General features: G+C 39.8%; 1 long non-coding RNA gene across 7 annotated transcripts; it reads right to left on the bottom strand.

The window, feature by feature from the left end:
- Positions 1-100,070: 100,070 nt before the first annotated feature.
- Positions 100,071-237,581, bottom strand: LOC123282656 (uncharacterized). Of its 7 annotated transcripts, XR_011499710.1 has the most exons (9): positions 237,298-237,561; positions 223,716-223,853; positions 190,542-190,584; positions 177,277-177,407; positions 141,470-141,579; positions 129,847-129,929; positions 128,452-128,501; positions 106,250-106,424; positions 100,071-103,114 (listed from the first exon to the last, which is right to left on the bottom strand). It is a non-coding gene; the product is annotated as an uncharacterized lncRNA (long non-coding RNA). The 7 variants fall into 7 exon arrangements; XR_011499707.1 differs by lacking the exon at positions 190,542-190,584; XR_011499709.1 differs by lacking the exons at positions 177,277-177,407; positions 190,542-190,584 and adding an exon at positions 149,276-149,402.
- Between the last annotated feature and the right edge of the window lie 50,777 nt (positions 237,582-288,358).

Raw genomic sequence — 288,358 nt, 5'->3', positions numbered from 1 at the left:
TTTATCAGTGAATTGTCCTATAATTTTCTTTTTTTGCATTGTCCTTGTCTGGTTTTGGTATCAGGATAACGTTGGCTTCATAGAATGAGTTAGGACACTTTTGCTCCTCTTCAATTTAGTTTGAGAAGGATAGGTATTAAGTCTTCTTTGAATGTTTGGTAGAATTCATGAGGGAAGCCATCTGGTCCTGGACTCCCATTTTGGAGGAGGTTTTTGATTACTGTTTCAATCTCCTTACTGGTGATTAGTCTATTCAAATTCTCTAATTCTTCTTGATTCTGTTTTGGAAGGTTGTATGATTCTAAGAATTTATCCATTTCTTCTAGATTATCCAATTTGTTGGCATATAGCTTTTCATAGCATTCTGTTATAATCTTTTGTATTTTTGTGGTGTCCATTGTAATTTCTCCTCCTCCATTTCTGATTTTCTTTGTTTGAGCCTTCTCTTTTTTTTTTCTCGGTGAGTCTAGCTAAAAGGTTGTCAATTTTGTTTATCTTTTCAAAGAACCAGTTCTTGGTTTCATTGACTTTTTTTCTATTGTATTTTTAGTCTCTATTTGATTTATTTCTGGTCTGATTTTTATTATTTCCTTCCTTGTACTGATTTGGGGCTCTGTTTGCTCTTCTTGTTCCAGTTCCTTTAGGTGCACTGTTAGATTGTTATTTGAGATTTTCTTGTTTATTGAGGTAGGCCTGTATTGCTATAAACTTCCCTCTTACCACTTTTGCTGTATCCCATAGATTTTGGTATGTTGTATTTTTATTTTCATTTGTCTCCAGGCATTTTTTGATTTCTCCTTTCATTTCTTCATTGACCCAATCTTTGTTCAGTAGCATTTTCTTTCATCTCCACATATTTGTGGCTTTTCTGATTTTCTTCCTGTAGTTGATTTCTAGTTTCATACTGTTGTGGTCAAAGAAGATACTTGGTATTATTTAAATCTTCTTAAATTTATGGAGACCTGCTTTGTGGCCTAATATGTGATCAATCCTGGAGAATGTTCCATGTGCATTTGAAAAAAATGTGTATTCTGTGGTTTTTGGATGGAAAGTTCTGTATATATCTACCAAGTCCATCTGGTCTAATGTGTAATTTAAGGCCAATGTTTCCTTATTGATCTTTTGTTTAGGTGACCTATGCATTGGTGTAAGTGGAGTATTAAGTCCCCTACTATTTTTATGTTGCTCTCTATTTCTCCTTATATCTGTTAATAATTGGTTTATATATTTAGGTGCTCCTATGTTGGGTGCATAGATATTTACAAGTGTTATAGCCACTTGTTGGATTTTTACCTTTATCACTATGTAGTGCCTTTCTTTGTCTCTTGTTACAGTTTTTGTTTTAAAGTCTGTTTTGCCTGATATAAGTATTGCTACCCCAGCTTTTTTTTCATTGCCATTTGCATGGAGTATCTTTTTTCATTCCTTCACTTTCAGTTTGTGAGTGTCTTTAGTTCTGAAGTGTGTCTCTTGTATGCAGTATATATATTGGTCCTGTTTTTTAACCCAATTGGCCACCCTATGCCTTTTGATTGGTGCATTTAGTCCATTGACATTTAAAGTAGCTATTGATAAGTATGTACTTATTGCCATTTTGTTACCTTTTTTCTGGGCACTTTAGTAGTTCTTTTCTGTTCCTTTCTTCTTCTCTTGTTCTCTTCCTTTCTGGTTTGATGGCTTTCTTAGCATTATGTTTGGGTTCCTTTCTCTTAATTTTTTGTGTATTTCTTATAGGTTTCTGGTTTGTGATTACCATGATGTTCACATATAATAACCTACAAATATAACAATCTATATTGATTTGATGGTCTCTTCAGTTTGAACTCTTTCTAAAAGCTCTACTCTTTTACTCCCCTCTTCCCACATTTTATGTTTTTGATAGCATATCTAACCTCTTTTTCTGTGTATCTGTTACCCTCTTATCATGGAAATAGGTAATTTTATCACTTTTGTCTTTTGACCTTCATAGGTGGTTGATCTTCTACCTTTACTGTATTTTTCCTTTACAAGTGATTATGTTGCCTTTTTTTGGAAAATTTTCTTATTCTTATTTGTGGTCTTCTCTTTCTCTCTTAAATAAGTCCCTTTAGCATTTATTGTAAAATTGGTTTCTTGGTGATAAACTCCTTTAGTTTTTGCTTGTCTAGGAAAGTCTTTATCTCCCCTTCTATTCTGAGTGATAACCTTGACAGGTAGAGTATTCTTGGCTGTAGCTTTTTTCCTTTCAGTACTTTAAATACATTGTGCCACTCCCTTGTAGCTTGTAAGGTTTCTGCTGAGACGTCAGGTGATAGTCTTATGGGGTTTCCTTTGTATGTAACTTGCTGCTTTGCTCTTGTGGCTTTTAGGATTCTCTCTTTATTGCTAATTCTTGACATTTTAATTATAAGGTATCTTGGTGTGGGCCTCTTTGGGTTTATCTTGTTTGGTGTTCTCTGTGCTTCCTGTTCCTGGATGTCTGTTTTCTTCCTTAGGTTAGGAAATTTTTCAGCTATTTTTTCTTCAGATAGATTCTCTGCCCCTTTGTCTCTCTCTTCTCCTTCTGGGACACCTATAATACAAATGTTAGTGTGCTTGATGCTGTCCCAGAGGTCCCTTAGACTGTTCTCATTCTTTTTAATTCTTTTTTCTTTTGTATGTTCAACTTTGGTGATTTCTTCTTGTCTTTTGTCCATCTCGCTGATCCGTTCTTTTGTATCATCTACTCTGCTATTGAGTTCCTCTAGTGAATTTTTCATTTCCAGTATTGTATTCTTCATTTCTGATTAGTTTTTTTAAAAATATTTTCTAATTCCTGGTTGATGTTCTCATTGAGTTCATCCCATTCTTCTCCCTAGATCAGTGGGCATCCTTATGAATTTTTGTTTGAACTCTTTGTCAGGTAGATTGTTTATTTCTGTTTCACTTAGTTCTTTTTCTGGGCTTTTGTCCTGTTCCCTTACTTGGAACATAGTCCTTTGCCTCCTCATTTTTCCACTTTCTCTGTGCTTATATCCATGTATTAGGTGACTCAGCTATGTCTCCTGATCTTGTAGAAGTGCCCTTATGTAAGAGATGCCTTATGAGGCTCAGCAGTGTGCTTACCTCTCATCAACAGTTCCAAATGTTCCAGGAGCAACCCCTGTGTGGGCTACATGTGTCCTCCTGTTGTGGCAGAATTGCTTTTGCTGCAGGTGCCCAGGGACCCTAGGCTGTCCCCTGGCTGGCTGGTTGTAATGCTCAGCTTTGTGTGGCTGCTGTGGTCCCGTCAGTCACTTTATTGGGCATGGGAAACCCCAGTACAGTTGGCTGCAAGGTCTAATAGCACATTTCTGTTGCAGTTTTTCTGTTAAGTGAGTAGGCACCCAGTGCAGCTGGTTGCTAGGCTCAGGGGCTTAAAATAGCCATAGGCCTCAGGGTTACAAGGCTGTTGTCACCTTTCTCAGGATTGCAACTGAGTGGGGCTAGCCCCAGGCATGGTAGCACCCAATTATTTCAGACTTTGGAAGGTGGAGCTGATCTCCCATGTGGCTGTTTGAGAAGTACCAGGCTTCTGCAGCTGAAAAGACCTGCTGCCCACAGGGCCACACACACCATCAACACAGTCCTGCCCCATGTATGTACCTTGACCCCCTGAAACCAACTAAGTTGTCCTACTGCAGAGGCCCCACACACTCCACCCACGCTTCACACATTCCACCTGCTCCTCATACACTCCCTGCCCCACAGAGGTGGAACCACTTGCTCCGCTGCAGAGGATCCAGGCACCAAGCCTCTGCAGGCCCACAAGTTGCGTGAGGGCTTGCTCTTGGGTGGGGCCAGCCCCTACTGAGGGCTGCCTGCCCTGTCTGAGCTGGATTAAATCAGTGCTCTAGTGAGTGGGGAAGACCCTGGACTCACAGGCCAGGGGAAGAACTCCAGTGGTGTCTGCCAGCATCTGTGTTAGCACGCTTGTACTAGGTCACAGTTATGGCTTCTGCCAATGTCTCAGTCCCTGTAGAGGTCTCACCTCTCACTGAGATGCACCCAGAGCCTAACAGGTGAGTCTCTTTTCACCAAAAGATTGTGCACCTTTCTTCCTGGTGATTTTAGGTTGCTTTCTAAAATGGGTGAATTTGTGCATGGGCCCCTTAAGAGCTGGCTTTTTTACCCTTATGTCCAATAGCTCTTCCAGGTGTATTCCCTATTGTAGTTAATGGCCAGCAAAACCAGATATTAGAACATTCGTCTTGGTTGTGCAAATGATGCTTATAGCAGTAATGCTCCCCTGCTCAGGTCTCCCACTCCTCCAGGGAAGGCTGCATACTTTAGGATTGCTCCTGGCCATCCATGAAGTGCCATTGCTTGTGAAGGTGGCTTTTTTTCTCTCCAGGAAGGAATTTCTGCCTCTTCCACCTCAATCAGGACTGTCCTTTGTTGTGGGGGTTCTTTTTATCCAGTTTTCAGTTCTCTCTCAGGGGTAATTGTTCCCACAATAGTTCTAAATTTGTGTGTCTGTGTGAGGAGGTGAGTTCAGAGTCTGCTTATGCTGCCATTTTGACACTTCCCTGCACACATCATTTTATTTGATCTTTGCAACATTTCTCCCTATCTCACAAATAAGTAAACTAATGCTCAGAGAGGTTAGGCTAATTGTCCAAGATCAGATCAGTAGAAAGTGAGGCTCTTGGCATTCTGTTCCAGGACTGTCTGAATCCAAAGCCCATGTTCTTTCCACTACATCACACAACCTATGTGTCTAAGGAACTGAATGAAGTAAAAGGAAAATAGAAAAGGCTTAGAGCAAGCAAGGAGGTCAGACCTCTTGAATTGCATCAAGGAAAACATTCTTAATTAAAGGTAAGGGTGGTTGTCAGCAAAAGCTAAAGTAAAGTGTGTGAGATGCACATGATGAAAACAAGAATCCCAGAAAGCACTGAGAAGTGCCACATCAGAGCCACATCCCAGGGTGGTCTCTGTTGGGAAGCATATAGTCAGTGACAAGCAGTTGATTAAGCAGATGAAGAAACACATTGAATTTGGAGGAATTCACCAAGATTAGTGGTCCTGTGCCTACTGAACACCCTGGCAGAGAGAGTTGGGGAATATAAAGTGATGTGGTCATCTTGGAGGTAACAAAGATGGGGCTGATGGTCTGAGTTGGCCTCTAGAAAGACAACTTTTACTCCAGTTCCCAACAGCAAGTTGACCACAGACATGATCAACATCTAGATCCATACCCTGAGTTCTGAAGAATCATCTCTTGTCTTTCTGGAATGTCAGCAAATCTCTTTTACCTCATGCTTTAGTCAGATGGGACTTTTGTTGTTTTTCAGAATATCAAGCATTCTCTGTCTTTCAGAACTTCAAGCATGTTGAGCCCTCTACCACAAATCCCATTCTCCTTTCCTCACTCCCAACAATAGCTCCAACATTGATTTATAACACAGCCCAACTTACTTCTTGGGGCAAACTCTATGATGTACCACCAAAACCCCTCTTCAAGGAACCACTTGTTTCCCTAGCTTCTGGGAATGCTGTTATACCAGCCATCAGCTGGCAGCCCTGTCTGAGACTGCTTCACCTGAAAAGAGCCTCCTCATCCAATTTCATGTTCCATCCTGCAGCAGCCTATATCCAATGACTGATCAGTGTCAGAATATTAAGGTCTGGCCATCTTTGCTCAAACAGGGACAACTATGAAGGGTTCTATATCCTCCAGACCTCCCCACAGAGCTGGCCACACCTGCCCTTGGGCCTGCATTGAAGTTGACTTCTTTACTCGCTTCTGCTTCCATCCTTTCCTTTCCACAAATATTTAGCCCATTGGCACTCTTTAATAAACATCCTGCACATTAAACTCCATCTGAGGGTCTGCTTCTTCAGGAACACACTATGTTACACTTCTGGCCCAGCAGAAGAGAGGGGAAGTGATAAAATGAAGATGAGGAATGATACTACACACTCATCACCAATGAGGTCCATCAAAACATTTAAATATCTTTCTAGTCTACTAGAAATCCAATAAAGTCAAGAACTCTTGTGCCATTCTGGGTTTCGTCAGGAAAACAGAGGCACCACATTTATTACAAGAATAGAGAGTTTAACATGGAAATCAAGACTTAAACAAACATGGAAGGAATTGGGGGAGTGAAGATCTGGAAGGGGCTGTAGCCAGAGGATGGACGGTCTTAGGACTTCACTTAAAACATTGAAGTGAAGTGGGCTGAGAAGCAGAAAGTGAGGAAATCCATGAAGCCCTCATCCTGGCCACCAATGTGGGAGCTCATGGAAAAATCTGTGAAGCTGCCAAATCAGTGAAATCCACTGCATTTCACAAAACTGCTATATCTAAGTTCTACCACACCCCAAGAAGTATAGCTTCTATTTCATTTCTACCTTCAAAATTTCACAAGAGTACCTCTCCTTAGCAAACTCTAACCCAGAATCATACAGCAAAGAAGATTCTGGGAAACATATTTCCCCATCTTAGACAGGAATGGTGGTGGAGCCAGTTGACACAAACAATCCAGAACAACTCCCCAACCAAATAATTAAGCTCATCTGCCCAAATCCATGAGTCATGGTTTGTCCTCTATTTCTCTCCATACTTCAGATGGCTTCAGTGCCCTTCTGTTCTCTATATAAGTCATTGTTTCTGAGTAGGGCCTCTGGGCAAAAATAGGCATGCTTGTCCTCTCCATGTACAATGGATGTGGCTCAAGCCACTGTGATCAATGTTTACGGAAAAGAGACAAAAACCAGTGATTGGGCTTAGGAGTGGGAGAATTTAGAGGAACTCAGAATAATATGTGGCATATGGCCAGTTTTCCTCCCTTTAGTCTTAATTACCCAGAATAATGATTACATATTAACCCAGGCATAGCCTACAAAGGTCACAGTGATGATGGAGAATTTACTCTAGTATCAGAGTTAGAGAGCAAAGTAGCTCCTATGAAATAGGAGGCTTCATCCTCATAAGCCTTCACCCACTTTGAAGAAGGCAAACTCTAAGACTTCTTTTGCATCATTTCCGTTGCTGAGTCCCTGTAGACGTGTAACATGGAGACTACAGAACACAACTTGCTAAACTATAATCTTAATAACTCAGTTTGCTTGTTCTGGCTGGGGATATATTAACAGATGGTCCACTAAGTGGCTTTTAACTTCGTATATTAATGGTTCCCTGAGAACGTCTTTTCTTAGAGTCTCTCTTCTGGGAAACAAGAAGATCAGCAGTCCCTGGGACATTGAATAAAACTAAAAGAAAAGGTGGTAGCAGTCTCCCTTGAATTTCTTTCTTTCTAAACTTCAAATCACATATTTAGGTTCTTTTTGTGCTTGGTTTTGTTGTGTTATATTTTTATTTTTAAGTGTGCCCCAGGACCTTGCTACTCCAAGTGTGTTCTTTGGACTAGCAACATTAGTATCACCTGGGTACGTGTAGAAATGCAGAATCTCAAGCCCTAGTCCAGACCCGCTAAGTCAGAATCTGCATTTTAATATGATGATCAGGTGATTTGTACACCATCTAAAGTGATTGACCTCAGCATGTGAAGGTATTGGATTTTCATATACCTGAGGGCTTCCTAATGGAGATTATTTATACCACACGGTCTCCTTGCTCTAAGCCAGGGGCTTTGATTCTATGGGAGAATAGGTGAATCTTTTGCCTTAAAACTTAAGCTTAATCATCTTTGGCACTCTTGTGATCTCATGACCCCAACTGAAGGGACCTGGTTTCGTAACTGATGGCAACATGACAAATTTTTCATATTCAGTATGCCTTCACTGAACTTTGGCCCCATCCCTCCTACTCTTCCTGCTCCAGGTCGAGTCAGTGCCATTTGGCTTTGCAGGAGCGATCTAGGAGTGATCCCTGCATGGTCTGAGTGATCCAGAGTCCTGTAGAAAACTTCCATGTCTAGATTTAGACAATAATCTTTATAGCATATATTGACAGTGCTGTGCCCACACTATTTTCGTGAACACCTGCTCCTGGTAGGTGCGCTTTCTCTCCCAACAGCCAGCACCTGTGTGACTTTGTTGGCCGACAGCCTTGCAGCTGTCAGAACCTGCTTTGCCTGTGTGCATGAAAAGCTGGAAGTACCTAAAGATTCACGTCCTCCCTCCAAAGCCCCTAAGCTATGCCTGACTGGTGGAGAGGACAAATACTCCAGCCCCCTTGGACTTGGAGTTGATTGGACAACTCTGAAGTATGTCCTATGTACTGTTACCAGAACTTTCCCTGTGGTACATTGATACCATACACTTGCTTGACCTCTTTCCCTTCCTGGTCCCACTTCCCTAGTGGTTTTTCTGAGAAACAGTTCCTACTAAATCATTGTCACACAAATTCTTGTCTCAGGCTTGCTTCTGGGGAACTCAGCCTAAGACAGCCACCTTCATGGCCTCCCCTCTTATATACTATAGTTCGGAATTTGATATGGAGTTTACTACTTCTATACATTTAGTGAACACCCTCTCTGTACTAGGCACTGAGCTGGGGGTGGAAATAGAATAGTGATCAGGAGGGATGTGTTCCTGACCTCATGGAGCTTATATCTTAGCAGAGAAATAGACTTTAAAGTCTGATGAAGGTTACGACTAGTCGTATGATATTATCAATAGGATAAAGATAAGTCTATTTCACAAGAGAAGCTCAGCTTTTCCTCCTATTAAGATCTGAGAGAAACGGCTTCCCAGGGGCCTCAAACAGGAGACAATATATACATACGATTAAAAAACATATCCATACCTTTAGTCATTAATTCAACCAAAGTTTCTTGAGCACCTACCTTGTGTCACTGTGGAAATAAAATGAATAAGACACAATCCCTTGTGTTAAGGAGCTAATTCACTAAGAGAGGAAAGTCAGATCCATGAGGAAATCAGTATAAAACAATGTAGTAAGTACAATTGTCAAAATCTGTCCAGTGTGTTTAAGGAACACAGAAAAGTGGTTACTTCTCTGAGGGCATCAGAGAGAGGAAGTAATGCTTGGATCAATCTGAAAAAGTAGGATTTCGCCAGACAAAGGTATTGCAGAGAGAAAGGACAGAGAAAAGGCCAAGTGAGTTAAACTGCCCTGAGATCGAAGTATGAAGTGTGAGGTAAGGAGTAGGAAGAAATGAGAGTAGAGATGTAGACAAAGGGAGATAACACACGGCCTTGAATGCTGTGTTACAATATTTGGCCATCATCTGGGGTGATGTGTTAAGGGTTAATTTTAAGCACAGAGTGGAAGAACAATGGAGGCATTTTCATTTGAGCCCAACCACCCTGCCAACAGCATAGATGACTGGATTTAAGAAAGACCAGTCAGGAGACTGGTAATAATCGAGATCTGGGATCATGAGGAGGAAGGGATGGATTTAGAATTGCTAAGAAATTTAAATGTTCTCCCCACAAAAAAGAGATGGTAATTATGTGACATGGTGGAGGTGTTAGCTACAGCTCCAGTGGTAATTACATTGCAATATATAAGTGTATCAAATCAATACATCATACATCTTAAACTTACACAATGTTATATGTAAATTATATCTCAATTTTAAAAAGAAAGAAATATTTAAAAAGAAAATCATTACATCTGAGAAGTAGTACGGTTTACCTCAAAATATGCGATACACAGAAAGCATTAGCTTTCACAATGGATCACAAACATTGGGCCTTGTTGTACCTGAGCTCTATGCTGAATGATACAAGCCCCACAAGGAATTTTCTCAAGACTTGGGAGATCTGAAGACTGGCGTTGGCAGATGAACCTAGAAACACAGAACTTAGAAGGCAGATCATAGAGAACAAGAGACATTTGGGGCAGGATTTGTGAGCCGGCTTCCACTCCCCTGATGAAAGAAAAGAGGCCTGGAGTAATTCACAGCAAACAAGAAGTAAGGTCAAGTCAGCTGGAATAATATGAAGCAAAGTATTGAGAAGATTGAAAGGGCCATGTTATGTAAGCAAGCAGCAAGAAAACTGGGAATATTATTTCAGTTTAGCCAAATGACCTCCTGCCCAGCTCCTTGGGTGCCCTAGCTGTAAATTAGAGAGACAGACACATAGCATGTGCAATTTTCTCCAACAAGGAAGGTGTCTGTCAGTGAAATGGACACCTTTCCATACACCAGAAGGGATCTCAGTACTTTTCTCAACGCCCATTAAAAATCTAAGAGTGAGCTACTTTATCTTGAAGAAATTACCTCATTGACTTTGAGGAGGAAACAAAATCATGGGAGATAAAAAGCAATAATAACACACACAAATGTAAAATACTAAAATTAAACAGGGAAATATGTAAACACATTCTGTCAGAGTGAGAAAGTTGGAGCTAAATATAGCCTTAATATCAGTGAGGATGGCAAAATTGAGGGAAAATGCCTGTGATCGCATGATATTAATGAAAATGCTCTTCAAATGATTGAATACTCAGTTTTCAATAAGAAGAGTCTACCATGGGGGATAAAAGACCCTTGGAATTCTAAGTCTCGAGTGACTGCAAGCTGAAGCCAAATCTTAAAGTATAAAGGCTAAATTTTATGGAGTGCTCTGTGTGCAAAATGCTGTGCGAAACATTTTATTCCCACAATGGAACTGGGAGGTAGATATTACTAATTCCATCCTGAAGATAAGGAAACTGAGATCCAGTGAGTCTAAGTAAAGGGACCAAAACTTGTAGCTTTTGGATAGTGAGAGACAGTACAACATGGTGGTTATAAGCAGCGACTTGAGACCTCAAATGCCCAAGTTCATGGTGCATTTTCCTAGTTATGTACATACTATTTCCCTACCTTAGTTTACTCATCTACAAAATACAAATAATAGTTTCTCCATCACAGAGCTTTGTGAGAACTAAATTAGTTAATATGTGTAAAGCACTTAGAAGACGATGAGTGCTAAGGCTTAGAAGGGTGAGCAGCATATTATGTGATAGTTATAATTATCATGGTCTGTTATACTGAAGATAATAGGAGAAGGATTGCTTTTCAAGGTATAGCTATCATATAAACAAGAAAAGAAACCAAGAGTGAACCAGAAACTTGGAGGAAATGTTAGAAAATTGAAATGAGCTAGAACCAGACCAATGGAGAAAACTAAGCAGAGGGAGCCATAGCCCAAAACACAAGTGATAGGAGCGGCTCTTTGCAAAGGACAGCCAGAGGAACTCAAACCCAGAAGAGGCACCCACAAAGATCAGGCGTGGGCCCAGAAGGATCAACATAGCTGGTCAGTAACAGCAACACAGGGAGGAGACATCAGAGACTTCTGGTGCTCCGCCAACACTGAGAACTGAATTCTAAAGAAAAGAAACCCCTGTCTGTCCGGGGCCCCTGGGTTAGGTACGGGGGCCTAAAAGAAAAGCAAAATAGAGTGTGAGGAAAATCCAGATTCCCCAAAACAGACATAGATCTCATTAAGAGTAATAACAGAAACTTCATTTGCAACTCATAAACAGATCCTAAACTTCATTTGGAAAAAATAAAGCAAGATTATATATAAAAACTCAGAAAATACACACAAATAAGTAGGAGCTAGCACTACCAGATATTAAAATATTTTATAAAGATAAAACAAAAGATCAGTGGAGCACGATAGAAGTAGACCAACCACATATGGAAATTTCTTTTTGAAAAAAAGTGATAGCTTAAATCCATAGGGAAGAGATGGATTACTCTGAATTTTAGTTCGACAATTAGGTAGCCATCTAAAAACTAAAATAAAATCGGATCCATACTTAACATCTTAAACCAAGGTAAATTCCAACTTGAAAAGATATTTTTATTTTAAAATTAAATAAAACTGAAAATAGATGGGAGAATACTTTCATAATCTTAGAGGGGAGTGGCTTTTCTTTCTTTCTTTCTTTCTTTTTTTTTTTAAAGATTGACCCTAAGCTAACATCTGTTGCCAATCTTCCTCTTTTTTTTCTTCTCCCCAAAGCCTCAGTACATAGTTGTATATTCTAATTGTAGGTCTTTCTGGTTGTGCTATATGGGATGCTGCCTCAGCACGGCTTGATGATTGGTGCTAGGTCTGTGTCCAGGATCCAAACCATTGAGACCCTGGGCTGCTGAAGCAGAGCCTGCAAACTTAACCACTCGGCCATGGGGCTAACCCCGGGGGTGGCCTTTCTAAAGATTAAAAATCCTGAAGCCATGAAAGAAAATACTGAGAAAAATTTATACCTACATTTTTTATAAGCAATCTACTTAGCAAAAAAAAAAACACTAAAAACAAAGCCAAAAGACAAATTAGCAACTTAGAAAAATATTTGCAATTTATACCATAAAGTGTTAATTTCCCTAATACATAAAAAGTTCCTACAAATCAAGAGGAAAACATCAACAACTCAATAGAAAAGTAGGAAAGACTATGAACATACACTTCACAGAAAAGGAAATACAAATCATTCTGAAACATATTTTAAAGGCTCAACCTCACTCGCAATAAAAGTGATATACAATAGTTTTCCTATCAGATTGGTGAGACTGAAGTTAGATAACATGCTCTGTTGGACTGATGGGAGGAAAGAAGTTTTCTCATCTGTTGCTGCTGAGAGTATGAACTGGTAAACCTTCATGGAGGTGAAGTGGCAATATTTATCAAAATTACAAATTGACATATCTGCTGAAGCAACAGGACGACTTTTGGAAATTTATCCTACAGACATTTGTGCATTCTTATTCGCTGTGGCATTGTTTGTGATTACAAGAGATTGGAAACACTTAAAATGTTCAAAGAGGCACTGGTTAAATAAGGCGCATCCATATAAAAATATTATACAGTTGTCAAAAAAAAATGTGGAGGTCTTTCAGGTAATGATCTGGAGAGACTGCAAAGGTACAATGTTAAATAAGAAAAAAAGTAGACTACCATTTGTAAAACATAAAAAAAGAAGAGGCAAAGAACAAAAAGGGTATTATTTACTAGTACATGTGTATTTAGTAGTACATTCATAAAATAACTCTGGAAGGATACATATGAGAGAGGTAGCAGTTAGCTGTGTGAGAGGAGTTGGGCAGCAGGAACCATGGTGAGAGGTGAATTACCATAATTTCAGAACTCCAAGAATATGATGCTTTTAAAACTCTGAGGGAAAATTATTAGGAACCTATAATTTATGCTTAGCCAAACTACAAGTGTAAGAATAAAATACATTTTCAGACATGCAAAAATGTAGACAATTTGCCACCTACACATCTGTATGAAAAATCCCGACAAAAGTTATTCTAGCAAAAAAAACAGGAACATTATATATGAAAACTTGAGATAGAAGAAACAATGGCAGTTGACTTTGGTCTGAAAGAAGCACTGGAATTTGATGCTTTTAAAATCTTCTCTCAAGTTTGGTGACATGGATTTTTCTATAGGAGGAATCCCCTGTAGTGAATAATATATATTTACATAAATCTAATACTTCAAGGGCTGTTTTCTTTGCTTTAATATTTTAGAATTACTGTAAAGGCAAAGTCAAAGACATTTATAGTTACAGAATTAAATTGTATAAACCTAGATTGTGTGAAAACAATAGTATAACAAATCAGGTGATATCACATGGCATAACTGAGCCAAATTCTTCATTTTTCAGAGTGAGATATTAACAGATTTTACATAAGGCGAATAAACCAAGGAGTATAATTGTATGCTTATTATCTAAAATAATACTTTTTTTTTTTTAAGGAAGATTAGCCCTGAGCTAACATCTGCTTCCAATCCTCCTCTTTTTCTTGCTGAGGAAGACTGGTCCTGAGCTAATATCCGTGCCCACCTTCCTCTACTTTTTACGTGGGACACCTACCACAGCATGGCTTGCCAAGCGGTGCCATGTCCGCACCCGGGATCTGAACCAGTGAACCCTGGGCCACCGAAGCAGAGTGTGCAAACTTAACCACTGTGCCACCGGGCTGGCCCCTAAAATAATACTATTAAACACCAGAAAAACACGTTAAAAAAGGAATTCGTTCAAAGTGTTTACCTCTGGGGAGAGGCGCTGGGAGAAGGGAAACTTTTATTTTTCATCTTAAGATCTTTATGTGGTTTAATTTTTTACCATGCACTGTTATTTTTTAAAATAACATACAAAAGATAAAAAGGGAGTGGGGAGAGGGAGTACCTTCCTCAGGATCAGACATATATTAAATGATAGAGTTGCATTCTAACCTAGCTTCATCTAAGTGTGAAGTCTGTTCTGAAACTTGAGCATGCATCAGAATTCCCTGTGGAGCTGGTTAAAACACAGCTTGCTGGGCCCCACTCCCAGACTTTCCGATGTAGATCCAGTGTGGGGCCCAAGAACTTGCATTTCTAATCAGTTCCTAAGTGATGATGATGATGCTGGCCCAGGAACCATACTGAGAAGCACACACTACATACACCACAACCCCCATTTTTGAGGTCAACAATTTGGAAAAAGAATTATTTTTAATGTATCATGAGCTTTGACCACAATGCTTTGGCTATTGTCTTTTTTTGGCTAGAAGAGGAGTGTGGATTTGGTTTTTCCACTTGTGCCTCCACAGACACCAGAGAACAAAAGGTCCTTTGAATCAACCTATTATTTAAGTGATTTCCCCACCAGGATAGTGGGCTCTATCTCCAACTGTCTTCAGTGTCTGCATTGCCACTTATGAGGTCCATGTAACAGCTAGGTTCAGAAGTGAGACTTGACCCAACAGACTGAGGGAAAGAAAAGAAAGGAATTATTTCAGGATTAACATGTGTTCACACAAATTCAGTGGCTGGCAAGTAGTGGTTCCATGTCACTGTGGAAATCTCTGGGCAATCTTAACAGCATACTGAATGGTTCAGAGAAAGCTTCTGTCTAAGGAGTTGAGCTGACAATTTAATTTAAATGATGTAAAACCTCAGCGTTATCATCTCAGCCTTGCACAAAGCAGATGATAGAAAACATCATGATCTTACAAATATGGCATCCATCTTGGCCCTTATCTTTTCTGTTATGCACCCTCATTTCTCTTTAAATAATGAACCATTTGGTCACTGACTTTTTGTTATGTATCTCATTACCTTCCTGTGGAAAATACTACCCTTCACAACAGCTCACATCAGAAAAGTAAATGTTTTCATGTGCCGTAAAACATGCTGTAAATTACTGAATTTGGAGGCCTTGCATCTAAAAGGGGGGCATGTAAAATGTCATTGGCAGTTTAGTAAAGACTAGGTTCACCACGTTTATTCTGATTAGCACCAAGGGCTTCACAAATGTTCAGACATGGAATGCCAATAAATCAATTACTCTATAGGTGCAAATCACTTTAGAAGGGGCATTAACTTCCTTGAACCACTAGGCTACCAATTAGTAATGGATTGCCTCTTTGTGCTTACTGGTGACCCACTGCAGATAATGCCACCCTGAGGTGTTAAATACATTCCCAGGGCAGGATCCAATAAATCATCATCATTGTTATTTATTAGATTTATAAAATTGCCCCTTTCCTAGCCCTCCACATCAGGAAGTCAGTACAAATATGAAAGTGTTTGCAAATAAATAAATTGAAATTGCAAAAAGTAATTGGTGGATTTTAAAAAGTCTATTAATTAAGGTAATGTTAGATGCTGGTAACAAGAATAAATATAATGGCTCAAATGCTATAGAAGTTATTTCTCAAAAACCTATGTTTTAAAGGAGTTATCCCTAATAAACAGGTGATTGCCCTCTGTGAAGGTTAATTTTATGTCAGTTTGGCTTAGATAAGGTTAACATTTAAATCAGTAAAGCAGATTATCCTCCATAATGTGGGTGGGCCTTATTCAATCAGTTGAAAGCCTTAAGAGAAAAAGACTAATGGCCCAGAGGAAGAGGTATTTCTGCCAGCAGACTGTCTTTGGATTTGAGCTGCATCATCAATTCCTGGGTCTCCAGCCTACCCACCTACACTGCAGATTTTGGACTTGCCAGCTCCCACAATTACATGTGCAAATTCCTTAAAATCTATCCTTTTCTCTCTCGCTCTCTGTCTCTCTCTCTCTGCGTCTCTCTCTCTCCTCCTGAATAATACGTTCTCCAAGGCATGATTCAGGCACCAAGGCCTTTCTATCCTGTGGCTCTGCCATCTTTAGTGTGTGGCTCTCAATGTTTCTGTGGTTATCTCTACCATGCCTCAAGAAGGAGAAAGATCATGGAGGAGTGTAAATTGTTCATAGGTCATTCTACTCACATTCCATTGACTAGAAGTTTGCCATGTAACTACTTCTATCTGCAAAGGAGGCTGGAAAATGTAGTCTATTTGCATGCCTAGGAAGAGAAAGAGAAGACGGATTTTGGAGAGCAGCTAGCACTGCCTTTCTTGCTACCATCTTTCAAATGAATTTTATCATCCCAACATTCTGAATCTCATTACCAAATCAATGTTATCTAAAGACATACAGGTCTAGCGAGTCCCCAAAATCACCACTTTAGACAAGTCTTCACTCTCAGAAGTAGATCGGGGTCAGCCCCTAGAAGGGTTCTGAGGGTCATTCACCACCTTGCTAGATGTTGCTGACATTTCTCATCCATCGGGCCTAATCTCTTCTCCAAAGACCAAGACAGCGTCCCGGAAGAAAAAGATAAGAATGCCTTCACCCTAGTCTCCTCCAAGGCAAGGACCTCTCTTTTTCCTCACCAGTATAGTCACTATTACATCCCTGAAATCAACCACAATCTGAGTACACAGGAATAATTCCATCAGTATTTTTTAATAAAAGAATGATTGACAAGATTTCTTAAAGAATCCTATTGAGGAACTCTAGAAATTGTCTACCAATTAAACCATATTCTTAGAATGTAAGTATGTTATTTAAGGTCACATAACTAGCTATCGATAGAGTTCAGATAAGAACTGAAGTCTCACCAATTCCCAGCCCAATGGGGTAGAGTATAGTAGTTCTAGGTGGAAAATTATACATACATAGATTAATTTATATCCTCTTATAAATAATTATTATATAATTATATGTTATTATAGAACCATTTAATTATTAGATAATAATTGTATCTCCATATAAATAATTATTTATATATGAGGATATATATATATATATATATATATATATATATATATAAAACATCCTCATTTATTTCTCTCTACTCCCAAAAATCTTTATCCCCAAATCCCTCTCTCGGTGTCTTGGCATTGCAACTTCATCTGTGTTCTGTTTGATATTTTCTCTTTTTTTGCCATTGACTTCCTGTCCCCACCTCCCCTGATTCCCACCTTCTCTGCCTCCTGCCATTCTTCTCTATAGGTCTTCACATGACTCTTTATCTGTATAACTGCTTTTGGCAGAGCTGGGAAATCAGGAGAGAAGGATGGTGAAAAGGGGCCAGTGATGCCTGCTCACATGTGCATCATCAAGTGGAGATGAACCTGGTTATGTTTTCACCTTCAGACAATCCATCTCAATCATATTCTCTACATTCCCCAATTACCAGTGAACCATTTTTCTTAACCATCAGGAAAGAAAGAAACAAACAAAAAGACCCTCTGTACCTGATAAGGACATATACAATCAGGGCATTAGGAGTTTGTGTGCTTCTGTGCTTGTATTAGCAAAGACTGATGATGATAATGAAAGCCACGATCTTTTGAGAGCTTAGCATCAGGCAGGCATTGATGAATTGCACAAACACACTACACACTCTCTTGGGATCACCCCACAGTGTGTATTTACTGATTAGGGATGAAGGGATAGTCTTTAAGGCAGAGGACAGGTCTGGACCACATCAGGACTGAATCATGACCTTGGCCCAATTGATGTCATAAGTATGTCCTTGTGTACATCCTAGGGGTTCTCAACTGTGTGCCACGGTGCACCAGGGCACCACAGCAAATTTATACCAGTGCCATGGGATATTTTACATTCTCAACGGAATCTCTGTAACATCTGTTGGACACCAGGTGAACTACTAGCTTGAGATAGCTCAGTTTCATCATTAGATCACTACATTCCTTTTGATGACATCATGTTTTGCTAAGCTGGGTTTTCAGCAGTTGCTATGAAAAAAAGCAAGTACTGCATGAAAATCAACATGAAATAAGAAATGACGGTTGCAGTATCCAACGTGACTTCAAAGGTTGAGAAGCTATTCAATGCCCAACAGGCACTATGTTGTTAGAATATAAATGCTTATTAAGTTATTTGGACCTGACTACTTAGTAAATGGAACTGTTACGTACGTTTTTGGCCTACGTGCTTTATGAAAAAATTACTGAGACTCTAAGTGTGGTGTGAACTGAGAAAGTTAGAGAATCTCTATGAACATTGTTATTTCTGAGGGAAGGCAACAAACTTTGGGTGTCATGATGTGAGCTTCCTCCTGCTGCTCCCTCTGATAATTGCTTTAGCCCAGAAGCAGCAGCCCTGTGAACCCAACCCATGCATGCTTAGAAACTAAAGCAATGGCCTGTTTTATGCCCACTCTTCTTTCCTAACATCCACTTATATCAGAAGGATTTATGAAGACTATCTGAGCTGATGTCTACTTACTACAGATAAATGCAAATAATGAAAGTAATGAACTTCCCAGCAGCCTCAAGGATCAAATTTCTGATCAAAACTGCCTCAATGTCTTCCTATCACCTTTCCAACAGTATGGAGGCATGGTGCACTCAGTGACTTTGCTAATTAGCCTTCATTCCCTTTCTGCAGTGTTTTTCCACCGAGGGGTTACTCTCAATGCCTAAGAGCACTGGGGCTCACACTTTCAGATTCTTTCAGCTTCCACAGTTGCAATAGATTGGACTGAATGGCTAAGTATTTAAACCAATATTTGGGCAAAACTTAAAATCAGTCAACATAGAGAGAACTTCTGGAACACAAAAGGAAATCTTAAATGTTTCAAATAAAATATAATTAGTATTCCAGTTTAATCATAAAAAGTCATAGTCTAATATTAAATGTCTGAAATTTGGGGGCAGAAATAATAATTTCTTAACTTAGTTACTGGATTGCTCCTTTAGTCGCTACTTTGTACATCTGTGAGATGAAATAGATACTTGATGTATTAGTTTCCGAGGACAAGTGTAAAAAAGTACCACAAAGTGGGTTGCTTAAAACAATAGAAATTTGTTCTCTTACAGTTCTGAAAGCCAGAAGTCTGAAACCAAGGTGTCAGTGAGGCTATGCTCTCTCTGAAGCTCTAGGGCAGAATCCTTTCTCACCCCTCTCCTAGCTTCTGGTGGTTTGCCAGCAATCCTTGGTGTTCCTTGGCTTGTAGCTGCATCACTCCATTCTTTGCCTCTGTCCCCACATGCCATCTTCCCTCTGCCGGTGTCTGTATTTCTTCACATGGCCTTCTTATGAGAACACCAGTCATTGGCTTTAGGGGCCATTCTAATCCAGTATGACCTCATCTTAACTTACTCCATCTGCAAAAGACCATATTTCCAAAGAAAGTCACATTCTGAGGTTCTGGTTAGACATGAATATTTTGGGGGACATTATTCAACCCAGTACACTTAGTTACAATCGATTTTTGTGAGGAAGAAAGATGATTTTTGGCTAGCTCATCCTGTATAGAGCATTGTTGCTGGTGATGTCACTCCCAAGGTCTTAAGCTTTCCTTCCTCTCTAATAACAACTGAATGAGACAAAGAATTATCCTATTTTCAACTCCATTATTCTGCCTTGTATTTTTATTTAAATTTTTATAAACAGTTTAACTCAAAAAGAATATAATGGTCATCTTAAAGTTATCTTGCTAATAGACTTACTTATATAATATTTCTATTAATTCCCAATATATTTGCCTATTTATTCAACTATTTGAAAAGTCTTAATAATTGTTTTTTGTGCAAAAAATTAACAGCTTTCACAATCATCAATTATTATCACAGTATTGACATTTGCAATAATAAATATACAATTATATCCCAAACAACTGTTAGAATTTCAATATGTAAAGTACATAAGGAGTTTTTTTTCCTCCAAGTTCACGCCAGTATCTGACCTGTATTTTAAAGGTAATAAATTAAAACTAAGTCCAAATGATGTGCCAAATTTATATTACAGATGTTGTTGTGCTGATTAGATATGATGGCAGTCTGTGTGATAAGAGATCATTTATCTCAAAACTCAAGGTTGATAGAAATCATGTTTAAATTGGCATTCTACTTTGGGATTTCCAAAGGCTGCGGCTAAAGCTGAAATTGAATAGTGGATTATGGCAGAAGCTGAACTTTGGTGCTTGTACAGTACATACTTAACTTTACATGAAGTAAGCAGAAAATACACATTCTTTTTGGTCACACATGGAACAAAAGTTGACCATGTTCTAGGCCAAAAGGAAGTCTTAATAAATTCCAAAGAATCAGCATCTTACAGTCTGCTTTCTCTAATCACAACACTAGAAAATTAGTCATCATGACAAAAAGATAGTTTAACAGATCCCATATGTTTAAAACTTAAAAAGAATATTAAGTAACATCCGAGTTAAGAAATCACAGAGAAATCAGGAACTACTAAGATCTGACAGCATTAAAATCACTATAGACCAAAATATGTGGTATATAGCTAAAGTGAATTATAGCTGTAGTTTATGGTTATAGTAAATATACAAACAAGGAAATTAGAAACAAATGAAATAAGAATTCAATTTAAAAAATTAGAAAATGCATTATGAAGGTAAGCTCAAAAATCAATGAAAAAGAGGAAAGAGGAATATTGATTAAAAAAAATAAAGACCGATCCTTTAAAAAGATTAGTAAGATAAACCTATGCTAAGATTTATGAGAGAGATTGAAAAAAGATGAAATACAAAATGGAAAGGGGAAGTTAACTATAAACGTCCTTGCCGTTTGGGTTCTGCTTAGATTCTGCCAAAAGAAGACACTTGTACCGGATTAGAAAATGGGAAGAAGGTAGAAACCATTCTGCTGCTAGTGGAGCTTCAAGCAGCAGCAGCAGCACGAAGCCAAATATGGGCTCCTGCAGTAGCGTGTTTAGTTCCCACAATGGCAGTGAGAGCCACACATGACCGCATGTGACTCTGGATAATTGAAGGCTTGTGAAGTAGTTCTGGGGCTTCCAGCAGTGATAGTGGTAGCAGCAGGAGAGTGGAGGCTCATGGAGAGGTGACAGCCAGCAAATGACAAGGGTCTCCTGAGGTGGCTACATGGCAGTGTGGGACACAGGAGTGTAGTTGCAGAAGAACATGGGCTCCTGTGCTATTCCACTTTCCCCTTTTTCGCTCTCCAGTCCTTCCAACACTTTTGTAACTGGATTCCCTGTATAAATCCCTCTCTGTTCTCATACTTGGAGTGGTTTCCGTTTTCCTGACCTGGCACTGCATGATAGTGAAGATGAAGCCCTTAGAGCAGGTAAACATCTACCTTTATTCTCCTACAGCCACTTTCATTAGGAGAATTGTTGAGGTGATGGGATAGGGCAGGACTGGGAGAAGAGTGGAGATGATGTAATTTTAGCCAATGAATAAAATGTTCCTAAAACGTTCACTCTCTGGGGCAGTTTTAGACCTGGCAGTAATTGACTCCAGTGGCTATTATGTGACCTGCAAAGTCTTCCAAGTTTATTCAAGACAAATGCTTCTGTTTGCAAACTTCCCTGGTGCTCTAAGACCCAGCTACTGGGGGAATGGGTCCTGATACTAGTAATGTCATCAATTCATCAATGTTTACGAATTTATTTACGTACTATTGACTGTATACACTTTGAAAATTTTAATTTTTATATACTTATTCATTCAACAATAATGTATTTCATACCTGCTCTTCTATTTCTTATTTCTAATTTTCTTCATTCTTATTTTGTGTCATTTTTTTGTCATTTATACTTACCGAGGATTTGTCTGGTTTTTTTGAGTTGTTGTTCAATATTTTTGTTTTATTTTATGGTTTGTTGTTGTTAGTGTGCTTACTTTATATCTCTGAATATAGTAGTATTAAGAATTTCATAAATTTTAACATGTATTAAATTTTAATTATTTTCTAATAAACTGTAACTTTATTTTGAGGTTACCTTTGATCCAAAACTATTTAGGAGAGGTTATTAATCTTTCTTGGTCTTGTTTTTCCTTTATACATTTATTAATTTTTTATTTTTATGGGATCATGCTCAGAGAATGTCACCTATGCGATTTCTACTTTGTGGAATTTTTGTAGAAATTTATTTTGAAGACAAGCATTTAGTCAGTTTTTGTAAATGCTCCATGGATATTTGATAGAAAGAAGAAAAGATGATATCTGTTATCTTTGTAGGGTACAAAGTTGAAAACTCTTTACTAACTCCTTTTGCTTAATTATATTATTAAAATTTTATATCCTTATATTTTTGACTACTTTGTCATATATTGATAATAAAGCATCAATTGATTGTGTTCCTGTCAAATTATCTTGATATTTACAAGACCTTTTGATTTTTATACGTTGTCACTATGTTATTCATTGCACAAAGGTTCATGACTATTATATATTTATTGTGGATTACACCCTTTATCAAAATTAAGTCATCCTGTTTCTTTCACTTAATTTGTTGGACTGTTCTCTGCCTCTAAGGAAAGGTATTCTCTCTCTCTTCCTGTTCTGCTATAATACCTTGTTTATTCTTGATAAGATTTACATCACTTACAAAAATTTACGTCCTTTACATTGAGGAGAGGGCACAAGAAGGGATCTGAAGCACACTGACTCATTTTGACATGACCAGGACTTCAAGGACTGTAGGAGCTGACCCTACAGGGAGCCAGATAATCAAAGCAATGTCCAAAAAGGCCATTCAGGCATTTAGGATTTAGTTTAGGATTTAGGAACAGGAAACCAGAAGCACTGCATGAAGGAATCCAGGCAGCGAGCAATGATTAAAGCCTTAACTAAGGGACTAATGCAGATATCTGGGGAACAGAGTAACTTGTTCATAGGAGACATCAAACAAATATTTGTTGAATGGCTGAATGAATGAATGAATGCATGATAAACGAACATGTTCATGGGTGGCAGGATCCCAGCAGTTGAGTCAGGGTAAGATTGAGGGCTTCAATAAAGCACCTATGTTCTCCAGAGTTTAGAACACTGATAAAGAAAGGGTGCTTGGCCTTAGAGCAGAGTATCTTGAACTTCATAGTGAAAAATAATTAGAATGCATATTCCTGACCTACTTTCAACTGTCTAGGGTAGGGCTCCGAGAATCAACCTTTTTGATATACATCCCAGGTGATGCTGTTTCAGGATGTCACAGATTTCACGTTAGGCAAACACTAGCCTAAAGGCAGGAGTAGACCCCTAGACAGGATGATGGGTTAGAACCAGAGAGGTCACAACTGTTGTACCCTGAGACCAGTCTGGCAGATGGCCAGACCTAGCCCTCCAAAGGTGCTGTGCACCAGATGGATGAGGATGCCAACTAAGAGGCTTAGGGGGAAAGAAAAACAAGGGGACACAGCCCAAATATTATTCTTTTACTTGAGCCTTCACTGCCTACTCCAGACCATATGATCTGTCATTCCCTGGTGTCATCAGCCCTGGACTATAAGCTAAGAAACGTGGATTTTTATCCGAGTTCTGTCACTGCAATGCTCTGGGGTTCTGTGCAGGCCACTAGTCCAGGCCTCAGCTGCTTCACATGTTAAAAAAAGAGCCAAGATTGTGATCATCGAGTTCTTCTGGGGCAGTGAGAAGCCTGTGAATTTCAAAATCCAAAAGACCTGAGTTCAAATTCCAGCCCAGCCCTTTACTGACCCAGTAACCTGGTGCAAATTACTACATCTCTCTGAAGTCGTTTTCTAGGGAAGATACAATTTTCCTAGGTAAGATAGTAACTAACTTACTACGCCATAGGTGCTCAATTCTTGAATTGCCTCCACCAGATTCAATATTTTTAAAAACTGTATAACTTATTTTGTATAATTCTAATTTGTACTAATTTTGACAGTATGTTGTTATCAGTACTGTTATTTATTACTTTATTAAATTTTTCATTGCACATATCTCATCTCCCCTAGTAGACTAGATTTCTTGAGAGTAGGATTTTACAAGATATTTTCACTTTATTTAGGGTGACCAATCATCTCAGTTTGCTTGGGACAGAGGAAGGTTCTAGATATGGAACTTTCAGTGCTAAAACCAGCAAAGTCCCAAGTAAACCAATGAGTTATTCACCCTGATTTACATTCACCTTCATATTTAGTTAAATACCTAATAAGTATAAAGCGAATGAATGAATTTTTTCCTTACCCAATTTTAATCACTGCTTTATTTTAGTTTATCATTACTTACATAGGACAACAAATCACAGAAAAGTATAATTAATCACAGTAAGAATCAAGTTATAGTTATTTTCTATTAAAGAAAGCTTCAGTTTTTGTTCATAATAGATTTGCTTTATTTATTTATTTTTTGTGTGTGAGGAAGATTGGCCCTGAGCTAACATCTGTTGCCCATCTTCCTCTTTTTGCTTGAGGAAGATTGTTGCTGAGCTAACATCTGTGCCCATCTTCGTCTATTTTATATGGGATGCCACCACAGTGTGGTTTGACGAGTGGTGCTAGCTCCATGCCTGGGATCCAAACCTATGAACCCCAGGCTGCTGAAGCAGAGCACGCAAACTTCACCACTACACCGCCAGGCTGGCCCCTAGTTGGTTTATTCTATTAAAGGGGTAATCTTTGTGGCAAAAGATTGTTAATAAAAAGTGGTATTCTCCATCATATAGCCCAAATGGTGGTTTGCTCCTAAAGTTCAGGGGTTATGTTAATTATTTGCAAACTATATAAAACATACCCTAAAGACAAAACCCCAATGCAACATCAGAATGAATTTTAAAAAGAAGTTTGAATTATTGTGACTTTTTTGCATTAAATAATGTAGACTTCTGATTACCTTCTCTCCTAAGTACTTTTTTTTTCCTCCAAGAATGTAATTCTTAAAATTTTAAAACTGGTTAGGCAATTTGGGATTCCTCTGGGATTTTGATGCCAAAGCCTCCACTGACGTTTTGAGGAGTTAATGGTTATAATTACTTTGCCTGTAGCAATATCACTGCCTTTAAAATAAAAGCCTCAGGACTTTTTTCTAATGTATTAGATTACATCCTATTCAAAAGGACAGGGTTTATTATACAGAAAAATGTACTGAGTACACTGATCTTTTTTCCAAAAGTCTATTTTTCTAACATGAATCTTAAAACTTCATCACACATTTGTGAAAAAATTTATTCCTCTTATCCTCCATTTGAAAAAGTCAAAGTTCCTCTGGTATGTCAACTTTTAATTTTTCTTTTTCTTTTTCACTGTCACTATTTTTTGTGGTACAAATCCTTGCTCCTTTGGCAGAGTCGGGGGTAGAAATGCCCCAGACTCTGTTGAGATGAGACTTGGGACTCGGAGTCACAGCCAATGACTAACAGCAGAAAGACCAGTGGTTCCTTGCGTGGCCAATGGCATTGTAGCATGGCCACCATGGCTGCTACTCAGAAAAGAGGCCAAAAACTGTGGTAACTGTGGCACTTAGAGTCAAGCTGCCCACACAGAACACAGAAGCAGAACATAGTGCCCGGAAAGGGGTAATCATGAATAAAAATGGCACATCCCAGGAGTCTTCAGGTACTCGAATAAATAGAGTTGGTCTTGGGAATGGGTTGTGTTAGTCAAAAAGCGAAGACTACAGCCCAGGCCTCCTGATAGATGATCCAGGGCTCTTCCTACTACCACACACTGCCTTAAATTCTACCATTAGCATTCCTTTCCTTTAGAAGTGTCTACTGGTAAAATGCAAGTATTCCTGAGAAGGATAGTAACTTAAACCAGATATTAGTTATCACAGGAAGTTATATACAGGAAGTCAAGAGCTTCCTGTAAATTACTTTTCAGGTCTTTTCTGATGATTGAAATGGGCAGTTTTGATGGTAGGGAAAGGGAGCATGAGCACAGAGCCAGAGGCCTCCAGGGATAAGACTCGGGGAAGAGAAGTACTCTGGGGAATCAGGGAATCCTAAATGCTCCCCCCAGAGCTGGGAGGAGAAGGCACTGTAAGGATAGAAAAAGAGCCACAGTAAACAGTCTTTCCACAATTTCATCCAAGATCACCCTTGAGCCTCATCCTGCACAGAACAGAGACTGTGGGTAAGAGAAAATAGGAAGGAGCCAGAGATGGCTGCCATGGGGAATTCCTCCCAGGTCAGGTCAGCCACTAGAGGAGACTGAGGCAGTCTGTGGTGGAGAAGACTTTCCCATAAGTCAGTACTGCAGCTTGAAGACAAAGACTGAGAGCCCTACTCCAGGCTCATTTCTTTCTCTCTCCAACTATAGGCTTCATCCCTCCACTTCTTTTCCCTTATTGCACCACAGTCTGCCACGTTTTGCTTTACACTAATGGAAAGGGGTGTGTGTGTGTGTGTGTGTGTGTGTGTGTGTGTGGCAGGGAGAGAAGGAAGCTAACATGTAAGAAATACCTCGTATGTCCCAGCCACTGTGTGAGATGCATCATGTACACATAACTTCACTTCATTATGACAAAGTTTAGAGGCCAGTATGATGGAAAGCATTGTTCACGTAAAGAAACCGAGGCTCAGAGAGGTCAAGGAACTTTCTCCAGGTCACAGAGCTAATCACTGACAGAGCTAGAATATGTACCCAAGACTGACTCCAAAATGGATTTTCTTCCTACCACAACACATTATGCCATCAAGATCTTCATTTCTCTGAAAAATTAGAGTCCCTGTTTTCCCAAGACTCTGTAAAACACATAGTGCATTGTTATATCCCAGTGTGTAAAGGTCTCCAAGCAATAGTATTCATCTCAGACCAGAGAACTGTCATTGTATAGTGGAAAGAGAGCATGGGAGAGAGAAATTTGAAGTTGTTACCTCTAGCTGGTAAAGCCATTTAAGCTCTCCGTGGCTCTAATTATTATCAGAAAATTGAAATACTATTTTCATAAGAGGATATAAATGAAGGTTAAAGAGCTTTGTAAGCTGTACACCATCATGCAAAAGGAAAATAATATTGAAGCAGAATGGGGGAAATAACTCAAATGTCCATCAACTGGTAAGTGGATAAACAAACTGTGGTACATCCATACAATGAGATACTGTTAAGCAATTAAAAGGAACAGACTACTGATACGTGCAACAACATGGGTGGATCTCAAATGCATTATCCTAAGTGAGAGAAGCCAGACTCTAAAGCCTACATCCTGTAGGATTCCATTTATATGACATTCTGGAAAAAGCAAAACTGTCAAGACAGAAACCAGATCAGTGTTTGCCAGGGACAAGAGGAAGAGGTAGGGGCTGACCACAAAGGGGCATGATGGAGCGATGGAAATATTCTATATCTTGATCATGCAAGTGGTTATGTGACTATATGTGTTTTTCAAAATACAGAATTGTACACATAAAAAGGGTGAATTATACCTCAATAATCCTGAATTTTAAAAAAAAGTAAAATGAAGGTACCAGATACTTAATTCTAACTAGTTATAAAATTCTGATTTGATTATTTTGGGGGAACATTTGCATCCCAATACACAAGATGCTTTAGTTCCTTTGGAACAAATGTTTGTTCTGAGTTCGAGAGTATCTTCGTGATCATAAATGATTAAGATGGCCTCCTGCTCAAAGATCTCTGCAGATCCTTTGCTGAGAGCCATATTCCCAGTCAGCTTCTTTTTAAAGCACTCCATTTGGCAAGGGTTGTACCTTTACTTGATGCTTCGAAAGTGTTCCAAGATGAACCGCTTTCAAAATGTAGGATGCAGCCAGCCAGCAAGCTCCTCCTGGTATCTTGTAATATGGGAAGACCCGACCTTGTTATCTCCCAAAGAGAATATCCAAGAGCTCAGCCATAATTACCTGACTCCCGAGTCTGGCTTGCCCTTTCTTAATGCTAAGCAGGCTGCTGCTGAATCAGAAGGAAGCCTATAGAGGCTTTTCTATTTGAAATGGCAAAAATTTCCAAGGTAAGCATTTGACTAACATTAGCAGGGCTTCCCATCTCAAAATCAATTTGCAACATTTCAGTTTTGAAAAGCAAAGGCCAAAGGGATAAGAGCTTGGTTTTTTCTGACAACAGAACTATATTACCTTTCTGATCTAAAGTAGATTTTTCAAAAAATAACACATGCACGTTCTGATTGAGGACTTCCATTTTTGTTTTAACTTGGGGAAAACTATTTCAGTTTTTTCTACATGGTTTTCAAATATTTATTTTTGAAAGCTTTGATAATGGCCATAATTGAAGTCATATCTTTGAAATCCCCAACCATCAAACATTCTTAGTGACACAGTTGGCATTTTATTACATGTCTAATCTGTACCTTTTTAAAATGCAGCAAGGAGATGAGGCAGTTAGATCATAAAATATTTATAAGAAAAGCTTCAATCTTAAACAAACCTTTTGAGACCTCTGATTAGCAACTGTGACAATCTTGAAACTGAAGACAATAAAATTCCTTTTATTTTCTTAATCCTTTTTTTAATCTTTTAAAAATTCTTAGGATCTGCATTTGACCGGTTTTCTGCACATTAATTTCATGTGTTGAGGAAGCACCATTCCTTTCAGTGAAGAGAATTCCCTTTCATTCCTGTGGAATGCTTTTCAAATGATTTTGTTAATTCCTCCAGCCACATTCCAGGCAATTGACAGTCTCAAAAATGTAAAGCTTCCCTCAGAGTCCTTTGCCAGGCACACAGGCAGCTTTAAGACTCAACTAAGCATCGAGATAGTGTTCCCACTCTGGAGAAATGACTGATTGTATGGATTAAATGTGCTTCCGAAGTGATTTCCAAATGGCCATAAAAAAACGGAGGCTAATTAAATATAGTCATTGAAGAGCAGTACTTAACTCGTCAAGTTCCTGTATTATACGCTCTTCTCAAAGAAGCTATGTGCTCTGGAATTTTCTACAAATGGGGGAAAATGAAAAAGAGGGTAAATGTCCAGTGAAAAAGCAAAGGTTTAACAAACTATGAGACATGAACCAAAAGGAATGCTATGTGGTCATTTAAAATAATCATTAGGAAGACTATATGGGGACCTTCTTATAATACATTAAAGGAAAAAGCAGATTGTCAGATGGCATGTGCATTACAATTATAATCATGAGAAATGTATGCTTGTGAAGAATTGAAATCTAATAAAATATACAGAAATTTAATAGCTCTGTTTAAATAAGGCGTATATAAGTGAGTCTTGTTTTTTATTTTCTTCAATGCTATGATTATATCCTTTTTTAATTTAAAGAATGCTTTTTATCTGCACTCTTCTTACTAGAGACAGGAACATGAATCGTGAGTTTACGTGACGTATTCTGATCACCATCAATTCAATTCAAGCTGCAGTGTTGCCTAGCAACAGGATAACTTTTCTGCAGTGAAATTCCCCAGTAGCAGCAACCTATGAAGCACCCCATGAGGAATTCCCTACCTTAAGTGCACCCCATACCCTTATTTCCCTGTTCTCATGTTCCACTGCTTTGGGGGAATTTCATAATCTAATCATGTGGGGATATTAAAACTTGGACGGCTGCATTTTGAAATCCATATCCCTGAATGTTTTACCTCTCTGCCTGGAAGAGGAGAACGGAGTGAGGGATTTTTCTAGATTTATTCCAGTCTCTAATATTCCCCAGATAAGAAGAATAAGGAAAGAAAATGGTGAGAGCTTTGATTTCTAATCTTTATGGATGGTAGCTTGATATGGCTCCAACTAGATGTAATGTTTCCCTTTTTTATTATTGAGTTTTTGAGACATAATGATATAATTTACTATAAAACTCATCCTTTAAAAACATATATTCGTAGAGTTGTGCAAATATCACCACAATCATTTTTTTTCATCGCCTCAAAAAGAAACCCCATACCCATTAGCAGTATTTCCCCATTTCTTCCCAACTCTTCCCCCAGTCCCAGGCAACCTCCAATCTACTTTCTCTCTCTCTTTGGATTTGCTTATTCTGAACATTTTATATAAATGGAATCACACAATATAGGGTCTTTTGTGTCTGGCTTCTTTCACTTTAGCATAATGTTTTCAAGTCATCCACAGTGCAGCATGTATCTGTACTTCATTCCTTTTTATTGCCAAATAATATTCCATTGCACAGATATACCACAATCTGTTTATCCATTCACCAGTTGATGGACATTTGGGTTGTTTCCACTTTTTGACTACTATAAATAATGCTGCTATGAACATTTTTGCACAAGTTTTTGTGTGGACATGTTTCCTTTCTCTTGGAAATATACCTAGGAGTGGAATTGCTGAGTCACATGGTTAATTATATGTTTAAAATTTTTAGGAAATGTCAAACTGTTTTCCAAAGTGGCTGTGCCATTTTATATTTTCACCAGCAGTGTCTGAGGATACCAATTTCTCCACGTCCTCACCAACACTTGTTATTGTCTGTCTTCTTGATTATAGTCATTCTAGTAGGTATGAGGTAGTATCTCTTTGTGGCTTTAATTTGCCTTTCCTTGATGACCAATAATGTTGAGCATCTTGTCTAGTGTTTATTGGCCATTTGTTTATTTTCTTTAGAGAAACATCTATTCAAATTCTTTGCCCAATTTTAAATCATTATTTATCTTTTTATTGTTGAGCTGCTTTTTCTTTTGTTTTTCCTTGTGATAGTTGGATTTTTTGTGGAGAGGAGCTGATGTCAGGGCCTTCACAGACCCCAAAACACTCAGGCCAAGACAGTTACTACTGATTAGAGAGGAGAACAGAGGGCAGTCACTGTACATCAGTGTCAGTGAGTGGAGACACAGCAGGCCCCAGGGAATACTCCTGATGATGCACATGCTCATATCTGTCTGGTGTCCTCACATCACCCCTGAAATGAGAATCTTGCTGTTCAGCCTCCACAGAGCACAATGCCTGCTCTTGCTCTCAAATAGCAATAGGGGCGGAGGGACTTTCTACTGTAAAAAGAAAAGAATGGCCATTGCCATGGCCCACCGTCCCCCACCCACTGTGGTCAGGTTCTATGCCTGTTATATTTTCCACTATGTACCCAAGAAACTGGCAAACAGTTGACAAATAAATGAATGTTAAAACCTTCTTTTTAAATTTAAGTAACAGTGAGTTGGCTGCTCTTGCTTGCAAATTTTCTATATGCCCCAATTTTGTTTAAGACATATTTAGCACTTACTGCTCTAGGCATTTTACAAATAATTTTAACTAATTATTTACAAATAATTTGAACACTTCACAAATAATTTTAAACTAATCTAACCTCATAATAATTCTGTGAAGTAGGTAATGTTATTATCTCCATTTTATAGATGCAGAAGCTGAGGCATAGACAGGCAAAGTAACCTGCCCAAGGCCAACAGCTGATGAGTGGTGGGGCCAGATTCAAACCCTACCTGGCTCCAATCTGTGCTCTAAACTGCCATGCAATGCTCCTTCACCAGCTATGTTTTAATATGTGCCCATTACAGGATTGTGAAGAAAAGAGGGGCCATGTTAGAGCCTAGTTTGTGTAAAGGCAGTGCTTCACAATAGGTACGTTTAAAAGAGTCATCCTAAACATGGTTTTGGGAAGGAATCTCTATCATGAATTAATTCCCCAAATAAAGAATTCTGTGCTAATGCAATGCTGAATTTCATTTTCATATGTTAGTGCTTGCTTTCTTTAAAGCAGGTCACCCATTTTTTGTTGATAAAATGGCAGTTCCTAACCTAGTTTTGCACATAGCCAACATTCTCTAAATGTTGAATGAATTAGTGACTTCATTAATGTACAGAGCACAAGGCAACAGGCTGCTTGCCGGGAGCAGACCTTCCTCCAAAAAAGAATCTATGCAGGCTTGACTGGCTCCTGGGGACAAGTGCAATGTCCTTGCCCCACCCTGCACCCAGAGGATAGCTGAGCCTGCCTCACATTCCTGTTATCCAAGGGCACCACCCGAAACAGAAGCCCTTTTGCTTATCTGAACTCAGCATTTTCTTCCTCTACTGTTCTGGGCATTCTTTTCCCTGGTATGACCACCCACTGCTCCCCTCCCTTGCAAAATCTCCCCCCTATGCCTTCTAGAACCCTCCCTTCATAGTAAACAAATTACCCTTGATCCTCCACCTTCTTCTCTGCTCAGAGCCTGCCCCAGAGGACACATATATTGCTGGAACCCTCTTCATCAGAGGCTAGTTCTCCTTCGCCCCAAGCGCAGTGAGGAGTTGCCTTACTCCTCCTGCTTTTCCCATATCTCTATTTCTCCACCTTGTTACAAAAAATGGCAGAAATTATGGGCCACCTTTCTCAATCTTGCCTCTGTCCTGCGTCACTTCAGAGTACAGGAGTGTCCCCATCACATATCCAATATCCCCAGTTCCCAATATTCCCCATATGTTTTTCTGTCCAAGTACCTTCTCCCCACTAATCATATCAATCGACTGCCATGGCCACATCCTAGACATTGTCACCACCAGAAACTGCTAGCTCACTTGCTCTCTCTCTCTTATATCTCTATCTATCTCCATCTCTCAATTTCTCCCTCTCTTTCTCATCCTAAAATCAAACTCTGATAAGAATATCTTATCCTTTCTATTCTCATCTTCAGTTACTGTCACTACACTTGTTCTTCATCATTATTCGCAACTCTTTTAGTTTGACCCTATCAGTTCTTTACTATTTCCCTCCTTTACTAGCCATCAATTCAGCTACTCTATTGCCGATATCATTGCCATTTCTTTATTCCATCTACTTCAATCCGTCTACTTCACTGTTACCTTTGTGTTCTTTCAACAGACTCCATACCAGCCTCCCTGTCTCTAATTTTTTTCTTCTCCAACCCATTTTCCAACATCAACAAAAGCGATTTTTCTAAAATTCAGATCTAGCCATGGTGCTCCCCCAGTTAAAACTCTTCAATGACTTCTCATCACTCTCAGCATAAAGTCCAAACTCTTCATATGGGTTAAACATCCTTCCTAATCTGGCACCTTCTTATGTGTCCAGGAGTTTAGCTCTCAGCCCACCTCATCCCCCTATTACACACCTTTCTGTACTCTAGCCATGTTTCAACTATGTGCCATGCTCCTGGGCAGTACTTGCCTCTCCACCACCACCCCACACCAACTTTGCATGTTTTGTTCTTTCTGCCTGTAATACTTTCTCCTTTCCTCCCTCTCTTCACCTAGATAACTATCATTTCTCAGGTCTTACATGTTTCTTCCTCCAGAAAGCCCTTCTTGACCATCTTACTTCTATATGTTTCCCCTAACACTCTGAATACCATATCATGGCAACTTTCACCCGGTAATGCAATTAACTATTTCCTTGCCAGTACATCTACTAGACTATAAGTTTCATGAGGTCGTGGACCCTGTCTTATTCATCATTCTATCCATAGTGTCTAGCACAGCCTCTGAAACATAGGAGACTCTCAATAAATATGTGAATGAGTTAATGAATAAAGAAAGAGCTTCACCTTCAAGGATATAATTAAAATCAATGCTTCTCAATAAAAAGATAAGCAGCAAATTTTCTCTCCCGTAATCTTGGACTACCTCAAAAACTAGTAATGACTCATCCAGTTACCAAGATGTTGTAGTAGACACTATCTACTCATATTCCACCAACCCTCACCACAAGTACTAAGTATGTGATTCTGTCTGAGGGACTTTTCTGGCTGCAGGAACATGCCAACGTGTCAATGTGCCAGGGAGTAAGTGCCTCTCTGGGAGCAATCCTCAGCTGAGGAAGAATGGGATTCGATGGACAGATACTCGAGCTTTTCTTCCTCTCAGGTGGAATAACTCTGAGGCATGCTCTGAGCAGTCCCCCAGAAGGCTCCAGCAGACCTGAGCCCCACTTCTCCACAGCAGTGACTTGTTTATTAATGCACCCTTTATTGGCTTCCTTCTCTGTCTCATTTCCTTATCAGTGCTTCCTGGGATTATCTCCCACCTAAGCTATTATACTAAAGTTTTTTTCAGGGTCTGCTTCTGAGGGAACCTAAGATTAGATGCTCACACAGTTTGTTGGTCTATTCTTCAACCCCAGTTTAGCAATCCACAAGCACAGAAACACTCTACATCTCATCATCTGGAACTGGGACACCTATTACATCTAAAATCTCCATCTGTAGCCACGGCCATCTACCTTTAACTTCTTCCACTCTTTAAAGAAAACAAAAGCAGAATTTTGCCATTATCATTATAGCACCAATAATAGTAACAAATACCATGATTAAGTATAAGTTTTATAGAGCTTTTACTATGTGATAGGCGCTAAGTGATTACGTGGATTAATTCAAGAATCCTTTGCCCTTGATCCTCTTCATGCTTCCTCTATTGTATCAGATGTATCCTGATTTCCCTTGTCTCTCTATTTGACCTGGGGCCACAGCAAGCAGAGTCTCGGGATAAACCTAGGGTCCAAAATTCAGGGTGATGTTTCTCAAAGACATCCTAAGGTAGCACAGATGAGGTCCACGTGAGAATTGTGGCCAAAAGGAGCTAAAGCCAGAATGAAACTGAGGCTTTATTCCAGGCAAAGATCAGCAGGAACACACCTATAGTTGAACAAGCTGCCTTTATTACTCATTGCAGTGAGAAAAATGCACACCATGGGGAATGTCAGTGAGAGGATGTTAGAAAAGACTTATCTTAGGATTGGGGCCTATGTCAGGTGCTTTTAAGGAGAGTTTAAGGGGGCAGGGCTTTGCTCTGGATTGGATGCTTTTAGCGAGCAGGAGTAATCCTATGAGTGTCTTAATGAATCTTACCTAGGAGGAGGGAAGACTAGAAAGAGGCTAAAGCCATGATTGATAAATAATCAGTAGTCATTCATATTAGCTGGGAAAGGGACATGTTCTGTTACTTTTGTGGCTTGGACAGCATTCATGTTTTGTCTGTGTTCAAACATGATTATGGGATGATCTTGGGGTTTTTTGAGCCATTGTGGCCATAGAGCATCCTCATCTGATGTTGATGTTCTGGGAAATAGATTATATTCAACAAGAGAACACCACGACCCAGCTGTGAGTGCCCAGCCAGCTCACAGCAACAACAAGGCTTGGCTGATGATACCAGGCCAGCTCCCAGATGGCAGGGGCTACTGTTTTTTCTCAGGACAAATATTCAAAGCTTCAAATTTGAAGATGAAAGAGTAGTAAATACTACCATGTTACACAAGACCATTTCTCCCATCTTCTTTCATAGTAGAACTTCAATTTTGTTCAATTTTGTTCACCCTGTCCCCATGTAGCCATGTTCTTCAGGGGAAATGAGCACCACTGCCCAACTCCAAGGGAAGACATGAGTGATCTCAGGATAATCCTGTTCCCCTTGACAGAGATTGCTTCAAAAACAAGCATGTGACTTAATTTTGGCCAATGATTCTTGAGGGGAGGTCTGGGCAACACTGAAAAGATTTCTTACTCTTTACAGAGGGCCACAAGAGGAGATAGTCTCTTTCCTCTCATTTTTCTCAGCCTGAGGATAATGTCAACACTGAGGACTCAGGACAAGGAGAGGTTAAGAACTTGGACTAGTGATGACAAAGATGCTAAATCAACGAGCCCTGGAGCCTCCCTACCTTGAGACTTCCAGTTATGTGAGATAATACATTTCTTCTTATGTAAGTATACATTTCCTTTCATATGAGGTGCTAAATTTCTTTTTACTTTAGCTAGTTGAGTGAGAATTTTCTGTTACTTACATCCAATATATTCTAGAAAGGTAGTGAGGATGAAAAGAGGAGATGAAGAGCCAGGGTGGTAGCCAAATGAGAGAGGATGGGATAGAGCAAAGTTCAAAACTAAGGCACGTGGTGCAGAAATTCCCTGTTGTGTGACAGCTTAAAGGGATTTCAGGCTGCCCAACTTGGGTGTTATGGGCAGCAGCCTCAGCTTTGCCCTTATCAGCTGTCTAGATTAATCAATTCACTTGACCTTCTGTTGCATCTACTTCATGCAACCTCAACTTTGGGTAAATTCCTCCAATTGTTTCTCCACCCCAACTCCTAGGTTGCCAAGCACAGCTAGAGGAAAAATGTGTCATTGTATCAATAGGTTCTAATACAAACCCAGACTTCCCAACCTCTATGGGGACCTCATTGTCCAGAAATATTTTAGACTGTAATTATTATTTTAAGTTGAAAAATTAATATTTACTTTTTGTAAAATTAAAAAGTCAACAAAAAATGGAGGAATACAATAAAATGTGAAGATCAGTGTGTATACTTCTGTACTATTTTTGGAGACACATACATATATGCATGCATGTGCAAATACACATACAAACACACACATATGTATTCACACACAGAGGTTTTGATGGAAGAAGCAAAGGTACTCTCTCCCAGAAGAAAATCGTTACACCCAATATGCATCCTTTCAGATATATCCTACATATATACAAATCTTTAAAATTATAAATATGTATATATAAGCACACATAGTTTTCTTAGGTGATTTTTTTTCCAAAAAAAGGACATGCCGTACATGTTATTCTGTAGTTTAATCTTTTTATTTTACAAAATATTGTTGCTATCTCTCCACATCAATACCTGTCTGTGCCACCATCTAAGACAGTCATCCATCTGAATAGGATCCCATTGTGGGGATGTACTGTAATTTTTTCAGCCAATTGCCTATTGAATAGACATTTATGTTATTTCTAATTTGGTGTCTGTTTTAAACAGTTCTTCAATGAACAACCTCACACATTAATTTCTGCACGTATGTAGAATTATTTCTATATGACAAATTCACAGAAGAGGAACTTCTGCATCAAAGTAAATACACTGATTAAATTTCAATAGGTAAGTACCAAATTGGCCTCCAAAGATATTTTAGCACTTTACGCTCTCATCTACAGTGTCTGAGATGTTATTTACCTAACTCACACCTGGTACTACCTTCCTCCTCACTGTTTCTTGATCAATTTTTTACTCAACTCTAAAGATATCTCTAGCTCATTCTCTAAAATTGCAATTCCAAACTTTTAATAGTTTCCTCAACTTTCAAACCAATCTTCTTAATCTCCACAAACAGCCTTTTACCTCTCTAAGGAAATGGGGCTCACTTAACAAGCTCTGCCTTATAGATTCATCTGTCTTTACCTTCATCCATCTTCTGCTTGTTACACCGAATCATAGACAGAGCCATGTATTTGACCTTGCCAAGGCTAACGCTTTCACCAGTGCTGGCAAACCTGTCCTTCTCTCACTCTTCTCTCCTGGATCACTACAATTGCCTCCAAAATGGGTTCTCTTACCCCATTCTCTCCCGTGTAGTCCAGCCTCCAAATGGTTGGAACACTGATCAAATTATGTCAATCTCCTGCTCAAAATCCTCTCTTGGCTTCCTAATGCCTGTAGAAGAGTATGAGAAGAACAGGTCCTTTCCTCTCTGTATGTTTGCTTGTTTTGTTCCTTTTTTCCATAATATACTTCTTCCAGCTTCACCAGTTGAAGCTTTCCTCAGGTTTCAAGGCCCAATTCAAAAGCCTCTCTTCCCTGAAGATTCCCTAAAACACGCAGGTAAAATTGGCCTATTCTCATGTTCTCAGAGCCATACATTTCTGCTTTGCTTTTGGCCCTTATCCTATCACACTGTAAATAATAGTTATCTATGTACATGTGTATTTATCTCCATAGCTCTAAGATATGTTCCTTTTAGATCAGAACCATACGTCTTGTGTACCATAGCACCTGGCACAGTGAAAAAAGCTCTCAAAAATGTTTTTTAAATATGTTTATTAGTACCAAAAAAATTAAAAGAACATGAACATTTGTTTAATAACAGACACCCAGATGGTATATCACATAAATAAAACCTATTTGATAAAATCACAAAGAAACATTTCAATAAGGAATTGTTATCTTTTTGAAAAATATAAAACCAATGATCTCATGTATTTTAATACTCTGACCTATAAAACATTATCCATCCCCCCATCTCCATCATGACGCCCTATTTTACCTCCAAATCTCAAGAACAGGATACTCAAAACCTGCATACATACAAAACATAATGGCTTAGCCTTATAAACAGGAACCAGAATCTTGATAATACAGTATTTCCTCCTTCTGTTTTTATGTCCTCACCATCACTGCACCTCCAATTAGGATTAAAGAAAAGATAATAGAGGTGATTCTGAATTTGGTGGTCAGAAACCAAAGAGAGTCTCTTTGTCAGATCCTCTATGACAAAAGTATAGTCCCTCACCTCATTTCTTTGAGAGGAAAGTATAGATTATTACCACATCTAAACCCATTAATTGTTGAACCTACTAAATAATCCAAATTTAAAGTGTTTAATATTTGATACATGTAAAATTATAAAGGGTGTGTTCATAATGAAAAACATAGTTAAAAGTGATAAACAATAATATTTACCATTATTGAGCACTCACCATAGGCCAGACACACTGTGCCAACACTTTACACATAGCCTTTCATTTAATCCTAATCAAGTGCAGTAGATATAATCAAACCCATATTGCAAATTAGGAAACTGAGGGTTAGAAAGACTAAGTAATTTGCCCAAGCACACGTAGCCGCTAAGTGTCAGAACACAAACACAGATGGGCCTCAGACTTCAGCCCGTGCTCTTGGCCACCACTCTGTACCACCAGCCTCCATGAGGAAAACACATTTTTTTGTAAAGCATTCTGCAAAAAAGTTTCCAAAAGTACATATATGTCTCCTTTGTTTGACCAAGGAATTCCAACAAATCAGGAATTCATTCTAAGAAAATAATCTTTCATCCCTCTCCAACACCTCTGCTGTTGAAGAATCTGCAATGTTCTCCAAATACTCTATTTGCTCCATTCTATTTCCCAGCCCCCTTAGAGACTAGTTCTTGTCAATTGGTGTGAGCAAAGAGACATGTGTCATTCCCAGGTAGAAGGAGTGAAAGGTCTGTGCATAATTTTCCAGTATCTCTTCCTTTACCATGATAATAGAGCTAGACACATGTTCCAGATGACAGCTACAAAACTGTGAAATCCCCATCAGATTGGGCCCCTGAGGATTGTGTGCTCCTCCTTCCATTGAATCATGATGAACATGTAGCATGAATGATAAACAAGTCATTACTGTATTAAGCCACTGATGTTTGAGGGTCAATTTGTTACTGAAGCATAACTCAGCCTATCCTGACTCATACATTTGCCAAATAACAAATAATATTAAATAGGAAAAAAAACCCTTATGCATGAGTTTCCACTGAAGCATTAAAAAATAGGATCATAAATGTCTAACAGACAAATAAACTACTATGCAAGTTACTAGATAGTGAGACTGACAAAATAATTGTGACACTTATGATATAGTATTAAATGGAGAAAGCAGACTACAAACTGTATCTTCTTTGACATGTATTCTAAAAAAGTAGCTATGTGTACATATGGGACTAGAAGAGACCTGGAAAAAATAAAACCAGTATTTTGATAAATGACGGAATAAGAAAGTAGGAAAGACATTGTTGTTTATAAAAGGATGTATTAAAATCGATCCTTTTCCCCTACACATCTCATCAAATTAACACTTTCCTTTAAATAATACGTTTCTTAAGGTAAAACCTTAGAAAACCAAAATAGAACAGTTAAAGTAAAGGAGAGTTTTAAGTTAATAGCATTCATTTTACATATTTACAATTAATTAAAAACATCAGACCCTGACAAGTTAAACATTCATTTCTCTTTATATTGGCCAGTTGAAAAACCATTTCTCCAGGTCAACTCCCTCTTTAGTGTCATGGCTCTGCTGAGATAATCCTAAATCCTATACTATGTTATTCTTTACAATTCTCCTCAACGCAATAGTCACCTGATCTAACTAGGAAGGCTCAACCTTAAATGACACAATAAACATCCCAGGAAGAATTTAATTAAATACAGAAGTTTTTCTTGTTCTTCTCACCATTGAAAAGAAAAACCAGCTAGCTTCTTAAAATAGGAATATGATTTTAGGATAGAGTCACCATCCGTGTTCCCCTCTCAAAAATGCTGTCTAACTGGTTTTTGGCTTTTGAAACAAGATTTTAATTCTCATTTGTTAGGATCTTCTTTGTTAAGCTACCAAAAAAAGAATGACAGACCCAAGAGGTGCCATAGAGGGAATGCTGAGCACAAGACTTGTTTCTCACGTGCTTCCATAAAACCCCTGTGGCATGACTCACTTGCAAGTGAAATTACTAGAGAGTACGTCACCTGTTTAATTATAAACAGCTGCTATTTCCAAGCTTCGCCATAAGACAAATTCCTCAGCAATGAATCTTATCCCAAACGGAACATATGACAGCATTGGCTTCATATAGCTGGTATCCCAGTTCTGCTTGAGCCATTTGAGATTGGAGGCAATCTTTGCTTTTCCCTAAGATCAAAATGTGCACTGTGAAATTCACAGGTAGTCTTGAAATAGAACTCTAGATTTGGCTTTACTGAGTCAATAGGAAAAATAATAATAACTAAAGAAAAACAAAACAAGCCTATACAGACTAGGGCACTGGGAAAGAAACTTCAGTATCACAGGAATTTAGTTACCCATATATGAACTTATGGAAAGAAAGACACACTCTCTTCTTGGAGATAAATTCCAAGGGTCATCTTCAGAAAAAAATCACAAATGGAAAACACCCTCTGGAGAAAATCAAGAAAAGGCCTCCTGTTGTCATAATCTTTTCATCAATGACAATGCTTTAATTTCAAGGAAACTGAGTAAAGAAATCAGTGTGTCCATCTAAAATTAGAACCTAGATTGAAATGTCAATAAAAATCATTCCTGGTGACACTAAAATACCACTCAAAATATAATATTTTAATAATACTAAAAATGGAAGGTATAATGTTAACAGTTTGAGAGGGCTTGACATTGTTGTCCATGTTTAAAACAATATTCTAGAAAAATATTTAAACTGCTTGATGATATTCAGTCATTTTAAATAAGAGCTTTGTTGGGGGTGGCCAAGTGGTTAAGTTTGTGCGTTCCACTTCGGCAGCCCAGAGTTTCGCAGGTTCGGGTCCTGGATGCTGACCTAGCACTGCTCATCAGGCCACGCTGAGGCAGCATCCCACATTGCAGAGCCAGAAGGACCTACAACTATAATATACTACTATTTACTGGGGGCTTTGAGGAGAAGAAGAAGAAGAAAGAAAAAAGAAGATTGGCAACAGATGTTAGCTCAGGTGCTAATCTTTAAAATAAATAAATAAGAGTTTTGTGGCAGACACTATTGATTGCCTACCAAACAAACATTTCCTCCTTCATCTTTACTAAGAAAACCTCAATTAGATTCCTTTAGCTATGTGCTGTTAAGAAATAGTATCTCAAATTTGCAATAAGGCAAAATAATGACTGCCTGTCTTTCAATGTCTAATAGGCTCAACCAAAGAGTATCTAAATCTCTAGGGAAATGTACATTTATTTGACTTACAATTTACTCTTGACTCTGTAAAGGTAAATATTAATTTGTAGAACATTAATAAGTTTCAAGGAATTTCTGTCTGGTAAAAAGATAACCCCTAAGGTTATAGTTTTATAGTCCCACAGGATATTAATAAATTTTATAACTAATTTAGCAATTGCATTTCAGTATTCTTTCTTTCCTTGACCCTATCTATCACTTTCTCCTGTCCAACTTTGAACCAGTTTTATTGTTTTGATGGCTCCCTCATTAAGGAGTTACCTTTGACACATGTTCACTCTACGCTTGTATAAGAGTCATGCTTTTAACCATTTGAAATTTGGAGTTTGACAGTATCCAGCCCTAGGGAATGAATTGTGATTAATCTCAGACAATTGTGGCATTCCCATATCCCTTTGTCAGTAATTGTACTAGGAGTGAGCATATGGACCCGTTCTGATCAATGACACATAAAGAGAAGTCTGCTGGGGCCTTCTAGGAAAAAAATTGTTTTCTCTGAAAGAGAAATGATGAAAAGAAAGCCTCCTTTTCTACGACCTTCCATCTTTCTTGCTTAGGATGGTATCATACAAAGCTGAGGCAGCCATCTTGCTACCAGTGAGAGGAGACGTCACTGAATACACTGAAGATAACAGAGCAGATGAATCCAAGGACCACCCAAGTCCTTGGAAACATCACTGAGTTGCATAATTGACCCTAAACCACCTAGTTCTGGGCTTCTGGTTGAATAAACAACATAAGTCTTCATAATATTAGATAGTATTAGATGAATTTTCTGTCACTTGCAACTAAAAACATTCCTAACTGATATAGAAAGTAACAGGAAAAGATGAAACAAGAAGATATATTATTTGAGTTCCTAGTTGCTACAATGAAAATAATTTTCAGAATTACTTGTTTTTAACTTTAAACTACCCAGAGTGCAATCAGAAAACCTGGAGATGTACTTGAATCTAGCACACTATGGCAGTGGGCCGGGGGCTGGGCTGTATAGGGGTAGAATGAGAATAAATAGTCTATTACCCAGAAATTATTTTTTCCCATTTAAGAAAGGATATTTCTGAACTATTTCTTGAAATACGAATATTTACTTGGTTGGCTAGCTTTTCATCCTTGATTGTCTAGCTCAGAATGTCAATTGCAACTCTACCACGCTTTGGGTCTGACATGCAGACCTTACAGGCCCTCATTTATATTACTACTGTTTCAACAAAAGTGCCTTTGCTGGGTACTTTATGAACATTGACATCCCATTACTTTAGTAAGTTCAGAGTTTGCAGATGTAAATTATATTGTACTCTCTGTAATAAACTTAATTACAGATGCTTCTGATGACTGTGATTTACTTTTCAAGGGTGACAGAATTCTTTGAATTTCTCAGCAACGGACACACATTCTGATTAAATAGTGAATATACTCTATATTTTTGAACATTGTGAACCTGAAAGTATCTTTACAAAAGCATCAAATGATTTTGATTAATGCTTAAGTGAGCAATGTATACAGAGATAAAAAGGGTCTTTGAGAGGTCATCCAATCCTACTCTTGGTTTACAGGTGAGGAAACTGAGGCCCAGGGGAATTTTATCATTGGTCATTAAAAAATGCATGTGCTTCCATGTTCTCTCAACCAAGAGAAAAAGGAAGCAAGTTTAAGAGATGGTATTCCTTATCCCAAGCCTCCACCGCTCTCTACCAAATACTCCCAGAGGGGAGAGGAGTGTTGCAGAAGGAGTTGGGGAGTAATAAGAGCTGTAGTAGATGCTGCTGGTGCTCCACCCATATCGTCCAGCATTCCTCTATAAAGGTCAAAGACTACTTAAGATAAACACCTGTAACTCTCTGGTCACAGGTGCTTGTTCCATCCACACGGATAGTAACCTGGAAGTGCCAGAAAGTTAACACCCCTGAAATCTATCTTCAACCAATGAAGTATAAGGAGCTAGTACATAAATATTCCTCCTTTCTAGGGTGACCAACTCATCTCAGTTTCCCCAAGATTTTCCTGGGTTTAGCACTGGAAGTCCTACATCCCAGGAAACTCCTCACCCTCTGGCAAACCAGGACAGTTGGTCACCCTAGTTGAGATAACTTTGAGGCATGTTCTGCATTACGTCCCAGAGTTCCCCAGTATGACTGAGCTTCAGTTGCCCGCAATAGTAACTGACTTGATAATGCACTCTTTATAGCCTTCTTCCCTTACCTGTCTTACTTCCCCATCAGTGTTTTTCATGATCACATCCAAAATAAATAATTTACATTTGAAATCTTTATCTCAGGATCTACTTTGGGAGAACTCAAACTAAGATAATCATTAACATCTATGGATAGCTTGCTACATATCAGGCACTATCTTAAATGCTTTACATATCTTAATACATTTCATCTTCACAGTACTTTGAGGTCGGTGATATTATTATTCCCACATTACAGTAGAGGAAACAAAGAGCACCCAGAAGTTTAAGTCCTTTGCCCACACTCATACAGCCAGCAAGTGGTGGAATTGAGATTTGAACCCAGGAAGTCTGATGCCAGATACTGCATTTGTGATTACTATCCTATATTATGGGGTAAAAAAGCAAGCCTTTATTTAGAACCACCACTGGATAATTTTTTCAGAGAACACGTTCTGTGGATGCCATGCATCTACCATTTTCACCTCTGAAGGGAAAGTAAGTTGTAGGAGCATGTGTGGCAGGAGCCATGGCATGAGCCTAAGGGGGCCATGCTAAAATCTGAGAGCAGATGGGAATGCCCTATGAGGGCCATTACTGGCAGCAACCCCTAGAGGCTCCCAAAAGTGGATATATAAGAAGGACTGGGCAGCCTCAGGAAGGAGGTGGGGAAGCACAGTTGAGGGCAGTAGGTCAGTGACCAGAATCAAGGGTTGCTCCTGGGCACAGAATGGTTGGCCACCAGCCCAGCTCTGCCCTTGTGGATGCACGCTTGAGTCTCAGAGAAAGCTGCCCTCAGGGGCAGCTGAGATTTTGATGATCATTGCTTCAGCTGGGTTCTCCCAAAAGCAGATGCTGAAGCAAGGATTTGGCTGCAAGTAGTTTATTTGGTAGGTGATCCCCAAGAGCATGAATGAAAGAGTACGTGGAATGAGAAAAGGAAAGGAGGGAAACCAGTAAGAGGTGCATCCATGAATGGGTTGCCACCATGGGCAGCTATGGCTCCATCCCCCTGGAGACCCTCAGATATATTGCATGTAACATATCTCAGAATTGTCCCACTAGGGACTGAGAAAGCCAGGGTATTTAGCAATCAAGTCCATCCCTCATTGGTCAATAGTCACTCTTGGAACATTAACTCCCCAACATTTCTTATCAAGCACACTCCTGGGATGAGAGAAGCAGGAATCCCTTCCTGTAAAGAACTGTTGTCAGGAGACCTCTCGGTAAACCAAGGAGATGGGGAGGAGTGCACAATACAGTATCTGCCACTTTCATCTGTGGCCTCCTGCCACTTTGAACAAGAGAGGACCAGAGACCCACCACAGCAAGCCGGAAGGAGAAGAAAGGGCAAAAGATTCCTCTAGAGGTTTAGTTCTCGGTACAAACCTGAAAGACTCTGAGGATTCCTAGAGACATTGAGGATAAATCTGAGAAGCACTGTTGAGGAACCAAAAAAATACAGTCTGGGAACATAAAGGTGACATTAATCTTATCCATGGACTATAAAATATATGTTACATTTACAGATATGGCTGCTTAATCTAGCTGATATAAGCTTTCACTTGTGTCTTGCTCACAAAGCATTGGAAATACGTCTTCCCTTAAAATGACTTCCAATACTGTGACTCCTTTTGCCAATGGCTAATGTGACACAGATCAGCCTTATTTTCCCTGCAGCACCAAACTCAGATAGACACAGCAATAATATCCATATCACTCTTTATGGTTTATCAACATCACATTGTTCATTTAGTGGCTAAGTCATAACTACTCACCCTCTGCCCAATTAATCCTATCAATAGAAATACACCATTTTCTTTTGCACAGGATGGTGAATAATATAAAAATCTAAGACTCTAATGTATTCATAAATGAACCTATATTGTACTAGGATGGATAAGCTATCTCCACAGAATATCAAAATAAAAGGCAGTATATGATTAAGTTCAAGGGCTACAAGCTAAAGTGATATCCTCCCGTTGGTTTGATTATTGGCACAGAAAAACTCAGTTCAAAAAATATATATTTTGCCAGTTGAATGGTATCTCATAAATAACCTAGAGATGCCAAGAAAAAGAATGTTGGAGGTCAACTGAGCCCTTGCTACTTAAAGTGTTGTCTCTGGACTAGCAGCACTGACATCACCTGGGAGCTTTTTATAAAAATGCATAATTTCAGGCCCACTCCAGACCTGCTAAATCAGTCCTTATTTTAACAAGATCCCCCAAGTGATGTACATTAAATTTAGAGAAGTGCTTATCTAGTCAACTTTCTTTATTTTACACGTCAGGTCCTTGAGATCCAAAGAGATTGAATGATTTGTTCACCTCTTAGACTTCATACATTTCCAAAGAGCTCCAGGAAGAAAAGAAACCCCGTTAAGGTAAAGAAGAGATGATATACAATAGCCAATATGTGGAAGCGGCCCAAGTGCCCATCAATGGATGAATGGATAAAGAGGATGTGGTGTATATATATATATATATATATATATATATATATATATACACACACACACACAATGGGATACTACTCAGCCATAAAAAAGACAAAATCCTGCCATTTGCAACATCATGGATGGACCTTGAGGGTATTATGCTAAGCAAAGTAAGTCAGACAGAGAAAGACAAATACCATAGGATTTCACTCATATGTGGAAGATAAACAAACAAATGCACAGATAAGGAGAACAGATTGGTGGTTCCCAGTGGGGAAGGGAGTAGGGAGAGGGAAAAAGGGGTAAAGGGTCACATGTGTATGGTGATGGCTAAAAGCTAGGCTATTCGTGGTGAACACAATGCTGTCTATACAGAAAATGAAATATAATAATGTACACCTGAAATTTACTCAATGCTATAAGCCAATATGACCTGAATAAAATATTTTTTTTAAAAAAGAAGAGGTGATATATGACAGGAAGTTTCCAGGAAATGAAACATTTATGGAAGTAGCAGAAAAATGAAAGGATTCTAATTTTAAATTTTTAAAATATCAACTCTGTCATTCTTTGTGGGATTGCTCTTTATTTTCAATTGTTATTTGAATCATGGTCAATTGTAATAAGGATATGTCTTAAAATATAGCTCTTGCTCCTTAGTCCTGTAGTGCATGCATTATACAAATGTAGCAGGTTTGCGAATATCAGACCACGAACTCAGGAATGCAAGAAATGGAACTTTATTCTTCTATAATTCAACTTCATTTCTATCTTGGGCCTCACGTCTTCCACCAAAACCTTAATCTTAGATAATTTAGTGTCCCTTTCCTTTCTCCTAGGTTATGTAAAAATTTTGATGACTTTTCCAGAATGCCAATGGGTCCAGGGGCAGAGGGACTGACAATCTGATTCTTAAAGTTGTCTGTCTACATGCAATCCTCAGAGACATCTGTCATGCCACCTGGTCCTTGGTTACAATCCATATGGGTCATAGCTAAGTGTCAAGGTAAGACCTTATTACAGTCTGTCTATCCCCTTTCTCCACTACTGTTGGGCACTGCTTGGGAGCACCAGATTAATTCTGCTGCTTATGTGCCCTTTCAGGCTGTCTAAAGTCTTGTCTTACAAGAGCAGCAGTTGCACGCTCAAATGTCCCCAAACTTCAGGCAGGTACATGACAAATGAATTAGTCTGTGGCAACCTAAAGAATTCAGACCCCATATAGAGAGGAAGTCTGTTCCTTACTGCTCCAACTACTCACTGCTTTCAGCCCCAGTATGTCAACATTTAGAATTATTTATTAGCCATTATGTCTGCCTTTCTGGTCTGCTCCCTTAGTGTGGGAAAGCCTGCTTCACTCATCTTCATACCCCAGTGTAGTGCCTGATAGTCATTCACTTGTATTCATTCATTCATTCAACAAATACAGATTGAGCACCCACCATCTTCCAGGCATTGGTTAGGCATTAGAAATACACAAAATCTCTGCCATCATAGAGCTTGCATTCCTAAGTAGGGAAAACTGACATTAAGTAAGTAACAAATAAATGAATAAGGTAATTACATCCGTTGTTTAAAATGAAAAGCCATATTATTGCAGGTTTAATGAAAAGTCTAGGGTAAGCCTATGCAGCCAGCCTGCCAGGAGTTCCAGGGTCTCAGCTGTGTGATTTAAATCTGTCTCAATTCAGGCCATGCTTTGGCATCTCCTAATTTCATTGCCCACTTAATAGGTCAAGGAAGTGATTCTGGGTCTTATGAGTACATGGGACAGCTGCATTTCCAAGCATTTCGCTCTTGGTACAAATTTTGTCAGGCCAATAAGGAGAAGTGGACCAGGAAAATACTGGAAACTCAGGCACCTACCTTCCATCCATAGTTTCCCCAGACAGGGTAGCCTGCCATTTCTCACCAGTCCTCACCTTTCCCTCCATAAAAACATCCACCCACTCCGGTTCTGAAGAGAATAAGAAATTTAGCCCATCTCTGGTTGAGAAACAAGGCTGGAAGGAGGATGAGTGTCAGTCATTAATTCAAATTCAAATAATTGTAGGTCTTTGTGTCATGTTTACTGTATTTTGTTCCCAGTAATTTTCAGTAGTTTTTAGTAGCACTATGGCTTGCCCTTTACCAGTTTAATCATTTTTGATTATACCCCAAAAATATGGTAGAATCAACTTAGAACAAATAGTCACTATTCCATTTTAGTTATAAAATAGAAACTTTAAAGTCCTTAGCAGGGAAAATAGCCTAAAAAACAATGTGCTTTTGATTGTAAGAGCTAGGCTTATGGAGGAAAAGAGTTTGGAGATTATAACAACATGGCTTTCCATATCAGAGTCCAAAGCCCAACAGAGGAAGGCCAGAGTTTTTATCTGGATCACAGGTTGAAGACCGTGTGATGATAGGAGCATTTTCCAGCCATATACAGAAGAGATAAGGTCTTAGAGAATGAACTTGAGTAAGAATAGAGGGAAAGGGCAAGAGAGTTTGGAGCCAGGGTGGGACTTTGTTCTCTCAGTTCCTTCCTACCCTCCACTGCTTCCTTCCACCCCACAAAAAAAAAAAAAAAATCTATAGGGAAAGGATGATAAAAATCCCCAGATAGACCTGGAGAAATGAATAAAGAAAAAAGCTTCTGTCTCACTTCACCTCTTTTTGAGATATGCTTCTTGCAAAGCTCCCTGGACCAATATGTGGCCGCCCCAGAAGGGTTGAAATGATGATAGGTTGTATCTAAACAGATAAGGCTAACATGGCTACATATACCTCATTCCCTTTCCTCTCTTCTCACTCCCAGCAAAATTTCAGTCTCCCTTGCTTTCCAGCCACAGAGTATGAAAGGAGATCCATAAATGTCACATTGTTTAAGAATAAGCCATAGAAGCCATCTGAGTAGTAAGAGCCATCCAGGTTTTCCAGGGTGCCACTGTGGTGTGAGTTGAGAAGAACTCAAAAACAGGGCTGTAGAAGTGTTGGCCTAAGCTGGAAATTGGATAGAGGAGGCAAATGAGCCTGCAAGAACCATAGGACCAGCTCTAGCCAATAAAATAGGAATAGAAATGGGGTGGGTCACTTCTGGACTGAGGCACTGAAAATGCCTGTGCTCAATTCCCTCATCTTTGTGTTTGTGGCATCCTCCAAAAAGTTCAATTCATTCCAGATGGTGCAGCTACAAGAAGGTGATACCTCTATCAGCCTGGATCCCCGAGTGACTGAGTGAAGCAAAGTCCCCGCCAACCTGCATTGGAACATATAGCATGAGCAAGAAATAGATTTTTATTGTGTTCAGCTACTGAGATTTGGGGGGTATTTGTTGCTGCAACATAACTTAGTCTGTCCTTACTTATACAAGCTAATTTTCCTAGTTAGAAATAAAGAGAGTTGCAACTCTATCTCTCTGAGTATTATAATCTCAAAAAGAGTTGAAGATCAGGAATTTCGTATTGTTCAACTATAGTATTCCTAGGAATGAACCTGTAGAATCCCAGGTATATGCTTTCACTATGACTTAGTATTTAAGTTTGTTTCATCTGACGATAAACTATGGCATGATTTCCATTGCTAAAGCAAAAACAAAAACTGAATTCTTCCATCTTGTTTTCAGGCAACTCGAAAAATGTTAGAATTGGCTTCTCTTCAGCAATTGACACTACATTTATGTTGTGCAGGCAGAATATAAGTAGATTTAGGAGAGAAAGGCAGAGAAAAGGAGTTTTTCTTTCACATAAAGTCCTGGTTTGAACAAGTATTCAGGGATGGCTCTAGACAAAATAATAAATTGGGTGAAGATTTTTTTTTAGATATTCCCATATCTCCTATCAGCTTCTCTTTGCCTTCCTTACTCTCTTTTTTCGCTTTTCTCTTCCCCCAAAGACTTGGAATCAAGCCATGTATCTCATTTCTGGGAATCTCAGCTAAGATTTACAGCAATTATCAAGAAGGGAACGAGTTGGCCAATATTAGAGGCATTAGCACTTCAATAAGAGCCTCACAAAAGATCCAAAGTCCTGCAAGACTCAAAGTTAGGGATAATAATAACAACAATAATACTCATTATGTCCACAAATGTGTATTGTGCATCTAATATATGCCAAGTACTAGACCATGGTGAACAAAGTCCCTGCCTTCATGAAGCTTGCATTTTAATGGAACAAAAGACCATAAACAAATCATAATGTCAAGTACCAACAAGTGTCATGAGTAAAACAAGGTAAGGTAAGGGGCTAGAGACCAATGGATGGGAGGTAGGAGCCATTCTACATACAGTGGCCAAGGAAGACCTCTTTGAGAAGACGTTTGAGGGGAAACCTGAATAAAATGCAAGAGTAAGTCACAGGAAATGTGAATACCTAGGATGAGGAGCATTCCAATGAGAGAGATCAGCATATAAAAAGTCCCTGAGCTGGAACATGCCTGTGTGGTTGAGGAACAACAAGAAAATCATGACTAGATGGAAGTGAGGGATAAAGGAAATCAATAAGAGAAGAGATTAGAGAAATAGGCCAAAGCCAAATCATATAGGGCCTTGTGGGCCATGGTAAGAACTTTGGATTTTGTGTGCTGGGTAGCCAACCTAGGGCTTTGAGTAAGGAGTAACAAGACCCGATTTATGTTTAGAAAAGATTCTTCAGGCTGCTGTGTGGTGAATAGACTCTGGGCAAGAGTGCAAGTAGCACCAATTAGGAGGCCACTGCAGTAATTCAGCCAAGAGGTGATGATGGCTTGGACTAGACAGACTGATATTGTCTGGTTTGCAATATAATTACAGTCAACATTTATTGAACATTCACTGGCTAAGGGCTTTATAAACATTATTCTCATAAGCACCCTGTGGAATAAGTATCATTGGCCTCTATTTACTAAGGAGGAAATTGATATTTAAGGAGGATAACTTGCCGCATTTCCCTCAACTAGCCCTAATTTACCAAGGAGGAATCTGAAATTTAAGGAGGCAAAGTAACATATCCAAGGTCACATAAGTAATAAACAGCAGACTTTGAGCTCATGCAAATTTGTCCAATTCAAGACCTAGAACCATTTTGCCTCCAAAGAAACTATTCGGGCCACAAATCCTGGTGTTAGGCTAATATCTGAGACAAACATTGTATTCACGGTAAGGAAAGAATGCTATCGTATACTAGTCATGGGCAAGGGAATACTGGAGAAGACTAGGGTGGGTGTTAAAGTTAGGGCAATGCAATCTTATTTTTGGAATGGACTACTTCATAGAGTCCCTCGAGTGAGAGATTCTTGGATTCACACAAAATAAGACTTCTGAAGCCCTTTAGAAGCCAAGAAATGCATTAAAATAAATATAACCATTAGACTTTATTCCTTTTGGACACAAAGCAGGTTTGTGCAGTTTGAGCCATTCTGATTCTGAAAGGATTGATCTGTGAACCATCTAAGTCCTTATGAGAAAAGAAGGTGGGACACATTGGAACATACTTCCTTGAAGGGTTGGCCTTGAGAGTCTGAGTAAGAATTGACTGTGGGAGAACCAGCAGCTGACAGGGCTGTTTCCCACCAAGTGCGAGTTTAATAAACAAAATCACAATTCACCCGAGCTTGGCTTCAGCGTTTTTGAAAATGACATCCAAGATGGCATACTCAGTGAGGAGAAAATCACAGCCTGGTTTGCAGTTGGAAATTGCCAGCTTGGTGGCAGCTGCTGTTCACTCATGGTTGAACTGCTCTGTCACTAGATTTCAGAATAGGGTAACACAAAGGGAGAGGATAATGCTGTCATATTTCTAGGCTATTGAGCAAATAAGAGTTCAGGAAAATCTTATTTATAGTCAACCAAGTACTTACTACATGTGGTCAGCACTATGTTAAATGCCATATAAACCATATTGGGGGTGTGGGAGAGAGAAGTGTGACATTGCCCTTGTCCTCAAGAGGCTTACAATATTGCTAACATTCAAAAGACATTACAAATACAAAAGTGTGCCAATTATCAATGAATTGCTTCTCAGTTCCAAATCCACCCTTCTTTGCCTTGCTTTGCGATACTGGTGCTGGACCCTTTAAATATTTCTGCTTTGCCAGATGGTAGAGTGTTAGGATTTGTCAACAGAGGATGCTAAAAGGTACATGGCAGGGCAAAGGGGTTCCTCTTCCTCATGGGCTTTTGTGTTTCTTGCTTGCTTCTGCAGCACACAGTGGCCATTGGCATGCAGAACACCCAGAGGTGCTCCTCCTCAGTGAGTTCCAGAGCCCCCCCACAGGTAGTTTCCTAGCCAGTTTCAGGGGCATTCTCACAGGCAGCTTCCCAGCAAATTCTAGTAGCAACCAAGAGGGCAGATTCACAGTGTTTTTGCAGCACCTCCTAGGCAACTTCCTGTGAATCTCATCAGCACCCCAGCAAGTAGCTTCCTAGTGAGTTTAGTTGGCACCCCAGCCGGTGGTTTCCTGCTTGCCAGCCCCTGTCTGCAGCACCTCAGTGAAGTTCTCCACTATCCAGTGGGCCATGCCAACACCCTCTCTGCTGAGATCTGAATCTCAGTCTTAGTGGGGCCTAAGAGGACTTCCAAATTTGTTCCTACCTTAGGTACTCGGCCTCAGCCCTAGAGGTGGTGGCTGCCTCCTATATCTGCTATCCTTGTATTTTTTTAGAATTGCCCTTTACCCCTTTTAGTTTATCCTCTGTTATTAGTTAATAATTCTTTGTATTAAACTCCCCCTGTCTTACTTACTGTGTGGTTTCTGCCTCCTGACTGAAGACTGGCTGATACAAAAGGTAAAAGGATGTAAGTACAAAACTAGAGGATAACGATGAGATGCTGCAGGAGTTCAGAAACCGTGGAGTTCAACGTGCACTGTTGAATCAAGAGAGGGCTTCATGGAAAGCTCTAACCTGAAAGCTATAACCACTCTGATGGGAAAAGAATTTTAAATTCAGAGAGAGTGTGTGTCAGGGGTGTGTGTGTGAGAGAGAAAGAGAGAGAGAGAAAGACAGAGACAGAGACAGAGAGAGATTGAGAGAGAGAGAGGAGAAAAGATAGGACCAGGAGCCAGATTGGATGATTCATTTTAAGTGGTGGGAGGTAATTTCAGAGGGTAAAAATAGATTAAGGATTAGTTAACCAATTAATTCAACAAACGTTCATTGAACACCTACTATGTATCAGGTTCTAAGTACAGGTTTACAGCAGTGAACAAACAGATGAAGATATCTGTCTTTGTGGGGCTTACATTCTAGAGGGGATCAGAGGGCCAGCAGGAGACAGACAGTAAACAATAGACATGATAAACACATTGTCTGGTACAATAGGGGTCGATAAGTAATATGAAAAAAGAAAAAAGTAGAGTGGGGGGATGTGTTACTTTCCTATTGCTCCTGTAACAAATTACCACAAATAATGGCTTAAAACAACACAAATTTATTATATTATGGTTTGGAGGTCAAGATATCAGCAGGACTGCCTGCCTTCTGGAGGCTCTAAGGGAGATTCATTTCCATGCCTTTTCCAGCTTCTTGAAACCTGCAATTCCTTGGCTCATGGTCTCTTCCTCTATCTTCAAAGCTAGCAGGGTAGCATCTTCAAATCTCTCTCCTCTCTTTGTTTCCATGTCACATCTTCTCCAATCCTGACTCTCCTGCCTTCCTCTTATAAGGACCCATGTGATTGCATCAGGCCCACCCAGATAATCCAGTATAATGTCCCCATCCAAGATCTTCAGCTTAATGGCACTGACAAAGTCCCTTTTGCCATGTAAGGTAAGGTAGTCACAGGTTCTGGGGATTAGGCTGTGAACATCTTTGGGGGGCCATTATTCTGCCTACCACAAGGGGGTTGTAATTTTAAGTTGGTGGTCATGATAGGCCTCATTAAAAACGTAAGATTTGAGCAAAAGCTTAAGAAAAGGGTGTTCCCTATGAAGTTACACTTAAAGAGAACTCCTGGAAAGAGAAAGCCAATGCAAAGGCCCTGAGGCCGGAGGATTCCTGGTGTGTTGAAGGAACAAGAAGGCTAACACAGCTAGCACAGAGTGAGTCAGGGATAGTGCCAAGAGATAAAGTCAGAGAGAGAGAGACAGGCCATTTAGGGTGAGCAAGTGGGATGAGGACAGTGATCAGAGGAGGACAGTGATCTGCCTTACATGTTAAAGGCTCTGTCTGGCTGCCATATTGAGAGTAGACTGTAGGGAGGCAAAGGATCAATTGGTACAACAGCTTGGAATGCTGCATGGAGAAGAAGGCTGAGACTGGGAGGAATGAAAACACAACTGGGGTCTCAGGTCTAATATTTTCCACTCCTGCAGTGGATGTGGGGTTCCTGGAATGTTAGATTAAGGGAGCGTGTTTCATGTATTTTATGGGGAATTATAAAAAAGATTTTAAGCAGAGCAGAGATATGTTAATACGTGTCTAAAAATTTTCATTGAGGCAGCAATAAGAAAATCTGTCTCACCGAACTAAAATTCAAATGTGCACGTTTTTCATATTCTTCATACCTCTTGCGATGTATTTGGTAGAACCTGAAATATCTAACACATGCAGGACTTGGGATAATGGCTTCTTGGCTGTGCAATTTTATTTTTAATTGCAAACACCTGACAGTTCAGATGGTCCCTTTCCTCAATCAACCTGATGCTATTTAAATCTTCGAACGTGATGCTTGTGGTAAAGAGAGAGGCTTTTCGTCTGGTCTCAAGCTGATCCTCACAAGAGTCCTGCCCCTTATGTCGGGGGGCGGGAAGGGGGTGTCACTAAGAGCTCAATTTCTCCTCTGCAGCTCTGCAAACCTGGGAAACTGACTTTGCCAAGTACTCAAGATGATCAGTCCCGGGGAAGCAAGACGGGGATAGTACACCCAAATGCTAATTAATTCACTTGAAGCGTGAGGTTTAGGACAGTTTTCTACAGAGAAAGCTTACTCCTGACAATAACCACTTGAAAGGCTGAATTACAGGTCATAAAAAATCATATTAATAAAAGTTTAAATTTGTATATTTCTTCATGCCAGGCACCGTTCTAAGCACATTTTTATTCATTTACTCAACAAATAATTATTGAGCCCCTACTTTATGCCAGACATTGTCCTAAGCATTTGGAAAACACCAGTTTTTTAAAAAAGGTTCATGCCTTGTTTATTTCAAAGGTAAAGTCAACAGAATTTCCTGATGGATTGGATATGAAGAGGGATCTAAAGAGAAGTCAGGGATGAAGCCAAGTTTTAGGGAAGGAAAGATGGTCAGTGAGGAGGTGCTCCTGTTCTGGACTCCCTTGATTGTCTCCCAATCTTCAGTCACAGTCTATCGCACCCTATGGTCTTGTGTTAGTGATACATGGAAGGAATGAAGGTGAAACAGAGGTGCCTGTGCAGGGGACAAGTTGCAGGAGGCAAGATCGTCGGCCTGGTGAGCGCAAATCAAGGATTTGGATGAAGTAGGAATTCAGAAAGAAAGATACCAAGGAAACTGTAAGTCTCCCCACCTTAGCAATCCTTATAAATACTGTGACAGACCCTGGACATCCCACAACATAGAGATGGGAGCTTGAGAAACTTGAGAAAGTTTACATGGGACTCATATATAGAGAGGGACTCAAGAAAGCTAGAAGACTTGAAAGTACTTGAGCATTCAGAATGCATTACCGTTTACTTAATAATTATAAACATAATTATTATGAGTTAGTAACTAGGAAAAACCTATTAACCCTTATCATAACCTTAGAATACAGGTACTCAAATTATTCTCATCCCAAAGTGAGAAAATTGAGACCTAGAGAGGGTAAGCAAATTGCTTGCCCTCTCCCATCAAGAAAGAGGGAGAGGTCTTAAACCTTAAGCCTTAAACATAGGTCTTTTTGACCCCATGAAATGTACTCTCCTTGGACTGGCAGTTAACAAACAACATGCCTATGTATGATATTCTTTTAATGTGTATACATGCCTAGATTAACCATTGGACATACTTGTGTATATTTTAGCCATTGCGATGTTTTGAGGATTCTTAATAGTTTTTTTTTTTTTTGCTTATAAAACTCTAAATTAAATAAGCCCTTCAGCTATGGCACATTAGACATCATCAACATGGTGTAAGCTTCGAGGCGCAGGGATTTTCTCTGCTTTTTTCATTGCTGCCTCCATACCTAGAACAGCTCCTGGCACATAGTAGATGCTCAACAAGTGTTGAGTGAAAAATTGGCAGATCCATCCAACCATCTTGTTTAGTAGGGACGGCCACAAAATCTGATCTTTGACTGGGATGGCAAATCAAATAGTACCCAAAAGAGACTCTTTCTCATTTGGAAGTACTCCAGGAGATGCCAAGATAAACAAGACCAAATCTATCACACTATCTAAGGAACCAATGTTTTCTATGTAATTGACAATTCCACCTTCTAAATGAGTATTGGGTCCCATTCAAGAGCCTGGCTAGGATCTCTGCCACTTTCTAAGTCGGGAAAAAGAGACCCACTTCACCTTCCTCTCCTGCCTAGATCTATGCTAATTCCTGCTGAACTCCTTTTACCAATCTTCTGTGATCCAGGCACGCTTGGCTCCTGGGTTGGCTTTCTACTTCTTAGTTCCAGCATCTTGATTCACTATCCCCCTCCCCACCGTTAGCTACCATCCCCATCTCCCTTCTAGCCCTCTCAAACTTTCCTCCAGAAACTCTGGCTACTGGCCTGGTCAGGCCCTTTTAATGTGTTCTCTCTCCATTTCGAGTGACATTATCCTACCCTGGCCCTCACCATGGCTTTGCCTTCATGATACCTGATTCTATCTAGACCACCTTCACAAACTACATGTTTGGGCTTTTTATTTGTTTGTTAGTTTTTATTGAAAAATATATCAAGAAAAATGTGCTGATAATAAGTGCATAACATGACAATTCGCAAACTGAACATGCTCATGTTTTACCAGCACCCAGATCAAGAAAGAGAACATTACCAGCATCTCAAAAGCTGCCATCGTGTTCTTCTCCATCACTGCCCTGACCTTGCTACCTTTTTCCCCCTTCTTCCCTTAATCTTTGGTTGATTAACATGTTCAAACAAGAGAAATTGTTTTGGGAGATTTTCCATATCTTGCATCTTGTGAAATAGGTTCAAAAGATAGAAATGATCACTCTTGATTATTATTATTATCATTGCTTATTAAGAACCCCATATTCAAATGACAGTCTAGTCTGTGACAATGTCAAATGAACAAACGAGGAAAAGAACCCATAGCAAAGAGGTTATTAAAATCCTATGAATAGTTGACATGCCACAACTTGGGCATATTCAACCCAGATTTCTGTAGTTCAGAAAGGTTTCAATAAACCTTAGCCATGCCACCTATCCTATCTAAAGATGACAGTGCATCTTGCTCACAATCACTCAACAGCAACATAGATAATTTCTCTCTCAGCCAGATTTCATGCTGGCCCTAAGACAGATGTCTGTAGACATTTCTACCTCTGCGCCTACATCTTCCCCAAGGTCTGAGTTTGATTATTGAAAGATAAATGACATTGAAAATTATGTATATACATATATATATCTAGGGATTTCTGAGATTACCTTTGAGAGATTTTATTTGGCTACCAATGCTTAGAGCTTCTGAGAATTTTTATGCCAGGAAGAGTTAATTAAATACAATGCATCCTGGGGCTCAAGAGCTGAAAGCCTAATGAGATCCAATGTTTCATGAGAGACTACTTAAACTGAAACAGTGGCAGAATTATCTAGAAGCTCCTGATGAACCTGCAAGCTTGATATGTTCCTCTTTTCAGTTTTTTTGGTCTGATACAGCACACAGCCCATTGCAGTGTACATTTCTGCATTTATGGATGCCAGAATCTCCTCAGTTCACTTCAGGAAGGCAATTTGAGACGAGATTTATTTTGATGGTGTTTTAGATGTTGTTGTGTCTAATAATGATAATGACAGTATATAGAAGCTGGCACAATAGAAGTGTATAAGCTGCTGGGGAGAGAAAGGCCCCAAATTTCATAAGAATATGCTCATTATCCTTTACCAGCAGCAGACAAAGTTGAAATTTATTTCTACTGGTGGCTTGCAGCCCAAAACACCCGACCATTTCCAAGGCACACAGCTTATAGTACATTGGAAATTGCCCAACATGGAAGGGCATGGGAATGTTTTTGTTTTCTGGTTAGAAAGCCTCTAGTTTACAGTTATATCAAGCTCCCTGGGATCTACTATAGTTTTCATAGGCAGAATGAGTAAAAGGCTAAAGAGTTAGCAGGAGCTGTAGGGGAGAAAGTGACAGTGCTGGTAGATTTGGCAAACGATGATGAATATGCAGCTCATACAGCCTTGCATCACTTGCACACCCCACCCTTTGGCCCCCTTACCAGAGAATGAGATACCCACCCTTTTCTCCTTCCCTGGGGTGGAGAAAAGATAAAAAGTAAGGGCAATGACAGTCAGAGGCAGGCGGCTGGTGATGGCTCAAATGCCCCTGAGGCAGTGTAGGAGGAGACCCCACTTTTGCTGCTCACACTCGGGTTTCTGATGGAAACATGGTTTTCAGTCTCCTGGTCCACAAGTCCAATTTATTTAATAAGGAAGCTCACTTAATTGAAGTAATGTGTCCTAACACCATTCAATTTTACTGTAACTTCCCTTTCACTCTCAGCCTGTGGCAGTCAGCTAAGTGTATAGGAGGTTAGAGTTATCATATCTAGATTTATGCAAATAAATATACACTATAGAGATCAGAAATATAGAATGCCATAGCTGGATTGCAAGTGTGGATCTTCTCCTATCTGCAAGTTACAAAGATAGCAGAACACACTTTGTTACCTTTTCAAAGCACTGATACTCTTTATTCTTAACTCTCAAATTGCAAATATGACACAAACCATTAACCATAACATCAGTTTAATGAAAAGATCATATCTTATAAAATCAGATAATTTGAGAGTCTATAAATAAACTCAATGGTATGTAAATTACCTAATGGAAGGAGAAATAGCTTTCTCATTGATTAAAAATGCTCCCGCCTGTCACCTTTAGCCTATTAGTAGGCCCATTCTTGAATTAAAAGCTGAGCTGCACACCATATGTGCCAGGGACAGAGAGAACATTCCAGCACTTCTCAAATTTTAACGTGCATACAGATCACCTAGACATCTTGTTAAAATGCAGATTCTCATTCAGCAGGTCCAGGGTGGGGCCTGAGAGTCTGCCTTTCTAACAAGCTCCAGGTGATGCTGCTGGCCTGTGGCTCACACTTTGAGTAGCAAGGACCTAGAGAACCCTATGCCCTGTAAAGAGGTTGCATTCGGGACCAAAGCACTTCCAGAAACTTGCTCAGCCTTTTCACACACATGCAATTTTTTTGGTTGTTGTGATTCATTCTCATGACATTTTATTGTTTTGCAATTGCATGAAACAGAGTAAATATATTTGAAATATCAATTGATGGAGTTCTTGTCCATTAGTGCACCTTTTTCTTCCACCACCTCCCCGCTATTCAAACAACAGCTGACACTTTGCCCTCTGGCATATAAGAGGGAAGGGGCAAGAAAGAAAGTGGTTTCTTTCTAGATTTGAGTGCTTCAGAGACCTAAGGCAAGTTCTCTGCCATGCTGTCACCCTATCACTCTCTATTGTCTTCCCATTACTGAAGCCAGTTGTTGGCTTGCAGTTGTCACTGTACCTGCTCTGCTGCACTTGTAATACAGTAAGGAGGATCAGGAAATATTCTTGTGCCCATTATCTCTATGACGGATTAAGAGGGTAGCCTATTTCAAAATAAATGAGAGAGAGCATATTTCCCTGTGGAAATGAAGACTGTAACTTGTTTATTTCACAAAGAAAGTGTACCTATGTCAAAAGTATACAACTGAAGACACCCATTATGAAACAGACCATAGTATACTGTCAATAGTATACAACAGAGTTTCTCAACCTTGGCACTGCTGATATTTGGGGCGAATAATTCTTTGTTGTGGGGACTGTTCTGTGCATAGTAGGATATTTAGCAGCATCCCTTGCCTCTACCCATTAGATGCCAGTAGCCCTCCCTGAACTCGTCCACAAACACACACCCAAAACTCTTTCCAGATGTTTCTAAATGTCCCTGAAGGGCAAACTCACTCTTAACTCCTGTTGAGAACCACTGGCATACAATAATAGCACACACTTACAGAGTACTTATCATGCACTTGGCACGGTTCTAGCTATTTGCATGTATTCACACATTCAATACTCAAAACAATCCTATGAGGTAAGTACTATTATTTTTCCTACTATATAGATGCAGAAGCTGGAATACAGAGAGGTTAAGTAATTTGCCCAAAGTCATAGAGCCAGTAGGTAGAAGATCTGGGATTTCCATCTAAGCATTCTAGTTTCAGAATCTGTGCTTTTAACCAACGTACTGTGTGATGAAACATTTAGTAAACTGGAAAAGTAGTGCAATTTCAGTTGGACTTCTTTTGAATGTGTATAAAATCAATAATGCTGCTATGAAATACAGTTATAGGTTAATTTAATTGCCTGACACCAAACCATTTACATTTGGAGATTTTATAAAAGAATATGTATGAAATATAAGAGGCCCTGGACCTTAGAGTTACCCTCTGAGAAATTTTCTAAGTTCCCCTCCAGTTCCAGTACTGGCCCAACTAGTAGTGCTGCCCAGGAAGTATGAACTTTGCTCAGACTGGAACCAGTCACTGGTTGTCGTTTCTCCCTTCCAATTGCTTTTTGAATCGCTATCTCACCCCTTGCATGAGGTCGACCAGATGCCCCAAAGAGCTCTGGGACTCATATCTATGGATTGATCTTGAGGTCTCAGTTCCAGGAGGGCAGCCTGGTGAGCACAGTGTTCCCACCAGCAAGCATGGTATTTCTTTCACGAAACTGTACAAGATTGGTACTGACTCGCTGATTTGGAGTGGCTCTCACTCGTATCACACACAGGAGAAGTATCTCTGAGCTACCAATGGTCCACCACCCGACCCTTTGGCAATGCTGCTTCCAGTCTACAGCTCCTGAGGGTGTTAGGGTTGATGGCAGGCACCCATTACCCTGTGTGTCCCCTTGCTGGCGCCCAAGGTGATCGCCTACCCTCCACATCCTCCAAAGGTGTTGGTGGTACTCAAAGGGAGGCCATGCCTGTGTCCTCAAGGGCTTTTGAGAGCATCACTCGTACAACACCAACATTATATCCATGTCCTTTCTTGCCTCTGATCAATGTAGTAACTCTGTTCTCCCAGGTCAGTCTCAAGCCATACGGGACAAAGGATGGACATTCCTTGTGCAAATGGGACTGCTCTTCTTGTTTAGCTCTAGGCCCCTCACCTATCCTCCACTCTCCTCCCTGCTGGTGGCTGTGAGTGCCCAGCAAGGGTAGAGCCAACACTGAGAGAGATCGAATTCTAGAAATGAAGTGATAATGGCTTAGAGAGTTCAAGAAAAGATATGGTTGATTGATATGCTGTTTTACTTTTGTGCTATAAAATTCTGGGTGGTAAATTCAACATGACCAGAAAACGATTTGTTCACATTTTCCTCCATACTCTGAGTAAGACCTGCATTTGTGATCATCATTAAAAAAATACAGTGACAACATCTGAAAGAGTCATGGGCAGCAGGACGGGTGATACATCGTTAATATGTGATGATGTCACTAGCATTTTGTAAATGATATTAGGGAACCACAAGGAAGAAAAGATCTGTATCACTTCAATAGTTTCCTAGTTTGCTGAGAGGTTTTTTTTTTTTAGTTGTCAATGGGTGTTGAATTACTTTTTTAAACGATGATATCCTCTGGTTCATGTTACCCAAGGAAAAATGCCCATCTCAACTTAGCAGCAAAAATTAGGTCAAAGATTTGACATTATGACCCTCCTAAATATTTTGAGTACTTCTCACCAAGGGCATTAGCAAGTGTAGCAAATTGTTTTGATCATTAATCACAAAAACATGGACCTTTAGAAGTTTCATTTGTCAGAGAAATTACAAGAAGTGAAAGTCACAGCAAGATTTACATTTCCAAAAGTGTGAAATTGAATCCCAAATTCCAAATATGTTTTCTTGATCTGAAACTTTATGAAAATAAGCTAGCATCATGCAGTTCATCTTCCTCAACTAGCATTGACAGGGTGAATGGGGAACTCCAAACAGAAGTTATTGAACTGCAGTGCAATATAATACTAAAAGTGAAATAATGACGTTTATTTATCCTAAACATAAAAGCATTGTGCAGTGATCCTATCCATGTTCAAAATGAACTATCAATTTACGAAGAGCTTTTTTCTGTTATGAAACTGAACTCAATTAAGTATCAAAATCAGTTAGAGGATTCAAGGCTGAATTCTACCCTGTACCTTGCAATGTGAAATATAAGACTTGACACTTCATGTTTTCACAGAAGTTAAGGTATCTGTTTTCCAGTTCCAAATCAAAAGAGTAATGAAACATGAAAGAAAATAATTAATAATTAACTATGTCTATTTTCAATTTGCATTTCCCCACGTGTATGGTAAAATATGATCTCCATTAGTATAGCTGTGTTTATTATGTTATCTCTTTATACTGTATTTTATAGAAACAAAGAAAGCTTGATTACATTTCTGGCAATTGATTTTCCATACACCTGCCCTGGTTCACTAATTTATCTGCTTGGTCTATAGGTGCACTTAAGTTCGTGACTCATACAGTAAGTATCCAACAAATGGTGGCTGAACTTAATGCACTGCAAACACTCTCAACATTATGGTTTGTTCATTGAATTTTCTTTTGATTTCTATGTTGCCTCAATCTGTAAATAAAGCAACAGCCAAAAATTAGGCACAAGGCAGGCACTCAATAGAGACTCATACAACAGAATTGCAAATGTTGGTACAGAACAACAAAAAAATACTAGAGCAAGAGGTAACACTCAGAACATTCAGAATGCTAATTCTCAGATTATCAATTGATGTACATAAAATAAATAAATAAAAATACCTGAAAATCCATTGAAAGGCCTAAAATTTCTCAAGCATTTTTTTAAAAAATCAGTCGGCTCCAATCATGGCCTGATCTATAAGAGTACAAATAGATTCATTTCCATCATTGGCCTCCTCCTGTGATTAAAACATCCAAATGGCACTTTTGCAATTCCAAAAAAATTTCTATTGCAAACTTCCCTTTTTTCACATTTCAATGTAATCACTGGCATATTTCTACGGGAGCAAATATTTACTTCACTTTTTGGAACTTTATTTTGCCTTGCTCCAGTTTATAAATTTTCTCTGATTATGAGTATATTCTACTTCAATTCCTTTTCTGGAATGAGGTAAGATGTGACTATATACATTCTTCCCTAGGATGTTTCAGGTAAGAGAAAACACATGCTATAACAGGGCCTAAGGCAACTTAAGTAAGACTAACACAGTCTTATGTAAGCAATTTCCATAAGGTTTTATTTTTGTAAATATATTTCTAGCGGAAACTTTTAAAATTATTTTCAGATTTTTACTTTGGCACATGGAAAACATGAAGCTATTATCTAGCCTGGGCTTAATAAAGAAACACAAACTGAAAAACAAATCAAGGACCAGAGAAATAGACTCTGCTGCTCAAATCTAGTATTTGTCCAAAAGCTTAATGGATGCATCAAAAGTCTTTCAAAATCAAATTCCTGCCAGTTGATAAAGAGCCACCAGTGGTAGAAAACTTCCCCCAAAGACAAGGAACTGGAAATGTATTGTCTCCTCAGTGAATTTAAAAAGAAGGGTTATTGGAGAAAATAGAAAACATGCAAGTAAATTCAATTATTCATTTAACAAGTATGATGGAGCAACTCTGTGTGTCAGTCTCTGTTCAAGGTGCTACAGGCATAAGTGAACATGTCAGTCTAAATCCTTGTTCTCATAGAGCTTATATGCTGGTAAATAAGACACTGATAGACAACTAAAAAACAAATAAATATAATATATGCTTGGGTGTGTCTGTAAAGAAAATAACAGAGGGTAAGAAAATAGTCATTGAGAGAAGGGTGCTATTTCCACAAGGTGGTCAGGGAAGGCTCTATAAGAAGGGGCCGTTTGAGCAGAGACTGGAATGAGGTGAGGGAGTAAGCTATGCAAAGATCTGAAGGGAAAGCATTCAAGGCAGAGAGAACAGCAAGAGCAAAGGCTTTGAGGCATGAGAGAGTCTGGAGTGTTCTAGTGTGACTCAAGCAGAGCGAACAAGACAGACAGAAGCTGGAGACGAGGTCAGAGACATCATAGGAGCTGGGTCCTGCAGGACTGAGGCAGTTGTTTAAAATCGCCACAAATTCTGACACCCCTTTCATGGAAAAGCAGGGTCTAAGTTCCTTCTTCTTGGATATGATGGGCTTTGACTGCTGCAATAAATAGAATAGCGTAGAAGTGACACTAGATGCCTTCAGAGGCAAGGTCATAAAAAGACCATACAGCTTCCACTTGGTCTCTTGGCTACTCGCTTCAACTATCCTGAGACTGTCATGCTGGAGAGGACACATGTAGGCATTCCAGAAAAGAGTCCCAGCTGAGCCCAGTCTTCCAGTCACCCCACCAATGAGCCAGACATGTGAATGAAACTGTCTTGGACCCTCTGGATCAGCCCATCCACTAGTTGAGTCTCCTGAGTGACCTCAATCGACTCCATGCTGAGGCAAAAGAACCAATCAGACAATGCCTGCTCAAATTGGTTGTTGTTTTAAGCCACTAATTTTTGAAATGATTTTCTATACAGCAATAGTAACTGGAACCAGGGCCCTTGGTCCACAGTAAGGATTTGTTTTCTATTCTGACTACGATAGCAAGCCATTGGAGAGTTTTGAGCAAAGAAATAATGTGATCTGATTTACAGTTTTAAAAAGTCATTCTGGCTGATGTGTGAAGAATCAACTACAGGATTGTAAGAGTGGATGCAGGAACACCATTGTGAGGTTCCTGCAGAATCCTGGCAAGAGAGGATGGGGGCTTGAGCTAGGGAGGTCACAGCAGAGGATGGAGACGTGGTTGGGTTTAGATTATATCTGGAAAGTAGAGCCCACAGGATTTGCTAATGGATTGTATATGGGATGTGAAAGAAAGAGGAAAGTAAAGGATTGCACGTTAGTTTTTGGCTTAAGCAACTGGGGGAATTGTGGTAGTCTTTCTATGATAAGAAAGACTAGAGGAGGAGCAGATTTGGGAAGAGGAAGAGGGTCATAAGTTAGTTTTTGAACATATTAAGAGTTTTAATGCCAAAATTGGAAGTGTAGAACTCACATATGAGTCTGGAGTTCTAGCGGAGAAAATATGTAGCAATTTGGCTGTATGAATCTGGAATTCAAGAGGAGAGATCTAGGTTGGGGATATAATCCAGGAAACATCAGCATATAGATGCTTTTAAAGCCCTAAGACTGGATGAGATCACAGAAGGAGATCATCTAGATTTAGAGGATATAGAGGAGAAGTGGACCAAAGAATGTGCTGAAGCATGCTGTAATATTTAAAAAGTAAAAAAAAAAAATGCTAGGAAAACTGGATATTCACCTGTAAAATAATGAAGTTGGATGCTTACCATCTCCAAATAGTAACTCAAAATGGATCAAGGACCTAAACTTAAGAGGTAAAACTATAAATTCTTAGAAGAAAACATATGGGGAAATCTTCATGACTTGGGATTTGGCAATGATTTCTTGGATGTGATACCAAAAGTGCAAGCAACAAAAGAAAAAATAGATAAACTGGACTTCATCAACATTAAAACTTTGTGCAGGGGCCGGCCCGGTGGCGTAGTGGTGAAATTCGCACACTCTGCTTTGGCTGCTTGGGGTTCACAGGTTTGGATCCTGGGTGTGGACCTACGCACCGCTCATCAAGTCATGCTGTGGCAGTGTCCCACATACAAAAATTAGAGAAAGGTGGGCACAGATGTTATCTCAGGGCTAATCTTCCTCAACAAAAAACACCACCAAAACTTTGTGCATCAAAGGAAACTATCAAAAGAGTGAAAAGACAACCCACAGAATGGAAAAAATATTTGCAAATCATATATCTGATAAGAGATTAATATCCAGAAAAAATAAAGAACTCCTATAACTCAATAACGAAAAACCACACAACCCAATTCAAATATGGGCAAAGGACTTGAATAGACATTTCTCCAAAGAAGATAAACAAATAGCCAATAAGCACATGAAAAGATACTCAACATCATTAGCCATTAGGGAAACAAATTGAAAGCAGAGACTCAGATACTTGTACACCAATGTTCATAGCAGCATTATTCATAATAGCTAAAAGGTGGGAATGACTCAAATGCAAATGTTCATCAGCAGATGAATGGATAAACAAAATGTGATATATATATATTATGGTAGAATATTATTTGACCATAAAAAGGAATGAAATTCTGATACATACTACAACGTGGATGAACCTTGAAAATATTATGCTAAGTGAAAGAAGCCTGACACAAAAGGACAAATATTGTATGATTCCACTTATATGAAGTACCTAGAATAGGCAAATTCATAGAGACAGAAAGTAGAATAGAGGTTACCAGGGGCTTGAGGGAAGCAGGAATGAGGAATTAGTATTTAATGAGCACAGAATTTCTGTTTGAGATGATGCAAATGTTCTGGAAATTGATAGTGGTGATGGTTGCACACCATTGTGAATGTACTTAATGCCATTGAATTGTACACGTAAAAATGGTTAAAATGGTAAATTTTATGTGGTGTATATTTTACCATGATTTAAAAAAAAAGTCAGGAAGTGGAGGAGAATGCAAATGAGACTGAGAGGGAGCAGCCAGGGAGGTAGGACAAAATCCTACCAAAAGACAGTGTGGTACCCTTGAAGCAATTGAGGAGAGAATTACCACAGTTTCCAGTGCTGCTGAAGTGGTGAGTAGGATGAGAGCTGAGAATTGACCATCGGGTTCAGCAATGTGGAGGTGAATGGATCCTTGACAAGAGCAGTTCCAGTGGCATAATGGGGACTAAAGACTTAACCCAGACTGAAATGGGTTAAAGAGAGAAGATGAAGCGAGGAAGTGGAGACAAAGAGCATAAACTAACCTTCCAGGAAGTTTTTGCCGTACAGAGAAATAGAGAAGTGGGGTAAAAGAGGGACGGGTGGTCTGGGGAGGGCTTTTTGGTAATGAGTGTTGCCACTGGGAAGTGTCAGTTGCACCAGATGTGATTTTATGTCAGATAAAGGCCTAATTTCCATAACAAGTAGCAGACTGAGCAGCACACTAGAAAGTAAGCAAAACACTGAAATGATAACTAGTAAGGACTGTGACGTAATCCTTCCAGTTAGTCACAAGACTAACCGCTTCCCAAAAGATGGGGTCCATTTCCACATTCCATAGTTAAACAAACAAATGGAAAATTTGGAAACGACCCAGGGAAAATCACAGATATGAGAAGTTTTGATAAACAAGAAATAGAGAAGTGAAAGGAAAAAGAAAGAAGAGAAAAATAAGGAAATATTTAATAATTCTTTTCATGTGACTGTGGGGCTTTTTCACAGAGAATTTGTGAATATTCTTCACCATATACTCAGAGGAATAATAAAAAAGTTAGTAAAATGACATAAACAACAGGATTGGCCTTGGGAAAAGCAAAATAGAGCATATTAAAGATTACATATGTATTACATATTACAGCATAAAATTTGAAACATTGGAACCAGTTTCTGGTTATAAAACCTCTTTCTCTTGCTTGCAAAACCAGACAAGTTTTATCTAATATTGTTCTGGAATTTCTGGCCAATACAATAACACATTAAACCAGTAAAAGAGGTATGACTATTGGCAAACAGAAGAAAAAAATTTATTATTTGCAGACACTAAGATTGCACACCCAGTTAGGGCAAGAGAATCAATAGGAAAACTATTAGAATTAATAAGCACACTCAGAAAAGTGGCAGGACGCAGGGTAATTATCAAGAAATCAATAGTTTAGGTAATAAGTAGCTAGAAATATAAGAAAAACACAATAGCACAGCCTAAAAAAATGCCCTGGAAGTAATTTATAATAAGAAATGTTTGGATCATATATATATAAAAGATTATGTTATGAAGAGAAATAAAAGAAGACCTGGATACCATGTTCCTCGTTGGGTAGACTTAATCTTGTAAAGATGTCCATTCTTCCCAAAGGAGGGGATAATGCACTCCGGATCATAATTTCTTGAGGATTGATTTTATTTTGACAATATATTTCTAAAGTTCATCTGGAAAAACAAACAGGCAAAAAATAACCAAGAAAACTTTTGAAGAGAAATGAGAGTGGGCTTGCTCTGTTAGATATTAAAGCTATTTATAAATTTCAAATAATTGAAATAATGAGAAACCAGTAAAAGATTCATAGAGAGAGCAATAAAACAGAAGAAATAATACAAGAACAAAACCCTGGAATGCGTGTTTATTTACCATACAATCAAGTAGGTATTACAAATCAATTGGGAAAGGATGGATTTTTCCATAAGGGGTGTAGAATAGAAATTGACAGCTAAATAAGAAAATCATATTAAACTATCACTATATCATGCACCAAAATAAACATTAGTAGATTAAAAAATTAAACATAAATATTCAGACCACATAAAAGCTAGAATAGGTATCTGATTTTTGAGAGAAGAAAGGTTTCTTAAGTTTAAAAGTAATTTTTAATATGACAAAGAAAAAGATATACACAACATAAAATGTAAATCAACAAATTGAGAAAACTATTTGCAATAAATATGATAGACTAAAATTAATATCCATAATATATAATGAGTTCTTAAAAATTGGTAAGATAACCCTAAGACATGATATAAAAATGGCCAAAGGACGGTCTAATAAAGAAGAAATGCAAATGGCTAGAAAATAACTTCATTCATAATTTAAAATAATCAAATTAAATAACAAGCATGGTAGAGAATAATAATAATGGCTCCCAATGAATCACACCTCTCTGGGTCTGTGCCCTGTCGCAATGTGACTTTGATACTCCTTTCATGAAGAAACATAATCTATTTCCCTACCTTGAAGCTGGGATACCCTTGTGACTTGCTTTGACCAATAAAATGTGGTAGAAATTACTTTATGCTAGTGCTGGAGCTTAGTCCTTAGGAGGCCTCTTATTTTTCAATCTTGCCAACACATTGGAACCTTGAGACCGTGAAGAAGCTCAGTCTAACATATTTCAGGCTGAGAGACAATGATGAGGAGAAAAAAGGTGACTCAGCCAACAGATAGAAGTAACTTCCAGACATTTGAGTGAGGCCATTTTAGCCCCTTCAGCCCCAGTTGAGCTGTCAAAGGACCGCAGATGCATAAATGATCCAAGACCAGGAGAAGAACCACCTAGCACTAGATTGCCAGGCCATAGAATCACGAGAAATAGTAAGTCATTGTTGTTTTGATTTACTAAACTTTGGTGGTTTGTTATGCAACAATAGATAACTGATACAATGTTTTCATTTTTATCTAGCAAATTAGCAAAGAATTAAAAGAAAACAGAAGGCGCTAACTACTAATGAAGGAACAGGTAACGAAACACTATAATGCTGGGAGTGTAAATTGGTGCAAATTTTCTGAAAAATGATGTTGCGATATTCATCAACTTCTTAAATACATTTAAATCCTTTGACCAAGTAATTCTCCTTCTAGAGTTTTAGCCTACATAAAAGATTAAAAATGTGGACAAGATTTATGCCCAAAGATGTTTGTTATTTATAATTTTTTAAAATCAGCGTAAACGTCTATCTATTCAATGATAGAATAGCACATTAAAAACATTAGAATATATCCATGTGATGGACCGTACTTCATGGAACCTGGTCCCTGTTGTCAGAAATCATGGATGCAGACCTAAATACACAGGATGATCTGTCCAGGTTTGTCTTTAGGGGAGGCAGGTAGCAAAGACTAAAATGAAATATACAGCAAAAACTCAATGGTAATTATCTCTGAGTGTGTTATAGGAGTTATTATTTTCTTCTTTAGGTTTCCTTTTACTTCCCATATTTTCAATGTTAATAATGCATTCTTTTTATAAGAAAAAATACATGTTACTTTGAAACTAGGACAAGCTCTTGGTTGTCTGAGAAGATTTAAATATGGTCCTGTCTTAAAGAGATAATGAACGAACAAGCATTTATGGACCATTTGCTATATACAAATTACTGTGTTAAATGTTGAGGTGGCCTTATTGAAAGGGTCCTGAAACCACAAGACTGTAACAGATAAGGCTCCAAAAAGTGACCAACTTAAACCTGTCCCTACCATTAGTTTACAGATTGTGTTACTTCAATCAAAACAACCAGGGAAAACTGCAGATGTACCAAGTGACTGCCATTATTATCAGGAGATATTTTAGAGACAAGTTTCACCCATCTGAGCAGATTCAACACCCCATTTGGCAGGCTCTTATGAGCTGCCTATGGTCCAGTGGGATTGGTGTGTCTTAATGACCCTGAGGTAACCTTTGGCCCACAAGTTCCTTTTTTCTGCCTATTCCTATGCTGGAGTTTCCAGCACTGGATTAAGAGGATGTTTTCTCTTAACTATCTTCATCCACCGACCAGAGCTCAAGCTGGATTCAAATGGACCAATCCAACTAGGGTGTTCAAGGGACCACAGATCTGTGGATTGACTAAAGGCTGGGAATTGGCAGAGGATCTCATACTCTCTAACATTATGACTCAGTCTCTGTTCACCAGACAAAGAAGATTCTAAATTATACAGATCAGGAACAATTTTAGTGAATTGTCATTTATTTCAGTCCCAGAGACATCATAATCAATTAGCCACCACCAAAGGTGCCTGTGGGTCAAGCTATTTTGTCAAGCATTTGGGCTTGTCACTTATTATGGTAACCACAGCCATTGGCGTCTAGTGACTGAGTGCTATTATTACTCACCCTCTGTCTCAACCACCCCATTTCAATGGTTGCATTTCCTGTCTTTGTGTCCTGCCTACAGAGAACCACCAATACAGTGCTTTTCATGGATGCTCCTTTCACCTCCAACAATTTATTCTTCATTGCCACGGTGAAGGGAATATCTTCTATGCCATCTCAGGGAACATAGTTGTGGGTTGGGCAAGCTAGTTGCACATGATGAAGCCACTCCAACATTCTCATCTCTCTAAGCCTTTGAATTCCTTCTTTCACACCATACCAAGGTATTTCTGGCATCCCAACTTCATTTTATATAGGGCCACTGTTGAGTACAAATTTTAGTCAAACAACTAAGTAAACAGAACCAGCTGCTAGAATATATGGTAGGCATTCACGTTAATTAATTCAGCTCAATCTAAAATTACTTTAATCCCTACTTTATTGTTGGTTTTGTTTCTTCTTTTTGTTATCGTTGTTGTTGATATTCATAAAAAAATCACAGGCACTCCAGATTCTGTGAGTCCGGTTACTTTATTAAAGTCTTTAGGAATTACAAGAGGGATCTCAGGGCTGCTACACAATCTTTCACTATCCTCCTATCCTCCCCTATATACTCCAGATATTTTTCAAAAGCCCATGTTTTCAATAAATTAGATAACTTACACAAAATAGACAAACTCTTAGAAAGACTCAAAAAGACTCAAAAATGACTCAAAAAGAAATAGAAAATCTGAACAGACATATAATAAGAGATTGGATTAGTAATCAAAATACTACCTACATTCCACACAAAAAAATGTATACACAAATTTCCATAGCAGCATTATTCATAATAGCCAAAAAGTACAAACAATACAAATGTCCGTGAACCAATGAAAACATAAAGAAAATGTGGCATATCCACTCAATGGAATATTATTTAGCAGTAAAAAGGAATACAGTACTGATACATGCTACAACATGGGTGAAGCTTTAAAACATTATGCTGAATGAAAGAAGCCAGTCACAAAGGACCACATATTGTATGGTTCCATTTATATGAAATATCCAGAATGGGCAATTCTATAGAGTAGTTGCATACAGCTGGAAGAGTTGGGGGGAAATGTGGATTGACCCCTAAAAGTATGGGATTTTTATTTGGAGTGATGAAAATGTTCTAAAAGTGATTATGGTGATGGTTGTACAACTCTCTGGGTCTACTAAAACACATTGAATTGCACACTTTAAATGGGTGAATTATAAGGTATGTGAATTATATCTCAATAAAGTTATCAGCAAAAAAACAAGCCTGTATTCCCACAGGTGACTCGACCACAACCAGCCTCTGTTCCAATTGCTTCTCTTGCTCCTTCCAGTACTATTAAAATGTCAAAAATATATTGGTTGTAATGATGAGGTAGAGGTAAAATTGAAGGCCAGAGGATATACTAAATCTATGTAAAATACAAGACTTTCTTGATGTAAATATTATTTTAAAAATTAAATCAGCTAGACTTGAGAAAACCTTGAGAAATATGAGAAATCTTTCAACATTAGATATACAAGAACTTAGTAATTTAAACGTATGGCTTAAATTTTAATTTTAAAAATATTTCTTTATCATTCAAGTTATACAGCTTCATTGTAAATCAAATAGGTAACACAGGTAAGCAAAAAGAAAACATTTTGTAAAGAATCACACATAGTAACATCACCCAGAGAGAACACTGTTGTCATTTTATCACTTTTCCTACGTAAGTATACACATGCAAGCACACAGGATTGGACTCCAGAGGACCTGTAGATTTGTGACTTGTATCTTCTTCTCACAATTATATAAAGAAAACTTGTCATTTTAATATACGGCTGTATTATCATTCTTCGTTGCTGCGTAGTATTCCATTTTAGACTGAATGTATTAAAGCCATCTCTTATTGTTAGACATTTAGATTATTTCCTGTTTTTATTTTGCACAAACAGCATAAAAAATAAACATTCTTGTTTACCCTTCTCTACATGTGTATTGAATCATTGCCTTGGGATAAATGATTAGAAGTGGAATTTTTGAACTAAATAATATATACATGGATATGATATATATTGCCAAATTTCTCAGCAGAAAAATTCTATCAGTAGCAAGCAACAGTATATGTAAAAGAGTCTGCTTTTCCACATCTCAGGCAAGACTATGTGTCTGTAATCTTTTTATCCTCGCTATTCTGAGAAAGGATATCTCATTATTATTTTAATTTGCATTTTTTGTTTCACGTTTTAATGTGTCATATCTCTTCATTAACTTTACTATTCACAACTTTAATCCAGTTTAATCCATTAGTTTTTGTTTTTCTTGTTGATTTATAACAGGTCTTTAAATTGCTAGGGATATTAATCTTTTCTCTGTCATGGAGGTTACAAATATAGTTTTCAGTTCTATAGATATCTTTATGGTGCTTTTGCCATGTAGAACCTCTAAACTTCATTATGGTCAAAGATTTCAGTCTTTTTCCTTCCAATTTCTCCTACTGAGGTAATTCTTAGAAAGTCCTTCCCAACCTAAAATATGTACCTATAGCTTCTCCAATATTTTTTACTTCAAATATTCAAATATTTAATCCATCTATATTTAAATAGAATTCCAAACTAATTCTTTTCCACATCATTAACCAAGTGTCTTAGCATCATTTGTTAAATTATTTCTTCTTTCACCACAAATTTGAGATGCTGCTTTTCTTATATACTCCAATTCCTACATACGTGGCAGTCTGTTTCTCGACTCATCTTTCTCCCCTGGGCTGTCTGATTCTTTCTGCAACAAGACCCTCACCTTTACTGGGCTGGTCACCTGCCAGCACTGGGCCTACCCGCTGCCAAGCGATCTCCATATTGGCTGCAGTCCCTGCTGATACTTCCCGTCTTCCCTGAGGTGAGGAGAGGCACCACTTCCCTCCCTATGATTTGTGCTCTGTTACATGGCACCCACAGACAGGTTACTTGGGCCCCAACAAATTACATAGTTTAATGACTGTTTTTGTTTTGGCCAGTAATCGTAGTCCCTTGTTCTTCCTAGCATAGACTTCATTCATTCATTCAACAGAAGACCACAAGGGTACCTGGATCAGGGCATTGTCAAGTAAGGGCCGCCATGCCACCTACAGTTGGTCCCTCATGTCCACGGTTCCACACTCACTGATTCAGCCAAGTGCAGATGGAAAGGACTAGATGGTTCTGTCTGTACTAAACATGTACAGATTTTTTTCTTGTCACTATTCCCTAAACAATACAGTATAATAACTATTTGCATAGCATCTGCATTGTATTAGGTATTATTAGTAACCTAGAGATGATTATCTAAAGTATACAGGAGGATGTGTATAGGTTATATGCAAATACTATGCCATTTTATATAAGGGACTTAAGCCTCCGTGGATTTTGGTATCCTTGGGAGTCCTGGAACCAATCCCCTGGGGATACTGAGGGACAACTGTATACCTAAACTCACTGCTCCTCATCCAACCTTTAGACCTTGTTGCTGAGCCTGGCTTTCCACACGTGCCATTTTAGAAGGCAGTGTTCTTACGATGCCCTAGAAGGCCCTAGCGATCTGGCTCACCTTTCCCTCTTCAGTTTCATCTCCTACAACTCCCTCGACAGCCTCCACTTCAGCCACACGGATGTCCTATTTCTTGAACACTCCTGTCAGGGCAGGCAGGTTTCTCCTCAGGACATTTGTACTGACCATTCCCTCTTCCTGAAATTCTCTTTCCTGGATAACTTGCTCACTTCCTTCACATTTTTGCTGACAATTTACCTTGTAAAATATGCCTACCCAAACCACCTGTTATGGACTGAATTGTTCCCCCTTCCCTAAATTCATATATCAAAGCCCTAACCCACAATGTGACTGTATTTGAGATAGGGCCTATAAGGAGGTAATAAAGGTTAAATGAGGTCATAAGCTGTCCCTAATCTGATAGCACTGGTGTCCTTATGAGAAGAGGAAGAGATATCAGAACGCTCTCTCTCTCTCCACACGTGTGTACACAGGAAAGGCCATGTGAGGACATAGCAAGAAGACAGCCATCTGTAAGAAAGAGAGCTCTCACCAGAAACCAAATTTTCCGGCACCTTAATCATGGACTTTTGGCTTCCAGAACCTTGAGAAAATAAATGTCTGTTGTTTAAGCCACCCAGTCTGTGGTATTTTGTTATGGCAGCTGGAAAAGATGCAGGCGCCACCTGACACACATTAAAACCATCACCCTCTTTGCCTGTATTGCTAATTTCCCTTAGTTATTCCACCCTAGCCCTTAACCTCTTCTAAAATAATCTAAAATTTACTGTTTATTATTTTAATTGTTCATTGTCTGTCTTCTTCCACTGGAAAATAAACCCAGGAATGCAAGGATTTCTGGTGCTTTCATTCATTGATATATCCCTAGCATATAGAACTGTACCTGGAACACAGCAGACTCTCGATAAATATTTGTTGAATAAATGTTTAAATCACAGCAGACTCGTTTCTTTAAGGTGAATTCTTTCTCAGTAGCCCTATTTCCTACCCTAGTCCATCAGGCGGCATCTTTCTAAGTCCATCCCACGTTAAGGACACAATTTGAGTCCTGTGCTCAGGTGGATCATCAGCTCCCATGACAATCAGTGCAAGGCAATAGATACCAGAGTTGGAATGGGGAAACTCCTTTCCTGGGGCATATCTGAATGTCAAGTCCAACTCAGCCAAGACACTTGGTATTTCAATTTGGGGTTCTCTCAAAGCAGAGCCTGAAACAAAGAAGTGGATGCAGGTGATCCTGTGGTTGATGGAGTTGATCCCAGGGATCAGGAATGAAGGAGCAGGGAGAGTGAGGCAGAGAAGGAGGAAAGCCAATGAAGGGTACATTACTGAACTGATTACTGCTATGGGCAACTGGGGTTCGCTCCTGCCAGGGGCCCACTGGGAAACAGGGTAGAATTATTCCTTCAGCAGACAAGAAGCATTTATGGGCAAACTCCTGCCCCTCTTTGTTTCAGAGTAGCATCCAGAGGTGTTAACTGCCATGCCCCACTCTATGCTGTACTCTCAGGCTGCCATGTGTGCAGGCTGAGCAGGATACAGTGGTAACTTGCGAGAACTCTTCAGCATGCACAGGAAATGGCCCCCACAGCTACCACTGACATTACAGGAAGGCAGAGGGAATAGGGTTTGGGACACAAAAGCATCAGCTACATTTGGTTACAATAAATCACATTTTAAGAACCACTTTAGTATCTCACGATCAAAATATTTCTATTTCTACACATTCTAAGTTTTCATTTTTTATGTATGTAAATGAATTTTGCTGGGAAAGATGCGATTCCCAATATAGCATGCTGAACCCATAAACTGAAAGGAACACAACCACCCCATGGACAGGAAGCTGGCTTGTAGTTCTCAGTCCACCTTTGTTGTCATCAGCAATGTCGCTTGTTGCGTTGGGAGAAGTCTCCCTCGTCCACAGTAGCTCTTCCTCCTGGTAATCTTCAGTACATAGGGAAAGGTATGAGCCGTGATCGCTGCTCCTCACAGGCCAGGTTATGTGTGATATTTCAGTACGAACTGCTGGATGTCATATCGGACTCTCCTGAGAGCCTCACAGAAGACTCATCCTTCTCTCTGATTAATTCAAACTGTTGCACCAAGTCACCGAAACGGTACTGTATCCAGGAACCACTGTTCTTTGCTCAGAAAAAGCCATCTCCAAATGAGGACTTCTAAGCACGGAATTTTCATCATTTTGCCAGAAAATTACAACTAAATCAACCCCATATTTTAAGGATGCAAGAAGCTTAATAGATGCAAGGATGGAAAAATAAAATACCTGCAAAAGCTACCTAGAGAAAAACTCAAGCATGCACAAAGAAATTTTCAAAAGTTCACTTCTGGACAGTATTTACGGCTGAAGGAGGGAGAAGATGCTTAGAAAATATTTATGTCCATAACCACCTGAAATATCACGTCTGGTATTTTGGGATGCAAGTCTAACTCTTGAATGAGGAATGTCTCTGGCCAGGAGGACGTGCCTGGCGTGTAGTAGGTATTTAATAAGTGTGTATTTGTTAAAAGCACAATACATCTTTCAACCTAATCCCTGATTTCAAACCTGAGAAAATAACCCCACTTTAGGCTTGGTATTCCCCAAGCATTCTTCGGATTTAGGCTCAAGCAATATTGAACACATTATGTTCTAGGCAATGTGCTAGATGCTTCAATATAAGTTTGTTTCATTTAGTCCTCACCCAAACCCCATGAGATGAGTGCCTACTATTTGGTAGGTAAGTAGAGGTCAGAGAAGTTGAGTCTTTTGCCCAAAGTCACATAGCTAGAAAACAGCTAAGATTCCAACTCTAAGTTCAGGGAGTGGGCGTTTGTTTGTTTAAAGGCCTCGAATTCTTTGACACCCCTCCCATTAAAAGGGAGCTGCTCTAAGACTCCTTGCCTTGAATCTAGGCAGACTTGTCACTGCCTCAACAACAAGAGAAAGGTGAAAATGATGCTATGTGATTTCCAAGGCTAGGTCATAAAAGGCCATGCAGCTTGCCCTGGCTCACTTGGAGCTTTTGCATCATTCAGAGTCTCCCTCTTAGGACTTCCCCTCTCAAAACCCAGCCGTCATACTGTGAAAAGCCCAAGTCACGTGGAGAGGCCATGTGTAGGTCCTCTGGCCAACAGTCCTGCCGAGCCTAGTCACTGAGCCATCCCAGCCCAGACCCCAGACATGTGAGGGAAGAAGCCCCAGATGATTCCAGCCAATCAAGTCACCCCAGACCAGCTGAGGACCCACACGTTGTGGATCAGAGACAAGCCATCCCCACTGTACCTTCTCTGAATTCCTGACCCCCAAAAGCCATGAGCATAACAAAATGGTGGTTGTTATTTACTCCAATTTGGGATGTTTGTTAAGCAGTGATGCTAACTATAACAGGGACCTTTCCCCAAATTTTAAATATTCAGTGCACTTGTGATGACATACAATCCCATAAAGTCCTCATCAAGACCCCATGAGTGCCACTCGAATCCCTCAAAGTTACAGGGGAGCAGGAACCAGGGACTCTGGCCTAAACTCTGCCCTGGTCTTTGTTTCTAAAACTCTGGCCTCCGCAATTTCTCACTTCTTCCTATTAGACCTCTCCAGTATCTTTTTCTACCTGGTACCTTATCTTGGTAACATAAGGCATCCTTGCTCCTCTGACCCTACCTAGCCCCTCTGACCCTTCCTAGCACTGAGATTTCTGTGGTTCCCCTTTTGGAGAGACCAGCTCTCTCTCTGGTCCCTAAAAGCAGGGAAAAAATCTAGTTTCTCTTGCTCTAAGTCTCAAGACCTGATCATCAACCCTATTTCAGTTGAAGTCACTATTTTCTACAGATATCCAAGCCCGCTCACCCTGGAGGCCTGCTTCCCATTCTCTCAACAGAAAGCATGCAGCCAGGAAGGCATTGATCCTCTCCTTTAGGGCCCTCTCCCCCAGGGAGAACGTGAGTGCCAGATCAAGGGCGTGTCCAGACAGGAAAAGCAGAGCATCCTTAATAACCATCAAGGTTTAGTAAGAATTCGATTTTATTAAGCTCTTACCTTAAATATACATCATCATTTAAAAAATGAAGCATGTATGGTATTGCATTAGAATCTCAATCAGATAAAAACAATTAACTGACCATAGAAAACACAATTCAAGATAACTCTTCTAACGTCTTCCCAAAATAAAAGCAGGGACTGAGGAGGATCTTTCTGTTTTAGAGACTCTGATTAGGAACATCACTTGCCAGAAGAGAGCAGAGCAGAGCACAGCTGGGGCTAAGCCAAGGGGACCTAAGTCTCACATTGGGAGTCTATGGTTTCTTGTCTAAGCAGGCTCCAACCTACAGCCAGACAGAGCAGGCATGGATTCTGCACAGTGAGAGCTGAGAAGCAGCAGGAACTTCTCATCCCTAGACACAAAGACTAAGCACACAGCAGCTAATGTCTGAAATTCTACTAGTCAAGGTTTATTCCTTTGACTTAAGGCTTTGTTCCCTTTAAAATGCAAACATCTTACGAGTTACTTAAAACTTAGTGATAGTGGCAGGTCTTGCTAACTGCCTACCTGATAACCATTTTTTCCCCTGTTTCCTGGTTACGGAACTCCAGTTTGGGGGTCCAGGGTAGCAATGTGCCCAGATTCCATTTCAGCTAGGGGTAGTCACGTGACCCAGCTCTGGCTTCTGAGATATAAGTGGAAATCATTGGGAGGGACTTCCCAGGAAGCTTGTTACAAAGGGCAGACTTAAGCAATGGGCCTTTCCTTTTCCATTCTTCCTTCACAAAAGATGGACACAATTTGTGGAGGCACAGCAGCCATCTTGCAAACTCAAAGACAAGAGACGCACATTACAAATGGCATAGCGGGAAGATAGAAGGAGCCTAATTTGTTGATGGCATCGCAAAACCACTGTACTGACGCCATAGACAGCCTACCCCCTCCCAGGTAGGGGGCACCATGTTGGGTTAAGGCTCTAGAGATAGGTTTCTGTCTCTAACAGACACTGTGTTACAAATGTCTGGGAAATCATCCAAGGAGTGAGATTTGAAACAAGCAGGAAGGCATTGAGAAGTTATGGGCCTTAAGAACTGTACAGAAAAAAGGTGTTCCTGGAGGAGAAAACAGCCAGAAGTGGAGGCATGGGGCCCTGAGGATCAGCTTATCAAGAACAACTTTACTTAGGTTTTATCCTGCTTCTAAACTAAATAAATGGAGAAATAATTCCATGACCTTCCACAAGTGGGAGAAAAGGAAGTATTTCTTTTCAGTCTTTTTATGAATCAATAACTTGAATGCTCAATGTGCTAAAGCTTAAGGATGATTTTTCTGGGACAAATCTAGGTGAATCACAATTTGAGTGAAGAGGCTTTCGTAAACAACAGAGGTCAAAGGTTTCCCTGAATGTTAGCTCCACAGCAACTGGTGGGGGGTATGAGCTCACTAATTAAAACGAATGTTGAATTGCTATTTTCGTTCTCCTGAAATGCAGTTGTTATTGGCTGGACATCAGCAGTGCATAAGTTGATACAAACACTAACCAGGACCACTTACATTTTTCACCAAGAGCTTTGTTATTTAAGAGATGAGATGTCAAATCACTCTAAAGAGAAAAATGTGGTCCAATTTTAATGTTTAATCTAAAATATTTATGTAAATGTTGATTTCTTTCATGAGGATTTTATGCATAAAATCAGAGACAGGCCATGGTTCAAAATGGTGGAGAGTTTCATCTACCTTGGAATTATGTGTACTATCTACCACTTCTCTTTTAGGAAAATCATGCCCTAAGTTGTAGGTACATTTTGTGAAATCCTACCAACAGATCAGTAGGTGGGAATCAAATAAGTCTCAATGTTTTTAGTTTAACCCCACAAAGAAGAATTGTTCATTCTATAGCACTGGGGTAGAGCAGAGCGTCTCAGACTTTACTGGGCAATACAAATCATCTAGGGCTCTTACTAAATCCAGGCTCTGATTCAGTAGGCCTAGGGTGAGGCCTGAGATTCTTCATTTCTAACGAGCTCCCAGGTGATGATGATGATGCTGATGCTGGTCCATGAACCACACTGAGTAGCTAGGGAGTAGAGCATGGGCTAACCCGGCTGTTCATCAGCATCATTTAGGGATCTTGTTAAAAAAAAACACAAACACACAAAATCTTGGGCCCCTTCCCAAGCACTACAGAATCCGAATCTCCAGGAATGAGGTGCAGGAGTTTGTATTATTAACCATCTCCCCGGGTGATTCCTATTCAGCCATAAGCTGCACCTGGTCTGCAATGAGTAGAGCAGCATGTCTCAAAGAGTAGCTGTGTACCCTCTAAATCAGAATCGCCTGAGGAGCTTGAAGATTGTGCAGATACCTCTCTGCAGATACCTCCCTTCTGCTGCCCAGGAAGGAGGCAAAGGGTGGAGGGAGTAGAAAAAATAAGGAGACAGTATAAAAAGGGAGATTGACGTCACTTCAACTCCCACCTGGCAGGAGTGGAGAGGGCCAATTCTCCTGGAAGTGACAGCATGGAACGTGCCTCCTGCTGCCTGACCACCTGCACCTCCTTCCTTCTCTTCCTCTCCCTGGCAACTGCAGCAGCCAAGGCTGCCCCTCAGGGGTTGCCGGGGGGCCTAGTTAGAGAAGAGGGAGAGGAGTGAAGAGAAAGAAAATAGGGGGCAGCTAGAAAAATAAGGTGAAGGTATAGGAATTATAAACAGCCTTAGGCTTCTGTTCATATTGCAGCTCAATCCAATGCAAATAAAAATACCTATTTTGATAACTGTACTTGACTAAAGGATAACAATATATTATTTGGCCAAGGAGTGCATTCCAATTGCATAAAATTGTGTCTATGCGTAGAAAATGGTCCAGAAGATTGTGAACCGTATTAATCTCCAAGTGGTGGAATTTAAGGTACTATTTTCCTTATTTCAGCATACTAATCTGTATTGCTTGAACATTTTACACTAAGCATGGGTTATTTTTATAATGAGAAATAAAGCCACTTTCGTTTGGGAGAACAAGAACAAGGAGTCACGGGGCTAAAGTACTATACGGGACAGAGGGAGGAGTCGGGCACAGGCCCCTCCTTCAATAAGCTCACAAACTCCATTGCAGAATCACGGATGCTTTCTGAGTTGCAGAGAAATGCAGCTAGGTGGCCCCACAACAGATGAGGGCTGGACTCGCCTGCAGGGATGGCGTGTGGCCCAAAAGCCTAAGATGGATTCCAAATATATGTAATTGAGTGCAGACCTGAAGAGGAGTTTAGTGTATTAAAGAAGGGAAACTTATCAAGGTTAATTAGTATGAAGGAGGTAGCTCTGGAAGGAACTATATAGGTCAAAGGGATCTAGAAAAAGCAAGTGTGATGTTACAGAACGATAGCATTCTTGTGGCTGTAACAATGAGATGTGCCAAGAGCTCGGCTGGAGATTAAGGAAGTAAACCTGAGACCTCATCAAAGACGGAGCCACTCCTGGTTGTCCTGGGACCTACTCCTCAGGGTTCTGATATTGTAAGAGAATTGCCACATGCAAATGAATTAAGTAGCAACTAGGCGTTGAACAATGATCTCAGTAAAAGTTTTGGAAGCCTTTGTACATCAGACGAAAGATGAGCTCATGAAGGGAAGAATCTGGGTTACACGGGGTCTGCTTACTTGGGAATTCCTTGGGTACTGCAGACCTGTGCTATCTCCCACTGACTTTAGCTGTGGTCATGGAAAATAACCAAATGTTTGTGGGTCCATATTGCCTCAGTGTCCTGCTTAAAGCATGGGGAGAAAAAGAAAAACAGATCAAGCAGCCTGGAGGAAGGGAGAAGGTCAACAAATTAAATCACCCCTAGGACTTCGAAAGCTGGGTCAACAAAGCCCTGAAACTCCAAGTTTCTGAACTTGTACGTTTGCCATCCACAATATAAAGAGATGTTTTGGGTTTTTTTGAGGAAGATTAGCCCTGAGCTAACACCTGCTGCCAATCCTCCTCCTTTTGCTGAGGAAGACTGGCCCTGAGCTAACATCTGTGCCCACCTTCCTCTACTTTATATGTGGGACACCTACCACAGCATGGCTTGACAAGCGGTGCCATGTCCGCACCCAGGATCTGAACCAGCTAACCCTGGGCCACCGAAGTGGAACGTGCGCACTTAACCGCTGAGTCACTGGGCCAGCCCCTAAAGAGATTGTTCTCTTTTAATTTCCAACATCTGTGGCTTTCTATTAGTTCAAGCTTCTGCAGGGAGCATGCGTTCATTAAATGGTAAATATGAACCTAAATACAGAAACACAAATGCTTAAACCATTAGGAGGCACCTTCTTAACAGTGATGAATGAGGCAGAAAAAAGGGAGGAGGTTCCGCTTTGGGGCTGCATGATACACTTTTGCTTTGAACAATCTCAGGCATCTCCAGCAATGACTTGGGAGGAAAAGTCTGACTTCATCATCACACGTTCATTGAGTTAAAGTTTCCAGCCACTATGCTACCTGCTTAGGCTCAAGAAGATAAAAGAGAAATGTTTCTGGGAGATGGGGAAGGTGGGTGGGGGAGATCAACATGGAGACAACTGATTATAACACAATGTCATGACAAGTGGGCCCTGAGGCCAGCTCTGGGTCATATGCTGTCTTCTGCTGATATTTCTACTGCTTTCACCTGGATATGCAGCAGATAGAGAGTTGCAAGGGCAGTTGCCATGCCTAAGGCTAATTTTACTGCTAGAAAAAGGTAGGATTTACTAGGTTCTCTGCAGTGACTTTGAAAATATCTGTGATACCGCATCAATAGCTGGTATCAAAAGAAGTATCTCAAGGGGGGAAATGAGTGATCAAAAATAGGAGATGAGAAATAGTCACTGACTTGTTTGCCCCCAATGTTAATTACACATGAGTGCTTTTACAGTTTGAAAGGATGCTGCACTTAGGAAGGTTTGACTGGTACTGATTATTTCTGTCTCTCAGGGTCTCAGATCTAAAACACTGAACACCTCCCCTGAGGAAGCTGCTAGTTCAGCTTTAACTCTCCAGGCAACATCAACCTAAAATATTTCTACAGACATAAATGGTTCTAGATCAAGATTCTTACCTTCCTTTTTTCAGATCCATCAGAAGAGATCTCTGAGAAGATGCATAAAGAAATTTTCCAGTTGGCCATTATCTGCCTGTGGGTCCAGAGTTTGACCATCCTTTCCAAAGTGTGGTACATATAGTATACATGCTTGTGGAAAATGCTGGGTCTTAAACCCAACGCCATTAGCCCAATTATTGTTCAGTAATCATAGCTGAAGAGTCTGACATCAAGAGACACTTAGATCCTGGCTACTCAAACTGTGGTTCCTAGACCAGCAGCAGGGGCATCTTGGAGCTTGTTGGAAATGCAGAATCTCAGGCCCTACCCCAGACCTACAGAGTCAGAATCTGCATTTTAACAAGCCCCCCAGGTGATCTGTGGGGATTTCCAACTTTAAGAAGCCCTGCTTGAGAGTCTCTCTCTTGAGGAGGTCATTTTCATCAGGTTCTATTCTTGATAGGAAACAGGTTGAGAAAAAGCTCAGCCGTGCTGAGTACTAACCTGGAAAAGGTGAAGTTTTTAGTGAATATTTAAAACAAGCCAGCAAACGGTAGTTTATAAAAGCTAATAATACCCTCTGTACTGAGGTCAAAAGGCAGGTGCTACAGGGAGGGTGGTTGTAATTATGAAGATGGGTATTTCAACCCGACCAACCACTGAACGCTACACCCTTCCTCTTTGTGCTTTCAATCTTCTGCTAAAATGCCACATGGCTCTTTTGGCAGAATCAGCTCCCAGATTTGCAGTAGTGGGAATTAGACAATAACATCATCTCCTTCCTTTCCTTTGAGATGCGGGGACGGGGACGGGGGCTAGAGCAGGCACCAGGGAGCACTTCTGAGGCCAAGAGTAAGCAAAACTGAAACTGGAAAAGGGGTGCCAAGATGCGACTGCCAGAGGAAACACAAAAGCACAAAGCTGCAAGGGGGGAGAGGAGAGAGATGCATTGCCAGGTGCCTGGGGCCGGGGAGGCAAGAAGCAGTGGGGGCTTGATAAGGAATGAAGAGTGGGAGTAGGGAATTGTCTCGGGGTGGGGTGGCTGGTGACTCTAGATTAAAGCCAGTATTTTTATTTTTATTTGCCAGCGCTTAGAAGGGAAGATCAGATAGATTCAATATGGGAGTGAAATGATGAAAGGGGTTGAAAGAAGTATGGAGATAAATTAATCCAACATCTCTCAACAGATTGGTGGATTTGAAAAGGCAGAGGGATGTGATCTTGAAGAGCATAAGCCAGAGTGGGATGTTACATGTAGAACCAGATCTCATCAAAACAGTGAAATAGATATTTTGCTGCCAGCATCCTACCTCTGCTCCTGCGTTTCTTTCCTTCTTCCTGCTTGCTCCCTCCTCCAACCCCTGGTTTAGTATCTGTCCAACCAAATCCTTTAAGCCCATAGGTGTCAACCAATAGATTTTTCACCCTTTTTCAAGGAGGTTGAATTTGTGCATTCTTTAAAGATCAAACCATCTTCCAGACCCACAACAGTGGTGTCCCCTGAAACCCCTCAAATCCATGTCAACAGACACCTACTCCATCTATCCCAGATTTGTGTACACGACATTCTGAAGGCATAAGGAAGAAGACCTCTATAACTAGATAAAGGGGCTAAAAGAGATGACCGACCTCAAAATTTCAACACTGAGTTCTTGAGAAATAGACTCTAATAGGCCACTAATAGACTGGGGGCAAGAGAGATAATGAATTTTTACTAAATGTAGGGTTATTTTAACAAAATTCTTTAACAATATTATAATTTATTTTAGGTCTAATCTCATATTTCTATCGCATACTTTTTAGTCTTTTCTTGTTAGGATATTTATAAATTCCCAGAAAATTATCATACCTCCTCTTTTTCCCTTGAATTTCATGCCATTCAAATGCCCACCAATTACCCCCAGTTGGTTCAAATGCCTTGAATTACAAGAGAACAGAACTGGCAAGAAACAAACACCCCAATATTTGAAAGCAGAGGGTGAATGGTTTTTTTTAACTGGTAATTAGAATTTGGTTTTCCTCATGGATCGTGTAGTTTAACCAATTACATTGAACTATTAATTTGAGAGGGGGAGAAGGAGGAAGAAACACTACTCTCTCATTACTTTCCTAATATCTGTCCTCTTCACAAGGGTTTGTTTGGCACACACAGATGGTCCTGGTGGCAGTGCAAAACTGCACTCTGCAGCATACATTGGCCAAATGGTACAGCTCCCATTTCATCTGTGCCTCTACATTACTTGTCAAATTAGACATGCTAATAATATCCATAATTACATATTGAAGCAGCCAAGCTACAGTTTGAAATATACTTAGATGCTAATCAGACTTCAGGGAAATCCCTACAAACCAAGCATTCAAGCCTCCTCTAACCTCTGGCTTGGAGGCCAGGCATAGGGTCTTTTATAATGCCAACATTTTGCCCATAATTTCTAATTGTCCCTGATAATTTAGAATGCTTCTTGAAAGGAAAAACAGCAGAAAGCTAATCCCCAGGGGGCCTGGAGAGCCACTTTCCAGTTTTACCAAGTTTATTTTGCGTTAATGTTATCTTTGCAGGCCACACCAAACATGAGGAGAGGGGGACAAAGCCCAAGACCTAGGCTGTACTCAAAGATTCATGTGCCTCAACTTCCCATCCAGCCTTTCTGAGACTCTGCTCCACCCATGCCCTTTCCCTATCCCCAATTACTGTCATTTGTGTTGCCGTCATGGTCTCCTTTTTTGTGCTTTTAATCTATACACATTTATTGGATGCCTGTTGTGTGCCTGGCACTGTACTGCAAAGACAAGTGATTCCTATCCTTAAGGAGGTCATAGTAAAATGAAAGACACTGATACGTGAAGAAATGATTCTAAAACATGGGGTAACTGCAATGATTGTGATATAGCCAGTATATTATAGAAGTACTGAGGTGAGGAACCCAAACCAACCTGAGGTGTGTGTGTGTGTGCCTGTACGTACATGTGTGTTTTGGAGAGTGGGTGTGTGACAGGCACTGTTAGTGTCCTGCTCATATCTCCTGGAACCCCTTTGCCATTTTCGTGTACGTCAGCTTCAACTGCTTTCACTCCCAGCAGCCAGCACTGTGTCTCTTTGTTGGAGGACAGCTCTCAGGCTGCAGGAGCCCACTTTGTTTGTGCACGCACACAGAGAGCTGAAGTGTCTGGGAATTTACTTCCCCAGAGGCAGTCCTATGACTGACAGGTGTAGGGATACAAGTACACCAGCCCTTTGCCCCGATCAAGATAATTCTGATGTGTACCCTGCACTGTCTCCAAAAGTCCCCGATGGAACGGAGCCATAGTTACTCTCCATGGAGATATCACATCCTTGCTTGGCCTCTTTCCCTTCCCAGTCCCTCTTCCTCACTCCCCTATTAGTTTTTCCTGGGAACACCTACTAATAAATGCACATGAATCCTCATCTCGGGGCCTGCTTCTGGGATACCCAAATTAAGACAGGGAGAGTAAAGGAGAGAAGTCTTCCTTGAGGGTCCATCTAAGCCAGGTCCTGAAGCAAAGGAAGAATTTAGCAAGATGAAAGAGGTAAGAGTTCACCCCAAGAGAGTGTGAAAAGGGAGTGCTATGGAAAGAGCTTCAGACAGCATGAACGAAAGCATGCAGGTGAAAAACAGACTGGAATACACAGGTAGCTACAACCACATCCTAGAGCATAGTTTAGGGAAAAGATTGGCCAGTGATAAGTGGGCAGGCATCACATCTTCCAGGGCTTGATGCAGTTAGTGTGCTGGAGCCAGCTAGCAGCCACTTGTTAAATATTCAGAAATTTTGTGATCCGGCTGTTAAACTGTGATAGCTTGAAATTGGCCATGATGGGAGTATCTGTGCTATGGAAATTTAGAAACACTATGAATTAGGGCCTTTTCTCCTTATAGAACTAGTTTACCAGCACACTACTTTGCCATGCAAAGGAGCTTGCTTTTTTCCCCATAGGATGCAATGGGAAAGCCAATGGCTTTTCAGCAGTGGAGTGATATAGCCAGATTTGTATTTTGTATCAAACAATTTGATAGCTATGTGCAGTTTAGAGAAGGAAAAGGGCCTGAACCAAGGCGGGAGTAGCAGACATGGAGCATGGGGAATGGAAAGATTGAGGAATTTGTCAGATTGGATGTGAGGATGGATGGACAGTTTGGCTGGGCAGATGGCTGAGCCAGCCACCAACAGAGCTGGAGAATACAGAAAGAAAAGTTAATTTGGGCAACAAGTTCACTTCTGGAAACACTGAATTTCAGAATTGTGAGGGATCAGGCAGTTGTATATATGGACATGGAGCATAGGTATGAGGCCCAAGCAGATCTGGGAGTCCCCATGGAGCCAGTCACTTAACTGAGTCCTGGCCTAGGCACTGCTGCCAAATCCATTCTCTCCTCCTTGGTGTGGCAGTCTCTGTCACTGACCATCTATTATGTCAGTTTCTACCTGTGCTCATAACTCTTTATGCCTCAAGTAGGACACTTCCTCTGAAGGCCTGGCTGCTCTGGCCACCAGGCCCTAGGTAATTCCACCTCTTCTGAATTTATAGTTCTCTCTGTCAGGCATTTAAGCCAAGGGTCCCAAGATGTCACCTAGAATGCTCTTCATGTGGTCCCACCTTATATCCTTAGTTAATGCTCTCCTCCCCCAAACATGACCTTGGGTCACAAAGTCAGACATTTATCCTCCAACTCTTCCCTCCTTCAGGTGACTTCTCAGCTTTCCAGAACAGCTGGCCCAACAGATAGAAAGCAACCTTAGCTTCTCTTCCTTGAGTGGGGGAGGTGATAATCGCAAGATCTGGAGAATTAACCCCAAGCTCCCAAGAAATCATCCTATTTTCTTTATAGGACCTAGGGAATCTGAAGGAAAATGGTATTCTTGGAGGTCAACCATGACCTTTCAGTTTCCTGGGGAAAATTTGACCTTCACTACACTCCTTCATTTCACACATAGATTATTAACCTAAACTTGCAGATGTAGATTTCAACCAAAATCCATAGGCATTTCTAAGTAATTTTTCAATGAAGTGACATAATAGACATGCTTAATTCCTGTCAGCTTTATCACCTCCAGGCCTCTACCTCAACAGAGCTGGAAATGACAAACCAAACACAGACATTTTGAGAATGAATTTTTAAGGCAAACTTTAATGCCTGCATACTGTAAGAATACTCATCAAAGGAACTCTAGAGCCTGCCATAAATTTATGCCATTATACTTATACACCAGCATGAAATAGATCAATTTTCCCAAACTAATGGAGTCTTGGCATATTATCCACTTGTTAAACACAATAAAAAATGTGAGTTTGCAAAAGTATGTAGGTGACAACACAGATAACTTCAGTAACAGCTTCATTGGAAAGCTTGAATTTATCATTAATGCTCCTTTTCAATGTAGCACTGACATTTAGTCACCCTAAGAAAAGCATAGAGGGAAAAATACTCCAAGAAATGCTTTGTAATCTAGAAGGCTTTCATTTAAAAATCCAAAATCCCTGCACTAAATATATTTATATAGAGAAGTTTTCCATTTGAATTTCCCCATTGTTTTTAAGCATCTTGGGAAAATGTTTAGAAAAAATATTCAATACCTAGCTAGCTTTCAAGATGTAGACACTATTTACTTTCATCTCCATACTTAGCTCAAAAATAACTAGATTATTTTTTGCCAACATTTCTCAATACTCTCACATGGGAGCCAAGATAAATCATGGCAGATTTAATCTCAAAGGGTTCTTTTGGCATCTAGGAGTGGAGAGGAGATTTATTTATGAACCATTAGCAACATAAATGGAGATTGCTCTTGGGGCATAATCATCTACTTTATATAAATAGGATATGGCTCCATCGCAATGAAAACACAGGATTCGCTTAGATAAACATGAAAACTTCAACATTTGGAGTTTTCCTATTTAAACATACATTATATTAATTTCTAGACTTTTTAAATATAACTTGGTAACTTGGATTGGAATGAGTCTCAAAAAATATAATAGTTGAATATCTGAATTTGAATTAAGGGAACTTATTGATCAGCTACAAAGTGGTTTTGGGTTTAGCTTAATAATGTTTCTTTTAAATAAAAAGTACATTATTTCATGGTCACGTTACATATACCAGCTTAATGAAGACATAAGCTTTCTTTTATTCAAACATGAAATGAAAACTCACAAACCAATCCAAGACCTAAGATGAATCATTTCACATTGGACAAATTGCATCTTATTTCTTCATATATAGAGAATGTTGGAAGAAAAGAGGTAGCTGTGGCACAGTGAAAAGACCATTGGCTTCAGAGCAAACAGCTGGGCTTGAGGGCAGGCACATTCGTTTTTTGAATAAATAGAAAAATTAATAATAGCATTTAATTTTGAAGTTTCTTAAATTCTCTTAAAATAAAATCATGAAAATAATGCTGTGAAGATTAACATTTAATATATTTAAAGTCCCTGGCATGATGCCTAATACGTAGTAGATGCTCAGTAGTAGCCGCCCTGCTTTAAAAAACCAACAGCTTCCCATTGCACTCAAGTTAATTAACATGGCTCCCAAGACCTTTCCTGATCTGGTGCACCTTACTTCTGATGGCTTCATCTCGTAACACGTCCCTCTGGTACTCTCCACTGGTAGTCTCCAAGTGCATGAACACCAGGGAAGGTATAGCAGACCCTTTTTGTGCCTTATGTATATCCTTCAGGCCTTACCACTTCAGTGTGCACCAGCCAATTCTAAATGGCAATATTTACAGGTTTTTATCTGGGGTCTTTCTCCAAAGTTGCAGAAGGTCATTCAGCCTGTTCATGCAGGAAGCTGGAAATGTTGGAGATTTGACACCTTCTAGGAGCAGCCTTCAACCAGTGACTGAGGGTTGTTAAATACACCAGCTTCATCATCCCTCAGGAGGGATAAGTCTGAGACATCTATCAAGGACTGTGAAGGGTCTGAGATTTTATCCTGCCTGCAAGCTAGCAGGTTAGCCTGCCACAGTTTCATGGATGCTGGCAGCAGACATGAGTCCCCTGGGTCAGAGACAAAGGACTTTATTACAGCACAGCAGGCAGCATGAGCTTCATGTTCCCATTGGTTTCACTTGACACTCAAATCCCATGAAGATGATGTGGCATGGTCCAGGTGAATGCTATGCGCACAGCGGGTCTGTGTCATAGCTGAAGGGCCCCAAGCTTAGAAACCCCCAATCTTCCAAGGGGCTACTGGCAAACCTGCCCAACCTTTGTGCCAGAGAAGGACGTTATCTTTATTATCCTAGTCAGGAAACAAATCTGCCCTCTGGCCCTAGATGGAGACACTATCTCTATATTCCAAATCTCTTTGAAAACATAGAGCAGGACAAAAGCTGTCACAAGATGTGTAGAAATACCACGGAGAATTGTCTCCCAATAGTGTGCCATATATCATCATCACACTTCCCCAGCAAAACTGAGCTCCACAGTGGTAACTCACTTGATCATATTTCCTTGGTTGGCTTCTTTCCCTTCTCTGTCTCATTTCTCCACTCTCTAACAGTGTTTCCTGAGATCATCGCCCAAATAAATGACTTGCAGATACCTAAACGAAATTGGAATGCTATTGGGAAGGAAGAAAAGAGAAAAGGGATGGAAGATCAGTCACCAACAAAGCCCACTATACCTTACTCTCATTTCTCCCACAGGGGTTAGAAGTGTTTACCTTAGGCATTGCATTTGAGCTAACCTAAGAAAGTAAACAGAGCTATATATCTTGCTTTAATTCAAAATGCACAGTTTTAATTGAAGCACATCTTGCAATGTTTCCTGAGCAACTGATTAAATTACCTCATTGGCATAAACTGCTAAGAAATTCATTGGTCCCAATCATTACCCAATCAGATGATCCTGTCAGGAAGAAAATGGACTTTATGACATATTTTGATATATTTGTTCAGAATAGAATTTGGTGACCCTATTATCACTCATGAGAAAACAAGATTTATTTCCTCATTCCAAACAGTAGGATGTTCTTTATTTTTAAGCCACAGTGGTAGGATTCACTTTAATTGCACATATATAAAATCCAGAAACACCATGTTTTTAGTGGATAGCTATAGTTTTAGCTACAAACAAAAATAAGGATGTTTTCAGTTTGTTTCCCCAGATGGCATCTAGCTTTCTTGACTTCCAATTTTCATTCCTTTTACATCCTTCAGTTTTAGTCGTGATGTTCTAAATGGCAAGGTCTGTTCCAGGAAAGGCTGCATTACTGCGCCTATAAAACTGCTCAAGGACAATGCTCTTCTACTCCATTTTTTCTCAAAGTGTGGTGTCTGGACCAGCAGCCTCAGCATCACCTGGAGTGGAGTTTCTCAGGCCCCACCGCAGACCTGCTGAATCAGAAACTCTGGGGGTGAGGGTCAGTCTCTCTAACAAGTCTTCCAGATGATTCTGACACACACTCAAATGCGAGAACCACTGTTCTGGAGTCTATCCCAAAGTCCCAATTTCAGTAAGGAATTCCCAATGGCTTCTAAGTCAAGGAAACCAGCCACCAGCAGCCTGATCATACAAATCGAAGTAGCTTCAAAACCAGGCTTCAATTGTGCTAAGGGTGGATTACCTCAGAGATTATATCCTAAAGTCCATGATCTAGAACGTGGACATTGAATCATCTGGTTTTTACCTCCTCCCTTTAATGAGCACCTTGAGTTGTTTTGGTACTTTGAGCCCTTTTTTTGTGTTTTAGAAAGGTGACATTATCCTCATTTCACAAAGTGGCATTCACATCTTCAAAAAGGTCTTTTCCGATTAACCTCATCCTCCTTTGATGTGGCATTTTACTCTGTGACTGGTGTCCTGTTAACATTTGCATATTCATTTTGCATGGCATTAATCTGCATTTAAGCCACGTGCTTTGAAAATACTCTCTGAGTAGGTTACATCCATCTGTCAGACTGGAGCTCATGGGCGCAGACCATGATTTTTTTCTCATCTCCTCGGAATCTATTCAGCTTCCATGCCTATGTAGGTTAATGCTATGCCAACCAAACAGTGATACATGTGTGCATGTGTGTCTGTCTTTGCACCACAAATCTTAAAAAAGAAAGAAAAGAAAAAGAATGAAGATAAACTATTCAAATTGGCCTTAAGCCATGCATTCAGGATCACGTTTCTCCAAATTCTCCACCATCTTCACAATGCCTGGCCCTCATCACCAACAATGAATGAAATACACTTAAGAACTCGAGGCTGATTTTCTTCCAACTGACTGGCCAGAGGGAAATGTTTGTTCCTCTATGGCGGCCACACGCCGACATCTGGGTCACTGCCACAGAGGTGAGGCTAGGGTGACCAACCATCCTGGTTTGCCCGGGACTAAGGATTTTCCAGGGATGTGTGATTTTCAGTGCTAAAACCAGGATAGTTACAAAGACTGATTAAGACAGCAGTGGTTCTCAAACCTTACCACACGTTTAAAACATTCAAGCTGCTTTTAAAAAGCACTGATGCTTGAACCCCACCTGCTGAGATTCAGATTTAATTGATCTCGGACAGATCCTGGTGTTGGTATTTTTTAAAATCTCCTTTAGTGATTCTAATCAGCAGTTAGGGTCGAGAAACACTGGCTTGAAGGCACTTGTTCTCAAATGTGGCTGCACATTGGAGTCACCTGGAAAGTTTTGGGGTTTTTTTTTTAAGATTTTATTTTTCCTTTTTCTCCCCAAGGCTCCCCCGACCTCCGGTACATCGTTGTATATTTTTAGTTGTGGGTCCTTCTAGTTGTGGCATGTGGGATGCTGCCTCAGCGTGGCTTAGATGAGCGATGCTGTGTCCAAGCCCAAGATCTGAACCGTCAAAACCCTGGGCCGCTGGAGCGGAGCGCACGAACTTAACCACTTGGCCATGGGGCTGGCCCCTCACTTGGGAAGTTTTAAGACCTGCTTGTGTCTGGGTCTCACCCCTAGAGAGTCTCATTAACTGGTCTGGGACACAGTCCGGACTTCTGGATTGGTAAAACTCCCAAGGAGATTCAAATGTGCAGCCAAGTTTGAGAACCACTGATCTGGCCTGGCCACTCAAAGTGTGGTCCACCCACTGGCAACTTAGGCCCTATCTGGAAGCTTGTTAGAACATAGACTCATGGGCCCCCCACCAGACCTACTGAAACAAAATCTGCAGTTTAACAAGATCCCCCGGGTGATTCATATGCGTGTTAAAGTTTGAGAAGCTCTGGTTCAAAGAGTTACCCCCTCCCAGAGCATTTAACAAGAACTAGAACCTTAACCAAAAGAAGAGAGTTTTCTTGCAAGAATTCTAGGCATCAGACAGAAGGTAGGAAAGCATTTTGGTAAAAGGAGGGTTTCCCCAGTGCTCTGAGTCATGTCCCCAGCAGCAGTCATCTACTCCTCCTACTCATAAGAACATTCTGGTGTTATTAAATGTCAGCTGCAGATATACATCTGGCTATGAATCAGCCAAGGGGAAAATAGACACTGTTGGAGGGTTGTTGCTGGTGTGTGTGCTTCCTGGAAATGGCTGGCAGAGTTCAGGAACTGGAACTGGTATCAAAGTTATCTGGGAGCACTGTTATTTTTAAAAAAGAAGGGTTTGAGCAGAATGGGCCCTATCCCACATGGAAAGCAAAGAGTACGAGTGTGGGGGCGTGGGAATGACACAAAGGAATGGCAGTATAGAGATTGAAATTAACCCCAATTGGAAATTGTGTATATCAGTGGGCAAGTTAGCAAATGCTTCTATGTCTAACATATTGAATACTACAAAAGATACCAAAAGAGGAGCCAAAGCAGAAAACGGTAATGACCTTTACTTAGTTTAATAACGATTAAACGTTTAGTTTAATTCCTGTGTTTTATTCACAGCAGAGTTGAAGGGCTCTCGAATGTCTGAGCTGCACCTCCATTAAAATGCAGTCCCATTCACTCCTTCTCTATTGAGAGCTATTCAGAATTACACCCCACTACCAAAATGGACTGGTGAGAGATAAAAATGAAAAGCACTGCTCTGAAGCCCCCCCTCAATGGCTTTATTCTAAAAGACCCCATAGAGGAGCAAGTGGGAGCCAAATGTTCTCTATGGAACCAGGAATAGGGAAAGAGATGTCTACAGAACTGAACATGCCACCCAATTTGGTCTTTGAGAGAGGCCTCCTTCTGGGTCAAATACACAAATTCTTGTACCCTAGATTACAATCACAGGATAGCTAACACAATTCATTCCAGGATCTTCAGTATCTCACTCGTTTCCAAGAGGAAAAGGCCAATTCTGAGACCTAGTCAAGTGGGAGGCTGGCATGCTGAATCCCAGCAGTGTGGTTAATTCCACATGGATTTCAAAAGGAGCAAAAGCAGAATCAACTCTGTGTACACAAGACTCTAAGTAACAATGGACACCACATTGGAGCTGCCAGCGATAACTTGAAAGCAGAATGCTTTAAAAATCCAATTTAGGAGCCACAAAGGAGGGCGTTTGAACCCATCAATTTAAATATGTTTCAGAGAGCAATACTTCTGACTAGACCTATCACCTAGGCACTCCGCAGTTACTAAGAATTCGAACTATTTTTATAGCAACACAATAATGCAATCATTTTATATTAGCATGGGCATCTCTAGAGAGCTTGTTAGCAATGCAGACTCTGGGACCCACCCCAGACCTGCTGAATCAGAATCTGCATTTTACCAAAATCCCCAGATGATTCAGAGGCTCATGCATGTTTAAGAAACACTGATCTAGAACAGTGAATATCAATCCTGGCTGTGCTTTTGAATTACCTGGGAAGGTTCTCAGCCTTGCAGTTATCCAGGCCCCACCCCAAACTAATTAAAGAAGTCTTTGGGAGTGAGACTTAGGCATCTCTGTGTTTTAAAAGTTCCCCAGGTGTTTCTGATGGGCAGCCACTTTTGAAAGCTGCTGACAGGATATGTAGGATAAGGAGCAGGGCTGTTTTTCAGCGTATCACTCCCTTGCTCCCTGGCTCCCTCGCTCCCTCCCTCTCTCCCTCCCTCTCTCCCTCTCTCCCTCTCTCCCTCTCCCTCTCCCTCTCCCTCTAGCTCTCTCCCTCTCTCCCCCCTCCTTCCCTCTCCCTCCCCGTGAAATATTGGCTTCATAAGTATGTTAATTAAATTCACAAGTAAAAATTAAAATGCTTTTCCTTAAGCAGGCACATGGGTATGACATGGACCTGTGTCCCTGCACATTATCTCTTCATGCCTCCTCAATAGATAGAGCCAGAAAACTATGTCCTATTGGCTCTACCCAGAATGCTTTGTGTGACCTTGAATAAGTCACCCTCTCTGAGTCTTGGTTTGGTTTTCTCTCAAATAAATATAATTTTATGTGCTCTTTTTGCCTCTCCAGGTGATTATATGATAAAAGGGAGGAGGGTAACCAACTGTCCTGGTTTTAGCATTCAAAGTCCCATATCCCAGAATGCCTTTCAGTTACAGACAAAATAGGGTAGTTGGTCACCCTAGGAGAAACCAATGTGAATCACTAAGACATACCTAGAGGGCTTTGCTAATATAAGATTGTACCTGGCTCCCAAGGCAGTCCTTGCTAAGGAAAGATTAAAATTGCCAAGCCAATCTGAGATGCAAAGAGTACAAATGGGGAACCTACCAATTGCTCTGGAACCAGGAGAGCCCCTTGGAAGGAGGAAACTTGGGAGTCTTGTTGAAATCTGAGTAGCCATATCAGTTGTTGCAGACTCAGATACAGCCTAGAAGGCAAAGACCAGTTTTAAAGGATACAAGATCCTGGCAGGTAAGAACACTGATGATAGAAACCATCCCCTGCAGCCTAAAGCACCATCAGTAGGAACTTATAAAGCATTAAAAAAAAACTATAGAAATTTTCCAGTCTTGCAGAAAAAGAAGTCATAAGCTTCACATTTGTTTCAAGCTTGCCTCCATGGTAGAATAAGATCATGATCTGAAAAGTACTGCTTACTCCCTGAGTTCAAAGAGTGTTGGTGGCGGTGTGTATGTGTACAGGAGGCAGTAGATCCTTGTAACTCCAAAGAAAAGGTGTCATTAGGTGACTCATAATTACAAAGAACCAGCCTATAGATTTCCACTAAGACCTGTGGAAGAAATCTCTCCAAGCCAGCTCTACAAAGAACTCCCATGACAAAACGCACTGTTAGGAGCATAGTTTTTCATTGTATCCCTGAAGCCAAAGCAAGCCTTGATTTGTAAAGCAAAAATCCTGGTCTTCCTTGGGCTTTTGCAGTAGCCTCCCAACTCACCTGCTGTGTCTACAACTGCCTCCCTTTTATCTATTGTCTGATCTATGGGTCCTAGTGACACATCATCACTCTGTTGCTAAAAACTCTTCAGTAGCCACCCATTGCCCTCAAGACAAAGACCAAAACTCTTAACGAGGCCCACAGGGCTCTGTGTGAACTATCCTCTGTCTTCCTTCCCAGCCTCATCTTTTATTTCACTCTCCCACGTACCCACAGTGGCCCGTCAGACACAGTAATTAGTCAACTGGATCTTCAGTTGTTCCAGGAAGCTCTCCTAGCACCCCCACACCCCCCGAAGGCTGGATCTCTCATACACTTTATAACACCCTGTTCCTTCCCTTCTGGGAGCTTCACAGTCCATAATTGCACATTTGTATGTGAATATTTGATTAAGGTTTCTCTTCTCACGGACTACAGGCTACATTAGCTGAGAAGTGGTGTTTTCCTCTCGTTTGTATCCCATATTTGTATCAGCATATTGGCACACAGTAGGCACTCCATAAATATTTATGGAAGGAAGAAAGGAAGAAGAGACAGGAGAGAAGGAGGGACAAAGGGAGAAAGTTAGGGATGTTAATATTTTTATCTTTTATGGGGGAAATGTGCTTTAATGGAAAACTATGCATTATCTAGAGCAGGGATGGGCAAACTTTCTGTCAGGGCCGAATAGTGAATATTTTTTGCTTTGTGGGCCATAAGGTCTCTGTGGCAACTACTGAAGTCTGCCATTGTAGTGTGAAAGCAGCCACAGACAATACGTAAATGAATGTGCTGTGTTCTAATAAAACTTGGTGTATGGACACTGAAGTTTGAATTTTGTGTAATTTTCACATATCACAAAATATTCTTCTTTTGATTTTTTTCAGTCATTTAAATGTATAAACCATTTTTAGCTCATAGCCATACAAAAATGGACTGTGACTCGATTTGATTCTGGGACCAAACTGCCAACCCCTGGTCTACAGCACTCTCTTCCCAGTTGTCTGATTCCAGTTCTACGGAGCTGCTCAACAGCTCCCCAAGCTGCGGATAACTGACAGAAACACAAACTAGTTCTTGTCTGTAGACATCTATGGACACGCCAATGAATTTTGTCAGGAGGAAATAATAAGCCAGCCACCAAAATAAGAGCCATCTTTGCAACCTTTTGCAATTCGTTTCAATATTCCTTTACTCCATATAAATTTGTACTTCTATGACTTCTCCCTTGACTTCTTTGTTATAGTATCTGCCTGCTTCTCTCATTTAATTCATGAGTTAAAGTCGTTAACACTATGTCCATTTTATATATATATGAGAGTGATATTTTCGCCTTTTTAAAAAAGTATCTCTTAATACCTTCCACCCAACAATCCTTCCCTGACACAGTTAAGACCTGTGATAGAACCTATAGTAAATATACCCCCATACTGAGGTGGAAGCTCATGGTCTTTTTTTACTGATGCGTTAGTGTGCCTCTTTTATTTATACTGCCCCTCGTGTTGGAAAGTAAGGAATTTCAAGTAAATATATACACAGGGAAAGTGAAGGTAAGAAAGATAGGTTGAATCCAAGAAAGAGGTTAGTGCACAAAATCCTATGGCAGGAGGTGGGCCATAAATTAGATTCTCAATTATCCAGAAATTGATGCAGAGAAGGGATGCAGTCAGTTAAGCTTGATGCCTAGTGTCCATGAGGTAAAAACAGTTCAGGAGGCTCAGGGGAAAGAAGAGTTGTTCTTGGGAGGAAGACCAGAAAGAGGTTTCTCCCTTGGGTTCTTGCAAAGCAGCAGCCTCCACAACCTGCCACCAGTTATTGTTAGTTGAGCTCTTACTAGGCCTAGGCCCAGTTTTAAGCACTTTATAGCCCTATCACTCATGCCATTGTCTCAGGGAATTTGTTACCCAAAGATTAGACCCTAAATTGATTAACTGCTTCTTTGTATAAAACTGAAAAAAAGATTCAGAACACCAAAAGACAGATATAAAAGGGTTTTTCAATCAAGACCATTTTATTTTCCGGTCAAAATAGTTAAGGGAAAATCAGATATTAACCACACTGGATTCTTAGTCATCTGGTCTTTCCCCCAAATAAACTGTTTGAAACCCTGAGAAAAATGCTGTCTTAGGAGAAGTGACAAGGATAAGTTTGTCCATGAGCATCTCCCAGGGGAGTCACTGGACTTACGGGTTCATTTCCATCAACATGCTTACACTTTTTGTTTTGTTCACATCTATACACAGTAATCTAATCTGCCCTTGTTGTGATTTCTATAAATTTGCTTGTAAATAGAAAGGCCTAAATCTTGCAGTCCGGTGGTCTCCTGGGGCAATTAATTAAGACTATATTTTACCAAATAAAAGATGAATTATCATGTGTCAAGTGGTCAAAAAACTCCCCACTTCCACCCACTGTCCCCCAATATACAATGTAGGATTTTTCCAAGTCACAGGGATCTTCTATAAATCTTGCTTCTCTCAACAAGCTTTTTTATTTGATTTTTAAAATAGGTAATACGGTCAAGTGGTTTGAAAAGCAACCCATGGGAGGACATACAAATGTAAAGGATCAGCACGAAGGAGTTCCTTGCTCTTGATTCTGTATCTTGATTGTGTATCAAGACATAGTCTGTGAATATTCATACATAAATCTTTGTAGGGACAAGGTATTCTCTTGGGTAAATACCTAAGGGTACAATGGCTGGATCATATGGTAGGTATATGCTTAACTTTTTAAGAAACTGCCAAACTGTTTTCCAAAGTAGTTCTACAATTTTACATTCTCACCAGCAGGGTAAGAGAGTTCTGTTACCACTACATCCTTGTCGACACTTGGTATGGTCAGTCCTTTTAATTTTAGCCATTCTATTCGGGGTATGGTGGTGTCTCATGGTAGTTTTAGTTTGTATTTCCCTAAAGACTGATGACTTTGAGCATCTTCTCATGTGCTTATTTTCCATCCATTTACTTCTTGGTGAAGTAAGTGTCTGTTCAAATTTTTTGCTCGTTTTTGTTGAGTTGTCTTATTTTTGAGTTTGAGTTCTTTGTATGTTCTGGATACAAGTCCCTTATTAGATATATGATTTGCAAATATTTTTCCCATCCTGAGGCTTGTATTTTCATTCTCTAATAGTGTCTTTCAAAGAGAAAAAGTTTTTAATTCTAATGAAGCCCAAGACGTTATAAAGCCACAGTAATCCAAACAGTGTGGTATTAGTGTCAAGATAAATAAATAGATTAATGGAACAAAATAGAGTCCAGAAATAGACCCACATATATATATGGACAACTGACTTGACAAAGGTGCAAAGGCTATTCTTTTCCTGGAACAATTGTATATTTATATGCAAAAGCAGTGAACAGTCCATTATATGCCCCATATACAAATATTAACTCAAAACAAATCATAGACCTAAATATAAAACCTAAAATTCTAAAACCTCTGGGAAAAAACACAGAAGAAGATCTTTGTGACATTATGTTAGGCAGATTTCTTAGATACAACACTGAAAGTACAATCAGTAAAAGAAAAAAGGTAAATTAGTTTCCAATCTTTTATATTACAAAAGAAATGCTACAATGCATAAGCTTGAACATATGCCATTCCACATGTGTGCAATTATATCTAAAGGATGAATTTCCAGAATCCCAACCAAGCTTTAGACAAGCATTAAATGACAACAAGCTTGAGCTTCTTCTTCCAGATGAGTTCTTGGTATCAGTGTATCCTATGTTACCAGTTGAATGTAGAACAATATGTTTTAACAATCAGCCGAGTGGATCGTAGTGATTCATAGCCTTTTATGAAAGTTGAGGAGTGTAAAGAGAAGGTCGAGGGACCACCCATGGACAGGGTCAACATTCTTCTTGAGAAATAATATTGGATCACCACTAACTCATGGAGAGTAGACAAAAAGGCTCCAAATTCTAGACCACAATAAATTAATCCTGAAAAAGTTTAAAGCATGTAACCAAACCCTACCTTGGCTTTAAAAAAAAATCTAAACCATTTAAGATGGAGAGCCCAAGAATGTTTAAGATTGAGCAATATCATTTCCTACAACAACCTTCAAGATAAATTGGTTTTGAAATGTATGCCCAGGTATCTGAGTGAGTTGATTTGCAACATAGTTTGGTTACCTATATATCAGTTAAATATTGGTGAACTGCTACCATAAATAATCGTTTTGTTTTAAAAAGAGTCTCCTGTAGTTCTTTGACTTATTAGTAATTAGATAGTAGAGCCAAGAATTTATCAAAGCCTCTTTTTGATACTAAATCCAGAGGAAATGCTTTTCTATTTTTTTTCTGCATACTAGTCCATGATAGTTGATAATAAGAAAAAGGGATATGTTTTTTAATTTTTAAAAAAGTTTATTGATTGGGTTTTTGTACAAGAATTCCATGTTAATTGTAGAAAAATTTCTAAATAGGTACAAGAAAAAATTGGAAAGGAAAAAAATCACCTGTAATCCTTTTCCCAAAAATTTTGTCCTGATTCTAAAATTAATCTTACTGCTACAACAACAAGGAGAAAAATTTGAATATGTTACTGGAATTTCATTTTCTTAACATATTATCTGTAGAATTGGGTGAATTTCTGTTCTTAGTGAGGGACACCCAAATAGAATGGTTCTTCATCCTGGCTACATATTGGAATCACCTGGCAAGATTTAAAAAGTGCTAATGCCAGGATCTCACACATATTCTGATGTCTTCAGTCTGGGGTGCAATCTGGGCGTCAGGATTTTTAAAGCTCCCCAATAGGTTCTAATGTACAACCAATATTGAGAACCGCTGGTTCGAATATAAAGTGAGTCTATTATGAGTTGAATTGTGTTTTCCCCGAAATTCATATGTTTACATCCTAACCCCAAGTACTAGAAAATGTAACCTTATTTGGAAATAAGTAACTTGTTAAGATGAGGTCATATTGGGGTAAGGGTGGGGCCCCTAATCCAATATGACTGGTGTCCTTATAAAAAGAGGAATTTGGACACAGGCAAACAAACAGGAAGAACACTATGTAAAGACTAGAGCTATGCTGCCACAAGCCAAGGAACTACCAGAAGCTAGTAGAGAGGCCTGGAACAGATCCTTGCCTAGTGCCTTCAGAGGGAGCATGGCTCTGCCAACAACTTCCTCTTGAACTTCTAGCCTCCAAAACTGTGAGATGATAAATTTCCATTGCTAAAGCCACTGAGTTTGTGGTACTTTGTTACAGCAGCCCAAGTAAACTAATACATAGTTATAACTATTTTCAGTGGCCTCACTCCTGACAACCATGTTATGTTAACTTAGTGGTGTGACTAAGTAAATGGCAAGAATAGAATCATGGAAGGCACACAAACTGGAAACATTTTGTCACATGCCCACACAGGAATCACAGGGTTCTAGTTCTGGCAAACCATCACCTTCAAAAGGCTTACACTTCCTGGTTTGGTCACCATATACACACAGTATTGATTACCTTTCAGTAAATTCTTACTGGCTACCTGCCATGGCCGTGTCCACAGCAACTGTGAAAAACTAAAGACCCCCAAGCCAAGACAGGTGGCCATCTGCAAATGACTCAAGGTAAGTTGCTGTCAAGTAGAGGTCTGGGTAAAGTTACAGCAAAATAAAGTCTATCTATTCCCCACCTTTTGGCATTATCATATAATCATAGACTTTTAGACCATATTTCTAAAACATTTCATTACAGTCCTACAAAAACTTCAAGTGAATCCAGGCCCACGGAATTTAACTGCAACTATCCCATGGTGAGTTAAGTTCCCTGAAGATCTGCTTATGGCATATCAAAAGAAGACAATTTTATAGCCATTTATACACACCTGCCAGAATGCATTCTTTTATGTGATTTAATAAGTTAAAATTATTTTAAAAGCTATGTAAGCTACATATTTTTCAATGACATCTGACTAACAATCCTGTCTGGCGACAGCATCCTCCACATTCCCATGAGAATGTCTCTGAAGACACAGAAGAATACACACACACACTGCATCCTTGCTTAATCGTTCTTCCTCTTTCCTAGCCTCTTCCCTCACTTCCCTTCTCAATGAATCCCTATCGCAGCTCAATCAGTCCTGTGAAGAAGAATCTACAATAAGCATATATTACTTTAACAACCAGGAAGGTAAAAATATATTTTCATTTCAAAAGTTAAGATTTATCTTTTCAGAAAGAATAAAGAGGCAAAGATGGAAGGCAAGAAGATAGACACAAAACTACCTCCAAAATGATAATCGCAAGAATTGGCTAGACCTAAACTGTCATCTTTCTCTTGTTAAAATTAAAATATTCCTAAATATCCAAAAGACTTTTACTAACAACTCATGTTTAATTTTTTAATTGAATTAACATTGAATAGTTCATTCCCACCCCCAAAAATAGTTTTTTTAAGAAACATTAAATCTACATATAGAGTTGTTAAAAAAATAGAAGCACAGTAGGGCACGTTTCAGAAGCCATTCCTCAGGTCTGCCCATGTAGCTTTTCTGGCCTGTCCTGAAGTCACCAGGGAGACTCCTGTGTCATCCCAGAAGCAGCCAGGGCCTCATAAGATTTTAATTTTAAAACACCTGTATGGAAAAAAATTAAAAGTAAAATAACATCCAAGCACCTTAATTAGGATTACATTTGCAAAACTCCCTTGTTGGTTTTCTGTTTAAGGACTTTGTGAAAACATTTTTAGTCATGTACAAAATGAAAGGAACTAGGAGGCTAATTAGCATGAAATTCCAGTTTCTCTCTAGGTTGAATACAAGGTGGCTTGTTTTAAAGCGACTCAAAAGAAGGTCATCCAGTGTTATACAGGCTGTCTTTATGGGATCATTCTATCTCAGAAAGATGTTTTATAAAATAATCATAAAAGGGTGGTATCTAGGGAAACGATATTGTATCTGTTTTTAAAAATATGAAAATGAGCAAACTAATTTCAACCAGTTTGGAGAACAAATGCATTGAAATTATATTCGTGTGTTTAACTTTAGAACCATGTAAATATTCTATAAAACAAAATTAAATTTAAAAGCAACTCCTAAAATATTCAAAAGTAAATGATATGAATGAGCATAACTATGTATCCAGTTGGTGTCATAACTAGACAAAGAAGAACTATTCTAAGTGACTTTAAAACATAATCATTTGACTCTACATCCCCAGCGAGATACAGCCTAATGACAAAAAAAAGCCCTATTAAATTTGAATTTCAGATAAACAACAAATCATTTTTTAGCATAAGTATGTCCCATCCAATATTTGGGACATACTTATACTAAAAATACTTATACTAAAAAGTATTCATTGTTTCTCTGAATTTCCAATTTAACTGGGCATTCTGTTTTTTTAGCTGGCAAACCTACTTTGGGGGAAACTGGGTAAAAGATATACAGAACTTCTCTGTGCCATTTCTGCAACTTCCTGTGAATCTATACAATTTCAAAATAATTTTCTTTAATTGAGAGAATAGAGTTTGAAAAGTAGTTGAATCATCAAGTGGGAGTCAAAATCATCTCAAACTACCCATAGCTGAAGAAGAAAAATGGTACCTAGACTATTTTTAAAAAATAGTAAGTATAAAGAGGCAGTAATCCTGAGGTAAGACCGAACATGAAGTTATTTAATATAAGGGCAAGGTGAACTGAGGACTTAACAAACTATTCCTTACAAGTGAATGTGTTACTGCTAGCTAACCTGAAGGCAGGAAGAGAAATGGACTGGAAGTCATTTCTCTGTCCATGGTGCTGGGCTGACAACGAGATTTTATTCCAATCCAATACAAATATATCTTAATTTAAATCACAATTTGGATCACTGTAAAAAGCATGACCTGATCTTTTTTTAAAAAAATAAGAAAATCCTTCTGCAGACCTGAAATTGCATGAAAGGCAGTAGCAGCAGAAAGAATTTAAAAGTGAAAGTTGGGAATATAAGAAAATCTCTTCTAGAAAAACATTGTTTCTTATCATTGATATAATCTTTTCTTCAATCGAAGAATTGTTTTTACAGAATATCAAGCTGTTTACTCTGAGTCATTTTAACACCAACCTGAAGTGAGGAAGAAAAAATAGCAATGCCCTCCTTCCCAATCTCAGTCATATTTTCAAATCGGGGAAAAAAATTGAAGAATCAACTTTCTTTTTCCTGGGCTTGGGGGAGGGAAATAAGGTAAGAAAGAGAGAGTACTATGAGAGTGGACAAAAATATCTCAGCACCAGAACACATGGTGAGTGGGTAGAGTGGGAGAACACTACAAAAATGGATATGCATGACCTCACCATAAGCATGCCTAAAATATCCTGTAAAGATGGAAGGATTAACAGCTTATTCAACACTGTGTGTACAGATGCACAGAGCAGACCAAGAGCTCAATAACCGTTCCTTGCCTGTCAGATTCTTCATTGAAAATTGCTGCTTAAAACTCAAGATAGCTTTGCTCAGAGAGTTAAGTATATGTTTTTAAAATATATTTTCCACTTAGCAACATGCCTTAAACAGATTTCTCCTCTTGAAACCAATGTAGCCAAATCTCTCACCCAATATATGGGTACTGCTTTGCAGAAAATCACCAGAAAGGGAAAGAGTCAAAGGTTTTCATGGTAAACACTGCAAAAATTTAAACCATAAAAGTTTATCAAGTGCCTGCTCTTTACTTATCACTGAGATAGATACTAGGGACTTACAGAGATGAAGTAATACACATCCCACCTACAACAAGCTTATATTCAATTTGGAGAGAAGACAAAATCATACAAAGTTGAAAACTTCATTTAAGAACTTTAAAGATTTGAAAATTAACATCTTCATAGACATTTGTTCCACACTTTCAAGTTTATAGAGCATTTCCACATATTCTACCGTTTGATCCACACAATAGCCCTATGAAGTAAGGGGTTTTGGTAAGCCCCTGAGACATACAGGAATTCAGCTTTGGAGAAGAAACCAAAATATCCCTAAACAATTCTTCAAATGGTATTAATTGATTTGATCTGCTGACTTGTAGGGACATGGAAAGTAATGGACCTCCTTGGGGGCATATTTATATCCCCAGAAATACATTGCCCAATCTTTGGTACATGGTAAATGCAATAAATGCCACTGAAGACAAGTTGCACTAATGTATTAACAAATGTTACATTTGAGGAAACTATAAGAACAGCATATCCCTCAGTGTGATATCTACTGCACTGGCCCAACACTTGACACAGTTAGGAGTTCAGTATATAGAATTAAACTAAACTGGTAGGAGACTGACTCTAATAATAGAGTGCTTACTACATGCCAGATACTGTTCTATGTCCTCTGCATTTACCACCTCATCTAAACCTCATAACAATTTTATGAAGTATGGGCTGTTATTATGCCTATTTTTCAGAAAAAAGTAAAGCGACCTCAGGCAGATTAAGTAATTTATACAAAGTAACACAGGTATTAAGAGCTTATGATCTTTTCATTATTCATCCAGTAAACCATAAAGCTAATAGTCACTTTAGAAATTTGGAGGAAGAAATTGACTCAGGCTGAGATGGTCAGAAAATATCTCATGCCAGAAAAAAATAGAAAACAGATCATCAAAGTAGCTGTCGAATTTGATAAAGTGAGAAGAGGGCACTCCAGGAGACTGAGGAGGAATGACCAAATTTGCAGAGGGAAAAATCACACAAGAAATGTGTATTAGTTAGGGACAGTAACATCAGCAACTCTAACAAACACACCCCAAAATCTGGATGGCTTCGTAAGTTGATTTCTTGTTCATGTGTAAGTCCAAAGAGTAGGTTCCTGGGTATAAGGTTGCCTTCCACATGGTCTTCAGGTACTCAGGCTCCTTCCATCTTGTGGCTTGACCAGCTCCAAAATCTTGGTGTGTACTGCTATATCCTCTGCACCGTGCTGGGAGACAAGGGAAGAGACCATGGAGAAGCATTCTACAAGTTTTTATACGTCAAGCCTAGAAGTTGCTCATTTAACTTCTACCGTTATTCCACTGACCTGAACTCAATGCCATGGCCACATACGACTGCAAGGCATGCTTAGAAATGTAATCTAGAAGTGTGCCTGGGAAGAACAGAAGGCATGGCGATTTCAACTGCAATATGCAAACTGACCTTCTTCCAAGTCCCATAGAAAGCTCTTATTCTCCTCTTACAGTTCTGGTCTAGTCTTAGGTGTCATTTATCACTGACCATGATAGCAAGACTTGACTGAAAGGGTAGTAATCAAACATAATACTCACCCTAGAGTTAGCAACCACCTACAATCTGTTCCATGAATATCTACCTTCCTCCAGCATTGTGTTCTCATTTGGGAACATGTGACTTCTTTCAGCAATATAATGCACATATGAAAATTACCTAGCAAGGGCACTATCTACAAAACCCAAGAGGAAAAAAAGCAGAAAAAGGAAAAGTAATGGGCATATGGAAACTAACCACAAGAAAGAGAATTTCATTTAGGCTTATGAAAGAAGAGGAAAATGGAAGAACTAAAAGACAATCAAGAGTGTTTGTAATAGGTATAGAGCACATGCCAAATGTGTATAGAGCGTATATAGAGTGAACATACTGAAAATATTTTATTGAAGGGATAAGTGAGAAAAGTTAGGAAATAAGAGAGAAAGGACAGAGAGTTAAAGATAAGATTCACCTGTCACCCTAAAAATAAGGTAATGAGAGCTTCTAATACAAATATGAGTGACAAAGACACTTGAATTAGTGTTTTATGACAAATATCGCTCAAATGGGGAATATAAATTCTTTCTTTCCCCCATACCATCACCCAACCCCCAAGATTGCTCCAATGCATCCCAACAAACTTCAAAAAGATAACAGGGGCTGCCCGTGGCCGAGTGATTAGGTTTGTGCTCCACTTCAGTGGCCCAGGATTCACTGGTTCGGATCCTGGGCGCAGACCTAGCACCGCTCATCAAGCCATGCTGAGGCAGCGTCCCACATGGCACAACCAGAAGGACCTACAACTAGGATATGCAACTATGTACTAGGGGTCTATGGGGAGAAGAAGATTAATTAATTAATTAATTAATTAATTAAAAGATTGGCAACAGATGTTAGCTCAGAGCCAATCTTTAAAAAAAAAAGAGATAACAACACTAGGGCTGGGAAAGCCAAAACTGGTGTCTATGTTTGTTTACCTCATTTCTTCCCCTCCCATTCACTCTTTCACAGTGTGGCTTCTCCCCTCACCACATCACTGCAACCACTCCAGTCAAGTTCACTGGTGAGTTCCATCCTGCCAGATCCAGTGGGCACCTCTCTATCCGCAAACTTAATGTCCTCTCAGTTGCACTCAATGCAGTTGATCATTCCCTCCTTCTTGAAATAATTTCCTTTCATGGTTTCAGTGACATCACACTTTCCCTAACTGGTTCCTCCTTTGCCAACTGATCTCTAAATGTTTATGAGTCCCAGAGTCCTCTTCTCCATCTTACCTCGATGGGCTCATGCAGTCCTATAGCTTTAAATATCATTGATATTCTAATACTCTCAAACTGTATCTTCTGCTGACATGACATCTCCTCTTGGAAGTCAGGTAGGCTTCTGTAAAAAGTCCTTTAAATTACTGACTTAGACCAAAAACTCATAATCCCCTTCCTTCACGAAATCCATTTCTCCACCTGTCTTTCCTGTTTTGGTAGATGGCACAATCAGTCACCCAATTGGTCAAGCCAAACCCTAGGATAACCCAAGTTTCCTCCCCCTCCTTCAACCCCCACAACCAACCTGACAGCTACTCCTTCCAACTTTACCTCTAAAACATTCCAAATCTGTCCATCGACATTGTTTCCCCCTGGTCCATGCCACCATCACCTCTCACCATCCATCTCCTAGCAGACCTCCCTGCTTTCACTCTTGTTCCTTTCTAAACTGTTTTCCACTCAGAAGTCAGAGTGATCTTTAAACCATAAGTCAGATAATGTCATCATCCCCACTTAAAACCCTCTCATCACTTCCCATTGTTCTTAAAATAAAATACAAACTCCTAAGCATCACTGAAAAGTGTCTACTTTCCTAATTCACCTCATGAAACCCTGCCCTACCTTACCATGTTCCAGCCACACTAGCTTTTTTTCTATTCCTCAACCAGACCAAGTCCCCACCTTTTCTAAACTAGCTCCTGTTGCACTCTATCTCATTACCCAGTTTATTTCTTCTTAGTACTTACAGCAACCTTAATTATCTAACTTACATATTAGTTTCCTTATTTAGTACTTGTCTCTTTCACTAGACTATAAGTTTCATGAGAGCAGAAGCTATATCTAGGTTGTTCACTGCTATATCTTTAGTATCTAGCACCAATAGCTTATTGAAATTGTCCTTAATAGAAATTTGTTAAATGAATGATTTAAAGGAAGTAACAATTTGAAAACAATAAGAATGGAGCAAATGTGTCTCTTTTGTCTCCTGAATCTTCCACCAGTACTGTCTTCTGACCAAGGTTTGAAATCTCCTGAGATCTCATGAGAGAGAACAGCACAACAGAACTCTGAACTGCTGTCAGGCAGTGGTGATCCAAATAAAAGTTGAAATAGAACTGTTTTGGCGGAGGGACATCAGGGCAAGGTGGAAAGAAGCAGAAAATTGTTGCTATGTGCCACTGGGGCTCAGGGAAGCCAGAAAGGGTGAGGCACAGAAATTACAAAGTAAAAGTTTTAGAACCACCACTCTTGGCTTTCACTTCCCAGCCCACAATAACCACCAAAGTGCAGTCATTCTATTTCCAGGGTTCTATTTCTAGGCTGTAAGAATGGAGCAAATTTTAGAGTATTACAGACTTTCACAGGAAAAAGAAAAGATTACCTAAAAATATTTTCACCTTTGCCAAGAACTGCTTCCAAACACAAACCTTAGCTTGTCACACCTGCCCCATTTCCCCCTTCCCCCTTCTTTGCTACTACCGACTCCCTCATTGCGCCAGATACATCTGGGACCATAAGAATTAGCTAACATGTCCCAAGTAATTTGAGCTCTTCAAACGGAAAGTGTTCCAGAAATAAAAATAAGGTGCTAAATAGTTACAAGTCGTTTCTACCAGAATTATTGTTGAAATTTCTATTTGTCTATTTTTAAGTTTTCACCCTTATGTTTTATGGAAGATAATGCCAAAGCATGTGATATTTCACCATATGATTAGTTTTCAAATAAGGGACACAAAGCTAGTATTATCTGGAGCCACATTTTCTATTTTCTCTTGAAAATATGCACCAACCTAAAAGAAGAATAAAAACTTTTTCTCTGTCCAAAGAGTCTGACAAGTTGGATTCAAACTCTCTGCAGTATACAGGTTTTAGGTATTAGATTTAAATTTTCATTAAGCTAACATTCACTGAGTACCTACTGTGTGCCAGGTGTAGTGGTAAACATGTTCACACTCACTTTATTTAATCTTCATAACCATCCTCTGAGCAGGATATTATTGCCCCATTTTAAAGATGGAAAATTTGAAAATTAGACTTTAAGTAACTTGACCATGTTTATAAAGGCCATGGCCAATAGACACATGATAGATAGATAGATAGATAGATAGATAGATAGATAGACAAATAAATAAAAATAAAGACCACGGCCATTGCTGTTGCTTACGATATATGGTAGGCAGAATAATGGTCCCCCAAAAATGTCCACATCTTAATGCCCGGAACCTGTGAATGTGTTGTCTGAATGGCAAAAAGGACTTTTCAGATGTGACTAATTAAAGAATATCCTGGATTATCCAGGTGAGCCCAGCGTAATCATAAGAGTCCTTATATAAGAGGGAGGCAAATGAGTCCATCAGAGAAGGAGATGTGATGATGGAAGCAGAGATCACAGCGATACAGCTGCTGGAAGGGGGTCACATGCCAAGGAATTCAGGCAGCCTCTAGAAGCTGGAAAAGGCAAGACAACAGACACTCCCCTAGAGCCTCCAGAAGGAACACAGCCCTGCCAACACCTTGATTTTATTCATTGAGACCCATGTTGGACTTCTGACATCTAGACTTATAAGTTAATAATTATGTGTTGTTTGAAGCCACCATGTTTGTGGTAATTTGTTACAGCAGCAACAAGAAACTGATAGATCGTACATTCTCTTAACATCTAATTATGTTCTTATGTTTAACTTTGGGACTGTAGGCTTCACGTGTCCTGTTCACTTCCACATCTTCAGCATCTGTCACGGTGTCATCTGCCTGTTTGTGCTGGTGGTAGTTATTAATGATAATTCAAATCCTACAGAAAACACAACATCAATCCAAACCATACCTGACATTGTTCATTTTCATTACAAGAGAAGGATATTAATTATTATTATTTAAATCAAATTGGTTGCTTTCTTTAATCATCTACATAAATATTTCTACCACTTTTTACAAAATTGGAGATTTGTAACATCTTTAATTTTTAAAATAATCAGGTGATTTGGCTGGGATTAGAGACTGACAGGCTGAGAGATGTTAGCAGGCCCTTCCTCCAAGCATTTCCAGTCCCATCCTTGGGTTAAGCAAAATCATCAGAAAATTACATGCCTATCCCACCTTCCCCCTCCCTCTAGAACTGTCTTTGCAGAACAATATTTTACCACTAAATATTGGCTTTCACAGAAGGCCAAGGAAGAAATAAATCAAGAAGTCCTAGAGTCCTAGTATTTTTTTGTAAAACATTTAAACAGATTTTTCTAATGTTACTTAACATAAAGAACCCAGTAATAAATTTCTCTCAGGTGTCCTCATAAAGATATTGTTAGTTTCTCTGGAGAAACTGAATTGGTCCTAACTAAAGTGCAAGTTGTAAAGCCTATTGAGTTTCTCTCTCTCTTTTTTGTCCCCTAGCCATCAGGAGGCACAGAGCTAAATTTGGTGTGTGAAATCTATAGCTTCTTACAGCAAGGAGTTCTTGCTATGGTTTTTCTCCTTTTCTTATCTTGAAAATTCTTTTATTTTTATCTTGTGGTCATCGTTTTATAATATTACCTAGCCTGCCTCAAACCATTTTTGAAGTTTGGAAGAATATAAAGGAATCAATAAATAATATATTGAACCACATTCTAACTTTAATATTTATTACTGTCTTGATAAACACCCAAGTTTTGAGCCATGTCACTCATATGCCATGAAACAATGAACTAGCAAATCCCTAGAAACTTGTAGCCTGGAGGGGTGCAGAGATAACACATTTAACAACAAGAGCCGAGGGATAAGCACAGAGAAAATGACTTCTACACAGTAGGAAAGGTTTTTTCAGGTAAAACTCAACCTAGAAGATGTCCATTTTCTGCTGTAAACCAAGATGGGCTAAAAGATATTTTTGAAGAACTGTGGAGATCTAATAAGAACAAATGGCTTGAAACAGAGAAATAAAATGAAAAACTCTGTACTTAAAAGTTTGGACTTAGAACAATTCAGACTGGGTCTGAGAGGTCTCTAGAGTTAACATCAGGCCTAGTATAAGGCATTAACCGGTCTGCAATGTCATTAGACACAGCAGACAGTGAGGGATAGTAATTAACCAGTTCCGTAAAAGGAGACGACCAACCAGACAGGAAGAAGCCTGAGACATGTCAATTGGTCATCCCTACATAAGGCCCTCACCATCTCCTGAGACCAGACAGACTGGGAGGTAACCTCAGAACCAAACCATGCTTACACCTAAGTGTTCTTGTAGCTCAACTCATTTCAATCTAAGAAATGTTTATTTGATACCTCTTTGGTGCTAAATACTGCTCTAGGCCTGGAAATAAAAAGATGAATAATAATATATCATCTGGGCCAAAAAAAGAGCTCACATTCTAGTGAGGAAGACAGATACATGAACAGATAACTATAAGGTTGCATGAGAGTTACAACTAGAATAGTATGTATGAAATAAGAGACCAAACACAAAAGGGAGTCTGAGGAAGGAGATAAAATAGAACACGGGTTATGAAGAAAGAGACTTCGTTTTCGAGGGAGCAAAGGGACAGAAGAGAACTCCAGGCAGAGGACAAAATACAGGAAAGGTCATGAAAGCATAAAATAGTATGTCTGGGTCAGGAAAAAAATGCAAAAATAAAGGTAGGAGTGGCTAGTGGGTAGAAATTAGGACATATTCAAGGTTTCTGAGGAGGGATGTAGCATGATCAGATTTTTACTTTTCAAAGTTTCCTCTGGAGCAATATCTGACTAGTTTGTTTCAGACCAACAATCCTGCTAAGAACAACTAGAAAAGCTGGGAGAAAAAGATTTTTTAAAAAACCACCTTAGCTTGAATGAATCAAAGAACTACCAAAGCAGTGAGAATTTGCAGAGTCAAGATCCAGAAGAAGATGGAAGCCAAGAGACTTGAGACAGGCATTTGGGAATACTTTCAGCACTGAGGCGATTGTCAATTATGAAGGTAAAAGCAGCAGCTGAGAGGCTGAACAGTTAAGCATAACAGAGCATAAGGGGACAAAACTCGGAGTTCAGACTGTCCAGGAGAAGGGGTCCTGGTAAATATCCCAAGCTGTCAGTAGGAGCTCAAAGGGCTGCACTCTGGGAGGAAGGGTGAACTAGAAATAAGACAGTCTTGAAAGGATTCAAGCACAACTTTAAGTCATCTCCACCCCTGACTGGAAAACAGTGATCATCCCCAAACCTAGTTACCTAAGAAATGCAAAAATAAACCCTCTCTGGAGAAAGTTTGAATTATACAGAACATCAAAACATCTATAAAATTTTTAGCACAAGTATCCGGCGCTCAATCAAAAATAATCAGACTTTTAAGGAGGTAAGATATAACTGAAAACCATGATTTAAAAAAAAAGACAATGGAAAAAGACCCACAGGAAATCCAGAGAATGGAGTTCTAAGTCACAGGCTTTAAATGGCCCAGACAATATGTTCAAGGAATTAAATTACAAGTGGAGAATTTTGGCAGAGAATTAGAAACTACACTACACCATCCATAGAACTAGACTACATTACAATTAAGAGCTTCTACATCATTAAAAGAGTGAGAAGAAGCCCACATATCAGAAGAAAATATTTTTCAACACAAGTAAATGGTAAAGGATTCATACCCAGAGTATATTTTTAAAAGAAGAAGAAACAAGGAAGGAGAGAGAAAGGGGATGGGGAGAAAGAAATAAAGAGGGGGAGAAAGAGTGAAAGAGAGAGAGAGAAAGAGACTTGTTCAAATCCACAAGAAAAAGACAATCCATTGGACAATGGGCCAAAAGACTTGAATAAGCTTTTCCAAAAAGTGGATATCCAAATAATCAATAAACATAAAAATGTACTCAATCATGTTGGTCACTAGGAAAATGCAAATGAAAACCACAGTGTGATAGAACTACATACCTAATAAAAGGGCTAGAATTGAAAAGACTAACAATATCAAGTACTGGCAAGGACATGAGTAACAAACACTCAGACACTGCTGGTGGGAATGTAAGTTGGTACAACCACTTTGGGAAACTGTTTGGCATCTTCAGTTGCTGAACATATGTATTCTTATACCCCAGAACTCTCACTCTGAGGTACGTAACCAACAGACGTGAGCACGTATGTGCGCCAAAAGACATCTCAAGAATATTTACAACAGCACTGTTTTTAATAACAAAAGCTGGAAATAACTCAAGTATTCATCAATGTTAGAAGGATAAATAAATTGTGGCACGCTCATACAATGGAATACTATACAACAATAGAAAATTAATGAACTACATCTACCCACAGTGACATGAATGAATCTCACAAACATAATGTAGAATGAAAGAAACCAGACACGGAATAATACATATTGTTTGATTCCATCTATTTAAAGTTCAAAAACAGGCAAAATGAATCTACGATTTAAAAAGTTTGGATATTGGCTACCTTGGCAAGAGGAGTAAGCAACTGGGAGTTTGAGTGAAGGGCCCTTTTAGGGTGTTATTAAAGTCTATTTCTTTAACTAGTTGTTGTTTACACATGGGTCTGTTTACTCTGAAAATTCACCAAGCTGTGTGCTTATGATTTTTGTACTTTTTAAAATGTTATATTTTAATACAGAAGTTAATTTTTAAAAACTACATTTACAAATAAAGCAGCAATAAGATTAAAATAATCAAGTTTATAAAATTCTTGGAATTTAAAAAAGTACAAGATGTGTCAATATTAGTATTTAATGCATAAATAAATCACTGCTTTTATGGACTTTTGCTTTTCTTTATTGATTTATGAATTTAATTTCACTTCAAGTATGAAACCAATTTAAAGATAGCTTAGTGTTCTCAAATTTGCACCCAGGATGTTGAACATGAGGGCATATTAAAAACCCACAAATAGTAGATCTGTCTAAACTTGTTGGAGTTCTGAGTTTAAAGCAATTTCCTCAGAAGCCAAGCTTAAAATATTTAAGAAAGCTGTTTCAACAACCCTGGGTTTGAAATTTAGATTAGGAGTGTTGAAGCACAAAATTAAGAAGGAAATAATAAATCTTTCAGACTTCTGATTCAAGATAATTGAGTGAACACAGGCACTTACCTCTCCTTCTTACAAAAAGCGTTGAAGAAGAAATATAAAAATAATCATTCCACAGTCTATTAGGAGTCTGTGATGGGTGTCAGCAGTAGACCAGAAAAGAAATATCTGGTAGCTATAAATTCAATCGGAGCAGGCTGACAGTGACACCCAAAAGAGCTGGGAAGCGTAGGAAATCCTAACCCTTTACAGTACAGGCAAAAGCAAGGATCTTTCAAGGAGACTTTTCCCAGTAAAAGCTCAGTATAACCACAAAGTCAGAGGCAGTGGGGTAGAGAGAAGTTAGCAGTGGGCATTCAGCTAAGGACATTGGTTGGGGGAGGGTTGAGTTAACTGTATTCCTCTGTTCATGGTATGCTGTCATCATCGCTGGTCCATGCAAGGTCCAGCTCTTGTTGTATTTTATCTTATTTATTCCTTTAGTCTCATTCCTCACTCTCATTTACATGCCCTCCTTAATTTGTTTCTCCACTCAGCACTATGTTATTAAGATATCCTTGTGACTGTGTACTGGTCAGATGCTTCTAATTACGGCACAGTGTTCCTTGAGTTGCACCCTTGACATTTTATTAACTCAGTTCCCCAGTGGTGCACATCTGGATTATCCCCTACTCTGCACTACCACCAATAACACTATGATGAGCATTTTCGAATGTGGCCACCTTACAAAGCTCTATGAGAATTCTCTGGGATATATAACCAAAAGTGGAATTTCTGGTTATAATGTGCACAGATTTTTAATTTGGCCCAATGCTGCCGTAGTGCTCTCTTGAATGGCTGCAACAGCCCACACCCCACACTCCCTCCATGGATGTGTAATGGTTCCTATTTCCCCACAGGCTCAGGGTGAGCCACCTTTCTGATGTTTGCCAACGTGATAGGAGCAAAATGTTAGGCCTTGTTTTAATTTGCATTTCTCTAATTACTAACGATGTAGAGCATATCTCATATACCTGATGTAGTCATTTGCTCTCCTGTCCCATGAATTGCTACTTCTTTTTCTTTTGTTAATTTTTCCACTAGAGTATCGTTTTCTTATTTATTTGTAGGAATTTCTCATTAGGCTGACAATGCAAATATTTTCTCCCAGGCTGTTGTCTGTTTACTTTGTCCGTATTTTCTTTACTTAACAGAAATCCTTAATTTTCATGTAATCAAATTCATCTTTTTTTTTTTTTTTTTTTTTTTTTTTGCTTTGGAGCTGTATCTAAGAAGTCTCATTCCCTTTGGTCACAAACAAATCTTCAGCATTATCTTCTGTTAACTTTGTAGCTTTATCTTTCACATTTAGTTCTTTCATGCATCTGGAGCCCACTTTTGAACATGGTATTAAGTAGGGTCCCAGTTTTCTTTTTCTCCATATAGTGAGCTAGTTTTCCCAGTACCATCCAGTAAACATTTCATCCTTTTCCCGTTGATTTCTGGTGCCACATTCACCATATAATCATTCCTATATATACAAAGTCTGTCTCTGAGTTCTCTGTTCCGCTCCATTGGTCTATTTGTTCTTACCCCGTACCACATATATTTTTCTCACTATGGCTTTGTAGTATGTATTAACATCTGAATGGGTAACTCTCCTTTTTGTTCTTCCTTTACAAAATTGACTTAGATATTGGCAGAATTTTATTTTTCCATATTAATTTTAGGGTAAAGTTATTGAGTGTCTCAAAAAATCCAGATTGATTCTGGATTTGGGTTACATTTTGTAATTATTTAATATAAACAGCTATTTCACGTCAATTAAATAATCGATTTCGATTAATTTACAAGTGACAGAACATTTTGACAAAATTTAGTCATCTAATCTAAGAGCAAGGAATGTATCCCCATTTATTCTGTCCTTTAATAGGGCTTTAAATTTTTTTTCCCATACAAGTGTTGTGTATTTTTGGTTATGTTAATTCCTAGATACGTTAGAGCAGGGGTCAGCAATTTTTTCCTGTAGAGAGCCAGATAGTAAATATTTTAGGCTTTGTGGGACATACAGTCTCTGTTAAAACTACTCAACCTCAACTCTGGGGCCTGGCCTGCCAGTGGTGTAATGGTTAAGTTCACACACTCCACTTTGGCGGGCCAGGGTTTGTGGGTTCAGATCCCAGGTGTGGACCTACACACTGCTCATCAAGCCACTCTGTGGCAGCGTCCCACATATAAAGTAGAGGAAGATTGACACAGATGTTAGCTCACGGACAATCTTCCTCACCAAAAAGAAAAAAAACTACTCAACTCTGCCATTGTTGCATGACAGCAGCCACAGATAATATTTAACGGGTGCATCTGTGCTCCAATCAAATTTTAGTTACAAAAACAGGTGGTTGACTGGATTAGCCCATAGGCCATAATTTGTCAACCCCAGCGTCAGAGGGATATTTTTGGTTTGTTGGTTGGTTGGTTGTGTGCTTTTGGTAATTTATTTTTGAGTTTTGTTTTGTTTTTGCTACTATGAGTGGTTTTTTTAAAAAAAAATCATTACTAGGCAGATATTGCTAGTATAGAGAAATGCTATTGATTTTAGAAGCTGATCTTGTGTTTGGCAAGCTTGTTTCTTGATTCTACTGGTTTTTCTAGGTATTTTTATCATTTACAAATAATGATAACTCTATTGCTTACCTTTCAATTTTTATAAACTTATTTTGTTTTTTTTTTCTTATAACTTTGCAGGTCCTATACTATGTTCAACAGTAGCTATGATGGAGTCATCCTTGCCTTGTTCCTGATCTTAAAAGTTTCTCCAAGGCTTCTCAATTAAATATAATATTTGCTTTAAGGATTTGGTATACAACCTTTCCTATAACAAGGAAAAATTCTTTTTTATTCCTAGTTTGTGAAGACTTATCTCATAAAAAGATTTTGAATTATCAAATGCATTTTCTGCATCAATTGAGAGAATAATATTCTTTTCTTCCATTAGGATTTTGGCATCTATATTCATAAGTGAAATAGGCCTGTAAATGATTTTTATTTTTCCATATTGTCTATGTCCAGTTTTGGAAACCAGAGTTCATTAGCCTCATAATATGAAATCGACATATTTATATCTTCAAGAACAACTTATCTAAGATAAAAATTAACTATTCCTTTAAGATTTGGTATAAATTGCCTATAAAAAAAGTCCTGGAAAGGGAAAGGGAGTTTTTAATTGCCACAATTTTTTTTAATTGAGATTTGTGATAGTTTACATCAATGTGAGATTTCAGTTATACATTATTTCTTGTCTGTCACCACTTAAGTGCTCCCATTCAGCTCCTGTGCCCACCTTCCACACCCCTTCCCCTGGTAACTACTGAAGTATTGTCTTTGTCCATGTGTTTGTTTATATTCCACATATAAGTAAAATCATCTGGTGTTTGTCTTTCTCAGTCTGGCTTATTTTGTTTAGCATAATACCCTCCAGGTCTGTCCATGTTGTTGCAAATGGGATGATTTTGTCTTTTTCATGGCTGAGTAGTATTCCATTGTATATACATATACCACAACTTCTTTATCCATTCATCAGTCAATGGGCACTTGGATTGTTTCCACGTCTTGGCTATTGTGAATAGTGCTGCAATGAACATAGGGGTGCATGTGTTACTTTGGATTGTTGATTTCAAGTTATTTGGGTAGATAACCAGTAGTGGGATAGCTGGGTCATGTGGTAGTTCTATTTTTAGTTTTTTGAGGAATCTTCATACTGTTTTCCATAGTGGCTGCACTAGTTTGCATTCCCTCCAGCAGTGTATGAGGGTTCCTTTTTCTCCACATCCTCTCCAACATTTGTTTTTGGTCTTGGTAATTACAGCCATTCTGACTGATGTAAGGTGCTTTCTCATTGTAGTTTTGATTTGCATTTCCCTAATGATTAGTGATGTTGAGCATCATTTCATGTGCCTGTTGGCCATCTGTATATCTTCCTTTGAAAAATGTCTGTTCATATCCTCTGCCCATTTTTTGATTGGGTTGTTTTTTGTTGTTCTTGTTGAGTTGTGTGAGGTATTTATATACTTTGGATATCAACCCCTTTTCTGATAAATGATTTGCAAATATTTTCTCCCAGTTGGTGAGTTGTCCTTCCATTTTGTTGATGGTTTACTTTGCTTTGTAGAAGCTTTTTAGTCTGATGTAGTCCCATTTGTTAACTTTTTCTTTTGTTTCCCTTACCTGAGTAGACATGGTAATTGAAAAGATGTGGCTAAAACCAATGTCAAAGAGTGTACAGCCTATATTTTCTCCTAGGATTTTTATGGTTTCAGTTCTTACATTCAAATCTTTAATCCACTTGGAGTTAATTTTTGTGTACGGTGCAAGATAATGGTCTACTTTCATTCCTTTGCATGTGGCTGTCCAGTTTTCCCAACACCTTTTATTGAAGAGACTTTCATTTCTTCATTGTATGTTCTTGGCTCCTTTGTCAAAGATTAACTGTCCATAGATGTGTGGTTTTATTTCTGGGCTCTCGATTCTGATCCATTGATCTGTTTGTCTGTTTTTGTGCCAGTACCATGTTGTTTTGATTACTATAGCTTTGCATATGTTTTGAAGTCAAGGATTGTGATGCCTCCAGCTTTGTTCTTTTTTCTCAGGATTGCTTTGACTATTTGGGGTCTTTTGTTGTTCAGTATAAATTTTTGGATTCTTTGCTCTATTTCTGTGAAGAATGTCATTGGGATTCTGATTGGGATTGCATTGACTCTGTAGATTGCCTTAGGTAGTATGGACATCTTGGCTATGTTCATTCTTCTGACCCATGAACATGGAATATCTTTCCATTTCTTTATGTCTTCCTCAATTTCTTTCAGTAATGACTTATAGTTTTCAGTGTACAGGTCTTTCACCTCTTTAGTTAAGTTTATTGCTAGGTATTTTATTCTTTTTGTTGTGATTGTAAATGGGATTGTATTCAGGGATTTCTTTTTCTGCTACTCCATTGTTAGTGTATAGGAACGCAACTGATTTTTTTAAATTGATTTTGTACCCTGCAACTTTCCTCTAGTTGTTGACTATTTCTAGTAGTTTTCTGGTGGGTTCTTTAGGGTTTTCTATATAGAGAATCATATCATCTGCAAATAGTGAAAGTTTCATGTCTTCCTTTTCAATTTGGATTCCTTTTATTTCTTTTTCTTGCCTAATTGCTCTGGCCAATACCTCCAGTACTGTGTTGAATAGGAGTGGTAAGAGTGGGCACCCCTGTCTTGTTCCTGTTCTCAGAGGGATGGCTTTCAGTTTTTCGCCATTAAGTATGATGTTGGCTGTGGGTTTGTCTTATATGGCCCTTATTATGTTGAGGTGCTTTCCTTCAATACCCATTTTATGGAGAATTTTTGTTATAAATGGATGTTGGATCTTGTCAAATGCTTTCTCTGCATCTATTGAGATGATCATGTGATTTTTATTCCTCATTTTGTTAATGTGGTGTATCACATTGATTGATTTGCAGATGTTGAGCCATTCCTGCATCCCTGTAATGAATCCCACTTGATCATGATGTATGATTCTTTTAATGCATTGCTGTGCTCAGTTTGCCAATATTTTGTTGTGGATTTTTGCATCTAAGTTCACCAGTGATATTGGCCTGTAGTTTTCCTTCTTTGTGTTGTCCTTGTCTGGTTTTGGTATCAGGGTAACGTTGCCCTCATAGAATGTGTTAGGAAGTGCTCCATCTTCTTCAATTTTTTGGAATAGTTTGAGAAGAATAGGTACTAAATCTTCTTTGAATGTTTGGTAGAATTCTCCAGAGAAGCCATCTGGTCCTGAACTTTTGTTTTTTGGGAAGTTTTTGATTACCATTTCAATCTCTGTACTTATGATTGGTCTGTTCAGATTCTCTGTTTCTTCTTGATTCAGTTTTGGGAGGTTGTATGAGTCTAGGAATTCATCCATTTCTTCTAGGTTATCAAATTTGTGGCCATATAGTTTTTCATATTATTTTCTTATAATCCTTTGTATTTCTGCAGTATCTGTTGTAATTTCTCCTCTTTCATTTCTAATTTTATTTATTTGAGCCTTCTTTCTTTTTTTCTTGGTGAGTCTGGCTAAGGGTTTGGCAATTTTCTTTATCTTCTTAAAGAACCAGCTCTTAGTTCCATTGATCCTTTTTACTGTTTTTTTAGTCTCTATTTCGTTTATTTCTGCTCTGATTTTTTTATTTACCTCCTTCTGCTGACTTTGGGCTTTGTCTGTTCTTCTTTTTCTAGCTCTGTTAGAAAAGATGGTTGGGATGGTTTCAATCTTCTTGAATTTATTGATGCTTGCCTTGTTACCCAACATATGGTCTGTCTTTGAGAATGTTCCATGGGCACTTGAGAAGAATGTGTATTCTGCCATTTTTGGATGGAATGCTCTATATATGTCTATTAAGTTCATCCAGTCAAGTGTTTCATTTAAAGCTACTATTTCCTTGTTGATTTTTTGTCTGGATGATCTGTCCATGGAAGTAAGTGGCATGTTGAGGTCCCCTACTCTTATTGTGTTGCTGTTAATTTCTCCCTTTGGGTCTGTTAATAATTGCTTTGTGTACTTTGGTGCCCCTGTGTTAGGTGCATATATGTTGATAAGTGTTATGTCCTCTTGGTGGAATGTCCCTTTTATCATTAAATACTGCCCCTCTTTGTCTCTCATTGTCTTTTTTAACTTGAAGTCTGCTTTGTCTGATAAAAGTATGGCAACACCTGCTTTATTTTGTTATCCATTAGCTTGGAGTATTGTCTTCCATCCCTTCACTCTCAGCCTATGTTTGTCCTTGGAGCTGAGGTGCATTTCCTGGAGGCAGCAAATTGTTGGGTCTTGTTTTTTAATCCATCCAGCTACTCTGTGTCTTTTGATTGGAGAGTTCAGTCCACTTACATTTAGAGAGATTATTGTTACATGACGGCTTAATGCTGCCATTTTATCTCTTGTTTTCTGGTTGTTCTATGTTTCCACTGTTTCTCTTCCTTTGTATTTCAGACTACCATTTCATTTTGTTGATTTTCTGAGAGGGATTTCTCAGTTCTCTCTCTTTTTGTGAATTGTGGCTCTTCTCTGATTTTTTGGTTATTGTTTACCACGAGGATTGTATGAAAGATATTGGAGATGAGCTAGTCCATTTTCTTATAGCCTCTTATCTCCATTAACCTAAGCAGGTTCCTTCCTTTTCCTCTCCCCTTCTGAGTAATTGCTGTTATAGATTGTTCTGGTTTTAATGTTGTGAGTTTGTGGCTAAGTTGAAGCGTTAATCATTACTTGTGATGCTTTGTTTTCCTTTCCCTTTTAAGTTGCAATTGAGCCTTTGCCTCCCTGTTCTAGTAGAGAGCTGCAGGTTTCTGATCATGTCTGTCTATTTGTCTCCTTGCTCAGAGCTTTGTAGACCTTTGCCTTTTGTTGCTGGTGTAAGGGCATCTTTAATTATTTCTTGTAGGGGAGGTCTAGTGGCGATGAACTCCCTCAGCTTTTCTTTATCTTGGAAAGCTTTTATTTCTCCATTGTTTTTGAAGGAAAGTTTCACTAGATAAAGTATTTTTGGCTGGAAGTTTTTGTCTTTCAGTATTTTGAATATATCATTCCATTCTCTCCTAGCCTGCAGGGTTTCTGCTGAGAAATCTGCTGAAAGCCTGATAGGGCTTCCTTTGTAGGCTTTTACTTCTCCTGTGATACTCCTAATATTCTTCCTTTATGCCAAACTTTTGCCTTTTTTACTATTATATGCCTTGGAGATGGTCTTTTAGCATTAATAAAGTTGGGTGTTTGAGTAACTTCATTTATCTGTAAATCTGAAACCATCCCCATGTTTTGGAAGTTCTCAGCAATTATTTCTTTGAACAAGCTCTCTGCTCTTTTCGCCCTCTCTTCTCCCTCTGGAATACCTATAATCCTTATGTTGCTTTTCCTAATTGAGTTGGATATTTCTTGAAGAATTCCTTCATATTTTTAAAATCTTAGTTCTGTCTCCTCCTCCACCTGTAGAATTTCTACATTTTTATCCTCAAGAAGACTAATTCTTTCCTCTGCAAAGTCAATTCTATTTCTTAATGATTCTAGATTATTATTTCATTAATTGTGTTTTTCCAGAATTTCTGCTTGATTTTTTTTATAGTTTCAATCTCTTTGGTGAAGAGATTCATTTTATCGCTGAGCTCCTTGAATTGTCTTTCTGTGTTTTCTTGTAAGTTGTTGAGTTTTGTTATGATGGCTATTTTGAATTCTCTGTCATTTAGCTTGTATATTTCGGTGTCTTCAGTGTTGGTTTCTGGAGAATTGTCATTTTCCTTCTGGTCTGAATTGTTGCTGCAGTTTCTCACGGTGTTTGATGAACTAATCTTTTGTTGGGGCATTTGTGGTATTCTTAGGATGCAGATTCCCCCTGTTACCACTAGGCGGGAGCAGGATCAGTGTTTCTGGCCCCACCCCGTCTGCTGGAAGCTGTGGGGGTATTATGGGTGCTTGCCCCAGCCTGGGATGCATTCAGGCACTTGTGTGGACTGTCCTTGTTGGGCGGGGCTTCCTTGGTAGGCTAAGGCCACTCTTTGGAGCCTCAGGGGTGCTCTGAGCTCCTCCTCCCTGCCAGAAAGTGATCACCAGTGGGCTCAAAGCTGCCATGCCTATTCCTGCAGACTTCCAGACCATTCCCTCTTTAGGAGTGCAGCTGCACTGTGAGCACTCATGCACACCTGGGAAGTGTTTGCCCTGGCTCAGAAATCTGCTGAGGTCCCTGTTTACAATGCGCAGTCTGTGAGGCCACTGTGCTTGGTGGGTGGGGTTTCCTCACTGAGACCCAAGCTGTGGCTGCTCCTTCACTGCCCTGGGGCATGGTGTGCTCCCCCTCCCTGCCAGGAAAGTGAGTGGATGTAATTGCCACAAATTTTTAATGCTTCTTGTTCTTTTTCACCAACTTCTTAGGTGAATTTTAGCATTTAAAAATTTTTTTTTCCAGAAAATAACCTAGTCATCTAGGTTTTCAAATTTAATTGCTAGTTATTCATTATGGTATTTTATTATTTTTAGTCTCTGTTTTATCCATAGTTTTAAAACTTCTTGACTTGAAAGTGTAGCTCATTTCAACATTTCTTGTTTCTTGATAAAGGCATTAAAAGTTACAAATTTTCCTCTAAGTGAGGACATTGCTCTGTGTCCCACAAAATTTGACAAGTAGTGTTTTCATTGTAATTTACTTGAATTTCATTTGAATGCTTTACTTATTAACCTAAGGGGGTTTTAGTATACTATTCAGTTTCTGGTCTCACAGGAACTTTTAGCAATTCTTTAATTTTACGTTCTCATTATATTATATTATTATAGGAGAACATAGGTGTTTAATATTGATACTTTGAAATTTATTGAGGCTTCCTTTGTGGCCTATTACATTGTCAATTTTTGAAAATGTGCTCAGAAATAATGTGTTGAGTTGAATTTAATTAATATCTAATAGCTGAAGATTATTAATTTGTATACTCAGATCTCCCATGTCTTGTTTTTGATTGCTTGATCTATCAATTTTAGAAAGGGGCATATTTAAACATCTAAATAAATTGTTACCGAATAATTTATTTTCCCCAATAATATTATGAGTAGTTGCTTTATATATTTTGTGGCTTTATTGTTAGATACATATATACTCATGATTCCTCTTTCCTTCTGATTCTATTGTAACTTTTGCATGTATACCAAGACCTTTTTATCCCTTATGGGAGTTTTTGCCTTAATTCCATTTTATCAGGTATTAAGACTGCTGCCCCAGATTCTGTTGGCTCATATCTACTTGGTATATCTTTTCATCCTTATTATTTTCAATCTTTATGTACCCTTCTGTTTTATTTGTTTTAGGTAGATCATATATTGGTTTTGAGGGGGGGTTATTTTTTTCCTTTTTCTCCCCAAAGCCCCCCAGTACATAGTTGTATATTTTAGTTGTGGGTCCTTCTAGTTGTGGCATGTGGGATGCTGCCTCAGCATGACTTGATGAGCAGTGCCATGTCCATGCCCAGGATCCAAACCAACGAAACACTGGGCCGCCCGTAGCGGAGCGTGCAAACCCAACCACTCGGCCATGGGGCCAGCCCCGATCATATATTGTTTAATCTCACTTTTTTTTTTTTAAGATTTTATTTTTTTCCTTTTTCTCCCCAAAGCCCCCTGGTACATAGTTGTATATTCTTTGTTGTGGGTCCTTCTAGTTGTAGCATGTGGGACGCTGCCTCAGCGTGGTTTGATGAGCAGTGCCATGTCCGCGCCCAGGATTCGAACCAACGAAACACTGGGCCACGTGCAGCAGAGCACGCGAACTTAACCACTCAGCCACGGGGCCAGCCCCTAATCTCACTTTTTAATTCAATTTAATGTTCTCTAGCTTTTAATAGTGAGTTTAAAACACATATTTATTACAGTTACTCTTATATTAAGACTTATTTCTGCTGTCATATTTTATGTTACCCATTCATTGTCATTCTTTGTTTTTTCCTGTTTTCTCCTTCCCTACTTACCAATGATGGGTCAAGTTTTCTTTGGGAGTGTTGACCTTAAACAAACAGACAGCCAGTTATTTCTCCAGGAAAAATGGGTTTATTTGGAATCAGCAAAAAATTGCAATTCGAGGTCTGCAACCACGGCGAGACATGTTCAAGTCCCCCAGCAGCAAAGGGAGGAGAAACTATTTTAAAGAGGGGAAGAGGAAGTTGAGAGGGCTATTGTAAACAGAGTCCATTGTAGGAATTGGGAGTTCAGTGCATAGTGGCTTTTCATTGGCTGAGTTGTAACAGTCTCTCACTGGGTGAGCTTTTTGGTGGTCAAGAAGAGGAAGTCTTTCTTTTTCCTGTTGGGCTCTGCTATGGACATGGGACATGAGAGCTCCCCCTTTTGGCCTCCTGAGTCCATTTTAATGAGGTTTCTGTTTATTCATTTCCACAGAAGGAGGGACTAATGTAGCTGTTACACATCCCTTGATTAATTATTTGGCCAAACAGGTCTTGAAATGGATATAAAAGATAGCTTCAGAGAATTTTTTTATTCTTGATCAGATGGAGAACTAGCACAGGCTGCTGACTCCCCTCCCCTGAAATCAACCATGGAGAAACTTCACAAGTGAAAGGAAAAGATGGAACCAAGAAATTAACAACAAAAACTCTTCAGACTGCCTTGGGGGGCCATAGGCAGTCATAAATTTGTACCTCTGGGAATGGTGGCAGCTTGGGGCAGTAGGCAGGCAAATGCAGGAGGAATTAGGTAGATTGAGGGAGAGCCTTGAAGTTGTCCTCTTATCCTTTCCCCACATTCTCTCAATATGATCATTTCTCTTCACATAGAAAGGGTGGAAACAGCCTAGAATGCCAGTGTCAATGGGATTCTCTCAAGGCAGCACAAAAGCACCCTTGCAGTAAAGTGTTGATAAACAGGTGTGGATTGGCCAGGGCCACACAAGCAGTCATTCCTCCCCTCTTCCTCTCTAAATTCCCAGAGCTGGTAGACTATAATTTAGGGAGACTGCCACCTCCCAATGTGGCTTCTGTAAGTATTTAAAGAAAGGATTTAGAAGGATTAGAAGAGTTGCCTTGTGTAATGGTAGCAAATGGAGGTGGTCAGCATTAGTTCTGTGGTTTCTGAGGTATTCTAGACTTGGGTTCATCCTCTCCTCTCTCCTTAAAATTATCACGAGGGACATAAACAAGTAGAGCCTGGGCTTCATCCATTCCTAATATACATTACTAGAGAGAGTAGCTGGTACCCAAGGAACATGGCCATTCTGGCCAAAATAGTTTTATCTCTGAGTAATACAACATCTGCAAAAGACAGACAGCAAATTAAACAGTGTATACCACATGAATCAGAGTTACTGGAACAGATGGCATATTAAATACTCCCGAATAGATAAGGAAGGTTATTTGAATTACGAAGCAGTAAAAGGAAGACTTAAAAAGAACCAAGTGAAAATGTTAAGTATCAAAAATATAATCATAGCAATAAGATCTTAATAGCTAGGATATATAGCAGAATGGACCCAGTCAAAGACCAAATTACTGAGCTAGAAATCAGATTGGAGTTCTTTGCCATAAAACAATAGGAAAGCATAAGGAAAAAGAAATTGTAAAATTGTAAAATAAAAGCCAAGTGATTTGGAGGTCTGAAGTGACAAAATCCTTATCATAGGAGTCTCAGAATGAAAAGAAAAATGTATGTGGAGGCAGCAAACCACAGCCTGCAGGACAAATCAGCCTGTTTTTGTAAATCGAGTTTTGTCGGAGCACAGCCACACCCATTACATGTTGTCTGTGTCTGCTTTCTTGCTAAAATGGTAGACTGAGTAGTTGCTACAGAGACCATATGGCCCTCAAAGCCTAAAATATTTACTATCTGGTCCTTTACAGAAAAGTTTGCTGATCCCTGTTCCAATGTACCTAGGAATGGGTGGAATGAGACAGGATAACCATAATAGTCATTCCCATTCAGAAAGAGGAAGAATGACAAATACATGGCATTCACTGTTCCATAGTAATCCTGAAACCCCAAGGACCATGAGGGTCACCTGCTTTGGACATCCTCATGGCAGGGAATGGGTGTCAATCTCATCTAAAGCTTAAGGTAGCATGGAAAACCCATCTAATCTGGTAGATAGTTATTTTAGGAAACATTTCTGTAGCATCTAATTTCATGGTCAAGGAAACTAGATGGTGAAACTATCTAAATGACTCGGAAGCTGCTGCATGCTTGAATACTCTATTAGGATAATGCAGGTGAGGTCGATAAGTTTGAGAAAAGACCAGGACTGGGGAGAAAGAAAGGAGGGGACTGTAGAAGAGAGGGATGGTAGGAAACGAAAACAGAGAGAGCAAGCAAGGGAACCCTTCTGACTCGGGTAGGGAGTTGAAGGCAGACATGGCACCAGTAGACTCTGGGCTGTTCCATACAGGCCTCTGTGCAAGGTGTACTTGATATCTTGTTGCTCCAAGTTCCTCACTCTGATAATTATAGGAACCCTTTGTCCCCAAACCCCACCTCAGAAGCCCCTGCACATAAAGAAAAGCCTGCCATCATCTCCACCCTAAAATGTGTGCTTTCATCTCAGTTTTTTCATCTATTATGAAACCCACAAAACCAGAAGTTTATTATAACTGCTGAACATCCAGAGTTCTAAGCTGTCAAAATTGGTGAATTTGTCATGTTTTTGCATTATTTGTACAGTGCTTTTTAAATAACTATTCATCAGCACACACAACTGCCCCATTCATTAGCATTTGGGACTAGAAAGGTGACAATAACCTATCTTGAAAGATGGCTTTCAAGATGATAGCTCCTTAAACATATAGTTCTGACAAACAACAAAATCCAAAGCTATACATTAGGGCAGAAGTCTGGTAAGCTTTGGAAGTTTCAAGAAAGAGTCAAGAATCAATTAAAATTTCTCCTACTTTACCTAAAAAGAATAAATCAATGTGAGTTCATAAGTGTTTTCAAATCAGCTGAAGTTTCCCTTATTCTGAATGGAGGTGCACTTACCTTCAATCAGCATCGAGGCCTCCACCTAGCAACTGTCAAGGTCGCCCTTTCTGGATGTGGAAGAATGGGAAGGAAATGAGAAGGCAGTGTCAATTAACTGTAGATGAACTTGCAGATTAACTCTTAACACACTTGCAGATTAACTCTCATTACACTTGCAGGGTTCCTCTGCCTTCTCTAAAGGCTTCTAGAATTTTCCAGACTCCTAGAAATTTGTTCAAGATTTTGGTATTCTGCAAATTCCCTCCAGATCCCAGATGAAGGAAGTCTGACTTCAACTGAATTTTTGCAGAGAACTAATTTTGACTTCAAGGGGGTGTGTGTGTGTGTGAGAGAGAGAGAGAGTGTGTGTGAGTGTGTGTGTGTGTTTTTTCAAGAAAGGGAAAGAGAATGGTAACTTGTGAGGGAAGCTCCGTGCCCCCAAAAGCAATGTCCATAAAATTAAGAAATCAATGCAGCATTCCACAGAACCACTCAGGACACCATCCTTTTTCCCTCTGCTGCTCCTACTAGCTGACTACAAAAGCAGGCAGAGTTGGCTCTGAGTTTCCAAGTGGAAAAATATTTTACTAGAGAATCGCAATTCCATCTCAAATTGGAATCAGTTAAAAGGATTACAGAGTTCAGAAAAATCTGTATTTGTCTACATTTTTTTCAGCATAAATATTTAGTAACCTAGGGTCTGGAACGATTCTTCTACGTGTCACTGTAAAAAGAATCAACCATTTTATTTTCAGAGCCAAGTCAAAAAAAAAAGAAAAGGGAAAAAAAAGAGATTAAAAAAATTCCTACCTATAGGTCCCTACAGTTTTACCAGTATAACTTCATGTGCATTATTTATGGTATTCGGGTTTTCCACCAATGGCTTTTTTTGCTTTAAGGAGGAGGTTGAGTGCTTGCTCTTGGTTTAACGTAAAATTTCCCTCCAGTTACAGGTAACTTGTGGAGACTTTGTCCTATGGATGAGCAGATACACTGACTCATTTCACCAAAGGTGTCTTAAGCCAACACCATTTCCTACTGTGACTTAGGCCCTGCAGCTGCTCCTCAAATAAGCTGCCTTTCTCTCTCTCTCCTAGCCCTGGAGAGCCGGAGACAATTCATCCATGGCGCAGTGAGCTAAAGAGGTAGTCAACCGAAGTTCAGAGCAAGTTTTCCCGCCCCCGGCTGGCAGTCGGCCACGCCATTCTGCCAGCATTCAATGTCGGCTTCTCAGAAAATCTATTCCAAAGCTGGCACTTTACCTCAGGAGAATTTAGTCAAAGCATTTGGCACATCAGATTGTCTAAAACACAAGGTTAAGAGCTCAAAATAGCCACCCTATTCCAAGACTGTCTTAAATTAAGGAACATAACTATTAAAAGATTCTGCTACAATTGGACATGAAAACCATACCCTTCCACGAGGTAGCTGGGCAAGACTGCTTTTCCTCCTGATAAATGAACAAATATTTAATGAGCATGCACACTGTTTCTCCGCTGCGGGAATACAAAGAAAAACAAGACACAGTCATCCCCATCAAAGAGCTTAAAATTTAATTAGAGAAACAAGACATAAACACATAAAAACAAAACCTTCTACAAAATTAGAATACAGGCTTTAGATTGCAGCAGCATTAATAGCTCCATATGCTCACTGCCCAGTTTGCGGAATGTGAAGAATTTACCTGTGCTCCCTCTTTACAACATTTGTTGAAGTCTAATATCCATACAGAAAAGTGCACATATCATAAGTATATAGCTCCAAGAATTTTCATAAATGGAGCACAGCCAGGTAACCAACACCCAGGTTAAGAATAAGAACATCACCAGCATCTGGGAAGCCGCTCCTTTTCCTCCTTTCCGGTCACTAGTCTCCTCTGAAGATAACCCTTATCCTGACTCATATCACCATAGATTTGTTTTGCCTGTTTTTATACTTTATGTAAATGGAATCCTGCAGTATGTGTTCTTCTACGTCTGGCTTCTTTTGCTCAACATTTTGTTTGAGAGAGTTACACATATTGTTGTGCAGAGCCGTGGCTCATTCTTATTGCTGTGTAGTAGTCCATTGTGTAAATATTACAAAATGCCTTTATCCATTTCCCAATTGATGGGCATCTGGGTATGATGAGTGGTATTGTCATGAACATTCAAGTTCATGACTTTTGGTGAACATATGTGTACATTTCTGTTGGGAATATACCCGTGAGTGGGATTGCTGGGTTATAGGGTAGGCATATGCTCAGCTTTAGCAGATAACTGCCAAACAGATTTACGAAGTGGTTGTGCCATTTGACCCTCCCACCAGCAGTATATAAGCATTCTGGCCACCCCACATCCTTGCCAGCTTTCAGTATTTTCCACAGGACAACACACTGATAGAGCATGGCTTTGAGCAGAGGCTCATGGGGATTTGAGGCACAGCCTCTGGGCAGTTGAGAGATCTCTTCCTTCAAAGAGAGCACCCTTGAACTGTGGGCGCTCAAGTCTGACCCCAGAAGCACAATTCTGCTCCTTTTCCCCAGTCCTCATCTTGCATTAGGTCATCAGCCACATGCACATACACAATCTTCTCCATTGCAAAAGAAGTTGCTTTAGTTCTCCTAAAGCAAATAAATAAATAAATCAATGAGCAAACCCATATATCCATTAACACAGAGACCAGGTAGCAGAAGCACAAATTCTTCCTGGGTTCAGCCAATTGTATCAAGAAAGATACAGGGTTTATCTATCTATCTGTCCATCTATCTAACACATATGTTCTTACTGTGTGCTAGGCCCTGTTCTAAGCCCTTTACAAATATTAACTCATTCAATTCTTATAATATATGAGCTAAACATTATCATTCTTCTAATTTTGCAGGTGAGGAAACTGAGGCACAGAGAAGTGGAGTAACTCACCCAACCTCATAGAGCACGTAAGTGGCAAAGCAGAGATTCCAATCCAGGCAGGCTGGCTCCACAGACGTGCTCTTGACCTCACATTACACTGTCTTTGTTTTTCTGGAATACTCAGGCCCTGAATAATTGCTCATCTCAACCAGTCTAATGTTTTTCTTTTTGTTTTCCCCTTGATATACCAAGAAGAGCACTTATTTCATATACCCAAATCTAAAGCAACCCCTTAGTTTTCCAAAGAGAAAATTCTGCCCCCCCAAATTGGAGCCAATTTAAATAATAAACTTGTAAAGCCATGAATTAGGTAGTCAAATGTCTATTTTAATATTTTACTTTTTAAATTTCACACATATATACAATATCACAAATTAAATAAAATAATGTTAAAATATTGCTTTTTTCTGAACTCATGGGTCAGGAAATAATTTATTCATCTTGGACAGAGTTATATAGCTATGCCTCAGTGTCTTCATTGTCACTATAGTTATTTTTTATAACATCAGCTTAAAATTCATTCTGAGCTATTGACATACAGCATCTTTTGATTTCATATATGATGAGATTATTGGGAATTATATCCCAAATTAAAGTACCTCTTTGCACACCTTTTTAAAAATATATTTATCCTATGGGTATTATAATCACACCCTCTTCAATGGAGCATCTTAATATATTGCTCTATAAAGTGATGGTGAAAAGATTTGTTTACTACAATATCAAATGATTGTGATGGAGTCATGACCCCAGTTATAATTACTAAATCTGTGTTATATTTCTTTTTACCTAATCTGTAAAGAGACTTGTATAAACTTCCCAAATTAATATTGATTTAGGTTGTTTTAATGTTCTTCCCCAAATAGTACTTTGTCTTTCAAACTAAACTAATTCAGACTTTATAAAGACTCATACAGAGGGTGGCGATTCCTACTTTCCTAATCATGAAGGAAGGTAGGGAACTTCACCTCTGAATTCCCTCCCCCTGGCTAAATCAGAATACACAATATTACTGAATGACACTTTTTTTTTATTAACCTTTCTCTGAAATTTGTCTTCATCCTTCCCCCTCTCCACTTCCCCAAACCCTGTCCTCCAACCACAGACTGACACCTGGGTATTTAGCTGTTTCTTCAGAGAGCATGCTCAACCTTAAAGTCATTGGCCAGAAGCCAAGGAAATAACAAACAAGATAGGAAAGAGTAATACTAAAACCAACAAGGGAAGCCATTTATTGGGTTCATGCTACGTGTTAGGTACCATGCCATGCCCTTTAATCCTCACAACAATAACGCACTGGGTTATTATCTCCATTTTACAGATAAAATGACTAAACCTCAGAAAAGTTAACTAATTTGCCCAAGACCATAGAACTATTAAGTTGTATGTATTAACCAGACCTGTCTGATTCCAAAGCCCAGATTCTAAACCCTATCATGTCGCACTGTCACATTTTTAGATGGGATAACTCTCATGATAACATATTAGATTTAGTCTATAAACATAAATGTGCAAAATACATCATAGATTCAAAGGCAGATGATGGGAAATAATTTTCCATAAGGGAAGTCCTCACTGTCTTGGTAATTCTGTACCCAGTTAGATATAGCCAGATTTCCAAAGCCTGGACACGATGAGCAGACCAGAAACGGACAGATTTCTCCTGAGCACTGAGCCCCACGCTGGGCCAAAGATAAGTGTGGAAAATTCACAACCAAAGAGCAAGCTATGTGTGCATAATGGCTAAGCACCATACAGAGTTTCTGGGGTCTTCTGTTCAAAGAGCCAAGGTCCCTATTGAAATGGCATTTGGAGAACTTGCAAATAATATAAAGCAGAAAAATTAGAGCAACAGTGACCTGCTAAATCTGTTTGGCTGTCATCAGAACTCCTAAGATATAGAAAATAAAGGCTAACAGGCATTTGGTGGTGTAATAAAGAGCAAAGGCTTTGGAGTTAGAAAGAGCCAGGTTTTAACTAGCTATATGGCCCTGAACAGAAGACTTATCTTCTTTAAGTCTGTAAGATGTAAATAATAATAACTGTAATAATATCTAATTCATAAAGTTGTGAGGAATCAACTAGACTATGCCTGTAAAATATTTAGCACATTCTAGCATGTGGGAAATCACTTAATAAATGATCATCATTACTATTATTATTATTTTATCCTATTTTATAAACATATTCAGCCCAAGATTAAGTGACTGAAGAGTCCCTTCTCACTGTATTTAAAGGATCTAATGGTCTCCCAGGAAAATGAGGGGGAAAGAGGCCTGGATAATACGAGGGCAGGGCATCCCCCTCTTTTGCCCATCCTCCCTGTTTCTGCGTTTGTTTTGCCACACAATAACACTGCTTACAGCCCACTCAATGACAAAATTCACATCAGCATCTGAAGTAACATCTTCAAGATGAAAGGAAAAACAGATTAAAGGATGCCAGTGATGTCTCAATTCAAGCCATGGGAAACATAGCTAGATTTGTCATTCTTCCCATCCCATGTGAACAAAAGTGCCTTGTACCTGCCACATAGTAGCTGTATAACTGGTACACTGATTGGGGAATATATCTAAATTTAACATTTAATCATCTTGAATGATGCTAGACCTATTTTTTGCCAATTTTAAAAACTTTTTATGCTGGAAAATTTTGAACAAACAAAAGTTGAAAGAAGGATCCATCACCCAGTTTAAAAAATTATCAACTCATGGCCAAACATGTTTCTTATACACCCCTACCCACTTCCCCCTTCATTTTAGATTATTTTTCAACAAATCCCAGACATCATATCACTTTGTCCCTAAGTCTTTCAGCAGGTGACTCTAAACAATGATTATTTTCTAAAACATAACCATAATGTCATTATTCCACCTAAAAAATTAACAATTATCCCTTAATATCATTAAATATCCAGTAAGTATTCAAATTCTCCCTAATCTTATTTTTTTTACAATTTGTTTGAGTTAGAATCAAAATAAGGTCCGTACTTGGAATTAGTAGATACATCCTTTAAAACTCTCTCAATCTCTAGCTTCTAACTCTCTCTCTCTCATTTTTCAATGCAAATTTGTTGTTGATGAAAGTATGTTGTTTGTCCTTACAGTTTTGACAGTCTAGATTTTGCTAATTGTATCCCACTGGTATTGTTTAACACGTTTCTCTGTCCCCTATAAATTGGTAGTTAAATTTAGAGGCTTGATCAGATTCTGGCTTGATGTTTTGATGAGAAAACTTCATAGATAGTATTGTGTAGTTCCATTAGGAGGCATATAATATCTGTTTGCCTCTCGTTTTGATATGGTAGCCATTGATGATCATTGACCAGATTCAATTTTTTAAGCAAGATTTTACTATGGTTTATCCCAATATTTTTTAGAAACTAGATTTGACTTGATTAGGAACTAGACATCTGGGGCAGAAAGCTAGCTATTTTACGAAAGAGATTGTATCTCATTCTTCTTTATGCCCCTGGGCTGAAAGCATGGTGCCTGTGACATCACAAGCACTCCTAAACTGTTGGTCAAATTAAATTGGAAAACTAATATTTTCTCTAAAATGTAATTTATCCAAAGAAGGGCATGCTTTTCTACTCTCATCATTAGCTCTTATAAAGTCAAGGATTTCACCACTACCCCAACATCTAGGCTGCCTATTCTTTTTAATTTAGTCATCAAATTCTCCTCACATTCATAAAAGAAGAAATTACTATTCCTGGAATTGAGTGGCTGCAAAGGCTAACATTAGTTCTAATTCTTCCATCACATCTGCTTAAATTTCCTCATTAAGACTTCGGATACAATTTTCCCAATAGCATTACCTGGGCTATGTATGCAAATTATATCCCTGCTTACACAATTGAGCGTTTAGGGCTTACACAATTGAGTGTTTTCTTCCCCTCTGTGATGAGGAACAAAAGGAAATTTGGTTCACATAATGTAGGAGACACCTTTGGATTCTCTTGTTCTACTTTTTAAGCAATTCATTGTAACAGTACCTGGCAGGACTCATTGCCCTGAGGGTTCTTGATCCTGCTTTGCTACGCTCCACCCTGCCTCTGGATCTTGACAGATTTAGACAATGGGGCCAAATCAGCATTTAGCAGAGGTCAACTTAGGAGCTGGTTCTACACATAGAAACGATCCTGGTTCATCATCTCCAGCTTTGGTTCAGCTGTGACCCTTCACTGTCAAAGTCCTCTGAGAAGTTGTTTAGCTCCACTCTCTCCCCTTCTCCCATCTCATACCCTCTTCAGTGTCCTGCAATCTGATTTCTACACCTACCTTACCTAGCAACTTTTGCTGGTCACCAACATGTCAAATCAAATAGCCTTTCCTTGGTTCTTATCTCATGCAATGGTTTAGCAGTTTTCACGCTGTTCAGCAGCCCCTTCCTTTTGAAACCATCTGAGGCTACACACTCTGATTCTCCTTCTACCTCTCAGACTGTTTCTCATTCTCATTTGCTGTCTTCTCTTCCCTCATCGGCCTTTTAAACATTTGATTTTCCTATTGCTTTTGCCAAAGACTTCTTCTTTTCTTACTCACTCTCTTTCCCAATAATTTCATTACCAAATTTTGGGAGAAGACTATGAAATCTACATTACTGCCACTATCCTTGTCTGAGAGTCCATGCCCACATCTCTGGTGGTACACTGGAATAGCTGCAAATGAATGGCTAAGCAGCACACACCCAAATAAAATTCTTACCTTTTCTACCCGTATTCCTTGCCCTCTATCACTGCCCTCCACAAATCTATGGAAACTTCAAGTCTCCCATAGTGACTCCTACCCTCTCTTCTTACCCTTCCCCACATCCAATTGGTCAGTAGGTTCTTTCAAATAAGTATTTGAGAGGTCTCTCGAAGTCATCTCTTCTCTATCTACTCTTTGCCAGTTTATGTCCTGACCTCCTTGCACCTAGGCCATCACAGTAGCCTTCTCATCTTGTGCCAGTCTCTCCCTCTCTGAAGCTGTCAATCACACTGCTGCCACAGTTATTATTATCTTCCTAGGACACACAGTGAGTAATGTGACTATCCTCCTGAAAGACTTCTAGCGGCTTCAATTTCTGTAGGCTGAAGACAACAGCATCCAAAGCCCTTCATGACCTGGACCCAATTTCTCTTTCTAGCCCCATAATTCAAAGTAAATAGTCTCTGGGGTTTCAGGTAGGAGAAGAAATTTGAAGAAAAATAGAACTTCTGTGGAAGAAAAGTAAGCAGAAAGGCATGCTTGAGGATGGAAGCAACAATGAGCAAAAGCACTAAAGTTGAAAATACTATTTTATTAAAGGGAAGACAAAGAAGAGATAAGCTAATGGGTAAGGAAGGCTGGTGTTGTCATGTAGGGAGAAATATGGTTCAATCAGGATGGAGAAAAATCATTAGTAAGAGTCTCAAAATCAAACATGAATTTAATAAGAATGCTATGTTAATTTCCATGTATATTACCTATCCCTGCATACAAGTTCTCCAAACCTAATATTCTACAGCAGTCCCAACAAAATACTCCCAAGTTGGCTAACTGTTCTCACTTCTATTTTAGGCTTTCAATCCCAATTGTTAACAACTCCATTAAATATAAAACTTCCTTTCAGAGCGACTTGGAAATGTGTTACATAAATGCTGCATATTTCCCCTCTTACTTCTTCCCCAGCATTTCTCCAGCTTCTAAAAATAACACTTCATATGCTGGCTTTGTTCACTGTTCCAGCTCCCACTTGAACACCTATCATGTTCAGAGCTCAACTGGGACAGATCACTTTCAGTGCCATTTCTTTTTTGTGTCTTCATTTCTTCCTGCTCATATAGCATTTTTTTAAAGAGAAGCTTAATGCTCCTGAGGAAATTATGTTCTGCCACAGGAATAAAAAGGCTACAAACCACCATTTTTCTCCTCTGATTTCCATAGTGGCCCCAAAAGACATCTTTGGCAGCCAATATAAGACCTCTCTTATGTACATTAGGAGGGGAAATAAGTACAATAATAGTCAGTGATTACCAATATTCATTTGAAAGCTAAGACTTACTATGAGTCAGACACTGTGCCAGGCACTTCACATTCAGAATCAGTCAATCGTCACATCAACTTGATGACTAGATATTATTACGCTCTTCATTTTTCAGACAAGCAAATCAAAACCTGGAGGGGTTAAAGTTGACCCAAGGGGGCAAAGCTGATAAGTGGCAGTACCCACTTTCAGACCTAGATCTTCATGGCACTATAACTCAAGTTCTGTATGCAGAAAATCACATAAAATTTTGAAATAGAAGCCTATACCTGGTATCTTAGGTCAGGTTCTCCCAGAAGCAGACCCAGAAACAAGGATTAGAGTGCTGGTGCTCTATATACACCACGAGGGGAGGGAAGAAGTGGTCCAGGGAAGGGAAGGAAGCAGATAAAGGGTGTGCATCCTCTGAGGAACTCTGGGAGAGGGCCTAGAGCATGCCTCAGAGTTAATCCAACCAGTAGGCAAGGAAACCGAGATATTTCTCTACCAACTCCCATGTCCATCGTTGATTGGCAGTTGCTGTTGGGGGTACTTGTGGGTTCCTCTGAGTGTGCTCCCTGGTCAGAAAGACCTCAGAGAGTTGTTCAACAGAAAGCAGCCTGCAGCAAGGGATGTGGCAGGCCACCAAGAGAGTCTGCTACACATGCATATGGTCCCAGGAACTGAAAAAGGAAAGAGAGAAATCCCCATCCCTTGGGCACACACATTCAATTACACTGCTTCACATACCATCATCTGGACTCAGCTTAATCAACAGATTTCTTAGCACTGGCTTTCCCCATTTTTTCAGTAATTCTTTCTTTTCTGTCTCTAGCTGGGCAACACAAGCTTTCAAGGAGACACAGGAAGGACTGTGGGGCTGCTACCACCAGAAATGGTGGGACTCCCACCCACCCTCCCTCCACTGCATACCAGCACTTTCTAGTGGCCAGCACCACCTTACACTGTGGAAATCTCTACCCTCCCCACAATAAAAGATTTTTCACATTGTCTTCTTAGGCTGCAAAAATTAGATAGTCTAACAGTCCCCAAATTCCAACTTTTGGAGACCAAGATGAGGCTATTTTCCAAGACAGGATCCTACCTCTGAAAAACCTTCCTTAAATTTCTTCATTCAAGATTTTGCAATTCTGAAGTTCCTAAGTTAGTAAACATAACCAAGAGAGCTAAATATTGCATAGTTCTTTGAAGTTAAATAACTCTCCAAACAATTTTATAGGTTGGACATTTTAGTAGTAATGATAAGCATGAATAATACTAAAGAGTTCCCATAGTCTGATGTCTCAGTATGTGGCTGGCTTTCTGGTTGGCTCATTACTTCTTACTAGAACACTAATAGATTCTTGCAGTTTAAAAATCAAAAGCCCATGGGCATGTCCGTTGGTCCTTCTACAGCACCCATTCCTATCTGCCCCAAGTTTTATAGGCTTTAGACACTAGTCACACAAATGGAAGGGAAAGTGGCTCAGAGTTAGACTGATAATAGCCAGGTCTGGGAGAGAGGGCTCTAGACTGGCCAGGACAGGTCGGGGAGATTAAAATTAGTCTTAGTCTCTTTCCTGTGATTCCCAAGTTTTTGCCACGTCTCCTTTCACCATTTTCCTCAAGCTCTCCTTCCATCATGTTTCCTCCTTCCATCACTTTGCCCAAAAAACAAAAATCAAATCAAAAGCCCAGATGGTTAAGTTACTCGTCCAAAGTCACATGGCAAACAAGAAGCAGATATCCAGGCTCCACACAGAAGCCGGGTGTTTTTCCCACCACAGCACGTGCCTTTCTAGTCTTACCTGGCATGAAATGCCCCAGGGCCCACTGCCATAAAAAAAACTAGAGAAATTATTGCTAAACAATGGGCTATTTTCACAAATATTAACTATAGAGTACTTCAGAAAGTTTGAAATATTATAGTATCCTGCAAAACGGTTGATCTATCAAGGGGTACTGCTGTATCCTCCATGGGAAGTCAAATTAATAATGTCATCTACATTTGTTCTTAGGAAAAGGATAACCTGTTAGAAGGGAAGAAATTCTGAGATCATCTAATCCCAAGCTTGCAGAACTAAGGCCAGAAAGGTTAAGTAACTAACTTAAGGACACTCAGGTTAGCAGTCAGCTAGGGTTAGATCCTGGCTTTCCCCAACTTCAGGTCTGCAGCTCTTCCATTCACCCCACCAGATCGTGTCTTTTCATTCAAACTGCCCCCTTGGGCAATTGCAGATGGTCACAATTTTTAGCACTGATGCAAATTTTGATCAGTTCCACTGCCCCGCGTTTCTAACAATTCTCAGAAATGTTTTCTCACAGGCATTTAGCATAGTGCTATAATAACAGTTTTTTAATGTCTTTTCTCTGAAAGAAATAACAAGCCAAAGCTCCAGGCCCTGCTTCATCATTACATAATACTTGTCTGGGATTGCAAATCACTTGCAAAAGGACAAGCCCTGGGGGAGGCGAGGGTGGGTGTGAATCTTTTCTGGTTTTTTCGGTAACGTGAAGCGACTTGTCATTTTAGGGAGGCCGGAGACTATGCTCTCAGATCTATACGCGATCAGGCTCATTTTGACTATCTTTGAAAACTTAGTTTCTGAGGCCATCCCTGAATTGGGGTGGAGCACAATGGTTGCAGACAGACCTGTTTTTCTCTCTTCCCTTCCACCCAAGTAAGAGAACAGGCTAATAATAACCAAAGTTTTAGAACTTGAATTTGAACTGAAAATACCTCCGAATAAAACCTGTTTCTTCCATCGTGCAAACGGGCGAGGAAGCGATCAGCCGGAGGAACCTGGTGTATTTTCTGTGAAAGTGCGCCCTCTGATGATGAATGTCGGTAAGGATCGGCTCTCGGGAGAAGTCAACAAAATTACCATACCAAAAAGAATTTTTTATGGGGGAGGGCTTTGGGGGGAGAAGATCTACAGAGAACTCATTAATGTTCAACTTTATGGTCATAAGTTAGCAGTTATGGAGGACCCACTGAGATTTAGTTCCCACGGAGATCTGCACAAGAGAAATTCAAAACACTTCTGGTCCTTGGGGAGCTCTCCAAATACCTTGTTGCTGGGCATAGTTATAGCGAAGTGAAAATGAAGCAACTCTGAAGGGGTGGCGGTGTAAAGATCTGGGCTATTTATGTTAAATTCTTACCAAAATCGTCAAAAGCAGTGTGAGGTCACTTCAATTTGGCAAGATGGACGAAAAAAATTCCAGTGCAAATAGAGATACTTTTTTAAAGTGTTTTGACTAAAAACAAATGAGATTTTTAAAAATACAATACAATAAGCTCTGCCTTCAGGGGCAAATGCTGCATTGATGAGTCTTGTCTCTCTACTTTTTGCCTCCTTGTAGCCTGCAATCTGCCGCACATCTTTACTTCAGTATTTGGATGGAAAGGGCAGTGAGAGAAAGCCAACTCCTTTATTAGGCATTCCACTCAGCAATATTCCATTCCCCGGTTCCTGCTTACATTTGATAAAGGAAGGAATTCCAATGATCTATGGTTAGCTGCTAGTAGTGAAAGAATTTTCCCTCACGATTCCCCTCCCTGCTTCTCCTTTCTCACTCTCTCCACCCACCCACTCCTAATTCAGACCACCTAAACTGCCTCCATTATTCATCCAAATCATTCCTCACCACGCCATGCACAAGCACCCACGTTGATTTCCTTAGCGATGCTCAGTTTAACCTCTTGGTGCAGGAGAAATACCAAATCGAATCAGCTGCCTGAGTCTAGCCCTCACGGGGACTGCGCACAGGTTTGGCAGTTCCCACTCTTGAGCCAATCAAGCAGAAGCCCATCAGCGAACAGACCACATTACATAAGGCAGCAGCGAGGCCAGTAATGAGAACGGAAAGGAAGATCACACTGCCACAGCTTCACCCACGTGCGTGGAGAATCTCCACTAGCCCCTCGTGAGAAGCAAAACCAGACATCTATATGTGCATACATTTTGTGCCAGGCAGCGAGCACACGGGCATAGAATAGAATCACTCTCTAGATTTTGTTTATTCTAACATCGAAATACTTAGCAGAATTCATGTTGCCCCAGGGGAATACAGAAACATGTTTCCTTCTTTGAAATTCCTTCAACTCTTTATTAGGGATAATGGTGTACTTTAGCTCATTGTTTCATTACCTGGTCAGCACGTGTTTAGTGACTGGAGCAAACAGAGCAGCTGTGATTACAGGAGGGTAACCCAAATCCGTCCTTCCTGCTCCTTGCCTGAGCTTTCTCAGTTGGCTGCTCTGTGGGAAGAAAAGAGGGCATCGCGAGAAATTGAATTCTGCTGAGATAACCAGAATCATAGCTGCTAAGGTTCCGGGCTACATTTAAAGTCTAAATCATAGATGGAGATTTGATTTGAGAAATGAGCAGGAAAGGAAAACCTCTCTCCGCTTGGAAAGAGATTGTGATAAAGAAAAAAAAGAGACTGGAATGAAGTCATTTTTCCTCCACGTGATTTGAGTTGATCCTAAGTAGGTCGTTCTACTTTGTCTCTGCTATGCATTCAGTGGATGCTCATTCAATTTGGGGCAGATGACAGCAATGATTGAGCATTGCTTTTAAGTGGAAATATTTTTCTACCAAGATATCACGCACATATTTAGTATGCATAAAATCCCTCTCGCTTTTGAGATCAAATTTATGTTATATGGATGTGCTCTTGTTGTTATACGTTAAGATAGCATTGTATTGTAGAAAGGAGATAATTAGAATTTTAAGAGGGAGAGGAAAGAGGGAGGAGAGAATGGGAGATGGGGAAGGGGAAAAAAGAAAAGAGGGAAAAAGAAAAATAGAAAAGTGAAAGAGTCTAGGAATATGTAAGGACATGAGAGAGAGCAAGTCCCACTCTAAGAGAGAGTATCAATTCATTGCTGCTAATCGTCCGTAAGAGAGTAGAGAGGGCTCATTTAGAGAATGTTAGCGGCTCCTGGGAGCATGTCAGAATCTGAGGTTAGGGGTATTCCAACTATGCACAGTCCCCGCCTCACTGAGCGTCTTTGCTGACAATAATGTAATAATAACAATGACAATGATGTAATGGGAGGTGTCACTGATGTGAGCACATCATGCATGAGAATCATGTGGAGAAAGAAAAGGCTGAGGACCCCTGGAAATAAGCAAGGGAGAAAGAAATGAATCCCTTCACTGCAAATGAAAGACAACAAATACACATTTGAAGATGAGACATGGAAAGTCTCAAAGAGGAAAGCAAACCCAGTAATTAAGTTATTGAACACGTGTAATACCCCCTACCCCAAACAATATAGGAACACGACAATTCTTTGTTAATAACAAAGGGAGGTGCAGCATTCACAGGGACAATTGGTAATTACGTGGCAGTCAGCACAGAGCTGGGGCGCTGTATCTTTCCCGTGACCAGCCTTCAGAGATTCTCGTTAGGTAAATGTGAGTGAGTGGCAGCTGGCTTTTGGTTCAATGACGATATTTTCAGCATTTTTTGACTAATAATTTCTGAATTCTGCAGCAAAGACTTTCCAAAACCTCAATTCTGACTAGTGTTCAATAGGCAAAGTTCTGGAGCTCTGCATGAGCCACGTCTGTTGCAGCTGTCGTTATTGATGATGGTGATGATGTTATTTTGTTGTTGACGACGGCGAGGTTGTACAAATAAAGGAGACAAAAGGGGTAGATCTTTGTACACTGCAGCAGCTTCTGGTAAGAACTGATTTTATAAACGGTTTTGCTTCCATCTAGTGGTTATTGTATAGAACTGTTTTATTCTGACAAGTGAAATTCATTGAATTAGATATTTAACTGCCCCTACCCTGTACAGAGATCTAGTGATTAAAATACTAATGCTACTGTTTTTAAAATGCTGCTAATAATGATATGACCCTGCCTTTAGTAAGTTCCCAGTATCCCAGAATAATGGAGGAGTCAGCCACTTACATTGCTGTAAGCAAAACCAACAATAATAGTTAATATTTATGTAATGCCCACAACGTGCCAGACATCAGTCCAAGTGCTTTACATGTTTGAACTCACCTAATGTTCTCAATAACCCTATGAGGTACTATTTTTAGCCTCACTTTCCGGAAAAGAGAGCTGAGATTCAGAGAAGTTACATAACTCCCCCAGAGTCACACAGTGTTAAGTGCGGGAGCCAGGCTTTGAACCAGGCTGACTGGCTCAAGCCTGTTCTCTTACCACTGCATATTCATATAAGTACAATAGAAGGACTATATAGTAAGTAACTATAGGAATTAAGCTGTGGCAGCGAGGACGGGAGCAAGCATTTAGAGTAGGGGAGAGACCTAAAATATATTTAGGGAGTAGAATTAATAGGACTTGGTGGACAATTGGATGGAGAGGAGCCGAGGAGGGAAGGTGGTAGAGTTTCTGGCTAAGCAAAATGGGAGATGGTAAGTAATCAAGACAGTGAATTTTGAAGTAGGCATAAGTGGGAGGAGACTAGATGAAGAAAAGACTCTCATTTCTTCTTTAGAGGCTTAGAAGTGATGAGAAGTAAACATATTTCAAAAAGCTGTGAATGTTAGAAAAAGCTCTATGCATGATTCGGAAAACTATTCCGTCATATTGTGAATCATTGACTTGAAGACGACATAGGAGAATACACTCATCTAATGACTGAAAAACTTGACATTTCTGAAATTGAAAACGTCTATCATGCGCTATACCTACAAATAAATGTTCAAAGGTTTTACCATGGAATATACAAAGAGTGCTTAATGTGGGACCCCATAGAATATGGTCTCATGGAATTTTTCATAGAACTTTACTAAAGCTGTAAGAACCTTGGAGTTCAAGTATTCCAACCTCCTCATTTCACAAATAAAGTTATGCCAAGGGAAATTAATAAACATTTTGAGCACCTACAGTATAATAAGGAACAGAGATGGTCATTGTGTGAGATAAAAAGAAGTGTAATACAGAGCTCTTGTTCTCAAGAAGTTTATACTTTAGTTGGGGAGATAACAGTATAGTGTACAAAATAATTGCTCTTCTGGTCTGCTCAGAATCCATCCCCCTTCTTTTAGTCACAGCCCCCTAAATTTCTTTGGGGGAACCATTCCTCCTCCACTCTCAGTGATTTATATGAGGCTGACCCCACCCCTGGCTCCAGGTGATACAACCTGGCCAATAAGAGGAGCAGCCTATTTCCATGGTGATGATAATTGATCCAGGAATGGGCTCATTGCATAGCCCAGACAGTAAAAGCAAATGAGAATCAGGCCAGAAATTTTTCTGAAATGCTTTTAAGAAAAAGTACCCTCTTTCCACAGAGGTTGCCAGGCTGGTAGAATGTCAGTCTAGAGCTGCTGGAAGCCACTATGTGAAAAGAGTGTGCTGAGAATGATGTGGAAGGTCGACCAAGAGAAGAAGAGACTTTGAAAGCTGATGGTAATGTGTGAGCTTCTAAATCAAATTGCCCTAGAACTTTCCAGATTCAGCATCCTTTTTACTATGGCTTCTCCATTCCTGAGCTCTTTATTTTAACCATCCACATGGTTAACAGGATTTCCTCATTGAGAGATTATATTCCTTGATTCTCTCATGTCTGCCCGTTGCCTTTTTAATTGAGTATCAGTTAGCTAGATATAACAGTAGGGTCCCATTTTCCTTCCCACAGAACTTTGCAGACGTTGTTCCATTGCTTTCTGACATTAAATGTAGCTTAGGACTGCCAGATAAAATACAGGATGCCCAGTTAAATTTGAATTTCAGATGAACAATATTTTTTTAGTATAAATCTGTTCTAAATGTTGCATCTAAGTTTTAAAATTTAACTGGGCAGCCTGTATTTTTATTTGCTGCCTTGGGCAACCCTAATGAAGCTCTAGAAAAGTTGAAGGAAATTCTGATTACTCTCCCGTCTCCCCACCTCGTAGATGGCTTGCTTTTTTTAAATTTTTAATTACCTGCATACCTGAAATCTTTTCTTTAAACTTGGAGTTCAATATTAGATGTCAGTTATTCTGTATCTTTTCTTTCCCTGATAGAAAGCATATTCTTTTGATCTTAATACTTCCTTTTGCCTTCATTTCAAGGAAATTTTCCTGTGTTCTAACTCAGTCTTTCTGCATTTCAAGAACACAATTATCTAGTATGTTGGATTACCTTGTCTGTCTTCCATATCTATTATCTTCTCTCCTATTCATCTTTTCGCCTCTGCATATATTGAGACTATCTCAAATATTTTTCCGGGCCTATTTTCAATCCTAAATATTCTTCTCCTTGCTGTCCTGAATGAATTTTTTACAAGGGTAATGGTAAGCAAATTTCTTAACCTCTGCAATCTCCCTTTCCTTTGCACTCTGTGGTTTTATCATCTTGTCTACTACTTGTTTTATTGAATTTATATTCTTACAAAGTCTTTTATAACTTACAGTACACATAAGGAATACCCTTCTTATTCTTTCAGATTTAAGGAGTCTTCTACCTTTTATTCATCCGTTCATTCATTTATTACTGTGTTCCTTTGTTTCTAACTACCTTCCTTCTATTATTGATTTATCTATCTATCTACCCATTTATTTAGCTGTAATATAGCTGCATGGTTCCCCTGCCATTTTATTTCATCTTGCTAATGCTGAACGTCAGTAGCTTTGTGCATATCTGTCTGCTCGGAAATTCTGTGGGTAAATTTTATTTTGGGGGTTTTGTTTTGTTTTTCTTTTTGTTTTTGAGGAAGATTAGCTCTGAGCTAACTACTGCCAATCCTCCTCTTTTTCCTGAGGAAGACTGGCCCTGAGCTAACATCCATGCCCATCTTCCTCTACTTTATACATGGGACGCCTACCACAGCATGGCTTTTGCCAAACAGTGCCATGTCCGCACCCGGGATCCGAACCCATGATCCGCTGGCCGCTGGGAAGCAAAACGTGCGCACTTAACCGCTGCGCCACCTGGCGGGCCCATCTGTGGGTAAATTTTAATTGACACCTTTCCCACTTTATCTGGGGTGAGTCTGTCCCTTTCCCTGATGGAGGGCTACATGTTGCGTTCTTTTGTCTGGGTGGACGCCATGCAAAGAAGGCAAGGGAGGTAATTCACCTGGAACTGAGTTTACCCCTTGCTAGGGAATTTGAAATCTGCTTTTTCCTCTGAGGCCTTATTAAATTTTCAGTGCTGGGATCCATTTTACCATCACATTTGAAAGGAATTTAGAGATAACTAAGCCTTGTTTACCTTGGGGAATTAATTTAAGGAGATAACATAAAGCCTTTTTTTTTTTTTTTTACAGAAAGTGTTATAAACTGCTTAGCCTCATTCTCAGCCTGGCACAACTACAAGTTCCATGGACTTTGTTTCTCTTTTCATTCATATTTTAACCTGAATCTGTTCAAATGTTGATAATTTGGTAGGCCATTAATACTTAAATATTTATAGAATAGAGATACAGTGTTGAACAAGACAGATACAGTGTCTTCTCTTACAGCAATTACAGTGTGGGGTGGGCTTATGGTCCTTTAAGTGTTTTAAAGCATATTTGTCCATTTCCTCTGGAGAAATTTGTCTTCACACACACACTACTTTTTTCGTTTTTTATTTATAATTCATTCTCATCCACTTATTCCAACTATGCTGGTTTGCAAATGCTTTAATGAATTGTTACATTTGCCTCTAGCTCTAAATGAATTGTCTAAAAGCAAATTAGTGTAAGAATTAATATTTACAATACCCAGTTCATGTTTTTATAATTTCTGTGCAACCTAGGATAATTGCACAAATTTTAAACACACCTCTAAAAGTAATTTTGTCTACCTTTTCATTTGCCTTTTCATCTTTTTAATTTTCAATTATCCCTTTTCACATAATTTACTTAACATGATTTACTGTCTTTGCATAGACATTTATTTTATATGTAAAGCTTTCTTGGCCGTATTTGACATTCTGTGGCCAGCGTTCATACAGTGTTTGCTGTCAGGATTGAAGCTCTAATACAAAGCATGTGCAACCACAATGTGAATGCAAGGACAAGCTTAGGGTTTCTTGCACTGCTGGCCTGAAGGCAGATCGATCTGATGTTTGCCTTGCAGCTGGACAGGAGACAGAAATCTCTTCCTGGATTTTAAGAAAGATAGAAAAACTGTATCTATAACATTGATCCTCATAGGATTTTCATGGGCTTTTGCCATCAGTATTCAATGTAGCTAGTTGTTGTTTGAGTTCAATGAAAAATAAACCTCAATTTTCTTTGGTGGAAGGCAACTTTTTGAGCTGACAGCTGATACCTCTACACACAGCCCTCAAAGAATTAGAAATTTCAAAAATAAATAGAGTAGAAATCACTCTCATTCTGAAGAATGAACAAAAAATGCTTAAAGGCACATAAAAGTTTGCAAAAATCATCCCATAATGCTTGAAAATGTTCAATAAGTGAAAAATCAATCATTGGGAATAACTATTTCCACAATTTGCATTCAACAAAATGGTCTAGGACTGCATAATAATAACAGCTAGCATTTATGAGCTGCAACAATATTGCCCATCCCACTTACACCTTTTATGATGTGCCTTTGATGCTCCTCCCATTGACAAATGGGAAATCTGTTCCTTTCTCTTGAACATGGGCAGGCTTGTTACTGCAGCCGAAGTGATGCTGTGTGACCTCTGAGGCTAGGTTATAAAAGGTGACTTAGCTACCACCTAGTTCTCTTGAGTTGTTCACACTGTGAGGAAACCCAGACTGGCTTACTCAGAGAGACCACATGGAGAGGCCATGTGGGATGTCCCAACTGATAGCCTGGATGAGGTCCCATCAATAGTCAGCAGTAACCACTAGACACATAAGTGAAGATGCCCTCAAATGATTCCAGACCCCAACAGTGAAGTCAGCCCCATCCTTTGAGTATTCCAGCTGACACCCCAGGCATTATAGTGTCATCTCTGCTGTGCTGCATCTGAATTTCTGACCCAGAGAATCCATAAGCAGAATAAAATAGTTGTTTTACACCACTGTTTGGGGTGGTTTGTTACACATTGGTAGATAACCAGAACATAGCCTCACTCAAGTATGGCCCAAAAGGATGGTGAAGAAGAGAAATCTTCTCAGAATAGAATTTCAAGCAGCATATCTCTCTGTCTACTTTGTCTGGAAAGGATGATGGCCTGAGGTCAGCAACGATACACGAATTCCTTGGCAGTGGCTAAAGATCTGATTAGGTAAACATGACCTAAAGGAAATGAAATCGGAAGATTGGTGACAAAGTTTAGGAAAAGTATATATGGATGAACTTCTCTGTGTGGGCTAAGAGACTGAGAATATTTCTATCCCGTATGAATGCTTATCAGTTGACCCCCATGGCCTTATTATCCATTGTTGTCAGCTAGACTTCATTCTCAGCCCGGAGCTTGCTCAGAGGGCCCATGATGGTCAGGATGGAAACTATGCATAGGGGCGAGAACAAGAGTGATCTCTTCACCAGGGCTAAGTGACCTATTTTCCAGAAATCTTTTTGTTTTGCAACCCACAATGCTTCTTTTTTAAGGAGTTGATTGTTCTCTGAAGGGAGATAGAAACTTTCCTAATTATATTTAAGTTGAACCATATGAAATCGCTATTTTTGTAAGTCAAAATGGTTGAATATTGGCAATTTCATATGCTTCAACCTAATATTTAAGAGATTATTTTTTTGAGGATGGGCAAGTAGAAAATCCAATAAAAGATCAAGGCAATTTATTGATCTCTGTGCAAGAGCTAAATCAGTGGAGAAGTTAGCTTGTGTCATTATTCCATGATGTAATCTTCTTAGTTATATAAAAATGCTGACTGTAATGTCAGTCAAGCAATACCTGGTTAATGCTTAGTAATGTAGGAGGATTGAGAAAAATGAAGAGAGGAGGATAAAGTGACTGGTAGAATTAAAAGGGAATCAACTTGTGCCATCATAAAAGACACACCTTACTGCCTTACTAAATTTGAAGACAATGAACTACAGAAGAAGCACTTACCTGTCTGAGTCATGGGTAAGGTGGAAGACAGTAATTGCAAATACTATTTTTCATTTCTTTCCTGAAATTTGTCTCTGGAGATAATGGCAAGTTTATTAGAAGAAGATAACATTTCATTTCGAGTCATCTGGAAGTAACAAAAGGGAAACGTGAAATGTTTCAAGCACAACGTGCTTTGCTGCATCTTGACCAAGAAAAGCCTTTGGAATGTGCCAAGCAACATCTCACATCAGTATGCCAAGCACCAAGCCAAATGCACTTAAGGAAAACATACTCAGCGGAGAACGCGCTGTCACGCCACATTATCTTAATTTCTCCTTCTCGCTCGCCCACCACATTCAAATTCAAAATTCAAATAGTGTTTGTTGGCAGCTGTTCTAGACTCTTGGAGAACATCAGGGAACACAACCCACAAAGAACTGACTTTGTGGAACTGGGGAGAAGCTAGATAACAAAATAATGAATACAATACATAAATGTATAAAGTATGTTAAAAGGTCATAAGAGCTATGCAAAAACAAAACAAAGAACAGAAGAGCAAGATAAAGGGTTTCAGGAGTGCAGGACCCAGGGTTGGGAGCAGCAGAGGGCATGTTGTGATACTAAATCAGGTGGTCAGAGTGGAACTCACTGAAAAGGTGAGATCTGAGCAAAGATGTGAAGAAAGCAAGAGTTAGCCAAGAGGATATGTGGGGCAAGAACATTCCAGGCAAAAGTAATAGCTATTCCACAGGCCCTAAGGCAAGAGAACATTTCTGTTGTGTTGCTTGAACAGCAGGTCAGCCAGTAGGGCTGGAGTGGAGAAAGCAAGGAGGAGACTAGGACGGAGATCAGGGAGGTAATGGGAAGCCAGGTCAAGGAGAGCCTTACTACTTAGAGAGGGTCCAGGACCAGCAGCATCAGCTTCACCTGCAGGGTGGTTAGAAATGCAGAACCTCAGGCCCCGCCCCGGACCTATTGGGTCGTAGTCTGCACTTTAACAAGATCCTCAGGTAATTCATATGCACATGAAAGTTTGAGAAGCGCGGATGTCTAGCCTTAAAGGCCCTTGTTAGCACCCGGACTTTGTGAGGGAGATGAGAGGCATTGCAGGGTTTTGAGCTGAGGAGTAAGCCTTATGTTTGAAAGGATCACTGTGGCCTGTGTGCTGGGAAGAGTCTGTCGGATAGAAGCAGAGGGCACAGTCGGGAGGTGCTTACTGTGATCTAGGGCTGGGACCAGAGTACAGGAGGCAGAGGTGGCAAGACATTCTGGGAAGAAACAGCAACACATGTGAAGACGCAGATGTGGGGAACCCTAACGACACATTTTGCCTGAACTAAGTAGGGGGTAGGAGCACTGGCAGGAAATGAGGTGCCTCAGGATCTGGTTAGTTCTCTAGTGTCATGAGACTAGAGAACTAACCAGATCCTGAGGTGCCTTGTGCACTGCAGGAAGGAGTTCGAAACATCCAGGAAGCTCTGGAGGCATACTGTCAGATTTCAAGGGAGAAGTAAGATGTACATTTTAGAAAGAGCATTTAGGAAACAATGGGGTGGATAGATGAGCCTAGAAACAGGGAGAATAGTCCCAAATCAATAAAGGATGAGAGTAATTCAGGACCCAAAGCCCAGGATTGGTGGTCAGAAGTGCCTGAGTCCAGATCCAGCTGCCAACTATGAGCTTTATAATCTAGGCAACTTACCAAACTTCTCAAACCTCAGTTTTTCCTTCATGAGATCCGGTATTCTCATTTCCTTAACAATATCTCAGACTAAGGTTGAGAGAATCAAATGAGATGCTGTATATAAAGCACTTGGCATCCAGTGAGTATTCAACAAATTGCCTTATAAAAACATTTCAAGAGATCCTAATTTGAAGCCAAGGTTGCAAACCAGCAATGAAGCCCAACTACTTCATTTCCATATGAAAACACAAAGGCATACAGAAGAGAAATGATTTGTTCAAGGACACACTTCTAGCTAGTAAAATATCAGGACTCAAGTCCAGCACATTTTGACATTAGGGTGTAATGAGGAAGGGCTTGCTCTCTGGAGGTAGATGCTGGTATTGCTATTTATCAGCTGTGATAGTGAACTGGTTTCTTAACATCTCTCTTGGCCATATCTGTAAGATGAGGGTGACGGCAGCATCTAAGTTATAGGTTACGTTATAGGTTAGAAGGACAAAATAGATGAAGGCACACGGAGCACTCAGCACAGTTCCAGGCGCCATCATAAGCATTAATCAAATGCTAGCTATTGTTACTAGCTATGCTCTCAGACCAGCATTCTTTCCATATCTCCACCAGGCTGTAAGACCAGCATTTTTCCCTATCTCTACCAGGTTGTATAAACCTCTCATGAATTTTAATCACTGTTTGCCTCATCCCTCATGGCTACACTCATGGGAATAGATTTTTAGATATTGAACTGAAAAAAAAATTAAAGAGCTAACTAGTTCTAATTCTTCCTGCTAGCTGATGATACCAGGAGGTTTAATCAAATGAACCAAACGTAACTGTGTCCCAAACATCCGTGCTCACGCATAGGCCCTGGCCAGGTGCTGTTTGTGCTGTCACTGGGTTTTTGATGTCACTGTTTCCTGTGTGTAATCGGTAATCGACACCAAAGCTCTGACAAAATGACCATTTTTAGAGTACCATTAGCTGTCTCCCTGGGTTTGGCTGTAATGTAACATAAGTAGGATCTTTAGTACATCAATTTCTTATTGCAGTCGTGTGTATCTTCCTGAAGTAAAGAGCTCTGGGAAGAGCTGAGTGGGTAGGTCTTTTGGCTTGTTTTTCTGTTAAAGGATGACTTTGATGTTCTTTTACTATTACCTGAAATTTCTGTGCTGCTGCAGAAAGCATCCTTCTCAGGGGAAGAACATGGGTACTGCCAGAGCTAAAGTACTCTTTTTGTTATGTGTACAAATGAGGGAAGAGGTTTATAAACTTGCTTCTTACCGAAAAATTGCCCTGGCATTTTGTTTTGTAGTATTTCTAAATATCCTAGCCCCTAATTAATCACTATAGGCCATCTTTTGCTTGTTTCATACAGAGCACAGAGCTTTCAAATTTGAGCACTGGGAGAAATATTTTCCTTTGGTATACATAAAAATTCTAATTGTCACTGGAAGCAAGATAGCCAAAGCCAAAACAAGATGTTTCAGAAGGTGCATTTAATTAGAGTTTGTTTCACATTGCATCTTATCATGAAATTGAAAATACAAACCATGAAAACTCTCTGTGGAGAAGCTTTCTTTGTTTTGTTACATGCTTGAGTAAAGATTCTTGTAGATCAGAATTGTAGATTCAATAGAATTGTAGATTTAAGAAACATAAACTTGTATTGTTAATTTGACCATGAGGGAAATTGACTTAATTAAACAAGATAAAGGTCAATAAAAACATTTCGAAGGTTTTGGTTATCATGGGTCTCTGACTAAACAAATTTTGAAGTCTGTAGGAAAGCCACTATAGTTACTTTACCAGTTGTAACTTGTACAGGGTTTGGGATTTCAATCTAAACCCATCTCTCTGGACAAGTAAACTAATTTCTTCCGCATTACCTAGTGGGTGGGGGTGGGGTGGGAGGGAATGCAATACAAAACCAGGTACCTCATTGCTTTCTTACAAGACACATTTACTTGAACACAGCAAATTTTAGTTTCAACCATTGTGACCCTCCTGGAAGTAGTAAGAACTTAATGAATAAGCATTTAGAGGAAAGGAGTGCTCTGCAATTGGTCATCCAAAACTCATTATTTTAACATCAACAAAGTATTCCTCTATAGTCAAATTTCCCATGTTCTCAGAAATTATAATTGTGATAAAGTGCATTATTATCTCTAATTTTTCACCCCTCCCTGTATCATACTTTTTGTCTTGTTTCCCTAGAGTTCCTTTATAAAGGCAGAGTATATATTGCCACCCCTTGTCTTTGAGCTGTGATATCCTTTGGTCAACGGAACATGGGCAGAAGTGTCGGGTGCTAGGAGAAGCCTCAGCCTTAAGAGGCTTGATTGTTTCTGCTTGCCCTCTCGTGGTTCTGCCATTCCATAAGAAGAACATGCCTGCCTGAGGATGAGAGACACATGGAGCTGAGTCTCCCAAGCAGAGCCCAGCCTAGATCAGCCAACCCCCAGGCAGCTGCAGACTTGTGAGCAATAATAAATAATTGTTGAAACCACCAATGTTTGGGGTGGCTTTCGATTCAGCAGTAGCTGACTGACATAACACCACAAGTTACTGACTTGAGCTTCTCTAGGTTGTATCTGTAAATATGTATACTGTAGAACTGGTCTGGTTTCTCTAATGGGGAAGTTATTATCCAACTATTATCTCAATGATATATTATTTCTCTATGATACATCAAAAACTAATTTACCAACTATCTCTGGTGGGCTCAGTGCTCTGCTGGGTGCTGGTACACAGGCTGGAAAACACAGAAGTAGTCTCGAAAGTTCCAGGCATTGGTATAAGCCCTCAAGGAACTTCAAAACTGGAACCTCAACTGCAAAGGCCATTCAAACTGGAGGCTATAAAACTTTCTCTTTCCAGGGTTCAGTTTCCTATAGCCAGGTATTGTAATATCTTGTCCTCTGTTTGGATACTGAATCCAATGTGGCATGGACTCTCTCTTGCCCGATTTAGTAGAGGTTCAGGAAGTACTTTTTGTCCTGATTTTCTATGGAAGTGGCTGGTTTAACCTAGGTGCGTGACCCACGGAGGAATGGGAAATTCTCATAGGCCACCAGCCTCTAGTTATACAGATGTGAGAGAGAAGTTGGCCTAGTGTGTAGTCAGGTGGTGGGCTGGGACTAGAACTTGGAAGCACTCACCGCTAGAATAAACAGAGAGACATATGATCCCAGAGAACAGGGCCACTGGGTAGAGGGAGGAGAGCTAGATTGTGATAAAAAGGAGATCAAAGGGGAAGAAGAGCAAAGGTGGAATGCCGAGCTGGAATCTGAGACAACAACTGGAATCTTTCTCAGAAGACCTTTATACTAGTTTGCTCATTTGGATGTGTTCTAGCACCAAGAGGGATATATCACTTTGTGGGAACTTTCAGCTACGGTACCTTGGGGGTTCTTTGTTCTGCAGTTCCCTTTTTCTGACATCAAGGACCAGGACCATTTGGGGAGAAGACTGTTCCTCTGGATTGGAAGAGGTATCTTTCTCTGTCCATGAAGCCTCCACGTTTGTCAAAGGACTCATGCATCCTTTGGGCACGTGGAAGCCTCATTCAGGGAACAATTGGAAGTTGAGTTCTTTGAGAACCAGGGACATTGTTTGCCCGGCTCTTCTCCTGGGTCCTGGGACTTAGATCCTGACCCCTGGGCTCTGCCATGTCACACCAAAGGAAGCCCTTGGACTCTCTGCCTCCTCCTCATCAACCCACGCAGGGCATTCTGACCCATCCGAATATCAGGAGAGGATGACTCATCAGTGGGCTGCCTCTGAATCATGGCTTGGTCCTGATGTGGAAAGGCAGAGGGAATGCAGCACTTGAAAATTAATGTGAATTGGGATTCATTTGGGGTTTGTACTTAAATTTTAGTGTAATTTGACTCAATGTTAACCCTCCTTTGAGTTTAATAAAATAATGACAGCAGGACATTCAAAGTCACTCTGACTTCATTCCTGATTCAGAATCAGCCTGAATATCCATCATTTTTTATATTGAACCACAATTTCGAATTAGCTGCTGATCCCAAATAATGACTAACTGAATCGGTGAGATTCCATAATTCTTGATCCCCAAAAAACTTCAAAATCAGTGCTATTGACCATTTTCTTCTGGAGAGAGGAGCAGATCTTCTGATGGGATCAGCCTCTAGAACTGTTGATAGTGTTGACATGTTGCTAGTTCTGATTGATCTCTCTTGTCCTGCTAGTTTGTCAGCTACCTACCTACTCCCCAGCTTGTTCCATAAGTTATTCAAGATGACAAAATAATAGTTTTATCCTGTGAAAAACTAAGTAACCAACTCTTTAAAATAATTTGTTCTACCTCTTTCCTTTCTAGATTATGTCCCTTCATGAGGATCTGAAGTCACATCATCTAAGTTATTTATTTTGTTTAATTTTCCCAACAACCCCTTACAGTCATCCCTATTTCTCATATGAGGAATTTGAGTCGACAGTTTGGGGAGATCCAGTAACTGGACAGCAGTGATGCAATTATAAAATCATGGAACCAGGATTTGAACCTAGGCTGACTGACTCCAAAGTCCTTGTTCTTAACCTTTATGTTACTAACTTCACCAGATGCCCAAGTCCAAATTATCCAGTCCCATGTTGTTGTCAACATTTGCAAATGATATTTAATAGACAAATAATTTGGAGATAGAGGCTTTCTTTCAGATGCATTCTAGGAGGGTGTTTTAAAACACCCCTGAATCAACTTGTTTTCCCTACTATTGATCCTTATTGTCAACATTTACTACAACTTTCATTGTAGTTGTGAGTACAACTTTTGTCTTGGCGAGTTGAGGTTCTTGTGTTAATACTACATTTATTTTGGTGAGCTGAGCTTCCTATATTAACACTACAATTTAAGAAGCAGCATTTTCCTGTTTTATAAACAAGCTTCAACTTTTCCTTCCTAATCTGTCTGCCTTGTGGTTATATTCAGTAACTATCAATTAACAGCAATGTCAATAAAACAAGCTTAGCAAAGTGGGGGTGAGGGAAGCAGAGTGAGAATGTTATGCCAGCAAATACTTTAATATAGGTAGAGCCCTGCCAACTTGTATTATAAGAAAACAAAGCAACTTTATTAGCCCAACAGACATTACTTTGGCTTTTATTTTTATTTTGTTTTCTTTTTGAGCATGCAATAGAATTCTTTGCACTTGGATTTTCCTTATTGTTGTCTGCTCCTTGCTTTGTATAAAAATAAGATTATTTTAGTGGCAGGATATGTATGTCTTTCAATTTGTATTCATTCATTCTTCTCAAATATCTACCAAATTCTCTTATCTATGGTATTTGAGAAGAAAAATTGTACTGAAGCAGAACCAATCCAGTACCTTGCTTCCTTTGGCAAAATTTGTTGCAGAGGAAATTATGTTTGCTTCCTGAGCTGCCCCAGGAGAAGCTAAATCCCCTGAAAGGATTATAAATAATGACAATTTTTATACATAAAATTTGCTCCATTACTAGTGTCTATTACCAGAAAAATCCAAGACAAGACCAAAAGGAAGCTCCAAGCAATAATAGATTTTGTCACTGAGGTTGCAGATTGACTGAATAGCACACAAGATGCAGACAATAGGAACTCAGGCCCAGGACAATTGGCCTGTCAGGGCCCCGTCTACTCTCCCCAGACCCTCTACACTCTCCCTCCCTTTGCAGATGCTCAGAGGTAGATTAACAGAATTAATTTGGTGACCATCTAAATATCTAAACAGAAAAATCTTATATCCAGCATGTGTATGTAGCTTTCTCACCAATTTTTCTCTGCAGGAAAGAATAAAATGTGGAAAAATCTTTATATTGCCATATTTTAAATATATCCTTAAAATCTTCATTTGCTGTCAATTCAGATTTTGTGTGCCTCTGTCTCTAACAAAAATTGCAAACTAGGTCTCATCTGTGAAAAAAAATGAGAGATCGGTTGTTCTAATGTTCTATTATAGAGATTTTCAATTGTGCACACAGTTGAGAGAATAGTATAATGAACCCTCATATATCCATCACTCTGCTTCATTTATTAGCATTTTGATAATCTTGTCCATCTGTCTCCCCTACTTTTTTCTTACCTTCTACCCCACCATCCAGCTCTCCAATGCAGGATGTTGAAAACAATTCCTAGACATATCATTTCATCCATAAATTCTTTAGTAAATATCTCTAACTAGTAAGGATTATTCTTTTCAAATAACCACTATGCCATTATCACAACTCATAAAATTAACAATAATTCCTTAATAGCTTTTAACGTTTACTTCGTATTCAAAATTTCTCCATTGTCTCAAAAGAGAGTTGATTTGGTCCAGTGAGGATCTGTATCAGTCCTCTCAGGAAAGCGCTCTCTCGGATTAAGATGATTGAAGAAGGGTTTATTTACGAAAGCACTGTGGGGCCTAGGGGAATCACCGGGATAGCGCAGTAATCTTTGGCTAGCAACAGCACAGCTGTTACCACCCCTAGATGTGAAGGAGTAAGGAGGACAAGGTCAAGGTTACTGAACCTGGAAGGAAACAGTTTGTAGAGAAGGCCTGCTTGAGAGGAACAGTGTCCTTCTGTAGTGGGATCTAGCCAGCCCAGGTGACCTCACAAAGAGGAAGCCAGGGGAATAAGTCCCCAGACCACCCTTTCTTTGCCCCTCTGATCTGCTACTGGGGCTTTCCCTTGGCCAAACCCAACCAGAAGCCAGAGAGCAAGGGAGCCTAAAGTCCCAATCCACACAGGTCAACTTCCCAGGCCAGAGAGAAGGATAGAGAGACAATAGATCCCACAGGGCCTACACATTGGATTTGGCTGTTACATTTCTTCAGGCTCTTTTGTTCTATTACAGTCCCCACCTTCCTTTTATTTATTTATTTTCACATACCATTAATGGAGAAACTGAGTTCTTGGTCTTGTAGGATGTCTCACATTCAGGATTTGGTTGATTGCTTCCTCTCGGTGCTATTGAAGTCATTCCTTTATCCCCTATATAATTTCTGTATGACAATGATTCACATATCTCAGATGCATTTAAATGTTATTTATGATTTCTATCAGACTGCTATTTCTTATAAAATGGGGGTTATATCTAGAGACCTGATTAGATCTAGTTTGAATAATTTTTAGGCGAGAAGACTTCCCAGGGGGTGCTGGGAACATCCCATCGCATCACTTCATGAGGTATATAATATCTGGTGTTCATTGGCCTTTCACTGAGCCTTGGCTACACATTAGAATCACCTGTGGAGATTTAAAAAATCGTAATGCAAAGGCCACACTCATCATCATTTAAATCAGAATCACTTGGGGTGAGACATGGGTATTAGCATTTTTTTACAATCCCTAAGTGATTTCAATGAGCAGTCAAAGTTGATAACCTCAGACCTAATGATTTTAGCATCCATTGATTATCATTTTTCTCTAGCTCTATTATTTCATGAAATTTTAAAATTGGTAATTTTCTAGTTCTATCGTTCTTTCTGCATTTGTTAGCTATGAAACAGTGCCAAGAATAAGCTTGTACTCAATAAAGAGGTATCAGTTGATTTAATCTAAAGTTTATGTTTAATGACTATTTTTCATCAAAAAGTCTTATGGAATTTCTCTGTTAAAAAGATTTAAATATTTACAAATGGATTTAAATAAGATTTTATTATCTCTATCAGATTGATGTTTATTTTTACAGATGATAGCTCTCTAGATCATGTCTAAATTAAAATTTCTGTCAAAAACATTATCCCTCTAAAATCTCATCTACATGTGTATGTAATGTATTAATCATGATGTGTTAGATTTTTCAGTTCCACACACACTAGGACCACATGATGTAAATATACAATAAGATTTTTTGAAGGAAAACTTACATCAGAGAAGTAGAGCATGGACACAATCCCCAAAGTTCTCATTACCTCATAGAGAGGTGTCCTTAGGCTGGCCGTGGCTGGGCTGGACAGACGGGGTTCCAAAAGAGAGATTCCACCTCCCATTATACCCTGTATATTTGTAAAGAATGAGGAGTAGGGAATCCTCAGGAAGTACTTAACAATAGAAGGTTGATGTCTGACGAAGTGGCCTGATTAGAAAGGGGGAGATTCTAGAACTTAGTGACTGGCATTCGTTGATTAACTCAGACCTGTTAGGCTAGCTCTCTGCTAAATAGCAAAGGGGTGAAGTGCCTTCCAGATTTGTCTCTTTTCAATATCATAAATATATAATAAATATATAAGATATACATCATAAATATATAGAATTACAATATGCAAATATGTAAGATTACACTCATTGAGCACTTATTAGGTGCCAGTCAATTTAATCAATGATGCTATTATTTTCCCCAGTCAGCCACACTTGGAAACCCTCAATCCTTCTTTGATTTCTTTTTCCTCCAATATCCACTTGGTGGTTCATCTTGTAATGCTCATTCATTGATGTGCATTCATTTATTCATCCGTTACCTCATTTATTCAATTATTCAGGAACATTTATGTAATAGACCTTTTGTGTGTGTGTGTGAGAAAGATTGTCCCTGAGCTAGCCTCTGTGCCAATCTTCCTCTATTATGTATGTGGGGCGCCGCCACAGCATGGCTTGATGTGCAGTGCTAGGTCTGTGCTTGGGATCCGAACCTGCAAACTCTGGGCCACCAAAGCAGAGTGCACAAAACTAACCAGTATGCCACTGGGCCAGCCCCTGTAATAAACCTTTTTATGAGGCATGATATGGGCTTCAGTTGTGACCAAGTCATAGCACAAGTAGCTTATAATCTAGAAAATGGATTAAGGCAAACCTAATATCCAAAATATAGGGTCCCTTCTCTGTCCTTTCCCTTCATCTTCCCCTATCCTAGTCCAAGCTTGATCCTTCTCCCTATTTGGCTAGCCCCCCTGACTTTGTTTTCTTTTCCAAACCATGCTGCACACCTTTTTAAAATTGCTTTCTCCAAAATACTGCTTTTCACTCTGTTCACAAACTCTAAAAGACTGGCTTTTTGCCTACTAAATGAAATCCAAGTTTTTAAATTTAGTTTAACATTCAAACCCCTTCCAGATCTGTTTGTTACCAATTTCTACGTCTCTCTTAAATTTCCCTCTTTGAACCCTTCTCCCTAGTGAGATTTTCTGCCAAACCATCTACAGCCCAAACCCATGAAGCTTTTCCCACCTGTCCTATCTTCCTTTAAACCGCTAAAGTAGTTATTAACTCTACCTCTCATTTTATCATCATGTCCTGTCTTATGTTTTTAATAACCTTTTCATATGTTGGTATCTCACTTCCCCTACTAGAGTATAGACTCTGAGGTCAGGAATTGTGTCATATACGTCTTCATTTTCTCAATACTTAGCAGTGCTTTCCAGACAGTAGGTGCTCAATAAAAGGGTGTTGATGAAGATGAGAATATTGGGAAGCTCTTGGAATGTGGTAGTGGTTAAAGCATTATATCAAGAATGATATGGTTTTTCACCCATACTTCAACTGATTCTTTTTCTCTCATCATCAAACTAGAGTATACTCAAGTCTCTCCATCTTAAAGATGGAGACGAAAGATTTCTTTGTGTGACTCTAGTTACCTCTCTCCCTCCATCTCCCTCTCCCTCGTTCCCTTCACAGCCAGACTTCCTAAATGAATAGCCTACACTTGCTGCCTCCGCTTTTTCACCTCCTATTCACTTCCCCAACCCACTGCCATCTGGCTTCTTCAACACTATACCAAAAATCTGCTGGCAGAGGTCACCTAGCACCTCATAGATGCCAACTCAGATGGACAGTTTCCAGTTCTTTTTGCATCTCATCTCCATAGCATTTGATGCTGTTTCCTCCTACCTCATTTGGGAAAGTCTCCTTTTCTTTGGGTTTTTAGACCACACTTTCAATAGTTTTCCAGTACCTCTCTCAACTATTCCTTCTCTAGTTCTGTCATGGGCTTCTCTTTCCCCAGTCATCCCTTGAATGTTATTGTAGGCCAGTTTTCATCCGTGGCTGTCTTAGTTTTGGTTCTCCCAGAAGCACATCCTGAGACATGGATTTACATACAAATCATTTATTGGGGAGATGATCCCAGTGGAGAAGGGGGGAAGTGAGACAGGTAAGGGAAGGCAGCCAATAAAGAGTGTGATATCAAGCCAGTGGCCACTGTGGGCAACTGGAACATAATCTGAGCATGCCTCAGAATTATCCTGCTTGTGAAGTGAGAAAGCTAGAGTATTTATCCACCAATCCCATCAGTTATTGGTTGAGGGTTGTATTAATTCCCTGGCACTTCTCACTTGCCCTCTGGCAAAGAGTCACAGGTGCCAATACTAGTTGCAAGTCAGGCTGGTGTGTGCAGAACATTGAGGGCTGAGGGATATTGGCAGGGCACCAACATCTGCCTCCTTCTTTCCTCACCTTAACCATTACCCCTGGGTTACTCTTATCAATGATGATAAAATTAACAATGATAAAAGCTAACATTTATTACTATGTTAGGTGTTTTACCTATAGTAGCTCATTTAATCCTTACAACAGCCCTATGAGGTACCATTATCATCCCCATTTTATTAAGGAGGAAACTGAGAATCGGAGGGGCTAACTTGTCCAAGGTTACACCGCTAGTGACTTTAGCTAACATGTATATCTGATGCTTCTGTACTAACAACCCAGATTGCTCCCCCAAGCTCTAACTATTATTTCCCATTTGCCAACTGAGTGTCCTCACCAGGTTTCTCCAGGCATCTTAAATGCAACATGTTCAAAACAAACCTATCAGACAGTCTGAAGAAACCTTCACACATTATGATTCTTCTTATCTTTTTCCTTTTGGAACTTTACTTAAAGAATAATTTTTATCTTAAAATAATTTTTTTCTGATAATAAGAGAAATACATACTCATTATAGGGATTTCGGAAAATATAGAGAAATATAAAGATTGCAATAAAATTCTCCATAATTCTGCCACACTGAAGGACACTGTGGGCATCTCTTTTTGTCCAATTGTCTATATATTTTTAAGATGTTTTAGAATATACTGTGTGTATATAAATTTGAATCTTGCTCTTTACATTATAAGCATTTCCCCATACCATTAAAAAAATCTTTATAAACACACTTTAAATAATGCTACATAATGTTTCTGACATATGGATGTACCAAAATTTGCTTAATTCTTCCCTTGTTATTGAACATTTGTATTGCTTCCTTTCTTTACTCCTATAAGAGATGCTGAAATCAATATTTCTGTACCTAAGTCTTTATCTGCATTTTGGATTATTTCCAGAAGAGGAATCATTTTTTTAAAGGGCAATAACATTTTTAGGGTTTTAATGTATCTTGCTTTCCAGAAAGGCTGTACCAACTCACACTCATACTAAGAGAATGCAAGAGTGTTTTCCACCACACCCTTGCTGGCAATGAGTATTTTCATCCTTCTGGAAACTTGTTAAATCTATAACAGAAAATTGCACTTATTGGTGCCACTTTCATTACCTCCATTTCCAATGAGGTTAAGTCTTTTTCACCTCTTTGCTGACCATTTCGCTTTCCTTTTGGTAAGCTGTCTATACCATTTGCCAGTTTTTCTGCTGGTTCTTGCAGTATTTTTATCACTGTTACAAATTAGTGATGTCTTTATTATATTTATGGGAAAAACTCCATCTTGCCATTTATCCTTTCAATTTTTGACATAAAACAGCTTAAATGACGCAGCAGAGCAGCTTCTTCACTGCGATCTATTGAAAGTCAGCTCTCAACATGAGTTTTTAAAAAAGAAAAGGTTTAAATGTTTTCTGAAGTCAAATATAACCTTTCTCTCTGAGATTATTCCTGTTACATTTGAGCTTTGAAAGTCTTTTCCCATGCAGAGATTAGGTAAATATTCACCTATATTTTCTTCTAGTGTCTTATGGTTTATATTTCTGTATTACGTTTTTTTAATCCAGTACAGTATGATATGAAACTCATTTCCCCACTACCCCAAATGCAGTACCTCCTAGGCAACTTTTTTATTTATTGAGTTCTTGTCCCATTGTTATATGATATCTCCTTTGCAATAGATCACAATGTTTTAATTATTGAAGCTTTGCAATAAGGATTTAATATCTGTCATAGGAACAGTACTATAATCCTTTCTCCCACCAATATTTTCTCAGCTATCTCATCTATTTATTATTCCATATGAACTTTAGAATCATTTTACCAGATTACAGAAAAAATTCCAATGTGTGTTTATTGTAATTACATAAAATTTAAATATTAATTAGAGAAGAATGGATATATTTAAAATATGTAGTGTTTCCATCCATTAAGATAATGATCTCTCAGGCCAGCCTGGTGGCGCAGTGGTTAAGTGCATACATTCTGCTTCGGTAGCCCAGAGTTTGCCAGTTCAGATCCCAGGTGTGGATATAACACTGCTTGACAAGCCATGCTGTGGTAGGCGTCCCACATATATAGTAGAGGAAGATGGGCACAGATATTAGCTCAGGGCGAATCTTCCTCAAAAAAGTAAAAAAAGATAATGGTCTCTCAATTTATTGATCTCTTCTTTTATATCTCACACAAGCTCCTAAACTTTTCTTATTAAGTTTATGCTAGTATTTATGTTCTTGTTTCTATTTCAAATGGATTCTTTTGTTCTGTAATCTCTTCTGACTGATTATTTTTATTATATACTAGATCTATTTATTTTTGTACATTTGTTTTTTTGATCCAGCCACATGCTGAAATCTCAATTACAGTAATTTTTTAGTTGATTCTTTTGGTTTTTTTCCTTTCTTTCATACCTATTTCTATTACATCTCTTTTGTTTTTGTTGTTTGAGGTTTGAGGTTTTGGTTTCGGTTTTACAGAACTTCTAAAACAATGTTAAGTAATAATTCATTTGGTGTGTCACAATTAATTGGATTTTACTGCTGTTCTGAGATTAATATGCTATGCTAGTTTTTCTTCCCTTTCTAAAACTATTTTTTTCAGTCAGAGTTGGCTATTGGATTACCAACTCTCTTTTCAGCATCTATTATAGTAATCATGTGATTTTTCTTATTTGGCATCCTGATATGATGCATTATATTAATATATTTCGTAATACTATATTATCCTTATATCCCTGGGATAACGTTACTTGGTGAGTTATTTTTTTAATATGCTATTAAATTTGATTTGCTACTATATTATTTTATTGCATTATATTCATATAGAGATTAGACTATAATTTTTGTTTTTGAGTTTTTTGTCAGGTTTTAGTATCAGTTTAATGCTAACTTTATAAAATAAATTTGGTAATAAAAATAAATGAGAGGTTTTTGTCCTTTTTTTCTTTTCTTGAACAGTTTATGCAGCATGAAAATTATCTGTTTCTTGCTAGATGGAACTCACCAGTACAGCCATATGGCAAGGATAAATTTTTGTTATAATTGTGAATATAGATAACCTGAGTGGACAGGCAATTTAGGAATAAATTATTAATATTAATAATTGATTGTACAACATTGGTGCTGTGCTTTTTTCATTTCTAAAGTATGTTTACATCTGTTACCTCCAGTCATTCATTCACCCATCCAAAAAACATTTATTGAATGCCATCATGAGCTAGATACAACAGTTGATGCTGCAAATGAAAAGATGAATTGGATGTGGTCCTTGATTTGGGGAATTCTTTAGCTAATAGAGATAAACATGTCAACTAAGAACTCTAATAAGATGTGACAACTATTTTACTAGCGGTATATTCACTCACATTATCCTCAGTCCCCTTATACTAGTATCATTATGCTCGTTATACAGGTGAGGTAAGCTTCCAGGTCATTGGATCCATATTTGAACACCTCCAGTGACCAATAATTCAGTATCTTCTGAGGAAAACACTTTTATCTTTGGACCAATCTAATAGCCAGAGTGTTATTTCTTATGTCTTCTAGTAGCTTCTCTCAAACCGTGATTCTAGCCTTCAGAGCCATACAATGAGTCTGATTCCTTTTATACGGGATAGTTCTTCAGATTCTTGAAGACTCTTATAACCATAGCCTCCCCCCACCATAAGTCTTTTTTACCAAGACAAAAATTTTCAGTTCTTTCAATCTGTCTTCATACAACACAGTCCTGAATAACCACCATCTTGGCCCCTTTCCTCTGCACATACTTCAGTTTGTGTTATTCAGAATTCCACCCAATACTATACATGTGCTCCGACAAAAATAGAGAAGAAATACTACTTTTTGCATTCAGATCCTACATTTATTAATACAGTCCCAAATCAGTTTGGTTTCTTTGGTGGTATGACTGTCAACTGACATTGAAGCTGTTATCCACCGAAAAGTTTCAAGTTTTTTATTCATATGCTCCTAAGTCATATTTCCTTCACTCTGAACTTGGACAGTTGTTTCTTGGTACTCATGGCCAGTACCTCCTATTTGCCCCTGTCAAATTTAATTTTAGTTGATTAAAAGCATTACTCAATCATTTTAAGATTTTTCTGGATCCTGAATCTGCTATTGATTAGCTAATCCTTCTAGCTTCACAGAATGTATAAATTTTATGATCCTGGCTCCACAAGTCATGATAAGAATACAAGATATAAGAATACTGATGATAGACCCCTGTGACATATCAGCAGAAACTTCTCATCATGTTGGCATTGATTTATTAATTAGCACCTTCTAAGTATAGTCACTGACAAAGTTACTTTATTATGTGATGTTATTATATATATATATATAATTCTTACACTTGGCTCACATAGCTCCATCTTGTTCACAGTGGCATGTAAGACCTTGTTTATAAATGCCTTTGGCATTGAGACGATTGCTTACTAAAGGAAATTAAAACATACATCCGCACAAGACATGTACACGAATGTTCGTAACAGCTTTATTCATTATACCTCAAAATGGGAAACAACCCCAAATGTCCATCAGCAGGTGAATACATAAATAAAATGTGGTATATTCACACAATGGAATATGATTTGCAATAAAAGTAACATCCAACAACATAGATGAATTTCAAAAACAATAAGATGAGTGATAGAAGCCTGACACAAAAATTTACATGATGTATAATTTCATTTATATGAAATTCTAGAAAATTGAAACTAATCTATACTGACAAAAAGCAGATTAATGCTTGCCTGGGACCAGCCATTGTGGGAGGTTTGACTGCAAGGGGGCATGAAAGAACCTTTGGGAATGATGGAATGTTTATATCTTGATCCTGGTGATGGCTATATGGGTGTACACATTTGTCAAAACTCATCAGACTATACACTTTAAATAAGTGCAGTTTATTTTACGTAAATTACACTTCAATAAAGATGATTCCTTAAAAAAATAATATTGCTTAGCACATTCCCTGGTTTATCATAATGATCTAATAACTTGATTAAAGAAAAAAATTAAATTACTCTCACTTGACTTCTTCATGAACCCCTGCTGAGTCCTAAAGACTGCTATGTCATTTTCTAAGTACGTTTAAACTATTCTTTTAATAATGTGTTCCATAACGTTTCTGAAAATCAATATCAAGCTCACCCAGCCATACTATGTGAAAGCTCTCTTCTTCCACCCTTCAAAAATGGGAATTCTACTTTCCTGTCTCAGTTTTCTGTGACTTTTTATATTGCCAATTCCCCAAAGAAATAAACAATGATTCCGTCATCTCGTTTGCATGCTCTCTTAGTTCTCTGGGATGTAATTCACCCAAGTCGGGAGATTTAAAACTCGTTTGGAAATCTTTAGTGCTCTTTCATCTTGGGCTTCCTTTGCAAAGGCGCTTCTGAGCTGGAGATACTGTGGGAGAATTTAGGCTGTAATTTAAGGAGCTCTTCGCCGCTTAGGAGACATTATGTTCGCCTCTGTCAGGATGTCTGGCTCCGGGTCTGGTGCGGGCGATGTCTGAGGAGCTTTCTGTGTGAGAGCACCACAATTTCCTGCCTGAGAGTTCAGTATTGATCTGGCTCAAACCACTAAAGGATTTTTACTCTCCTTCACTTCTCTGGTGGCAGGAGACAGGGTTACTTATGCCTTTTATATTGTGCTGATTTCATATACTCACATGCAATAAATGCATGCATTATACATGTCATGCTTGGCATTCTATGATAATGTTACAGAGATTAGGTATCCTTTCTGTTTCCACAAAAACATTTTGAGCCTGGAGGAGAAGGGAGAGTGAGGCAAGAGTCTGCATTCTGAGCTGACAGCCTCTAGCCTCTATTTCATCCAGTCCTTCCTGGCCCATTATAGGTCAAGTTATAGAACAAAAGGGAAGACCATACATTTGTGTCAGGGAGCGACAGGCCAAGGGTATGATTTGGGAACCCTGGTGACGTGCACCCTGACCTCCACTTCAGAGCACAGGGCAGCAGACAGAAAAGTGGGCATGAAAAAGTGAGCAGCGGATGGAAGAAATCCTTTGTCCTTTGATATGCATGCCTTTGGGACCGACTTTGACCTTGACGTCTATGAATCACATGATAAAGAGAAGCACTTACCAAAAATTCATCAAAACAGAATAGCCCTTCTTAAAGGGCTCTGGGTGCGTCTGTAAGAGAGCTTATTTATGCCGCTAGAATACAACAACCCTAACAATAATCTTCTAAAATCCTCAAAGCCTAAAGTGTACCAAAAACAAAGGAAGATCACTGTGGCTCCTATCTCAGATGTAGAGATGTTTCCTTTCTGAATTTGGAAAGTTGGAATCACCAGGCCCTTTGAGTGTTAGAATCAACTCAGGGTTGAAAGAGATGTTTAGATTAATCTAATCTATCCTCCCACCTGATGCAATATCCCTGCCAGCTGATCACCACACCTCTGACTGGATATTTAATACACAGGAACTCAATTCTTACGAGGCTGCTCATTTCCTTCTTGGAACAGTTCTTTCTTCCTCGGAGCTGAATGCCCTCCCTGAGTAACTTGTATTTGTCGGTCTCACTTCCGACCTTTGAAGCAATATGGAGTAAACCTGTCGTCTTTTGAGTCTGAGAGCCATTTAAACATCTGAAGACAGTGACCGTATTTCCTATTTTCTGCTTCCCTAGTTTCAATGTCCCTAGTTTCTTCAATCATTGCTCCTTGATACAGTTTTTGGATTAGGCCCTGGATGCATTCAAAATGACCAAAAAAACTCTTAAAGTTTGATCCAACCCTTAAACACAGTGTTATTTATTGGCACGACAGAACACACACTATACAACACTTCCATTAGAACAGCTTAACAGGATTTAGCTTATGGCTGACCACAAATAACTGATCTGGCATAATTGTTCTTTACTGTGGAAGAATTATGGAGTTCACGACCCAGAGACACAATTCTTCAGCCATGGGAAACTTTGTCAAGACTATTCAAAATTATAAATCTATTTTAATCATTTAACAATGATACCATCAAAGAAGGTTTATTCCCTAAAATTCATAGCAAATCATCTCCTGAACTGTGGTGTAGAATAAGATTACTATAATAGAAATGTAAAAATATAAGAGACTGAGAAATGGTGGACTTATATCTAACTAAGCAGTCCAAGTAAGATTTCACATGTATTTGAGTAAAGAATATATTACTGAGGATCAAAGCCATTGGGGGCATTTCAAAGCTCACGTTAATTTCTTGGTTTCCCCGGACAACATTCCTCTGTCAATTCCTTCATTGTCATTCTCAAAACTTGCCTGGAGCTGATGGGGAATGTTTGTGCCCTTAAGTTGGGCACTATATTATGTCATAATATTTGTTAGAAACAGCTTTGTTAGAAATTAAAGTATATATTATTTGCTGGAAAGTTCTGGACTTTAGAGTATCTGAGCCCATTTGGGGGTCAACACATTTATCATCTTCAGCTAAACATTTTCTGCCTGGCATCAAAACACACAGAGACTAGACGTTGTGAGGAAGATGCTGTTGTCATTTCATTATGTCTCATTAACTAATGACTTCACACTACATGAGAACGTAACCTAAGGGGTGAATTTCTTTGCTTTATCTAAATCTTCTCTTGTTTATGGGCTGCTGATAATTTTGTTCTCCTCTTTGAAATCGTGAGAGTGTGCCTATTGGAGTCTGTGTGCTGGGATTTGTAATGTAGGGGAATGGAGGAAAGGGCATTGTGAAAACATGATTTCATTTCATCCTTAAATAGCCCTCTCCTGTGAGCATGAGAAATGTACTCCTGAGGAAACAGAAACAAAGTGTTCAAGGTCACAGTTGATAACAAGTAAAGCCAAGATTCAAATACACATGTTCCAGAGTCTAAAGCCTTAGTTCTAGATGCTATGCATTACACTGCTCTGCATGTCTCCCAAAAGTTGTAGAGAATGAGTCCAAAGTCTCTCTTTTGACCCTCCAAATTTGTAGACATAAGGACAGATGTTAACTTTTTCACTGATAATACTGATGGCTGCCTATTCTCCCTGTTTATTCTACTGATACTGATGATTACCAATCCATTTTCCATGCTTTTCTACTGATAGGAGCCTGTTATTGTTCAGGGCTGCAATGCATCCCGTGAAAAATACCTCCCCAGGCTCCCTTACAGCTAATGTCCATGTGACCCAGCTTTGTCAATGAAATGTAAGCAGATGTCAACTGGCTGAGGCTTCCCCAAGAGCTATTGCTTCCCTGATAGAAAGGGGCAAACTCGGTGCCCTCACCCTTTACCCTTCACCTTCTTCCTCCCTGGAATGTGGGCATGACGTCTGGAGGTGGAGCAGCCATCTTGCAACCTTCAAAATGACAACTACAGCCCAAGGACAGCAGAATGGAAAGATGAAAGAAACCTGTGTCCCTGGTGGCATCCTACACTGCTACCTCTAGAATTCTTATTTTTCTTGGAAGTTTCTATTACATGCAGTGTAATGCAGTCCTAACTGACACAACTATTTTCTCCTTATTTCCCTTCAATTTGTCTGCAAGCTCCAGACCATGGTTAAGAAGAGTGGATTCCAAGCCTTAACTTGGGAATTCACATCAGATTTGTTTACAGGATACTGTAAATTAAGATGCTTGCCCTGGGTCTTATGCTTCTCCTCTACCCCCTCAACCCAAAATCTAATGGTGCCTCTCACCACCTGAGTGCTGTGGGTGACCACATGCCTGAACTGGGGAAAGGCAAAATGGGATGAGGGGTGAGGAGAGAGAAGCGGGTTCTTGTAGTGGTAATTGTTGAACAAGGGTGATGTTTCCAGAGTCTGGGGTGGAATGCTCTGATGTCTTCTATATTTCATCTGTATTGAATTTTGGAAGAAAAAGGTATATAGTATGCTTCAAAATCTCATTCCTATGGCGCTATCCCTGGGTATCTTGGTGCATTTTTTTCAGGTGGAACTATTTAAGTCAAATTTATTTTAGTGTCCCTCAATTCTAGGAAGAATAAGCATATCCTATTTTAAGCTACAGGGAAATTGTCACATTAAAATGAGTGTAGAATATGTAGAATAAATCCACAAAAATAGATCAGAATAAAGCGTCCTGAGTGACTCTTATCCAGTGTGACCCTCCAGTGAGAAGGAATATTTGTTCAGCATATTTATATACCCAGGGGGATATTTACATGCCTTGTAAACAAGAAAATGCTATAAGAGATGAGTAATAGTTAAAGTAGCATCTGAAAGGAACAAGTTATTCACTATGGTCTTTTAAAATATTTTCTTGCATTAGGGACTAAAGATGGGCAAATAAAACACAGAAGCGTGTCTTCTTTGAAAAGTAAGATTGAAATTTCTGCAATACCCTTGGTTGCTCTTATATCACAATGATAAAAGAAATTAATGAAATATTCTGTGTGAAGATGAAGGAGGAAAGGAAATTACAGAAAATAGGTTCTCTTTCTCTTTTTTTGAGATATAGTTTAGAAGACAACTGGCAGTAATGAACAACTCAGTGGCATAAAGTTTGTCTGCCATGTGGCTAAATGAACTCACCCATGAGCTAGAATGTCAGGGGAGGAGGACAGAACAGAGAGAGAGTGAAGGTAGCACGCTGGAAGTGGTATCTCATCCATGTGTCTGTCCAGTGGGGAATCCATTTAGTTTCAATCAGGAAGTCTCTTTTTTCCCCGACAGGAATGAAATAAATACCTCTCTCTTCTCTGCTAGTTCAGCAGAGCATGTGCAAAACACACAGTGGCAGGAAACTCTGGCAGAGCACAGCAGCTGGCCTAGGGGACTCAGTCCTCTCTCTTACCTCTCATTACTTCCTGTCGTCATTTCAGTTTGCACAACTCTCACCCACGTTTAAATTAATAAACAGACCCATTCCCATGACTTCACATTCATCCCCAGTTGCCCCCTTGTCTCTTTCCTCTCCTTAGCAATGAAACAATTTTCATTTATTATAAAAGTTAATACAGAAGGAAGGAAATCCTTCCATTTGCAACAGCATGGGTGGACCTTGAAGCATTATGCTAAGTGAAATAACTCAAACGGAGAAAAACAAATACTGCATGGTACCTTATATGTGGAATCTTAAAAAAAGTCAAACACATAGAAACAGAGAGTAGAAAAGTGGTTGCCAGGGGCTGGGGAGTAGGGGAAATAGGGAGAGGTTGGTGAAAGAGTACAAACTTTCAGCTATGAGATGAATGAGGTCTGAGGATCTAACATATAACATGGTGACTCTAGTTGATAACACTGTATTGCATCATTGAAATTAGCTAAGAGAGTAGAACTTAAATGTTCTCACAAAAAACATAAACATGTGAAGTGATAGATGTGTTAATTAACTAGATGAAGGGAGTCCTTCCACAATGTATGCATATATCGCATCACCACAGTGTACACTTCAAATATCTTACAACTTTATATGCCAATTATACCTCAATAATGCTGAAATTTTTTTAAGAAGTAAACACAATTATGCTATAGTCTTGCAAGACGGTACCATCAGGGGAAACTAGGTAAAGGGAACAAGGGTAGTCTCTATTTCTTACAAGGCACGTGAATCTACAATTATCTCAAAATAACAAGCTTAATTTTAAAAAAGAAGATACATGCTCAATGTAAGAAAATTTAAACACTAGCTAGTTCTAGAACACATCCAATCCCACTGCCCCGGCCTGGTTTACTGAAGAATAACTCAGAGGTATTCTGTTGTATGGAAATAGTTTCCTTATATGTGAGGGAATCAGTTGGTGGACTGAGTCAAAGAAGGCCAAAGCAGGATTAATAAGAGACTGGAGAGATGGGGAGAGAGAACCAGCAGATAGTCTGGGAATGGAGAATCTCCTTTGCACATTTATGGGATAAACTGGCTGACTCTGGCTGTCTGGCCTTGGTAAGGGCTTTGAAGAAAACAATTCCATTTGTTTACGGATTCTCCATACTGTTTTGAGGGATCAGCTGAGGAGCACCCAGGCTAGGCTTTCTAGGTCTGCCCATGCCTCTCCCCAGCACTGCACCGAGATCAGGCCCAGTCTGCACCATTGCCTGCAAGAGAACCTCTCACCCGGCCTGGAAGAGCAGGCGAGGGCTGGCTTTGGAATCAGGAGTAAGACTTGGGTTGCAGCCCGACTCCACCATCCATTCATCAAGAGACTTGGCCAAATCGACCCCTCCGAGGTTCCATTTCTCCACCTCTGAAAGAAGCGTAGTGTTGTGAGAGTCGAATGATAACATATTAACGGGTAAAGTACTCTATAGGTGCTGTGTACGTCTTCCGCTGTAGGACATGCATTCAGCATGAGAGAAATAAAAATACATGTGGTCAATCTCTGCTTGTTCTTCCCACAAGGAAATTGTAAAGTTAACACAGCTCCTACCTCTTTAATGCAGGTCTATAAGGAGATCTATATTATTGATTACAAAGAGCTTTCAGTGGCTGTTTTAAACCCCGGCTGAAGAGGATATCGCCTTTATAATTTCTTTTGATGAAACACCATGCATCATTTTTTAAAAAGGAAGCAAAAAAGCCCGCTTCTCCATGTCTCAAGACCTTTGACTCTGTGGCAAGAGCTAGCATCAGAGGTACCAGCTGGGTCTCTGGGCTCTGTTGGCAGAGCTGACAAAATGACAGTGCCCATCATTTCTTCTGGGAGCTCTTGAGAGCTGACGGAGCAGATAGCTCAGCCTTTTCCAGAAACGGTTCTCCCCTACTGCTTTATTGATCCCTGCCGGGTGCCTCCTTTTTGATCCTTTAGCTTGATGTGGCCAATTCTCTGATGAGTAACGGTGAAGAACTGTTGTGTTAAATTGTCCAGCTGGAAACTCTCCCAGGCCCACTCCCTTCGCCTCCCCATTTTCCTTGGAGCTGGCTCTGAGACAAGTCTCAAAAATAAAGAATTGTCTGTGTCATATAGATAACACTTCTTTAGTTCCTGGTGTCTCAAGATTAAACTAGCTATTTTGATGGCCTCGTATTCTGAGAACACTGTGTTTTTGAAAACTAACCTTTTATCATGCCAGGAGCCATTTGAAAGCTTTGCCAGGCCTGAGTATTGATCTTTGTGGCAAAGGCAGGAGGTTGAGAAAGAAATGTAGCAGACAGGGCAAATGAATAGGAATCAAGGGGTTCGAGAACACCATCGGGTTCCTCTGTGTGAGGAGAGTGCTGTCGTGAGAAGCAAAATGGGCCACAAGAGGGATGCAGGAACATTCTGGGCTTTGACGATTTTCTCAAGAGCAGCTCTCATGATGCTCAGTGAGTACCATGGAAGGAACCTTATGAACATCAGGAAAAAATTCCTCCTTGCCAACTTCGGTTGAGAGTAATCCACAGCCTGATCTAAGCTTTTCATCTTCAAAGGTTGATTTAGTTTAGAGTAAGCAGCTCATTTGATACTTTGGTCGCTGATGTCACGATCTGCATTGGATTATTGGGGCATCTGAATAATGATTCCCCCTGTAACAGTTAACAGTGATGTTAGTCTAGAACAAGGGTCAACAGACGATGGCCCACCACCTGTTTTTGTACAGTGTCATGAGCTAAGAATGGTTTTACACTCTCAAATGGCTAGAAAAAAATTAAAACAAGAATGATATATTTTGTGACATGTGAAAATTATCTGAAATTCAAATTGCAGTGTCCATAAAGTTTTATTGGGATGCAGCCATGCTCAGTCATTTACATGTTGTCTGTGGCTACTTTCACACTACAACAGCAGAGCTGAGCTAGTTGTATCAGAGATCATAAGGCCCACAAAATCTAAAATATTTACTATCTGGCCCTTTATAGAAAACATTTTCTTACCCTTGCTCCACACTACTGCTGCCCAATAGAACTTCCTGCAATGATGAAAGTGTTCCATAATCTGTACCATCCAATTTCACAGCCACTAGCCATGTGTGGCTATTTAAATTTAAATGGATTAAAATTAAACAAAATTTAAGATTTATTTCCTCAGTTGCTCTAGTCACGTTTCAAGTGCTCAACAGCCACACGTGGCTAGTGGCTACTGGATCAGACAGCACAAGTCTAGAATAATAAATAATCTCTATGAAGAAACTCCATTGTTTATCCTATGGAATATATAGACCTCTGTTCTTGCCTCTTCCTTCTTTTGCTAAATTTTTATGGGTCATTTCTCTGCTTCATTTTATAATCAGAAGAGAACAGGTTTCTTAGCTCGGGTACTTCTGTAAGCAGACCCCGAGAGAAGGATTTTGGTGCAAGTGGTCTATTTGGAAGGCAATCCTTGGAAGCATCAGTAGGGGATGGGGAAATGAGATAGAGAAGGTAAGAAAGCCAGTTAATTATTTGTTAGCAAGCCAGCTGCCACTGTGGACAACTGGAGCTCAACCCTACTGGGAAACTCTAGGAGACCGTGTAGAACATGCCTCAGGGTTATTCCACCTAAGGTTGAGGAAGCTGGGCGCTTATCCACCAATTCCCCATTGCTTGTTGGTTAAGGGCTACTTCTGGGGGCATTAGCTCTTTAGGGCTTCAGGCTGAGTATGCTTTGCAACTGAAAACATGCCCTCGAGCAGAGAATCACAGATGTTTACAGTAAGCAGCCCACAGTAAACATCGGTAATGCCAAGGAGATATGGGCAAGGCAATGATAGCATCTGCTACAGTGAGGCACAGAAAGGCATAGCACAGGAAACTCAAATCATGGCTCTGCTCTTCTGTAATAGCACTGGTAAAAGGCTAGTGATAGGTGTTGGGTAAAGTTAGTGGCTAAAATTGAGGCTTGGGAATCCCCGTAAATGACTAGTGTCCTGTACAGTGAAATGTGCCTGAGGTAGCAGAGCCTGATCGTGCTCTTTGAGCTCATGGTAACCAGCATTACTGCCACATGTCATGCTGTGACCACATGGAAATATCCCCACTGACCAGCCTGTGTTCTGGCTTTGACAGTTGAACATTGGTTGACGATTGAGCATTGTTTTAGGATCATACCAGAGGCCAAGTACAATATTAGATGTACAATATTAGATGGCTGACCCAGGAGGGCTAGGCAGAAAGTGGGAACTGGGAAATTAAATTAAAAAGTGGTCAAGAAACCAGGAAAACAGATGAGGATGGATAGACCAATCTAGGTGACCTGGAGAAGATCCAAAGGGGCTGCAGAAGCCTCAGGTAGTTTCAGATGCAGCTCTTACAGGCTGGTTTAGACTCACCGGCACCCTGAAGCAGGATAGACAAAAGAGTCTGAATTTGACAATTCAGAGCAGCAGAATCTAGCTTCTAATTAATGGAGTGAAATGGAGAAATATACTATATACCAAAAAGTCTCTGGGACTCCAATACAAAACCTCAATACTAAATATCAGCCTAATTTTGGAGGATATCAGTCAAGATCATATGTTTGTAATTATGTAGGTTTTTCTAACCTTTTTAAAAATATGCATTTTTCAAACTTTCCAAATACAGGCTGTTTCAATTGGAAATAATTTTTTTTTAAAAATTTAAGTGGTTACCACCCTTTCTTCCCACATCTCTGTAATCAGGAGAAATGAAGTCACCTTTTGTCTTCTTTCTTTCTGGCACGTTTCTGTGCTCAAAGGAACTCTGCCCATTCTCCAGGTGCTTAGGCTTTGGGCCTAGCCTATGTCTGTAATTCCTTCCTTCTGGGGAGTCATAAGTCTTTAAAACTATGTCATCACAATGTAAAACTAGAAAAAAAAATCTAAACAGGCTTCAAGTAGATGTGAATAATAATTTCAACTGCCATACAAAAGTGTTTCTTCTATTACATTGAATTCTGTACTAGTTAAGGTAAAGCTAGCTGTTATAATAGATAAACCCCAAAATCTTAGTAGTTTAGCAAGACAGAAGTTTATTTCTTGATCGTAAAAAGTACAGTTAGCACAGGGAGTTGGTGATGGGGGCCTCTGTTCTCATAGTCATTCAGGACTTCAGGTTGAAGAAGGCTCTAAAATCTCCAAAACATGGCTTCCAAGGTTACTCTGAGCATTGATTCTATCAGGGGATGGTGGAGAAGGGTGGGCTAGAGGGAGAGAGAAAGAGAGTAAGAGAGATTGGTTGCACAGTAGGTTTTAAAAGGCCCATGCCTGGAAGTGGCATAAGTGGCTTTCCCACCCATATTGCATTGGCCAGAACTCAGTCATGTGGCATGACCAAACTGCAGGGGAGGCTGGGAAATATAGTCTAGTAAGGTGCCGGGGGAAGAGAAAAGAGTTTGTTGAATAGCTAGTCAATTTTTGCCACAAATGCCATTTGAGGTCCATCTCTTTTCCTCTTCTTCACTGGCCTTTCTCCACCACAACTGAGGTATACAGAAGCCCTTATGACCCTCCTGGTTGGGGCAATGTGTCCCCAGTGGCTCCCTTTAAGACTCAAGTTCCAACCTCTATGCCTTTTCTCTTGATTTTTTATTTCTGCCAATCTGGTTTCTGAGAAGAGCCTGAGGACAGGCCAATAGTGAGGAGCAGAAGGCAAAAGCTGTGGATCCTAATCATGGTACTGCCACCAGAGCCATTGCTGGGTCCCTAGCATTGTACCCAAAGATACAGATTCTTGTGAGCCAAAGACCTCAGGCCTGTAGTGACGTGTACTTCCTGCTCCCAACGTCCTTGAAAGGACTGGAGGTTTTGTCTGAAATGACCTGCTCCATTGATAATGTACCTACTCTTCCAGGGATAGGAAAAAGATTCACTCTTCAGAGGGCACAAACAGCAAATTCTTTTTTCATCTCCTATGATACAGAGTAGGAGTGCTGTAAATGCCAAGCAGTATGGATTTTTAGAATGATGAGTCATTGCTTCTGGTTTTTTTCAAGGCAATTATTCATCCAGTCTGAGTCTGCTCAAGATGAGCCACTAAGTCTGTTATATAGACGAAGAGAATGCCTGAGATCTCCAAAAGCCAAAAGATTGATTTAGGTCAAATAGTAAAGCTGGGGCAAATGACTTTCAAAAATAGTGCATCTGTTTTGAGAAAACAATTGAAATTCAGAACCCAAGGGCTGAGACTGCTTACCAGTGTAGCCCTTGGCTTTAACAATCCTCAGGCACCAAACTTCTGGGTTATTTTTGTTGGAGAAGGAGTCTAGCTTGTGCTTCACTTTCTTCAGGAAGGTACCAGCTAGAAAATTCCTCCTCAGCTCAAAGCTACAGAGAGAGTTAATTAACAGATAACCACATCAAAACATTAAATCTGAAAGTTGTTTAAGGAAACATATCCCCTCCCCCAAGTCTTGTAAATACCTCCACTTTCTACAGTTTCTCCCTCTGTAGTGCACCCCCCCATCCCCACTCCTACCCCACCCTGTTTTCTGCCTACAATTTTCCTCTGCCTTGAACTATCATCTTTTGGCCCCAGAGTTATGATTCCAGGTTTAAGCAGTTCCATCAGCTTTTTTAAGTGCCCAGAAAACAGCTGCTTGTGCCCTTTGCAAATCCTTAACCCTTGTGGAAAAAAATCCCCTCTTTTGGAAAGAGGGTTAGGGGGTGGGCACAAAGGGTGAGGTAGTGCACCTATAATATGACTGACAAATAATAATGTACAACTGAAATTTCACAAGGTTGTAAACTATCAACCTCAATTAAAAATATAAAATAAAAAGATTTGTAAAAGTAGAAAAAAAAATCCCCTCTGTTACTCATAAAAACTGAGATTGCTTCCATTTTAAGCTGTATTTATTAAAGATGGGATGAGAAACCATGGCTTGCTGCCAGAAGAAGAGAACAAAATTTCTTCACCCCAACCCCTCCAGAGGCAGGTCTGTTCCCTAGGTTATGCACAGGTACATGCCAAGCCAGACAGAAAATAATATAGCTATCACTGCTTTGCATGGATCTTTGGAACCAAGTGCATGAATTTATTTCATGAAGAATTGCTGTTTTCACTTGGGTGTTGGGTATTTTACATTCTTTTGTGCCTACTACATGTCAGATGGCACAATCCTGCATTCTAGTCCCTGTGCATCCTATTGTAGACTTTATTCTGCTCAGATAGTTTGGGTCATTGATGCCTTTACTTTTCAATGATCAAAAAGAAAATGTGGGAGGTGATGTCAGCATCATGGCAGAGTGAGCTCTTCCCTTAGACTTTCCCCCCTAAGATACAATAAAAAGAACACTCATAAACCAACAGAAATAAAAAATAAAAATAAATAAGCCAACAGAAGACATTCACACAACACAATAGACATCTGGGAGATCCACACAGTCATACATCTGAAGGTGGAGGTGATGGACCCCCCAGGAGGCAGTGAAAGGAGGTAAGTGGATCTCCTCTCCCTCACCTAATGGCAGCAACTTAGGGTGCAGAACCACATGAGGCTCTGAGAGGAGATGGGGGAGGGGACAGCCCTCCATAGGAATGCCTTAACTCTCGGAGTTGCCTACCAGTCTGTGGGGAAGCTCCACACTGAAGAGGCTAAGCAATCACAGGGGCATCTTCACCAAGATGAGCACCTCAGGAGGGCAAACAGTGAGTGCAGAGTGGAAGTGCCCCTGGGATCATGCATGCAAAACAAAGCACCCATCCCCCTGCCTGTTGCACCAGCTTGGCCAGTCGACCAGAGCGAGGGGCCCCCACCAAAGCACTAGCACATATGTTTATAAAACAACAGCAGCAAGCCGGCAAACACAGACAGACTCTGTCAGCATAGCTTCCAAAGGACAGGCACAGCTGCCAGGGATCTTGGTAGGCTCAGAATACATAGCTCCTGACCCACCCCTGTGGTGGCAGGTGGAACCCGTGACCAGATACTACCATATGCGAAAGCACAAATCCACCTCATCAAATAGTATGAAGAGGTATAGTAACACTCCAGACCAGAAGGAAAATGACAAGTACCCAGAAATCAATCCTGAAGGCACAGAAATTTATAATCTAAATGACAGAGAATTCAAAATAGCTATCATTAAAAAAACAAATTACAAGAAAACTCAGAAAGACAGTTCAAAGAAATCAGGAAAATTAATGAACAGACGGAATTCTTCACAAAAGACATTGAAACCATTAAAAAAAACAATCAGAAATGTTGGAGATGAAAAACACAATGAATGAGATAAAGAAAAATCTAGAGTCCTTAAATAATGGAACTGATATTATGGAGGACAGAATTAGCAATTTAGAGGGCAGAAATATAGAAATGCCTCAGATGGAGGAGGAGAGAGAACTGAGACTAAAAAGAAATGAAGAAACTCTCCGAGAAATATCTGACTCAATTAGGAAATGCAACATAAGGATTATAGGTATTCAAGAGGGAGAAGAGATGGAGAAAGGAGCAGAGAGCTTCTTCAAAGAAATAATAGCTGAGAACTTCCCAAACCTGGGGAAAGACCTGGAATTACAAGTAAAAGAAGCTAAAAGAACTCCTAAATACATCAATGTAAAAAGACCTTCTCCAAGGCATATATTAGTAAAACTGACAAAAGTCAAAAACAAAGAAAAAATATTAAGGGTAGCAACACAGAAGAAAATAACCTTCAAAGGAACCCCATCAAGCTTTCAGCAGATTTCTCAGCAGAAAGCTTACAGGCTAGGAGAGAGTGGAATATAGTAGAATGATATATTCTAAATTCCAAAAGACAAAAACTTTCAGCCAAGAATACTCTATCCAGTGAAAATATTAAAGATAAAGGGAAGGAAAACATTAAAAATAACTATAATCACTTCATTTTAACCACAAACTCACAACACAAAATGGAATAAGTTGTGACAACAATAACTTAGACAGGGAAGAGGAAAGGGATGGAAGCTGCTTAGACTAAGGAAAGAGGCTATCAGAAAAGGGACTATCTCATCAATGAGATCTTTTATACAAACATCACAGTAACCACTAAACAAAAATCAGAACAGAGACACAAATGATAAATACTGAGAAAACCATCATAAAGAACTACCAAACTGAATTGGCAGTCGGAAATACATGGGATGAGAAACAAGGGAAATACAGAACAGCTGAAAAACAAGTGATAAAATGGCAGTATTAAGCCCTCATATGTCAATAATCACTCTAAATGTAAATGGATTGAATTATCCAATCAAAAGAGACAGAGTGAGGGCCAGTCTAGCAGCATAGTGGTTGGGTTTGTGCATTCTGCTTCAGTGCCCCAGGGTTCGCAGGTTCAGATCTTGGGCATGGACCTGCATGCTGCTCATCAAGCCATGCTGTAACAGCATCCCACATACAAAATAGAGGAACATTGGAACAGATTTTAGCTCAGGGCCAATCTTCCTCACAGAAACAACAAGAACAACAACAACAACAACAACAAAACACACAGAGTGGCTGGGTGGATTAAAAAACAAGATCAACAATATGCTGCCTCCAGGAAAAACATCTCAGCTCTAAAGACAAACACAGGCTCAGAGTGAAGGGTTGGAAGACTATACTCCAAACTAATGGCAAACAAAAGAAAGCAGGTGTTGCCATACTTATATCAGACAAAGTAGACTTCAAGATAAAAAAGGCAATGAGAGGGGCTGGCCCTGTGGCAGAGTGGTTAAGTTCGCGCGCTCCGCTGCAGGCGGCCCAGTGTTTCGTTAGTTCGAATCCTGGGCGCGGACATGGCACTGCTCGTCGGACCACACTGGGGCAGCGTCCCACATTCCACAACTAGAAGGACCCACAACAAAGAATATACAACTATGTACTGGGGGGGCTTTGGGGAGAAAAAGGAAAAAATAAAATCTTAAAAAAAAAAGGCAATGAGAGACAAAGGGGAGCAGTATATAATGATAAAAGGGACACTCCATCAAGAGGACATAACACTTATAAATATCTATGCACCCAACAGAGAAGCACCAAAATACATAAAACAACTATTAACAGACCTAAAAGGAGATATTAAAAGCAACACAATAATAGTAGGGGACCTCAACACCCCACTTACATGAATGGATAGATCATCCAGACAGAAAGTCAACAAGTAAATAGTGGAATTAAATGAAAAACTAGAGCAGGTGAACTTAATAGATATGTATAGAACACTCCATCCAAAAACAGCAAAATACACATTCTTCTGAAGTGGACATGGAACATTCTCAAAGGTAGACCATATGTTGGGAAACAAGGCAAGCCTCAATAAATTGAAGAAGATTGAAATCATATCAAGCATCTTTTCTGACCATAATGCTATCAAACTAGAAATCAAGTGCAAGATAAAAGCTGGGAAAGTGACAAATGTGTGGAGACTAAACAACATGCTACCGAACAACCAATGGATCATTGAAGAAATTAAAGGAGAAATCAAAAAATATCTGGAGACAAGTGAAAATGGAAATATACCATACCAATTCATATGGGATGCAGCAAAAGTAGTCATATGAGAGAAATTCATAGCAACACAGGCCCACCTTAACAAACAAGAAAAATCTCAAATAAGCAATCTTAAACTACACCTAACGGAACTAGAAAAAGAAGAACAAACAAAGCCCAAAGTCAGCAGAAGAAGGGAAATAATAAAAATTAGAGCAGAAATAAATGAAATTGAAACAAATAAAAAAACAGTAGAAAGGACCAATAAAATTAAGAGCTAGTTCTTTGAGAAGATAAACAAAATTGACAAACCCTTAGCCAGACTCACTAAGAACAAAAGAGAGAAGGCTCAAATAAATAAAATTAGAAATGAAAGTGGAAAAATTACAATGGATACCACAGAAATACAAAGGATTATAAGAGAATACTATGAAAAACTATATGCCAACAAATTGGACAATCTATAAGAAATGGATAAATTCTTAGCCTCATACAACTTCCCAAAACTGAATCAAGAATAAATAGAGACTCTGAATAGACAAATCACAAGAGATTGAAACAGTAATCAAAAACCTTCCCAAAAAATAAAAGTCCAGGGCAAGATGGCTCCCCTGGAGAATTCTACCAGACAATCAAAGAGGATTTAATACCTATCCTTCTCAAGCTATTCCAAAAAAGTGAAGAAGATGGAACATTCCTAACACATTTTATGAGGCCAACATCAGACTGATTGCAAAGCCAGACAAGGACAACACAAAGAAAACTACAGGCCAACATTGCTGATGAACATAGATGCAAAAAATCCTCAACAAAATATTGGCAAACTGAATACAGCAACACATTAAAAGGATCATATACCATGATCAAGTGGGATTTATACCAGGGATGCAGGGATGGTTCAACAGCCACAAATCAATTGACTGTAATACACCACATTAAGAAAATGAGGAATAAAAACCACATGATCATCTCACTAGATGCAGAGAAAGCATTTGACAAGATCCAACATCCGTTTATGATAAAAACTCTCAATAAAATGGGTATAGAAGGAAAGTACCTCAACATAATAAAGGCCACATATGACAAACCCACAGCCAACATCATACTCAATGGTGAAAAACTGACTGCCATCCCTCTGAGAACAGGAACGAGACAAGGGTGCCCAGTCTCACCACTCCTATTCAACGTAGTGCTGGAGGTTTTGGCAAGAGTGATTAGGCAAGGAAAAGGAAGTAAAAGGTATCCAAATAGGCAAGGAAGAAGTGAAACTCTCGCTGTTTGCAGATGACATGATTTTATATATAGGAAACCCTAAAGAATTCATCAGAAAACTATTAGAAATAATCAACAACTACAGCAAAGTTGCAGGGTACAAAAGCAACTTTCAAAAATCAGTTGTGCTTCTATACTCTAATAATGAACTAATAGAAAGAGAACTCGAGAATACAATCCCATTTACAATTGCAATGAAAAGAATAAAATATCTAGGAATAAATTTAACCAAGGAGGTGAAAGACCTATACAATGAAAACTGTAAGACACTATTGAAAGAAATCAAAGATGACATAGAGAAATGGAAAGATATTCCATGCTCATGGATTGGAAGAATAAACATAGTTAAAATGTCCATACTACCTAAAGCAATCTACAGATTCAATGCAATCCCAATCAGAATCCCAATGACATTCTTCACGGAAATAGAACAAAGAATCCTAAAATTCATATGGGGCAAAAAAAGACCCTGAATAGCTAAAGCAATCCTGAGAAAAAAGAACAAAGCCGGAAGCATCACAATTCCTGACTTCAAAATATGTTACAGAGCTATAGTAATCAAAACAGCACGGTACTGGCACAAAAACAGACACACAGATCAATGGAATGGAATTGAAAGCCCAGAGATAAAACCACACACCTATGGATAGCTAATTGTCGACAAAGGAGGTAAGAATATACAACAGAGAAAGGAAAGTCTCTTCAATAAATGGTGTTGGGAAAACTGGACAGCCACATGCAAAAGAATGAAAGTAGACCATTCTTTTGCCATGCACAAAAATTAACTCAAAATGGATTAAAGACTTGAAGGTAAGGCATGAAACCATTAAACTCCTAGAAGAAAATATAGGCAGTACACTCTTTGACATCAGTCTTAGAAGGATTTTTTGAATTCCATGTCTACTCAGGCAAGGGAAACAAAAGAAAAAAAGAAACAAATAGGACTTCATCAGACTACAGAGCTTCTGCAAGGCAAAGGAAATCAAGAACAAAATGAAAACACAACCCACCAACTGGGAGAAAACATTTGCAAATCATATATCCGACAAGGGGTTAATCTCCAAAATTTATAAAGAATTCATACAACTTAACAACACAAAAACAAACAACCTAATCAAAAAATGGGCAGAGGATCTGAACAGACATTTTTACAAAGAAGATCTATAGATGGCCAGCAGGCACATGAAAAAATGTTCAACATCACTAATCATCAGGGAAATGCAAATCAAAACTACAATGAGATACACCTTACACCTGTCAGAATGGCTATAATTAACAAGAAAAATACAACAAATATTGGAGAGGATGTGGAGAAAAGGGAACCCTCATATACTGCTGGTGGGAATGCAAACTGTGCAGCCACTATGGAAAACAGTATGGAGATTTTTCAAAAAATTAAAAATAGAAATACCATACAACCCAGCTATCCCACTACTGGGCATTTATCCAAAGAACTTGAAATTGACAATTCAAAGAGACTTATGCACCCCTATGTTCACTGTAGCATTATTCACAATGGCCAAGACATGGAAGCAACCCAAGTGGCCATCAACTGATGAATGGATAAAGAAGATGTGATATATATATACAATGCAATACTACTCAGCCATAAAAAAGACAAAATCATCCCATCTGGAACAACATGGATGGACCTCGAGGGTATTATGTTAAGCAAAATAAGCCAGAGAGAGAAAGACACACACCATATGATTTCACTCATATGTGGAAGATAAACAAACACGTGGACAAAGAGAACAGCTTAGTGGTTACCAGAGGGGAAGGGGGTTGGGGGTGGGCATAAGAGGTAAAGGGGCACATATATATGGTGACTGATAAATAATAATATACAACTGAAATTTCACAATGTTATAAACTATTATGACCTCAATAAAATAAAAATAAATAAATAAAATGTGTTGCCACTAGGGGATTGTAGAAAATGTCATCTTTAAATCTTCAGCACCATCTTTTGAAAACTGTAGAAATATTAAATATTATTCCACTTTGCAAGGATGAACTAATTCAGAGAACTAATTCAGGAAAGACAAAACAATTGCACAGATGTTGAAATTCCAGTTATATAGTTAACACTTTAACGAACGGGGTTACCAATTTAAGCTCAAACTCCAAGTTTGGCATGATATATCCAGGCTGGGCACAAAGAATGTAGGTAAGGGGTAGGAGACGGTGACATCCTAACGTCATGTCATCAAGCACTTGCCCACCCTCCAGTTCAGTGGGTGAAGTGTCAACCCGTGAAACCTGGGTTGTGAGTCCAGGAGGCTTGGAATCAGTCTAATTCTTTGTCCAACAGCCCTTAACAAGTTGTTATCTGTCAATAAATATCTAGCTCTAAAATTCCACACTGTGAATCAACTTTTTAAGTCATGGATAGTTTCTCATTCTGCATACTAAACATTGACTACATTCAAAGCTTGGTTAAAAAGGATTTCATGGGGTCTTTTCTCCTTAGCCAAAAGACGTTGATCCACGCCACACTTCTCAACGCAGATTTCCCTTTTTGATATACTAAAAAAGGGCAGAAGTTCTTAGTTTATAAAGCACATGCAGTGTCTGGGTTTTGGAGGAACAAAGCATCTTAGAAGGGCTATATTATTCCTCTTCTAACACCTAGGGAACACTTCTTTCCCCTCTAATTTTTCAGCAAACATTTTTGTCTGTAGAAGTAACCAAGCCATTAAAGTCAAAACGTCATTTGCCTTGGATTTCAAAACCATAATTTCTGTTTTGCTTTATTGTGCATAGCTAAAACCCTGTGGGTTAATCTTTCTTTCACTGTAAAAAATAAATAAATAACCTTTTATAAATATGATGAGAACACCCAACTGTAAATTCTAACGTTGCCTTTGGGTAAAAAGTTGTTCCCTATTCTGCCCCTTCCCTCATATTTAACGCAGGAATCATCCTCACCTAGATATTTATTGACAGATAAAAACTTGTTATGTACTTTTGGTATGAAAAATTAGACTGATTCCAAGCCCCTGGACTTACAACCCAGGCTTGATGGTTTGACACTTCACCCACCGAACTGGAGGGTGGGAAAGTACTTGAGGACATGCTTCTGCTGGTTTCTGAGGTGCTCAAAGCATCTCTTTACTGAATCACAGGTTCATGGGCTAGGAACCTGAAACAATGGAAGACTCTGGAGACAACTAAAATTATTCACAGTTCTGATGGTCAGAATTTTTGGATGCATCTATGAGAGAATTGTGCAATGAAAGCTCTCATGGATGTATCTGAGTAAATGATTATGGGTTTAAGGCAAAGCAAAAGAACTGTTGCAACACTGTGGTATTGGGTGGCCACCAGTGGACTTATTCTGACTGCTAATATCTTTCACAGGGACCAGGAGCAGTGCTTTCCTATCATAGAAGACTCTTCATAATTGTTTCCAATATTTCCCTGCCTCAGCCCACATACCCTGTTACATCCCAAATCTTGTTTTTTTTTTTTTCTTGTTTGAACGTTTGCTGTTGTTGTTGTGTCTGCTCAGGTTCATCTACCCACCTAGGAGAACTCACCAGGTTCCCCACAACAGCCAGAATGATCATTCAAAAGTACCAATAGGAGACTAAAGAGGATAGGACACTTCCAAACTCATTTTACCAGGCTAGCATTACCCTGATACCAAAGCCAGACAAGGACACTACAAGAAAAAAAAATTACAGCTTAATATCCCCGATTAATATTGATGTAAAAATCCTCAACAAAATATTAGCATGTCAAATTTAACAGTACTTTAAAAGGATCACACACCATGATCAGGTGAGATTTATTCCTGGGATGCAAGGATAGTTCAATATACACAAGTCAATAAATGTGATACACCACATTAACAAAATGAAGTATGAAAATCATATCTCAATAGATGGAGGAAAAGCATTTGACAAAATTCAACATTCTTTCATGATAAAAACTCTCAACACATTAGGTATAAATGGAGTTTACCTCAACCTAATAAAGGCCATATATGACAAACTCACAGCTAACATCATACTCAGTGGTGAAAAGCTAAAAGCTTTTACTCTAAGATCAGGAACAAGACAAGGATGCCCACTCTCACTACTTTTATTCAACATAGTACTTGAAGTTCTAACCATAGCAATTAGGCAAGAAAAAGAAATAAAGGGCATCCAAATCAGAAAGAAAGATGTAAAATTGTCTCTGTTTGCAGATGATGTAATCTTATATATAGGAAAAAACTGTTAGAATTAATAAATTAATTCAGTAAAGTAGCAGGATACAAAATCAACATACAAAAATCTGTTGCATTTCAAAATAGGTGAAGGGGGTCAATTGTGTGGTGACAGATGGTAACTAGACTTACTGTGGTGATCACTTGTAGTGTATACAAAGACTGAGTCACTATGTTGTACACCTGGAACTAAAATAATGTTATATACTAATTTCACCTCAATAAAAAATCTGTTGCATTTCTATACATTAACAATGAACTATTGGAAAGAGAAATTAAGAAAACCATCCCAATTACAATAGCCATCATAAAGAATAAAATACTTAGGAATAAATTTAACCAAGAAGATGAAAGATCTGTACATTGATGAAAGAAATTAAAGAGGACACAAATAAATGGAAAGATGTTCTGTGTTCATGGATTGGAAGAATTAACACTGTTAAAATGTCCATACTACCCAAAGCAATCTACAGATTCAATGCAATCCCTATCAAAATTTCAATGGCATTTTTCACAGAAATAGAACAGACAATCCTAAAATTTGTATGGAACCACAAAACAGCATAAGTAGCCAAAACAATCTTAGAAAGAAGAACAAAGCTGGAGGCATCACACTTCCTGATTTCAAACTATACTACAAAGCTATAATAATCAAAACAGTATGGTATTGGCATAAAAACAGACACATAGATCAACGGAACAGAATTGAGAGCCAAGAAATAAACCCATGCATATATGATCAATTTATTTCCAACAAAAGCATCAAGAATACACAATAGAAAGAAAAGTGTCTTGGGGCCGGCCCGGTGGCACAGCGGTTAGGTTCACACGTTCCGCTTCTCGGCGGCCCGGGGTTCGCTGGTTCGGATCCCGGGTGCGGACATGGCACTGCTTGGCAGCCATGCTGTGGTAGGCGTCCCACGTATAAACTAGAGGAAGATGGGCACGGATGTTAGCTCAGAGCCAGGCTTCCTCAGCAAAAAGAGGAGGACTGGCAGTAGTCAGCTGAGGGCTAATCTTCCTCCAAAAAAAAAAAAACAAAAAAAAAAAAGAAAGAAAAGTGTCTTCAATAAATGGTGCTGGGAAAACTGGACCCCTATCTTACACTATACACAAAAATTAACTAAAAGTGGATTACAGACTTGAACATAACTCCTGAAACCATAAAACTGCTAGAAAAAAAGTTAGGGAAAAACTCCTTGACATGATCTTGGCGATGATTTTTTGGATTTGACACCAACAGCAACAAAAGCAAAAATAATAAGTCTAACTACATCAAACTAAATGCTCTTGTACAGCAAAGGAAACCATCAACAAAATGAAAAGGGAATCTATGAAGTGAGAAAAGATATTTGCTAGTCACATATCCACTAAGAGGTTAATATACAAAATATACAAGGAACTCATACAACTCGGCAAAAAAAAAACCCCACAAATATCCCAATTTAAAAAATGGGCAAAGGAGGGGCAGGCCCCATGGCCAACTGATTAAAGTTCCACATTCTCCGCTTTGGCGGCCTGGGTTTGCGGGTTCGGATTCCAGGTCCAGACCTACTCCACTCATCAGCCATGCTGTGCATGCATCCTACATACAAAATAGAGGAATATTGGCACAGATGTTAGCTCAGGGCGAATCTTCCTCAAGCAAAAAAAAAAAAAAATGGGCAAAGGACCTGAATAGACATTTTTCCAAAGACATACAGATGGCCAACAGGAACATGAAAAGGTGCTCAACATCCCTAATCATCAGGGAAATTCAAATCAAAACCACAATGAGATATCACCTCACACCTGTTAGAATGGCTATTATCAAAAAGACAAGAAATAAGAAGTATTGGGAAGCTGTGGAGAAAAGCGAACCCTTGCACACTATTGGTGGGAATGTGAATTGGTGCAGCCACAGTGGAAAACAATATGGATATTCCTCAAGAAATTAAAACTAGAACTACCATATGATCCAGCAATCCCACTTCTGGGTATATATCCAAAGGAAATTAAAACATTATCTCAAAGAGATATCCGCACTCCCATGTTCATTGCAGCATTATTCACAATAACCAAGATATGGAAACAACCCATAAGTGCCCATCGATGGATGAATGGATAAAGAAAATGTAGTATATATAGAGAGAGGAATATCATTCAGCCTTTAAAAAGAAGGAAATCTTGCCATTTGCAACAACATAGATGAACCTGGAGGGCATTATGCTAAGTGAAATAAACCAGAAAGAGAAAGACAAATACTGCATGGTATCACTTATATGTGAAAGGTAAAAAAAAAGTCGAATTCATAGAAACAGAGTAGAATGGTGGTTGCCAGGGGCTGGGGGCGTGGGGGAAATGAGGAGAGGTTGGTCAAAGGGCACAAACTTTCAGTTATAAGATGAATAAGGTCTGAGGATCTAATGTATAGCATGGTGACTATAGTTGATAATAACGTATTGTACAGTTTTTTATTGAGATATAATTGACATGTAACATTGTGTAAGTTTAAGTTGTACAATGTGTTGATTTGACACATATATTGCAATATGATTACCACCAAAGCATTAGCTAGTACCTCTATCATGTCACATAATTATCTTATGTGTGTGTGTGGAGAGAACATTTAAGATCTAGTCTCTTGGGGCTGGCCCCGTGGCCGAGTGGTTAAGTTTGCGCTCTCCGCTGCAGGCGGCCCAGTGTTTCGTTGGTTCGAATTCTGGGCGCGGGCATGGCACTGCTCATCAAAACCACGCTGAGGCAGCATCCCACGTACCACAACTAGAAGGACCCACAGCGAAGAATATACAACTATGTACTGGGGGGCTTTGGGGAGAAAAAGGAAAAAAAATAAAATCTTAAAAAAAAAAAGATCTAGTCTCTTAGCAACTTTGAACTATATACTGAAATTTGCTGAGGTCTTAAGCATTCTCACAAAAAGATAAAGGTAAATATGTGAGGTGATGGATATGTTAATTAATTCAATTGTGGAAATTTTCTCACAATGTATACATAGTATACATATATCAAATCACCACACTGTAAACTTTAAATATATTACAATTTTATCTGTCAATTATACTTCAATAAGGCTGAAAAAAAAAGTACCAATAGGATCACAATAATCACAGCATTCCCTGCTTAAAACCTTTCAATGACTTCCTATGCATCCCAGAATAAAGCCCAAAGCCCCTCAGCTCATGAGCACAGTTTCCTACTGGATCAGGCCCTTGCTTACCTCTTTACTACATTATTTGTATGCTATACTCACGCCATATCCAATTATGTGCATGTTCTCTTATGATTTTCCCATTGAGAATTTCTCCCTCTGAGATTCTTCTTTGCTTCCTTCTCTGCCTGGCTAATGCCTATACAATCTTTAAGACATGGCTCAAGCATCACCTCTTACTGGAAGCCTTCCACAACCCCTCCCATCTCCAGACTGGGAAAGGCACCCACCTGTGTACAATCGGAGAACCCTCTGCTTACCTTATTCACCCTATGTCAGAACCACTCCCTCATCATACCTCGAGATCTTTGAGGACAGAGTCTGTTTCTCACCTCAGTGTTCCCAGTGTCTAGCATCCTTCCTGAATCTGAAAAACTAATCATATTATTTGGGGAAGTAGATAAAGTGCCATTGAAAATGGAGATTCCATATTGCATGGGGTTTTAAAAAACATTTATTAAAGGGTAGCGTATAGAAAACTACTCAAATAAACCTGTAATTTAAGAAATAGAACAGTATCAGTTCCCCAGAATACTCCCATCATGCCTCCTTTCGAGCATTACTGCCCCGAGATAAGCACTATTCCAACACTCTAAATTAGTTTTATCTGGTTTTGAACTTTAAATGAATGGAAGCATACAGCATGTTCTCTTGTGTCTGGCTTCTTTTGCTCAACATTTTGTTTATAAGATCCAACTATGTTGTGTCTGATTGTAGTTGGTTCGTTCTCATTTCTGTATAGTATTCCATTGAGTAAATATAGCACAGCATATTTATGCAAGCTACTATCATCAGGCAGTATTTGGATAGTTTCCAGTTTGGAGCTGCTACAGAGTCTGCAATCCGTATTCCTGTTTTAAAGTTCTTCTGTTAGTCATTTATTTTGTCAGTAAAAGCCCTTTTCCCAAGGAATGCCTTCAGCTATCTCCTTAATTCCCAACTAATTTGTACATTCTCTTTTCCTTGTTGAGCTCATTAGAGCTGGATCAGTGAAGTCAAAAATGGCAGATGAATTATCAAAGAGTTGTTGAGTAAAATCAACCTCCTAGGACAAACACAGTTTACAAGTTGAAGCAAACAAGTACAGTTTTCTCCCCCAAACATTCTAACATGCAATTTCCTGTCATAAACATTCATAGTCTCAGGGTTACAAGTCAACAGTCTTTAGAGTGACTAAAACAAACCTTGCGATATGATAGAAATGCTCTTTGCCCTTTTTTTAGTAAACAGCTTTGGAAACTCAACTTTATATTGACAATATATAGAAGCAAAGATTAGGCCTAAATGTTGTGAAAACTGGTATGTAAATATTTGCTAAACTGCCTTATCTCTCTAAGCAAAGGGTAATGTTTAATCCAGTGTTTTGCATTGTCAAAAATGCTTGTGTCAACGTCTTAAACTTTTTCCCCATATTTTCTCATGTAGTACTATTTGAAACTTTTAGCCTCTGGTTTCAACATTTATCTTAACTGAGGCTGAATCAAAGATAATTGAGACTTGTTTTTTTATTTTCCACAGTGGTGTATACATAAATTCATCTGATAATTACTAAAATTTCCACTGAGTTAAATAATATTTTAGAAAACAGTTAAGAAGTAAAGACACCACTGAGTGTTCTGATGGCTTCGTTGCCTTCTCTCTTTTACATTTCCATATTTTAGAGATGTAAATTAAGAAAAGGTGATATGATTAATAATGATTTGACTGTTAAGGTAAAGTCAAGCATGACCTTGAGATATCTTGAGCAAGCACCTAATATAGCAGAATTAGAGAAGAAAGGTATGGAAAAGAAGAGGGGAAAATACAAGGAATGTTTCTTTAATATGTTGAGTTAGAGAACGGTGCTGGACAAGCCATCAGTAATAAGCAAAGTAGGAAAATCAGCAGCATATCTGAGAAACAATGAAAGGATCCCAAGTTAAAACAGGGAAAATGCGAAAGAATTCTAGCGATAGGAATATATTAAAAGCAAATAAATAAACATTTCTGTAGTGTACACGTGTGCAGGGGCGACAGGAATCTGTGAAAAGGTACTATTCTCAAAAAAACCTTATGACAAATAGGTGGAGAGCTAAGAGCCCAGATGGAGCTTGTTGTAGGTTGGGTTTCCCAGGTGTAGACCCTGAGATGAGAATTCACGTGAAAGTGATTTCTTTGTAGGTATGCCCACTTAGAGTAATGGGAAGGAAGGGGGCCAAGCAAGGGTGCAGCAGCCAGCAAAGCCCTGCGGAGGGTAACATGGTCTCGGTCCTGAGGGAGCTCTGGGGCAGCAGAGGTCACACCTCAGAGTTGTCCCCATCAGCAACACAGGGACTGGAGTGTTACTACTCCTGGACTGTCAGTCATTGGTCAAGGGGGGGGCTACCGCAGGGGGCGCTTCCAGCTCTCTCTTTGCACAGGCAAAGCAGGTGCCAGCAGCCGGGGCAGTCCTCCGGCAAGGAGCTGCAGATGCTGCTGTTGAGAGAGAACGCACTCAGGGAACAAGTGAGCACAAAAATGCTGAAGGGATCCAAGGGGAAGCAGCGTTATTAGAACTGGGGCAACATCTCCAAAATCAATAGAGCAAGCAGGATTGGAGAGTGAGAAATGGATGTCTCTGGGAGGAAGGCCAATCAGAAGACTTACCCGGGGTGCTGTGACCTGGAGCTGAGAGAGAGAAACCCCTTGCCCTCTGGTTGTGGAGTTGTGATAAGGTAAGCCTGGCGCTTCAAAGGCAGCCGTTATGTGGATCATTGAGAGCATGAAGGGGACACCAGATAGAATGGCATACAGATGATCGAAGTGAGCCCTGGGCACATTTAAGTCCCCAGTTCTTGTTATTCCTCCCTTTTGCGACGGTTTGGATTCAGATGCCAATTGAGTCTCCTCTTCTCTTTGTTCTACAAACATTTACTGAGCAACTATTGTGTGGCAAGCACTGCTCCAGGGCTGAGGCTATGGAAGTTAATAGAAAAGACAAAGCCCTCTGCCCTCATGGAGCTTACAATCTGGTGTGGGAAACTGCCAATTATATATGTGAATTAGTTGTGTTGTGTCTCCCACTAGACTGTAAGCTCCATAGATATCAATGTCCCATAGGGACAAGTGCTATGAATAAAAAAAGCAAATCAGCGTAAGCGGATAGAGCAAATCAGCATAAGCGGATAGAGCGAAGACGGAGGAGGTTATTTGGAATGGAGGTGACAAGGGAGGACTTTCTGCCAAGGGCCATTTGAGCAGAGACGTGAATGAAGTGAGGCTGTGAGCTAGGCAAGGATGTGGGCAGGAGTTGAATTTCTGTCAATCACAACCAAGAGCCTTGAAAATCATGATGACTGTTTTTAAAGCATCCTGTTTCATGGGATTGTATTTGAGCAGATCCACCGTAGCCCCCGTGGCTAAGGGAAGTATTCCTTCCATGGCCCATCTTGCCAAGAAGGCTCTAAAGGAGGGCCCTCGCTTTGTGCTTTGCCTAGCTGGTCAGGACTAAGTGCGCAAAGGGCTGTCGCTCAGCAGACAAGCTGAACTCTGGTAGTCTAGGAGATTCTCCCTTATGGTCATTTGGATTATAACACTGGAACTGTTATTCCTAGTTTTCAGTCAGAAAATCAGGTTTTTAAAATCTGTTTATTGCCCTCTTAAACATCAGACTTTGTGTTCAAGGGTGTGTTCTTTGTTTTGTTTTGGGTTTAAATCAGGTTTGAGGTATCAGTTGCACACAGTAAAATTCGCCGGTTTCAGGTGTACGGTTCTGTGAATTTTGACAAACACGCACAGTCATGTTACCTCCACCACAATCAAGACAGAACATTTCCATCACCCGAAGGACATATCTTTGAGGATTCCTCATATGCTTTCATTTCTCTTTGCTGACAAGTGGGGGGTGCTAAGATGCACAAGCATGGAAAATAAAGTTAATACTTGAAAACTGAATCTTTGCCTGGGAGTTTGAGCTATAGTGGATAAACAAACTATTATGTAATAATCCTCACTAAGCATATGTTTTTATATTCATTGAGCTGTTTCTTCTAGATATATAAACAGAAAATAGTTAATAGTTGAAAATTATAATCTTTACCTGGAAGTTTGAACAGTGGAGGATTGATAAATTTTATTATATAAAAGCGTGAAAATATGTGTTTCAAGAATAACTGAACTGTTTCTTCTTGGTAAGCAACTGCTATTTAATTGAGGTGGAATATTCCCCCAGGAATCGTCTTTGTTACAGTGCGTTCGAGATGCTAGCTTTAAGATAGGGGGTGGATAACCTTGTTCCTTCCATTATCCCTGCCCTCTCCTGCAGCCTCCATCAATGACCTTCACTAGCTCTCCAGAAACATCTTTTTTCACTTCGGCTTTCAACAGGTCTCCTCTATCTGGGGGAAAAATTCATTTAATTCTTCTCTCAAATCCAGCTGGGTTCCCAGTGGCTAGCATTTATTAAGTGCCAGCAGATTCCTAATTGCTTTATGGTCATTATCCCACTTTATTCTCACAAACCCTAAGATAATGGCCACATTCACAGAGCATCAGTGCTATGTAACCCCAGCACATTATCCCATTTGATTCTTATAGCAAATCCTATGTTGTCAAGGAGCAAACTGAGGTTTAGGGCAGGAGGATGTAGGATATTTCAGGTTCCTGGGGCACCGGCCTCATGTTGCTCTTACAGCTTGATTGCTCTTGACTTTCTCCCCACCTCTGGAGCATGGCTGCATTTCTCCTTCATTCCCTGTGCCTGAGTCTCTTGGCCTTTACGCAGGGACTTTTGGGGCCACAAATTACAGAAATTCTCAAACTGGCTAAAATTAAAAAGATAAGTTTATTATAGAGGGTTATCTCACAGAACACGTGGTAGAAAGTACTGTGAGGCTTCTGATAGGACTGGCACCAGGAATTAGAAAGCAATCAGAAACCAGGGCAACTTGACCTGGCCTCTCCCTGGGGCTACATCTTCATTTACTAGAACATATAATCCTTTTTATGTAGGATATCTTTAACATCCAGTAGCTAGTGTTCCTTAGAACCTCGCTATACAAAGTATGATCCATAAACCAACAGCATCAGCATCACCTGAGAGCTGGCTAGAATGCAGAGGCTCAGGCAGCACCCCAGGCCTGCTGCATCAGATTTTACATCTTAACAAGATCCCCAGGTGATTTACGTGCACATTAAAGTTTCAGAAGCACTAGCACAGGCTTACAGCACAATTAGGGAAACAGTCATCTATCAGGCCCCCATAGAATCAAGAGATTCAGCGAATGCCTTTATGGTTTTTGAACCCCTGAATAAGAACATTAGCAAACCTGTTAGGTGCATTCATCAAGAGGCATTCACTAGATAGTCCATTAGAATGTGGGCTCCACGAAGTAAGGACTTTGTCTTTTACAGCTGTGCCCCTAGCAGCTAGAACAAGCCCTGACACATGGTAAGCACTCAATTGCTACTTGGAAAGATTTTATAAACATGAGAAAGTGCCACAGAACAAATCAATGTAATGCAGACAGTCACTCACTCCTTCAATATTCTATGGTGCTTGACTTTGCTTCAATAGAGGACATTGTAAAAGTTCACTGCATGCGAATTACACTAGTTAGGATGGACTAACTGCTGAACCAAAGAGACCTGAAGCTGTACGATGGCTCAAGTACAGCAGAACTTTATTTCTTGCTCACTTACTAGTACTCAGCAAGTAAATAGATCAACAGGGTATTGTCCATGCAGTCATTCAGGACCCAGGCTGATGGAGGTGCTGCTATCTTCAACACATGGGTCCCATTTCAGCTAGCTGGAAGGAGAAGGGAGATTGAAGGAGCACATGGGAGATTTTCTGGACCAAGCATGAAAGTAGCAGTATCACTTCCTGTGGTAGCCAGCCTTCAAGATAGCCCCAATGGGCCCTGCCTCCTGGTATTCATGATCATGTGTAGCCCCCTCCCACGCTGAATGGGGTTGACCTGTGTAACAAATAAGATATTGCAGAAACGACGGTATGTGACTTCCAAGGCTGAGTCTTACTCTCTTGAATCGGTTGCTCCGAGGGAACTCAGCTGCCATATTTTGAGAACATTCAAGTATCTCTATGGAGAGGTCCATAGGCCTCCCACCAACAGCCATGTGAGTGAACCACCTTGGGAGTGGATCCTCCAGCCCTAGGCAAGCCTTCAGATGACTGTAGCCCCAGCCCACACCTTGACTACAACCTTGTAAGAGACCCTGAGCCAGACTACCTAATTAATATATTTTTGAATGCCTGGCCCTCAGGAACTACGAGATAACAAATGTCTGTTTTAAACTGCTAAGTTTCAGGGTAATTTGTTATGAAATAATAGATAATTAATACATTTACTCTGAGTCCATTGGCTGGAAATCAGCCACAATGCTGCACATAACTACAAAGGAGGCTGGGAAATGTAGTCTAGCCCAGAAAGAAGAGGAGAATATGGATTTTGCTAAGCAGTCAGCCGACTCTTCCACAGGAGTAGACAGAATAATACCAAGAATAAAATCAAACAGAAATACAGTTGAGAACCCAGGTCCAAGCCACAGAGCTACTAGACACACTTTGCCCTTCTCTCCATCTTTGCAAAGTCCACCTACCCTAAAGGGCCATCTCCAGTCCCTGCCTCCTTCGTGAAATTGTCTCTGTGTATTTCAGGCCACATCTTCTCTCTCCTCTGAACTCCTGTAGCACTTCTTGGCTTGATCTCTTCTGTATACAGCAATAAATGTCACTAGTTCAGACACAGGAGGCATCATTTGCTATTCAATCATTTATTTCCTTGTGATAGCTCTTATATCACTGTCTAGGACAATTATTTAACTTTTCACATCTGTATATCTTGTCTTCTCAATTACATTTAAGATCGTGGAGGGCAGAGACCAGCGGAGGTAGATGATATATGATTTGTGACCATATTAGCTCAATTATCTCTAAAGTGATTTATTGAAAGCACCAAATCTAATCTTAATGGGAGTTGAATTTTAATAGGAATTCACTCCCTTCCCTAGATCACTAAACATATGATCACAACCATGTGTTTAAAATTCTGTTTGCTAAGCATTAGATCATATCCTCAGTGGTACCTCACACAAGGTTAGTCAATAAATATGGTTTGAATGTAATTTTAACAGCAAATGCAAATGAGAAACTTGATTAAATGTTGTATAAAAGACATACAATAATATTTAAAAACTATTTTCACTGCATTTTTTTCTAATCTAGATTTATTTTGACATCACTTACCTGTGGTTTAGCAGATCCTAATCAACTTTAAATTTTAATCACTTCTTTTTGATTTTATAAAAGCAACCATCATATTGCCAGCGAATGTTATTTCATTTACTCTCATTAACCCCTCCTTATGATATATATTAGCCATTTAAAATAATTGCACAGGCTCTATGTTCACCTTCCATTTGAATCTTAGCTTGATGTCAAAAGTAATGACTCAAGGACTGACAGTAGATATTGCCTTATAATAAATTTATGAAGAGTTTATCAAGCATGTGCACTGTTCTTTGTCAAGCATCTTGTAGCTAAACATAGCAAGCAGGCCATTTAAAGTAACAATGTTCCCGGTAGAAGCTTTTAAGGATGATCGCAGAATGCAGCTCCTTGAAAAGGCCAAGATAAAAAATTACCCTGTGATCAATTCCTTTTGCTAACAAATAATTTGGTGACAACTTTGATATTTTCTGTTCTGAAAAAACTTTATTTTCATATCATATGTTGAGTTTTTCAAGATCTCTGAAATATTAGAATAATGCATATTGCTTGAACTCTTAGAATATGTAGTCTAATTGGCTTTGTAAATCCTTAAAATCAATTATTTACACTATATATAAGGATTGTTCAAGGAAACTCAGGAAATTGGATTTTAAAAAGCTGGGACTTTCAATGTGAGAAAAAAAGACTATGATGCTGAGCTTTTCCCCAAAGATGAGTGTTCTGACTTGAATCACTACATGTTAAACACACATTTTTCCTCTTTGCTGAATTAAATTATAGAATTGATTTGTTTTACAGATTCCACAGAAATTTCAATGGCTTTGAGTACCAGACAAACGTACTGAGAGTACAAAGATCATTCGTTGAAAGACAAGGTTCTTTGTGTTATATCTTCATGTGTTCAGATCCCAGAGTCCCTGAAGCAATATCAGCTGAGTACGCCACACTCTGATCTTGTAAATAAAATATGACAATGTGAAGGTCAGAAACTGTTTGACCAGGGCGTTCTGACTGCTAAAAGTAGGACCCATGAATGACACACATTTTCTGTACAATTGTGTCCTCGACTCTGATGAGTCACCAGAGTTCAATGTGTAATCACATTTCATATGCTTCCTTTCAGAGAATTTTTGACTTTTAGTAGTCATAGCTGTTTATAAAACACCACAAGTACCACAGTATTTTTTAATTTGTTCATATCCTGTAAATTTACCATGATTGCATCATTCTAGAAAACTGGTTAGAAGGGATTTCTACAAAAACATACACTATGTAAAATTAAAACATACTGTTATGGCTCACAAGAAACAAAATAAGCAGGGGACTACTTTCAGAAAAATATATACCTATTTTGAAATAATACTATTATCACTGATCAAAACTGATTCAGTATCAATTGAACATCAAATTATTTTTAGTTAGGAAACATATAAGTCGAAGGCACTAATAGAAGGTCTACAGAGGAAGAGATCCCCCAGACCCAAAGGGACAAGTACTGAGGATGAGCAGGGATTTAAGAAGGGGTGGTTACAGCTTCTGGGTAATGCCCCGCAATGGGTTCCGGGGCAAGAAAGACCCTTTAAGTGCAAAGAAACGGATGGCTTGCTTTCCATGATAACAATGATGGGAAGCTGAGGAGACCCCAGTCAACCCCTCAAACCAGTTTAGGAAAGACCCCTCAAGAAGGTGCTAGCTTTATAAAAGAAAGGCCTTAAGAAAAAGAGGAAAAGGGGTAATGCATCATGTCCCTTAGAAGTGGCCCAGAGGTAGACCTAGCGGTTGACCCATGATCTTGCTGGGCATCTTCGTAACTGGAGGACCACCACCACAGAGCTTGCTGTGACCCAATGGCTTCTGAGTGAGCCATCTTTCCCTGCCCCAGCCCTGGATCGGCCCTCTCACTGCCAGAACAGCACAGCAGCCAAGAGCTCTAGAATTTTATGTGAAGAGAAATGGTTGATGCTAGGTCCTTCAATGATGAAGACATATTTTAGAGCAACTTCTGAGATTTTTAAACATAACTAGAGGCCACTTGGCTGTGGGTTGAAATAATCATTTGAAGTTACCAACTTCTGTGTTACAGTTGAAAGCAAAGGGCTTTATTGATGGATACTGAAATTATTCATTGGTATATAAGAAATTGGGAATAGATTTGAAGTGTATATTCTAGGCAGACTCAAGCTAAAAATAAAACCCTTTTTAAAAACTTAAAGGGAACAATAACACATTCAAGGCATTTAACAAAGAGCTGTTTAAGAGAATATTCAAGTGTTACTATATTTTTTAAATTAAGGCTATCATGATTATATTTGTTAGAATATCCATAGTGCTGTTATTTCTCTATTCTGAAATATACTGAGCCTCCCAGAGAGAATGAATTTACCCATCGTATTTGCCTGTAGCATGCCAGCATGACTGTACTTTGTATTATCACATCTGAGACTGAATCAGTCAACAAAAAAACTTGATGTGTCTAACGGCACTCTTTTTTTTAAAGAATAAAATAAATATAAAAAAGAATGAGGAATAAATCAGACACAGAAGCCATGCACCTTCATATAGTTTACTATGCACTAGGATAGAACTTAATTAATATCCTCTTAATTCACGTCACATAGATCAGTGCTTCTCAAGCTATTATTGTCATAGACCAACGACTTTATAAAATACAATTAAAATAAATTGTTAGAAAAATATTTAAAAGCATACAAACTGCAAGCCCACTGATTATACAATGTTATAGTAATGTCAAGTTTTTATAGAAGTTTCCACATGCTGCTTCTCAATCCCTGTACTTCTCACAGACCAGTAACAGTTCGTGGACTGGGGGCCAGTCCAGGGACCACACTTTGAGAAACCCTGATTGCTGTAAGTCACATCACTGCAAGTTCCACAGGCCAAAATTACTTAATCGTTATGTCAAATGTCCCTTGAAATAAGAGAGCTATTGACAGTGCCTTAGGAATCGTCACCTCTTTTCCATTAACCTGTACAATATCACTTAATGTGTGTTCAGAATATGATACATCATTCTGCACTAAATAACTTCTGTGAAGTGAAAGGTGCCCTCTCATTTGCCTGGGTATTTATTTACACCACTACCCTCCCACATCTTTTTCCTTAATTAATTTAAGGTAAGTATTGAATGTGGTGTACACCTGCGTGATTTTTCTTTCAACTTTATTCACAGAAGCTTCATGCTAATTCGTGGGCAAATTCAGTTCTGCAGATGTGTTCAGTTTAACCTCAATGATGTTTTTAAAACATTAGACTTTAAATACCCTTAGGTGAGGCATTGTTAAATGCCCAGCCCCAGATACACGTGTTACCCGGCTCTCTACTTTCAGTGTCTTACCCAGAGCATCCTGCTGTAGTGGAAGAGGATGTACTGGAGACCGGATCCACCTGGGTTAGAATTTGGGCTTTGCAGCAGATGATTATGATGCTTCCTGTGTGACCTAGACAAGTTGCATAAGTGCTCTGAGACGCATTTTCCTCGTTTGTAAAATGGAGATAATACTTAGATCACAGGGTTCTCGGGAAGATTAAATGAGGCAAAGTAAGTGCACTGCCTGCCATGTGTAGTCGAGCACATAATAATATTACTTCCTTTCCGTGTCTACCTCCCCATGCCTCATTTCCCATCACCCTGCCCCGGCCCCTGCTCTTTGCACCCTTGGTATTTTGCCTCTGGTGAGTTTACTGCTTCACTCTGCTAAAGAGGAGGATAAACGAACTCATCAAAAATACACCTTTACCCAGTATGGAGGAAATACTGTGCTAGTACTTGCAGCTTTGCCACCTGGAAAAAAGATAACTCAAAGAGGACACTAAGTGTAAAGGAAAGCTCTGAGGGAAAGAACTATTGAAAGCAGCTCTCTCAGAAAAATGCACCCAAAAACCCCCAAAGCAGTGAGTGCTCATCCATCTAATGCAGCCATCTTGCCATCTTCCCTCCACACCTCCCTGACAAGCATCATCACCTGAACAGGGCTGCACTTTCAGGGGAGCATTTGAGCTCCGTGCTATTTCTAATTCTTACTTGGAGAAGTATTTGCTTGTTCATTAAATATGAAGATTTCTGTGATTTTAGGAAATTCTTTTAGTGGAATTTTATGCTTTCTTCGGCTTTTTGTTTCTTGTGAAAATTGATCTCTAATAGCTCAGTACTAAAATGATTCCACTCATGATCATTTAATTTAAATGTGTGTTTGAGAGAATACATTTAACAAACCAAATCATGTGTGCTCATGAGGCCTTATTGCCCATTGTAAGACACTCTGTTTTCTGGTCAATTGCCTAAGCCGACATTGTCCTGCTAAACTCAGTACAATGATTCTATCCCACACTCTTGGTTTGGTGCGTTTACAAGTTAGTGTATATTTTTCAGTCAGTTTAATTAAATATGGCTACCAAGTGCTTAATTATCTTTAGTTATAAAATTAATGGAGATCGTTACTAAAAGTCTCAAACAATTTAGAAGTAAATGAAATTAAAAATTAAGATTGTCTGCCCCTTGCTATTTACCCAAAGGAGTTGAAAACTTATGTTCACAACAAAACCTGGCTATTATTCATAATTGCTAAAACTTGGAACCAACCAACATTGTCAGAAGCAACCAACACGTAGGTGAATGGGTATATAAACAGTGGTACATTCAGACAATGGAATATTATTCACCGCTAAAAATAAATGAGCCATCAAGCCGTGAAAAGACCTGGGGGAGACTTAAGTGTATATTTCTAAGTGAAAGAAGCCAATCTGAAAAGGCTACAGACCGCATGATTCCAACTATATGACATTCTGGAAAAGGCAAAACTATGGAGACAGTATAAAGCTCAGTGGTTGCCAGGGGCCTGGGGAGGGTGGCAAGGAGGGGGTGTTGAGGAGTGATGAAAAGGTGGAGCACAGGATTTTTAGGGCAGTGGAAATACTCTGTATGATGCCATAATGATGTATACGTGTCACTATGTGTCCAAACCCATAGAATATATAACACCAAGAGTGAACCCTAATGTAAGCTATGACCTCTGGGTGATAATGATATGTCAGTATAGATTTTTCAATTGTAACAAACATAGCATTCTGGTAGGGGATGTTGTTAATAGGGCAGGCTATGCATGTGTGAGGACAAGAGGTGTATGGGAAATTTCCATACCTTCAGTTTTGCTGTGAACCCAAAACTGGTCTTAAAAAGCAAAGTCTTAATAAAAAAAAAATTAAAGTTGCCCCCACCACAAATCAATTCCCCACTCACGCACCCACAAACACGACATCCTCCTACAGCCCCGCAAAGGTCTTTCCAGCCCTAAGAACCTGCATGTCTCTGCCTTGTTGCTCAACTCGATCTGAAACTTTAGGCATTCCCCATTCATCAGGCTACCCCATTCTGCTTCTCCATGAAAAGTCTTGCTCTTTCTCTTTTGCTTCCACTCTATGACCCCCTCAGATGCTAGGACCCACTTAACACAAGAATTCCAACTCAACAATGACAAAAGTGACTTACTAATTTTTTATTGAGGTATACTTGACAGATAACATGTTAGTTTCAGGTATACAACATAATGATTCGATATTTGTACATATTCCAAAATGATCACCACAATAAGTCGAGTTAATATCCGTCACCATATAGTTACAAAATTTTTTTTCCCTTGTGATGAGAACTTTTAAGGTCTTCTCTCAGCAATTTTCCAATATGCAATATGGTATTATTAACTATAGTCACCATGCTGTACATTACATCCCCATAACTTATTCATTTTATAACTTGAAGTTTGTACCTTTTGACCCCCTTCACCAATTTCGCCTACCCTCCTCCCCATCCCCTGCCTCTGGCAACCACCAGTCTGTTCTCTGTATCTATAAGCTGATTTTAGTTTTGTTTTTAGATTCCACATACAAATGAGATCATGCAGTATTTGTCTTTCTCTGTCTGACTTATTTCACTTAGCATAATGCCTTCAGAGTCCATCCATGATGTCACAAATGGCAAGATTTCATTCTTTTGCATGGCTGAGTAATAGTCCATCAGAAATTTTCTTTATTTGTCCATTGATGCACACTTAGGTTGTTTCCATATCTTGTAAATAATGCTGCAGTGAACATCAGAGTTAGTGTGCTTGCTTTCTTTGGATAGATACTCAGAAGTGGAATTTCTGGATCATATGGTAGTTCTATTTTTAATCTTTTGAGGAACTCCCATACTGTTTTCCATAGTGGCTGCACCAATTTACGTTCTCACCAACAGTACACAAGGATTCCCTTTTTTCCACATCCTCACCAACATTTGTTATCTCGTCTTTTTGATAACAGCCATTCTAACAGGTATGAGGTGATAGCTCATTGTGGTTTTGATAATTTGTGATGTTGGGCATCTTTTCATGTACCTGCATCTTTTCGTGTACCTGTTGGCTATCTGTATGTCTTCTTTGGAAAAAATAGTCTATTCAGATCTTCTGCCCATTTTTAATTGAACTGTTTGTGTTTTGTTTTGTTTTGTTTTGCTACTGAGTTGTATCAGTTCTTTATATATTTTGGATATTAGCCCCTTATCAGATATATAACTTGCAAATATTTTCTCCCATTCCATAGGTTGCCTTTTCATTTTGTTGATGGTTTCCTTTGCTGTGCAGAAGCTTTTTAGTTTGATGTAGCCCACTTGTCTGTTTTTACTTTTGTTGCCATTGCTTTTGGCATCTGATCCAAAAAATCATCACCAAGCCCAATGTCAAGGAGCTTACCACTTATGATTTCCTCTGGGGTTTTATGGTTTCAGGCCTTACATTCAAATCTTTAATCCATTTTGAGTTAGTTTTGGTGTATGGTCTGAGAGAGTGGTCGAGTTTCATTCTTTTGCATGTGGCTGTCCAGTTTTCCCAACACCATTTATTGAAGAGAATGTCCTTTCCCCATTGTATATTCTTTGCTACTTTGTCATAAATTAATTGACCAAATATGTAGGTTTATTTCTGGGCTCTCTATTCTGTTCCATTGATCTATGTGTCTGTTTTTATGCCAATATGATACTGTTTTGACCATTATAGCTTTGTAATAGAGTTTGAAATCAGGCAGCATGAAGCCTCCAGCCTTGTTCTTCCTTCTCAAGATTGCTTTGTCTATTCGGGGTCTTTTGTGGTTCCATACAAATTTTAGGATTCTTTGTTATATTTCTGTGAAAAATACCATTGGAATTTTGATAGGGATTGCATTGAATCTGTCGTTTGCTTTAGGAAGTATGGACATTTTAATGGTATTAATTCTTCCAACCCATGAGCATGGAATATCTTTCCATTTATTTGCGCTGTCTTCAATTTCTTTCATTAATATCTTGAATTACTATGTTTAAAACATGGAAAGTTGTATTATGCGTGCTTTATATTGTATCCAAGCATGAATACAGCTGAAGACATAATAGAGTAGAAGTCCACTTACAAGTCTTCCACTTAACTGACTGACTAGCTGACCCTATCAATCCCTCTGTAAAACAAGGTGACTGAAACCCACAAGGCCCACAGATAACAGGCTTCTTCCAGTCTACCCACACAGCCCAGCTCCCATCTTTTAAGTTATATGCTTAAAAAAGATCAGTTGGATTTTAGTTCTCAAATCTGTTTATTCCAGTTGTAATTGTAGGTATGTTCTTTAATTTTAAATATTATGCAAACTAGTGAAATGTAAGTGCTGGGGAGGGGAAGGAAGCAGAATTTGGCAGAGGGAAAAATTGAGTGGCAATGTGATGATCCCAAGGGCACTACTTACTAAATGTCTTGCCCACTAAACTCCATCTCAGCATCTGCTTCCTGGGAAACCTAATCTGCAGCGGTGTTGCTATGCATTATAGCACTTAGCGTAAGGAAATAGAAATGTTTATGTCCATTCAGCTTAAATATGATTCCATCTAAGTACGGTCAGACAGGCTCAGGGAGGTTTAATCCAAGGTACCCGCTAGCCCAGAAGAGCACAGTGTCTTTTATGGACATAACCATCTCTTCTCATGAGCTACACTGGCTGATAACCAGAAAAGATGGAAAAACGGGAACTTTTTAAGACATATATCCTAACAATCAAATTTTATAGGAAAGGAAGTTCAATGTAGTAAACATATTTAGGTTTAGAAAATCTAGACATTCCCATTTAATATTAGGATAGTAGAGGTTCTGACTAGCTTAGGAACTGAGACTTCAAAAAGAAGAGGAAAATAAAACATCGGGAATTCAACACTGCAACACAAATCTCTAGCTCTTTTTCTAAGATGATAAATTTAGGCAAAGGAAGGATCACTCCTGATGAAAAAAGAAATATGCTTGACAATAGCTGTGGGTGGACTTGCTACTTGGTCCCCAAAGCATTCAAGATTAAAAAAGAAAAAATAGTCATTATTTGAAATTTTCCATAGTGGTGACAGCTATTACAGTGTGCTCTCTTTTGACATAACAGTCTAATATAGCTGCTCTACTGCTGGAACAGTTTCACTGATGACTAAAATGTTTATTTAGCTAATAAAATTACTCAATGTCAATAGATAAAATGATAGAGATATTTTAATGTGAATGGTGACGAGAAAATTGTCATCAACTGTTTCATTTTCAAGGATAGGCAAGCAAAGAAAATAGAAAGGAAATTAAAACATTGTAATGCATCACATGTCAAGTATTATGGAGTCCCTTTACTTTTTTTTTATTATGTATAGGGACTTCAGATATACTCATTTCCCATATTCTATCAAGGTGAAACATGACATTGCTCCTATCTATAAATAGAAAATTATGATCTGCTAAAATTATGCTATATATCTAAATCCTACATGAAAGGAATTATAAATAGAAATCTTCATCACCGAGAATAAAGAGGTTAACCTGTTTCCCCTCCACCTGCTCTCCACCACTTACACTTCTTCTATCAGAATCATCTGACCATAAGTTCTGATTGCTTTCCTCCTCTAGTTCTAGGGTCTAGTACTAGTTTTGATGATTTCTCATCAGAAGCATTTAAATCCAGCATCCCTAAATCTTTTCTAATGTATGATTTTAACTGATTCTGATGGAAAGGTGGGAAGGCATTAATTCTGAAAAGGAATGCAAATTCCTAATGGAATAGGGTAGTCATGGCAGAAGCAACAATCTATATGCTCCATACTCCTAGGGCTTCTTGGGGAGAAAGCATTATTGTGGCCATAGTTACATTTTCTATGTAACAAACAACCACAAAATCGTAGTGGCAAACAACAGTAAGCATTTGTTTAGTCCATGCGTCTATGAGTCAACATTAGTTCAGCTGATCTAGGCTGGGCTTTGGCTGAGTGGCCCTGCTGGGCTTACTCATGGATCTGTAGGGTTGACCGAAGATCAGTGGATCTAGTCAGAGTTTGGCTTGGATGGCTTAGCTCTGCTCTATATGTCTCTCATCCTCTTTCTAGGACTGCTGGGCTAGCCTGGGCATGTGCTTCTTAAGGTGTTGGCAGAGGTGTAAGAGGGCAAGCCCAATTTCATTCAAGCGCTTCTACTTTTGGGTCATCTCACATTTGTTAACATTCCATTGGCCAAACCTCATCACAGGGTCAAAGTCAAGCATCAGAGAAACATAGTCCACCTCTGTGGTGGGAGGAACTGAAAAGTCATATGGCAAAGAGTGCGAAAAGAGGAAGAAGTGAAAAAATTAGGGTCATTAATTCCCACAGAGGAGGAGCAAAAGCAGTTGCTTTGATATCAGGACCGCCACACATTGATGTGCAGGTGTATCCTGCACAACAGCACCTGGAGAAAGGCGTAGTAGGGGCTGGAATCCAGTCCACACTTCGATCCCCAAAGCCATGCACACTGGCATGGGGCTGTGTGTTTTCTAACAAAAGCGCTGCATGGGTCAGTAAAACCCTGTTTGAAATTCACCAGTAAAAGCTTCAAAAACTACTACTGTATCTCTATCTACCCACTGGATGCAATTTTAAACTTTCTCATCAGGCTTTGCAATTCCACGCTTTTCTACTTCAGTTACCCCTTTCTACTCCAAAACCACCCCCTCCAGATATAATTTCAAACATATGCAGTATGTATGAATCTCAGTACACAAACCAAGGTTGCCAAGGCATTTAACTTATTTTCTATAGCTAAATTTAATTTCCTTTTTAGGCCCCCATTCAGTCAATGGTAGGAAATTAATTCCAGTCAATTCAGCACTGTCCCTTCCCCATGATGGTGTCAAATACATGGGGGTCAGTGGAAGATCTGGTATGCAGTCATCATGTAGCCAGTGAAATATGAGAATGATGTGCACCCATAAAATCCTCCCACATGTAATCCTCTATGCTCCTTCTCCAAGCTGAAACCTTGGAAATCATGAGTCAAAGATGGCAAGGTGACAAGAGGGTAAGAACCTTGGATCCCTGAATCATCACCTAGAGTAGAGCCACCTGCCAGTAAGGAACGCTGTTTCAGGATTTACATAAGGAGAAAGAGAGAAACTTTTAGTGGATTAAGCCACTGATACTGGGAGTTTATCTTTTCAGCAGGTAGGATAACAAACAAATACAGACAATTCAGACAGTAAGTTGACTGGGAAATGTAGTAGGATGACCAAACTGCACCTAGAACTCACATGATTTTTGTGATCACTAACTCAAAGTGCAAATAGCTGACATAGTTATGGATTGTTCTCCAGCCATGTTAAGCTTCTCAGTGCAGATGTAGAGTAAGCAGAGTCCTGTTTGGAACCCCGGGTCTCTTTGCCTCATCTTCAATGATTTTGACACCCAGATAACTATCTTTCTCTCTAACGTTACTCTTGTCATAATTCTTGGAAATTTAAGTATCCACATAGATGATCCTTCTAGTACCCTGTCGTGCCAGCTCATTTAGTCAGAGGCATTTGTCTTAAGTTGCTTTCTCTAGAATTAGAACCTGAAATGGCGATTTTTGTACAAGTGATTTATTGAAGAAGTACTCAGAAGAGTAAGGAAGAGAGGGAAGCAGGAGAGGACAGAAGCAGCCAAGCAAAGATGTAGTTTCAGCTGAAGTCTAGCCTCGGCTTGATCCCACAAGGAACTCTGAAATGTGAATGACTCCATAGAGTTGTCCCACCTTGAGGCAAGGAGAGACAGGATTTGTATCCTCCCCACAAAGCAGACAGTCCTTGGCTGTGGGCAGGCCTCAGGGGAAGGGCATAACCTCCCAGGCAATTCCAAGGAAAGCAACTCCAAGTGACCAAAGATAATTCTCCAAAGAAGAATACAACTATGAGCCATAAGCCGCCAACTCTCACGGTGTACTGCCCCAGCCAAGTAAAGAGCATCTGAGAAGAGCACCAACAGCCTGCTACAGCGTGATACCAAGAGTCATCTTCCAGTAAGAAAAATCTGCTTTTCTGTGTGTGGCCTTCTCCTTCAGAAGTAATCTAGCCACACCACTTCTCTCTAAGACAGTTTGGCCAGCTGCCTGGCATAGTTACCCAGTGAGCCTCACTGCTAGTCCAAGGTCATATCAGACAGACATCTACGTCATAGCGAGCCACCTGGGAAAGGCTAGTGCTGAAAGCTAGATCTCCACCTAGAATAAAAAGCAATAACATGCAGATGTTGGCCTGAATTGTTACTGCTCCCATCTCATTTCAGCTGAAATAATTTGACATCGCCCTTAACTCTCTTATCTCATTAGGAATTTTGTGGACTTGATCTGCAGAGAAAAACTGAAGGGAAGATTATTTGAACTGCTAACCTCACTGGAGTCCACAATTTTTGAGCAATGTTGCCCACGTAGCCAGCTTTTCCATCACTTTCCAGAGTGGTTTCAAGTTATGGCGACAGAATTATTTTTGCAATTTAAAAAGCCATTTCATGAAGAAATTTTGGCTCAAGGCATGCTCAGAGAGCTCTTGAAATCGAATTAACAGAGTGAGTTGGGGCACTTGTCTTTTCAAATTGATCAGAGAAGAACTACTTCCCCTCTATAATAACAAAATATTCCAAAACTCACTTTTTTCCTTGCTGATTATTTATCAGCCCCATTAAAAAATATCCACCCACCTAGTCTATACAATTCCAGGAAAGAGCTCTGCTTTCATTCAATTCCACCACCTATCATCTATTTCTCAAATAGATATATCACATATAGATATGTAAATAAATGCAAAACCAAAAATGTTGGCCAAGGTTATCATTATACCTCAGGTATCATATTCAATGTGACAAATGTTTATTTAGCACAAATGTGCCAGACACTGTGCTAAATGCTAAGATTGCAAAGGAGACTGAAATGTGTGTCCCACCCTCAAGTTGCTTGGAGACCATCAAGAGAGATGGACCTGAATTCAAATAAATTACAACAGAACTGTGGTATATGGATAACAGAACAATTTTGCAAAGGATGGTTTGGGAAAATCTCATTGAGAAGGTGGCATTTTATCTGGAGTTTAAAAGGATGAGTATGCATTTTATGGTAACTAAGGTGGTTAAATTAATATCCCAATTTATAGACTAATCAACGAATCCATCTTTCAAAATTCAGAGGGGTCACTATTTTCCAAGACAACTGAATTCTGAAGCTTCCAATATAAAATACCTAATCAAAAAACACAGGTAATAAGCACTTTTGGCATCTAAAGCCAAGTCTTGCTCAGAAAGAAAAAGAGCTTGATATAGTATAAATAATGATAAAATAAAATTATATAGACCTTATTGTTTTTCACCAAATTATTTTTTTCACTCACTCGGCTCAACAAACATTTACTGAACACTTACTGTAAGCCATGCATGGCAATGATATTTAAGATGAAGAAAAACAGTTGTGTGTGCAAAATCTAAATTTTGGAGCTTCAGAAGAAAGCCTCAGGCAATGAAAACCATTTTTGAAATAGAAATGATATTAATAGAATTGTTTGATGCATCGTTCATATTTTCATTTACCAAAGACTTTTCTTGCAGCGAAAATTAAAATTAAATAATTCTCTAGGACACACAACTGTAGGCACCCCAAGGATGGCAGGTACATTAGTGAACACAAGGAGAACTCCCACCTCAAGGGAGTCTGCCGCCTGAGTAGTTCCAGACTATGGAAGATGAATTAGGCGTTGCTGACAACCATGAAATTGATGTAGCTAGAGAATGATTCAAGCATAAGAGTTGCAGTCATAGTCATGGGATTTAGAGATGGAAGGAAATCCACTCATCAGGAACAGACGGTTGTTTGTCAAACACTCATCCAATTTAAATAGCTTTTCCTGTACTGATACCATAGGTCAGGATTAAAACATTGGGAGAAAAATTGGCATGTCGACCCACAAGCACAAGGTAGGGAAGAATAGGCCACCCATTTGAGCTGAAATGATTTCAGGGCTCCCAACCTTTAACACACCCAGCATGTGCATACACACACACGCACACACAAAATCTTGCACTAAATCTCAAAAGCACAGCCTGAAATCTCACACAGAATCAATACACTTTAAATATTGAACTCATTCCTGGACCCAATTAAAGTAAAAATTTCTATGGGAAATAAAAAGACCTATTTATCATATGATCCAACAATGCCATCCCTAGAGAAATGAAAACTTATGTTATCACAAAGACCTGTACAGGAACGTTTATACTAGCTCTACTTATAATTGCCAAAAGCTGCAGACAACCCGAATGTCCTCCAACAGGTAAACGGATAAACATACTCTGATACATCTATGCCACAGCGTACTACCCAGCCAGAAGAAAGAATGACTAACGATGCAGACAACAACATGGGTGAATCTCAAAGGCATTATGCTGAGTGAAAGAAGCCACTCTCAAAGGTCATATTCTGTATGATTCCATTTATGTGACCTTCTGGAAAAGGTGAAAGGCAGCCCAAGGGTTGTTTTTTTTTTTTTGAAGTGATGGAACTGTTCTGTATCCTGATTGTGGTGGTGGTTACACAAACCTATGCATGTGTTAAAATTCATAGAACTGATAATTTTGCAATTTTTTAAACAATTTTTTTAAAAGACAATGCATGCCAGTCTCAAAAGGAAAAAAGAGATGTATATTTAGCTACAATGTGGAAGATTCCCCTTCTCCCCCAAAATCTGATTTTTATGTGAGAGGGAAGAAAGATTAAGAAGGCATTTGGGGCACCCGGAGGTGGATTTGCAGAGGATGTGACACGTGGTGAAGGAAAAGCTTGGGTGAGGGGAGGGTAAAAAGCGAAGAAAATAGAGTCTGGGAAGCCATGGAGTTTTCTGACATTACGATTTTGCCCAAGGAACAACTCTGACACTCGGAATCATAACAGCACTGATTCCAGAAGCTGAGCAGGTGAGATGACACTTTTTAAAGCCAATTACACAGCCCTCAATTTGAGTTCTTCAAGAAATAGAGGCTGGGAAGAAGAGCGAGCTGAATAAAATGAGTAGGAGATGAGCAAACTGAGAGAAGAGAATTTGTTCGCCTAAGTACTCCCACAGTGAGCATTGCTCTTCACCTTGAGTGTAGAGGAGAGGTGAGTTTGCTCTCCTTCAGAGGTAGCGTCGAGATCACCTGCCTAACCAAATGCTGCCCTGGCTTTGCCGAATGATCCATGCAGCCTGTTGTCAATTCCCAGCCCTTGCAAGAAAATTATCCATCTACTTACTTACCCTTTGACAAGAGGCTGGTTTTGACAAAGACAAATAATCATCATCAATTAAACTAGGCTTTTGAACTTTGTCTCTCAGGTGAGTCTTCTGCCTTTGGGAGCATATGTTTCTTCCACTTCTAATTCTAAATCAGTGGTTCTCAACTGGAGACAGTTATGCCCTTGACAGGACACTTGGCAGTGTCTGGAGACATTTTGGGTTGTTACAACTCAGGGAGGGGATGCTACTGGCATCTAGTGAGTGGAGGCTGGGATGCTTCTAAACATCCTACAATGAACAAGATGCCCCCACAACAAAAAATCACCAGACCCCAAAGGTCAATAGCACCAGGATTGAAAAACCCTGTTCTAAATGTTCTAATAATACTTGAAATTTTCCGTTACGTAATTTACACACCGCCTTTTCTTGAAATAACTTTTACTCACTAGAGGTTTTTCTAACACATGTGTGATGTGGCTGGGGGTCTGGTTGAGTTTCTTGACTTCACAAATGAATCTGTTGATCACCACAGGAAGCTGCAAACTAAATATAGTTGCTCTGGGGCCAGCCAGGTGGTGTAGTGGTTAAGTTTGTGCACTCTGCTTTGGCAGCCTGGGGTTCGTGGGTTTCGGATCCCGGGCACAGACCTGCATACTGCTCATCAAGCCATGCTATGGCAGCATCCCACTTACAAAATAGAGGAAGATTGGCACAGATGTTAGCTCAGTGACAATCTTCCTTAAGCAAAAAAAAAGAGGAAGACTGACAATAGATCCATGCAGCCTGTTGTCAGGGCCAACCTTCCTCACTTAAAAAAAAAATACACTTGCTCTGACTCAAAAACCAAGGCACTGCGAGACTGCATGCTTATCCACATATGCTAAGTACGTTTTCCACATTTGGTAGTTTTTATGGGGCAAATAAAACCCATGCTGCTTTCTCAAGATCACACAAAGATCAATCACTGTTCTCCATGGAAACGTCACCCGGCTCAGGGCAAAGCAAAACAAAATTGCCACCTCCGTGAAGGGACAGTACTTCTTATTTCAAAAGCTAATGGCAGATAAGATGAGTATTTTCATGCCTCCTCAAAGTTTAAAAGGCATGAATTTTTTTCTTTTCAATGTAATAGCCAGAAAATCTATTAATTTTCACTTTGCTTTTTCACTGTAGAACAGAATCTGAACAGATCCAATGAAATCACCAAGCTCCCTCTGTACCCCCTTTCTTGTCCTTATCAGCTCACTCTCTCAAAGCTGCAGCTATCCGCAGTTGGGCAATGACGAATTCCTATTAACCTGAAAGTAGACCAGCAAATTCTCTGCATATTCCAAGACACAAGGAATAGAAGGCAAAGTAAACCTAAGTCACGTCTCTTTCAGTGAAGGTTTAATAGAAACATTCAGTTGCCATTCATGCTCAAATGAATTCTTGTTATACATGCTAAACCTTGTTTTCTTGCCTCACAGACACTTGGGTTTTTCATACATTTGACTCCCATCTCTCTTTCATCTCCTCTCCCATCCAGGCTTAAAGCATCAGCACAAAGGTACATGATGCCACTGTCTTGGTTCCTTGTTCAGTTTCTTGTAAAGAAAGAAAGCAATGAATGGTGTCGAGCATAAATGCAGGCAGGTGTACCACGCCTTGCCTTCCATCTTGTATCTGACATTTTCAAACACCTATTAGAAAAATTGTGCACTAACAGGGCCCAATTTGTTGCTATTTCTAAAGTGCCTAAAGCACGAAATGAATGACTAACAGCTCTAGCCTGTTTCTTCCATCTACGCATTATTATGAGAGCAATACATGCACTGGGGATGACGAGGACATTGATTCAAAGACCACCTGCCCCAAAGGCCTAATTTTCTGTACAGAGCCTCTTTCCTATAAAGAGGGTAACATTTCAGCCTGCACTTAATAGTCACCTTACATGATGAGCTCTATAAGCTGCTTGCATTTATGTCATAGTGAAGTTACATCAGAAGAGAATGATCACCTAAAACACAGTTCTGGCTAGCAATTTCGGTCACTGAGGATTTGAGGATGTAGGGTAGGCTCTGCGGAATACATGTATTAAATCAGCAAACAATAAGTCTACCATTCTAGGTTCTATGGCAGGTCCTAAATGACCTGCCCTCAACAAGTTTAAGATATAACTGAAAATATAAGACAAATATACCAAAAAAAAAAGCCCTAAAACTAAGGGCACTACAGATGTACATATTCCACTTATTGCAAATTCTGTATGATGGTGGTTAACCCTCAAATCAAAAACCCAACTTCCTTTTGGGAGACTCAAAGAATGTGATATCCAGATGACATCAAACACAAGTCAAGTGTGGATTTTCTGAAGACATCAAAGTATGGCAGCCACATGTGGATGATTTCTAGAGTAGTCCCAATTTCAAATATTTTATCATCTTGCCAGATCCAGTGCTGACTTTTAGTTCAGAAGATATGGTCACAATACACAGAGTGAAGGGCCGGATTCTTCTCAGTAGGCTATCTCCAGATCTCACTGTAGGAGTTTCTCGAGAAAGACTTCTAGAGACAAGGAATCCCACCTTGAGTGGACAATCGTCTGGAGGAAAGAAGGTAGCACTTTCTCTCTCTGCCTTTCCATTTTGAGAGATGCTTCTCACTTTTGAACCTTTGAGCCCCTGAAAATCAGCTACATTACCTACCATCATGCTAAGGACTCTGAAAGCATGAGAAATAGGCAGAGTTCCTGCCTTTGGCAAGCAATGTACTTAAAGAGCAACAACCCTGAGACACAATAAAGACATTGTTAAAAAAAAAAATGCACGGGGTATTTTTATCCTGGTCAGGCTCTGACATTTGTGCCGGGATACATAAAATGAATTCTTATTCTCCAATTAGCCGCACAGCTCCTGACCCGAGGTTATGCTTATAAAGGAAGCAAAGAGAGTTGGAATTTCGAGAGAAGGATGGATGTCTCAAGCCCAGTAAATCCGCTGATAACATCCCAATGTGAAAGAGCTTCTATATTGACTCCACGAAGAATTTCTTTTTCACATCTCCCTATTTTCTCCTGCCGAGTAGAAGATTTTAAAAAGAACCATTCGGTCAATGACAAATTGACAAAAAACGCTTCAAGCCACTTGTTCTGTCATCATGTATAGACTCTTTAATTCTCAAATGACTGTCTTTGGTAAGCTTCCTGTTATGAGTTAGAAGTATTGATGTGTGATGAATAAATTCCACCCATTGGTTATTGTCAGGAACAGAGAGTTAAATTACATGTTTAAACTGGCTTTCCTTTCTTAAACCTTATTGCTAAATGAAACGAGTGATATGACTATGAGAGCCTTTCCTGACTCAGAGCAGAGTAAAATAAAAAACAATTTCTAGATTATTGACCCCTTATAGAATAGGAAGAAAAATCTCTGACCCCCTAATAATCTCAGAAGGACTCCTGGAGATCCTTTTTCCTTAGGGCTATGTCTCCTTCCTTCTTATCGCAGGAAAGCTAATATTTCTACAAAAGGCCAATGATTAAATGCTTGAGCTTCTTTTGAGAGAAGGATTAAGATAAGAACTCATTTATGAAGTTAAAAGTGGATAACTGAAGCATATGCAGGCTGGGCATCATTCACAATGCCTCATGCTTTCATGGGGCAAACCCTGCTCTAGTCTTTCACAATCTCCCATGATTCCTTGTTCTTTTCCTCATGCCTTTTAATGGGAACAGAAAAGAGGAAGAAAACAGTTTTAATCCACAATCTTCTTAAGGAGGATTCAGTCCAAATTCAGGACTCTGTATAAGTTATTATACATTAACTACATCTTCTTAAATTACATCAATATATTTGAAATGGGAAATGAAAATTTTACAAAGACAGACTTATGGACTTCAAATAGCTCCGGATTGCTTACCAAATAAACTTGACTTTAAAAATCCACTTGATAACTTACCTATGTCCCCAACAGTTTTGTTCTGTTGTATGGAATATTTAGGAATTGGAACTGTTTATTTACTCAACAAACTATTCATTCAAATAGCATTTACTGAGTTTCTAATACCTAAGCAAGACTCAGTTCTTAATCTTAAGGACCTAAGTCTAAGGGAGAAATTTTATCTGAGGTCATAAAGAGTCATAAAGAAAATTTAAATCATTCAGTCATGTTATTGTTATACATAATAGTGGTATTCTTACTCAAACTATTTTTAATATCGTAAGAAAATATGTTAAGATTTTCAAAGTAAGAGAATTATAAAATCAAAGAAATTAAGTAAAAACAGTGATGTTTAAGTTAATTGGATATATCAATATGAATTCATTTGTAAAAAAAAAATGTACACACATATATAATTAAAATGCATTAAAATGCCCTAGGAGTGATGTCACCCCAATCATAATACATAATCTTGAAGCACTTTTTTTCCCTCCAATACCCACTTCTCACCCAAAAGAACCAGGGCTCCTTGGAGAAATGGCCGATTCCAGGCTTGGGGCAGAAAAGGTGAAATTATAGTCTGAGACACCTTGTAGGCAAGAAAGAAAGGGAGCTTTTGAAGATTAATTGAGTCATGTCAAAAGAACACAGGAGCCAGCTTGAAAGTGCCCCTCCTACTGGCCAAAGTTGTAACAAATGAGCATCAAAAAGAACAATGTAGTTATTTGAAATGTATTGAATCTATGGACATCCATATATCAAAAGAGAGAAAGCCAGAAAAAAAACATTTGGCACCATTTGAGGAGGCTCTTAAACCAACTTCTTGCCTTGAAAGTTGGTGATTAAAGGAAAAAAGTCTTTATCCTGGAAAGGTAGCCAAATAGACCCAATTGATAAAAGACAGCTCTTCCTTCTAGAACAATGCCAGTTAATACATGTAAAAGGAACGTTAGAATTATACAATAATCTTTTTGCAGCCCCCAAAGAAATTATTGATTCGGGCAAGGATTATCAATTGGTGTTAGGAAAAAAAACTTATGGGAATGGTTGATGAGGAACGAGGCATTTACATGGTGCCGAAGAAAAACCAAGCCATCTTCAACTTCTAGTCTTGAAGAGTAGAACTGAAGTGCATGGCAGAGGGATCAAGCTGTCATCACCATAATCCGGGGCTAAGTCTTTGTATCATCAATGGTAGATTAAGCAGTTATCATGTGTCACCCGATGCGATGCAGTATAATGTACCCATCATCTGTGATGAATTCTACCAGCAAATATTTAATGTGTACCCATCAAGCTTTTAGAGCCAACTTCCAGTTTACAGGAAATACAGCTATATACAGCAAAGTGACACCACAAGGAAGCAGCCACACAAATCCAGAAAGTGAAATATTTTTATGGGTGACTTGCCCATCACTAAGTCAAGGTCGTGAAAAAGAGACTGTTTGGGAATAAAAGAGACTTAAAGGAAATAACCACATGCAATGGGTGGTCTTAGAGTGGATTCTGATTCATTAAAGGACATTTTAGAAACAGGGAAATTTGAATATTGACTGGATGTTAAATCGTATTGAGCATAATTGTAAGTGTGACAATGTTGTTTTGCCCGAGATAATTTTTAAAGATGCATACTCAGTAGCTTATTTAGAATGGTGTGCAGCACAAGCCAAGCCTAGAACTAAGTGTGGTCTATGGCCTAGCAACATTGGAATCATCTGGGAGCCCGTTAGAAATGCAGGGTTTTCATCACCACCCCAGACCTACAGAATCAGTCTACATTTCACCAAGATCCCCTGGAGATTCCTCTGCACACTGCAGTTTGAGAAGCATGGTTGTGGTGCTTGTATCTTGTTACATGGGAAACCATTGACCAATGTTGTGACAGGGATGTCAATTGCTTCTGCCTCCTGCTTCCGGTGCACTTATGTGCCCCCATTCTATCCCAAAATGGATTGAGACCCAACCCATGAGCCCACAAAACTCAGCCTCTAGTTTATAACTGCCTTAAAACTGCTCCTAGCCGTTCCCAATTGACAACTCTGGAGTTGAGCAGGAGGAGTCTGGTCAGAATGTATTGTACTCAGCATAGGGTGAAGCAGTCACCCACTGAACATGCACAATTCTCTTGGGGGGAGGAGGAGAGACAGTGCCCTCTATGACTCATTTCTGACACATCCCTTCCCTTCTCAAGTTCTGCTGAGTCCAGAGTGAGCTCTGCAAGTGCCCTCTCAATGTTTTCCAGGACTTTGTACTTTCCCAAGCTGGGTGTACTGGTTTAAATAGTGTCCCCCACAAAGTTCCTGTCCACCTAGAACCTCAGAATGCAACCTTTTTTGGAAATAGGGTCTTTGCAAACGTAATCAAGTTAAGATGAACTGGAGCAGGGTGAGTCCTAAATCCATTATGACTGGTGTCCTTATGAAAAGGGAAATTTGGACACAGACACACAGGGAGAACACCATGTAAAGATGGGGATAGATATTGGAGTGATATGTCTACAAGCTCAGCAACCCCCAGAAGCTAGGAAGGGGCAAGAAAGGGTCCTCCTTTAGAGCCTTCAGAGTCTTGCCCACACCTTGATTTCAGACCTCCAACCCCCAGAATTGTGCAAGAATGAAGTTCTGTTGTTTTAAGCCACTGAGCTTACGGTGCTTTGTTACAATAGTCCTAGGAAACGAATACACTGGGCAATCCTCCCATCCTAAATTCAAAAGGAAAATATTATTATGATTCACATTCATCAAGTGTTTATCATGTGCACATCACTGGACTAAGTACTTTGCATGCCATTATCTAATTTAATCCTAAAATAATTTTATAAATTAGATAACTTTAATTATCCCCCATTCTACGGATTAGAAAACTGAAACTTAGGGAAATCAAATACCTCGTGTAAATTTATAAAGTTAGTAAGTGGCAGAGCAAGATTTAATGCACGTGTCTGATTCCACAGCCCATGCACTTCATCACCATGCTATGAAGGTCAAGATGAAAACAGGATCACATTTGACCACGATTTTTCACTGGTGCCTGTCCCATGATCATTCCTCATACGGATTTGTATCATTTCCTAGCCAGAAGGCAGCAAAAGCCAAGGCTCTGAAAAACTAGGGACCCAGGGACACTCAGAAGGCCACAACTCTTGGTCTTTTTAGTTACCGTATCTATCAAAGAAGTGGCATTTTAATTCTCACTGATGTCTCTTCATTGTTTCTGAATACAGCTCACCTCACAAGAGAACTGAAAATAGCTTTCAGTCAGCTCTGTCCCATTAGATACTCAAAATACTCAGTCTTTTCTTCTCATTAGGACAGATTTAAAGCCAAAAAATATGATCTAAAACGTACATTACTGGGGCTGGCCCTGTGGCCGAGTGGTTAAGTTCGCGCGCTCCGCTGCAGGCGGCCCAGTGTTTCGTTGGTTCGAATCCTGGGCGCGGACATGGCACTGCTCATCGAGCCACGCTGAGGCGGCGTCCCACATGCCACAGCTAGAAGGACCCACAACGAAGAATATACAACTATGTACTGGGGGGCTTTGGGGAGAAAAAGGAAAAAATAAAATCTTTAAAAAAATAAAAAAATAAAACGTACATTACTGTTGCCTGGGTGAAAAATGCCTGAGTTAAATGATTAGCTGCCTGCGCTCACCGAAAGCCAGAGAGCTCGGTTGAAAATACACCAAATTTTGACTCAGTTGCCGCTTTGGCTCTCCTGCAAAGCCTGGAGACAAGCCCTCATCATTACCACGAGGTTCATCTGGGAAATGAGACTGCTAAGGAACAGGTCAAAGTTCTCTTTGAGTGATTAAGAACTTAGATGTGAATTTAGTGTTCCAGTAGTCTCAATGGCTGATGAGAATTCTAGGCTTTTGGATTACTACTACTTGTGTCTAAATAACCAGTAACTTATTTTATAAGAATCCTAAAATGATTAAAGTGGAGTTTTTTAGGGGAGGGAAGGTTTTCTTTTCCAGTCCTAGAGCCCAGTAGGGTAGGGGGATTAGTCACAACTTGAAGCTAGAAATATTTGGGTTTTCTTTTCTTTAATTGATTTTTTTCCCACCATTTTAACAAATATTTTATTGACCTCAATTCCTGAGGCTGCTCTGTTTTGTGTTAAACTTCTGTTTTGTGTCTCACTTAGCCTGTTAAATCAGTCCTGGGGGGTGGGGCAAGGCAAGAGGAAACGGGGATCATGTGTGATTCTAGAGCCAGTCCTCATCGTGTTACATTTTCTTTCTTTCCACTTACATAGAACATTAGGGGTTCAAATTATTATTCTATTTAATTTCCATAATACTTATAAGAAGTAGGCAGAAAAGGCATTACTTGGGTGACCCCTTGTGAAAAGAGAGCTTGTTTTGAAGTTCCAGCAAGCAAGCATCGGGTCTCAGATACTCTTGATCAAAGAAAAGGAAGACTGCATTCCACCCACAGGCTTTGGGAGGGACTGACATAAGGAAGAAAGGGATGCCCACTTAGATCAGTGGAAACAATCCTGGCAACCAGTTCAGTAACAGATGCTCTGGCCAGATGGCCCTCTCATTGATTTTACACATGAGGAAACTGAGGCCCATTCACTCAACAGATTCATTCGACAAATATTTATTGAACACTGTGCTTGGGATACAGTATCTAGAGTTGCATTCTAATGAGAGAAGTGGACAATGACCAAATAGATAACTGCTCTGAAGAAAAGGCAGGGTTAGGGATAGGGATGGAGTGCTATTGTAGATAAAGCAGTCAAAGAAGTCCTCTAGGATGCCATTCAAGCAGATGCCTGAAGGCAGCAAGGGAGTTAGCTCATGGATATCCAGAGCAAGTATATTCCAGTTACAGGGAACGGCAAGTGCAAAGGCTCTGAAGCAAGAACATGCTTGGTGAGTTAAGCAGCAGGAAGGTCAGTGTGGCTGAGCATAGAGAAGGAAGGGAAGAGTGGAAGGAGGTGAGGTCAATCACATGGTGGGGATGGGCTGGGGGCAGGCGGAAAAATGTAGGGCCTCAGAAGCCGTTATGCGAATTCTCAATTGCATTCTAAATGCAATGGGAAACCATTGTGGATCTTGGACAAGGGGACGACATCATCTGACTGGCATTTTTAAAGGATCACTCCACCTGCTATGTTGAGAACAGATTGTAAACAGGACAGGAGTGAAAGCAGGGATCGTGGTCCAGGCTAGAGATGATGGTGGAAAAAGAGATAATTTTGACTTGGATCAGTGGTGGTGATGAGAAGATATCACAATATTTTTTTTAAGAGAAAACTGAAAGAATTACTGTAGAATTGGGATGGAAGTATGAGAGAAAGAGAGGAATCAGGGGTGACTCCTGTTTGAGGCCTAAATAAGTGAGTAGACTATAATTCCATTAATTTGGACCAGGGGTCAGCAAACTTTTCTGTACAAGGCCAGATGGTAAATATCTTCAGCTTTACAGGCCAGAGCATCTTGGCTGCAACTACTCAACTCTGCCGTTAGAGCGTGAAAACAGCAATAGATAATAAGTAAATGAACGGGCATGGCTGTGTGCCAATAAAATTTTATTTACAAAAACAGATTTGCTCATGATCACACAGCTGAGATGGAGCCAGGATGAGAATTTAGATCTGTTGCTCCTCACTCTGGTGTTCTTTCTGCTGTTCAGCCTCTCCTAATTGCTCCTAACACTGACAGTATGTGAGACTCACAGTGCACAAGGCCAGCCCTAGTTTAAACACCCCCAGGAACTCAGTGAGTACTATCCACTGGGCATCTACAAATGGCAGAGGAAAGATTCAGCAATGCACATCCCAGAGAGAGAGCAAAAAGCCTCCCATGCACTCTTATTCTAAGTGATATGTTTGCACGTGCACGTTTATAGGGTGTTCCATCTTGCCCTTCTCACATCAACCTTTAGATTGCCACAATGAACTAGAAGCATGCTGCTGTTTGTCCGAGTAAATTTGCAAAATATTGCCAGTTATTTCTTCCAGAAGCAAGAAAGGAGAAGAATATCCTACTACATCATTTCAATAGCTCTAACAAGATGAGCCTAAAATCAGGTTTTGTTTTCCTTTTTGGCGTCTGCCAAGAAATAAAGAGAGGGATTCTGGCTGTATCCCCTGTAATAACCTTTAATTACTGCAATGATCATCAGCTGCCACCTTTTCCATTTCCTCAGGCCTTTCTGTCACTTCTCTGATTACGGCTCATAGAAGTTAGTAGTATCATGGCTTCAAGAGAAGGTATCTGATTCCCAATTGTTACTGGCTTTTGTCCTCACTGGCACCCTCCACGTTTGTAATCTGTAACTCATTTCTGTGTGCCCATCAGTAGCCAACCATTCAAAACTCTCCACGGCTTTCTCATCCTAACCTCAAGGCCACTTGAGCTCTTCCAGCCCATGTTCACCACTTCCATAATGCTCTCAGGGGTACAGGAGAATCTGGATCTTCTCTTATACCACTAGGAAGTGACAAGAGACATGGGAGGTGGTCTCATGCCCTTGCTACCTAAACCCTCCTTGATGTGCCCCCATTTCCACTCTAGATGACACATTATGGGGAACCTTAAGCTCTTTCATCTCTTTCCTGGTTCAAGACTAGAAATAAAGCACAAGACTTTCTGCCCTCAGATTCTCAAACTTGTGTGAGGGATTTATCATGCTCATACCCAGCGGCATGCTGGAGCCAGCTCATATGGACTTACTAGAGCCAATTAGATATCCCTTTCCAGCTCCACAATCAATGATGTAGTGTTGGTAACTTGAAATTGGCCATGCATGGTGGGAGTATTCATACCACAGAAAATAGCAAACACTACATACACATCAGGGCTTTTTTTTCTTGGATAGCCATCTGTTAAACATTTACCAGCACTGCCCATACCCACTTCACAACTTGATGGGGATCAGGGATGCAGGGGTCACAGAGCCCCTTCTCAAGGACGCACCAATGTCTAAGCTGCTCTCTCCTTTTTATCTCTCCTCCCACTTGCCAACCTGTGGAAACTTCTAAGTATAATGCAGTAGAGCTCTCATCAGGAATTCTTCCCAAATCTACTGTTTAAAGCACCTAACTCCCACCTCCACACATTCTAATTTCATTGGTGTGGGTGCAACCTTGGCATTGGGGATTTTAAAAGCTCTCCAGGTGATTCTAACATGCAACAAAGTTTGGGAATAAGTGTTTTAAGACATTGATTCCTTGCCCTGGTTGCACATTAGCGTTATCTGAGCAGTTTAAATATATATGTGTGTGTGTGTGTGTGTGTGTGTGTGTATGTGTGTAAACACCCACCAAAAATCAATTAACTGTCTTTGCCAGATAAAGTCCAGGTACTAGTAGGTTTTAAACCCCCCCCCCCACCAGGGAATGCTGATGCTAGAAGAAGCTTGAGAATTACTGGTTTGTAGCATAAATTTTAGCTCTGCTTGTGGTAAAAACTATGCTGGTGAAGCTCAGTCTTTTCTCTGAATCTATTTAGAAACTCAAAAGCTGTGAGGTGTCATGTCTTTCTCTTTTCCTGCTTTAACCATCCTACCTTGTGAGAAATCTGTACAGAAAGGTTTCACTGCTGCCTGAATGGTGCAAGAAAGAGAGAGGTAAGTGTGAATTCCCATGGATGAATAACACAGGGGTTACTATCTAAATATTACTCCACTACAAGGATTTAAAACATAGCTTTAAAAACTAGATTCACTAGTTTTCTTCAAGAGAGAAGGGAAAATGGGGTAATCTCTAGGTATGTTAGTCTGTTTGGGCTGCTATAACAGATTACCATAGACGGGGCGACTCAAAAACAACAGAAATTTCTCTCTCACAGTTCTGGAGGCTGAGAAGTCCAAGATCAAGGCACTGGCAGATTCTGTGTCTGGTGAGGGTCCGCTTCCTGGTTCATACACAGGCGTCCTCTCACTGTGTCTTCACGTGGCACAAGGGGTGAGGGAGCTCTCAGGGATCTATTTCATAAGGGCACAAATCCCATTCATAAGGGCTCCATCCTCATGACCCAGTCACCTCCCAAAGGCCCCACCTCCTAAGACCATGGTCTTGGGGGTTAGGTTTCAACATATGAATCTGTAGGAGGGGGACACAAACACTCGGTCCATAGCACTTGGCTTCTGTTGTTTTGTTGGTTTGTTTGCTTTTTAGAGTTTAGGTTGTTTTTCTGTTTTTATTTTTCATAAGCTCAGATCACTTTAATGATCTTGTGGCAATGATCTCTACAGGCAATGAGTCTCTCCTAGGAGGTTAGTACAGTTACTTTGTAGCCAAATTTTTTCACTTTCTGGAAGTTTGTTCCTCTACAATGCACAATTAAATTCTGTCCTGTGGGGTTTTTTTCACTAAAAATTCAGTGAGATACTTTGAAATTCATTATTTTTATAATCTCATGGCCCAGTGAAACCTCAAATCACTTCTCCTTACAAGATATCTCCCCCTTCCATTGAGATTTATTCAAGAGTTCATCCAACAGATCCATACACTCAGTGATGACCGTGGTGGTAGTGGTGTTGGTAAAAACACTAAATTAATTACCCACTCCATTGTCACAGTGTGATATTGAGATGTATACCACAAATACATGAACATTCTCACCTCAACTAAGTCATTTGGCAGATACAACAAGCTCAAATGCAAAATGGGAAGCAGGACTTTCAAGTCAGACTGACATGACACATCTGCCACCAAATAGGAATATGGCTTTAGCAAGTTACTTATCCTCTCTGGGTCTCAGTTTCCTCATTCACTAACCAGAGATAACACTTTTCTTAGGTGTTACAAGGATCATAGTTAATGTATTTAGAGCTAGCAAGTTAATACATTAAATAGGTCTTTTTAATTATTATTTTCAGGTTTAGTCTTAGCCACATGACGACACCACATACTGTATTAATATGCTTTCTCACAAGCAGAGAGAAACAGTAAGCTTTCATTTACCCTTTTTATTTTACTATATTAGCAACCACTAACCCATGCTTAGCATTCAGTGTACCATGTATGTGCCGGAGGTTGTAATAAAGAAAGAGCAGGAGGGCAAGAAGAAGAAAGGAGTGGGAAGTGCACTGCACAAATTATCAACTCATTTTCACCCCCCCCCCCAAAATCACCAATAAAGATTAATATGCAAAGGGAACTTTGTTCCATCAGAAAATGATTTGCATACCACCCTCATTCTTGCTTGCAGAGTTCGCCATTTGTTAGTGCTCTTCTAATTCTGCTGATGGCATAGAGAGCCTCTCTTGGGTGTAAGGGTTAGTTTCTCCTCCTCCGTGCTTCTCCCGCCCTGCTTTGTTTCTGCCTCTACATAACACTTTCCACGTGATATTCTAAAATTTCCCTTTACAGATTTGTCTCTTTCTACCTTCCCTAATGTTTCTCAACCTCAGCTGCACTTTGGAATCACCTAAGGAGCTTTAAAAGATGTGAAGTCCAGGTTCCATCCACAGAAATTCTGATTTTATTGAACTGGGGGTGCAACTTGAGTATGGGGATTTTTTTTAAGTTCTCCAGATGACTGTAATCTGCAACCAAGGTTCAGACCCCCTGGCCAACAGCCTTCCTAGACTGTGAGCACCATTGAGGCAGTGACTGTGTCATACTCAACCTCATGTCCCTGATGCGTAGCATAGAGGCTAGCACAAGAGTTGCTCAATAAGTGGAAGTAGATATTGAAGACCTTGTCATTGTTTATTCTCTCCCAATCAAGGAAGAAGGTGATCAGGATATCCCTAACATTCTGATCCTAGAATCTTGGGTCCAACAATCCCAGGGTCTTGTAATTAGATTCTCACGGTCACTAGTTGGCTCGGGCACTGGATAATAATGACGCTACTGGTGCTCCCCCAACCCTTCCTTCATATACTAAATAGATACAGAATAACTCCATGTCATTTAGAAGCCTCGTAGAAAGCTATCATCAATCCTATTCACAAAGGAAAAGCGAGACTTCCCTCCCAGGAAATGGCTAATGGAAACAAAAAGAATACTGTGGCAAGATTTCCTTCTCAGTGGGCAATTCCATCCAAGTTGAAGCATGTCAACCCATCAACAAATATGGCAACAGGAGACATTATTCTGTGATCTCCACTGCAACACCTTATGCCTAATCATTTGTTTCATCTGGGGCACATTTACTGAATGGCTATTTTGTGTAAGTTTCTGAGATAAGTGCTATGAGAAATACAAGAAAGATTTAGTATAATAAAAATACATCAAATTGCATAGTACTTTAAAATTTACAAAGTATATGGCACATTCTAAAGTTTATACTTCAAAAGAGTCATGTTCAACTCAATCATATGCCAATAAACTGACAAAGGTATTCAGTCCCTCCTTCACTCTCTTTGCCATGGTTACAGCAAATTCTAATACTTTAGTTTCCACATCTAAAGTCAGCCTCACAGAAAAATAAGTTATTTGCCGAGGAGTAATTTAAGAAGTTCTAGAAAGATCTCACAGCCAAAAACACCTACCTTCCTCCCCTACGTCTGAAATTCCAGCATTTGAGATTCTTCCTTTCTTGATAGCCTGCTGGGATATCAAAACTCTAGCAACTTAATGAATTTATCAGCTGCTTCCTTATCCCAAGAAGCATGGGAGAAGGAGAGCAGGATCAGTGAAAGTTTGGAGGAGAATGAAGAGAGAAATGCTGGGGAGCCTGGAAAACAAATTTCCCCACCTCCATATCCCATTTAAGGTCAGTGCCGAGCGCTGCCCCCTTTCTGCTTTGAGCAAAGTGATCGTATACTTGAAATGTCCAAAAACAGACTTGACTCAACCCCTTCTGTCTCAGTAAGCTCCTTAAGTCTGCTAACTTTCACTTGCTTGACATATTTTGTTTGTGTTGTTAAACCTTCTGAATAAGAACTGCATATAAACGTCTCCAGATCGCCTGAGGGGAAAAAAAAGTATTTCTAAACGGGCTGTATTGGCATTTTAAATGGTACAACTCTCCCTCGTGCTAGACATTTTCTCTCCCTCCCCCACCTCAGCAAATGGAAGTAGCACGCCCCCCAGTCACTGTGACAATCAAAAATGCTCCCACACACTTCCAAATGCTCACTGGAAGGGTGGTACTGGCGTGGGTTCAGAATCGCTCATTTTACACCCTGAGCAAGCAAGACACAAAAGGCTCACACCCATCTTGTAGAGACATTTTGCCTGCAGAACTATGAAAATGAAGTTGTCATCTTATCCTACCATCTTCATTAACAAAACAAAAATTAGAAATTATCCAATCACGTGACACCCTTCTACAAGAAATAAAAGGATTCCTTCTCTCTTCTTGCGAGAGCTTAAACATTATATATATTCCTGTTAAGCCTCCCCTGAATTTTTTCCCAATAAAACTCTGACATACTTTAAATTTATTTTGAAACCTTTGAAGAGAATTACTGAAGTAATGGTGTCTGAGACATTACTCAACACAACTCCAACTCGACCTCAGGAAGTTAGGTCTACAGGAGGAACATTTCAGTGTCCCCCAGGGGGCGCCATAACCCCTTTACAAGTCTACCAGCCCTGTATTCTGTGGTTAGGCTGGTCTGCAGCCCAGTTCCATTATAAGAGGGTTGATAGCAAAGAATAACTCTCGAATGTGATCGCCTCGAGACCAACTAAGCCAATTCTGGTGGCCCCATGGCTGTTTGGTTGCACTGAGGTCTCATAAGCCATCCTGCTTGGATCACTTCCTCTAACAGTTTATCTTTGGCCATGAGTGATTTCAAGCTGAACCAAACTGTCCTGTTTCCAGGTAATGACTCCCAAGTTAACCCAACTTCCAAGGTGCTAAGCATTCCTTTGCGAGGGCTCCTAAACACTTCCATCCATTCAGACACAGAGTGCCCATATTCATCTCACCAAGAAAGAATCTGAATTCCATTTCTCTAGTTCCCCATGGTTAAGCCATAACGTGAGATATTCCAAGTCTAAATGCTGAAACATTGCCATCAGGCAGTACGAGGTTTCATCCTCACCTTGCCAAGAACAGATATTTGAGAGATAATCACTTTTCCTGTACCCTTCCAATTGGTATCAATTTTTGCTTATTTTTCTCTGTAAATTTCACAGACAGACCCAGCAGTGCTACTCTTGGGTATATATCCAAAAGAAATAAGTACCCAAACACCCATGTTTTGTGCATTGTCCACAAAAATACCTATATAAGAATGTTTTTATCAGCCTTTCTCGTAGTAAGCAAAAACTGTGGAAAACTTTAGCAACAAGAGATTGGATAAACAAACTGTGGTACATCTACACAATTGGGTACTTCCTAGCAATAAAAAGGAATGAACTGTTGATGTACACTGCAACGATCTCAAATGTATTATGGAAGCAAAAGAAGCCAGACAAAAAAAACAGTACATCTATTTATATGAATTTTGAATAGGTGAAACTATAGTGGTAGAAATCAGAACAGTGGTTACCTCTGGGAGAGGGTGTTACTTGGAAAGGAGCATGAGGGAACTTTCCAGGGTGATGGAATTGTTCTATACCTTTAGTTGGATGGTAGCTAATAATTTTTGATAAAAATTTCATCAAACCATACACTTCAGATTTCTGCATTTTACTGTAGGTAAGTTATTCCTCAATAAAAAAAAATTCCATGGCAAATGCAAAATAATATGTTTAGAAGCCTCAGTGAAGCATTTCTCTTGTATGCAGTGATTACATGTGATGCCCAATGTTTATACTAATATTTCTCTCACGTATGTCGTACTTTGTGAAATCATATTTTTATACTTTCCTCTAAACTATGCAATTAAACAGAAGAAGATAGAAACCCTTTCTTCAACACTTCTTGAGCTGGGACAGCATCCAGGAGAGCAAGCAAGTCAGGGAATGGTCTCAGCTTAAAATCAGATTTGCTAAGGAGACACTTCTTCATTACCCTCAACACCTCACTGTGAATCTCCAAGACAGGCCTCTTTTATGAGGCCAACTGAACTCTACAACGACTGTTGGAGCAATAATTGCCCTATGCCCCGAGTTTCTTCCTTTTCAAATTCAGTCTTTGCCCATGTGAATAATTTATGACAAGTCTAGTTTAGAAGACAAACACACAAGCTCTACCTGATTGAATGCCCCTTTCATCCTTTCAAAATGCAATAAAGCAATTCAGTGATCTAAAATTGTTTTCCCAAGCAAGCATTTAATTACTGCACAATTACCTAGACCGTGCATCTGAACTGGGTACTTGCTAACTCTATAGCAAGAATAATTTGAAAATAAACTATTTAGAAAATCCTATTCCAGTTGTATACAACAGCACAGTGGGCTTCTTGACTGCTTATCACATTTTTTTTTATCACAGTAAAACAAATTAGAATTTCAAAGGAAGTTATTGCTTCATTGCTTACAGGGTTTTTGTTTCTCAATAGGCTAAGAAGAACTTGACGACAGCTTGATTTATTATTGCATGTCAGAGTTCAAGGCCACTAGCTGAGCTCAGCAGAGGCAAACCCACCAACAAGCTGGGATGAGTAAAGGACACTCCAGTAATCCTTTGTATTTTATCAAAATGTGAATGCATTAAGCACATAAGTTGCAAGTGCAAAACCTGAAGAGCTTTCAATTCACACCTGTTTAAGGATAAATTGAAGGATAAAATTAGAAAGCAATGCCTTCCTAAGAAGGAGTTAGAACCAGAAAATCAAGATCTACCAGTAGATCTTCAGGGCCAATCTGAGATGCCTACACACCCATTGCTGATGCTGTGACTTTCTTCTCAGATTTACTGGAGTACTGTCTTAGATGGGGCCTCTGAGGTTCAGGTTTATGTGCAAGTGATTTAGCAAGGAAGAGCTCCCAAGAGAAATCAGTAAGGATGAGAGGGAAGCAGGGAAGGGAAGGAAGCCTAACAAAGGTATGATCTCAGGCATCTGGGGATCTCAGCTCTTGTGGATCTCATGGGGAACTCTGGAAGGTAAATCCCACTTTGAGGCATGAGAGCGCTGGTCAATCATTGGCTAACGGACCTGGAGTGGAGGTAGGGGGAGATAAACTCCCAATAACATTGGGCTCTCTCCTAGTGTCTGAAAGTTGGCACCAGTAGCCCAAGGTCAGGCTCCTAAAGAAAGTTGAAGGCAGTTGTGTACTGCTAAATGTTTAACAACTGGCTGGAGACTAGGGAGAAAGAGCCTTGATTTGTAGCATTTGCCAGTTTCCATGGTGTAAATACTCCCACCATGGCCAACATCAAACTACCAACTTGATATCACAGAACATGGGGCCTCGGAAAGCACAGTAGCTTGAATGCACAGTAGCACCCTCAATTGTATAGAATTTCTACTATACAGATAGGGTATGCATAATTAACCTCAAGAACATAGATAATAGTCATATGTAGCAAAATATTAGGAAGTGAGGAGTTTTGAGTATTTATTACCTTTCGTGTAATATCATTTATTTTATTGTAAGTGTACGTAGTCAATGCTCGTTATTCGTGATATTTATGTTCCATAAAGTTGATGCAAACACTGAATTAACAAATACTGAATTATCGCTTCTAGAGGAAACACAGGGTTAGGTTCCTGCAAGCCCCTGCTCACAATATTTTGTCAACCAATCAATACACAACCTTGTTTTATGTGTGTTTTGATTTAAAGATCTTATTTAACGTTTATTGCTGATTCATTAACATAGAACTCACGGCCACCAGCACTGTAACTCATGCCTGAATGAAGCTTATCTGACACATGTATTTTCTTCATAAAGCACCTCACAGCCTTTTTGTGCTTAGGAACACTAGACAGCACTTCAGCACTACACCTAGGAGCCATTTTAAGCAGTGAAATCACCCACAAAAAGCACAAAAACATGTGAAAAACTTAGCCCTAAGTATACCACGTAAAGGACACTTGTTTGCAGAATGAGAGCTGGAACAAGAAGGCCTTGTTCAACCTCAGCTGGAATCGTGCACATCGGGCAACTCGAATTTTTCACAACTCTGCACATGCGTATGTCTGTAAATGACAGCAAAAGTGCCCCAAGTATTGATTTGGGGCTTACAAGTAAATTTTAGCAAGTAAGCAAATTCACAAATACAGAATCCATGAATAACAGGAGTCAACTATATAACTTGATTCTTTTTTTTTTTTTAAAGATTTTATTTTTTCCGTTTTCTCCCCAAAGCCCCCCAGTACATAGTTGTATATTCTTCGTTGTGGGTCCTTCTAGTTGCGGCATGTGGGACGCTGCCTCAGCGTGGTTTGATGAGCAGTGCCATGTCCGCGCCCAGGATTCGAACCAACGAAACACTGAGCCGCCTGCAGCAGAGCACACAAACTTAACCACTCGGCCACAGGGCCAGCTCCTATAACTTGATTCTTAATGACGCTGTGTTTAACAACCCACTTGCAGAATTCCTGAAAATTTAGCAGTTGGTTCTTGTGAGCCAGAATGAGCCAGCTCCAGCAGAGCATTGATTGAATTAGCCATGATCTTGACTACCATCTCCACTGGTCTGTAAACTGCTACAACACAGAAACCAGGTTTTGTTTATTTAATAATTCCAGCACTGAGACCAATGCCTAGATCATGGCAGGTAGTCAGAAACTGTTAATGGATGGGTGAATGAATGAATGCAATTCCCCTCTTTTTATTAGTATGGCAAAATAATAAATTTCCATTGGAAAAGCACTTTTATGTTTATAAAGTACCTTTCCATCCAAAGGTTGTTTGGTTTTTACAAAATTCTGTGGCCAACATCTTACAATTTTGCAGATAAGAAAATGAGGCTCTGAGATTTAGGTGACTTCCCAAAGGTGACAGTCAATTAGGAAGAGAGCCAGGACTCAAAATCATACTTCAAATCCCATGTGCTTGCATCATAGTAGGGCTAGCTGTGTCCTTCCAATTAATGAGCATCGACAGCAAACACACCCATGCTATGTATGTGCAGGGTACCCACATTTGCTTCAAAGGTTTCAACTAGTCTACCCAACAAACCAACAACAACAAAAACCACCTCTAACAACTCTTCAGTCACTCATGGTACAACATTCAGTGTTCTATATTTTAAAAAGGCTTCAGATCACAGAAACACAAATCATTTAATCACAATTGTTTCTGTAGGAACAGTTTTTAATAAAATGTGCCTAAAATGTATTATATGCAGAAGACAATTTCTAACTTCTCAAACGACAGAAGTGTTTGTGCAAGCTTCTGGCTATCTCCTAAATCATATTTCCTTTAAGAGTAGCTTATTTCCTGTGCACGTCCACACACCACAAGTTACCTGCTTTTTCAACTTTTACTAATGTTTTCTCTTTCACTTACGGCTACGTCTAACAAAGAAACACTTTTAACTGCCTTTGTACCTCATATGAGTAGAGAACACAAGAGCCACATTGAGGTTCAGAGGCTAAACAAATAGTCAGCTAAACTTAGTAGTTAAATGATACAGTTCTGTAACCCAGCCTCATAAAGCATAAAATTCAAGTCACACACACACACACACAATCTGGAACTGCAAATGGCCTTCTCAACTGTACGGCTATATTCAGAAACGTAACTCATCCTTAGAGATTCCAAATCATGATAATAAGCAGCAGTGCCTAACACAGTGCCTGGTTCATAGTAGGTACTCAGCAAATGGCTCAGTGACTAACCAGTGTCTATATTCCCCTCATAAATCGTCAGGAACAAGAAAAAGCGTACAATCATTGAATGAAAGATCTTTGTCAGCTCTTGTCCTGGCCAGTGAGCACCTATCAGCTCAGCTACATTCGGGAAGAAGTTTGCTAATTATATGCGAAGTGGCTTAGCACAGCTGAGCACCCACAGCCTTAGAATGTATTAGTGTACAGTTCACAGCTTTATTTCCTTTGTACAGAGAGCTTGTATACCGGCACAAAACGAAACTCAGCTCATCAGTGGGATGAGATGATTCCCTTCCAAGAGTACAATCTGAAGGAAGACTTGAGAAGGTTTATTAAAACTCAACTAGGAAATGTCAAAAGCCTTTGGAACAGATGAATCCTTTGACCTAGCAATTCCACATCTGGGAATTTAACTTTAGGAAATAACAAAGGACTAATATATGAAGAGCTCCTACAGATATTTAGCAAAGATGTAAAGAACATGCTTTTTTACTTGGCAAGTGATTTTAACAGAAGATGTTTCAGAGAATGAAATATAAATAACCAATAATTGTAGGAAAGAAGTGCAATGGTAAGATATCATTTTCATCCATCAATCTGTCTAGAAGAATTAAAAATGCTAGTAACAGCCAATATGGGTGTGGAGAAATATATTGGAGGAGTGTAATTTGATACTCCACATTTTGAGGGTCAACTGGCTAGATCTACTGAAATTGCTAATGCCAATACTCTCTGACCCAGCTATGACACCTCCAGGCATCTATCTTAGAAGAATATCTGCACGTGTACAAAAAAGTATAAATACAAAAATACTTATTTCAATTACCATTTATTGGCATTGAAAAACAATTACAAATGACTAAAGGTCCATTATCAGGAGCCATTGCATAAATTATGCCACATCAATTCACTGGGATAACATACAGCAGTTTAAAAGAAAGCGGTGGGTAGATATATTAATATGGAACAATCACCATGACATATTGTTAGATGGAAAAAGAAACTTGCAGAGTAATACATAGTGTAGGATCTCATTTAAGGGAAAAAAACTCTATGAGTATACGTACATATACTTGATATATATGTATAGAAAAAGGTATAAAGGGAGACATTAAACTGCAGTTCTTCTGGAAAGGTGAGTGAAAAGGCATTTTTACATTTTACTGTGTGTGCTACAGTGTTGTCATAATTTTGCAAGTGAAAATGTATTTATCACTTAAATGATTTTTCTAAAACAAAAATATATATAAAAGATTTTTTTAAAAAATCTAGAAAGGACTTGCTATTGGAAGGCAGAAAAGCAAACTGGGAGTTTTGAAAAAGAAAAAGACTGACTGTATGTAGCTGAAGGTTCAAAGACCACTTGCTGACGCTCTACCCCAAAGTTAAAAATTGGCCACTGAGAGGAAGACACCGGTAATGACAGGGGATTCTGTTGACTGCTTGGGCTTGAGTTAATCTGATCAGAACCTGGATAGAACATGAAGAAAAAAGTTTCTTTCCACTTCTCTCTCTCTGGTAGATTAAAGATGGCCCCAAATTCTTTGCCGTTCCTCCCATCAAGAGATGGAGTCTACTTCCCTTCCTCTTGAATCTCGGCGTGCCCTGTGACTTGCTTTGACCAGTAGAACATGGCAGAAATGACAATATGCTTGTTCTGGGCCAAGCCTTTGAGAGGCCTGGCAAGTTCCACTATCTAGAGGGAAGCCAGCTATCAATTAAGAAGTCTGACTATTCTGAGTCCCCTCTATGGGAAGGCCCTGCTAGCTATGTGGAGAAGTCACACGGCAAAGAACTGAGGGTCCAGACATGTGACACCAAGTGAGCCATCTCAGCCAATTCCTGGTTGCTCAAGCTACCCAGCCAAGGCCCCAGCCTTTGTGGAGCAGAGACTAACCATCCTCACTGTGCCTCTCCAAATTGCTGACTCACAACATCATGAGCAAGTAAGATAGCTATTGCTTTAAACCACTAAGTTCTGGGGTAGTTTGTTACTCAGCAATAAGTAACCAAAACTGTCTGTGCTGTTCTGTTCCCCGCCCCCCACCCCCCAGCCATAAGAAGATGTTACAGGGATTTGTAGTCTGACACACTTGGTATGTTTTTACAAATCCTGTAGTCACAATGCTGACCATGTAAACTAACTAACATTCTAACCCAAAAGACACGCCATGCCAAACACTCAGAAAGCTATCTTCCTAGAAACTTCCAACTAAGTATTGTCAGAGAGCCAACAGTGCATGGGTGTTTTCAAGCTGGAAATAATCAGGTCATTATTGAATTTGGAAAACCAAATTGCCAGCCCTGACATCACAAAACAATTGTTTTTCTCTGGAACCTGTTCTGCACAAGTTCATCCAGAGGCTGGACCCTCCAAGGGATACACCCTGGCTCGTCCACCTGGGCCTTCTACATGCTGGTCGAGGCCCTGACCACATGGAGGGGGAGTATCTGGGAGTCACTGAGGGTCTGAGGGAAGTGGCACATGAGGAGGTCACAGGTGTGGGTAGGAGCAAAGCCACAGATGTGGCCTTCAGAGATCATCTGGGTGGACCCTGGGACTGAGCCTCCGACAGGATTGAGACTCAAGAAAATCTGGCCATTTGACTTCTTGCAGCAGGAAGTGGGCAATCCCTGTCAAACTTGGCCTGAAGCTTCTCCACGTGCAGTTTTTCTGACACACTGAGACGGGAAGTTGCTTGGTTTCCCTAAACCTTGAAGTTGGTCTATTCCTAAGAATCACGGTTTCTGACGTGCACATCTCCACTATTCATCACAGTCCAGAAATTAGAAAACACTGTATCCATCCAGATGAATGTACACAGATGTTTCTGACTTCACTCTCACATGAAAAAAAGTCACTGAATTTCTCTTTCTCATTTTGGGATACTCTGACTTAATTTACTGGGACTTTTTCTGGCTAATAGACAGTTGAAGTTTGAAACCTTCAAGAATGATAATTTTTAGTTGTTCTGCATAAATAGATGGAACTACCCAAATAGTCTGAATCTAGAACCTTGCTGCTCTGCGGACCAGCAGCATCAGCATCATCTGGGAGCTTGTGCGAAATGCAAACTCTCAGGCCCCGCTCCAGATCTACAGCGTCAGAACTGGCTTTGCAATAAGACCCTCAAGGGATTTGTGTGCACACTAACATTTGAGAAGTGCTGGTCTGGGGGACTGCATCCTTTGCCTGCTGCTCCAAGAATGTCCAGCTCCTCCTCCTCCACCCCCTAAAATTTCTTGCAGGCAGAATCAGTTTTCAAGAAACATGAAAAGTGGCTTTGAAGAAGAAAAGCAGGCCCAGACAGACAAACACGCTGCCTTGTATAGCAAGAACTCGGTTAGGTGGGGATACGAACTTGCCTAAATGGGAGCTGTTATGGGTCAATTTAAGTCCCCCCAAAAGATATGTTGAATTCCTAAATCCCAATACCTCAGAATGTGACCTTATGTGGAAATAGGGTAATTGCAAGTATAATTAGTTAAGATGAGGTCATACTGGAGTAGGGGGCACCTTTAGTCCAATATGACTGGTGTCCTTATAACGAGAGGAAAAGACACAGGGAGAAAGATGATCATGCGACTGTGGAGGTAGAGATTGGAGTAATGCATCTACAAGCCAAGGAATGCTAAGGATCGCTGGTAAACCACCAGAAGCTGGAAGAAGCAAGGAAGGATTCTCCCCTACAAGTTTCAGAGGGAGCGTGGCCCTGCCAACACTTTGATTTTAGACTTCTAGCCTCCAAAACTGTGAGACAACAACTTGGTGTTTTAAGCCACCCAGTTTGCGGCACTTTGTTATGGCAGCCCTAGGAAGCTAGTATAGTTGGGGAAGGGGCTTGATGGGGCTTACACGCTGTCTGTAAGAGTCCCAGCTCCTTTCTTTGCCCCAGATGTGGGCCTACAGTGTCTCCTCGAAGGGCTCTCTCCCTGATGATTCATGGCTGAAGATTCTCTAAGCACTATGGCTATCTCTGGTGATCATATCACAAAAACAACTTTTCTAGCAATAGGAAGGGAACAGAAGTCAGGTATCTAAAAGTGCCTGGTACACCATGCCCTGCCCTGTTTTAGGCACTGTGGGAATAAGAAGGAAATGAAAGACAGCACAAATTCCCTTCAGAACCTAACTCTCTCATCAGGAACTCGGCAGTCAAGCTGCCTGAATTGATGAGGAAGACCCCACAGAAAATATCCCTCATCTGGCCTCTTAGCTCTGTTCCTCTTGCCTTAGCGAGATCTCTTATCTGGTTTTGGCTTGTCATGTTTAGTGGTACATGGAACCTTCTGTTGTTCTTCAGCGACATCACTGAGGCATTGTAACCCTGAACCTCAGGCTGAGAGGGGAAATCCTGCCCAGCGCCCTTTCTCAAGATACTGAACGTATGTTATTTATTTTCTCTTATCCCTCCCTGTGGTTTACCAAGCATTTCGAAAGATCTTAGAGCCAAAAAGAACCTCAGTAAACATCTGGTTCAACTGTCTTACACATGATGAAATGGAGGTCCAGAAAGGTCAAATGTTGGGCAGCAAAACCAACAGAAAAAAAGAAAAAAACTCCGGCTGTCCGACTCTCAGGCTCTGCTAACGTCATGGCCACAGTAAATATACTGCCGCTTGACCGTTTTTCATCTAGGCAAGGTTTAGGAGAGCCACAACAACAAGCTGAGCACAGCCTTTGAAGTTGAACAGATCTCAGTTTGAGTTCTAAGTCTTCCACCTACGTGCTGGGTGACCCTGAGCAATTTAACCTCTTGGTTTCCTCATCCCATACAGCAAGGATAGTGCCACCTACCTCAAAGACGGCTGTGGTGATTGATGAGATAACTTATGGGAAGTTCTGTGTCAGTTGGGATGGTTTCAGCTCACAATGTCCTCAGCTCCAGTCCCTCGCTCTCCACCCACACCCACCCCTTCGTATCTTTCTGTTCCAACATCCTCTGTGTTGGCTTCAGCCTTGGGGCAGCAGCAAGATGGCTGCAGCAGTTCCAGCCATCCCCTCTAGGCACAGCAACTCCAAGGAAGAAGAGAGACTATCTCTTTTGTGGCTCTCTCTTGTGAGTGAGGAAACTTTTTCCAGAAGACTCCCAGTAGGCTTTCCTCCATCTCATTGGCCAGATTAGGTCACATGTCCATTTAAGGGGAATGGGAACAATCTTACACCAACCAGCCTATCCCTGAAGATGTGGATGAGATCAGCTTCCCCTGGGACACATGGCTGAAAAACTATGGGGTTCTGTCAGAAAAGAAGACAGAATGGAGGCCAAGTAGGTAAGAAGCAGTGACAATTACAATTGATGTTTTCCATTAACCACTTTTATCGTGAGTGAAGAAGACAGTACTGAAGTATCTTAGATAACTCCTCTGACAAGGTTTTAATGGTAGTAACTGATGAATTCCCTTCCCTCCCTCCATGCCATTTCACCCAAAGGGAATTTCCTGAGATTCCTGCTACACATCCCTCCAACCCCTCTGGGAAATATGTTAATCTTAGCTCTGCGTCCCCAGTGACTCTCTGCCCCTCACAGTTGTACTGAAAGTGAATATCCAAGGATAAAACCATCCACATGAACAGTGCTTTCAAGTTTACAAAGCTCTTTGACACACATCATCTCATATGAGCCTCTACATCTGAGAAATGTGAGGAACAGGCAGAGGTGAAGCAACTTGCCCAAAGTCTAAGCTAATAAGTGGTAGTGCCGTCTAGAATGAGACCACAAATACAATGTGCTTTCTGCTATTCTGCATTGCTGCAAGGAAGCCCAGGTAGAAATTTGGCATGTATGGCAGTCATGAGTAAAAAAAGGTCATTGGTGCCAACTGAACTGTGGTGTTCTATAGTCCGAACCCCAGTATATCCATTCTTTCAAGATCCATCCATTTTTTAATCCAAAATCTTCCTAGAAGCACAAATAAAACCCTTCTTAGTTCAAAGTAGAGCTTCTCATTTATTTATTAAACATTTATATAGCACTTTCTATGTGCCAGGTGTTATGTAATGTGCTTTACAAATGTTAATTCATTTAATCCCACTTAGTTCTATCTGCTTAGTGAAGTCCAACGTCCTTAGGTCATAATGTCTCACAAAAGCCTTGTATAATTTATTCCATTGGAAATCCACAAAAGGATGAGACCCCAAAACGGTCCAGAATTCAGGAACAGATCAAACTCTGAGGAAAAAATGTTTCCAGAGGTAGCCATCCTTTGTCCTAATCTTTTCTTAGAAACAATCTATGCCCAAATTACCCAGTCAGGGCAAACACATGTAAACAAATCACACTGCAGTCTACAATTGCTTGGGGAAAATTCTGGATTGTCCTAAACTTATTATAGAACATAATCCTTTCGTAACCCCTTTTTCTATTTTGGCAGCTTATAATCTTCCTTAAAAGGCCAGAGAGCTTTCTGGTTCAAGTTTAAGGAGGGCCAAAGGGCATTGGATGGTGCTGCTTTTGTGTCGACACATTCTTACTCTTCCTGTTGGTATTTTAAAATAACAGATCGCCCATGGAAATTATAAACTGTACTGTGTCAAAGTCCCTGTGAAGTGCTGCCATTTGCAAGAAGAAGGACTTTCTGACAGCCCAAGAAGTCACAATATGTCTCCTTGCTTTTCATGTGACAGTAATTAGTATCTAAACTCTGAAGTGTTTACTCCCGCGGCCGAGAAGACGACATTTATAACAGGTTCCAGCCGCAAACCATTACTGTTTGCAATATATAATCCTCGTTTTCAATATAGAAGGAAAAAGCCTTCAAACCGTAAAAAGAGAGAAGCTAACGTGTTTTCTCCCATCTAACAGTTTGGGGTAACCCTTTTAAGGAGGATACAGTTAACAGCCTCACATTCCTGCAAAAACAAGTCACAGTTCTAGAAACTTGATTAACAAAATACCAGTGGGTGCTGGGATTTTTTTCTCTTACACTTTTTTTTCTCTTTTTGTTTTTTAAGTTAAAATTTGCCACACATAAAGTAAACTGATAAAAATTACTGCTCCTCACACCTTGGGGAACTAGAGAAAATTCTGTCAGATTTTAAGAAATTTGCTTATTTGGAACATGGTTCACTTTGCTACAAATAAATTGCCTTTGATTAAACAGGTTATTACAAGTAGGCACTCCTCTGTAAAATGTCAAATGAGGAAAATTAAGATTTTCTCCTTCAAACTGTCTACACTGGTGCTTCTCAGATGTTAGCGTGCATGAGACTTTAGCAGTCTGTCAGAACGCAGATTCCAACCCACCCCCGGGGAATCTGATTCCGTAGGTCTGGGGTGGAGGCCAAGACGCTGCGGCTTTAACAAGCCCCCAGTTAATGCTGATGCTGCCAGTCTGGGAACCACCCTTTGAACAGCACCGGTCTGCCCAGGTAGCCGATTCAGTGAAGACTGAAATTCCACCTTTGGAGATTCCTTTCCTGGGGTAAAGAAATGTGCAAATAAAATATACTAACCCACGTTATCAGCTAAAGCTGCATTATGAATTTGAGCCTCAGTCCAACTCAGCAAACTTACTCTGTTGCCTTGCGCACTGTGCCAGCTGAAGATATTGGTTTTACTTTTAAGAAGATTCCAATCTATGCATGTACATAAATAACAAGGCAAATGATAATGAGACTGTGATATGACAAATACCAAAAATGAAGTATGAAGTCCTCTGAGGTTATAGTCTTCAAGGAGTATCACAGTGGCGATGCATAGCTGGGGAATGTCGAGGGAAGCTTACACAGAAGGTTTGCAAGATACTTGATACTTTGCCATAGAACTCGCCTGTCATCTCATTTATCCTGGAGAACGATCCTGTGAAGTATAGATGACTCTCCATTTTGTAGATGAAGAGTTGAAGGCTGAGGGAGCTAAAATAAGTTGCTAAAGTTACATTAAAAGCAAATGAGTAGGATTTTAAGCAGTGAAGCTAAGATGAAGAGCATCCACAGATGAAGAAACAGCAGAAGAAGAGAAAGAAAATTATAAGATTCTAATAGTAGCAACAATATTAATAGTAAATAGTTAACATTTCTTGACCACTTAACAATGCCAGGCACTGTACTAAGAACTTAATATATGGCACCTCATGTAACCCTAAAAAGAAATCCTATAAAATAAGTATTATTATTATCCCTTTTTACAGAGGAGAAAAAATGAGGCACAGAGAGGTTAAGTAACGTGTACAAGGTCACAAAGCTAATAAGTGGCTCTGCGAGAATTTGAACTCAGGTCTCTTAGAGTTTTAGTAGAGAGCAAGGGATGGACTGTCTGACTAGACCTTTGGTGCTGGAGGTGAGGGGAAGATGAGGTTAGAAAAGTGTCTTGACTGTCTACCTAAAAACAGTTGGACTTGATGTGGTAAGCAAAGGGAAGTTAACGAAAGCTTTAGTTTAAGTATGGGAATGAGAAGATCGGAGACCTCTTTTAGAATGATGTCTGTAGCAACTGTATCTAGGATGGAAGGGGACACAGAAGAGGGGCAGATACATTAGCTATGGCTGTTAGGAGTCACCTGAGAGCTGGAGCCAGAAGAGTGTGGTAAGCCCCAGGTAAGTGTTGAATCACAAGAAAGGGAAGAAAGGGCTCCACCACTGTGACTCTGCCCAAGAGGGCCTGCTGCAGAGAGGCCCATGAACAACCTTATGAGTTGGGGACCTCAAATAGACCTCAGAGAAGCCTGGAACCCTTCCATTTGTGTGGTACTTTACGCTTTGCCATAGAGTTTTCCTATAATCTCATTTAGTCTGCAGAATACACCTGTGAAATAGATATTACCTACCCCATTTTGTAGATGAAGACATGAAGGCTCAGAGGGTGAAAAATAATTTGCCAAAGTTACAAAGCAAGGAAAACTTCAGCCAAGGAATACAGCTCAGAGCTATCATGATGCTTCCCTGAAAGAAAATTTGGCCACGTTTCACGATTTGGCTGAGACAGCCCTGATGGTGATTCCCCACGGCAGCAGGTCACAGGGCCCTGCCAGCTGTTAGTGAAAAGAGGCTTCCAGGATCAGATACGACTAGGTTAAACTGGGTTGTCTCCTGCAGAACTTCTCAAAGCCTCTAATGTATGTGTGCATTGCAGAGCTACAAAAAGCGGGCTGTACAGCATGGTGACTATGGTTAACAATACTGTATTATAGACTTGAAAGTTGCTAAGAAAGTGAATCTTAAAATTTCTCACCACAAAAAAAAGTGGTAACTATGTGAGGAGATGGATGTGGTAATTAGCCTTATTGTGGCAACCATTTCACAATATATATGTGTATCAAATCATCACATTCTATGCCTATACTTACATAATGTTAGTTGCCAATTAGATCTCAGTAAAGCTGAGAAAAAAAAGAATCAATACAAATGGAAAAACACGGGGGATGTCCTATACATCATTTACCAAAAAGAAAATATTGGCCCGTGTTGTTACCAGAGCCCAGAAGCATACTCTTCACCTTCCCTTTGTGCTCCTTGTGCCTAACTGACACTTTTGTAAACCATTTCCTGTATTAAATTCTCGCTGAAAGACCTAGAGTGGATTCTGTCTTCCTGACTGACCACTGACTGACTACACTCACACGACTAAGTTTTCCCGTACTATCGCAGTATTGCTCAAACTGTCCTAAAGAAGCCCTTCTACAGGTAGAGAAGGATGAATGTGATTTCTTTTATCCCCATACCTGGCATCTGATGGTTTAGCCCAAAGCAGTTTCCAAAAGCAGGTGATACACTTTCAATCTCTTGTCTTATGTTAAAATTTTTGTTTTTGTAAAAATCTGCATCATGAATGACTTGACATTAAAGATGCGTCGAGTTTATTATGTGGTTCTGCTTACCGGAGCACATCACCACATACACCTTGTGGTACAAATATCTCAGTTTGAAAAGCAAGAAACCCAGAAGATATCTGAGGCTATCTTAGCAATAAGTCACCAAAGGACTAGCACTCGTCCTTAGAGAGTGAACTCTGGGAGGCATCTTGGCAAAGTGGAAAACATGTGGCTTTGGAGGCAGGCAGGCTAGGTTTCAGTCCTAAGAGACATTTGCTAGCTGTGTGACTTAGGGCCAGTTCTTAACCCCTCTGGGCCTTGGTTTCCCTGTTTATAAACTGAGCTTAGGGATCTCTACCATATCAGGTCATTATTAGGATTTGCTATAATATAAAGAGCTTGGGACCTCATAGATGCTTAATAAATGGTAAGTTGCTATTGTCGTTATCTGCTAACGGACATTATAGCCTTTCCTGGTTGGTTTCCAAGCTCCTCCCCTCTGTAGCTCTTGCGAATGAAGATGAAGCTAAGAGCCCACTCTTATATCCATCAGCCAAAAGAAGATTTCATAGAAATTGATAGTTGCTTCTATCAGGAAGAGGATATGACTCCTTGATCTAGTGACTAACTTTTAGCCAGCCTTAACCTCACTTGACAGAGACCTGCTTTATGAAGGGGGTCAATAATGACACAGCTGCCGTTTGTGCTGCCTCTCTTGTTGTTCTCTTAAATTCCAGAGTGCCAAGTCATGTCTGGAAATCTAGGCACAGCTTCTGCCCAGTAGCTCATAGTATAAATATACTTTTCTACAATTGTAGGATGTATAAATTCAATGCTGAAACCACCCTGGCTGTACCACATTTAACTCAAGGCCAAAACTTTAATAAAATGGGCAGCCTGAGCTTCAAACTTTGGGGGGGGGGTACTTTGGGGTTGTTGAGGGCTTTTTTCCCTTTGTCCTTAAGTGAAACTTCCATTTCTTACTAGAAGCTCTAATGGTCATGATGAACAATAACACCGTCAAGAAAGGTATAACTCTAAATACTATATTTAAAGGGCATTTTCTTTGGAATATTTACATTTGTGAGACAGAGCGTAGTTCCTGACTGTTAGCATTGCCTCTTGTCATTTCTCTTCTCCTATTATCTCCATGGTTATCTCTTCATCATGAAATGCTAACTGGGCTAGTGTAAATAGACCTTGTTTTAAATTTTAAATGAATGATAATAAACCAGAAGGATTTAGATCTTAGATCTTAAAGCTTTATTTTAAAGGATTGTGAAATAGGTGGTCAATTGATTTGAAAAGAGGGCTTGGTACATTTACAAAACAGCAGGTACTTACTTTGCAAAGCAATAGAATTTTTTGTAGATATGAATGAATTCTGTTTAAAATGCGATCAGCATGTCTACATCAGCGTTTCAGTAGTCCATCACTTCCCTTTAACTGCTTAATCATTTTAATCAGTTTAGAAACTACACAAGAAGATCCTTGATTCAAAGAACAAATATCTGTTGAGCACCTACTATGTGTCAGGCATTGCAATAGGCAAAGACTGAAATAATTTCGGCCATTGTGAAACTTGGAGTCTAGTGGGGTAGGTAGATCTAGTGGGTTGAATAGTGGCCCCCAAAAGACGTCAACCTGGAACTCATGAATATGACCTTATTTGGAAAAAGAGTCTTTGCAGATGTAGTTAAGGTAAGATTCTTGAGATGAGATCATTCTGGATTAGGGTGAGTCCTAAATCCAATGTGTCCTTTTAAGAGGAAGACTCTGAGACACAAGGAAGAAGGTCATATGAAGACAGAGGCAGAGATTGGAGTGATGCAGCCACAAGCCAAGGAATGCCAGGAGCCACCAGAAGCTGGAAGAGGCAAGGAAGGATTCTCCAGAGGGAGTGTGGCCCTGCCAACAACTTGCTTTGAGACTTCTGGCCTCCAGAACTGTGAGAGAGTAAATTTCTGTTGTTTTAAGCCACCAAGATTATGGTAATTTGTTCTGGTAGCCCTAGGAAACTAATAGAGCAGACTCTAGTCAAGTAACCACAAAATAAATGTAAAATTGCAACTGTGCTAAAAGCTATGATGGAGAGTTAAGTGATGCAACCAAAGCAAACACCACAGGGAACTGACCTCCTCAGGAAGATCAGGGACCAATCTGAGGTGTGAAGAGAGAAGGGGTGAGCGTTCTGGACAGAGGGAACAGCACATGGAAAGTCTCTGCGAAAGAAGGCGGCACTGGCTAGTACCAGGATGGGGGTGGAGGAGGCAACTTTCAAGATGACCTCAGGTTTCAAGATGAGGTCAGATCAATTCATCTAGACCAGACCCTATCAGCCATTTTAAGGATTTTGGTGTATAATCTAAGATAAACAGAGAAGAATTCAAATATATTAAGTTCAAGGTATGATATGTAGTCCATACAAAAAATTAAGCAGTTGGTTTAAAAAGCTCCATAAAATAAGAATCATTAAAAATGACGCATGTATACCTTTAACATTTTATTTGCAATGTGCATTCATTCACCAATCTCTCCATGAAGATTGTCTTTAAGAATAGTTTAGATGAGGGGCTGGCCCCGTGGCCGAGTGGTTAAGTTCGCGCGCTCTGCTGCAGGCGGCCCAGTGTTTCGTTGGTTCGAATCCTGGGCGCGGACATGGCACCACTCATCAAACCACGCTGAGGCAGCGTCCCACATGCCACAACTAGAAGGACCCACAACAAAGAATATACAACTATGTACCAGGGGGCTTTGGGGAGAAAAAGGAAAAAAAAAAAAAAGAAAAAAAATCTTAAAAAAAAAATAGATGAATGTCTTTCCCTGGTCTCTTTCTTATCCATAAGATGTTGTCTACAATTTTCCATTTCGGTTCCTTTAAGAAAACTAAAATGCACTGGCAAAGCATTCTGAGTGTAGGATCCTTCTAGAGTTTCATTTTATGAGATCTTTTGCAGATTTTTCACTCATACTTAATTGAACAATTTTTTATAGCAATCTGCCTTTATTGAGTCTTCCCAAAGCACTCAACCTAGTTTTCAGAGAAAAAAGCTCCCTGAAATATGAATGTGTTCATGTTTCATCAACTTACATAATACTTCATTAAATTAGGTAATTATTTCAAAAACTGACAAAAACAGGTTAGAAACTCTTAGTAAACACACAGCTCAACTGGTAGGAGCAGAAATATGTGAGCATCCTGGAGAGTAGTCTACCAGTAATGAACAATCAGTATGCCATGGGCATGGATTATGTATTTTACAGAATAAATGGAGAGCACTGTAAATCCAGCAGGTTGATTAAGTGGATGTCAGTTACAAGAATAAAACTGAACCTGGGTTTTAAGAAGAATGGATTTAATAGGGAAAAGAATGGATGGTTGCAGGCTGATTAGGAAGCTAACAGAGTAGTCTATGTGAAATAGTCGTATCTTGGATAACAACAGTTCTCTATAATGGTCATGGAAAAATATACCCACTTTTGAGTGAGATTTAGGAGGTAAAACCGACAAGATGGTGGGTTGGATCCAGTAAAAGATAGAGAAGGGTCAAAGATGACTCCAAGTTTCTGGGCTGCAAAACTGGATAGGTAATGAGGCATCCACTGAGTTAGGTTGTGCTGGAATTGGACCAAGTTTGAGATGAGTTTGGAATCTTTTGAATTTGAGGTACCTTTACTATCCAAAAGGGGTCTAAAGCTCAAAGGAGATACCTGCGCTAAAGTTTGACACTTGAATACAATCAGTCTCACCCACCAATACATTAATAGTCACGGCAACTTTCAATCAGCAATAACTGTGCTTTAATTAGAACCTCATTAGCTGCAATATCACCTCTGCACAAAAATTGTCATGACAATTTTGCATTACATGTATACATTATAAAGCTATACATCACCAATATTTAACAGCCTGGTTAAAAAAAAAAAGGAAACCACATATACCATTCCATTGGTGACAAACTTTCCAAAGAAAATCTGATTCATGACAGTTTTTCACTATCCCTAATTAATAGTAATAGTAACATATATTGAGTGCTTTGTATAAGCATTCTAAGTACTCACATGTATTTTAATTCATTCAGTCCTTGGGAAGATTCTTTAAGGTAGATACTGATATCATGTCCATTTTACAGATGAAAATGGTGAGCCATAGATAGACTATTCTAATATTGCCCACCCAGTAAGTGGCAGAGCTGTGAGTCAAGCCCATATCTCCAAAGCCAGTGCCCATAACCACTGCACGTCACTGCCCCCAGGAATGGAGGCATCAGGCCCACAAGGCTTCTGGACACATGGCATGTTCAAGCACTCTAAAGTGGAGGAGTAAAACAGGGCAACCATGATAAACATCCTATTTGATTCAGCTCACTGTCCATAGTCATGCAGTTTCCCAGTCTCCAGGTCCCTGTGTTGTTAGAAAAACACATCCTCTCAAGTGGAAACACGAATTGCTTCTTCCAATGGTTTTAAGTCTTTGTGCTGCTGGCACAGGAAAGCAGTGAAGCCAATAAGGAAACTATGAAGAAGAAAGCTTCTTTAAAGAGATCTGAAATCATCTTTCAAAGTATGTAGAAGGGGGATATATTTGCAAAACAGTAAGAACGGTCTCCAAAACTTTCTGAAAGCTTTAGCGATACCAGGCGCTTGACATCTACAAAAAAACCTTTAATCTCTGAAGTAGTGAAGACATCATAGCATCGGTGTATTAATAACAAAGGACTTGTTTTGCTATCTATCAGGCAGCTAAAACATTTCTTTCCTAGGAAATATTTTCTAGATTTCATCATTCCTGGTCATAAACTTTGTATTTCTCAATTGTTGTTAGCCAGCTGACAGAGTCAGTTGGACAATTATTTTTCAGAGGCATAACTTGACAGTGATTTAATATCGCAAACTTCATTCTGCCTGCTTTGATTAAGTTTGTCATTTGAAAATAAAATGGTTTGAGGAAAGTGAATTCATCTCACACACGAAAAAAAGGATGATAAAATTTCATTGGCTTTCACATAGCCCTGGGTAAGGCTCAAAACTCACTATTCTTGTATGTTATTGGTCTCAAAAAATTGAAATTGAAGTTTTAACAACTATTCCTTCTTTTTCTTTTTGCCTATTGTTTCCTTCCATCCACTTTATCTCTTATTCCTCCTTCTCACCCAACTCTCCTAGTCCCACCTGCCTGTGTCTCCCCTGCACTTCCTTCCTTCCTTTCTATCTCATATTCTTTATCCTTCTCTATTCCTATGAGAATTAAATCAGGTACATGTATCGTGTTTTCCACTTTCACCATTGGTATAAGGCAGGAGTCAGCAAACTACAGCCTCCTGGCCAAATCCAGCCCTCTGCCTGTTTTCCTAAATAAAGTTTGGTTGGAAGACAGTCAAATGTATTTGTTTACACACTGTCTCTGGCTGCTTTCATGCTACAATGGCAGAGTCGAGTAGCTGCAACTGAGACCATATGGCCCACAAAGCCAAAAATATTTACTATTGAGCCCTTTACAGAACAAGCTTGCTGACCCATGGTCTAAAGCAATGGGCCCCAGAATCGAGCAGCAGTATTTCCAGGGTCTTTGGAGTACTTACCTCTCTAGACCAGGGGACCGGATCACAATTTTGCCACTTTGGGACTCTAGAAAGTCACTTAACATCTCTCCTCCCAGTTCTCTCATCTGCAAAATCAGTCCCAGAAAAAGTCATTCTTGCTCCTATTTAGGAAGTCTGTGGTGATCATATGTAAAATAATATTCCTTTCATGTCTATATTTCCTTGTTTGTGTTCTGTCTAGGTACACACACACACACAGTTTTGAATGTATGAGATTAATTTTAATCCACAGGATTAATTGGATTAATTTTAATCCAATAAAACAAAAGCTAAAAAATATAAAGAAATGGACTTAAATTAGAAGGTAATAAACGGGGGGCTGGCCCCGTGGCCAAGTGGTTAAGTTCGCGTGCTCTGCTGCAGGCGGCCCAGTGTTTCGTTGGTTCGAATCCTGGGTGCGGACATGGCACTGCTCATCAAACCAGGCTGAGGCAGCGTCCCACATGCCACAACTAGAAGGACCCACAACAAAGAATATACAACTATGTACTGGGGGGCTTTGGGGAGAAAAAGGAAAAAAATAAAATCTTTAAAAAAAAAAAGAAGGTAATAAATGGGCCAGCCCCATGGCCTAGTGGTTAAGTTCAGCACACTCCATGTCAGTGGCCCAGGTTCAGTTCCCAGGCATGGACATACACCACTTGTCTGTAAGTGGCCACGCTGTCGTGGTGGCCCTCATACAAAATAGAGGAAGATCAGCAATAGATGTTAGTTCAGGGCGAATCTTCCTCAGGAAAAAAAAAGGAAGGTAATAAATGTATAAACACACACAAAAAATTATTCCTTATATATGAATGGGGAAAGACATTGAAACCCTATAACTTCAGATGCCAGGAGGAAGGTTTTCCTATGGGTGCCTCAGGAAAAGCATAAATGACCTAAGCAAGAAATATTTTCCGTTTTGCAATTTGAGGTATCTGATTTGCAGTATTTATCTTTAACTGCCCGCTCACCTTTGCTTCCACTCTCACGTGAGGGCTCACTTGCGATAAGGAAGCATAGGGCCAGCTTGAGCACCCGCTGCAGAGGCAATTTAGCAGCTGGGTCCACCTATGCAGCTACTGGCCTCAACACCAACCTGAGATCCCACAGCAGGCTGCCAACAGCTGATATTGGCCACAGCTGCTTTGAGTTCATTCTTTGGCCACCGTGTTCTCAAGATGTTCCCAGATTTCCACTTTTTGGCTGAGGCTGCCACCCTGTTTGTTATACCTTCAATGTATGAAGCATGGTCTTGTAATTCAAGCTGTTTGAGGACAATCTACTTTCTCCTCAGACTAATTTGGCAAGATGATCCCCTTAGAAAACACGGATATGGTACTGAAAGGCTCTGTGGAGAAAACAGAAGTTAACAGCTAATTGGAGATACCCTATAGGCTTGTCACAAAATGGCAGTCATCAATAGAGCATCGTCTTCAGGTACATAGGAGGAACCACCTGAGATTAGCCCAAATGGGCCCTTCCTGTATTCCTATTTGACTGAAAGCATGAAATGGCTCAGGTTATAATGGCAATGCCACTTAGAAGAGGCCAGGCTTTCACCTGGTACTGCTCTGAATCCCCATCAGCCAGCAAAGTCCTGGGAAATTTGATGCGGAGGAAAGAAATGAGAAAGCCCCAGAGGAAGGAAGTTAGGAAAGGAGGGCATGTCACCTGCCTGCACTAAGGGTGGCACAAGGACACAGCTGACCCAGCAAGAAAGAGTCCTGTAAAGGGCTGCTCTCCACACCTAACAGGAAGGCACAACTGCTGGATTCTTGAAGGCCTCCTAGAATCCTGCTGCTCAAACATGAGCATCACCGGGAGCTTGTTAGAGATGCAGAATCTCTGGCCCTTCCCCAGACCAACTGCGCTTTAACAAGATTCCCCTGGGGACTTATATGCACATTAAAGTTGAGATGAACTGTCCTAGGACATGCTCACTTGTAAAAAAGGACTTGTGCCGTTTTTACACAAAAAGGCTGATATCAAGTTCTTGTCTAGTTATTCGTTTATTCTCTCTTAGCCCCACACCAGCCTTCCATGCTCTGCTCTGTGATGCTGCGGCCGCGACCTGCAAACCACATTTCTGCTTTGCCAGTTGTTTGCTGTTCTGCTCTACCAGCAAGACACTCCCCGCACCGGCAGGGGTCTTTGTCTACCCCCACAAGCCCCTCCTCCGAGCTTGGAGTTGTCAGCACCAGCAGAGCAGTGCCCCTTCTCAGAAGTCTGAGTTTCAGCAATATGGGGCCCCTCCTCTAAGTTTCTAGCCTTTCCTAGTTCCAGCATCTTCTTCTGTTCCCTTGGCCTCAGGGGTGGGAGCTGCTTCCCGCAGTTGCTACCTCTATGACGCCTTAGAAATCTCCTTTTACCCTTTCGGTTACCTTGTTAACAAATTTATACCTAGTTAACAATGTCTTCATAGGAAAACCTCATTGTTCAAATAACTGGTATGGCTTCTGTCCCCTGACTGGACCCTGCCTAATACCAGACCCCAAGGTGATACACCAGAATTAGTTCAAGGATAGGCTGCCCCCACAGGGTGAAAGACAACTTTCTATTCCACTCTCCTCACCTGCCACGACGAAAACCTAAAAAGAACAACACATTCCACGGCCCCCAAGGAAAAGCCCCTTCTCCCCCAACTCTGCTTAAGTGCCAAAACTAAAGCCAAACAAGAAGGCAGGGCAGAGAAGAGAGCCAAAGAAAGGGGCTTCTGGGTTGTCGGCCCTTGGGGGCCCAGAGCCCTCAGAAGACCTGCTGTTTTCGCTGTTGAACTTCTTCCCCAGCATCTCTGGGCCACCATCTAGTCCCACTCTGAGAGAAGGGGCCTTGCGTTCAACAAAAAGAATAGCTCCCTTCTTGGGTTGGAGGCGGGGTGGGTGGGTGGGGAGCCTCGCCCCACAGCAGCAGGCATCTCAAACAAGGAGTGAGGGAGGCTGCACGTTTTGCTACAGCAGAGGTGGCTGGAGAGAAGGGTGGGAGCTGGAATTTAAGCACCTAGAACCCCCACATACGTACACACACGCACATAAGAATGGAAAGACATAGGGTTGTTTCCAGCAGTGTCACCTCAGCATGAGGTCATAGTTCCTTCTCATGGTAGAGACACACCTGAAATGATGGACTCTGATTGCTCCCCTCAGCTCTTCGGAAGCAAGAAATTGTCAGGAATATTTAATTAAAAGGAGAGCCAAAAAACCAAACCAAAACGAAACAAAAAAGAAACAGAGTTTACGTGGCAAAATCCACTTGCAAAAAAAAGAGTGTAACAACAATAACTAAAAATTAAAGATTGACATTAAACACTAAATGGAGCAAGAATCACATAATTTGATGTAAACTGGCATACTGAGGAGAAATGGAACAAAAGAAAATACAGATTTTCAAGGAAATCAGAACCAAATTTAGAATACTTTATTTCTTTGTAAGTTCTGAAAATACTTAGAAGTATTATGACTACGAATCCTCTCTACACATTATTTAGATGAAAGGAAAGAAGAGAGACCACATCACATTGTTGACCCTACTATGTGCCGGAGATTGAGTTCAGTGCTTTACATGGAGGACATCAGAGAATTTTCTCTCATCTGCCAAATAAACCTGTAGCTATTATTATCCACATTTTAGGAGAAAGATGGAGCTCAGAGGTCCTGAATCTTAGTGAAATTTGGGCGCATGGACAAACGGAATTGGGCTACAGACTCCATGTTCTGTCTTCCATACCAAGCAGCTGCCTCCCGACGAGCTGCTAGCGGATTATTGAAGTCTCCCATTGTCTTAATCAGTTCAGGCTGCTGTGTCAAAATACCAGGGCCCAGGTGGCTTATAAATGACAGAAATTTCTTCCTCGTAGTTTTGGGAAATCAGAGATCAAGGCACCAGCAGATTCAGTGTCTGGTGAGAGCCAGCTTCCTGGTTCATAGTACCTTCTAGCTGTAACCTCACTTGGTGGAAGGGGCAAGGGACCTCTCTGGGGTCTCCTTTATAAGGGCACTAATTACCATTCATGAGGACTCCACCCTCATGACCTAATCACCTCCCACCTTCTAACAGCATCACACTGGGGGTTAGGTTTCAACATATAAATTTAGGGGGGGGACACAAACATTCAGACCATAGCAGCCACTTTTTACAGGCTCCCTTTGTTTATTGTTTACTGAGTTTTGATTAAAACATTCAAGGTTGCCTGATTTGGTTATTTAAGCAATCCGTTACATAACCCTACTATGGTTCTAGTATTTCAGTACGGAATTTCCAGCCAAGAATCTCTAGTTCTTTGCTCATAAAGGAAACATCATTCATGATCACCTTTGCTTTATCTGTACAATGGAACGTGTCGCCTATAAAATCCTATGCAGTCTCAAGATGGAAACAACGAAGGGAATTGTAATTAAATCGTTAGATAGTGCCCACCTCATCTTTAAAAGCCTCCCAATTCACGATTGATGCTGACTAAAGACAACCCCAAGTTGTCAGTTCCTGTAAACAGACTACACGTTTTATTAAAACATCCATGTGAGTGTCAGCTAACTTGTCCTCTATAGCAGTGGTTCTCACACTTGAGCAAGCATCAGAATCCCCCAGAGAGCTTGTTCAAACAGATCACTGGGCTCTCCCCCTACAGGGCTGAGTCAGCAGGTCTGGGGTGGGACCTGAGCATTTGCATTTGTAATAGTTCCCAGGTGGTGCCAATGCTGATGGTCTGGAGACCAGAGTTTGAGACCCATCACTCTATAGAAAGGCTATGGAAAATGAGCCAGCCACTCCCCCTTTCTTCTTTTTCTGATTTTAATTCAGGGTGAAATGAGTCTAGCCGAAAGATTATATTTCTTAGCTTCTCTTGCAACTGGATGGGGCCATGTGACTAAGTTCTAGCCTGTGAGCTATAAGGAAAAGTTCCATGTGGGAACAGCAGGAAGGCTGCTTGAAGGAAGCTGCGTCACTGGGGAGAGACTGATGCCCACCACCTGGTATTCAGGCCTGTGTGCAGTTCCCTCTGTTTGGGTGTGGGTTGGACTTAGAAATCCATTAAGGCTCCCATTAGAATGGGAGAAGCCAGCTGCCACATCCTGAGGCCTGTGGAGAGGCCCACAGAAGAGAGCTTGGAAGGGGACTCTGAATCCTGAGGGCTCTGAAGGAAGCAGATCCTCCTGAGTTGAGCCTTGAGATGACTGCCGCCCCCGCCAATGCCTTACTTGCATCCTGTGAGGCTCTGAGCCACAACCACACAGCTAAGCTGCTCCCAATTATGAGAAACTATGAGATAATATCTATGAGACAATATAGAAACTATGAGATAATAAATGTTTGTTATTTCCAGCCCCTAGGTTTTAGGGCAACTTGTTACATAACAATGCATAACTAATAGAGAGCCCCTTCTTCATTCTGCTGCCCTGGTCCATGAGTATGAGAGCTAGAGCTGCAGAAGCCTCCTTGACTCTATCTTCCATGAGGATAGAATCCACACAATGAGGACGGTAAAGCAGAAGGACAGGCATCTGGGTTCTGATGATACTGGAAAGCCAACACGGAGCTGCACACTTCCTGACTTCCTTTATATGAGGGAGAAATAGAAGTTCCTCACACAGTTTCTCACTGAAGCTTTACAAAATTTATGTGTGCCTAGCTTTCCTCCTTTCACCAACTCTATAAAATAACAATAGTATAGTTTTTTAACAGACACTTAGCTCTTACTACGTGCCAGACACTGTCTAAATGCTTTACAAATATTAACCCATGAAATCATCATCATAACCCTATTGTTACTCTCATTTTGCAGATGAGGAATCTAGGGCACAGAGAGGTTAAGTGACTTGCTGAAGGTCACACAGCTAGTAAGGATTATAAACTCAGGCAGTCTGGCTGCAGAATCTGTGCTTTTAACCAGAGCCCTGTTGTGCTAACATTTACTAAGCGCTTCTCAAGTGCTGAACATTCTGCTAAGTGCTTGACACATTTTACAGAAGAGGAAACTGAAGCTCAGAGAGGGTTAAGTAACTTCCTGAAAACCACAAAGCTGTAAGTGGCAAGTGGAGATTGAAATCCAGGTTTCTTTGCTTCGAGGGCCAGCACTCCTACTGCTTGTGAAATGGCGCTTCTGCCCTGGGCCTCATTTGTCTTCATGCATTCCCAGTGACCATGTCATTGAGCCCAGCGCCCCCCAAACTTGGCTGTGCATACGAATCACCTGGGGGGTCTTGATAAATGTAGACTCTGGCCCAGAAGTTCTGGACTGGGGCCCAAAACTCTGCGTTTCTCACACGTGCCCAGATGACAGTGATGCTGCTCATCCAGGGACCACACTGTGCAGAGAGGATGCAGACGGCAGGAGATGGATGTTCTCCTTAGCAGGCCTTGACCCTAAGGGGCTGTGCGCCCTGTTTCCTTTTCTGTAAAACAAGCAGGAACTAGGGGAAATGTCTGGTAAATTTCCTTCCAGCTCTAGAAGTTCTTACTTTTGTGCAGGATTTAATTTTCTGCCACTTTCCACACCTTTGTACGTATCTGACAAAGAAAGTCATCCGAATTACTGCAACCATAATTAAATGCATCTAATTTGACATCAAGAAGATCAGTTTGTCCAACTCCCTCACTTTACAAGTGAGAAAACAGAGACGCGAAGTGACTTGCCCAGGTCACAGAGCTGGGGGCCTCGGGAGCTGGGATCTGCTGCTGCTGCTTCCCAGATGTGGCTGTGCTTCCGGGGGTCTAGTTCAAATACAGGGTCCAGATCAGGAGAGTCTGCATTTCTAACCAGCTCTCAGGTGAGGCCCGAGCTGCTGAGCCAGGGACCCGACTTTGGGAGCCCAGATTCAGAGCACTTCTCTCACAACACCACTCTCCAACCACGCAACTATTGGGTCAGAAATGCAGCTTGGCCGGGGTGGGAAAGCGAGACCAGGCTTTCAGGCCCCCACAGTCAGAAGAGACAGGAAGACCACACTGAGACAGGAAGGAATGAGCTGAGTGGCCTGAATTGAGGAGGACCACTGCCACAAGAGAGGTGAGGTTTGCGTATGGCCTGAAGCGCAGGGGAAGTGGTTAGAGTCCCCGTGAGGGCTGAGAACACAGCAAGAGCGGAGAAGTGCACACACACAGGAGCAATTTCCGGCTCTGCTGCAGGGCTTTTCTGGCATTTCTCTGACGCAAAACCCACCCCCTGGAGCTGATCCAAGCACAAACCTGGGTGGTAGCACCTGGGTGGCATGGGGCATTCAGGAGTAGCCCCCAGGTAACAGCCTGACCTGCTGCCCTGGTGCCCATGCATCGATGAGACTTCTGACCTCAATTGATTCATCTTTAGTAAATGTCTCCTGTGTGCCTAGCACTGTGCTAGGTGGTCTGGCAAATACAAATGAAACATAAAATATGGTCTCTAACCTCAAGGGATTTGTCATCTAATTGGGGGAGCCAATGTGAAGCAAGCTGAGAATTCAAGAAAGTCCCAGAGAACACTAAAGTTCGCTGTAAGGACTAGATGTGTGGTGGGGAATCTCAGAACAGGCCTGGGTCTGAGGAAGTCAGAAAAGGTTTCCTGAAGAGATGATGCCTGACCTGGGGCCTTAGGTATGCGTGGTCTATTACTAAAGTGGCCCCAATTTCTCCCCGTCCTCCCCCCCCCCCGTGTCCTCACCCTTAGTCGTGTAACTTTGTAGGGCCCTCCCTTCCCTGGCCATTTTGATTCTGGTCTCAGCCATGTGGCTGGCTTTGGACATTGGGATATTAGAAGCCTTGACAATGCAGGGGTCTGAAAATTTGCTTTCACAGTTCCACTTGCCTTTTACACCTCAATCACCACCAGGAAAATATGTCCAGGCTAGTCCGCTGGAGACTGAGAGACAAGCAGGGCGAAGCCAATTCACCCTCGTTGTCCCAGTCAAGAGCCAGCCAGACCCTAGACATATGAGCCAGCTCAGCTAAGATCAGCAGAGCCACCTAGCCAACCACCCCAGATGTGTGAGCACTAAGCGCTTATTATTGTGTGCCACTGAGGTTTTGTGACTGGTTTTTATGCAGCATTATTATGAAAATAGGTAACTGATATAGTAGGCAGAGAGGTTGGAAGAATGGAACACTCGAGCATTTCCTGTGGAGACTCCTTTAGAAAACTAGCTTTGTGTGATAATAATAACTACTACTTCAAATAAGGCTCCCCTGGCTAAACACATTTGGGAAACGCTGAGTACAAGAAGCTAACAGGTTTCTTGATGTAGGACTTCCCATGGCCTTGACTGGGAAATTGTACATTGTGAAATCTCTAGCAGGAGGGGTATTTGGAAAACAACATTTCCTGAATGTTGTGTAAAGCATCTCCTGGATGAGGGTGCCCTGGACACATTTTGGACATGCTGGTCACAGCAAATCACGTGCCATTCCTCCTAAGATAAGTTGCCCTAAGGTGGAGATATTGTCTTCCTTGTTTAGGGCTGCATCTCCAGGGCCTGGAGCAGTGCTTGCCACGGCATGGGCACTCAGTAAACATATATGGAAGGAAGGAGGGAGAGAGGAAAGATGTGGTGTTTCTTATCCCTGCGCTTCCATTCACACTGTAGCCTCTGCCAACAAAAAACCCTCGGCTTTGTCTACCTGGTGAACCTCAACTATCCTTCAAAGCTCAGGGTACAAGTCACCGGCTCCCTGAAGACTCCTCTGACCTCCTCAAGCAAAGCTGGGTGATCCGTCCACCATTATAAATACTATAAGTACTCCTGCTTGTGTCCGTCTCCGCTGCAGTGCTGGGAGCTGTGTGGTTGATTTCATCTTCCCTACCACACCAAGCACAGAGTCCATCATACTCTAGGTGCCTAATGAGTATGTGCTAGAAAGAAGCAAGGGAGAGAAGGAGAGAGGGAGGGAAGAAAGAGAGATGGGAGGAGAGGAAAGAGGGAAGGAGGGAGAAAAGAAAGAAGAGGGGAGAGGACAGGAAGGGAGGAAAGAAGAAAGGAAGGAGAAGAAAGAAGGATTTAAGGAGATGAAAGAGGAAGGGAGGGAGGAAGAGAGGGAGAGAAGAGAGAGAGAGGAAGAGAAGGAAGAAGAAAAAGAGGTAGAGAGGGAGAAAGGAGATAGAAATCAATATTCAGGGGTCATTTCGTAATAGCAAATGGTTAGTGATGATAAGATCGGAGAGGTTTCCTGGGGGGCAGGTGGTGGAGAGATATGCATATAAGAAAACAAGTTCACTCTTTATTCCGTAAGTCATGAAGAGCCACAGATTAATATTTTAAGGAAGAAGGTAGCATCAGATAAGCTTTCTCTGGAAATTGTTTTTTGTCAACAGGTAAAACACTATTATACTATGTATTTCAAGGTAACCTGAATGTGATTTCAGTCATTTACTTGATAGAGAAAACAGTATGTAGCAAAAGAAAGAAAAAATTGCACAAATCCCTCAACTTTTGTAAACTAATACAAAGACCTCTGTTGAAGGGAGAAGCTGCTCTTAACTGGGCCTGCTGACCAGAAGTGGTCACCTGTGAGACTGAGCCATGTGTTAACACATTAAATATTGAATCAAATCTGCCCTGTGTCGATAAGCGGAGGCATGAGTCCCAAGAACAGTAGTCTACAATCAGAGTGAAATTAAATACTTTCTTCTTCTGAAAGCCAGTGACAGTACAAATAAGCGTTTAATCAAGATTTGTTTATCGTCAACCCTCAAGCATGGAAGATAAAGAGCTTGTCAAATTTATGGGTTCTGTTTTCTACCCTTTAATTTTTTAAGCAGATGCTGGCAGTTTCCTCATGGCCATCACGCCTGCCAAGGTGAAGGAATGGCTTGTATTTTTCTGAAAGCTGCCTGGCATCATAGGTATCGCAAATGTTCTTTGCTAAGTAGGAGAACATCAGAAGATAACAACTGTGCCTATTTTATACACTTGTAGTCCTAACTAATTCAAAGCTGGCTGGGAGCATTAAACAAACTAAATCTTATTTGTATTGATATTTAATAAGAGATGAAAATTCAATTCTGCCCAAATCTAGATAAGCCAAAAGAATTATAGAAGCGGGAGAATTATCCAGAAGGTTCTAGAAATATAAGAAACTTTGTGTGTGTGTGCATTGAGGTAGGGAGGCAGGGGAGGGCAGAATGGATGGAAAGATATTTTGGTGTTTGGATATTCCAGAGTGTCTGTGGCAGTGAATATATGGAGGAGTGACATTTAGACACATCCAGAAAAGAGATGAGGTAAAGTAACAGATGTGATTAGCATTCACCAAAATAACCTATATAGACCCTATAAACTTGTGGCTGAAAATATTTGAGGACACCCACATCCTATCAAAAAAATTTTGAGAATGGTCTCAAGGAATATGACTGGAACTTTAAAAAGCTGATTCGATTGTACTCTGTTTTTTAAAAAAGATTTCAATAGCAGAAAAAGGATGCTCAGATTGGAGGCTAGAAAAAGAAGAATCAGAAAGCAAGAATCAGTGTCTCTACTACTATCCAGGAGTAAAGAGGCTCTGAATAACCAAAATGGGCATCCACCCTATTCAACAGATCTACCCCTGTGGTAGGCTGGAAAATCCACATGCTAATAGAACCTGTGAATGTCACCTTATGTGACAAAATTGACTTTGTAGATATGATTAAGTTAAGGATCTTGACATGGGGAGATTATTCTGGATTATCTGGGTGGACCATCACATGGATCTTTATAAGAGGGAAGCAAAAGGAGATCTGACACACATGGAGGAGAAGGCAATGTGAAGGTGGAGGCAGAGATTAGAGTGATGTGGCCACAAGCCAAGGAATGCCAGGCAGCCACTAGAGGCTAGAAGAGGCAAGAACAGATTCTACCCTAGAACCTCCAGAGGAAGTATGGCCCTGCCGACGCCTTGATTGTGGCCCAGTGACAATGATTTTGGACTTCTGGCCTCCAGAACTGTGAGAGGATAAATTTCTCTTGTTTTAAGCCAGCCAGTTTGTAGTATTTGTTACAGTGGCCCCAGGGAGCTAATACAACCCCTATCTTAGGATGAGTGTCTCAGGCAGTCAGAGCTGAGGGACGCTCACCATTACTCTCATGCAATTGACCCTCTCTTCCCTGTCCTCTAGGCCTTCACTCCCTGCTGTGCTGGCTCTGACTCCTTGCTCTCCAATTAGCTTTCTGGATAATAATTTGGAATTTTTTTAATAGAGTCACCAAAAGATAGAGACCACACCAACCAGAGACACAAACTTGTTGGTCCTCTCAGCAGTTAGGAGTTCCATTGTGAACTCACTTTAGATTTATGCATCAGTCTCTGTGAGACTGGCTAGCAGAAGCCACCACCCCCCCAAACTTGGTTAGCTTCGGTCACACTAATAAAATCAATTGTCTGGACCTGCAGTGTTAAAGTCAACATGCAGACCTCTGATGATCTCACCAGCCTACTGAGCCCCAGCTTGGGTAGCCAGCTATCTCTCCTTGATAACATCTCCATCTTCACTGTCAAAGTGTAACAGTTGCCTGTATTGGTTGAGTGCATTTCAAGTAGCTGTGTAGGTATAGCCTTTTCTCCAAAAGATATAAGAACATAATAAAAAATAGACCCTTGATATATTTGTCAAGACTCATTCAGTTGCAAGTGAAATAAACCCCAACTCAAATTAGCTTATATACACAAACCAAAAAGAAATTTATTTTCTGTCATAACTGAGAGGTGCAAAAAGAAAGCCATAGCTTCAGGCATGGCTGGATCCAGGGGTCCAATAATATAACCAGGAATTCATCCCTTTCTATTCATCTCTCAGTTCTGTTTTCCTCCTATTTTCAGTCTCTGTAAGCTTTCTTATCTGGATGGCAAATATATCCATTAGAAGGTCAAGACTTATCCACCCTTATATCTAGCAATCACAGCAAAAAGAGGTTGCCTCTTTACTTTTTGTCCTAGCAAAAATTCCTGGGGAAGCTCCAATTGGTGCATCTAGGATTATAGATGAATCTTTGAACCAACCGCTGTTGCCAGAAACCTTTGTGTTAAATCGTCTACATCTACAATGCATTTTTAAAATGTTTCAGTGTGAACAATGTGAAGTATGTGTAAGAATCAGGTCTAACCTCCACCCTAGGGGTGGTTGGTATTTGAAATTCTCTGATCAGTAATCAACACCCCAGGAGTGATTAACTAGCCAGAAGTACTCTAACCAGGAATCAGTACCTTCCCAAGGTCGCAGCAGGAAAAAGATAGCCCACTCAAATTAGAATAATTCAAGGAGGGTTTAATAAAAGTATGGTTTACAAAGGTGTGGATAGAGTGTAGAGAAATCTCAAAGGATAGTACAGTACTTGGGAGCTAGTAACAACAGGGCTGTTACCAGTCTAGGCCCAAAAGGATGAGAGAAAGGAGCAGTTACCAGAACTTGTAAGGAAAAAGTCATGTAGAGAGTCACACATTGACAAGAGCTGTGACCTTCAAGATGGGTCACAGCCAGCTGAGGAAACACTGCAGGTATAGAGTTAGGGGCATAAATACCCTAACCCCACTCTCCTCCCTCTTCCCAATCACCTGCTGGGCTCACCATTAGTCAAACCCAACTGGAAGCCAGAGGGTCTGGGAGCCCACTGATACAGTCCATCCAGGTCAGCCTCCTAGGCCAGAGAGCAGAGAGAGAAAGGGTGGAGAGGGCCATCTGGACAGGCAAATAGAAAATATCCAGCGGAAGATGTGATGATGTAGCACTCAAAACCTACAAATGGAATACTTCCTAATATAATGCTAGAAAAACATTACAGGAGAAATGAATAATAGTCAAAGTAGTAAATGGTTAGGAAAGCTGTAGAAGGCCCATCACCCTTGCGTGAGAACCTGGCAAGACCAGCAGTCTAATGCCACAGGCAGCGCTTGAGGGATGGAACCCCACTGCCCTGCATCACTCCAGTTCAAGGAGAACCCTGTCACCAGGCCCACTAACAGGGCTGACCTGTCCTACTGTCGGAATATTGTGGCATCCACAAAGGACTCTCAGGCAAGGTGCAATTTGAAGCGCCTAGGAAGGAGTGGAACTTCCCTGAACTACAGAACAGACTGAATGGTGTGTTTGAGGCTGCTTGCTGATAAATATGTGTACATTTTGTAGTAGTTAGTCTAAGACTTGCTTTCCTTGTAGGATACTATCCGGGAGTCAGGTCATGAGAGAAAGGACACATGACTTCCACCAACTGCTAACCACCAGAGGCTCCAACACTTACCATGGGAACCCAACATTTGCTGAATGGCCAGGTTAGACCCCATGCCCAACCCTGTGGCAAGGGGGAGGGGTCATGTCCATGAAGTCCATCTGGAATAGATTTTCCATAAGCAAGATAAATTCTGCTACAAGAAGAGGTTGGGGAAGGAAGGACAGTATATTAGGTAGACGATATCTACACCTACCTCAGTTTACTCCACTTTCCATTTGTGGATTTGACATTCACGGTTCCAACTATTCCTGAGTCACCCTGAATATCCATGCCATTCATAATCTGTAGTTGGACTAAGGCACAAAGTTGCGTTGCCCAAACTGTGAGGCCAGAGAGCAGTGAAAAGGTGCTTCACTAGTGAATGAGCCTAGCTGACACCTGTCGACTGCATCTCAGAGTCGCTTTGTACTTCTCCCCTGCATCTACCGAGAAAGTTTTAACAAATCTCGTTCCTTAGTGAAAGCTTTCCTCAGGTGACGGCAACTATTGATGTTGGTGCTGAAGTGAAGAAGTGACAAGATCTTTTATAAACAGATTACAAATACACTATATTCAAAAATCATCGTAAGTCTGAAGAGGCTACTCAAATATTTTAGTCTTACCTGACTGTATATTATGAGTGAGTTTAAATGCCATAATACATTCAAGAAGAGCCCAGGATGCACACCTTATGAATGACATAGGTTCACTATATTAAAAAATCTGGAAAAACAACCTGCATAACATTCATGATCCCCGTTTCAGTTATCTATTCTTATGCAACAAACTACCCCAAAGCTTAGTGTCTCAAAGCAATAAACATTTTATTTGGTCACAATTCCACAATCTGGGCTGCACTCAGCTAGGTGGTGGTTCTGCTGATCTTACCAGCAATCACTCATTGTCTGCATTTAGCTGGGCTCAGCTGGGACTCTAGGATGCTTGGATCTCCCACTCTTTATCCAAGTAATCTCAAGGAAGGACTCTCTCTCTCACCACATAACCTCTCCACGTGTTCTCTTCAGTTCAGAGTAGCCAGACTTCCTATATAGTGGCTCATAACTCCCAAGAGCACAAATGCAGAAACTACCAGGTCTTCCTAAGGCTTAGGTGCTGAACACACTCAATTAATTAAAGTGAGTCACAAGGCCAGCCCAGATTCAAGGGATAGGAATTATACAAGGGCAGGAGTATGAGGAGGCATGGTTTGCGGGGGCTATGGATGTAACAGACTACCACAACTCCCCTATACTACAGTCCTGGGTGCTTTGGTATATTCTATTCACTAAATAAATCCAGATGCATTCTCATTTTGTGGATAATGAAAGTGAAGCTTATAGAGGTTAGGAACATATTCCAAAGTTACCCAGTTAGATATGAACCCAAAGGCAGCACTCAATCCACTAACCATAGGATGTCATACCAGCTTCAGAATATTCAATTCAGTTCAGTTCCTGGAAATGTGTTCATTGGGTGTTTCCATTGGGCGTTCCCTGGTAAAATTGCAAAACAAAGACACTCTTGCATCTTCCATTCTCTCTCCTTTGGCCTTCACCCCAATATTATCATCCCCTACTCCAGGACTTCTAGAGGTAATTCCCGTCTGCTTTTCCCCAGACACAAAATTAATGGCACTCGCTTCCACACACTTAACAACTAAGGCTGGGCTCAAATACACCTGCACTCGAGCTTCCTTTGTTCCTGTTTCCCCAACCTCCATAGGCCAAGGCGAAGGCGAAGGCTCTCCATATCGCTCAAAGGTACTACTATGCTGCCACTCCTCACCTTGGTGTCCTTGCATCAGCTTTCAGCCGAGATGGTAACATCAAGGAGGTCTTGAGGCTGTGCACTACGGGCCATTGAGCTGCAGGTGATAGGCCTAGGCTGGCAGTCTCAGGAGGAGAGAGAACCTCAGAGTATAGAGTCAGGGACCCATGAGTAGGAGTCCTAAGAGAGCCACCAGGAAAGGTTTTTTTTATTATTATTGATTGATATCCCCAAAACTTACCCAGAGACTCAATCTATCCACAAATAACTGTTAAAACATATTGACATGAAAATTTGACTTTGCCAGCTTTTCATAGCAGTCGGGTACCAAGCAAGTGCACTGAATATTCAGTTTCATTTCGTGTTTTCCCTGCACTGGGCTCCAAGCTAGTTTGGAGAGAGACTGAACAAAGAGCGAGAGGAGAAGACGGGGCCTACTTGAGTCCCTTTGAGCCCACTATTCCTCACATTTCAAGTTCTCCCTTCTCTTAGGATTCTCCCCTGTACCTCCTTATGACACCACCACACTCACTGGGTTTATGCTACCACTCAGGCTGACAGCTAATACAAGGAGCTCAAGGTGGGGAGAGGCAGCATAGGAGCCCCCACCTCGGGCCCTAGAGGGTTGATGAATGAGGGACAATGGAAGCTCAAACGTCAGTATGTTTGAGCCCAGCCTCAGCTTTAAGTGGGTGTCATTTTGTGTGTGTGCATGAGACAATTTAAAGATGAGAGGAAACTGTCAGCCTTAATTCTCCGAGATCTATAATCTGCATCAGAGTGAGAAAAGCACAAAAATTGATTCAACTCTGTAAATGTAATACTAGTTAGAGCCTTTGAGTGATCTATTTACCCTTTAAGCTAAATCACCACTCAGCACAATAGCAATTATGTGCATGTCATTAAAATGTGTCCTGTTGATATGGTTTCAAGTTATATTTGATTATGACAATAATCCATGAGACTTACTCTATGAGCAATATATGAAAATCAATCTTCTCACTTTATATCATGAATTTTCAGTCTATATAATTTGCTGCTCATAAAATATGGTCATATCTTAAACAATTAAGAAAATTGTTAACTATTTTACTATATTAACTATTAAATATTAACTATTACTCAAATTATATATTGCTTTCTCTCCATTTAATTGTTTATAAAAATTCTATGATTTTCCGTTTAAGTAAGTCAACGATCTTGGGCCATGACACCATGAAATGTCTGTTATTTCTTTCAGACACACTTTTAATATGCAGTGTTTCTCTTAGTTGTGCTTAGTACATCTAACATTTTGTATTTCCTAAGGCCAGGGCCATAAAAGGAAAATGTAGTGGAACATTATACCTACACCTTTCATCTACATGTAATTTTTTAATTTACCTAAGCTTTATTACTGGCCATTGGGGAGGCAATATATGGTAACAAGTTATCAAGGTGTTAAAGTGCCTAGCTCCACAGGGATTATTTTTTCCCAGTTCTTTGGGGCAGGTGCTATATGTTACAAGATGCTAAGGGCCAAAGGATGACAGGATTACTGCGTGAGATCTCCTTGACAGGGAGGCAAGCATATCCAAATTGGGACAAAGATTGCATAAGCAAGTTTACCCTGCCATTTGCTTCCAATAAGGCATCTACTGCAAATTAACCTGGACAAATTGTTAAGTCACAGGTTTTAGGATTCTTTGGATGGATAGGAACAGCCTTGAGTAGTTAGAATAGTTAGAAGTAGATGAGGACAATAGGTCTCCTCTCCAACAATCTCCCTATCAGGTAGTGTGTTATAAGAAAAGCAAGGGTCAGACCAAACTCTGACGCTCATACAAACATTCACAGCAAGGAGACATCTAGACCTCCATACAATCTGTCCTGGAAGTTCAATGAAGTCCCAGCCTGGTGACCTTCTTGCTGTTCCTACTGCACCATGCATGAAAGGTTCACGTGAGATATATGTGTAATACTGGGACTGTTGAATTTACCAAAACTTCTAGTCAGAATCAGGCAACCAAGTCTCCCCTGAGAAGTGGCTAAACAAGGGACCAGTCTGGAATCCTAAGCCTAGAGTGCCATTCTGAAGGGCTATGGGCTATTGGCTTCAACAGATCCTTATAATCCTAACATGCAAATGCAAGACTTCCTAAACAATATTTCTAGTTAATGCATGCTGCTTGAACACCACTCATTTCACCAATGAGAAATTATTTCTAACATTCATTAGGCTAATTAACAAAGCCTGTGATATTGATCTGAGATAAAGATATTAGAAGGCTTATAGTAGTTGCTTTGGGAATGTTGATTTCTGATTAGAGTCTTTCAAGGGAGAATAATCCCTAGAATGAATATCCTCAATTAGAGGACTTCAAATGTTAACAACTGCCCCTAGGGAATAGCTTAAAACTAACACGCACAAATACATATCATACTATCTTTGCCGAAGTATTTTAAAGTAAATTACACCATGGGTTACACGATGAGATATGATGTTGTTATGGCAATGATTGTAATAAAAGATGGATTTCAATATTTTTGTTTGTTTTACATGTATGAGCTGTTATCAAAATGAAATTCCTTTGAGCTAGGCTTAAAACATCACATTTGCTACAATTCCCGTGTGATACAGCAGTTCTACTTCTCTGTATATACTCAAAAGAATTGAAAGCAGGGTCTCAAAGAGATATTTGTATACCCATGTTCGTAGCAGCATTGTTTACAATAGCTAAAACATGGAAGCAACCCAAGTGTCCATAGACAGATGAATGGATAAAGAAAATGTGGTATATACGTACAGTGCAATATTTTTCAGCCTTATAAAAAAGAAGGAAATTCTGACATATGCTATAACATGGATGAATCTTGAGGACATTATGCCAAGTGGAATAAGCCAATCACAAAAAGACAAATACTGTATAATTCCACTAATATGGGGTACCTAAAGTAGTCAAAATCATAAAGACAGAAAGAAGAATGGTGGTTGCCAGGGGCTAGGGGATGAGGGGAATAGGGCATTATTGTTTAATGGGTATACAGTCTTAGTTTTGCAAGACGCAAAGAGTTCTGGAGATGGATGGTGGTGATGACTGCACAACGATATGAATGTGTTTAATATGTCTGAACCGTATATTTAATGGTAAATTTTCTATTATATGTATTTTATCACAATAAAAAAATTCTTTTAAAAATCACATTTGTGCTCTCTTGATGTTTGGGCTTCATCATGAGACCAATATTTTCTAGGTTTCTGCCCCTCTATCACTACCCCAAAGCCTCAGGAGGAATCCACTGCTCAGGCAGGTGTCACGGTAGCAATAATAAGAATAAGGTGAGTTCAGGGGACTGCAAGCAGCCCACTATGTTAGAAATGAGGACTTGAGTGGGGATGTGATGAAAGATGAGACCAGAGAGAGTAACAGGGGCCAGTGCAAAGATAAAGCAACAAGGCTAGGGCAGGCGAGGCACCTAGGGAGTAAAATTTAAGATGGCACTCACTTTCAAGTGTCAACCCTGCATTTGCACCATCCTTGAGAGTAAGTGTCTCCTTAAGTTTTGGATCCAAAGTGCCTTGCTTGCCCCACCCAACTTCCAGTCCTGCACAAGGGGCCTTGTTTTTAAAGTATGGAGCTTGTATTACATCCTGATGGCTCTGGGGAAGCTGTGAAGGAGCCTAAACAAAGGATTCAGGTTTTTGAAAGATAATTCTCACCGATGTATGGAGAGTTGATTGGAAGGAGGTAAGATTGGAGGCATGGAGATTAATCCAGACAAAAAATTATAAGCGCCTATCTAAGGCAAGGGTCTTAGCACTGAAGGACAATAGATGCTTAAAGAGCTGTCAAGATGGCAGGATGGAAATGTAACTAATTCAGTGTGGTGGTGATAAAGGAGAGGAATGGCCAAAGATGACTCCTTTCCTCACTTGGGCAACTTGGGAACATGGTGATGCCATGCACTCAGAAGGGATGCAGGAAGTGAATAAATCACCAACAGCGTACAGAGAGAGACAATAGGATGATCAAAGATAAAACTGTGGGGCATGTCAACATCGAAAGCATCAATTCTCAACCAGAGGCAATTTTGCCCACCTGTGGACATTTGACAATGTCTGGAGATATTTTTGGTTGTCACAACTTGGGGAGGGGTACTATTAGCAACTAGTGGGTCGAAGTCATGGATCCTGCTAAACATTCTACAATGTACAAGACAGCCCCCACAACAAAGATTTGTCCTGCCCAAAGTGTCAATAGTGCCAAGAAAGGCAAACTCTAGTCCAATGATATCCTGAGAGACGTTGTCACATGTCTTGTTGAAATCCAAATATGCTGTTGCTAACATATATTTCTGATTTTTTTTTTTAATTCTAGTTACCATTTCAAATAAAGAAATGAGATTATCTCTTCCTAGAGGGCACTAATCTTCCTTCTCTCCTCAGGATTCCCTGGAGAATGAGCTTTCTACTCCCCTCTCAATTTTAATCTCTTGTTCCTTTCCAAGAGAAGAGGAGAGGCTATTTGGAGTGGTGGTAGCCTAATATGGCTATATTTACCATTGGGCAAGACCACCACGCTTCTAACATGAGAACAGAGCTCCACGCTTCCTCTTTTATGGCCTGCCTCATGGATTGGACATGGGAACTTCGGTTCACTTCTGCTTCCAGCTCCCATGACATTAAGTCCACCCAACAGGGTTTCCCCATTTTTCTTTCCCTCTCGCTTGTTGGGACTCAGGTACATAGGAACCTCTAGCTCTTGCCCACATTTTCACTCTGTCTCCATGCAAAAGGAGCACCATCCCATGGTGGGATACCTGCGTTGTCTATTACTCTCTGTCCAACCTGTGACTGGGCAGGAGGCAGGCCTCTGGTCTTCACAACTGGATGGTTACTGAGTCTATTCTGCAAGCTCAGTCATATCTGCATGAGCGTACCTGAATGTGGACCCCAAAATATATACACTTGGGGTAGGAAGCAAGAAGCCTCAGGTCTAGGCCATATTAGCCACACAATTCATCAGAAACCTTGCTTTTAGGCGATTGCAGAAACTTTGGACCATAGTATCTTATCCTATATTCTCTATAAAAGACAGCCTGAGTCAAGGCTTAAGTGCTAATACTTTGTTAGGAGGTGCAGTCCTAGGACAGTGAGGGAGGGTGAGAAGAGAAGTGAGGTAGGGAAAGATTAACAGCAAATGTAAAATGATGCATTCCTGAGCTGACGCTGCTTCTCAAAGAGACACAGGCAATCACTTAGCCGTGCAAGATGCCTCCAGACAGGCTATACACAAAAAAGTGATAGAACAGTCCATGAAAGGAGGAATGGAGAGAGAATTTACCTGCTTGCTTACCTCTGTCTCCTGTTTCCCATAGGTCAAAGTTCACTCCACGTGGAGTCAACTCATCTGTACTTCCCTGTTGCATCACCAGAGTTCTCTGACAGTCACTGGGAAAAGCAGGTCCCACACCCACTAGTTGTATTTGAGTTGGGGAACAGTGAGAGGAGCTGAAGAGTCTAGGCCCCAGCCTCCAGAAAGGGGACCACTTGGGTCCATACAGAGATGATTGCCACAGCAACACAAGTGGCAGAGGGTCCAGGAGACAAGTGAGATTGAGAGAGTCTGAAGAGCAGGATAAGATGGGTCTGAAGCACAGTGAGCTTGTATACGCTGTTGACTAAAACCCAGAGGAAAGGGAACTACACTTCCCTCCTTAAAACCTTAGCACTTCTGTCATGATTTCTTAGAAAACTCATGCTGGAAGCTATTGCTAGTAACAAAACATCTGGAGCAGACACGACTAGTTGCATACCCCAAATTCCTTCCACTAATGATTGGTTTCCTAATTAGGGCACAGGCCTTCTTACCTCCCATCCTGCCCCCTCTCACCTCAGAATGGGCAGTCTGAAACTCTCCCTGATGACTTTAGGCTACAGCTGGAGAGACTTGGTAAATCCTTGCCATTCTATAGAAACAGGAAGCCAGGAAGGAGAGGGGCGCTGCAGAAACTTCCATGGAGAATTATAGGAAAAAGTCCTGCCAGACCAATACAGCTGGGCAACATCTTGCCTTTCCTTTTACCATGGAAACTGTTCAAAGCACACCCACACACACATGCGCGCGCGCCCGCACAAGTCACAAGGACAAACACAACAAAACACACACACATTAAGCGGAATTTGCTAGTTTTGCTAGCCAGGTTTAGTTTTGCAATCAATTCTAAACCCCAGCAGGACAAGCTTCTTCTGTGCCATACTGGAAGAACTCGGGACAACTGAAGTAAATAGCCAAAATACTCCCCAGAATGTAAGCAAGGGTTTCTGTCACCAAGCCGAGAAGAGCCTCCAGTAAGTGAGGTTTGAGAGAAGGAAATTTTGGAGATTCTTCTTCAAGAGTGAAAACACAACAATTTCTCTTATTGTTTAGCTACAAATATTTCTTGAGACCCTTCTATGTTAATAGCTCTGTATTAGGTACTGGAAGAGGGATGCCATGAAGTATAGAACCCAGTCCTCACCTTCTGTGATAAAAAAAAGCTCTTCTCTCTATGTTCTTCCTTGGCTCTTAACTGCAAAGTTCTCCTAACATTGCTGTGTCCTCAGGGAAGTGGTGGACAGAAGCTTCCCCCTTCACTCTTCTCATGAGACACCTTCACATCTAGACAAAAATCTGACATCTGTTAATCTTCCATTCAGGTGATACAAATGCCTCTAACAGAAACGGCGCGTCCTCTTTCGTTTGACATTCTGGAGACATCATGCCTATGGTTCGAATTCCTAGGGCTCACTGTCTCTTCCTCATTATAAGCACACCAGGGTGGGGCTTCCTTGCCCTGTAAGAGAGACCTGCAGTTTTCTACTTGCTCCCCCTTTGCTTGGGCAATGAAAGATGGAAATAGTGGAAAGATTGATGCGGGCCTTAGTTCTAATGGAAGGTCCTCTTTCTTGCTTCTGTTATTGCCACGTGAAGAACAGGCTATGATTAAGCCAATAATTCAAGGAGGATGAAAGACGTGTGGAACAGACATGAACTCAACCTACAGTTGGAGCTGCCCAGTTGAACCCAGCTGAAATCAACAAAGCCACGCCAGCCAACCTGAAGACATGTGGAAACTAAATGCTTGTTATTATTTGCCACTGAGATTTTGTGGTTATTTGCATCAGTAGCTAACTGGTACAGAAACTGGTGATTCTAAGTAATTAAACAGCCAGATTCTGGTTTCCAATTGCCTGGACTCAGTGGCAAACTCTCCAACCCAAAAGCCGATGAACTCAGACGAGTTACTTGCCCTCTTTGTGTCTGCATATCCATAAAACAGAGGTAACACTATTTCACCTCCTTTAGAGGGTTGTGAGAATTCGATTTCTTAATACTTTCAAAGTATGTGAAGCAATACTTGTCAACACAGCAAACATTCAATAAATGCTTTCCAGCATTATTTTTCCAGCAATAAAGTTGATGTGATATTTTTCCACGTAAATGCAAATGTTAGAATCAACTTGGAAACTTTTATCAAAAAATCCTGCAGGGATTTTTATTGGAATTGCACTGGATCTATAGATCAAATCAGAGAGAATTGGCATCAGTATTGAGTTTTCCAATCCGTAGATATGATATTTCTCTCCATTTATTAGATCTTCTTTAACTTGCCTCAGAAATGTTTTATAACTTTCAGCATTAAAATCTTGCACATATTTTGTTGGATTTATACCTATTTCATATTTTTGTGATATTGTAAATGGTATTGTGTACTTCAATTTCCGGTTATTCATTACTAGCATATTGTGTTTTTACCCTGTATCATGCAAACTTGCCAAACTCACTTATTAGTTTTAGTAGCTTTTAGATAGATTCTTTTGGATTTTCTACATAAATGAGTATTCACAAAAAGAGTTTTGTTTCTTCCTATCCAATCTGTATGCCTTTTATTTATTTTTCATGCCTTCTTGCACTAGCTAGGACCTCCAGTACAATGTTGAACAGAAATGATCAGAGAAAATACACTTACATTGTTCTTGGTCTGAGGGGGAAAGCATCCAGTCTTTCATTAAGTTTAGCTGTAGAGGAAATTCCCTTCTATTCCTTGTTTTCTTAAAGGTTTTTTTTTTTTAAATCAAAAATGGGTGTTGAGTTTTGTCAAAAATTGTTTGCAACTATTGAAATGATCATTTTTTTTAACCTGTTAATATGGCATTGATTGGTTGTCAAATGTTCAAACAGCCTTGCATTCCTGGGATAAACCACTTCTTCATTGTGTAATATCGTTTTTGTATGTTGCTGGATTTGATGTGCTAACGTTTTGTTAAAGATTTTTGCATCTATGTTTATGAGAGATATTAGTCTAGAGTGTTCTTGTTATGTCTTTGTGTGGTTTTAGTATCAGGATAACACTGGCTTTGTGAAATGGATTGAAAAAATTTTGCTCCTCTTCTAATCGATTGAGGAGTTTGTATAGCAATGATATTATTGCTTCCTGAAGTGCTTGGTAGGATTCACTTGTAGTTTTTGGGAGAAGAGTGTTCACTATGAAAGCAGTTTATTTAATAGCTATAAAATTTTCCTGGTTATCCAGATTTTCTGCAGTAAGCTCTTGGTAATTTGTGCCTTTCAAAGTTTTTCATTTAATTTATCAAATTTATTGGTGTAAAGCTATCCATAATATTCCCTTATTATCCTTTTAGTGTCTGTATTATCTTTAATGATGTCTCCTCTTTCATTTTTGGCATTGGCCATTTGCATTTCCTCTTTTATTCCTGATCAGTCTGGTTTGTAAACTTTATTGATCTTTTCAAAGAACCAACTTCTAGTTTGATTTTGTCTAATTTTTTCTCTTGTCTACTTCACTGATTCCTGCTCTTATTTTTATTATTTCCTTCCTTCCACTTGCTTTGGGTTTAATTTGTTCTTCTTTTCCTAGTTTCATGAGGTAGAAGCATGGTCCATTGATTTGAGAATCTTTTTTATTTCCAATATAGCCCATTTAATGCTATAATTTTTTCATCTAGGCACTGTTATGTGCATCCCACAATTTTTTTTTTAAAGATTGGCACCTGAGCTAACAACTGTTGCCAATCTTCTATTTTTTTTTTCTGCTTTATCTCCCCAACCCCCTCCCACCCCCGTACATAGTTGTATATCTTAGTTGCATGTCCTTCTAGTTATGGGATGTGGGATGCTGCCTCAACGTGGCCTGACAAGCAGTGCCATGTCCGCGCCCAGGATCCGAACCCTGGGCCGCCGCAGCAGAGAGTGCGAACTTAACCACTCGGCCACGGAGCCAGCCCCCATCCCACAATTTTTGATACATTCAATTCCAAGTGTTTTCTAATTTCCTTTGTGGTTTCTTCTTTGACTGATGATACTATTCTTTAATTTACACGTGGATCCTATATCTGTTTCTCAGTTGGTTCAGAATGCATATGACAAAGGAGTGTGTTTAATTAATATCCTCCACCCAATGACCTACCAGGATCAATATGTGAGGTCAGCCATGAAGAACAGCATCTAAATGCTAAAGGCCAATGGATCCTATAGACTTCATGCATCAGAATCACCTAGGTAGTTTTTAAAATACAGGTCCCTGAATTCTACCCTTAGAGATTCTAATTCAGTTTATTTGGAGTGGAGATAGAGGAATCTGCATTTTTAAATCTACATTTAAAATAACTCCCTAGGTGACTATGATGTTGAGCTAGATTTGATAACTTTTGTTAGGGAGTAGAGAGAAAGTGTTTTCTGCAGAGCCTGGACTCGAGTGAGGAAAGAGAAGCACTGGGGTGCAACATGGAAGGAGGCACTCATTACTGGGGGCTCAGGTATACTTGCACACATCTGAGAGTGAATGCCACCTTAAATTTTGTGCCCTTGGCAGCTCTCTTGCCTGACCCTAGCCCTGGTTTTCAGCATTCAGAAAAAGTGTCAGTGTAGGCAGGAGTCCCTGCTCTGCCTGATTCCCTGTCCCGCTTCATTCCTAGGGCTGCTCTCTGAACCGCTACAATTTAACACCAGGTCATTTGCTTGCTGACCTTGAGTGAATTGCTGCCAGTCCTGCATTCCTAGAAAATCCCAGCACCCACATTCCTATCTTGCCTCCTTGGTGACCACCTCTCAGCCTTGTATCACCACCTCCTAAAAATTAAGTACTGCCCTATTCCCAACTATTTTCCCTAATTTGAGAATGGATTTCTTCCAAGTCTGTTTATAAGTTATTTATTTGGGATTTGAAGGATTTCGGTCTTGATTCTAAAGATAATAGAAAGCCATTGGGAAATCATTGAGGAGTTTTAAACAGGCATCTTAAATTCCACATGTTTGTTTAGTCCCTCTCTTGTTTTGAATAGACAAATCTCACTGTTTTTCTGTTTGCAAGCTTTCTTTTCAATGATTTTCTTTTTCTAAAATATTCAAATGTGAACATTCTTTGAATGCTTTGATTAAAGATTTCCAAATGGTTTTGAGAAGACAATTAAATAAAATTTACAGGACTCGCTCACAAAAACTTTCAACGACGATGTAGGAGACAGATTGATTTACAAAGTAGTTCTTCAAAGCCTCAAATATTTCTAAAATCCACTTGATGATCACCAGGAAAAAGAGAAAGCACATACTGTCATGCTAAGTATTTTTAATTCAACATCAGCTTTCTCATAAAAATTGTGTATTTCAGTTACTCTAACATTGTATAAGTAGAAACATTTGTGAGTTTTGACAACTGCATCTTCTGTTTTGTTTGGTAGCATATTGCAGCTTGTTAGTATACAATTAATTATAAGTTATGTATGCACCTTGACTAATTCTATTTGAGTTCCACAGATTTCTTAATTTTAGTAAGATCACCATTTTCACCATGATGTTGTGCTGCACCAAAATTTGTATTTTAACCATTACCTTCAAAACATAATTTTATCTTCAAATGTTGAACTTTTTAAATGAACTTAGCAATAACAATAATGGCAGATGTTTCACCTTTCACTTTTGAATGAATCTCCAAAAGCTTGATTTCATTCCATGAATTGGATGCAAATATCAAACTATAATTGGCACGAACTAATTTTTTACTCAAAGCATCTGATGACACCAATATAAAACATATCATTTAACTCTTTGTGAACTTCTTCATCTTCTGGTGGAGCCAACACATCGACAGCTATTGCTTCGCTTTTTGTGTATGCACAAGAAAACTTGGAAAGAAATTCAGCTGTTTGATCTAAATGAAAACATTTGCGGCACAAAATGATATGTAACTACCCTTAGACGTAGACAAGAAGGACTCCTCCCCTGATCCCTGAACTTAAGGGGTCCTGCACATCGCAAACACACACAAAAAATAAGTACATACATTTAAAAACTCATGGACAGCTCTATCACCCAGGATCCAAAACCATGAATAGTTCCATTTTTATAAAATTCCTTAATACGGTTGGATTTTAATTTGTTTCAGACTTAAATTGAAATGTTCACCTTCATTTAATTTTGATTGTAAAATTTGATGATATTAATTAGAACTGGTATTTTCCCTTTTAATTTTAATTGATAATTTTGAATATTTTAGAAGAAAAATATCATTTTTGAAAATATGGAAAGTGACTTAATTTTTTATATTTTAAATTCACTTTAATTTCCATATTTGGAAGAACATATATTCAAGTTTTATACATTTTTAACATAATTAGATTTCATTTTTTAATCCTTTAGATCTTTACTGTCAACAGAAAACAAGTTATGTGAAAATCTAAAATATAAAAATATAATTAGTGATTTTGCTGAAATGAAACAAAAGCAATTTTATGGAATAAATATATGCTAATTCATGAATTACATATTCCTTTACTTGTATTATTCATCTGAACTTCGCCAGCCCGTCAAGACAACATTCAGACATGCTCGACATTTAAGTTCAGTCCTCTTTGAGTTTTTGCCAACTCCATATAAAAACCATAGCCTTACACATTTTTTTTTGTCATAATGAAGGTATTTTGTCAAGGTAGGAGCGTAGAGCACATTTTATTTAACGGTTTGCCAGCTTGATTTATAACTTGTAAATATTTAAACCTAATGGAATGTGGGCCTTCCTTTGTCCTCTTGCCGGGGGCCCACAACTGTCAGGAGCAGCTAGAACACCCCGTCTGCAGTTGCATGTCGTGAATCACCACCTCCAGGCAGTCTCCTTCCTCACGGCGAAGAGCACCTGTGAAGCAGATGATACTGCTTCTTCAGCAGCTCTGGGGCTTCTGTTTCCCACGTGGTCAGCGACATCTCCACGGCCTCCATAGCAGGTGATAAATGTGTACAAACACTTTGTGCAGGTTATACACTCAACATCAACGTACTTGAGAGGCAAAAATTCAGTACCTAATTTTTCATTTAATATTCCCTTAAGCTCATTGAGGTTAAAAAGGTTTATTGCAAAAACAAAAAAATAAGCATTAGCAAATAATACAATAAATGAGGAAATAGACGTGGGTTTGCGCTATAGAATAAACGACAAAATCCCTGTAGCAGAAGCATTGAGAGGACTCTACACTCCACAGCAGCACTGCTCAGCTTCTATTTCCTGCACAGACTTCACATACATCTAACCTGCGATGTCCCACATTTCCCACTGACACTGCCAAGAGGTGGCCTCTCAGCATGAGTCACAGCAACTGGCTGGCACACAAAGAGGTTGGCAGGGACAGTAGCTTCAAATCTGTCTTTCCCATCACCACCTGAGACCGGAAGTGCTTCAATCCCCCTAGCTGCGAATGTCTGAACCCACTTGGTTTTATCAGGGAGCAGCCTGCATCCTCCCCTTCATTGAAAGGCAGATGTTAGCTACCTTGCATCTGGAAAGAGTCAGGAAAAGAGAGGTAGGCTATCATTGGTCTTATTCCAGATTTAACCGCACGATAAAGTGAGACCTCGCTCAGTAAATATGCATCTCACTACTAGACAAGACCATGATGGAAGCTGGAAGTACATACTGGAGGTCTACCGAACTCACTCAGACTTATTTTAATTCTTTGTAATTATAGTACTTAATTTAAAAGTGAAAAACCTAGGACAAATGCTAAACTGGACAGAATCCCTGGACAACAGGTGTAAACTGAGACTGTCTCAAGCCAACTGGTACTTTTGTTCACTCTAAATATTCCCCCTCTGATTGATTCTCCAGCATGCAGCCAGGGTGGTCTTCCTAAAGCATAACCCTGATCAAGTCATTCCTCTGTTTATGCCTCTTCAATTACTCTCCACTACCCTAAGGTTAAAATTCAACCCCCTTGATGAAACAGGCTGTCTGGACTCTGCCCACCTCAGCTTTGACCACTTCCCCCTACATCCCTCTACTGGACCTGAACCGACTCTCGCCTGATTTTCCCTCTTCTAGGAACATCCCTCCTCCTCTATGGCCTTTTTTCGGCTGACTGACAACTATCCATCCATTAAGATGCGTTTCAGCCATCCTCTTTTCTGGTGAGTTTCCCTGACCTCTCTCTTCCAATCAGGCTGTCCATCCCCTGTTCCCCCATAATGCGCTTAGCATGTTTCTGACACGAGGTTTATACCACAAATTGTAATTTTCTCTTTATTTGTCCCTTCCACCTCGTCTGTGAGTCCCTTGAAGATACAGACATTGTTGTCTTTATATCCTCAGCACTAACATGTCACACTAGTCTAGACAGTGTTGGGTTGGGTTGAACATGATTTGAAAATAAATATTTAGAGCCAAAATATGGAGAAACGTTAATGCCTGACTGATGAAATTATGCTTTGCTAGATGGCTGATAAAGATAACTGGGGAGATTTTGAGCAGAAGAAGGCATGTTGACAGCATTATTTTAGGAGAATCAGCCTGGAGGTGTATAGAGGATGAACTGAATTTCCGCTCACTCTCATGCGCTCCCCACCAATAATGTTCCCAGTAAACACCCTCACATTCCCTCTCCACCCACTCCATCCAAGCCTATCAAAGTAGCTAACACATGAGAATATGGAAGGTATTTCTAAGTTAACATTTTTTATTTTAATGAGTAAATGCTAATATGTTTACTATATAAACAGGGAACTCTTGCAAATAAACATGAAAAATACTAACATCAATTGAACAACAGGAAAAAGACGTAAGTAAGAATGTCACAAAAGAAGAAATTGCACCAAGTAACCAAAGAGACTGCCAACTAAATCAATAACGAGATGCCAATTTTGTCTATCAAATTGTCAGGAATTATAAAATGAATAAAATGAATAATAGCGTTGGCAAGGCTTTAGGAAAATGGCACTCTTATACATTAGACGTAGGAGCGGAAATTAGTGCAGAGTTTCTGGAAAGGAAAAAAATTCAGAGATGAAGTTAAAGATATAGCATACTAGACATTCATAACATTTATAATCACTCAGAAATTTGGAAAAAACTGAATGGCCAAGAATAAGGGAATAACTAAGTTATGGTATAGCCTAATGATTCCATTTTATACAATTATTTAAAATCATATTATAAAAGAATATTAGAGACTTAGGGCAATTCATATTCATATTATAATGTTTAGTTTAAAAAACAGGACATGGGGGCTGGCCCCGTGGCCAAGTAGTGAAGTGCACGTGCTCCTCTTTGGTAGCCCAGGGTTTCGCTGGTTTGGATCCTGGATGCAGACCTAGCACCGCTCATCAAGCCCTGCTGGGGCAGCGTCCCACATGGCACAACTAGAAGGACCTGCAACTAGAATATACAACTATGTGCTTGCGGGCTTTGGGGCAAAGAAGAAGAAGAAAAAAATAAAAAGATCGGCAACAGATGTTAGCTCAGGTGCCAATCTTTAAAAAAAATAATCAGGAAATACTTTTCAAAAAAAACCAGGACATAGAGATACATACACGTAATAGAGTCATACTGAATGCATATTTTGGCTGAATGTCAAATGACTGAGTGTTAAAACTGATAGTTGGCTAAAACCGAATCTCACCATCACAGAATGAACTTCTGAGATACAAGAATAAATCATGACTTTCATCCAAAATTTAACTATAATTACCATTTTGTTATAAAAAATTTTAGTAGGCAAAAATTCAAAGTTGCCACTATAGCACAGGAACAATAATTTGAGGTGTCCAATAACTGCTCACTTTCAGCTGAGGCTGGTGGAAGAGCAAGATATTTTCAGGCAACTTTTTTTAACACAATTTCCTCTTATTATCATGCTCTTTATGTTCTTCATTATATAGGGATTGAGGATGATATCTCATGAATGTTGTTATATGTGATTTTGGAGTTTCTCCTTATATTATTGTTTACATTTTTTTAAACATTTGTTGATTTAAACAGGATATAATGAAGTCTCTAAAGTTATTAAGCTAACACACTCTCTTAATATTCCGATCATCTGTACATTTATTTCTTTCGTTAGCTATTTTAGAGTTCTTAATTATTTTTGTATCTAAAATTAACAGATCTTGCAGTCCTTTTTTTTTATGCTGAGGAAGATTAACCCTGAGCTAACACCTGTGACAATCCTCCTCTTTTTTGGCTTGAGGAAGATTAGCCCTGGGCTAACATCTGTGACAATCTTCCTCTAATTCTTTTTTATATGTGGGTCACCACCACAGCATGGCTGACAAGTGGTGTAGGTCCACACCCAAGATCCAAACCCGAGAACCTGGGCCACTGAAGTGGAACGTGCCGAACTTCACCACTATGCCACGGGGCTGGCCCCAGACCTTACATTCTTGTAATAATAAATATACATCTAAACTTCACCTGATCAGTAAAATTTCTATACAAAACACACATGAGATATTCACTTCAAGTTATATCTGGTATGCTTTAACCATATTTGAAAGAAAATAACCAAATAAATAATCAAATAAATATAGCTAACATGCCTTCTTCATGCTTCTGATATAGTTAGGTCTTACTCTTTTTTTTAATCTAATCTGGTCATTTCTGCCTTTCTCTTGGGATATTTAGACCATTTACATTTACTTTTATTGTTGATACAGTTGGGTTTAAATCTACCATCTTGCTATTTGTTTTCTATTTGTCCCACCTGTTATTTGTTCCTCTTTTCCTCTTTTTTATGACTTCTTTTGGATTGAGTTTTTTTATGATTCCATTCTCTTTTTTGTTTGTTCATTATCTAAAACTCTTTGCTTTGTTATTTTAGTGTTTGCTTTAGGGCTTATAGTATATATCTTTAACTCATCACGTCTACTTTCAAGTTTTATACCACTTCATGTATAGTATAAGAACCTCACAACACTATACTTTTATTTCTCCCCTCCTGGCCTTTGGGAATCAGAATCTATAAGACTCCACATCTGCTTGTCCCTTAATTCCTCCTCCATTTTTCACTCAGCTTCATACGCTCCAATAACACATCCTTCCTCCTGATATATTCTGACTTTGTGAGACTAAAAGAAATCTTCAGTGTGGTAGGCTGAGTAATGGCCCCCAAAGATCTCCACATCCTAATCCCTGGGGCCTGTGAATGTTACCTTATATGGCAAAAGGAACTCTGCAGATGTGACTCAGCTAAAGATTTTGAGATGGTGACATTATCCTGGATCATCTGAGTGTGCCCTAAATATAATTACAAGGGTCCTTCTAAGAGGAAGGTGAGAAGACTAAAGGAGCCAGTAGGAGAGATGATGACAGAAGCAAGAAGTTAAGTGAAGCAAGAAGTTAGTGATATAAGGAAGGAGGCCATAGCCAAGGAATGCAGGTGACGTCTAGAAGCTGAAAAAGACAAGGAAACAGATTCTCTCCTGAAGCCTCCAGAAGGAATGCAACCCTGCCAACACCTTGACTTTAGCCCTGTGAAACTAATTCTGGACTTTGGACCTCCAGAATTGTAAGAAAATTAATTTATGTTGCTTTAAGCCATTAAATTTATGGTAATTTGTTACAACAGCAATAAGAAACTAATATACTCATTACACTGCAATTTTGAAATATTTCATGAAGCTTCTATTATATATAAGCACAATTCTATCAGAAGACAAAAAAAACTCCTAACTGTAAAACAATTGTCCTAATGGACATTCTTTGGTTGCAGTAAACTGGAAGCCATTCCCATTTGCATGAGTAAGGGCAAGTGGTGACTGTAAGGATAGAGCAGGCAAGCCCACAGGCAGACAGCCAAGGAGGAAGTATCATCTTGTCAGGCCACAAGGAGACAGCAACTGGCATGTCGACACTGAAACTAACTCTGGGCCCTCTCATGGGCCCCAAAGATCTCTCAGAAAGTCTGGTTCATACTCTCATTTCTCTCAGCCACCACTTTTGAGAGCCAGCTCTACATAAGTTTTCAATTCAAGAGTGCACCACAGAGTCTCTCTGGATTCTTCTGTTCCGGTTCTCAAGAGAGATGATCTGTTTACGCCAGCCCAGTTTATGATTGGTTGCCCTGGATCAGGTATCCACTCCCAACCTAATCAGCTGAGGCCAAAGGTTACATAGCACAAACATGGCTGCCTGGGCCCTCCCCTTCCTCAAGGGCAATTTCAAAGAACAGTGGGTTCAGTTGGCCTCCTAAAATGGGCCTGACACATACATGTACATAAGCACAATATAAAAAGCTAAAACTGTGAGGCTTATTTTCTTTGGTAACTTTTCAACAGGTAACTATGTCCCAGAGGCTTGGAATAAGACTAACATTTGTACAGTATCTCTTAGAAGTCAGGGAAAGTGGGGCAATAATGAGCAACTCTTATCATAATTACTCACCTTGGCTGACCAAGAAAACAGCTAGAAGAGAGAGTATTGAAGAGTGTGGAAAAAAAAAAAAAAAGAGAAAGCAGCATATAAACAGAGAAGAATAGAAGGGTTAAGGGGAAAGGAATGACTATTTATTGAACACCTCTTGTGTGCCAGATAATATGCTGGGCACTTACCACAAGTTTTCTGGTGTGTTCGTTTGACAAGGGGAAAAGGAGAGAAGGAAAAACTCAGGAAAGAATAAGAAAGTTTGTACCAATTTACTCTCCCCACCGACAGTGAATACTGCTGCCTGTTTTCCCACAGCATGGATTTATTCTAAGAGAACTCACTATTTTTATATTATCTGTAGAGCAAATCTCAGTTATCAGGAAACCTTAGGTGATGAGCGAGTTCTTCCAGTTTTAAGCACAACATATTTTTTTAAATTTTAATGAGTTTGCATAGATGAATCTTAAGCATTATGCCAAGTGTAAGAAGCCAGACTTGAAAGGTTACATACTGTAGTTACGCAACTGTTTAGGCTTCTCGAAATCCATAGAACTACGTATACACCTAAAAAGGATGAATTTAACTTTATGTAAATTTTGCCTCAATCAACTTGTCTAAAATTTTTTCATCAATTCAGAATGAAATATTTTCATTCAAAATCTTATTACCTTGGGGCTGGCCCCGTGGCCGAGTGGTTAAGTTCGCGCGCTCCGCTGCAGGCGGCCCAGTGTTTCGTTGATTCGAATCCTGGGAGCGGACATGGCACTGCTCATCAGACCACGCTGAGGCAGCGTCCCACATGCCACAACTAGAAGGACCCACAACGAAGAATATACAACTATGTACCGGGGGGCTTTGGGGAGAAAAAGGAAAAAATAAAATCTTAAAAAAAAAAAAAAAAAAAAAATCTTATTACCTTATTACCTGTCTTGCATTTTCTACCTCTAAACATAATCTGACCTTTTTTTATTGATTTGGGATTTGAAAAGAATTATGAATTCTAACGATTGCTCTCTTCTGTATAAAACTGACACCCTCAGAGTTATTTGTCCCAACACTGAATGGTCCAGATTGCTGTGTTTTTTAGTCCTTGTGACTGCTTTATAACTTTTCTTTCTCCCCCCTTCCTATAAGCTATCAGCAGTGACACACACACACCCCTCCACCCTGTGAACGTACTTTCCCAAAACAATACTTCTAATTTACTGCTTCTAATCTGTTGTGGACTTGGGGGGGGGGAGGGGGAAGGGCTGGGCGGGTAGGAGTGAGAGCAGTTAATCGGGGACATAAGAATTGTGTGTTAAGTAAATAAGTAAGTGCTGAATAAGGGTCTGGGAAGCTTTCCTATAATAAAATCCACCAGCTTTTGTGCAAGGACTCAGTGATACCTAGTTTAGCCACTCAGAGGCCTGTTTTGCTTATTTATTAGCCACCAAGTTCCTGAAAGGTCACGTTGCTGCATCGCTGCCTTCGTTTCAGGTGAAGTGTTCTCATAGTATTTAATTCATGCGCACACTCACATATACATATTTACACACAACAAATTACTTAAGCAACAAAGAGCAAGAAAGGAGCCAAAAGAAACATTCCATTCTGGATAATTCAGAACAGGTACAGCAGAGAATACTACAGAGTTAAATAGCCAAAATGGCCCTAAGGAGAAAAATTTTATATGTATATATTGTTTTTGAGTTAGACAGAAAGGATTTGGTTCGTTGCCCTCAGGATAAGGTCACAGTTTGAGTCAACCAACTGATAATGCCAGGAAAGCATTTTAAAGAAGCACAAACAGTAAGTGCCTTTTTCTATCTCTTTCTCAAACAGGGCATTTGATTAACCTTTTTCCCAAGATAAGAGAATCAATTACATGAATATCCTGCTGCATGTGTCTCTACTCAAAATGTAATCATTTAAAATCTTTATAAAAATAAGGTGATTTCTACGCTCACGAGTCTAGACAGAATTTTGTTAATTCATCCTCAGAGGACATAGTAATTAGTGCAGTATTTAAAGCAACAGGAAGTAGTAATGAAACTTTGGCGTTCTGGAGTAAAATGGCATAATGGCTAGAATATAGAACTTCGAGTCTTGGCTTCTATTCTCTGTGCTAAAATCTCCATGATTGACTTTACAGATGACTTTAGTTACATTAGTCAGACGTCCTTACTTTGCATCCCTTATCTGCCCTGTAATTGCTACCATTTTCAGAATAGCTTTGTAAAAATGAAGGCATTCATTTCAGATTTATATTCTTCTAATATTTTTGAGCTTCTATTTTGTGTCAGGCACTGTGCAGGTGTTTTTAAGCCTTAAAAGGTTAGGTACTAACACTATCTCCATTTTACAGCTGAACAAACTAAGGCTCGAAGGCTTCGGTAGATGTCCCAAAGGCACAAAGCTGGTAAATGGGAGCCAGAGTCTGAAGCTAGGGCACTGCACTAATGCCCTTGAGCTCATTGACATTACTTTTACGAAATAAAAGGTAGAAGCCTCCGTTTTCTTTAAATTATTGTAGCAGAGAGCCTCTGCTAAGTCTTTATCTTTGCATATTTTTAAATTAATTCCACCTCTTGTGCCTTTACTCAGCTGAATTATTCTCTCATCATTTTATTTGGGCCAACAGAGTATATTTAGTAAACGTGAGCCATGATCTGCTATATCCAAGAATTTATAATTCTCTCCATATTGTGCCAAGTTCTTCAGAATCTTCCTTTCATTGTGAAAACGGCAGTTTTACCCTTTAGCAGTATAAAGATGGCAATCTCAAGACTCGACTTTATAACACTCACCAAAAGAAAATCGACCAAGTCTTCATTTTCTGAAATACTGAGCAATCCTCCCTTCCGCCGTCAGTTGACACAATCATCAAATATTAATATGGAAAGAATTTGAGTGCTTTAGCAGTTTCGTATGATTAAAAGAACCAAAGTAATAGGAACATTTAATACAAGTTCCTTTGCTTCATCTTTTATGCTTTTATACAATTTCTAAAATTTTGTGTCTTCACCAGTGCTATGCCTCTCTTTCCAAGCGACTCTCTGTAGAAACACACAGCTTTGAGAACCCTTTATAGAGAAAGAAATCAAGGCCCAAAGAGCTATCTTTGGCCTCACAAGTTGATGTGGAGCCAGTCCTGAAATTCGCTCCAGCCCTCTCTCCTGCTCCATGCTGCTTTGACTTCGCCTCCTTCCCACTGGTTTTCTCCTGATATCTGGCTTTCTTCAGTCTCCTGTCAAACTGCTCACATAGAGAGCTGTGTTCATCACTTCCCTAGCAAAAATGTTTTCCAAAGTTCTAATAGGTGCCAATTTGCTTTTCTTGGTGATACTAAAGCACTGCCCTGCTGGTGTTAACTTTCTGAATCATCAGATAACAAATTGAGTCACTTCTGTGTTGCGTGTGGCTGGGACATTCAGTTGCTGTCTGATGAGAAATTCAATGAAGGGCAGGGAAGCAATTCTGGGGCAACAAGGCAGAGGAGCACAGACATCCATTCTTTGGTAGAATGCCGTTTGTACCTGTCAGGTCAAGACAACCCACTCCACTGCAAAAACCTCTACAGGAAAAGAGAAGTGAGAGTCCCTTACAGCTGTCACTAGTCTTGTTTCAACTTATACATGTTTAAAAATTATAAACTGAAATGAAAGAGGGAATGAGAGCAAGGAGAGAAGAGTGATTACCCTAGGGTACAAGAGGAAGTTGAAAGCAGAACAACAAGTTCAAATTTTTGATACTCCCCGTTAGAGCTGGCTCTCTTCCTCCACCTAAGCAGACAGGCTGCTCCAAGTAGCTGGCCACCTGTGAAATATTGCCCCATGCTGGGTTTTCATCAGGAAAAACAAACACAAGCCAAGCTTCCTCATGTGTAAAATATAAACCACAACCCATACCTCAGAGCGCTGTGAGAATTGTGTGATATAACAAATGTGAATGTGCAGAGGCCTGACACGTAGAACGTGCTTCTCGAATGTTAGAGCACGTGGTGTGGACGTGGAGCAGCACTGCTCAGAGCCCTCTTTGGAGAAGGGCTTGTTGCCCCCACTGCTGAGAGTGCTGTCAGCCCCTCCAGGGACCTCCTCAGCTGCAGAGAGCCTCCTCGGCCGAGGCGCACCCTTTCCAGGGCAGCCCACACCCTGGAAAGGCCGGGGTATAAAGGGCTGACCATTTGGGCCCAACACAGGACAACTTTGGGCCACTTAGCTCCCTGTGGGATTGGCCTAAGCTGTTGCTGGGCCTGCTTTGCAGGTCAACTTCTCCCTCTGCCCACTCCTGCTTCCTTCCCCTCCCTTCCACAGGTGTTGACTCCAAGGGCACATTTAATAAACATCCTGCCCACTAAACTCTGTCTCAGAGCCTGCTTCCAGGACAACCCAAAGTGCAAGAGGAGAGTATGGAAATGAAGAAATAGTTGGAATTCAAGGTTCAAAATGGTATGTAGCTCTGGCTGGTACTAATACAGCTTGTCCAAACCTATTACTAAAAGATATGTAAAGCACCAGAAAAGTACCCCTAAAATGCATAACAACTTTCAAAAACTAACTCAAGTTAGTATTACTTGGCAAAGGGGACTAGGAAATTAGACACTGGGAAAACTGACTATTTGGGGAAAATGTTCCAGATACAGGCTTCGCCTCCTATATCTACCAATTAATTATCAGATATATATGAGAGTTGAATGCATATTTTTAAAATATATGAGGGAGTATTTAGCTGATTTCTGCATTTTATGAGATTTTTAAAGTAATTTCCACATGGTTGTTAACTTGTTGTCTTTTTGAGAAACTTAAAAGTTACAAAAATACAATGAAAAATATAACAAATTCCTATAGCCCCATCACCCAGAATTAGCAAATGTTGATATTTTATAATGTTTGCTTCCAGTCATTTGTTAAAAGTTCACATGCATGATATTTTTATCAGTTTGAGCACTTGAATGCAAGTAAGCAGAAAAAGGATGTGCTGGTTATTGGGTCATGAAAGTCTAGAGGGAAAGTCTGGAGAAGGTCTCATAAGACTGGCAAGTACAAGGGCAACCAGACCGGAGGGAGCACAGCCAAGTTATGGCACAAGAACAGTCTTATTAGGTGCCATCGCTGGTCCTACTACCCCTGCACATTAGACACCCCTGCATCTGGACTCTCAATATGGCTGTTTCCACCCTGAGTTATTTTTCAACTCTTCCTCAATCTTGACATTGCTCTCTCAAGATTCAAAGTCCATTCAAATGACCTAGATCACACTCTAGCTGCCAGGGGTGGGGAGATGGTATATCTGACCTCCTTGCAGAGGCAAGACCATGTATCCCCAAAAGACTCACAAAATAGGGGAGTGTCCGTTATTAAGCCATGTTTTTCTCAACTCCAAGACCTGTCTCCTGTATACCACTTTGTGATGCTGAGGCCGAGACTCTGTGAACCATGTTTCTCCTTTGCCAGCTTCTCCCTATATTGACTTTGCCAGTGGAGGACTCTAGAAAACTAGAAGTCTAGGGAAGAAAGAAAAGTCACTGCTTCTTCCTATTTACTTCCTGCGCCGTCAGCATTAATCTGGGAATGCTTCTTCGCCCCAGCAGTGGTGATTCATGTAGTAGTTGTAGTAGATTCCAGAATACAATTTTTCCCACACTCCCAGAACAAGCTCATCATGCTCCCTTTGAGCTCGAAGACACCAGCACCAGCCAAGCAGCCCCTACCTCCTCGGATGTCTAAGTCTAAGCCCCATGGGCCCCTTCTCCAAGCCCTAAGTTTTAAAAATTGCAACTTTTTCCTATGTTCTTTCATCTTTAGGGGTGGTGGTCCTTAGTGTCTCCTCCCCTTGGAATTGCCATATTTGTTGTTCATTACTATTGTGTTATCTGTCTTTTTCTTATTGATATGTAAGAGCTCTTGTATATTCTGAATGCTAATCTTTGTCAGTTTCGAACGTCTTCTATTATTCATCATATGACTTTTAACATTTTTGTGATATCATGTGCCAAACAGACACTTTACATTCTGATACGCAAATTTATCAGTCTTTTCCTTTATGGGCTGTGCTTTTTATGTCTTGTTGAAAGAGAGAGATGAACGGTGGAAAGGAGGGAAAATGGAGGGAGGGAGAGAAAGAAGGAAGGAAGTCAGGAAGGAAGGAGGGAGGGAGGGAAGAAAGGAGGGAGGGAAGGAAGAAATCTGACCCAAGATCATTCATTCATTCATTGAACAAATGATTATTGAGTGTCCGCTTTATTCTTTGTTCTATTACTTATAGTAACAAATAAGACAGAGAAGGCCCCTGCCCTTGTGGGGCTTACATAACCATAGAATTTACTGTCAGGGAGTGAAAGTGCTGTGTAGAAAAGTAAACAAGTGTACGTGGAGACAGAGGAACAAGGGAGCTACTTTACCTAGGGTTGTCAGGGGACGCCAATCTAAGCAGAATGCTAGATGGAGTGAGGGAATAAGCTACGCACGTATCAGGGGCAAGAGCCTTCCAGACAGAGGGAAAAGCCAGAGAAGAGGCCTTGAGATGGCCAAGATGTCCGAAGTATTTGAGGAACAATCAGCAAGGAGGCCAGCGGGGCTGGGATTCAGTGAGCAAGGGCAAGTGGTAGGAAATGAAGTGAGAGAGGCAGGCAGGGCAGTGGCCACCTGTGGGCCACTGGAGAGAGGCAGGAAAGAGACCTTATCTTGCTTACAATTTAGAAGAGTCACTGTGTTGTGCAGTGCAGAGAACAAGTGGAGGGAGGCAGGAGAGAAACCAGGGAGATTAGTTGCCGGGGACTGCAGTGTCCAGGCAGAGATAGTAACTACACGCACTAGGTCATCAAGCTCTCCCTCTTACATTTTCTACTCTTTTAGAGCGTTGTTTGTTTGACTGTTGTTGCTGCTGTTGTTTTAACCTTTAGGACTTCAATGTAGCAGAACTTATTTTGGGATATGATGTAGGGATCTAATTTTACTTTTTTTCCATATGGAGAGCCAATTGTCTCAACACTGTCTATTGAATATGGCTGGTCTTTTCCCAGTTGATTTGTGAAACGAGCCATTGTATATATCGACGGCTCTTTTGGGGGAGGGTCTCTATTCTGTTTCATGGATTAGTTTGTCTATTTCTGTGCCAATACCATTCTTTTCAAATTGTTGTAATTTTGGAATATGTCTTGATGTCTGGTAGGATGGGTCTCTCCCCCTCCCCACCATCTTTTGTTGTTTTTCAAAATTACTCAAGATTTTTTGCACTTGGTTTCATACTAATTTTAGAATTAGTTGTTCAGTTCCAAAAAAAATTCTGCAAAGGTTTTTGTTTTTAATTATACTGAATTTATAACTTAACCTAGGGAGAATTTATATCGAATATTGTCTCCCCAAGTATAAATGTAGCAAGCTTTCCATGTATTTAGATCCTTCAGTAAATTTTAAAATTTTTCTCCATAAAATCCTCCCAAGAACTTTATAATTCGTACTACTAATATGGACATCTGTTTTCCTATTGAGTGTTCTATTAGTTATTACTGGTGACAAAGAACTGTATTTTTAGTGTCAAGAAAAACTCTTCTCAAGCATAGAAAAGGCAAACAAACAAATAGGAAAAAAAGTGGGCAAAGGACATGAGCAGACAATTTTCAGGAGAAACACAAATAAGCAATGGACATATTGAAGTTTTTCAGTCTCACTAGCAATCAAAGAAATGCAAAATCAAACAACCCTCAGATAATTCTTTTACACCTGCCAAAGCAAAAAAGTTTGTTTTCAATTTCTTGTGCTTACTCTACTTTAAAGATAATACTAACAGGCTCTCTCATACTCTGCTGGCAAGAGTGTAATTGAGGGAAAAGAGTGTAGTAGAGTATTTTAAGGACTTTAAAAATTTCATTCCCAATCCTAGGGCTTCTGACCTGAGGGCAAAGTCAAAGATCATTGGAAAAATATGCTCATCAAAAAACCATTTCTGATTACTGGAACTTGAA

The sequence above is a fragment of the Equus asinus genome, chromosome X (assembly GCF_041296235.1).
Source record: "Equus asinus isolate D_3611 breed Donkey chromosome X, EquAss-T2T_v2, whole genome shotgun sequence".
Classification (NCBI taxonomy): Eukaryota; Metazoa; Chordata; class Mammalia; order Perissodactyla; family Equidae; genus Equus; species Equus asinus.
The sequence above is the reverse complement of the archived record's forward strand: the minus strand, read 5'-3'. Positions and strand labels throughout refer to the sequence as shown.